Source organism: Oncorhynchus nerka, linkage group LG26 (assembly GCF_034236695.1).
Source record: "Oncorhynchus nerka isolate Pitt River linkage group LG26, Oner_Uvic_2.0, whole genome shotgun sequence".
Lineage (NCBI taxonomy): Eukaryota > Metazoa > Chordata > Actinopteri > Salmoniformes > Salmonidae > Oncorhynchus > Oncorhynchus nerka.
The window spans coordinates 9,005,964-9,248,068 of record NC_088421.1 but is presented as its reverse complement, the minus strand read 5'-3'; the positions used below and the strand labels follow the sequence as shown (position 1 = coordinate 9,248,068).

The window sequence follows — 242,105 nt, the reverse complement described above, 5'->3', positions numbered from 1 at the left end:
GTTTATGGGACAACATAAGATATGTGTTTCTGAATGAGTTTCCTAAACTTGAAAAAGCTTTCTAAAGTAAGACTTATTGTGGCTTTTCTCTCTCGCTCTAGTCAAGGGGCTTTATTAGCATGGGAAATATGTTTACATTGCCAAAGCAAGTGAAATGGATAAACAATAAAGTAAATACACTCACACAAGTTCCAAAAGAATAAAGACATTTCAAATGTATTACAGTGTTGTAGCGATGTGCAAATAGTTAAAGTACAAAAGGGAAAATAAATAAATATGGGTTGAATTTACAATGGTGTTTGTTCTTCACTGATTGCTCTTCTCTTGTGGCAACAGGTCACACAACTTGCTGCTGTGATTGCACACTGATATTTCACCCAATAGATATGGGAGTTTATTAAAATTGGATTTGTTTTTGAATTCTTTGTGGGTTTGTGTAATCTGAGGGAAATACTGTATGTGTCTCTAATATTGTCATACATTTGGCAGGAGGTTAGAAAGTGCAACTCAGTTTCCACCTCATTTTGTGGGAAGTGTGCACATAGCCGGTCTTCTCGAGAGCCAGGTCTGCCTACGGCGACCTTTCTCAATAGTAATGCTCACGGAGTCAAATCAAATGTTATCTGTCAAATGCGCCGAATACAACATGTGTACCCTTTCCCGTGAAATGTTTACTTTCAAGCCCCTATCCAACAATGCAGTTCAAGAAAGAGTAAAAAAAATTGGAGTCTGTACATTAAGATATCCTTTATTTTGGGTCAGTCACAGTGGTCAGGTATTGTCACTATGTACTCTCTGTTTACGGCCAAATTTCATGTCCGAATTTCATGTTCCCTTTGATGGCATTGAAGGCCCTTCTTGCCTTGTCTCTCAGATCATTCACAGCTTTGTGGAAGTTACCTGTGACGCTGATGTTTAGGCCAAGGTATGTATCGTTTTGTGTGTGCTCTCGTGTGGTTGTTTGTTTAGTGTGTTCCAATTTTTCCAGAAGTGGTTAGATTCTATGGATTCTTAAATTGCATTGAGCTGATTTTCTGAAGTGCTGTTCCTTCTGTTTGCGTAGTGTATTTCTGTATTGTTTTAGTGATTCACCATAGTGAAGGCGTAGACCCAGGTTGTCCGTGTCTCTATGTTTTTGGTTGGACAGGTTTCTCAATTTCTTTCTTAGATTTTTGCACTCTTCATCAAACCATTTGTCATTTTTGTTCATTTTATTTGGTTGTCGGTTTTGAAATTTTTAGATTTGATAGGCCAGCTGAAAGGTCAAATATACTGTTTAGGCTTTCTACTGCCAAGTTTACACCTTCACCATTACAGTGAAATGTTTTGTCCAAGAAGTTGTCTAAAGGGGATTGAATGTGTGGTTGCCTAATAGTTTTTTGGTAGGTTTCTACACTACTTTCCTTCTAGTTTTCTTAATATTGCACAGTTCCTTTGGCTCATGATTGAGTATCGCTCTGTTCCGGTAGACTGTGATTTTGCTGTGATCTGATAGAGGTATTAGTCAGCTGACTGAACGCCCTGAGAGATTCTGGGTTGAGGTCAATGATCAAGTAATCTCCAGTACTACTGCCAAAGGATGAGCTGTAGGTGTACCTACCATAAGAGTCTCCTCGAAGCCTAACATTGACTATGTTCAGACCCAGCGTACGACAGAGCTGCAGGAGTTATGATCCATTTTTGTTGGTTGTTTTGTCATAGTTGTGTCTAGGGGGGGCATATTTGGGAGGGAATACTGTCACCTCCAGGTAGGTGTTTGTCCCCCTGTGTGCTGAGTGTCAGGTTTTTGTCCAGTTCTGGCATTTAGGTCGCCACAGACTAGAACATGTCCCTGGGTCTGGAAATGGCTGATCTCTACCTTAGGATGGAAAAGCTGTCATCATTAAAGTATGGGGATTCTATTGGGGGGATATAGGTAGCACACGAGGACATTTCTCTGTTGAGATCATTTCCTTATTAATTTCTAGCCAGATGCAAAATGTTCCTGTTTTGACTCATTTAAGCGTGGGTTAGGTCTGCTCTATAAGAAATTAGCGTACCCCCGGAGTCCCTTTCCTGTTTCACACCTGGATGTTTGGTGGATGGTACTACCAGCTCTCTGTAACTTAGAGGGCAACCAGTGGGTCGGTCTCCTCTATACCATGTTTCTTGTAGGATGACAAAGTTAGAGCCCCACAGTGGAGGTGTCATAATACCCATAAAACCTAGCAGTCATGGAAATGGTTCCAATTGTTTTTCCACAGGGAATTTTATAAACACTTAATAAGGGCTGTGTTTCATGTAGGCTTACCCTTGCATGGCGTTTTGATAAGCATGTAAAACTCTCGGACAAGGTGACTTTTTTTACCACCTTTATTTAACCAGGTAAGCTAGTTGAGAACAAGTTCTCATTTTCAACTGCGACCAAGATAAAGCAAAGCAGTGTGACACAAACAACAACAGAGTTACAAATGGAATAAACAAGAGTACAGTCAATAACACAATAGAAAAAAAAATCTATATACAGTGTGTGCAAATGGCGTGAGGAGGTAAGGCAATAAATAGGCCATAGTAGCGAGGTAATTACAATTTAGCAAATTTACACTGGAGTGATAGATGAGCAAATGGCGATCTGCAAGTAGAAATACTGGTGTGCAAGAGATCAGAAAAGTAAATAAAAACAATATGGGGATGAAGTAGGTAGATTGGGTGGGCTATGTACAGCTGCAGCGATCGGTTAGCTGCTCAGATAGCTGATTTTTAAAGTTAGTGAGGGAAATATAAGTTTCCAGCTTCAGCAATTTATGCAATACGTTCCAGTCATTGGCAGCAGAGAACTGGAAGGAAAGGCGGCCAAATCTGGTGTTGGCTTTGGGGATGACCAGTGAGATATACCTGCTGGAGTGCATGCTACGGGTGGGTGTTGTTATCCTGACCGGTAAGCTGAGATAAGGCGGAGCTTTACCTAGCATAGACTTAAAGATGACCTGGAGCTAGTGGGTCTGGTGACGAATATGCAGCGAGGGCCAGCTGACTAGAGCATACAGGTCGCAGTGGTGGGTGGTATCTGGGGCTTTGGTGACAAAACGGATGGCACTGTGATAGACTGCATCCAGTTTGCTGAGTAGAGTATTGGAAGCTATTTTGTAAATGACATCGCCGAAGTCGAGGATCAATAGGATAGTCAGTTTTACGAGGGTGTTTGGCGGCGTGAGTTTTTAAAAATATTTTTATTTATTTAACCTTTATTTAACCAGGTAGGCAAGTTGAGAACAAGTTCTCATTTACAATTGTGACCTGGCCAAGATAAAGCAAAGCAGTTCGACAGATACAACGACACAGAGTTACACATGGAGTAAAACAAACATTCAGTCAATAATACAGTATAAACAAGTCTATATACAATGTGAGCAAATGAGGTGAGAAGGGAGGTAAAGGCAAAAAAGGCCATGGTGGCAAAGTAAATACAATATAGCACATTAAAACACTGGAATGGTAGTTTTGCAATGGAAGAATGTGCAAAGTAGAAATAAAAATAATGGGGTGCAAAGGAGCAAAATAAATAAATAAATTAAATACAGTTGGGAAAGAGGTAGTTGTTTGGGCTAAATTATAGGTGGGCTATGTACAGGTGCAGTAATCTGTAAGATGCTCTGACAGTTGGTGCTTAAAGCTAGTGAGGGAGATAAGTGTTTCCAGTTTCAGAGATTTTTGAAGTTCGTTCCAGTCATTGGCAGCAGAGAACTGGAAGGAGAGGCGGCCAAAGAAATAATTGGTTTTGGGGGTGACTAGAGAGATATACCTGCTGGAGCGTGTGCTACAGGTGGGAGATGCTATGGTGACCAGCGAGCTGAGATAAGGGGGGACTTTACCTAGCAGGGTCTTGTAGATGACATGGAGCCAGTGGGTTTGGCGACGAGAATGAAGCGAGGGCCAGCCAACGAGAGCGTACAGGTCGCAATGGTGGGTAGTATATGGGGCTTTGGTGACAAAACGGATTGCACTGTGATAGACTGCATCCAATTTGTTGAGTAGGGTATTGGAGGCTATTTTGTAAATGACATCGCCAAAGTCGAGTATTGGTAGGATGGTCAGTTTTACAAGGGTATGTTTGGCAGCATGAGTGAAGGATGCTTTGTTGCGAAATAGGAAGCCAATTCTAGATTTAACTTTGGATTGGAGATGTTTGATATGGGTCTGGAAGGAGAGTTTACAGTCTAACCAGACACCTAGGTATTTGTAGTTGTCCACATATTCTAAGTCAGAACCGTCCAGAGTAGTGATGCTAGTCGGGCGGGCGGGTGCGGGCAGCGAACGGTTGAAAAGCATACATTTGGTTTCACTAGCGTTTAAGAGCAGTTGGAGACCAAGGAAGGAGTGTTGTATGGCATTGAAGCTCGTTTGGAGGTTTGTTAACACAGTGTCCAAAGAAGGGCCAGATGTATACAGAATGGTGTCGTCTGCGTAGAGGTGGATCAGGCAATCACCCGCAGCAAGAGCGACATCGTTGATATATACAGAGAAAAGAGTCGGCCTGAGAATTGAACCCTGTGGTACCCCCATAGAGACTGCCAGAGGTCCGGACAACAGGCCCTCCGATTTGACACACTGAACTCTGTCTGAGAAGTAGTTGGTGAACCAGGCGAGGCAGTCATTTGAGAAACCAAGGCTCTTGAGTCTGCTGATAAGAATGCAGTGATTGACAGAGTCGAAAGCCTTGGCCAGGTCGATGAAGACGGCTGAACAGTACTGTGTTTTATCGATGGTGGTTATGATATCGTTTAGTACCTTGAGGGTGGCTGAGGTGCACCCATGACAGCAGAGAAGGTACGGTGGGATTCGAAATGGTCAGTGATCTGTTTATTAACTTGGCTTTCGAAGACTTTAGAAAGGCAGGCCAGGATGGATATACAGTGGGGTAAAAAAGTATTTAGTCAGCCACCAATTGTGCAAGTTCTCCCACTTAAAAAGATGAGAGAGGCCTATAATTTTCATCATAGGTACACTTCAACTATGACAGACAAATTTAGAAAAAAAATCCAGAAAATCACATTGTAGGATTTTTAATGAAATTTATTTGCAAATTATGCTGGAAAATAAGTATTTGGTCACCTACAAACAAGCAAGATTTCTGGCTCTCACAGACCTGTAACTTCTTCTTCTAGTGGTGTGGTGTGGGGCTGTGCTTTGACAAAGTGGGTGGGGTTATATCCGTCCTGTTTGGCCCTGTCCGGGGGTGTCATCGGATGGGGCCTGCACCTGTTTGAACTTGTTATCAGTATAAAAGACACCTGTCCACAACCTCAAACAGTCACATTCCAAACTCCACTATAGCCAAGACCAAAGAGCTGTCAAAGGACACCAGAAGCAAAATTGTAGACCTGCACCAGGCTGGGAAGACTGAATCTGCAATAGGTAAGCAGCTTGGTTTGAAGAAATCAACTGTGGGAGCAATTATTAGGAAATGGAAGACATACAAGACCACTGATAATCTCCCTCGATCTGGGGCTCCACGCAAAATCTCACCCCGTGGAGTCAAAATGATCACAAGAACCATACGGGGGGGACCTAGTGAATGACCTGCAGAGAGCTGGGACCAAAGTAACAAAGCCTACCATCAGCAAGGGCATTGAAGATGAAACGTGGCTGGGTCTTTCAGCATGACAATGATCCCAAACACACCACCCGGGCAACGAAGGAGTGGCTTCGTAAGAAGCATTTCAAGGTCCTGGAGTGGCCTAGCCAGTCTCCAGATCTCAACCCCATAGAAAATCTTTGGAGGGAGTTGAAAGTCCTTGTTGCCCAGCAACAGCCCCAAAACATCACTGCTCTAGAGGAGATCTGCATGGAGGAATGGGCCAAAATACCAGCAACAGTGTGTGAAAACCTTGTGAAGACTTATAGAAAACATTTGACCTCTGTCATTGCCAACAAAGGGTATATAACAAAGTATTGAGAAACTTTTGCCAGAAATCTTGCTTGTTTGTAGGTGACCAAATACTTATTTTCCACCATAATTTGCAAATAAATTCATTGAAAATCCTACAATGTGATTTTCTGGATTTTTTTTCTCATTTTGTCTGTCATAGTTGAAGTGTACCTATGATGAAAATTACAGGCCTCTCTCATCTTTTTAAGTGGGGGAACTTGCACAATTGGTGGCTGACTAAATACTTTTTTGCCCCACTGTAGGTCTATAACAATTTGGGTCTAGAGTGTCACCCCCTTTGAAGAGGGGGACGACCGCGGCAGCTTTCCAATCTTTAGGGATCTCGGATGATACGAAAGAGAGGTTGAACAGACTGGTAATAGGGGTTGCAATAATGGCGGCGGATAGTTTTAGAAAAAGAGAGGGTCCAGATTGTCTAGCCCAGCTGATTTGTACAGGTCCAGGTTTTGCAGCGCTTTCAGAACATTTTCTATCTGGATTTGGGTGATGGAGAAGCTGGGGAGGCTTGGGCGAGTAGCTGCGGGGGGTGCGGCGCTGTTGGCCAGGGTTGGGGTAGCCAGGAGGAAAGCATGGCCAGCCGTAGAGAAAAGCTTATTGAAATTCTCGATTATTGTGGATTTATCAGTGGTGACAGTGTTACCTAGCCTCAGAGCAGTGGGCAGCTGGGAGGAGGTGCTCTTATTCTCCATGGACTTTACAGTGTCCCAAAACGTTTTGGAGTTAGAGCTACAGGATGCAAATTTCAGTTTGAAAAAGCTAGCCTTTGCTTTCCTGACTGACTATGTGTATTGGTTCCGGACTTCCCTGAAAAGTTGCATATTGCGGGGATTATTCGATGCTAGTGCAGTCCGCCACAGGATGTTTTTGTGCTGGTCGAGGGCAGTCAAGTCTGGAGTGAACCAAGGGCTATATCTGTTCTTAGTTCTACATTATTTTTTTTGAAAGGGGCATGCTTATTTAAGATGGTGAGGAACGAACAGGCATCCTCAACTGACGGGATGAGGTCAATATCCTTCCGGGATACCCGGGCCAGGTCGACTTAACAATATTTTCAGCTCAATTACTCAGATAAAAAAAAAGCGAATTAATATCAACGTAGACATCATGCAAGACTACAAATCCCTGCATGCTACTGCACATAATCTCTAGCTGACACCTTTGGTAAAAGGTATTGTGTCAACTTAAAACTTGCACAATACAGTTCACAAAATTGTCGACTTAAAGAAATGTAACCAATTTATTAATTACTAAATGTAGTTACCATCAGATAGTTAATCCAGAGATTCTTACTTTTGCTTTGATTTGGCAGTCTTGTCCAGATCATCATGGCATTTGTAGTTCTTTATGATAGTCACATTATCAACTAATTAGCATTCCATTTTTTGGCAGGTAAATACAGGTGAATATCATAAGTCTCCTTGTCCTAGAGTGAATTACAGTTATCAAAATGTCACTCCAGGGTAAGCCTACACAAAACACAGCCCTTGTTTTAAGTGTTTCTAAAATCCCCTGTGGAAAATGAATGATGGAAAAGTTATTGGAACGATTTTCTTGTTTCACCGCTAGGTTTTATGGGTATTATGACTCATACTGTGGTACTCTGTACTGAGATAGAAAAAAATATTTCTCACATTTAATTATTACTAACTTATTTTCTAAGCATATTGTTCTTGTCTAAGAGACAAAATACTGTCCAGTGTGGTGCTGTAAATACATAGCTATGTGTATCCTGCATTATTATTTTGTGTAAGCTATGTACAACACGGATTTAACATTGTACATCTGAATGAAATAGTTTCTGTTTTGCTTTATCCTTTGATACTTCAGGGTGCTGTTCCTCAACCATAAAACATGAACATGTGCAGTCTCTAACCCTCCAACGTGAGTGTAAATTAAATAAAGCTTATGAATATGAGTAGCCCAACTAGGCAAAATCCAATGATTTCTTATCAACAGAAACAAACTGGTCCAGTTTGTGTACCGCCACTGTTCTTTCAGAACTCCCCTTTCTTTCACACTCGCTACCTTGGCATCGTAACGTTACTGTCTCACGCACCAGTGCTACCGAGCTAGGCTATCAGCTAGTCTTCCGATATTGTAGCTGAGACGCACCGGCTCCAACAACATTACGGTGTTGTATTGAGTCATAACTCTCCATAAATTTAAGACAAAGAGCTGTTTCTAATTGAAGGAACTGAAATATAGATCTTCAATAAACTAATTGAAGATGATTAAGCTCTTTTCTCTGAAGCAGCAGAAGAAAGACGAGGAATCTGCTGGAGGAAACAGAACAGGAGCCGGGGGTAAAAAAGCAAGTGCGGCCCAGCTTCGAATACAGAAAGGTAGGCTAACTGGCTTCTTTAAAAGCAGATGGTCTACTTTTAAACCACGAACATGTTTGTTTAATTAACGTGTCTGTCCACGTGTTTAATAAATGAGAAACGACAAAAACGGGTCTGTATTGCCATAGGAGGCTGAACTAGCTAGTTGACTAATTAGCTAGCTAGCCATCTGGCTAACGTTAGCTAGCTAGCTATTATGAAAACAAAACTCAAACGTCGCAGCCAGAAGATGGTGAAGCCAGGGAATCAACTCATATTTACAACACTTCTTGTTAGTTAGCACCCTTGTTAGTTCATTTGCCCTGGTAGTTCAGTGACTTAGATAACGTTAGCTAGCTGAACAAATAACTGTATAACGTTATTTGTTCAGTAACTAGCCACGTTATCAGTGTTTCAATTTAGATGTGTCACTTAAGCAGTTTGTGCAAAAGAGAACACAAGCTACCAGTAGCTACACCCATTAAGCCGATAAAGTTAGTTAACTTGCTACTTCTGTCTGATGCTAACTAGCTCAAAAACGTGGGTATAGTCGTTCATTATTCAACAGAATATCACAAACGCGTCTTAAACTATTGTGGATATCACTATTGATGTTATTGAGTAACGTAAAAGTAACCTTTGCTTTTCATTAGTCAGCAACTTGTACTATGCTAGTTAGCTACTTCAAGTCAGTACAGCTATCACTAGCCAGGATGTTTGCCACACTTATCTTTGGTTACAAACAGTTTTTGGCCAATGTGCTGCAGTCCACTGTATGTCTCAAAGTAACTGTGTACACATGTAGATAGGCTAGTTAATGTTGTCAATACAAAAGATACATGTGAGACATTGAAACGTTTCATACCTTTCATGACAGAACACATGACATTTGGAACAGTGAAAGACTGACTGGGAGTTGGATGGCAAGAAATATATAACCTCAGCCTTTTAAAGTAGTTACAGGATTGTTAAGCCAGGTCTTTAGCTAATAACATTGATTCAAAAGAGAACGTGACATTTCCAGCTATCCAAAAAGAGGAAATGCTTTGAAAGGCCCCCCACAACCCTATCAACAAATATTTTCCCAGATACTTGGATAATGAAATTCAAACCACCCCTGTGATGAGTGTGGCGATTTTGTTCCAATGGCTCACTTGTTTGGTTCATGATCCTTGTAACACCATGGACCCCATATAAGATAACCAGTTTGACTGAAGCCCATGATTTTGAAAGACTATGCTAATCTCCATTTCATAGTGGATGAAGGCTGTCTAAAAACCAACGGGACCTATATACCTAAAGAATGTTGTTTAGCTTTTAGGCTAAAGGACCACCACATAGTCACAAATTGGTTTTCCTCCTTTTGAAGTGAACTGACTCTGTTCGCATATTAAACTTGTCAGTTGTTATTCAAAGCAGAATATAGGAAATTACTGCAGGGCAACCATTACAGTTTGAAAGACCTCAGAGTGAGAGGGAAAATACCACCACAGGTGTGGGATCACCCCAGCACTTCAGAAGGAATCATTGGACTGTGCTGCTCGGGTGCCTTCAATACCATTTTACACCCCACTTTTTGTCCGTAAAAAAAAAAGAAGCAGATAAGAAGAAGACTTTTGTTTTCATATTTCTGCCAGGCAGGTTTCATGCATGCCACTGAAGGGAAATTTATCCAAGAAGTCTGCTATTTATTGAGACATTAATTTTCTCCTTGCAGACATCAATGAGCTGAACCTCCCAAAGACGTGCGAGATCGTCTTCCCCGACCAAGATGATCTGCTCAACTTCAAACTCATCATCTCACCAGACGAGGTCTTCACTCTTTCCTGAAACAAGCTGTAGCTACTTGTCAGAGAGAATATGTCATATGTGTTTATTAAACATTTAACTATTGTACTCAAACTTGTACAGTTGCAACTAATGAATGGTTTGTAATGCTAACATAGTGGCCTATCAACTAATATCCAAGGATAAATACTTGGTACACAATGTATTATTTAGCACTGTACATTGACATTATCTCATGCCAACCCATCAAACAGTCTATGAACAGCATTCATAGAAACCTGTATGTAAACACATTCTCAGGTTATTTTCTCTCTTTTTAGGGCTTTTACAAAGGGGGAAAGTTTGTCTTCAGCTTTAAGGTAAGGGGGCTTAATGTGGGTGGACAGACATCGGGACGACATGAGTCACTACATCCTTCTTTACTTTCACACTAAACTGTTGTTAATGCCAATTACACCTGCTTGATAGCTATTGTTTTGTGGTATTTTTAGGGTCACAATTTGGTATTTGATGTTTTTAATGTCCGTATAGAATGGTTAAAGGCCCAGTGCAGTCAGAAACGTGATTTCCCTGTGTTTTATATACACTCAGTGGCCAGTTTATTAGGTAGACCCACCTACTACTGGGTCGGACCTCCCTTTGCCTCCAGAACAGCCTGGATTCTGCGGGGTATGGATTCTATAAGGTGTGGTGTTGAAATGTTACTCAATTGGTATCAAGGGACCTAATGTGTGCCAGGAAAACAGTTCCCGGCACCACTACACCACCAGCCTGTACCGTTCACACCAGGCAGGATGAGGACTCATGCAGTTTACGCCAAATCCTGACTCTGCCATCAGTATGAATCAACAGGAACCTGGATTTGTCGGACCAGGTCATATTTTTCCACTCCTCAATTGTCCGGTGATGGTGATCACGTGAACTGGAGGCACTTCTTGTTGTTTATAGCTAATAGGAGTGGAACCCAGTGTGGTCGTCTGCTGCAGTAGCCCATCCGTGACAAGGACCGACGAGTTGTGCGTCCCAAGATGCCGTTCTGCAAACCTCTGTACTGCTTCGTTTGTGGCCCGGCTGTTAGCTTGCATATTTCTTGCCATTCTCCTTTGACCTCTCTCATCAACGAGTGATTTTCACCCACCGGACTGCCGCTGACTGGATGTTTTTTGTTTGTCGCACCATTCTCAGTAAACCCTAGACACTATCATGCGTGAAAGGCCTTCCGTTTCTGAGGTACTGGAACCGGCGCTCCTGGCGCTTACAATCATACCACACTCGGTCACTTAGGTCACTCATTTAGCCCATTCTAATACTCAATCAAACAGTATCAGAATGCCTGTCTGCCTGCTTTATATAGCAGGCCACTGTCTGTTAGGAGTGAACCATTTTCATGAACGGGGTGGTGTTTTCCCCTCTCCACTCAGACCACTCCCAGACAGTCCGAGCAAAATTCTTGCTTGAGAAACTGTTCTTTGCTAAGAAGCTGTTTTGGCTTCTTGTTTACCATTTTAATTGAAAACAATCACAGTAAGGTATTTATTTGTTACCCGGAAATAATTTTATATTGAGATAAAAATGGCTGCACTGGACCTTTAACAAAAGTTGTGCTGCTGCATGTTTTTACATTTAAGCTGTTCTCTTTTTGGTTTTTCTGATTCTAAATGCCTTACAGAGATTCTCCTGGACTTTTTAGCCAGTAGTTCTGAAAGTAAAGCTCACGAGCCAAAAGAGGCCTCTGAAAACTGTGTGCTATATCACATACGCTAATTAAGAGTACCTTTCTAATATTGAGTTGAACCCACCCCACCCCACCAAGCCTCAATTTGTCAGGACATGGACTCTACAAGGTGTTGAATGCATTTCACAAGGATGCTGGCCCATGCTTACTCCAATGCTTCCCACAATTGTGTGAAATTGGCTGGATGTTTTTTGGGTGGTGGACCATTCTTGATACACACAGGAAACTGTTGAGCGTGGAAAAAACCCAGCAGCGTTGCAGTTCTTGACACAAGCCTGGCACCCCGTTCAAATGCACTTTACAGTGCCTTAAGAAACTATTCACATCCCTTGACTTTTTCCACATTTAGTTGTTATAGAATTTTAAATGGATTGAATTGAGATTTTTTTGTCACTTGCCTACACACAATGCACCATAATGTCAAAATGGAATTGTGTTTTTCGAAATGATTGCAAATGAGTTAAAAATGGAAAGCTGAAACGGCTTGAGTCAATAAGTATTCAACCCCTTTCTTATGGCAAGCCTAAATATGTTCATTAGTAAAAAATAAACATAAGTTGTATGGACTGACTGCAATAATAGTGTTTTAATATGCTTTTTGAATGACTAACTCATCTCTGTACCCCACACATACAATTATTTGTACGGTCGAGCAGTGCATTTCATTTCAAACACAGATTCAACCTCAAAGAGCAGAGATGTTTTCCAATGCCTTGCAATGAAGTGCACCTATTGGTAAATGGGTAAAAAAAAAACAATTGCAGACATTGAATATGCCTTTGAGCATGGTGAAGTTATTAATTATTCTGTACAGTGTATCAATACACCCAGTCATTACACCGATACAGGCGTCCTTACTAACTCAGTTGCCAGAGAGGAAGGAAACCACTCAGGGATTTCAAGATGAGTCCAATGGTGACTTTAAAACAGTTACTGAGTTTAATGGCTGTGATTAGAAAATTGTGGATGGATCAACAACATTGTAGTTTACTCCACAATACTAACGTAATTAACAGTGTAAAGAAGGAAGTCTGGACATAATTTTAAAAAATATTCCAAAACATGCATCCAGTTTGCAACATGGCACTAAAGTAATACTTTAAAAAACGTGGCAACGCAATTCACTATTTTGTCCTGAAAAGTGTTATGTTTGGTCCAAATTCAATACCAACACATTACTGAGTTACCACTCTTCATATTTTCAAGCATAGTGGTGGCTGCATCATGTTTTTGGTATGCTTGTAATCGTTAAGGACTGGGGAGTTTTTCAGGATAAAAAAGAAAGGAATGGCACAGGCAAAATCCTAGAGAAATATCTGGTTGTCTGCTTTCCAACAGACACTGGGAGATGAATTCACCTTACAGCAGGAAAATAACCTAAAACACAAGGCCAAATATACACTGGAGTTGCTTTACCAAGAAGACCGTGAATGTTCCTGAGTGGCCGAATTACAGTTTTGACTTAAATCTACTTGAAAATCTATGGCAAGACTTAAAAATGGTTGTCTAGCAATGACAAGTTTTGACAGTGCTTGAAGAATTTAGAAAATAACTAATGGGTAAATATTGTACAGATCAGGTGTGCAAAGCTCTTAGAGACTTTCCCAGGACTCACAGCTGTAATCTCTGCCAAAGGTGATTCTAACATGTACTGACTATGGGGTGTGAATACATGTGTAAATTAGATAGACATTTTTGCAAATGTGTTGAAAATGAAATAACATGTTTTTACATTGTCATTATGGCGTAGATGGGTGAGGGGGAAAAAGTACTCTTCTAAATTCAGGCTGTAACACAACAAAATATGCAGTAAGTCAGGTATGAATACTTTCGGAAGGCACTAAGTCTTTTGTCTTGCCCATTCAACCTCTGAATGGCACACACACAATCCATGTCTCAATTGTCTCTAGACTTTAAAAAAAACATATTTTAGCTGTCTCCTCTCCTTCATCTACACTGATTTTTGAAGTGGATTTAACAATTGACATCATTAAGGGATCATAGCTTTTACCTGGAGTCACCTGGTACTTCTATGGAAAGAGCAGGTGTCCTTAATGTTTTGTACACTCAGTGTAAGTGAAGATATGTGCACCATGTCATTGCTCTCTCTCTCTCTCTGGTTCGACTGTGTGTGCATCTTGCTAGCTCTCACTCGAGTGGCGAGGGCTGAAGTTCATTGGCTGGAACTCAAATTGCTAGGGGCTGGCTCACTTGGTGGAAAATGTAGGGAAAATGGTGGAATACAGCTTCCAGAAAAACAGTTACTTTCAAACTAGGGATTTCATGGCTAATTGAGGTAAAACAGTCATTCAGATCATAGATTATGCATGTATGAGCTACATATTGACATATTCAGCCCAAAGTGTGATGTTTAAAAAATACTTTGTGGTCGCCAAAGTTCCCGATCATGTCTTTAAGACTCTTGATGGTAAGCATGTTGTTAATAACTCAGTTGTTAGTCAAAAGAAAGTGAATAAGGTTAGAGAATATCTTACTTTGACTTCTTGTGACTGCTCTGTTTTCCAGGTAGGACAGGGCTACCCTCATGACCCCCCGAAGGTCAAGTGTGAGACAATGGTGTACCACCCGAACATTGACCTGGAGGGCAATGTCTGCCTAAATATCTTGAGGTACACCACTTGCACGGTGGTCACTTTGTTTTCGTTGTCTCGTTTGATAATTCAGAATGAGTACAGAATTCTACATTTTTACTATTATATCGAGCAGTGTCTTTTAACATCTCTTTTTCTCTTACAGAGAGGACTGGAAGCCTGTGTTGACAGTGAACTCCATCATATATGGACTACAGTATCTATTTCTAGTGAGTACAGGGATTATCCTATTTCCAATTTTGCCTAGCATAGTTTGATTACTCTTCCTTGTTCACCATGCTTAGAATCAGGAATGTAGCAGGATGTACAGTGCATTCGGAAAGTATTCCGATTCCTTGACTTCTTCCACATTGTTAAGTTACAGCCTTATTCTAAAAATGTATTCAATCTTTTTTCCCTCCTATACACAATACCCCATAATGACAAAGTGAAAACAGGTTTTTAGACATTTTAGAAAATATATTAAAAATAAAAACATAAATAGCTTATTTACATAAGTATTCAGACCCTTTCCTATGAGACTCAAAATGGAGTTCAGGTGCATCCTGTTTCCATTGATCATCCTTGAGATGTTTCTGCAACTTGGAGTCCACCTGTTGTAAACATGATTTGTGAAGGTGCACACATCTGTGCATGTCAGAGCAAAAACCAAGCCACGAGGTCGAAGGAATTGTCCGTAGAACTCAGAGACAGGGTTGTGTGTCGAGGCACAGATCTGGGGAAGGATACCAAAAACTTTCTGCAGCATTAAATGGAAGTTTGGAACCACCAATACTCTTCCTAGAGCTGGCCACCCGGCCGAACTGAGCAATCGGGGGAGAAGGACCTTAGTCAGCGAGGTGACCAAGAACCAGATGGCAACTCTGACAAAGCTCCAGAGTTCCTCTGTGTAGATGGGAGAACCTTCCAGAAGGACAGCGATCATGCCTTTATGGTAGAGTGGCTAGACTGAAGCCACTCCTCAGTCAAAGGCACATGACAGCCCACTTGAAGTTTGCCACAAGGCACCTAAAGACTCTGACCATGAGAAACTAGATTGACGTCTTTGGCCTGAATGCCAATAGTCACGTCTGGAGGAAATCTGGGACCATCCCTATGGTGAAGCATGGTGGTGGCAGCATCATGCTGTGGGGATATTTTTCAGGGACTGGGAGACTAGTCAGGATCGAGGGAAAGATGAACTGAGCAAAGTACAGAGAGATCCTTGATGAAAACCTGCTCCAGAGCTCTCAGGACCTCAGACTGGGGCAAAGGTTCAGCTTCCAACAGGACAACGCAGGAGTGGCTTCGGGACAAGTCTCTGAATATCCTTGAGTGGCCCAGCCAGAGCCCGGACTTGAACCAGATCAAACATCCCTGGAGACCTGAAAATAGCTATGCAGCGACACTCCCACATCCAACCTGACAGAGCTTGAGAGGATCTGCTGAGAAGAATGGGAGAAACTCGTCAAATACAGATGTGCCAAGCTTGTAGCGTCATACCCAAGAAGACTCAAGGCTGTAATCGCTGCCAAAGGTGCTTCAACAAAGTACTGAGTAAATGGTCAGTATACTTAAGTAAATGTTTTTTTGTTGTAAATGAACAAAAAATTCAAAGAAATGTTTTTGGTTGTCATTATGAGGTATTGTGTGTAGATTGATGAGGGGAACAAACTATTTAATCCACTTTTGAAAAAGGCTATAACGTAACAAATTGTAGAAAAAGTCATGGGGTCTGAATACTTTCCGAATGCCCTATGACTTGGCTATGACTTTCAGATTCTGAAAGATTGGTCAACTGGTTGGAGCAGGTAGGAACACCTGGCAAATAACCACGCCCTTCTATTCCTCCTCAGGAGCCAAATCCAGAGGACCCTTTGAACAAAGAGGCGGCGGAGGTCCTGCAGACGAACCGACGGCTCTTTGAGCAGAATGTCCAGCGGTCGCTGCGGGGGGGTTATGTGGGCGCCACGTATTTTGAGCGGTGTCTCAAATAGCTCCTAGCCCATGTCGCTTTTCTTCTTTTTTTTTTTCCCAAGATGCATTACCGTTTACACCTGAGACACTGACTGACACACAGACTTGAGTGGTCGGGGAGGGAGTGGGTCCATGGGGCCGGGAGGGGAAAGTATGGGGGGGGTCACTTGGGGGAAGGGAGGGGGTCCGAAGGTAAAGATGACAGGTTTGGATGGTCAGTGAATGTCGCTCAGAATCGGTCAATGCCACTACGCTGATGCCCACAGTTGTTATTTTGATAGACATGCCAACTGATCCTCCCACTCGTGGACAAGGACAAAAAAACACAGACGAGATATGCACTTAGACACCTCTTGCTCCCTTTTACAAAAGAATTGCGTTGTGTTTTGAATGCTATGCGAGCGCCTCTTGATTACTAGAGCTCTGAACCTGACGGATCGCACACATGCTTGGTGGCAAACTTATATGTGCACGCACACACGCCTCAACAACATGCCTACTGACACATGCTATCACATGCGCACACGTGTTTCAAACAGGTACACATACCAACCCAGATGCATAATACAGGCCATAGACACACTGGCAGAGGACTGACTGACAGGACAGACGCAGACATAGATTGACAGGATCAGTAATGCAGGCAGGGCTGTTGTGGTATTGGGAGATCTTTTTAGTTTTGTTATGGTTTTCTGGGTGGGGTGGGCGTTAGATTTCATTGGGCAGGGAGGGTGGGGGGTGGGTTACAATGTTACAATTCTATTGTGTATATTGAAATCCCAGCTGTTCACAATGACTGCAATATGAATTATGTTAAATAAAATATGAACTGATAATTCTTGCGTCTATACAAATTACAACATATGTCAATAGGACTATAATTCAATAAAGGTGTATTTTGTAACAAAACTCTAACCTTGGTTTAGGGTTTGAAACATGAGTTATACAACCAATAACATTTAATTGTACCTTTTCACTTTGGCTGTGCTCAAATCCAAGGTAGTGAATGGTTATTTTTCTGGAATGTTGAAGCCATAAAACAGTGATACAGTTTATTCGCAGGCCCATTTAACCAGTCAAGGCTCTGTTAGTGATTTGGTTATGTAATCATCTCACGGCTGCCAGTGGTGATTTAGATTTCTCAAATGAACCATGCGTTCTCATTTTAGTGGCTAGGATTCAGACAGGATCAGCTGAACAAAGACGCAATTGGTAGCCCCTATGTCTTTGCCCTGGACCTACGCAATATACTGCTGGTTAATGCTTTCCATTATAATTGAGCTGTTGTGACGCAGTGTCCATTCTCTTCGCATTTGTCAATGTTGGGAGTTTGCATCTCATGAAATGCTGGGTTTGAGTTTGCGCCTGCATAGAATGGCTATCCAAGAGCAGGGATGAGGGAGACTGCTCTTGCACTCTAGCACCCTCTTGTGGCTGGAATCAACAGCTAGTGCAGCTGTAGTGATGTATTTTATTTAACCAGCTAAGTCAGTCAAGAACAAGTTCTTATTTACAATGATGGCCTACCCAGGACAAGGCTGGGCTGATTGTGTCCCTATTGGACTCAATCACAGCCTGGATACAGAACAGGAGTGACACCTCTTGAACTGAGATGCTGCGCCACTCAGGAGCCCCATGGAACAATAATGGAAAGTTACAATGACCAACTGTAAAACATAACTGAGACAGTCTTTTTTCCACCCAATACATTTTTATTGTTAAAATATTTAAAAACACATGGGACAGAACAGACGATAACAAGCAATACTGCCACAAAATAAATTACCAACTCATTGCTGTAAATAGCCTTACAAGCTAATAGCATCTTTCACAGTTGTCCACTTGAATTGTGTAAGGATAGTCATTAAGCAAATGTCTATGATCATCGTCCACCATTCTGACAACTGTAAAACATGTACACAATGCTGCAAATAGGACAGAATTCAATTCCAGATATAGAACAAAAGTAGGTTGTGCAGCGTTTCCCAAACTCGGTCCTCGGGACCCCAAGGGGTGCACGTTTTTGTCTAACACTACACAGCTGGACCTATCCACCAAGATAAATAAGAACCTTAGACTGAAGCCATTTTGACACAAATATTAGAAAATTGTGACAACAAAGAGGGTTAGAATACAAGTGTACCATTGTGATTTCAGATATCAATTCTGACTTACTGATTCCTGACCATGAAGTAATTAAAAGATTCCACACAAGTGTTTGCCCCATCACCTGCTTTTCAGTGCATTGTGAACCAGTGTGTGTGCAATGAGTCAAATGTTCAGTGGGTACTGGACAATGCCAACAGCTGAATTGGAGGTTGCAGGCAAAATGTAAAGATGAGACTTCTCTCCATCTTATTTTCACGCCATACGACTCCATTTCTCTTGGTCCCCTTCTGCCATCTCACATACCTCATCTTCAAGCACAATCAACCTAAAATATTTTCACCAATATGTTCATCATCCACTCAAACTTGCACTCACTTTCCCACTGACTCATCCAAGCTAACCACACTTTAATCTTCAAGCAAATTCACCCTAAAACACATTTTCACTTTCATAAATTGTCTATGCATGCACACACTCATGTCATCTCACCATTCATTCTCACTATCCTCTCATTCGGGCACGCTGCTACACTGTGTGATCATGAGAGCCAGGGGCACCTCCCTGTCCCCAGTGCCCAGTAGAGGAAACATCCTCTCAGAGAACTCAGGCACGCTGAAGCTGTACACCTCCGAGCCAGTCTTGACATTGTAGAAGGTCACCTGACCCTCCTCACAGTCCAGGTAGACACCCACTCTGCGGAGGCGCACCGATGTCTTAACCTTGGTGAGGGCAGGAATAGTGAGGGCGCGCAGGTGGGTGCCCCCCCACCAGAGGGCGTAGTAACCACTATTAGGGCTCATGTCAAACAGCCCTTTCCTCTGGGCTGACTCCCGCACCACGCCCACCTTCCAGTCTTTATTCTCACCCACATTCACCTGAGATGAAGAGACAGAAAGAGAAAGAAAAATTGATACCGACAAAAGTTGAGTGGGGACGAGCATGCAAGGTTGAATCCTGCAAAACATACACTTTTCTAACATCAAACGCCAAAATAGATTAAACCAATAAAACTGAAGCCACTATTTAGTAATTTCTCCCAACCTCCAATTTCTATGAGATACCCCAACCCTTGACCCCTGCCCTCTCACCTCCCAGTAGTGTCGCCCCGAGTTGAAGCCCTCTTTGGCCAGCACGCAAGACCAGACGTCGAAGCGTTGGGTGCTGTTCCTGTAGAACTGCAGTTTCTCTCCTCTCTTTACCTGCTTCCTGTCGTCAGAGAGGATGAGGAAGGGGTACGCCGTCACTGGGTTTAGCGTCACATCCTCTGAATGAGAAGGAACACAAAAAGGTCAAGGCTCTGGTGTGAATGCCACAGCCGAATAATGTTAGGAATCTTGGCCAAAAAGACAGTGAGATGGTGTCTTCTGTAAAACAGACTATTTGGAGAGCTTTATTGGAAAACAACAGTCAATCACTACATCCAGTAATACAGTAAAAGCAATGGTAGAGATAAGACCAGGACAGGTTGGTATTTAGAAATAAGAACAACTCACCTAAATAAGACTGGATCTTCTTCAGCCCTGTACGAAAAAGTAATTACGGTGAGTCTCTTTTCCAATACATAGAAAATACTATTGGTTTGATTAGTTAAAGCCAATGCAGACGTCGTTTTTTAAATTTTTATATCAATAGCAAATCATTTCTGGGTAACAATTAAGTACCTTACTGTTGTCGTGTTTCATTAAAATGGACAAAATTAGCAACAAAAACCTAATCAGGGAAGAATTTTGCTAGGACTGTCTGGGAGTGATCTGAGTGGGGAGGGGAAAACTGAAAACAAGCTGTTATTGGCAGAGAAGTTTGGAACTCTTTGTTATTGTTTATTAATCAATTTACTGCCTGGTGTAATCACCAGGGTTGTAATCACCAGGGTTGTAATCACCAGGGGTGTAATCACCAGGGTTGTAATCACCAGGGTTGTAATCACCAGGGGTGTAATCACCAGGGGTGTAATCACCAGGCAAGGCAAAACTCCCACCCATGCAAACAGGTTGATTAGAAGGTCCTGTGTCGATTCATTCCAACCAGAAACTATCAGGAAATAACACTAGCTAGGTTTCCATCCAATTAGCGACAGATATATATGCAAGTATTCTAGAATCCCCATTTTAAAAAAAATAATAATAATGCATTTCCCACCAGTGTGCTTTCACCAAACTCACTTTTGTGGATAAAAATCAGTAGGTACTTTTTCCCCCGTTTAAGTTTTCAGGTACTGAACAAAAATGTTATGTTCAATGTATTTCCATCCCATTTTCAACTCTACAGATTGTGACAAAACTAACTGTTGCATTAAATAGCAAATGTGCCTACTCTGGTCTTGGTCACGCGTGCTCTAGCCAACAGCTCACAGATACTGTGCGGGTAGGTTACTCAAAATGATGACATTATTATGGATAAAAAGGGAGAGTATTTGTATGCCAGACAGCAGTCAAGCATCACGTCACCAGAATAAGACACTCAATATTTATTGGAAAGGAAACATCAAAATCACAGGGTACTGAAAGTGCACAGTGAAGTTCATAACTTCTTTCACCTGTAGCCCAATAAATTGCATGGCTTCCCCAAGACATAGCAAGAGGACCACACGCCATATCATCAAGTGACTCCACGTTTACTTCAATATGATGGTTGTCAATATTTCTGCATTTCTTGCCTAAATAATTTTACTGACACTAAAAAAATCCAACCATGTCGAACTAAAATTCTGTTAGCATTTTACAAATTGTCCCGTTTCCAGCATTTTTCATACTGTACAACTTTACTTGCATAAAACTATGGATGAAAATGTGGCTAGTGAGCCACATTTTTTACACTTTTACAACTTTGACTGCACTGGGCCTTTAAACTATTGGTGAACCATTGTGAAGGTGGGGGAAGATGTTCTATTAGATGTGCGTGTTAAAAAAAATAGCATACATTGTCGAAATATATGAAGTGAAAAAAACGACAGAATCTATCTAGGCCTACATCAAATGAGTCATTTTAAAACTTCAGAAGAGGAATTGTGAATCACCAAGCTTCTTAAAAATGGTATTTTAAGTAAGTAAACTAGGTTTTTAAGCTTTTTCCTTTACAACAAACTCTTGACCTTTGTCTAACATTTCCTTTAAGCTAAAACAAAGCCTCTGCAAAATATCCCATCTCATTACCCAATACTTCAATCACATGGGTCCTAGACATGAATCCAAAAGAAAATCTTTGGAGTGAAGAGCTCACAAAGGTCAGACAGACATACCTGATCCAGATTTGATCTTTTTTAGATCTGAGGGGAGAAGAAACATGAAGACATGTTGCTTAATGGAAGGATGTGTGAGTACAGAATTAATGCAGCCATTTGCATCTCAATATCAAATCATTTTTGGGTAACAATTAAGTACCGTACCTTGTTTTCATTTAAAATGGTCAAAAATAAAAACAGCTTAGAAAAACGCTATTTCTCAAGAAATAATTTAGCTAGGACTGTCAGAGTGGTCCAAGACGGACCTAATTGGAGGAGCTTAATGGTAGAGATGTCCCTTTAAAACTAGCTATTATTGGCAGAGAGTAGGGCAAAATCTGGTTTCAGGAGGCCTTTTCGAAACAGCTCTTACACAAAGTGCTTTATCATAGATTTTAAAATGTCACAGTATAATTCCAACCAGTGTGGAAATACAATGCCTTCGTAAAGTTCAGACCCCTTGACATTTTCCACATTGTATTAATATATTTTTAGAATAAGGCTAACAAAAACAATTCCTCAGCAATCTACACACAATACTCCATAATGACCAAGCGAAAAAAGGTTTTAGAAATGTGCAAATGTATGCATGTACATTAGTATTCAGACCTATTGCTACGAAACTTAGGAATTGAGCTCAGGTGCATTCTGTTTCCATTGATCATCCTTGAGATTTTTCTACAACTTGAATGGAGTCCACCTGTCATAAATTCAATTGATTGGACATGATTTGGAAAGGCACACACCTGTCTATATAAGGTCCCACAGTTGACAGTGCATGTCAGAGCAAAAACCAAGCCATGGGGTCGAAGGAATTGTCCGTAGAGCTCCGAGATAGGATTGTGTCGAGGCACAGATCTGAGGCAGGGTACATAAAAATATCTGCCGCATCGAAGGTCCCCAAGAACACAGGGGCCTCCATCATTCTTAAATTGAAGATGTTTGGAACCTCCAAGAGTGTTCCTAGTGCTGGCCACCTGGCCAAACTGAGCAATCGGGGGAGCAGGACCTTGGTCAGAGAGGTGACCAAGAATCTAATGGTCACTGACAGAACTCCAGTGTTTCTCTGGACATCTGAGAACCTTCCAGAAGGACAACCATTTCTGCAGCTCTCCACCAATCAGGTCTTTATGGTAGAGTGGCCAGACAGAAGTCACTCCTCAGTCAAAGGCACATGACAGCCCACTTGGAGTTTGCCAAAAGGCACCCAAAGACTCTCAGACCATGAGAAACAAGATTCTCTGGTCTGATGAAACCAAGTTTGAACTCTTTGGCTTGAATGCGAAGCGTCAAATCTGGAGGAAACCTGGCACCATCCCTACGGTCAAGCATGGTGGTGGCAGCATCATGCTGTGGGGATGTGTTTTTCAGCTGGGAGACTAGTCAGGATTGAGGGAAAGATGAACGGAGCAAAGTACAGAGAGATCTTTGATGAAAACCTGCTCCAGAGCGCTCAGGATCTCAGACTGGTGCGAAGGTTCACCTTCCAAATCAAATCAAATCAAATTTATTTATATAGCCCTTCGTACATCAGCTGATATCTCAAAGTGCTGTACAGAAACCCAGCCTAAAACCCCAAACAGCAAACAATGCAGGTGTAAAAGCACGTTGTGTGCTTAGGACAACGACCCTAAGCACACAGCCATAACAACGCAGGAGTGGCTTCGGGATAAGTCTCTGAATGTCCTTGAGTGGCCCAGCCAGAGCCCAGACTTGAACCAGATCGAACAACTCTGAAGAGACCTGAAAATATCTGTGCAGCGACGCTTCCCAGCCAACCTGACAGCGCTTGAGGAAGAATGGGAGAAACTCCAAATACAGGTGTGCCAAGCTTGTAGCATTTACACCCAAGGAGACTCGAGGCTGTAATCTCTGCTTAAAAGTACTGAATAAAGGATCTGAATACTTATGTACAAGTGATTTAAATATATATATATATATATATATATTATACATTTGCAACAATGTAACAGTTTGGAAAAAGCCAAGGGGTCTAAATACTTTTTTTAGTGAAGACATCCAAACTATTAAATAACACATTTCCTTCCACCAAACTATATATGCATGGAATGATCTTCTCACATTTGAGATATTGCCTCACATGCTGGTGACAAGCAGGAACTACTATTCTGAAACCAATTGAAAATCACTCTACAAACACTAAAGATTTCTGATAACAAACCAAACAGTTACCACCGTTATCATATACGAGCATAATTGATTTAGCCTGGATAGCCTTAAGCAGTATGTAGATGCAGATTCTTGATGACCAGGCTTGCATGGGCTTTTCAGAATAACAAAGGCAGTAACTAGAGGGGATTGCGTTGTCCCTTTGACACAGTAAAAATCGGCCTTCTCTGATAGAGCTACAATATACTGGAATGCAATGCCCACGGACTTGAGAAGCTGCACTGCTTGTACTTTTAAATGTGAATTGAAAACATGGCTAATATCTTTCCAATCCTGTACACATGAGTTGTGGTTCCTCATATGCAAGACGACAGTTGATGATAGTTGTCGTTAGAATGATATTATTGGATGCATTTGTATTTTGTGTTGTTTTAGTGAGTTTTTGTATTGTGGCTGTGTAACTGTCCTTAGCTGCCCTGGGATGACGGGTGTAAATGAGCTTTTGGCTAACCCCGGCACATTCACATGTTGCATTATTGTAATATTGATGATTAATGTGCATTGTCCCCTATAAATAAATATGGTTGAGAGAATGCCAAGATTGTGCAAAGCTGTCATCAAGGCAAAGGATGGCTACTTTGAGGAATCTCAAATATAAAATATATTTTGATTTGTTTTACAACTTTGGTTACTACATGTTTGTCATAGTTTTGATGTAGAAAATGGTAATAAAATAAATAAAATTGAATGAGGAGTGTTTCCAAACTTTTGACTGGTACTATAATATATATATACGAGACACAATTTAAAATTGACCCACCTCGTAGAGACCACTGACTCTTAGTGGTCCGTAGTGTCTGTATACTCATCATACTGTCGCTCTCCCGTAGGGAAGTAACTGAAACACACACATAATGGGTTATGTTAACAAACAAATAGGTTGGTCCACAACATACAGTGCATTATACCTTCAGGCCAAGTGTGATAATAGTTACGCAGGTTGTGTTTCCTCATGTGTTCCTCATGGTATTTTTACAACCCACTTTTGTGAATGACTCATTCTTTACCTGACCGATGGATGACAGAAGGAATGAGTTCTATTGGCATGAGGTATTTGAGTAGGAATGGAATTTTGACTGCTTACAGACTAGACCGACTACTTTCAGAATACCTTTCTCCATATCTTCAACTCAGTCATTTATGAGAATCTTCACCCGAAAACCACAGTAAGGGAACAACTGATGATTTCTTTACAAAATAATAATGTTGTAGGGATTTTTGGTAATGATATGATGAACATTATGGAAATGATGCAAATAATCTACCCCCAGAAAGACAAAAATGTCTAAAACGAAATTACCATTATGAATATTTGGTAACTGATGTCCATTTTGAAAAGGATAATGAGGATAATACATAATGATGATATGACTATGGTGATTAGGAGATTGGTTAAAACGATGAACGTGATGATGGTGCTACTCACGGGAGCTTCGGGATTGCACCTCCCCCATGCGGATCTCATCCATACTCTTCTTCAATTCCCCCAGAGCCACCTTCACCTCCCCCAGAGAGAAATGCAGTGACACCTCCGCCTCGGCATCCAACTCCTGGGTGTCAGAGTCTGCCTGTATGGGGGCACTCGCCTCCTCAAAACTCTGAAAGTGGGTTGACGGCAGGCATTGACAGATATGTTCAATTGAAAGACTTACAGTTCAGAGTTGAACATCAGTGGAATGGACATGGAGTGGACTCTGGTAATATCTCTGATAGCTTGCAAGTAGAGGCCATTGGAATGTACACGTGGGACACCAGCTGCATGTCCCATTGCCCTCAAAGTGTGAACCCCACCCAACTGTTACAACAGATAAGCTAAATGAAGTACATCCACAAATGATAAAAGGTGCCTCAGCTAAAACACATTCCCTCCGTACCTGGAGGAAGCCAATGTGGTCCTCAGACGTGGCCTGGGCTTCCAGTCTGGATCGCCGCACCTTCAGCTGGCCAAGCTCCGCCTCCAAACGGGTCACTAGCCCCTCCCCCCGTGTTTCCACTGACGCCCGCTTCTCCTCCATCCCGCCCACCAGCTCTTCACGGATCCTGTCCACCGAGCGACTCAGCTCCCCCAGCAACTGCTCCACCTCCGACATCTCACCCCGTGCATAGTTCTAGAAAAAACAGAAGGATTAAGTTGCTCCTTGACACTGATTTAAGGTCAGTTTCTGTCTTCGCCTTCTCCAGTTATGGTCATTATTGTGATCGCAGGTCACACAACTGAAAAATGTGCGGTTCATCAAGCCTAAAACGTGTGTTTTTTAAAAATTGTAATAGTTTCTGTAATTTATCATAACAGGGGTATGGCAAACATCATTTGGGTGGACTAAACAGACTGTCTAGACCTGCTAATAGCCACTGCAGTGGGAGTAATGGTTGTTGGTACGGTCACCTAACACTAGACAGAGTGGTAGCGTGCTCTGATGAATATGAAGCCTGACACGTTGAGGGGTTTAGTGAAGGGGTCAAATAGATCTAACACAATGTTGATACACTGTCGGGGCCTGTGAATCAGCTGCCTACCCTGACGGTCTCCAGTCGGCTCTTGAGCTCATTCAGACGGAAGTGCTTCCCCTCAATCCGGTTCTGAATCTCCAGTTCCGTCTTTCCAATGAGTTTCTGTGTGACAGACAAAGGACAGTAAAGAGATGGAGTATGAGAGACAAAGAGACCAATTATGTGAATGCAGTGTCATTGAGAGTAGATTTGGCATCATGCCAGTTCACGACTTGTCCTAACTAGACAATGCTGCCATCCTGTTGCTGCTTAAAACAGGCTCTTAGGGAACACATTCAAGTCAAATGTGCTTTGAAGTGCCAAAACAATACCCTAGAAAATATTTTTTTTAGATGCAAATAGAAAAACATTGCCTTTGAAATAGCCATCTACATTTCAGACAACATAATGAAACACATTAATTCAAAAAAATCACGCATGTTATTAATTTGCCTTGAGCCAAACCCATTATCCACAAGATTAGACCTAAATCATGTAAAATTGCTCATGTTTTTAGTCAGATGCCCAACCCATAGAGAAATGAGGATTCTAGTGCCCTAAACCCATTTTTAGCGCCATTGAGGACTTTAACCATAGAGTACCACAGTACAGTCATAATACCCATAAAACCTAGCAGTCAAACAGGGAAATGGTTCCAATAGTTTCTCTCCACAATTAATTATTCCCATAGGGGATTTTCAAAACACTTTAAATAAGGGCTGTGTTTTGTGTTGGCTTACCCTGGCATGACTTTTTGATAACCGTGTGAATCTCTCTAGGACAAGGTGACTTTTATCAATATATTCACCACTGTGGGGATCTATTTTGAAGTAATCAACTGGATGAGACTTCCTATGGGTTAAGGAAGGATCACATGATTTCATCCTTGTCATCCTTGCCTCTGGCCTGCTCGCCTCCCTACCACTGAGGAAGTACAGTTCCCGCGCAGCCCAGTCAAAACTGTTCGCTGCTCTGGCCCCCCAATGGTGGAACAAACTCCCTCACGACGCCAGGACAGCGGAGTCAATCACCACCTTCCGGAGACACCTGAAACCCCACCTCTTTCAGGAATACCTAGGATAGGATAAAGTAATCCTTCTCACCCCCCTTAAAAGATTTAGATGCACTATTGTAAAGTGGCTGTTCCACTGGATGTCTTAAGGTGAACGCACCAATTTGTAAGTCGCTCTGGATAAGAGCGTCTGCTAAATGACTTAAATGTAAATGTAAATGTAAATGTAAATCAGGAGGGATCAGCCAATGAATTATACTCATGAGCAAACATTCCATAACTGCAGGTGGCAGTAAATCAAACCTTGGCTTTATACCTGTTCATAACACATTCCAGGCCGCAGTGTGCACCCTTCCAGTTTGTTTGCTCATAGAAGTAGCAGTAGAAAATCGAGATCTTCAAAATAGAGATGGCCTCCAATGGAGCTGCCCATTTTCTCAGAAACATTTATGCAATCAGCGGTTTCTTTGTTTTCTGCTCAGAGCCAAAAAGAGGATCATATGTTATATTTAATTACTTAAAATACAGTGCAACCTGCAGCTGTCAAATTGTGACGCAGTCATTGAAGTCATTGAATGGAAATGGGTTAGTAAATTTTAAAAGTTCCACAGTTCCCAGTCACTTTTTTACCCTCTTGGTTCAGGATTTTACCGTTATCTGAAAGCGAACCAGATAAATAGCCAGTCACCGTTTCTATGCAGGTTGTTTACATTAGAAATGTGGATGCAACTTAGACAAGAACATAACCAACTCCCATCTCAGATAATCTTTAGAGTAAAATCTGCATTGCACAAGGGATTTTAGTGGCTTGTTTACATAGGGGTTATCTATCTATGTCATCTGCATTGCAAGAAGCTGAGAGTCCCCTTATGACCTACAAACTCGTAGCCAATACTCAGTCTTTCAAAGGTTCAACATACAAGTTGTAATATAAAAAATAGTAACCTAAATAAAATATCTGACACTACCCTCTCTTCATTGGCCATTGTCTGTTTTGACTGTTAGGGCACGCCAACCACAGAACTAGAATGAAATTATTTTTCTTTAAAAAGGCACACATCCAACCCCAGGAAACACATCACACCCTTAAGTAGCCTTCAGACCATAGCCTTGGCACAAAAGCATCTTTGAGCTGCTTGGGCCATTGAGGTTCTGAAGGGGTGTGTGCTCCAAGCGCCTGATGTGAAAGCTGCTTTGCCTTCTCACCTGTTTGTTGACTCGCTCTGTCTGCACAGACACGGTGCGGTGTGTGCGGTGCTCCTCCAGCACACAGATGGCACAGATACAGATCTGGTCCGTGCGGCAGTACACCTCCAGAAGCCGGTGGTGCAATGGGCAGGTGCGGCCGCGAAGCGCTTCCCGGGGCTCCAGGAGCTGGTGGTTGGCATAGAAGGGCGTGTTCAGGTGAGGCTGCACATGGGCCTCGCAGTAGGAGGCCGTGCAGGTCAAACACGAGCTGATCGCCACTTGTTTCTTCCCTGTACACACATCACATTTGATCATCTCCTCCAGGAACGGGTTGCTGTTGGCCATGGCTCCCGGTGTATTCACGTCCGACATGTGCGGCTTTCCTGTGCCGTAGTGAGCTTCTTTGTATTTCTCAGCGATATGGGCGAAGACTCGGTTGATGTTGAGCTGAGGCCGCTCGGGGAACTGGTGCTTGCAGAGCGGGCAGGTGCAGGTGGTGCTGGAGGCCCAGTAGCCTCCGATGCAACCCTGGCAAAAGTTGTGTCCGCAGGGCGTCGACACTGGGTCGTTGAACAGGTCTAAGCAGATGGAGCAGGTCAGCTCCTGCTCCGAAAACATCTCCAGGACCCCCGCCTCAGCCATCATTTTCTCCTACCAGAAGCCCTACGGGTGAGACAACATACTAGGTCACACAAAAACATTTCTACTAGTCCCAAAGGTCAACACATATGTCACAAATATTGAACTAGGCCTATACAGGTTCGATAAACCAGATTGACATGTTGTAGAGGCTGATGACTCATGCAACTATAACTAAGCCATCATAGTCACCGGGCTAGATGGGCCTTGTGGTTGTAGCCCTAATTGTATTGAAGGAAGTTGAAGACATTTGCCATCACCAGTTCAATAACCAACACAGAGCACAACAACTGGCCTACTAATTCTACTGCTGGTCGATGTTAACCGACAAGTACTTAGGCTAGGAATTTAGAATTTGGCCTTCCGTCTGAGGACTACCCAAGCTGTTGTGTGTGTGTGGTGGTGACCCAAGTTAACATCCCTCAGGTCACTTCTCAATCAACAGCATATTATCTTGCAGAGAAGAGGTTAGGAAAAATCTCACCAACAGAAACCGCTTTGAAAATCACAACTAGATCGTTTTAGAATGGGCCAAGGCCTATTATCCCTCACAAGGCAAACAAATGGTCACAAAATTACAAGGGCTGATAAACAATTAATAGTAACGGTTGCATCACAAATAGTTATAGTAATTCCTACACAACATTTTTATCAAGCATTTTGACTATGCATTCTAAAAGATAACTAAACTTGACTAGGTGTATATTTTTGAATAAACTGAACACACCTTAACCGATACCAGAGTAGTATTTTTTTGGCCTGTTTTCAGACTTGTTTGTTGTCGATTAGAGATAAGAGGTGTGTCTGACAGTGGACAAACTATCACTGGTATGCACAGGTGCATTGTGGGCCACCTCCACCGGGATTGGCCTAACACCTGTTTACGATCAGTGCTGATTCACTCCAAGTGGCTGGCTGCCTTTGCTCACTCCATTTAAACGTGATTCGATTCTCATTTGCGGTACGTTCCGAGAAACACAAATCCCTCTACGTTCATATCACATCAAAAAAATAATTTCACAAATGCAGAATACACACTCACTGTACACTGTTTTTACACAGTTGCAGCAGACAGTATTTTTCAGTGACAACATGTTTGTGGCGTCCATCTTCCATTTACACACGTGTTCAGAGATGCAGATGGCTAATTAGCACAGGTAGTCCACTCTGTTTTCAGTAAGCAATCGCTGTAATGTAAATATGGCTGTGTGCGAACCCTAACCCTAATGAACGTATCTTTCATATTAGCAAGAAATACTTTTTTTTTTAAAGGTACATTTACCGCACACCATTTACCTTTTTTTTTAAAAATAGTATTTCTTGCTAATATGAAATATATGTTCCTTATGTTTACAAAACCGAACCTCAAGCAATGCGTGTTAATTTTTTGAGCAAGCACCTGGGCTCTTAACAAAAATCCAACGGTCAGAAGATACTATCGTCAATAGGCGCTACAGCAGTTACTGTCTATGAATGTGGTTGTCTTTGCCATGCCTATATTTTTTCCATGGGTGTTAAGAAGGAACTGTACACCATGAACTCATGCAAGTCACACACCACAGCAAGGAGTTTATTGGCTCCCAAAACAAACAACGTGGGAAATGCGATGATGATGAGGGAGAGGTCTGTGTCTGGTTTTTCAGAACGTTCTTTATTTGAGTCTATTGATATTTCTGGTCCTGCAGCATTCCATGACATTTTCAAAAGACTCTCTCCCACTCCTATGCTGTGTGTGTGTGTGATTTCTCAACTGAATTCCTACAGTGCACCTGAAAGCACAACAATAGACTGTTCTACCACACATAGGCGTAATGGGAGCATGGAAATGCAAGAGAGGTTGAAATAATTATTCTGCCATGATACTGACTGACAGACAGACAAACATCATCCATGTCATTTAAACTGATGTGTGAGCTCATGGCTTTTATCCAACCATGTTTTAAGAATCGAATAGTCACTGAAGAATAGTCTCTGGTTTCAGTACTTCCATTATCATTTGAGCACAGGTCTCTGACCACAGGTTCATTTTCAGACAGACAGGCTGGCATTGAATTTCCAACATTGCCATAGTATCATTCTCCGCTTAGAGGCAGGGGACTCCATACTTCCGATGCTTTCCAACCCAATTTAACATGCAATCTGTCAGGTTCCTCATTACGTTTTTTGTAGTTTGTCCCAAAAAAAGACTCCCTTGTCCAACCATTAATCTACCTGTGTGGCGTGCAAGTGATTTTCCTCTCGGTGACCCTAGAAATGATCAGGACACTGTGATGTCACAGGGCTTCACATCTGAGACAATGGAAAATAACATATCTCTGTATGCTCTGTGTAGACTATAGTCAGTTTTGTTGCGTGTGGCTTAGATTGTCTCAGACATGAGTGAATGTGGATGTCATACCATACATGCTGTCAATGTATGTGAATTCCAATGCACCATCTCCCTCAATAAAAACAATGGCCTCTTTGTGATGTAGTAAATTACTCTTTCAACCCTAAGACCTTTCAAATGAAGTGATCCGTGAATCCAACAAATAAGTTATATAACCTCAAAAACATGGGGGCATGCTTTCAAGTTTCCCTGCCAGTCAGGTAAACAATATCCCAGGTCTTATCTACTCCAATCTACTACTAACAACTGCAGGCTGTCAAAAGGCCGATTCTTGTGTCCCATTCATGCGGCCTCTCTCAGTTTGGCCTAAAGCCAATGGCTGTCCAAAGCCCAGGTTTAATTTACTATATCCAGTCGCACCGATGTTACCATCCAAAATGACATGACACATGCATTGTGGTACTAGAATTTATACTTTACACGATTGGCGCTAGCTTGTCAAACCTGTTCACCAACAAGTTACGAAGAGGGTCATATGTAACCAAGTCTATGTAAATGGCTGTGAAGAATGGAAAATAAAATACAGTCAATGGTTGTCTTGTACTGAGGTCTACCTGGAAAATTCTGTAACTAAACCATTGTCAACCAAGGAACAATGGTATCTGCCAAACTGGGATGTTCACTGTTAGATGTTCTGATGATAATGCTACTATTGAGTTGTGTGTGTTTAATTTTGAAACGTATCTGACCCACATCAACAGTCAAAAGATTGGTTGGAATGAAAACATAGTATTTACAGTACTGTAACTGTACAACAATCAATATTGCTACACAAAAAAAACATTGTATGAGCAATTGGTGTAATTGTAATACAGTACATAGGCATATTTCACATACAAATAATATTTGTAAAAATTGCTATAGGCTACTCGTGATCCTGTTACAAAAATTGTTGACACACAAACTTACCGTATATCTTTCTTCTGCAATGGAGTTGAAAGAATGAAATAAGTTTGTGACTGTCCAACAAAGCTGCTGTCACCACTGCCAAAGAAGGTACTTCCAGCTAGTCAGGTATATGTGTGATTGTGTGTGGGTGTGTGTTGTGACGGTTGACAACAGCTTGCACAGTAGTCAGGTGAGTTAGTGAAACAACTACCGTGACTTTAAAGTATTCACACCCCTTGATGTTTTCCACATTTTGTTGTTACAGCCTGAATTTAAAATGTATTACATGTAGATTTTGTGTCACTGATCTTAACACAATACCCCATAATGTCAAAGTGGAATTATGTTTTTAGAAATGTTTACAAATTAATAAAAATGGAAAGGTGAAATGTCAAGAGTCAATAAGTATTAAACTCCTTTGTTATGGCAAGCCTAAATAACTTCAGAAGTAAACATTTGCTGAACTAGTCAGATAAATTGCATGGACTAACTGGGTGAAATAATGGTGTTTACCACCATCTCTGTACCTCACACATACAATTTATCTGTAAGGTCTCTCAGTCGAGCAGGGAGGTTTTCCAATGGTTTGCAAAGAAGATGGCTAAAAAAAAAGTATAAAAAAATAAGATATAGAATTTTCCTTTGAACACGGTGAAGTTATTAATTACACTTTGGATGCGGTATCAATACACCCAGTCACAGCAAAGATAAAGGTGTCCTTCCTAACTCAGTTGAGGAAGAGGAAGGAAGGATTTGACCATGAGGCCAATGGTGATTTAAAGCAGTTACAGAGTTAAATGGCTGTAATAGGAGAAAACTGGAGGATGGATCAACAACATTGTGGTTACTCCACAATACTAACCTAAATGACAGAGTGAAAAGAAGGAAGCCTGTACAGAATACAAATATTCCAAAACATGTATTCTGTTTTCAATAAGGCACTAAAGTGATACTGTAAAATAATGTGGCAAAGAAATTAACTTTATGTCCTGAATACCAAGTGTTATGTTTGGTGCAAATCCAACACAATACATCACTGAGTCACACTCTTTTCAAGCATGGTGGTGGCTGCATCATGTTATGGGTATGCTTGTCATCGTCAGGGAGTAGGGAGTATTTTTTTTAAGGATAAAAATAAAAAGAATAGGGCTAAGCACAGGCAAAGTCCTAAAGGAGAACCTGGTTCAGTCTGCTTTCCAACAGACACTGGGAGACAAATCCACCTTTCAGGAAGACCAGGAACCTGAAACACAAGGCCAAATATACACTGAGTATACCAAACATTCAGAACATCTTCTATGGCAAGACTTGAAAAATGCTATCTAGCAATGATCAACAACCAACTTGACAGAGCTGGAATAATTTTTAAAAGAATAAATGGGCAAATATTTTACAATCCTGGTTTGTAAAGCTTTGTAAAGCTCTTAGAGACATACCCAGAAAGACTCAGAGCTATAATCGCTGCCAAAGTTGATTCTAACATGCATCGACTCAGTGGGGTGAATACTTACCTAATCAAAATATATTAGTATTTTATTTTCCATTAATATAAAAAAGTTGCATTTTTGTGCCAGTTAGAGTATATTTTGTGTAGATCATTGACATAATATGACAATTAAATCATTTTTAATCCCACTTTGTAACACAACAAAATGTGGAAAAAGTCAAGGGGTATTTTCAGAGATTCGTCAACTACACAGCTGCAACCTGCTGCTGAAATCGCAATCTGTAAATTAGTCAGACAGACCAGAGAATAGACAGAATCTGTGTTGATCCTAAACCTATATTTACACAAATTACCATTCATTTCACATTTGCAGCTATGTTCCATGTCTGACCTGCAGGGCAAATATATTTATTGACTCTCAAGACACCCTCATGAGAACAAACACAAAGTCAAATGCTGATGAGGCTCATTATTTGTTTCAGTACTTCCCACCCATTATAGTTTCTGTTAGTTTCTGCATTAGGGGGACTACAGGGGGAAACACTTGTTTGTTTGGTGTTAAGGTTCATTCATCATAAAGACATTTCTCCAGCCTATTATATTACAGAAATACCTCAGGACAGACCAAAACAATAAATGTGATTAAAACGCACTTAAACACAAGGAGAGATATGATTTGGCTGAATGCAGATACAAACGACAACGACGCCTTGGGGAGGACACAGTGCTTTTACTAATGAGAAATGTAGGTGTTGGAATGCTGCCTATCCTGACTTGACGTCATAAAGGAGGATCTAAAGTATGTAACACATGGTGCTGTGACTGTCATTCATTTGAGGTCTGTAGGTGTATGTGTAGGTGTTTCTCTCAAAGCTGTGGCTCAGCAGGGAGGTAGGTCCCTTCGGTATAGTAAAAAAAATATTTTAAAAAAGCAGGCAATTTCACAGTGCGAATAGCACCATCAAGCAAACTGTTCTTGAGCCATAATGTAAGCATGAATGCAAAGTAAGGGTTGATATTAGCTTCCCTTTCTGATGTGCCTTTCTGGCCTTGGTCTTGTTCTGCTGATAAACTGGGTCAGATAGGCTGTTCCTTCAGAAAGTATTCATACCCCTTGACTTTTTTCCTCAGTTTGGTCAGAGGTCCAGCTCTAGGCAGAGTACTTATGTAAATTAGATTTTGCTGCATCTAATTTTCAATACATTTGCAAAAATTTCAAAAACATGTTTTCACTTTGTCATTATGGGGTATTGTGTGTAGATTGGCGAAGAAAGAAAAATCTAGAATTTAGGCTGTAACAACAAAATGCGGAATTAACACTATCAGCTTTGGTCAAGATGGAATTCACAGTGGTAGCAAACAGATTCTCAGGGCAACAGAGAATAGACTAATGGGGCTATAGTGCATACACGTTTGACAGCTTTTCTATACTAGTTTAAGCACTATAGTCAATCTATCATGTTATTGTTCGCCAAGATATCTAGAAACAGAAAGAAAAAAAATAGCCAAGTATCAAGGAAATGAAGTTGTATTTTATCCATTAGACAAACATTTGTAAAACCCTAAAGTAGACAGAAAGACATATACAGGATGTGCATTTTGAAAACAGAACACTTAAAAAAAAAATGTAATTACTCAAAATTTGAAGGGGGGGAAAAAAACAGGATAACAAAGACATGGTATCTTGCTGTGACACTTTCATAGATGTAATAAGCATAACCGATATCTCAATTCAAGTCCTTTTCATTGTAAAATATCTTCTTGAAGACAATGGTAGTTGTATTGAGGGAGCTTGGTGTCTTGATGTTGTTTACGAGCCTGCTTGGGATGCTCTTCATCAAAAGTTTTTGTAATGCAACAACCTGAAATGTAGTTGAGAAAAATAAACCAAATTCTAATTCTGATATTTTGTATATTTATTTGTCTCAATGATGATGTTTTTATTTTCTGCAGTCTGAGAAAAATATACACACAAAAAAGAAGGAAAAACAAGAGACTCACCTGAAGAGAGGGGCATGGCCCTCGTTGTTGGCCAGGGAGAAGAAGCCGCTGTTTGGGGAGAAGTCCAGGCGGTGGGCTCTGTATATGGTTTTCCTCTGGAACATGGGGAAGTTGGAGAACACTGTGAAGCTGGGGATATGAACCTGAAATGAGAAGGGTAGACACATGACACTTGATGACAGTGAAAGAGTGACATGGTTTTACTTCATTTTAAATCAATTCAAACTTTATTACTACCCAAGTCATGCTGCGATAAAACCTCTTATTTACAAGAGACCAGGTGTAGCTGTAATGATGACAAAGACAACATTAGGTGTGTGTGAGAGAGAGACTGACCAATCGGGCAGCCTCGTCGTCAGCCCTGGAGGCGATGGCCAGGATCTCGGAGGTGGGGTTGAAGCGGAGAGAGGTGGCGGAGGTCACCAGGTTCATGATGGCCTTCAGAGGCTTGGGGTTGTTCTGCTGCATACACTCCTCCTGGGAGTACACGTTCACCACACCTGCCGCTGACCTGAGATAATAGAAACGGTAGAAAAAGAATGTGAAAAACTTGTCTGCTACAGGTATACTATATGAAAAAATATAATTGGGTTTTTCCACAAAATGGGTGCCTTTTGCATCCCTTTGATATTTTAAGTAGAAATTGTGCACAAGTATTACATTTTAAAAGCCTGTTATATTAAATTAGGTGCCCTTTAATTTAGACCACATGGAGAATTCAATAAATCTGTTTTTTTTTTTTAAATATGAATAAAGACTTGCTTACGTGCCAAAAATTCTGCATTTTGACATGTCCCTCCGTCAACCATGTGTCACCTCTAGGAAGATTTTAACCCACTTAACCCAAACATTTCTTCAAGTTTCACCATCATTCTACAACACTATTTTGATCCTTCTGAAGATAATTTATTTAATGTGATTAATTTACATCTGTCCTTCATTTTAAGATCAACCATGATACTTGAACTGAATTCTCGTTTTAATATAGTGAAACTATTCCTTTTAAAATATCCCCCCCCCAAAAAAAACATAGAACACCTATTAGTCAAATCAGAATAAAAGCAGGTGAGATGGTTCTACTCTTTTTGGCCATTTTCTGGTGTTTTGTGGTGGAAAACTGAGCGGATCAAGCATAACATGTCAACCCTGTTACCCATGGATAGACAGGCTAGACATGTTAACTAATGTTCTTTTGTGAAGCTTGCATTTAACGAACACTTCCTGTTGCACAAAACAAGATTCCATTCCCCCTGTCACGAGGAAATGTACGGCTGATTAAAGATGAAATCGTCTACCCTGTTACTTTATTTGGCACTAACTATAATTGTTTTATTTAAACGCTTCAAGTGGGAAAACATGTTTTTTATTAAGTTGAACGTGCTCTTTATGACAGAATGTTAACATTTATTACACTTCTTAAAAAAGACACCTAATTGGTGGAACGACCCAACTATCCTGAAGGTTTTGTGGCAGAATCATACATAAAAACAAAACAAAAAAAGACATCTGAAGCAAGACAAACAGGACAATACACAAACATTGCAATGGTTTGATCACAATCGCTGCTGAATCATATCAGCAAGGAAATGGTTGAATGAATAAATGAGCTACCCACCAACAACCTTATGTCACAAAACGACACGAAAAATGTTGAAAACAAAATGGCTGACTCACCCGCAGGCCAGATACTGTCCGTTCTTGGATGCAGCCATGGAGGTCCCACTCACACAGCCATCATCTGTGAACCTGTTCAGGCATTTACTGCTCCTCATGTCCCATATATACACCTCACCCTCCTCTGCAACATCAAAAAGGTTTAGTACATACAGGTACCCATGTACAGCTTTAAAGGTGCAATATGCAGAACTCAATCTGCCATTTCTTTTTGCTAAAATGCTAATAGTTCGCCTAATTTCAGTTTGTGACAAAACAAGCAGTGATCACCAGGGCAGTGGTCACCTTGAGTCAAAATACATTATATTTTTAAACATGACAACAAACAAAAGCCTGAACCATTAACCCAATAAAAACTGTTCTGTAGCAATTAGGTTTGTAGTAGGCTATATTTTGGGGCGGCAGGTAGCCTAGTGGTTAGATCGTTGGACTAGTAACCGAAAAGTTGCTAGATCAAATCCCCGAGCTGACAAGGTAAAAATCTGTCGTTCTGAACAAGGCAGTTAACCCACTGTTCCTAGGCCGTCATTGAAAATAAGAATTTGTTCTTAACCGACTTGCCTAGTTAAATAAAAGGTCAAAATAAAATATGCCCAATACTTTATCACTGCATATTGGCTATGCTTGAATTGCCCTGCTAATGTTGTTCATCTCAGACCATTTTGAAATTATATTTCAAAAATTGTAGATATATGATCACACTGGTAATAGATCATTTGCTGTATTACATGAGGCACAGCTGAGTGAGCATAATCATTTGCTTTGATTTATTTTACTGGAAGGATGACCTGCATCTGATGGTCAGTCTGAGGGGAAGGAGAGAGCAGTGGTGAAACTCATTTCTGCCTCATGCACCAATTCATGTTGTTTATCCCATGGCCACTTAGTGAAATATTACTCTATATAAAAAAAGAGGCAGACCGCTAATAACACTTTGCTATACTGCTTGCAGTGTGAGTGGATGTAGGGAGAACGCGCATTGACAGTGCTGAATAACAACTTCAACATGAACTTACTGATAAAAAACAGTCATGGTTTTAAAAGTTTTGAAATCTCAGTATCAACTTTGCTGTGCGCTCGAGGCTTCTTTTTACCGTCTATGCCTTGAGGAAACTGTGCATACACAGTGATCTGAGCTATCTGATTGGCCAGAGGTAGGCCTGTAGGTGCACTTGATTTGATCTTTGGGCCTGCCGGGTAAGTGGAGTTCTACCTTCAGACACATGACATTTTTCAAAATGGGAACACTTTGCCTTCCCAGTGTTAGGACTGCTGAATCAAGTGTACGTACCACCAACAGCACAAAACAAATACAAAATAATAGGGACACAAGGATTTATAGTTGTTGTTTTTTTACAGAAATGTTTGGTGACCGACTAGGACCACTGAGAATCATTGTACCATCTCTGTTAAATATATTTTCCATAAACAAAAATATTGTTTGAAGCTTGTTTGAAGCTGTACAAAACCAAAAGTAAAAGCATAGAAATATCGCACATACAACAAATCTACTGCTTCCAAAGAGAATGACAGATCTATAACTCACATTTCTATGTGAATTTGGTCAGCTCGCCCAAAAAGTCACATATTGCAGCTTTAACTAAAATCAACTAAAAAAGGTTTTAGGATGCTAGGCTGTGTGTCTTTTTAGACCAGGGTAAAAACCCACCAGAATTGGTGAAGACTTTGCTGCCGTCGTGGGAGAAAGCCACTCCTGCGATGTTTCCGTTGATCTTCATGCTGTTCACTACCTCCTTAGTCTGAAAAAACAACAGTGAGAATATACAGGCATTTATGCAATGCATGTATACACCGGATCCAAAACGGAGTCTTGTGTTTTGATCCATTTTGGTTGCATGGTATACCAGGTATTTGCCATCTACAATCACCTACCTTCATTGTTAACACGTGGAGGTATCCGGAGGTGCCAGTGAGAAGGAGGGATTCTCCATCAGGGGAGACTTCAAACTCTTTCACTCTCTGTTCCCTCAGACCTAAGGGACAACAAGATTTGTTACTGCACTCAATCACACAACCAGTCACTCACCCACTACCCATTTAAAAAAATAACAGTCTGGCTGAGAATATACAGTGATTTTATCTTTAAACCAATCACAGAACACAATAATTTGCTCGGTAACAACTAGGCTTGGGCGGTATACTGTATAACAGGGTATTTGGAAATAGCCACGGGATGGTTTTCAATACCGTCAATACAGTTAAAACTTTATTTTTTATACATTTTAATATTTGTAGCTACTTTTTAAGTAAATACCTGCAGTCCACTTGAGCAATAAGTTAGGAGATAAAGCAGTTCCCATTCTTCATTTCCCCCGGTCACATAATGTTTCATTATGAAGCTTACCGGTAGTTCCCATTCACATGGTGTTTGGTTTACAAGCACACCGATGAGAGACTGGAGCCTTGTGAGTCACTCAATGTTTTGCACCACGTGCCAGGTGATCTAGGGGCGGCAGGTAGCCTGGCAGGTAGGAGAGTTGGGCCAGTAACCGAAAGGTTGCTGGATCGAATCCCCGAGCTGACAAGTCAAAAATCTGTCTTTCTGCCCCAGAGTAAGGCAGTTAACCCACTGTTCCCCAGGCGCTGTTGATGCCGATTAAGGCAGCACCCCGCACCTCTTGGAATTAAAAGGGGTTGGGTTAAATGCGTAAGACACATTTCAGTTGAATACGTTCAGTTGTACAACTGACTAGGTATCTCCCTTTCCCCTTGTTACACAACTAAATGTTTGCCAGCAAGATATCAAATAAAATGTTATTTGTCACATGCGCAGTGAATTGCTTAAAAGTGTTCACTCAAAGCAACAAATAAAATAGAACAATTACAAATAATTAAAGAGCAACGATAAAATAACTAACGAGGCTAAACACAGGGGGTACCGGTACAGAGTCAATGTGCGGGGCCCAGGTTTGTCAAGGTAAAATGTACAAAAGCTGAAGAACATACGCACATCCAGGTACTTTCCACGGGTGCTGGAGTTGTAAGCAAACTCATGGAAAACAGAAAGAAAAACGCTGCACACTGCTGCTCATGCTCCCAGGTAAGGTCCTGGATGGCAGGAAGATTGGCTCCAGTGACGTACTGGGCCGTAAACACTACCCTTTGTAGTCCCTTTCGGTCGGAGGCTGAGCAGTTGCCATACCAGGCGGCTGTAAAACTTCGAGGATCTGAGGACCAATGCCAAATCTTTTCAGTCTCCTGAGGGGGAATAGGTTTTGTCGTGCCCTCTGTCTTGGTGTGTTTGGACCATGAAGGTTTGTTGGTGATGTGGACACCAAGGAACTTGAAGCTCTCAACATGCTTCACTACAGCCCCGTCAATAAGAATGGGGGCGTACGCAACCCTCCTTTTCCTGTAGTCCACGATCATCTCCTTTGTCTTGATCATGTTGAGGGAGAGGTTGTTATCCTGGCACCACACTGCCAGGTCTCTGGCGACCTCTCTATAGGCTGTCTCATCGTTGTCAGTGATCAGGCCTACCAACGTTGTGTCGTCGGAAAACTTAATGATGTTGTTGGAGTCGTGCTTGGCCATGCAGTCATGGGTGAACAGGGAGTACACGAGGGGACTGAGCACGCGCCCCTCGAGGATCAGCGTGGCGGATCTGTTGTTACCTACCCTTACCACCTGGGGGAGGCCCGTCAGGAAGTCCAGGATCCAGTTGCAGAGGTAGGTGTTTAGGCCCAGGGTCCTTAGCTTAGTGATGAGGGCAATATGGTGTTGAACGCTGAGCTGTAGTCAATGAATAGCATTCTAACATTACTTTTGTCCAGGTGGGAAAGAGCAGTGAGGAGTGCAACCGAGATTGCATCATCCGTGGATCTGTTAGGATGGTATGTGAATTGGAGTGGGTCTAGGGTATCCGAGAGGATGCTGTTGATGTGAGCCATGACCAGCCTTTCAAAGCACTGTATGGCTATAGACGTGAGTGCTACGGGTCGGTAGTCATTTTAGGCAGGTTACCTTGGTGTTCTCGGGCATAGGAACTATGGTGGCCTGCTTGAAACATGTTGGTCAGGGACTGGTTGAAAAGATCAGTGAAGACACTTGCCAGTTGGTCAGCGCATGCTCGGAGTTCACATCCTTGTAATCCGTCTGGCCCTGTAGGAACCCCAAAATATGTAAACAAATCTAAATATATTTTTGATTCTTCAAAGTAGCCACCCTTTGCCTTGATGACAGCTTTGCACACTCTTGGCATTCTCTCAACCAGCTTCACCTGGAATGCTTTTCCAACATATGCTGAGCACTTGTTGGCTGCTTTTCCTTCACTCTATGGTCCAAATCATCCCAAACCATCTCAATTGGGTTGAGGTTGGGTGATTGTGGAGGCCAGGTCATCTGATGCAGCACTCCATCACTCTCCTTCTTGGTCAAATAGCCCTTACACAGCCTGGAGGTGTGTTAGGTCATTGTCCTGTTGAAAAGCAAATGATAGTCCCACTAAGCGCAAACCAGATGGGAATGGCGTATCACTGCAGAATGCTGTGGTAGCCATGCTGGTTAAGTATGCCTTGCATTCTAAATAAATCACTGACAGCATCACCAGCAAAGCACTGCCACACCACCACGGTGGGAACCACACATGCGGAGATCACCCGTTCACCTACTCTGACTCAAAGACACAGCGGTTGGAACCAATCATCTCAAATGTGGACTCATCAGGCCAAAGTACAGATTTTATCCGGTCTAATGTCCATTGCTCGTGTTTCTTGGCCCAAGCAAGTCTAGTGGTTTCATTGCAGCAATTCAACCATGAAGGTCTGATTCACGCAGTCTCCTCTGAACAGTTGTTGTTGAGATGTGTCTGTTACTTGAACTCTGTGAGGTATCATTTATTTGGGCTGCAATCTAAGGCGCAGTTAACTATAATGAACTTATCCTCTGCAGCAGAGGTAACACTGGGTCTTCCTTTCCTGTGGTAGTCCTCATCATAGCGCTTGATGGCTTTTGCGACTGCACTTGAAGAAACTTTCAAAGTTCTTGACATTTTCTGGATTGACTAACCTTCATGTCTTAAAGTAATGATGGACTGTCATTTCTCTTTGATTATTCTTGCCATAATATGGACTTGGTCTTTTACCAAATAGGTCTCTTCTGTATACCACCACATCCTTGTCACAACACAACTGATTGGCTCAAACGGATTAAGGAAAGAAATTCCACAAATTAACATTTAACAAGGCACACCTGTTAATTGAAATGCATTCTAGGTGACTACCTCACAAAGCTGGTTGAGAGAATGTCAAGAGTGTGCATAGCTGTCATCAAGACAAAGGGTGACTATTTCGAAGAATCTCAAATATAAAATATATATCCGGCGCCATTAAATTCCATTAAAATATATCTTATAACTATTAATTGAACCGTCTAAAATGTGCTAAATACTCTGCAGTTGTGCATTTAGTTTGCTAATTTACAGTAGTTATATAGCTGGTTAGCTTCTTGCAAAAAACAAGCTTCTCCTGGTAACAGCAGAGAATGCCCTCCTGGATCAAGAGCCTTGCCGTCTAATATTTGTTTTGTGTGTGCAGCAAATTGTGAGTAGTGAGCGGGGATGTCTGTCCTACAAATAACTTAGGTCAGAGACGGTATAAAATTTGACATGTACTTGTTAGCATTGCTAACCTTCAGTTTACAGAGGCTCAGTGGGGTTTGTGTTCAGTGCCAGTATTGCCTTATATCCTGGGGTGGCACAAGGTCGGTATGAAGGATTGACAATCTCAATACCCCCCAAGCCTAGTAATAAAAGGCTATGTCCCTACCTAACAGCCAAAGGGTTAGATTACTACCTAACAGCCAACGGGTTAGATTACTACCTAACAGCCAACGGGTTAGATTACTACCTAACAGCCGACGGGTTAGATTACTACCTAACAGCCAACGGGTTAGATTACTACCTAACAGCCAACGGGTTAGATTACTACCTAACAGCCAACAGGTTAGATCACTACCTAACAGCCAATGGGTTAGACCACTACCTAACAGCCTTGGGGTTCTAGTGACTCCTCATTGCTTCCTCCTCCTCACCTCTGACAGTGTGGACTGGGATGACCTTGCCCTCCATCATGTCGTAGATGTAAAACAGCTTGTTCCTGAAACTGGTGGCCACCACCTGCTCCCCGTCCACGCTGAACTGGGCCTTGTGCACCGGGAACTTCTCCAGGTGAATACTCTGAATCTTAGGATTGGTCTTCCCATCAACCTGGAGAGGAAGGAGGGACATTTAGAGTGAGGTGGAAGGTAATTCATTAAAGTACAAACTTGTCTGTTAGTGTGCGAAGCTGTCATCAAGGCAAAGGGTGGCTACTTTGGTAGTCCATTGAGAGTTTGTATTTTTTGGGGGCGTATAGTTTGTATGGTCAAACAAAAGACCTGGAGGATATTATTAAAAGCATATAGTCCCAACTGGCCCGTTTATGACGTTCCCTATACCATGTCTCACGATGACAGCCACAAGAATGCCTGAGAGAAGACTGAAGCTGATGAGTAAAATGAATACCTGGAACAGAGAGATGGACTGGTCGAGCCCTGCTGTCATGACAACCTGGGCGGAGGGGTGGAACTGCACCGTGGTCAGCCGGTCCTCAGACGGCCGGTCGTTGTTGGCGTGTAGGCACTTCTTCATCTGCAAGAGAGTTAAATACATCCAGCATAAAATGTACTATAACATGACGTTGAAAATACTCTATTTTATTTAACTATGGATGTCAGTTAAGAACAAATTCTTATTTACAATGATGGCCTACCCCGGCCAAACCTGAACAACGCTGGGCCAAATGTGGGACACCCAATCACGGCCGGATGTGATACAGCCAGGATTCGAACCAGGGACTGCAGTGACACTGAGATGCAGTGCCTTAGACCGCTGCGCCACTCGGGAGCCCACTAATGTGATATCGATTGCGAAAACCACATGATCTAATACTGGAAAATGTCATGGTTTTATAACTCCCAAATCTCTAAAGAACTCTGGTTAGAGTCCCCATTTGCAGTCAGAGAGAGAGCTGGTTGTTTTACTCAAACTTAATCTCAAATTTAGTAGTGGTGAGATGATAGGAGAACAGAACTCACCCGTATGATTCCTTTGGGAAGACTGTCGGATGAGCCAACAAAGTTGCCCGTCTTCCTCATCAGGTCATCTCCATCCTCATCATCAGAGTCATCTTTAGTTTTTGAAAATAGACACATCTTTCATTGAAAAGACACAAATGTATACAATATACACCAGGGATCATAAGCTAGATTCAGCAGCGTGCCAATTTTTTCTTGAGCGGATGGTCAGGGGGCCGGAACATAATTACAAATCATTTGTAGACTTCAAATTGACCGCAAGAAGCCCAAACATATATACAATGTTATTAAAGCAATCATTTCAAACAGTCTATATACCATGAAAAGAGTAGGTGTTCATAATGTTTTGTACACTTAGTGTGTATCTTTTATGCGTGGGAATACTTTGGAACAGATTTCCAAAGTTAAATCACTTGGAGCTGACTTGGTGTTTTTGCAGTCTTATGTTAAAAACATTTATTTAAATTTTTATATAACTTCAGAAAACTTGGAGGGCGAAATAAAACCGCGGCAGTCAGTTGGGGGAACCCTGCTATATACCCTCTCATCATTACATAGTAGTGTCATGTAATTATTTAATCAGTGTTCATAAATTCCAATTATATTTATCTGTCTGATACCCAGAGTTTGTAAAGTTCTGGTCTTAAATAAAACAGACAGAATTCCCAGCTCACAATTGATCAGATCCCAATTTATTTGCGAGAGCTCTCAAGTTTTCACAAATACATTCCTTCTTATACCATCCTAAACTACGCACATACATACATGAGTCTAACCAGTTTACAACCCCTCAGCTGACAGTTCCAGGCTCCCCCAGACACCATAACCCTGGAGGAGCCCTCCCTGTCCTCTTATCTCCACATACATTCCTTTCTTCCTAGGTCCATGCCATATAACCCCTTCCTAATGAACAAACATTAATACTACAAGAAAGACAGGGCAGAATTCCTGCCAGTTATAGTGCAGTATACCTCATTTAGTCATTATTGATTAAAAAAATCCCATAACAAGTAGGTAATCATCAGTGAGGGGCATCTCTCATAACATATTACATGGACCATAGATTACCAAAATGTGAGTTTACCTTTTTTCTTATTCTTTTTCCGGACTTTTGACTCTGCCCAGGACGGCATTCCACCCATTGCTTTTTGGAACCTGGCAAAAATGTGTTGGAAGTGTGAGTTTGAACCACCAGATCCCAGTGGTATTTACTTCATGGCTGTGTTACTAACATCCACTTACTGTTCTTTCATCCTCTGCTGTAACTTCTGTTTGGACATCTTGACCTCTGCGTCACTCTTGGTCAGGTCTCTACGGAACCGGTGTGTCATGTCCACTCTTAAGAAACGGGAGAGAAAGGTCATGGAAGAATAAACATAGTGAAGTTAACTGCTAGGGATGTAACCGATACGCATCAGGCCCTGGTTCAAATGCGTAAGACCATGGACCATGCATCGGTCAGAGAATCGATTCAAGCGTTTTAAAGTGTCAGTTCACTTTAAAAAAAGGTTTTGCTCGTGTTCCTTTCTTTCTTTCTACCTTCCAAATATGCCTCTGATCTTTTGTGAAAATAAACTAAGCATGTAACCGCGTTGACAGTCATTGATTTACAAGTCATTTTGCATGCCACACAACCCCAAGCAATGTCAGTAGCCTACTCAAACTGTGCGCTGCTGCTTCGCACGCTGACCAACAACTCCTCGATCACACCGACGGCGCCATTGCATTTTGGTACACCAGAAGGTGAATGTTGAACTTTTGTTGCACACACCCAGATGATGCTGCGTACCATTTTGAGCAATGACTCTGTAGGTGTGATCGAGGCATAACAAAATTTCAACATTCACCTTCTGCTACCACTTCTGTCAATCTGTCTACGCAAAAAAAGCCCCCTAATCTGATAGTGGGTTGGTAGATGCCCACTAGACTTCCTTATGGCTCAGCTCAGGTGACAAAATACACCATAGACATTTACACACACACACACACACACACACACACACACACAGGTCAGCTCAAACAGATCCAGCTCAGAGAGGGCCAGCTCAAACAGATCAAGCTCAGAGAGGGCCAGCTCAAACAGATCCAGCTCAGAGAGGCCCAGCTCATGAGCTCCATCAGCAGCAGATATGAATTTAGAATGGAAAATGAATGTGTTTATGCAACAAATGTTGTCGCACCAAATCTTATCGCATCGATTTGTTCTTCTCATCAAACCAAATCGTTGCAAACTAAAAACGTGTCATTCCTGCGAGTGAGTGCTTGACTGGGGTAGGAGCTCACCGGAGCAGAGGACCAGCACCTCAAATGTTCTACTGCTTGAGCTCCTGTTCATCTTATAGAATATTAGCTCAAAAAGGTATTGTGGCGCTCCTGCACCTAAATATAAAACGTTATCGGCACCCAAAATGAGTACCGGAACCTATTTCAGTCCAAGTCAAGCACTACTTTCTGTATCATACTGGAGCCCATGTATCTAGATACATATCAATTCATCTTCAAAAAAGAAAGATGCATATCACTGGTAACGGCTCTTACAAGCAATGTTTGATTCACATATCAATGTAATTGACATTAGGATTTACATGACTACAGCTATAATGTAGTAACATGAAGTGAGAAGCATTTGCACATGATGATGCTGAAAAGAACCAATAAGACACCGTCGTTGCAGTCCCAGGTACTAACTCTTCCTCCAGATCATCATCATCATCCTCCCACACCGCTGTCCTGGTTGTCTGAACCGTCAGCCGTGCTTCATCCTCTACATCGGATTCGCTGGAATCGTCATCATCCAGAAGTGTGGCACCGCCATCCTCTCTGTCCTGTTTGACAAGAAATTGATTTGATAAAAACGGACTGCAATGAAACTAAAAAAGTAAACGATATGTGACAGACGGATGTGACACTGGAGATTATTAGTCTAGTACCTGGTTGTAACTAACTAACTATTAATCAATATTGGATTTACATCTATGCTATGCTGACAATGTGACAACATAATCCAGAGAACTTTGGCAGGCAGGGAGGGTCATTCTGTATGGAATCAGGGGTGTATTCATTACGCCGACGTTTCGGATTGGAATGGCAACCGTAAAATTAAAATGAACTACAACTTCCGTTTAAGAACACAACAGATTTTACGTCACGTTGAAGAGCGTTTGGAGTTGTTGCAAAACGTTTTGTAACAGACGAAACGTTAAGCTACAGAACCGGCGTAATGAATACACCCTAGATGTAACTAATGAATTCCTACCTTCACGAGCCTTTCCACAAGATCATCTTCAGCACCAAAAACAAGATATTCAAGAAGTTTTACAGATGCATCTTCTTCGCCTAAAACAGTCACTGCTTGGGCGTTTTTGTGTCTTTTTAACACTTCTTCCTCGTAGGCAGGCTCTGGTTCAGAGACTCTCTTCATCGTCTCTCTCCCCTTTCTAGAGTGTATACCGACTTTGTCCATGTTTATCGTTTAAACCTTAGCATATGAAACGAATTGAAAATTGTCTCAGAATACACTAGAATTTAGCAAGATTCAGTAGACCCATAGATGTGCTAGCTAGCCTTTTACAATAACATGCCTCATGCGCCCAATGTTTTCCACATGGGCTGGCTGCAACGCTGTGTTAGTTGTGAGCAAAGTCAACGCGTGGCTGCACTATTTCACAAAGTTGCAAAGTATGTGCACAGAGAAGAACTCATAGCCCACGCAACGCTCCAACGGTGTAGGTGTTTTATTAGTCAGTGGTTTGAGCGCAGGCTTAGTGCAACATTCACTATCACGTGATTCCTTTTCCTTGACCCCTGAACTCGGAATAAATTGATTTTTTTTTCTCTCTTTACAAACAAACGGTCTCACAAAAATACTTGCGTCCTGTTCTCCATGGGTTGTAGAAAGATATTAAGCTATTGCCTTTGACATTGACAAAAAGTTTAAATGTATTTTGAATGTAATGTTCCTAACTATCTCATCAATCTGTATTTATTTATGTTTTCTTTGAGAGTGTACATATTAGTGTAATCATTGGGTATGTGTGAAAGTATGTGAGAGACAGGCAAGAGACAGATACAAATCATACAAAATAAAGATAAAAGACTATGCATAGAAAAAGCATAACAATTATGCATAATGGGAACATATTATCTTCATATACATTATTGGAATTGGGAACTTTCCTATATTTTCAAATACACATCTGTATTCTCTTACATTTCCCTCCTGGTACCCCTCCATCCATAGGCCATAGTTGAGATAATTATTTTGTAAAAATACAAGAGATTTACAGAGGTGATCACAAATCAAACTATCAAAGGGGTGCAAGAGAGACAGAGGGATTATGTAAATTGCCAGAAGGAGCAGAAGGGTAAGCAGAAGCTCTAAATAGCAACTGTCAATGGCCCATTTTCAAGCCCACCCTTGGCCCCCAACCAACAGATACCTCTCAGTTTCAGGCTGACCCTAGCCCCTATTAATGGACCTTCTTCATTCCAAATACTGTATGATCAGCAGGATGATAATAGCTCTACTTTCACCTTGGCAACCTCTCCCGAAGAGCTGTATAGAATATAATGGGCCACAAACCATACCCCTTCCCCCACTAGAAATGTATGCATCAAAATGTGTTGAAAAAGACACTTATTATATTAATATTGTGCTGCAATGTCAGATAAACACATTTTCACCAAGGTCAATACAAACAAATCTGGTGTGAAATGCCTTCTCAGTTTGCAAGTATATTACATATATTGAAATCACGTACTTAAAACAGCAAATGGAACATTGAAATCTGGTGTGAAATGTTCAGTTGGGTCAACCTCTTTGCAGATAGGAAGGAATCAAAAAAGAATAAGCAATATGGTAAAACCCATGCAGTGGCAGGTAGCCTAGTGGTCAAGAGTGTTGGGCCAATAACCAAAAGGTCACTGGTTTGTATCTCCAAACTGACTTAGGCACTTAACCCTAGTTGCTCTGGATAAGTGTCTGCTAAAATGCCATGTCAAGAGAGTCTATTAAATTTGACTGCAGACACACAAATCAATGCTGCTAATATGTTTATTAGATGTTGATGGCTAACCCTTTCCTAATTCTTCTTGCAAAAAGCACAGCCCTTGAATGGCTTTGAGATGGCCCTGGAAATGGCCCGGAACATTCTCACCAACAGGGGACGTTTACGGGACTCCTGTGCAGGTGCTGGTGGCAGGTCATCCTCAAGTTGGGGAATGAATGGGACAGCATGATCATCATCTGTGATAAGAGAACATTGCAGGATCAGAATTGAACATGACAAATGTACTTTCATTCTCTCTGACCACAGTCTAAACCAACCAGACAAAAGGTAATACATCAAAATGACAGCATCTATCATTTGGACTTTGGGAAATGTAAGAGTCGCTACAATGTATGCCTGACAGCTCGTCAAACTCAGTGGCCTTAATCAGAGAAAACATTATGGGACCAGAGATGAATAAACCTCAGCATTAAACTCAGTAAAGCTGCATTCACTCTGACCACTGGCCACATCTTGGCAATGCATCAAAATAAAACGATCATCATTGTGTGTCGCTTACGCAGCGCAACTCGAGAGGTGCTGAAACGCTGCGAAGGCAGCTCCTTTTGAGTGGGGTTGCTCTCTGGTTCCACTCTGCCCTTGAACACCTGTTGCAGAGTAAATTCATCCTTCCATTAGACGCCCCACAATGTCTCACTCTGACCCCATTAGCTTTGGATTCTATTTCAGCTGTAATGAAGGGGAAAAACACCAAACATGGAGCTCCATACCTTGATCCTGACCGTTGGCAACTTTGGGCAGCAACTGAACCTCCGGCCCTGACTCTTCTTCTTCACTCTGGCAGAGGGGACATGACAAGTCTCTGTATCGCCAACAGCTGTAGAAGTGCACCTCACAGGCAATGCGGTGTCAAGGCAGTTGGCATGGAGCTCAGACATGTACTCAACAACAAGGTCACTGGAGGCCTGGCTAGTGCCTGACCTGTGGGTACTTGTGGCCTGAGAGAGACAACTCTCTGACCTGTACACAATATCTGGGGGCAGAAGAGATAAAATAATTAAGCTCAGGATTATGTTGTGCATATTTTACAATAATACACAATCTTGAAAATCGAATGAACACAATTGCAATTAAACTATTAAGCTCAATATGAGTGAATCCTATATTCAACAGGAGCTAATAAATGTATTGCACATTATAAAATAAAATAAATGAAAAGTGTTCATTTCACTTACCATGCACATAGGTCGCGGCAGACACATCATCGGTCAACGCGTCCATCGCCTGGCTACTCATCACCATACAAACCTGAGAGGTTTTAGATGAGACATCCTGGTAGATGTCACGGACAGACATCACATGAAGATGATCCTCTTCACCCACATCAGGCTCATCATCTTCTAGTCCGTTCAGAATGGAGTCCAACATCTCTGTGGCAACTTGGCACTCTTCGGTCATCTGCTCGCCCACAGATGAGTGCTCTGAGCCAGCTACTCCGGCTTTGATCACATTCAGAACCTTTGTGAGGATCTTCTTTGCGCTGTGTCGGACTAACTCCTGGCTGACTGCAACTGTTGGGTCTTTGAGGTCATTGTTGGTAGACACTTCCATGTCCTGGATTTTGTCAGCGGTTACATGGGTATCCTGGTGGTCTTGCTCATTGTTGAGGAGGCAACCAGTGTACAAACTCTTCAGCTTGTCCACAGCTGTGCTGTAAAGTTTCTGGGAGGATAACTGGACCTGTTCCCAGAACTTGCTCCGCTCTGCCCTACTCACCTCAATTGCCTCGTTTAAGTCCACTAGAAGGGACTCAAGAACGTGAGTTGAGGCCTCAGCAATGTTCTTTGAGGAGACGTGGGCTGACAGGATGTCCACGGTTAAAGGAGAATCTCTTATGACCTGAGTCACTACCCGTTGTGCCTTGGCAGGGTATTCTGCCATTAGGCTGTCGGTCTGAATGTCAGCAGAATGCTGCTTTTTCTTCTGTGTGGTCACGTCCTGTGCAGGGAGTGGATGGCTTAGGATAATTGTTTCCTGAACCCTCTCTGATGGTGGGAAAGGACAATCAATGAGCAGGGAGTGGTAGATGGCAGTGGAAGATATTTCTGGGTGTTCTCTCACAGCCTCCGGCTCCATGATTGCTGAGGTGCCCTGGAGCATCTCACCAAGTTCCAGATTGTCGATGCTCTTGACACCCGACGCTAGACGTGCTAGAAGGTTTCTAGCCATCTGGAGCGGATCAAAGGACTCATCTGAGTTGCTGTCAAGCTCCACACCATCAATGTCGAGGCCTTCAATCCCGTTCCGGTAGCCAACGCTCTGGGGCCCGGATAATGACTGGTTCTCTAGATATCCAAGGGCATCCAGGGTATCATCGACCACCAAATCCACCAAATCACTGGACATGGACCAATCACACAGGGATCCGCCGTACATTTCAGCCATTTTCAACTCGACGGCCCTGGTGATCTTCGCCGGAGACAGGTTCAGCAGGTGGTTGCTGCCTGACTGTCTGTCTGACATCCTGGTCCCTGATCTCTGGACCACCAGACTCTGCACCTCAGCCGACACAGCTGACAGGAAGTAGGTGCAAGGTGAGGACACCCGAACCTCATGTCCTGTCTGAGCATCGCTCTTCGCCCTCTGGATGCTGTTGATGGTTGCAACAATGACCTGACCTGCCAGTGGCCCTAGCTCTGTCTCAAGCCTGCTCTCGATCTCCAGAGGGGACTTTCCAGACAGCCGAGTGAGCGCCATCTGTCCCATGATATGGCCATTCATTGTGGTTGTGATTATCCTCAGCATCTGCTCAGCAAATTGACTGCTCGGTGAGCTGATGCTGGTCGAAGGAGCTTCGGCTCCCTGACTGGCACATCCTTTCAGCACAATCTGGGCTAGTCTTGCATTTATCTGCTTGATGATGATCTCCACAATGGCCATGATCAGCCTGGTGTCCGCAGACAGAATAATAGGCCTCATCTTCTTCGGTCTCCTCTGGATGGACGGCAGTATGACCTCACTCAGGGACCTGTGGGCGTCTCTGTGAACCTGACTGAAGATAAAGCTGTGAGACAGTCCAAACACAGACCTCAGGGGGTCTGAGCGGGGTCTGTCCCAATCCTCTTTATCTCTGTCCTCAGATGCGGAGCAATATTTTCTTAGGTTGTCATCCTCTTCCTCATTTCCCAAAGACTCCTCTGAGCTGAAGAGGGCCCCACAACAGAAATATGGTAACAATGACAATAACAAACCTTTCTGGACACAAACACTGCTAACATAATTTAAAAGAAGCAAAGGAATTTTATAAATTAATCAAAAAACTAAAGTCATACAGATGCAGGATCTTAATTTGATCAACAATGTAGGAAATGTAAAACGTGTAGTGTATTTATGGTTCAAAAAGGCTTCTGAGGTTTGTAATTTCCACTTGATTTTACCAACCCCTACAAAAATGTCCAATTAATTATAATCCAGATAATAATCTACATTTCCTGTTGCTGCAGAATTATTTTCCTGCTGTAGCAAACTTAAGATCCCACATGTGTATTCAGTGGAAATAAAACATTTTAGAGAAGTCATTATTTATACACAAGGAAAGGAAATAACTGTTTCAACCATTATGGGGAGGAATATGCTCATACATACAAAATGGGGGAGGGGAAGGGAGTTGGGTTCCGTGTGCTGGCACCAGTTCTAGGGTTGGCGACCTCGCTTGGCCCATGACTTGGCCCAAGGCTGAATCTGATGCATGTGGAGGCCGCTCCCAGATCTGCTACATTGATTACGACTGAAGACCAGGAGGAGGAAGTTGATGATGATGATGATGATGGTGTCCAGGGCAAATCCCTATCCATGCTGAGATCAAGGGCAGGGACCACCTCAGTTGAAGAGGCCTTCTTTACCCATGACAGGATGTTCTTGCACTTAGCATGAGCCTCAAATATGGTGAACTGTAATGTAAAAGAACAGCCGGGAAAGATTGTTCTAAAATCGAACAAGATCTAACATTCACTTAAATCCACCGTCTGTCTACATTGTGCTGTTTGGCGTATGTATTTATTACCTAATCCAAATGACACAACTTAATTGATTAAATAAAGTTATTCTATTCAACTTCCTCCCACCTTGTTTTTGAGATATAAAGCTTCTTCACCAGGTTCTCATTGTCTAGACTCAAAGTGCTGACTCGCCAGCTCCTGGTACATTTACTGAGGTTTTGTAATAGAATATCTAGGCCAGGGATGGGCAACTTTTATGGGGCAACAAAAAAATCTGAAATCATCATGAGGGGCCACAGTGGCTCACAGGCCTGCATACCCACATCCATACCCACACATGCAGTCAGAGTCGGCCCTTGCGTTTTAGGGGCCCTAAGCAAAATTGTGCCGGGACCGGCCCACTTTGCGAGCAAATCATTTTGGCGGACCCCCTCTTGAAAGTGGAGAGAAAAAAATATAAGTTTTAGTGTTCATTTCTTGCAATTCTTACTTTTACCCCTTTTTCTCCACAAATTCGTGGTATCCAATTGGCAGTTACAGTCTTGTCTCATCGCTGCAACTCCTGTAAGGACACGGGAGAGGCGAAGGTCGAGAGCCGTGTGTCCTCCAAAACACAACCCAACCAACCCGCACTGCTTCTTGACACAATGCCCACTTAACCTGGAAGCCAGCCGCACCAATGTGTCGGAGGAAACACCGTGCACCTGGTGACCGTGACAGCTTGCACTGCGCCCAGCCCGGCACATGAGTCGCTAGTTCGCAATGGGACAAGGACATCCCTGCTGGCCAAACCCTCCCCTAACCAAGATGACGCTGGGCCAATTGTGCGCCGACTCAAACCCAGAATCTGTAGTGGTTTAGACCACTGCGCCACTCAGGAGGCCTAATTTCTACACATTTTGCCCTGCGGCAGAGAGAACATTTTGACATTTTAGAACTACTTTCATGCAATTCTTCTCATTTTGCTATGGGACAGAGAGAAACTCCCCCACAGTCGGCAATTCAACCACGATTACCACAAGTTTAGATAGATGTCCACTAGATTAATTTAGCCCCCCAAAAATGTTTTAGCTAACATGGGCTAATTGAGTGACTGTCAGTGACTGACATAGGAAGAGGAAAATTGCTGATGCAAAACCACATCTTTAATTTGCACCTTCTGTATTCTACTGTACTAACTGTCAACAGTAAGTTGAGACAACGACAGTTACAAAAAAAAATGGATCCGCGGGCCTACACAAGGGGATCCGCGGCCGCCAGTTGCCCATCCCTGATCTAGACTGTGTCCCAAATGGCACCCTTTTCCCTATATAGGGCCCATAGGGTTCTGGTCAAAAGTAGGGCACTATGGAAAATGACACAATTTTGGGATGCACTCAAAGTCTATTTTACAGTTTCCTTGATGTTAGAAATTCCAGAGCTAACACTAACTCACCCTTTCATGCATATTCTCAGTAAAAAGAATCCTTTGCCTGCAAAAGAGGTAAATAGATGAGTACTGTTAATTATTAAAACTATCTAACCCTTGACCTCTACAGAACTTTCATAGTTTCATAGTTTTTATGTCTTCACTACTATTCTACAATGTAGAAACAAATATAAAGAAACACCCTGGAATGTGTAGGTGTGTCCAAACTTTTGACTGGTACTGTACATGTACACTACAAACACACCTTCTGATTGGTTCTTTGCCGGTTGCAGAACATACAGTATAGAGAATAGGAGGCAAGTATGGGGAAGACAAAGAGCAACCTACTTCTCAGTCATCTCCTCCCCTAAGAATTTGAGTTCTGAGGAGGGGCTTCTCTGGGCCAAGGATAGGTTGCAATGAAAAGTCTGATGTGGCTCCCATGTGTTAGATGGGCCGGCTAAGTCCTGATCACCCTTCTGCATCTCTCTCTCTTCTTCAGTCTCCTGTGACTGAGATGGGCCGGCTGACTCTGTATCAGCATCCTCCATCTCTCTTTCTGCTTCAGTCTCCTGTGACTGAGATGGGCCGGCTGATTCTGGATCAGCCTCCTGCATCTCTCTCTCTGCTTCAGTCTCCTGTGACTGAGATGGGCCGGCTGACTCTGTATCAGCATCCTCCAACCTTCTTTCTGCTTCAGTCTCCTGTGACTGAGATGGGCCGGCTGATTCTGGATCAGCCTCCTGCATCTCTCTCTCTGCTTCAGTGTCCTGTGACTGAGATTTTACATATCACCTTCCTCAGACTCTCATTAATTAGCCTACATTATTTATCAAAAGGTTATATAACCTTTGACCTCTGACCCTGGAATCTCTTCAGAAAGTCCTCTATGTATAATGTCACCTTGGTGATCACCTTTACCCAACTACTCACTATTCCTGACTTTGGCAGATGGCAATACTTATCTTGCCTTTCAAAATGTGTGATATAAAAAAAAATCTGAAAAACAAAGCCTACCTCAACTTCTTTCTTCTCCATATTATCACCGGATGTATCACCCCAAAAAATTATGATGCAATTACATTGCAATAAAATGCAGATTAATACATTTTCGACCACCAACAACGCCAACTGGATGACTGAATGGATGGTCAAATGTCTGATCTGTTTCAAACATATGGAAGGCGTTCCATAAGAACACGATCCCTTATGACGTATTTGATACACGTCACAAACGTAATTTTGCGGTAAATGCAACAGTCAACAGGTGGCAGCAAAATCAACGGTGAAACAACAGACCAGACTAGACCACTGAGCGTTACAATACTTTTCCAGTCAAATCAATTCTGCCTCCATAAAAAACGTTGCTCAGCCTCGGACCTCAGAACAGGCATTGTCGCGAGTTGTCACACAATAATTCCCGGGTTCTCAAGCATTATTGCATACATGCCAACAACAGATACTAGACTAGACACTATTCCAGTCAAATAAAGTCTGCTTCATAAAAAAATAACATATGTCTCGGCCACCACAAGCAGACTTAATTAAAAATGCGTAAAGGAAAATTGTTTCAAAGTGTGTTTGTAAAATGTGAGGCTATATATTATATATTTACACCTACGCCTGTTTACACACACTCTTTGCAAAATATACCATTTTGGTTCGTTTGCTGATATCAACCTTTGGTGTTGCGATGGTACATCATTTTCACTTCCCATTGTCTAGACTCGAATATTTGACAGCACATGTCGATATCACCTTGAACTGTTGTGTGGCGCTAGAATGCACAAAATAACATTGGTGATTAATAGGCAAGCAACATGTCAATCCATTTTTGACCTCATCCAAACCCCACCCATTCACTCGGCAGCCTTTATAAACTAGCTGTCATCAATTCTTGTCCTTACTGATTGTTTCCCTGCCTTGAACGGTTGTCTCCTGGGTCTTCTGTCAGTCTCTTCATCGCAACTTTAAAGGTATGCTACTTGAATGGTGGCGCCACAACTCCCTTAATTTAGCATTAAATCACAGCGTTGTGTTTTACGCGTCTTATCGTTGTCGATCTATTCCTTTTCATGCTTTTAGGAAGTTGGTGGATCAGTCTTGCTTGTGTTTTGCCTTTCACATTGACTAACGTTAGCCAACTGTCAGCTAGGATGCCACATAACGGCTTGGTTCTTCGCTCGTTTCTACCCAACTCGCTAGCTAATTGACATGCATTGTTTGACGCTTTAAAGTTTAAACCAATGACTTGGATCAGTCCTATATTAACTATCGATAGCATGCTATCTCGTAAACACCGGGGATGTGCATTTCAGTTTCACCGGACGTGATTGGCTTGCGTGGTGTTATCAGTTAATTTACAAAGCAAACTAGTTAAGCCTTGCGGGTTACCTTAAACCAATTTATTGGTCTCTTTCGTGTTACAATCAGCTCAGTTGTAGGTGGCAAGTACTTGACAATTCGACTTTAATCTACTTGGACTTTATTTCGATTAACGGCAGTGGCAAACCGGGCAATGTGGCATTTTACTAAATATGTCTGCTTTCAACAATGGGATGTGCTCAAGTTCATTTCTTTAACGTCCTCCGTAGCTCGCTTAGAAAGTTAAGTTAATGTCAGTGTAACTCGGACTTGCATTAAATCTGGACTTGAACTGCTTTTCGTTGGTCATTCAAACAATTTAACAATCTCGATGTAAAAAATGTTCACTTCTGTCAAATTCGCTTATCTGTTCGTGTGGTTGTGATTTGATTAGATGACTGTCATTTTAATGTACTTAAGTCGGTAGGTTATTGAATTTCTATTTTAAAGCCCAGAAGTTATGCTTGCGCTAGAGTTCAACACTGCATTGTCACTCTGCTGCAGCATCTGGTTGCAGTCGAATGTAGTGAACCGTACTTTTCATAGATCTAAACATAAAACAGCTAAAGCCTGAGCTCACTTTGCACTACCATTAACTAAGCTACAGTACCAGTAAAACACTCCTCGTTTGCCCATGTATGTAACATGAGTTGCGCATTGGCAACGAAACAAATTCATACTAAATACCCCATAGGCATGGAATGGGCATGTGGGAATACTTTCCGCAGGATGGTGATAAGAATAGATTTGTACTGGCCTTGGCCACTATCCCACTAGGTACAGTACATCTGTTCACTCCATAGCAGTCGAGGTGACATTGAAGAGCTGTCAACTGGCGGTACATTGATAAAAGGTTGAGCTGATGTATTGTGCAGAGTGGCCTGGCTTACTCCATCCACTTCGGGGGGCCATTTGCATATCCACAACCACAAATTAGGCAGTTTATTCATTGTTAAAGTGTATTTCATTGATGGCCCACCATCTCTATCCTCCTGTTGCAGCACCATGGCAAACACTGAACGTACCTTCATTGCCATCAAGCCCGATGGTGTCCAGAGGGGACTTGTGGGGGAGATCATTAAGCGCTTTGAGCAGAGGGGCTTCAGGCTTGTGGCCATGAAGATGATCCAGGTATGTGAGTAACTGCATCTTTTCAGAGGTGCGTCTTGTAGGGTTCAACGGCATTGAACTGAGTCTTTGTGATTGCAGGCATCTGAGGACCTTGTCAAGCAGCACTACATTGACCTGAAGGACATGCCCTTCTATGGTGGCCTTTGCGCCTTCATGCACTCTGGTCCCGTTGTTGCCATGGTAACTATCCTCCAGACACTACTCGCAGGCCTCTTCAAAATGCTCGCTCACTGCTAATGCCACCCTGAACACAATACTTCAGGTTCTCTTGAGCAGTGATTGTGATAGAATGTATTGTTCCACTCAAGCCTCAATTTTACCCTCTCCTTGCGTTCAGATCTGGGAAGGCCTGAACGTCGTGAAGAACGGCAGACTGATGCTGGGAGAGACCAACCCTGCAGACTCCCAGCCCGGCAGCATCCGCGGTGACCTCTGTATCACGCTTGGCAGGTAAGTGTCCACTGATGCCTGTCCATACAGAATCTCATATGGGAAGAAGTAAAGTGCCAAGCCAATTTGAGTAGTGGGTGCAGCATAAAAATGTGTAGACCATCGTTGGCCAGGAATCTGATATTCATGCTGTAATGGATTTTCTTTGTAGAAATGTCTTCCGCAGTGGCTATAGTTCCAATAAACTTAAAGCCTGTTATCCACATGATGCAGAGTTGCTGATTTGCCTTTTGCCATTACAGGAACATCATCCACGGCAGTGACTCCCTTGATAGTGCCAAAAAGGAGATCGGCCTGTGGTTCAAGCCAGAGGAGGTGGTTGAGTACAAGAGCTGCCAACATGGATTCCTGTATGAGTAAATAAAATGGACTTGGAACTGGAACCATCTTATCGCAAACCATTCTGAATGCTGTTGATCTGGAATTGTTCATGTACCTTGTGACTTGAAGGCACTTACAAATGTAAATAAAAACAATCATGAAGTGGAACATGCAAGGCTCACCTAGTTTACTTGATTAAAGCGTTGATTTCATGAATTGGTATTGTCCTCTGACTTCTGTTCAGTCAGTGTGGGCCTCAACATATTCATAAATGGCAAGGAATGCTGTTGGATATCCTTTGCAATTTGCAAGATGTTTACATGCCATTTGTCTAAGGTGTTACTGATCAGGGTGCCCTCTACTATAGCTGATTATGCTCTCCTGTGGGGGGGGTATAAATGTGGGTTGACTACCTAATTGGGTCATCTTAATTCTACAACCGTGACAGTTCTGATACCTGTTTTCCATTGGGCAAGCCTGACAGGTTTTGGTAGACCTTAACTGTTTGGGCAACATTACAGCATCTCATTGTGCAGAAAATATTTGCAATGTGATGGTTCGGTATTGTCAACTACACCATTCTGGGTGTTTCTTGCCAAAATGGGATGTTAACCTATATGCCTGCTATATTGGTTCCCTGTTTGAAGTGGCTCAACTTTAACATTAACTATAGCAGGGATATTCAACGCTTACCCTGTGAGGTCTGGCGCCTGCTGCTTCTGTTCTACCTGACTTGCACCCACCTGGTATCCCAGGTCTAAAGTGATTGGGGGGGAGCAGTGATTTTTTTTCTACTTCCCCAGTGTCCAATAAGCTGGTGGATGAATGTTTGTCCAGTATGAAGGAAGTTGGCATTGGCTAAACTTTAGCTCAATGACCTCTATACCAGGCTGTATCAGGAAGGCCATAATTGTCACTCACGCCACCCTAGTCACTGTTCCCTCTGCTACCACATGGTAAGCGGTACCGGAGTGCCAAGTCTAGGTCCTCATTGCCATAACCCTGAAGTATTCCGTTAATGGTGTAGTTAAAACAATGGACGCTGGCATATTTTTATGCAGTGTAGAAAGTAAATTTAATTTATTTTACAATACTTTAACCACAAACATGCTGAAAAATTCAAACATGTTAAATGAAAGTAAACATCTAAACATTTCTTTACTTTTGTATTTGATATACTGTAGCTTTAAACTTCATGTTCACAGCACATTTACCATGGAAACCAAGGAACAAAAACATACTTGGATGAAGAAATAATTTATCCCACAAGTGCCATGCAAAGAATGTTTTAGCAGTTAATACAAATCTTTCATAGTTGTATCCAAAATACAAGAGAACTGAATTTCTCCATGGCCACAGTTTATGAAAATCATTTAATTCTTAAAAGGTTATGAATATCAAATATATATATATAGCACCATAAAAGACAATGAAGGGGTTTCACAATAGAAACAAGCACACAGACCCATGTTAGTGCAAAGACCAACAGTTACACATAAACCAAGATCAACTAGTTAAGCACAAGAGGACATGTTCACACTGCTGCATGCACATATTTTGGTTAACAAACACACCCTCAAAGTCTTGTTTTCTTATATTGATTATAATATTGATGAAATAATGCTTTTGAACGTCATGATCAGAATAGTGTAGCCCTATATTTTGTGCGTTTCTTTTCTTCATTCAAATACCATTAATTCTCATGTTTAACATGTGTTACAAGGACGATGGAGACAAGGTTTGTCACCTCAAAACAGTCATACCATATATTAACAATGTAATGTATATTTCCACCATTCAGTCTTTGATGCACAGTCTAAAGTTTGAGTGAAAGTACAGCTCAAAGCTTAGGATCTCACTGCATTAGGATCTCACTGCATTAGGAGAGTACTGTGATAAGACCTTATTGCTTGACAGTGACCTTAGGCAATCTTTGGCATCACCATGGTCACCTGAGCTGGTTTACACCAGCCAATGCGTAAAATGTACAATTTCATTGAGACTAATACTAGTTTGAGTTTCACTCAGGGCCAGACATTGAAACAAACAGTAACAACAGTAAGACAAATCGACAAAGCGAACATTTAACTGAACTTTTGGAGAGAAAAAAAAAATTGTTCAAGAAACACCTACACATGATCAAACAGTGACAGACAGTTAAATCCTACCTCTAGAGACAAAATATATGACAAATCCACTTGAAATGGGACCTTGTATCACATTCAGATAGGTCTCTACATTAGTGAGATGGTTTACCAAGTGACACATTTACTTTAAAGACCGATCTTGGACTAACACATTTTGTTAATATTGTTGACCAAATCAATCTCTGAAGCCTAATTTCAGCATGCCAACAGCCAATGACAACACCTTTCTCAATAACCATAATGACAAAGAAGCCTATAATACAATACGCTAAGATTTCCTGAGAGTAAATTGTCAACCTTACTGGTATATAAAGTGAGACAATGGAGTGCAGTCGGTATTTGATAAAGTATGTAGATTATAATCCCTCATATGGCACAAAATAAATCACCATATGTTTGTAAATTGGCTCTGTTATATACTGTATGCTTTGTTAATAAATATTTAATGTGATATATTTTGTTTTATAAATCAATATTGACATTCATTTAATATCTCCCAACGAAAGGATGGCCTGTGAATAAAATGTGTGATCATGAGTCAGTGAGTGTAACAATTTAACCCAAGCCTACCAATCACTTACTAAGAAATATGCACACAAAGTGATTTAAATTGTCATGGAAATCACCTTGATGTGTGGATTGACCAGAACCTGACTACCTTGCAGCAGGAGATTACATTCAAATTCTAAAAGAGGAAGAGCAAACATAGCATTATTTTGAAGATTTTCTTTTACAAAAGGCAGTACCTTCTCTATTTAGATAAATGGTTCTCATGTTGTTGATGGTAGTGAGGTGATGAAACACTAATGATGATAATGATGAACAATAGCCCGACTCTTACAGTGGCTTGAATATTTCCTCTACATTTATAGTATCGCTCTGAATTATGACATAATTCATATAGAATAATGCTACATACATTAGATATAACACATTTCAGATAGATCTCTGTACTATTTGACACAAGAGTCAAGGTTTGCATATCATTGTGTAGTAAACTATGATAGAACTAAATATTACCACAGTGAATGACCTGTTTTTCATAGAGTAGAATTTTTTTGATTTGACAAATTTGCCCGCAATCAACTGGCCTGGAGGAGTAATATTTGTAAACATACTTTAAATAAGGCATGGTAAAAATAGTGTGGGAAAAGGATCGACCTGAGATTTGGGCCTCGTCCACATTCTCCATGGTAAATGTCCCAGTGATAGCTGTCAGTCATGATTGGCTATCACACAAATGGAACACAAGATCCAGAGATTATGGTTAGGTGCTCAAATCTTAGTTGAATGTGTGGAACTGGTATGAAGCTGATTGGTGGGGTGTTTCTACTTTATATCTGAGTGATTGTTTTTTTTACCAGTAAGGTTTAGTCCATTCAATACCGACATACAGTTGAAGTCGGAAGTTTACATACACCTTAGCCAAATACATTTAAAACTCAGTTTTTCACAATTCCTGACATTTAATCCTAATAAGAATTCCCTGTCTTAGGTCAGTTAGGGTCACCACTTTATTGTAAGAATGTGAAATGTCAGAATAACAGTAGAGGAGAGAATGTTTTATTCAGCTTTTATGTCCGTCATCACATTCCCAGTGGGTCAGAAGTTTACATACACTCAATTAGTATTTGGTAGCAATGTTGTTAAATTGTTTACCTAGGGTCAAACGTTTTGGGTAGCCTTCCACAAGCTTCCCACAATAAGTTGGGTGAATTTTGGCCCATTCCTCCTGACAGAGTTGGTGTAACCGAGTCAGGTTTGTAGGCTTCCTCGCTTGCACGCGCTTTTTCAGTTCTGCCCACAAATGTTCTATAGGATTGAGGTCAGGGCTTTGTGATGGCCACTCCAATACCTTGACTTTGTTGTCCTTAAGCCATTTTGCCTCAACTTTGGAAGTATGCTTGGGTCCATTTGGAAGACCCATTTTCGACCAAGCTTTAACTTCCTGACTGATGTCTTGAGATGTTGCTTCAATATATCCACATACTTTTCTTTCTCATGATGCCATCTATTGTGTGAAGTGCACCAGACACTCCTGGAGCAAAGCACCCCCACAACATGATGCTGGCACCCCTGTGCTTCACGGGTGGGATGGTGTTCTTCGGCTTGCAAGTCTCCCCCTTTTTCCTCCAAACATAATGATGGTCATTATGGCTAAACAGTTCTATTTTTGTTTCATCAGACCAGAGGACATTTCTCCAAAAAGTATGATCTTTGTCCCCATGTGCAGTTGCACAAGATTAGTCTGGCTATTTTATGCCGGTTTTGGAGCAGTGGCTTCTTCCTTGCTGAGTGGCCTTTCAGGTTATGTCGATGTAGGACTCGTTTTACTGTGGATATAGATACTTTGTACCCGTTTCCTCCAGCATCTTCACATGGTCCTTTGCTGCTGTTCTGGGATTGATTTGCACTTTTCGCACCAAAGTACGTTCATCTCTAAGAGACAGAATGTGTCTCCTTCCTGAGCGGTATGACGGCTGCATGGTCTCATGGTGTTTATACTTGCATACTATTGTTTGTACAGATGAATGTGGTACCTTCAGGCGTTTGGAAATTGCTCTTTATTTTCTGAGGTCTTGGCTGATTTCTTTTGATTTTCCAATGATGTTAAGCAAAGAGGCACTGAGTTTGAAGGTAGGCCTTGAAATACATCCACAGGTACACCTCCAATTGACTCAAATGATGTCAGTTTGCCTATCAGAAGCTTCTAAAGCCATGCCATCATTTTCCAGAATTTTCCAAGCTGTTTAAAAAGGCACAGTCAATTTAGTGTATGTAAACTTCTGACACACTGGAATTGTGATACATTGAATTATAAGTGAAATAATCTGTCTGTAAACAATTGTTGGAAAAATGACTTGTGTCATGCACAAAGTAGATGTCCCAACTTGCCAAAACTATAGTTTGTTAACATGAAATTTGTGGAGTGGTTAAAAAACTAGTTTTAATGACTCCAACCTAAGTGTATGTAAACTTCCGACTTCAACTGTACATACACCCTGTTTTTGGGAAAATCTGATTATATATACACTCAAACATCACATAGTTTATCCATCAAAAGATTACCCTACCTCAAAGTAACGAATACGAGAGATGCACAAAAAGATCTCGGATTTGAAAAAGTCGTACAAAAACTTTTTTTTTTTAAGTACAAAAAACTGAACTGAAACGTAAAGTTGTTGTCATTTACGCACCTCTTTTTTTTCCTTTATTTTCTACTCTCCCCGTTTGCGCTGTCTGTTTGGAACTAGTCTTTGAGCCGCTCTGTCCTGAATCTCTCTATGGGCACAGCTTGGAGCACTTGGTGACCTTCCATGTTAATGTTGTGGGGATGCCACCCAGGGCCCATGGTCTCTGGTGCTGTGGAGAAGGAGGGAGTGGACAGGCTCCTTCTTGCCCCCAGGCTGGCCCTCCGGTGGTGGGTGCAGCAGTGCCCCACGGAGGCTCAGGGCTCCTGTTTGATGTAGTAACTGCAGCCGGAGCCGTTGTTCTCTAGGTCAGAGGCTGTGCCCTGCGGGAAGTTGAACTCATCCATCTCCTGAACCTCCTCCTTCAGCTGCAGCGTTACCCCTTAAAAAAAAGAACAAAAAAAAAGAGGGCAAGTAGAGAAGTAGGAAAGATGGGGAATTTAAAGACAGGAAGGAGAGGAAGAATTATAAAACTCAGGAGATAAAGGAGAAAATAAGTTGCCTTATCAAGATGGTTGATGTTGAGATGGGGTCCTTGGACAACTACACTTTTCTGTTTCAGCAGCGGACATCCCTACCCAACTACCCGGCTTAACATGGGTTTCTAATTTGAGTTCAGTTGGTAGGGTGGCTTAGGTTACCTGGCTTTCCGTTGGGGCCGAGTTCCTGGGCTGCCGAGGGAGGCTGTGCGTTCCCCGGGGCAGATGCTGGCATGGGAGGAGATGGGTAGTCTGGCGGGGTCATGTTCTCGTCTCCAGATAGGTTCTTCTGGGGCATTCCACTCAATACCACCCCCGACAAACTCACTGGCCGCTTGCCAATGGGGATCTTCCTCTCTAAAAATCAAGACAAAGGTAAAATGGTTTATCAGCTCTGCTGTTACCTTCTTGTCTCTTATACCTTTGCTGTTTTTGACGTGTGACTACTTATTAATGATTAATAACATAAGGTAAAAATTTTAATATTCAAATCTAGGTAAAAATGTCTTAGAAATGCAAGTTATTCAGGAAAGCTTGATGTTTATTTATTTTTCATTTTATCTTTATTTAACCAGGTAGGCTAGTTGAGAACAAGTTCTCATTTACAACTGCAACCTGGCCAAGATAAAGCGTAGCAATTTGACACATACAACAACACAGAGTTACACATGGAATAAACAAAACATACAGTCAATAATACAGTAGAAAAAAAGAAAACAAAAAGTATATATACAGTGAGTGCAAATGAGGTAAGTTAAGGAAATAAATAGGCCATGGTGGCGATGTAATTACAATATAGCAATTAAACACTGGAATGGTAGATTGGCAGAAGATGAATGTGCAGGTAGAGATACTAGGGTGTAAAAGAGCAAAATAAATAAATACCAGTATGGGGATGAGGTAGGTAGATAGATGGGCTATGTACAGGTGCAGTGATCTGTAAGCTGCTCTGACAGCTGGTGCTTAAAGCTAGTGGTGGAGATGTGAGTCTCCAGCTTCAGAGATTTTTGCAATTTGTTCCAGTCATGGGCAGCAGAGAACTGGAAGGAAAGACGACCAAAGGAGGAATTGGCTTTGGGGGTGACCAGTGAGATATATCTGCTGGAGCACGTGCTACGAGTGGGTGCTGCTATGGTGAACAGTGAGCTGAGATAAGGCGGGGCTTTACCTAGCAGAGACTTGTAGATAACCTGTAGCCAGTGGATTTGGCGATGCGTATGACGCGAGGGCCAACCAACGAGAGCGTACAGGTCGCAATGGTGGGTAGTGTATGGGGCTTTGTTGATAAAACGGATGACACTGTGATAGACTGCATGCAGTTTGTTGAGTAGAGTGTTGGAGGCTATTTTATAGATGACATCACCGAAGTCGAGGGTCGGTAGGATGGTCAGTTTTACGAGGGTATGTTTGGCAGCATGAGTGAAGGATGCTTTGTTGCGATATAGGAAGCCGATTCTAGATTTAATTTTGGATTGGAGATGCTTAATGTGAGTCTGGAAGGAGAATTTACAGTCTAATGTAATGTCTGGCATGACTAACAAAGACTGAAAGAACATAAAAACCAAGCATACTATAAAAAGATCTAGACTATGGGCCTACATAATCAAATTATTTGTATTTATTGCAGTCATTGAAGATTTTTCTTCGGCCTGAGGTAACAGCTTCACACTGGTACGAAAATTCAATCTGGTGTAGCAGGGTTTTGACTTGGTTTCAATGCTGTTTTGGTGTGAATAGAGATGCAGAGCAACAACCGTGAAGAGCCGCGGTGAGTGCAGCTTTGCCCTTAAATAGAGAAAGCAAGAGGGAAAGGGGAGGGTGCAGGGGAGGAGGCAGAGGCACGGGGCAAAACGAGGGGACGGATGACCCACTTTTCTTTTGGCCTTTGTACTGCTGGGATTTCTTCTTCTGCTTTGTCACACTCGGAGGGAGCTCTCTAGAGGCTGAAAAAAAAGCACAAACCAGAGAACAACTCATTCATTCATACATTTGTTCAGCACAGCTCGTCTCAACTCATTCAAAAAAATGCAATGCTTTAGCTCAATTTTCCTACATTACTAGAATTAGTTTCAGATTAAAGGTTTGCGTAAAAGTCACAGTGTTTTGGTTATCTGAAGGTTTCTGTGTTTTGCTTAAATTAAGTTTGATGTTTTGACTGTCTTGGTGCGTGTTTTTTGTATTTAGCAGTTCTACCTGTATTGGTAGTTTTGGTTATTTGGGAGATTACAGTCAAGGTCATTTGGGGGATGATGCTAATTAAAAACCTGACTTGGTTTTCGAAAAGGTTGTTTTGGGCTATACTAGAGCTAGTTCAGACCTTGCACTAAGAAAATGTATATCTTTGCCCATCTTTGTCTGTGTAAAAATGCTGAAAAATCCCAATATACAGAATATAACATTTTAAAAACTCACCTAGCACAGCTGGTGGCTGTAGTTGGTAGCCAGTCAGCTGACACCAACCCACAGGGTAGAGGTCAGGTGATTCACAATCCACCCACTGATCATACTCGTCCTCCCAGCCGTCAAAATGGATGCGCAGCAGTCTATATACAATACGTGTCACTGTGGCAACACACACCAGCCGGGGCTCCATCAGGTCCACAGCCTCCAGCTTCATGCCAGGGCGGAACCCATGGTTTGGAACCTCCTTTAAAGTCAACAAAGAGAAGGGGACATTCAGCTGGTGGACTCAAGGAATTTCTCATAATACTACAACTACAAGCAAGCAAAGTTGTACATTGGTGGGCTACTAGTCTTAACTTCACTGTACTCAGATGCCATTGGTCTTTCTTATTCGGACTAATATCCTGTAACGACTACACTACTGACAGAAATCAAGCAATTTGAAAAAGCCAAAGTGCATAAACAATCAAACTTCAAATAGATGAAAAATGTTAAGGATTACTCAGACAGCAAGTAGTTGGTTTTGACAACAAATTCAGCCTAACTAACAGACTGAGAACAAAAGTAAAGAGTCAAAATGACTTAACAGGCAAAATAGCTAGCAGACAAAGCTGAACAAGGTTACCTTGTTAAAGAGCTTCACCGGAGCTGCCACTGAACCCGTTTCCCTGAGGTAGTCAAACCATCTGAATGGGAGTTTTGTGTACCCTGCAGAAAAGACTTACTCATTGAGGCTACAAGTAAAAGCAACTGGCTGGCCAATTGAAATAGCCACTGTGAGGTAAGAATCAATGGTGCGCACTCTCTTGGTACTACAAATAAACTCAAATAGACAATTGTGATTATGCTTTTACCACACAATGTAATGTAATTCAGTGTGTACCACGTGGAGGGGTGAGTTCAATTGTGTTGATTTCACAGAATCCAGCAGGAAAGATAGAGGGAGAGGTGGAGTGATAGCAGAACCAGTCAGAGCCATCAGCTGCCTCGGAACCATCAATTCCGATCATGAGGTATCCATCCGCCAAGACCTGGAAGAAGAGAAGGCAGGGAGGGTGAATGTGTACAACTCTGTTACACGTGCAATGTCATTTGTCTTTATTTCCCTCATTTCTCTGTCAGTCATATTTCTCATCACGATTATAGGGCTTACCTTTCTAACAGTAGCAATACAAATAGCTGATAGATTCAGAGGGTCAATAGCCTCCAGCTTCATGCCGTCTTTAAACCACTCCCCGCTCTGGTCAACATCCTTCACCTGAGAGAGATTGTGCCACGTATCAAACAAATGTCAGAGACCAGAAAAATATTTGAATCAACTAAGTCAAGTGGCAGATTGAAACATTTATTTGAACTCACCTTCACAAAAAGCTGTCCTGGGGCATCTACTTGGCCATCAAGTTTCTTTGAAACATCTGAAACAAGGAAGAGTATCGGTCATTAATGGACAACAATAAAACCCTAAAAGTCCATATAAATCATACAGAAACAACTAGAATCTTAAAGTGCCTAAGTGTTTCACCCATGTTGAGATTTTCAGGATCCTTAAAACACTAAGCAAATCTTTACCCTCATGTGTAAGACCCTCATGTGTAAGACCCTCATGTGTAAGACCCTCATGTGTAAGACCCGCGTGCCTAGTCTCGCGTGCCCTCCCCACTATGGTCACTGACCCGATCTCTTGAAGCGGTGTCCGATGCCGCGGGACCAGCCGATGCTGTGTATCAGTGGGCTGTACATGTGGCACCAGAAGTCATCCGAGCCGTCCGAGCACTCCTCGTAGACGAGCCGAAGTCGACCGCCGATCACCTGCTCTACCAGGGCCACCCGCGTCCGGCACAGGTGAGTCTTATCCACCACCTCCACACGCATCAGCTTCTTAAAGGGGAACTGCATGCTCTGCTGCACCTGGGGAAGGGCGAGGAGGTGAAGATTCTACAAGGTTACTTGACAATCCAGTTAGGCATTATAGCATATGTCACTATATAATAATACATGAAATGCATGTTTGTACTGGTAGTGGCATAAGGTTATTAGCATTGCATCTGTGGAAATAATGCAAGCATATTCATCTTCTCATATTTATATTTGATGCATGTTTGTACTATGAGTGAGGTGTTGGAGTGTCTTGTGATGAAGAGTTGTAGCTCACCTTGGTGGAGAAATCAATAGGTAGAGTCTTTGCTCCTGTCAGGCATTTCACAAGAAACGCTTTCCAGTTGGTGCACTTGTGCTGAATGGCTAAGGTGAAACAGTCAGACAACGTTTGGGAAAGATTAGAAATGATTCTCTCAAACAGGTCAGAAATTATAAATGACTTAACACTTGCCCCACCACTTGTAACAGAGCATATATCCTTATCTTGGCAAAACAAAGTAAGGTACTATAATTTGTTCTAATTACCTTTCAGAGAACAGACTACGCATGCCGTGTACATAACAAAATACAGTACCTTGTTTAAAAAGAGTACTGAGCACTGATTTGGTGACCTTGAGCATAATTCAGGAAAGGTGCTTTGCAAAATAAAGGCATTATCATTATTATCCTTATGGCCACAAATATCCTGGCTGTGTTTTCTAAGGGACTCCCTCTGTTACTCTTACACTTGGGAGGAACCAGGGGCTTTCCTCCTGCGGCACACCAGCCCACCGGGTGGATGTCAGGGACACAGATGTTACACCAGAAATCCCTGCCAGAGTCACCATCAAACCCCTCGTACCGTAGCAGTGCCTTAAAGCCTGCGGAGAGAAACACAATGATGTTTTAAGATTAGAAAAACCACTGATTTTCTACTAATTTTGTTCCTGAAATACGCTTAAAAATGAATCATAAAAGTATTGTTGGATGAGAGAAGTATCTATGTTTCCAAGCATTGTGTGTAGGTTACATCTAAGTGTAACATGTCTATGTGTAAACAGAGTTTGATGAAAACAATGCAGAGAAAGTACCCTATCATCTATGAATCCAACCTGGTACATTTCAGAGCGAAGAGGATTCTCTGGGGCTTCTTTGTTACCTGCTAATTTGATAACTCCTGCTATCCAGTACACTTTCATTGGCAGGCCGCTGTCTGTATTGGGCACCTCTACCCTCACCCCTTCTGCAAGGTCACCCCAAGAAGTTCCCATGGGAACCTAAGGCAGAGAAGACAACACACGCTGAACGTAGAGAACGACATCACAATACAAATATGTCCGCTCAAAAAGGACTGCTATTAATTAAAACAACCAAACGCATCATGGCAAGCTAATACTCTTCATTGTCACCTATCCTCACAATTAGTGCAGCTTCAACAATGTAAAAAAAAATGTTATACACACACAGTTGAAGTCGGAAGTTCACATACACCTTAGCCAAATACATTTGAACTCAATTTCACAAATCCTGACATTTAATCCTAGTAGAAATTCCATCTTAGGTTAGTTAGGATCACCACTTTTTTTAAGAATGTGAAATGTCAGAATAATAGTAGAGAGAATAAATGTATTTCTTTCATCACATTCCCAGTGGGTCAGAAGTTTACATACACTCAATTAGTATTTGGTAGCATTGGCTTTAAATTGTTTAACTTGGGTCAAACGTTTCAGGTAGCCTTCCACAAGCTTCCCACAATAAGTTGGGTGAATTTTGGCCCATTACTCCTGACAGAGCTGCTGTAACTGAGTCAGGTTTGTAGGCCTCCTTGCTGGCACACGCTTTTTCAGTTCTGCCCACAATTATTTTATAGGAGTGAGGTCAGGGCTTGTGATGGCCACTCCAATACCTTTACTTTGTTGTCCTTAAGCCATTTTGCAACAACTTTGGAAGTTTGCTTGTCCATTTGGAAGACCCATTTGCAACCAAGCTTTAACTTCCTGACTGATGTCTTGAGATGTTGCTTCAATATATCCACATACTTTTCCTACCTCATGATGCCATCTATTTTGTGAAGTGCACCAGTCACTCCTGCAGCAAAGCACCCCCACAAGATGATGCTGCCACCCCCGTGCTTCACGGGTGCTTCACGGTTGAGATTGTGTTCTTCGGCTTGCAAGCCTCCCCATAGGTCATTATGGCCAAACAGTTCTATTTTTGTTTCATCAGACCAGAGGACATTTTTCCAAAAACCGTAGTCTGGCTATTTTATGGCGGTTTTGGAGCGGTGGCTTCTTCCTTCGCTGAGCAGCCTTTCAGGTTGTGTCGATATAGGACTGACTTTACTGTGGATATAGATACTTTTTTAGCTGTTTCCTCCAGCATCTTCCTAAGGTATTTTGCTGTTGTTATGGGATTGATTGATGTGCACTTTTGCACCAAAGTACGTTCATCTCTAGGAGACAGAACACGTCTCCTTCCTGAGCGGTATGACGGCTGCGTGGTCCCATGGTGTTTATACTTGCATACTATTGTTTGTACAGATGAATGTGGTACCTTCAGGCGTTTGGAAGGTGCTCCAAAGGATGAACCAGGCTTGTTGAGGTCTACAAAACATTTTATGAGGTCTTGGCTGATTTCTTTTGATTTTCCCGTTATGTCAAGCAAAGAGGCACTGAGTTTGAAGGTAGTCCTTGAAATACATCCACTGGTACACCTCCAATTGACTCAAATGATGTCAATTAGCCTATCAGAAGATTCTAAAGCCATGACATCATTTTCCGGAATTTCCCAAGCTGTTTAAAGGCCCAGTCAACTTAGTGTATGTAAACTTCTGACCCACTGGAATTGTGATACAGTGAATTATAAGTGAAATAATCTGTCTGTAAACAATTGTTGGAAAAATGACTTGTGTCATGCACAAAGTCGATGTCCTAGCCGACTTGCCAAAACTATAGTTTGTTAACAAGACATTTGTGGAGTGGTTGAAAAACAACTTTTAATGACTCCAACCTAAGTGTATGTAAACTTCCGACTTCAACTGTGTGTGTGTGTATATATATATATATATATATATATATACACACACACACACACACACACACACACAGTGTCTGGTGTATGTGACAATAAAACATAAATATATATATATTTATTTATGTTTTATTGTCACATACACCGGAGAGGTGCAGTAAAATGTGTTGTTTCACAGGGTCAGCCATAGTAGTATTGCGCGCCTTGAGCAAATCAGGATTAAGTGCCTTACTCAAGAACACAGACAGGTTTTTCACCTTGTCGGCTTGGGTATTCAAACCAGTGACCTTTCGGTTACTGGCCCAACGCTCTAACCGCTAGGCTACCTGCCATCCCAGAGTCCCCCCTCCAGAGGCAGAATGACACCGTATTTCCAAAACATCCAGATGAGCTATTCATCACACTGTTTGATGGGTCAGTAGGGATGAGGTATATTCTAACATACTTTCTCTGTTGAGTTTTGTTGTACTGGAGCATAAAACATCTTACCAGGTTACAAATCAACACATTCTAATATCTAGAAGAATCTACTTCTTTATAACAACCAAGAAAGGCCCAAGCTGAAATTCAATTACTTAGTATTTATTGTAATATTAGTCCCTTAATAAGTCATGAGAGGCAACCATAGACGCTTGCATCTTTTATCCACTGAGTGTGATCTCTACTTTAAAAGTATAATGTTACTTAAGATATCCCATATTGGCTGTGTCTCCATGTTCTGACTTCCACACACTGTCACTTTTCACCAGCAACCATTTGGAGTGTTTGAGCTGAGCGTTGCTTACATGTTTGAAACAGCCGACAGGTGCCCCGTTAATGTCGCCGGTGCCTATGTAGCGTCCCCAATCAAAGCCTTTCACAGGAATCACTGCAACCACCACAAGTATCGTCATGAGAGAACACAACTCAATCAACGACCACCTTATTATCATCACCTTCTTTATTTACAGTGAGAAAGATATCATCTCAATCTAGTCCCTAGTAGAATCATCTTTGAAGACTGTTGCACCTATACTGTAGTCATTTGTAATTGGTAATAAATACATTTCACGTGTCATGGACTTTTACATGGAACTTACCCGTTTTTGATTTGACTTGATTCTGTTGGTTGGCTTGGTACTGTTGGTTGGCTTGGTACTGGGCATAGGCAGCCAACTTCGCCATGAGAGGCTGCTTCTGTAATACTTTAGCCTTTTTCGTTGGTGGTTTACCCTTTGAAAATAATAATAAAGGAACAAATATTGGAGAGAGATAGAAGAAGAACCATACAAGCCAGGCAGGTTTCCTTTGTCCCAGGTTTATTCGACAAAAATAAATCATTGCGACGTGTGTAACGGAAACGGCAGATTATAGGATACATTTTCTGAAGATCAACAACACTTGTATCAGTTCGACTGAGATGGATATATTTTGTCTAACTTTCTTTACTGCGACAAATTATGATGGAAACGGTGTACCTATTGCTGTCTAAATCTATTTTTTCAACTATTAAAATTGTGTTTGTTTTTTTGCAGGACAACGCTTGTCCTGAATTTCAAGAATGCCTGAACTGCTTCACCTTACGTTTCTGGTTGGCTGGATGCAAGTTTCACCATGACTCTGCTAGGTAAAGTCCCGCCTTATCTCTGCTCGCTGGTCACCATAGCTGCACCAACCTGAAGCACGCGTTCCAGCAGGTATATCTCACTTGTCACCCCCAGAGCCAATTCCTCCTTTGGCCGCCTCTCCTTCCAGTTCTCTGCTGCCAATGACTGGAGCGAACTACAAAAATCTCTGAAACTGGAAACACTTATCTCCCTCACTAGCTTTAAGCACCAGCTGTCAGAGCAGCTCACAGATCACTGCACCTGTACATAGCCCAAACAACTACCACTTCCCCTACTGTATTTATTTATTTTGCTCCTTTGCACCCCAGTATTTCTACTTTGCACACTCATCTACTGTCAAATCTACCATTCCAGTGTTTTAATTACTATATTGTATTTACTTCGCCACCATGGCCTTTTTATTGCCTTACCTCCCTTATCTTACCTCATTTGCTCACATTGTATATAGACTTATTTTTCCACTGTATTATTGACTGTATGTTTGTTTTACTCCATGTGTAACTCTCTGTTTTGTTATATGTGTCAAACTGCTTTGCCTGCCTGGTTCTCAACTTGCCTGCCTGGTTAAATAAAAGGTGAAATAAATCAATAGAAATGACACGGACCGTTGCAATACGTGAGAACATGATAGTTATTAGAATATGACAAATATTAGTAAATTATTGCAGTATATCCATCCTGGCTTTTGCGGGCTACCTGAGACATGAAACACATAGTTAGGAGGGCATCCAGGCTGTCAACAATGTATTAATGCTCAATTTGCCTTAAAGGTTCATGGAAACACTAACTACTTCATTTGTATATATTTTTTGGTGTGACGTCATTACGCCCAGCTGTTTTTAATCAACAATATAGTTTAATGGAAACACAATTTAGCAGGCAATTGTTGCATCTATTTTTTATACAAACTTTCCAAATGTCAAAATAATACAAATAAAAATAATTACTGGACCAGTTAATGGAAACATAGCTACTTATAGATACACAGAGGATGATGCACAGAGGAAGGAATTAAAATGAAATAAATACAACCTGTTTACACAACTTTTCAATGTCAATTCAACTTAAAAATGGTGGTTATAGAGGAACATACAAGGACAATAGAAGTAGACTTAGTGCAGTTTGTTTTTACCTGCAGTCTGGCCAGTATGCTGGCTTTTTTAGAGTTGGATGAGTAGCTCCTTGAACAGGATACACTGCAGAAGCGCTTGGTTTTGGAGTAGAAAGCATCTCTCACTCCCACCATTCCACACATCTCACAGGTGGCTGTGGAGAGTGAAACACACACACACACACACACACACGAGGGATAACGAGGTGTGAGTACTGTTCAGTCGAAGAGATGGCCATATAATAGAATGCTAAAATCTCAGTTCAACCCTGTAATAAGTGGTTATTTATTGCCTTTACCTCCCTGTAATAAGTGGTCATCAGTGGTTATGTTCAATAGGCAGAGGCAGTCACAGTACTACTAACCCATTCCTGCCTTCCCATCGGGGTAGGTGTAGACCTGGCCGTTGGTCTTGATGATGGGCAGGCTGGCAGGGAGGGAGGGCACCTCTTCATCACTGTCCTCAGAGCTCGAGCTACTGCTAGAATCCTCACTGCAGCTGTCATAGCCATCGAACATCCCAAACGAGTCCCGCCTCTTCCTTTCTGAACGAACAGTCCGTTCAGCCTGTAGGAGAGAGAGGATTGTGTCAGATAGAGATAGCACAGTGCAGTCAATGCAGTCTCACTTACCCGCATGCCACTGCAGGTGGTTGCTTTGCATGATAACCTACTGCTGATAAAAAAAATCTGAAAACGGCAAAGCAATCACTGCATCCATAAACCTTTTTAGATAAGCGTTCATATAGAGGTCCAAGAGGATGTGGCCTATGTGCAATGTTTCCATGCAACACGGACAGAATTCGGATGAAGAGTGAAGGGGATTTTGAAAGTATAACATGTCAATTCAATAGCTACATACCAATTAATTAATCTATGAATAACACTGCATTGAACCAACATGGAAATTGCTGAGAGCTCAACATGTTAACCAATTATAACCGTAACACCCACCACCACATATCTGGTGGTAGCTCACCTACCATTTTTACACTAAAACAAGTCTGTTCTCAGTGATCAAAATAGCGACATATTGTGAAAACATACAGCAAGTAAGCTACATGCCAAACGTTTTGCACTGCAGTAACCGATAGCCAATGTCATCGGTGGTGCACCGCCCCCTTTCTATTCAGAACCTCTGTTGCCAAAGCACAATATTGAAATGACAGCTGCACGCGCTGGCTCATGACCTGATATCCCAGGAATTAGTCTGCAAGACACCACAATACAGCGTCAAAAATCACTGCAGTGCGGTCTATTTAACGTGACGGGCCTGCCTTCTTGCAATGATTTGCTAGCCAGCTAACGTAACGTTAAATGGTAGCTGCTGAATCTTGCGCCGTTATACAAGCGGACAAGCTGCCCTAGAAGGTTGGAAGATTGTTGAAGATGCAGCACCACAGCTTGCCATCAACAGCGGCTAGCTTTATTAAACAATTGAAATGCAGGCAATGCTGGAATAAAGCTGTCTGTTTTATTTTCTGCGGCTACAGTGACTAGCTGGCACTACTGTTGCCTCGCCTACCTAGCTAAACTAGCTGCTGCAGTCTGACAACCACAACAAAGAAAGGTGAAATAGGATTACACCAGAGATGTACACAGAACACAATAATAGCGCTCACCAAATCTCTTGCGTTTTCCATCACCCTTCATGCAGAGCGTTTTCTATTTTCTCTTGATACAGTGGCGAGACAGTGAAGAGAGGAAAGTTAATGGTAACCTAACATGCAAAAATAAACTCCGCTAGCTAGCTAGCATAGCATATCAACAAAATTATAATATTTCAAACGCGCAGGCGCGGAATACAGCCGCTATTTCCTGATTGGGCAAGAAACTCTTCTTCATCTATATAGCATGCAGGTTAGCCAAGTAAAAGTACTTTACCGCCATCTACTGTACTGTATGCACATACGTACAGTATAATGCATTACAGTAAATACACTACATGGCCAAAAGTATATGACACCTGCTCGTCGAACATCTCATTCCAAAATGATGGACATTAATATGGAGTTGGTCCCCCGGTTGCTGCTATAGCAGCCTCCACTCTTCTGGGGTGGCTTTCCAATAGATGAGGGAACACTGCTGTAGGGACTTGCTTCCAATCAGCCACAAGACCGTTAGTGAGGTTGTGCACTGATTTTGAGCGATTAGGCCTGGCTCGCAGTCGGCATACCAATTCATCCCAAAGGTTTTCTATGGGGTTGAGGTCAGGGCTCTGTACAGGCCAGTCAAGTCCTTCCAAACCTATCTTGACAAACCATTTCTGTATGGACCTCACTTTGTACATGGGGGCATTGTCATGCTGAAACAGGAATGGGCCTTCCCCAAACTGTTGCCACAAAGTTGGAAGCACAGAATCGTCTAGAATGTCATTGTATGCTGTAGGCCTAGCCCGAACCTTGAAAAACAGCCCCAGACCATTATTCCTCCTCCACCTAACTTTATAGTTGGCACTATGCATTCGGGCAGGTAGCGTTCTCCTAGCATCCGCCAAACACAGATTCATTTGTCGGACTGACAGATGTTGAAGTGTGATTCATCACCCCAGAAAACGTGTTTTCATTGCTCCAGAGTCCAATAGCGGCGAGCTTTACACCAACCACTCCAGCAGAGGCTTGGCATTGCGCATGGTGATCTTAGACTTGTGTGCGGCTGCTCGGCCATGGAAACCCATTTCATGAAGCTCCCGATGAACAGTTCTTGTGCTGACGTTGCTTTCAGAGGCAGTTTGGAACTCGGTAGTGAGTGTTGCAACCAAGGACAGACCATTTTTACGTGCTACACACTTCAGCGGTCCCGTTCTGTGCGCTTGTGTGGCCTTCCACTTAACGTCTGAGCCATTGTTTCTCCTAGACGTTTCCACTTCACAATAACAGCACTTACAGTTGACCGGGGCATGGCCGAAATTTGACAAACTGACTTGTTTTATGACAGTGCCACATTGAAAGTCACTGAACTCTTCAGTATGGGCCATACTACAGCCAGTGCTTGCATGGTCAATAATTAAGAAGTGGATGGTCTATCATCCTAGACACAGTATATCAGGTCAGCATCACTGAGGTGCATGGCTCAACACCCAGTGGCCAAAACCTTCCATTGAGTTTGCAACAGAGTAGTGAAGTAATAAAGAAGTGCTTGATGGAGCAAAGAACTGTCAAACCTTTAGGCCTATCTAACCAGCATCAGCCAGACAGAAGAAAACCTTACCACTGTAGAGAAGATTACCTTTGACCTTGCTGGATGAATACATCAGCAAATGCCCGAAACTATACTAAAGATATATATTTTTTAAATTAAATCAAAAGGTATATATTACAGTATTTATCTTGGGAATCTTGGGAATAGACTGTTCGCTCTGCTAGTGCACAGCAAGCGGTACCTATGCACCAAGTCTGGAACAAACAGGACCCTGAACAGCTTCTACCCCCAAGCCATAAAACCACTAAATAGTTAACCAATAGCTATCCGGACTATCTGCATTTACTCTTTTTGCAACTCTCATCACATACGCTGCTGTTACTTTTTATTATCCATCCTATTGCCTAGTCATGTTATCCCTACCTAAATGTACATATCTACCCCAATTGCCTTGTACCAGTGCACATCTACTCGGTACTGATATCCTGTGTATTAGCAGTCATGGAAAAAGTACCCAATTGTCATACTTGAGTAGGAGTCTAGATATCTTAATAGAAAATGACTCAAGTAAAAGTGAAACATACCCAGCAAAATCCTACTTGAGTAAAAGTTCAAAAGTATTTGGTTTTGAATATACTTAAGTATCAAAAGTAAATGTAATTGCTAAAATATACTTAAGCATCAAAAGTAAAAGTATAAATCATTTCAAATTCCTTATATTAAGCAAACCAGATGGCACAATTTTTTTTTTTTTTTAATTTACGGATAGCCAGTGCCACACGCCAACACTCAGACATAGATAGCCAGGGCCACACTCCAACATTCAGACGTAATAATTATGTCTGAGTGTTGGAGTGTGGCCCTGGCTATCCGTAAATGTAAAAAAAAAGAAAATCGTGCCATCTGGTTTACAAAAAACAAAGCATTTGTGTTTAGTGTGTGCACCAGATCAGACGCAGTAGGGATGACTAGGGATTTTCTCTTTAAGTGTGTTAATTCAACCATTTTCCTGTCCTGCTTGGCATTCAAAATGTAACGAGTACTTTTGGGTGTCAGGGAAAATGTATGGAGTAAAATATCCCTTTGCATGTTATACCAGTTGCCCAAATTTGGCCATACCATATAGGTCATCATATCAGGTTGCAAATCAAAATAAAACATTCCCAATTATTCAAATGTAAAGCTATACATTTTAGGTAATTGACCCATTATTGTCTGTCCAATAGCCTCTACATTTACAATGAAACTCATGAGTGTGTTTAATGGGATGTGGAGCTTTATGGTGGGTGCAGGGCAATGGCGTTATTAGCCCTGGCTCCCGGGGCCGAAACCTTTTGATGGTCTAAAAACTGCACAATTGCAGGTTGTATGTCTAAAATTAGTTCCATAACGGTGCATCACTTACACACTAAGTAGTATGCCATTGAGAACAGCTATGTGACTGTCATGGTTTCACCATTACTTTACTGAAAACAGTGTATCCCTAGCCCAAACCGTTCAAAGATGATCCATTTTACTGGAGCTATATTGGGTGGGTTTTTTCTGTCACAAATTTGCGAGATAAACAATGTCCCAAGCCATAATAAAACTAGGCTACTCGCAAACCGCTCATTCGTTTAGAGTGCACTCGGAAAGTATTCAGAACCCTTGACTTTTTCCACATTATGTTACGTTACAGCCTTATTCTAAAAATGGATTCAATACATTTTTCCCTCATCAACCTACACACGATACCCAATAATGACAAAGTGAAAACAGATTTTTAGAATTTTTTGCAAATGTATTAAAAACAAAAAAACAGAAATACCATATTTATATAAGTTTTTAGAACCTTTGCTATGAGACTCAAAATTGAGCCCAGGTGCATCCTGTTTCCATTGATCATCCTTGAGATGTTTCTATAACTTGATTGGAGTCCCCCTGTGTTAAATTCGAGTGATTGGACATTATTTGTAAAGACACACACCTGTCTATATAAGGTCCCACAGTTGACAGTGCATGTTAGAGCAAAAACCAAGCCATGAGGTCGAATTAATTGTCCGTAGAGTTCCGAGACAGGATTGTGTCGAGGCACAGATCTGGGGAAGGGTACCAAAAAATGTCTGCAGCATTGAAGGTCCCCCAGAACACAGTGGCCTCCATCATTCCTAAATGGAATAAGTTTGAACTACCAAGAATCTTCCTAGAGCTGGCTTCTGGCCAAACTGAGCAATCAGGGGAGAAAGGCCTTGGTCAAGGAGGTGACCAAGAACCTGATGGTCACTCTGACAGAGCTCCAGAGTTCCTCTGTGGAGATGGCAGAACCTTCCAAAAGGACAACCATCTCTGCAGCACTCCACCAATCAGGCCTTTGCGGTAGAGTGGCCAGACAGAAGTAAAAGGCACATGACAGCACGCTTGGAATTTGCCAAAAGGTACCTAAAGACTCTCAGACCATGAGAAACAAGATTCTCTGGTCTGATGAAACCAAGATTTGACCTGAATGCCAAGTGTCATGTCTTGAGGAAACCTGGCACCATCTCTACAGTGAAGCATGGTGGTGGCAGCATCATGCTGTGGGGATGTTTTTCAGCAGCAGGGACTGGGCGACTAGTCAGGATCGAGGGAAAGATGAACAGCGCAAAGTAAAGAGATCCGTGATGAAAACCTGCTCCAGAGTGCTGAAGACCTCAGACTGGGGTGAAGGTTCACTTTCCAACAGGTTAACTACCCTAGGCACACAGTCAAGACACCGCAGGAGTGGCTTGGGGACAAGTCTCTGAATTTTCTTGAGTTGCCGAGCCAGAGCCCGGACGCTCCCCATCCAACCTGACAGAACTTGAGAGGATCTGCTGAGAAGAATGGGATAAACTCCTCAAATACAGGCGTGCCAAGCTTGTAGTGTACACAAGAAGACTCGAGGCTGTAGTCGCTTCCAAAGGTTCTTCTGTGTTCTTGGGGACCTTCAATGATGCAGACATTTTTTTTGGTAGTCTTCCCCAGATTTGTGCGTCGACACAATCCTGTCTTGGAGTTCTACGGATAATTCCGCATGGCTTGGTTTTCATTCTGACATTTCAAAACGTGTTTTCGCCTTGTCATTATCGGGTGTTCAGATTTATTTTATTTAACTAGGCATGTCAGTTAAGAACAAATTCTTATTTACAATGACGGCCTACCGGGGAACAGTGGGTTAACTGCCTAGTTCAGGGGCAGAACGACAAATTTTTACCTTGTCAGCTCGGGGATTTGATTCAGCAACCTTTCGGTTACTGGCCCAATGCTCTAACTACTAGGCTACCTTCCACCCCTGATGAGGGATTACATTTTTTAAATTTTCATAACAAAATGTGGAAAAGTCAAGGGGTCTGAATGCTTTCCTCATGCACTGTGTGTGTGTGTATTAATTGCTAGTGAATTTTTACTCATTACAATTATATATACATTTATTTTTTATATATTATTTATTTTATGTAGTGCTCTATCATTCTCCTTCTTGGTCAAATAGCCCTTACACAGCCTGGAGGTGTGTTGAGTCATTGTTCTGTTGAAAAACAAATTATAGTCCCACTAACCATGAATGCCTGATTCACTCTCCTCTGAACAGTTGATGTTGAGATGTGTCTGTTACTTGAACTCTGTGTAGCATTTATTTGGGCTGCCATTTCTGAAGCTGGTAACTCTAATGAACTTATCCTCCGCAGCAGAGGTAACTCTGGGTCTTCCTTTCCTATGGCGGTTCTCATGAGAGCCAGTTTCATCATAGTGCTTGATGGTTTATTTGAGCTGTTCTTGCTATAATATGGACTTGGTCTTTTACCAAATAGGGCTATCTTCTGTATACCACCCCTACGTTGTCACAACACAACTGATTGGGTCAAAAGCATTCACTTTTAACAAGGCACACCTGTTAATTGAAATGCATTCCAGGTGACTACCTCATGAAGCTGGTTGAGAGAATGCCAAGAGTGTGCAAAGCTGTCATCAAGGCAAATGGTTGCTACTTTGAATAATCTAAAATCTATGTTAGGTACTACTAAGTGTTAGGTACTACATGATTCCATGTGTTATTTCATAGTTGTAGTCTTCACTATTATTCAACAATGTAGAAAATAGTAAAAAATAAAAAATAAACTTTGAATGAGTAGGGGTGTCCAAACTTTTGGCTGGTACTGTATATAACATAACTGGTTTAGATTATTAAATATCCCTACAATATTCATAATTATAATGATATACAATAATAATAATAATAAAACAAATTATGAAAAATATTTTACTCAAATGCAGTATCCTATAATCAGGCTTATGTGGCTACCTCCAGGCTCCTAGGTAACTATACATTTTCAAAGCAAAAATAGAAATCTCATGGATCAAAGATTAATGTCACTGATTGAACCATCATAAATGACTGCAATTGCTTTGAATGACGGTTAGGAAGGCTACATCTGTGGGCCAAGAAATATATATGCCTTAGAAATACTAATAGACTCACTAACACAATGGCATAAAATGTATTCGATGGCTGTGAATTGTAAACTGATACACGTGATTCTATTTTACATGCAATAATGTTGCATGTGAATCACTTCAAACTATATTTGGAACAGGCTAATTAAAAACAGATTAGATCACAGATCACAATGTGAAGCACATTGGACAGCCTGAGAAAATCAACTATAGGTTACCAAGTGTTGCAATCTAATAAACTAAATCATTTTGGAGTATTATACAATCACTCACAAACCATGAAAGAAACGATTATAGTAATTTACAATATCATATAGACATAGTGACCTCAGAATGTCATTTCCTTCATGATCCACGAAGCAAAGGCTGTTTTCACGGAAATCTATTCTGAGCAGCTCCTGCACCAACTGTGGACGTTTGTCTGATTTTGATTAACAACACGATTGAGGGCACCGGAGCAAAATGGAAAAGTTATAGTTTCTGGAGAGCAAAATACAGTACAGCATGCAACAAAGTAATCTGTTTAAAAAAGATAGGTGTTTGATGCAGACTAAAATGTTATTCTGCGCATGATGACGCGCAAAAGTACGTATGTCTCCGCTTCACACCGCTAGCTAGCAGGAAGTATGTTGAATCCGAAGAGAAAAAAATGACCGAAGAACCAAAGTCGGTTGTTGATCTGAAAAAAATAACAAGTCTCCTAAATGAGAACGCAAATGCTGCGGTTTTTGGATTCGGCATCATTCTCTCTGGTGCAAAGAACGTCATTAAACGGGTAAGTCGAGTGCGTAAAACGTATTTAAAAAAAAAATAAATAAATGTTTTCCATCAATGGGCCAGAGTGTATTTGTCGAGATCTTTGTTGGTTCTAGGCTAGCGCACGTTAGCCAGCAAGCTAACCTTTGCGTGCCACGGTTATTTGGCTTGCTTAGGCATTAATTACCCCTGCAATAATATGGTCTGTGTATATAACAAGGGAATATACATACATTTATGCAGTGTGCGCATCAATTTCTTTGAGCTTGCAAAATGTAGAGTTAACGACTTCCGTTTTCCTTGTATTTTTTTTTTTAGCATCGTGGGGGGGTGTAACGTTACTTAGCTAGGCGGCCGCGCTAGCTATTTTGTTAGGTCGGTGCAGATTATTACATTAGTTTGATAGTTGGCCAGGTTAAATGCCCCTTAAGGTGAAGTAATGTCTCACATTTAGCTACACTTGTATAAAAATAATACTATGCATTTATATGATCCGAAGTAATATACTTGACCCAGCTAACAGGCTAATGTTTGCACAGCTAACTAAAATGCGGCTAGTGTACTAGCTAGTTGCAAATAGCTTCTAAGAAAGCAATTTATGGAAATTGAGTCGTTTTTGTTATTTTGGGGCAACGCGTATAAACGTTATATTTTAACATTGAATAACTCGATGTATAACTCGATGTTTCAGTTAACTATGCATTTATGATTCAAATGTATTATAGTTTATGCTTTCTCGGTCCTCCGGCCTTGACGTTGCCTAATTTGGGGAGTCGTTCGATGGAAAAGAGCACGGAATGTCTCGCGGATCGGCGGTAAAGATGCCCTGCTTTTGTCCTGAGAAATTTACGCTGTGTGAACTCAGTGGAAAGACAAGCCAAGGTCAGGGAGCACGTTAGAATCGCCTCCCACCACGAAGTCAGATTATACTTTATTAAAATGATTTCGAATTACAGGCTCTTGGGCCTCCCTATTATGAAAGAAAAACGTTATTTGTTGAAATGTGCTCCAGACCCCGAGCTCTCAATCAAAACAACGCACGTGTAAACATCGAGTCACACAGAAAGTAATTGTAAAGATATTAACCTAGTTGAACGGTGTATGTACAGCTATCTGAAATATGTATATTCATATTCTTTCTTTTTTCTTTGTGGTTCCTTGCCCTCGGGCTGTTTATAGTATCCTGCAAACCGTTTTTGCACGGTAAAGGTGTTTGTGATTTCACTGTTTAAAATAGTTTGATTTCCTTCTGCTATCAAATTAGTTTAGCTTGTTTGCTAGGCTAACTACTTTTGTGCACACTAGTTAGTTAATTATATTTTACAGTTACAGTGTAAATATATATTTTTCTGTTTGCATTTAGTTGCAAATGGGAATTAGTCAGTGAAGGTCAAATTATTCCAAACTTGTTTATGCTTCACCTCCCCATTTCTGTCTCTTGTGTATTAATAATTATTCTACTTGCATCATTTACACCACGTTTGATAATGGCCAATCGAGCTTAAGTGTGAACATTCACATTACATTTTCCTCCCCAGAATTCACTTTTTACACCATGGGCCCATTGTGATGTTTGTTGTTGTTGCATCCCATAAGTTAAGCAATCAAGGTTTTAATTCTCATGCCTTGCTCGCTGGATGTGTCTATATAAATCTAGATCCCTCCCACCCTGCTATCATTTGAATAGACATATGCATTTATTCCAACCTGGGCCCAGCTCAGCAATGAATATATAAACTCAGTAAAAAAAGAAACGTCCCTTTTTCAGGACCCTGTCTTTCAAAGATAATTCATAAATTCACGGTCATTTAGACACTAACAGCTTACAGATGGTAGGCAATTAAGGTTACAGTTATGAAAACTTAGGACACAGAAGAGGCCTTTCTACTGACTCTGAATAACACCAAAAGAAAGATGCCCAATGTCCCCGCTCATCTGTGTGAACGTGCCTTAGGCATGCTGCAAGGAGGCATGAGGACTGCAGATGTAGCCAGGGCAGTATTGCAATGTCTGTACTGTGAGACGCCTAAGATGGCGCTCCAGGGAGACAGGACGAACAGCTGATCATCCTCGCAGTGGCAGACCACGTGTAACGATGCCTGCACAGGATCGGTACATCCGAACATCACACCTGCGGGACAGGTACAGGATGGCAATAACAACTGCCCGAGTTACACCAGGAATACACAATCCCGTCATCAGTGCTCAGACTCCGCAATAGGCTGAAAGAGGCTGGACTGGGGGCTTGTAGGCATGTTGTAAGGCAAGTCTTCACCAGACATCACTGGCAACAACGTCCTCACAAACCCACCGACCATGGCAAAAGTTATCTTCACTGACGAGTTGCGGTTTTGTCTCACCAGGGGTGATGGTCGGATTCGTGTTTCATGGTCTGGGGCGGTGTGTCACAGCATCATCGAACTGAGCTTGTTGTCATTGCAGGCAATCTCAATGCTGTGCGTTACAGGGAAGACATCCTCCTCCCTCATGTGGTACCCTTCCTGCAGGCTCATCCTGACATGACCTTCCAGCATGCCACCAGCCATACTGTTCGTTCTGTGCGTGATTTCCTGCAAGACAGGAATGTCAGTGTTCTGCCATGGCCAGCAAAGAGCCCGGATCTCACGTCTGGGACTTGTTGGATCGGAGGGTGAGGGCCAGCCCCCCCCCCACAGAAATTTCTGGGAACTTGCAGGAGCCTTTGTGGAAGAGTGGGGTAACATCTCACAGCAAGTACTGGCAAATCTGGTGCAGTTCATGAGAAGGATATGCACTGCAGTACTTAATGCAGCTGGTGGCCACACCAGAGACTGACTGTTACTTTTGATTTTGACGCCCCCCTTTGTTCACGGACACATTATTCCATTTCTGTTAGTCACATCTGTGGAACTTCTTCAGTTTGTCTTGTTGAATCTTGTTTTGTTCATACAAATATTTACACATGCTAAGTTTGCTGAAAATGAACACCGTTGACAGTGAGAGGACATTTTATTGTTTTGCTGAGTCTATATGCTTCAAAGTGTAAACAACAGATGACAGACAACCCAAACTGTAGAGGAAGTGCTTTTTGTGACGTTAGACCCATCTGGTATTTCGCTATACAGATCTTGGTGAGCCTAGCACACCCAGATGGCCTGGCATCAGAGCCCCTTGGTCAGGGTACCTTCCCAGAGGTTATGAGACTTTAACATTAGAGCTGTAAGACTAACCCATGCAGGTATAAAGTGTATTCTGTTGAGGTCACTTGACTACAGGAACAAATACTGGTAGGCCTATGTCAATAAGCCATTCTGGAATAGGATGCCTTATTCAAATATAGGTTGGGGGGGAATGGTGGAAGGCTCTAGAATAGTGGATTGAGCCTATATTAGACTACCAGGCCTATGTTACTGAAAATGACCAATGTGACATTTGACCCATTTTTTTATTATTATTTGAATGTTGTGTGCAACTGCAATATCAATCTTGCATTAGCTTATTTTAGGGCCAACTTCTCAAATTTGGATGATATCACGGAGCTTACATTGATTTTTCACAATGTGAAATTATGAAATGGAAGTATTCCACAAACCTTTATATTGTCTTTTGTGCTGTAAATGTAAAAACTATAGGTGTGTGGTTCTCAAGATTCTGCAGGAAGAACTTGGCACACGACACATTGGACAGCCTGGAAGCGAACACAAGCTGCAAACGTGCCACATCTAATAAAACTAAAGCCATGTCTAAAAGTTGTCACAACACAAGCCTTTATTTAGCACATACAGTGCCTTGCGAAAGTATTCGGCCCCCTTGAACTTTGCGACCTTTTGCCACATTTCAGGATTCAAACATAAAGATATAAAACTGTATTTTTTTGTGAAGAATCAACAGCAAGTGGGACACAATCATGAAGTGGAACGACATTTATTGGATATTTCAAACTTTTTTAACAAATCAAAAACTGAAAAATTGGGCGTGCAAAATTATTCAGCCCCTTTACTTTCAGTGCAGCAAACTCTCTCCAGAAGTTCAGTGAGGATCTCTGAATGATCCAATGTTGACCTAAATGACTAATGATGATAAATACAATCCACCTGTGTGTAATCAAGTCTCCGTATAAATGCACCTGCACTGTGATAGTCTCAGAGGTCCGTTAAAAGCGCAGAGAGCATCATGAAGAACAAGGAACATACCAGGCAGGTCCGAGATACTGTTGTGAAGAAGTTTAAAGCCGGATTTGGATACAAAAAGATTTCCCAAGCTTTAAACATCCCAAGGAGCACTGTGCAAGCGATAATATTGAAATGGAAGGAGTATCAGACCACTGCAAATCTACCAAGACCTGGCCGTCCCTCTAAACTTTCAGCTCATACAAGCAGAAGACTGATCAGAGATGCAGCCAATAGGCCCATGATCACTCTGGATGAACTGCAGAGATCTACAGCTGAGGTGGGAGACTCTGTCCATAGGACAACAATCAGTCGTATATTGCACAAATCTGGCCTTTATGGAAGAGTGGCAAGAAGAAAGCCATTTCTTAAAGATATCCATAAAAAGTGTCGTTTAAAGTTTGCCACAAGCCACCTGGGAGACACACCAAACATGTGGAAGAAGGTGCTCTGGTCAGATGAAACCAAAATTGAACTTTTTGGCAACAATGCAAAACGTTATGTTTGGCGTAAAAGCAACACCCTGAACACACCATCCCCACTGTCAAACATGGTGGTGGCAGCATCATGGTTTGGGCCTGCTTTTCTTCAGCAGGGACAGGGGAGATGGTTAAAATTGATGGGAAGATGGATGGAGCCAAATACAGGACCATTCTGGAAGAAAACCTGATGGAGTCTGCAAAAGACCTGAGAATGGGACGGAGATTTGTCTTCCAACAAGACAATGATCCAAAACATAAAGCAAAATCTACAATGGAATGGTTCAAAAATAAACATATCCAGGTGTTAGAATGGCCAAGTCCAGACCTGAATCCAATCGAGAATCTGTGGAAAGAACTGAAAACTGCTGTTCACAAATGCTCTCCATCCAACCTCACTGAGCTCGAGCTGTTTTGCAAGGAGGAATGGGAAAAAAATTCAGTCTCTCGATGTGCAAAACTGATAGAGACATACCCCAAGCGACTTACAGCTGTAATCGCAGCAAAAGGTGGCGCTACAAAGTATTAACTTAAGGGGCCTGAATAATTTTGCACGCCCAGTTTTTCAGTTTTTGAATTGTTAAAAAAGTTTGAAATATCCAATGAATGTCGTTTCACTTCATGATTGTGTCCCACTTGTTGTTGATTCTTCACATAAAAATACAGTTTTATATCTTTATGTTTGAAGCCTGAAATGTGGCAAAAGGTCGCAAAGTTCAAGGGGGCCGAATACTTTCGCAAGGCACTGTATGCCTAAATACTAAGACTTTGAATCCGCACTGACAATTGGCAGTAGATGATAAATAATATGTATGCATAAAATATAGGTTAATTTTAACGAATGTATTATTCATCAAACATTGGCAAAACATAAAGCAATACATTCTATAAATGTAAGACAACATATTTTGAGGTTTTGAACTGATCATGTATTTTACCCCACAAAGCATAAGTGTTGAATGTTAAAAGGGTAGTGCAGTTGAAGATGAGATTTTCCTTCTTTTTTTTCATTTATATTTCCATGCAGGTCAAAATAACACAGAAATTGTGACAATGCCCCTTTTGTTTATTAAGAGCTGTTTATAAATTTAAAAAATGAAAAGCCTGGAATTTCAGCCTGTTCAGGTGGGATGGAACTTTTGGCCCACAACATGTCACAATGTGATCAGAGTATAATAGACCAATGACTGTTCATCTGATGTGGGTGGGCTCTAAGACCATCCTATCAGCCTTTCAGGGCTGTGTATGTAAAAGTCGTCCAATTTGTTTCCCAATGCCTACATGATCAGACTGATGATTTCGAGACATACAGTGGTGGATTTAAAAATACAATTCCAAAGACTACATTAGGGCTTTAAGAATAATGATTGACTTCCTGGTAGAATTGAAATCTCTAAAGCCCTGTAAGAGATACTCTATACAATGATGAGTCTTGTTTCCGCCCTAACAATGGCAGTTGTCAGAAAGGGGGGGGGGGGGGGGGGCGTTCTAGCCAATGAGAGGGCAGATATGCGTGATCAAAACAAACAACTAGATACAATGTCATTCAGTTATCACTACATTCGTAACAACCTAAACATTATGAAACTTATTTTCAATCAAATAAGCCTCACTTAGCAAATTAGCAATCACATTTTTTGTTGACCAAATCCACACACACTCATAGATCTTGATACAAAAACTCCCCACTTGGTCTGCTTATCGCTGTATTCGCCTGTGGACCAAGTGATGGGAGTGGAGCCTCTCGCTTTGCCTGTTCTTCCTATCAGGGGTAGGCAACTAGAATCAGCTGGAGTGTTTTTGGAAGAGCAGATTGTCGGTGTGACTGATCATAATGATTTTCAATGCAAATTGAACACAACTTAGCCCCCCACCCCCCATTGGCCCGCGGGCCACCTGTTTTCGACCCCTATCCTGGACACGTGAACTGAGAGGGTTGAACAGGTGGAGGAAATATGGAAATCTCTTGGTAGATATTGCCTCTTAGATCTGTGTCTAGGGCAGTGATATAAAAAAATGTAACTTTGAGGTCAGGACTACTGCTGGTTTTCTGTTCGACCTGATAATTCATTGCATACACATGGTGTACCAGGTCTAAATCAGTCCCTGATTAGAAGGGAATAATTTACAAAAGCAGCAGTACTGGGTCTAGGGACCTCAAACTAAGCTCTGGACCTTCAAAGCCATTGTTTCCCTGTAATGGACTGATTTTGACCTGGGACACTGTGTGTAATTATCAGGTAGGAAAGAACCAGCAGCCTCTGGACCCTGTAGGCGTGTGACCCTGGTCTAGGGGAAATGGGGCTAGGGGTTGGCCCAATCCCAATGCACTTGTGGAGATCTGAGAAGATTTGATTGGCATAAGAAATATGGTGAAACTTCCTCCTGGTCTATCAGGCCAAAGTGGAGCTATTGCCATGTTACTTACAGTACACCTATCAAAACAGATCTCCACAAGTGTATAGGGGCCAATTTGGGATTGGGTCATTGTTTCTGGACAAAACCTACATTTCAGGACCATTAAGCATGAAATGCAGAGAATCAAACTGCCGATAGGTAGGTACCACAGTGAGAGGCAGTTCCTTCTCTTGCTAGAACAAAAGCGGTACCTGCTGCATGCTGACCCGGTAGCGACGGACCTGCCGTTTCTACTTGTAGAATCGCAATGCTCGTCAGTGGCCAACAACTTTAAAACCTACCCCAACCAGGAACCGTGGCTAGATGGCAGCATTTGCACAACACTGAAAGCACGAACCACCGCATTTAACTATGGCAAGGTGACTGGGAATATGGCAGAACACAAACAGTAGTCATTCCCTCTGTAAGGGAATCAAACAGGCAAAACTTCAGTATAGAAACAAAGTGGAGTCACAATTCAACGGCTCAGACAGGAGATGCATGTGGCAGGGTCTACAGACAATCAAGGACGACAAAAGAAAAACAAGCCACGTCGCGGACACTGACGTCTTGCTTCCGGACAAGCTAAACACGTTCTTTGCCCACTTTGAGGATAACACAGCGCCACCGACGCAGCCCGCTACTGAGGGATCTCCTCCGTGGCTGACGTGAGTAAGACATTAACCCTCGCAAGGCTGCTAGCCCAGATGTCATCCCAAGCTGCATCCTCAGAGCATGCGCAGACCAGCTAACTGGTGTGTTTATGGACATATTCAATCTCCCTATCCCAGTCTGCTGTCCCCACATGCTTCAAGATGGCCACCATTGTTCCTGTACCTAAGAATGCAAAGGTAACTGAACTAAATGACTATCGCCCCATTGCATTCACTTCTGTCGTCATGAAGTGCTTTGAGAGACTAGTCAAGGATCATATCACCTCCACCTTACCTGTCACCCTAGACCCACTTCAATTTGCCTACCGCCCCCATAGGTCCATAGACGATGCAATCGCCATCACACTGCCCTAGCCCATCCGGACAAGAGGAATAGCTATATAAGAATGCTGTTCATTTACTATAGCTCAGCATTCAACACCATAACACCCTCCAAGCTCGAGGCCCTGGGTCTGAACCCCACCTTGTGCATTTGGGTCGTGGACTTCCTGACGGGCTGCCCCCAGGTGGTGAAGGTAGGAAACAACACTTCCACTTTGCTGGTTCTCAACACTGGGGCCCCACAAGGGTACATACTCATCCCCCTCCTGTACTCTGTTCACCCATGACTGCGTGGCCAAGCACACCTCCAATTCAATCATCAAGTTTGCAGACGACACAACAGTAGTATGCTTGATTACCAACAACGACGAGACAACTTACAGGGGGGAGGTGAGGGCACTCGGAGTGTGGTGCCAGGAAAATAACCTCTCACTCAACGTAAACAAAGCAAAGGATATGATTGTGGACTTCAGGAAACAGATGATCGAGCACCCCCTATCCACATTGACGGGACAGTGGAGAAAGTGGAAAGTTTTAAGTTCCTCGGCGTACACCTCACTGACACTGAAATGGCTGAAGAGGCATTGAAGCGCCTCTTCAACCACAGGAGGTCAGTACAGGTGAATCGAAGCTGGGACCGAGCGACTGGGAAAAACAGCTTCTATCTTTATTATTTTTTATTTTTTTCACCTTAATTTAACCAGGTAGGCAAGTTGAGAACAAGTTCTCATTTACAATTGCGACCTGGCCAAGATAAAGCAAAGCAGTTCGACACATACAACAACACAGAGTTACACATGGAGTAAAACAAACATACAGTAGAAACAAGTCTATATATGATGTGAGCAAATGAGGTGAGATAAGGGAGGTAAAGACAAAAAAAGGCCATGGTGGCAAAGTAAATACAATATAGCAAGTAAAACACTGGAATGGTAGATTTGCAGTGGAAGAATGTGCTAAGTAGAAATAAAAAATAATGGGGTGCAAAGGAGCAAAATAAATCAAATAAAATAAATACAGTAGGGAAAGAGGTAGTTGTTTGGGATAAATTATAGATGGGCTATGTACAGGTGCAGTAATCTGTGAGCTGCTCTGACAGCTGGTTCTTAAAGCTAGTGAGGGAGATAAGTGTTTCCAGTTTCCAGAGATTTTTGTAGTTCGTTCCAGTCATTGCCAGCAGAGAACTGGAAGGAGAGGCGGCCAAAGGAAGAATTGGTTTTGGGGCTGACCAGAGATATACCTGCTGGAGCGCGTTCTACAGGTGGGTGATGCTATGGTGACCAGCAAGCTGAGATAAAGGGAGACTTTACCTAGCAGGGTCTTGTAGATGACATGGAGCCAGTGGGTTTGGCGACGAGTATGAAGCGAGGGCCAGCCAACGAGAGCGTACAGGTCGCAATGGTGGATAGTATATGGGGCTTTGGTGACAAAACGGATGGCACTGTGATAGACTGCATCCAATTTGTTGAGTAGGGTATTGGAGGCTATTTTGTAAATGACATCGCCGAAGTCGAGGATTGGTAGGATGGTCAGTTTTACAAGGGTATGTTTGGCAGCATGAGTGAAGGATGCTTTGTTGCGAAATAGGAAGCCAATTCTAAATTTAACTTTGGATTGGAGATGTTTGATGTGGGTCTGGAAGGAGAGTTTACAGTCTAACCAGACACCTAGGTATTTGTAGTTGTCCACGTCAGAGCTGTCCAGAGTAGTGATGCCATCAGACTGTTAAATAGCCATCACTAGCACACAAAGGCTGCTGCCTATACAGATTTGAAGTCATTGGTCACTTTAATAATTGGAACCCTAGTCACTTTAATAATGTCACTTTAATAATTTTTACATATCTTGCATTACTCATCTCATGTATATACTGTATTCTATACTATTATACTGTATCTTAGTCTATACTGCTCGTCCATATATTTATATGGTCTTAATTCCATTCCTTTACTTAGATTTGTGTGTATTGGGTATATGTTGTGAATTACTTGTTGGATATTGCTGCGCTGTCGGAACTAGAAGCACAAGCTTTTCGCTAGACCCGCAATAACGTCTGCTAAACACTTGTATGTGACCAATAAAATTTGACTTGATTTTGAGCCAATCAGAGAGCACGAACCCCCACATGGGGGAGTCAACAGGAGTGATAACAAAAAGGGCAAAAAATTGCAATTTCTCTACATCCATGGATGAGCCAGTCACACTTCATTTGCAATGTAGGCTATGGGGTGGTAGCTAGTTAAGTACACAGATGCAATGCACACAACACTAAATACTTCCCCCACGCTAGCTAACCAGTATAGCTAGTATTGGTATTCTAATTTAATCACAATGGATTATTTTCCATGAAATGGCTTCCTGTGTTAGCTGCCGGGTTAATACAGTGTCCTGAGCTAGCTAGCTATGTTGCGCTGGTTAGCTAAACATTTGGCTATGGGCTGGCACTGGCCGTATGGGATTATGGAGAGTGAATTCAATTGTTTCATCTTGTTAGGAAGTTATCTAGCTGTGGCCATCTGGCTAGTATCAACAAGGGCATTCTACGAAATAGCAACATCAGCGCAGCTAGCTAGCTAACATTGGAATCTAGTCCATAAACTAAGCAATACACACAGACATGCATTGCCAAACAACGCTACTGCCTTCTTCTGGTTTGTAGTATTTTAAGGCTTTGTGGCTGATGACTTCGAGGTTTTTGCTCTGTGTACACAAAGAGATTGTCTGCCGACACTGATAAGAGGTGCAAATTACTCTCGGCTGGCGAACAGTAAAAAATCCTGTGTGTGTTCCTGCTCTTACATGTAGGTGTGCGAGATTTACCCTGCCCAGCACCCTTGATAGGTAGAGTTTCAATGTTGGGAACAATTAATTGGTCTGAATGTCTGATGTGGGGGATTTGTAGCCTGTGTTTGCTTTTGCCAGACCATTATTATTCTAATGAAGGTGTTCTTTGTCATATTACTTGCAGTATAGAATAGATAACCTTTCCACATTGACTGTGCAAATGGCTAGATGTACAGTATGTCTAGTCGTTTCTGGTTTGAGTCTCTTCTAAATGATTAAATGCCCCATTTAAAAAAAAATGTTTTTCCTATTTCAACAGTGCTCTTCCATTGCCTGCTCTGTGTCCAGATCCTTCCGGTGCTGCCCTGACAAGGTGGCATTGAATGGCTGAAAGAAGGCTTTCTTCAGCTCCGGGAAGAAAATGGCTGACACCACAGAATCCAAGAGCTAAGACTCTCTCTTTTCCCCTTGTCTGCTTTGTTGATTATCTTGAGACTTGATTTCCCCTTCCTTAAATGTATACGCCTACTATGGCAATGCATGATATGAGCCGTGTCAAGGGTTTCCCCTGTAAAGAGTGTGATATGGTTTGCCCCAGTACCCCTAGTCTGTTAGAACACATGAAGGCTCACTACCAGCAAGAAGAGAATGGCAGGTTTGAGTGTGAGCAATGTGGCCGCATCTATAAGCATGCTGGTAGCCTGGCTAACCATAAGAAATCCCATGAAGTTGGTTCCTTTCAGTGCCCAGTCTGCACCAGAACCCTGCCCAATGCTGTGGCTCTGAAGAACCACCTCCGTATCCACACACTATCCCCAAGCAGTGCCCAGGCAGAGGAAGATGGCGGTGACGAAGGTGCTGAAGACGGACATGATGAGAGGAACTATGGTCTTGCACAGGACCTGTCTGATGGCTTTGCCCGCAGTCACCTGAACAATAGTGGAATGGGTCATGGTGTGATGTCACATGACCCAGATGATCATAAGAAGTCACCTGTAACTGATGATGCCTGGGATCGCCCATTCAAATGCGATCAGTGTGATAGGACCTACCGCCACCATGGCAGCCTGGTTAATCACAAGAAATGTCACCAGGAGGGGGCGTTCAAGTGCACCGTCTGTTACAAGCAGTTCAACAACCTGGCTGCTCTCAACGGCCATGAGCGAACCCACTCAAAGTTTAAGACTCCTGGAGCATCGATGGTTAACAACAACATACATGATTCTGTGACTGATCAGCGTCCGTCTGCTCCCCAAACCGATGATGCGTCTAACTGCTTCTGCCACCTGTGCCAGGTAGCTTTGCCCAACAAGAGTGACTTCCAGGAGCACATCCTATTGCATAATGCAGCCTCCTCTTCACTGGGTCTTGCCCGTAGTTTCCCTGGGATAATGCCGCACAATCTCAGCGCTGTCCGCTCCCCAGCATACACACCTGCCCTGGGTGACCCTCTGCCGCTTCCTCATTTGCCAAATGATAAACGTGGCCCCTTTGACCCAATGCTTGGCCCTCCTGTCAATAACCCCATTTACACTTGTGCATACTGTGGGGCTGGGCATCCTGACCTGGAGAGTCTCAAAGTTCATTACCTGACCCATGACCCCCACCCAGGCTCCCATGGTCAGGATGGTGTCCTGAACACTGATGGGATTGGCTCTAACTCCAACCCATCTCCATCTGGAGAGAGAGCGCAATCTTCTTCTGATGATGGTGAACGTCGTTTCAAGTGTCAGGATTGTGGGAAAAGCTACCGCCATGCTGGAAGCCTGGTCAACCACAAGCGCTCCCACCAGACTGGCCTCTACCAGTGCACCATCTGCTGCAAGCAGTATCCGCATTTGGCTGCCTTGCATAGCCACCTCCGCAGCCATAAGGGAAGAACATCCAACCAATCATCCCTCAACACTGAAGGCGACTGGCTCTCCTCGGAACCCCTGACACTTGACTCTCAGAATAGTTATGTGCAGGAGGGGAGCGGCGCAACCACCCCTATCTCCCTCCCTGGAAATCTTGGTGACGCTGCTCACTTTGTACCTGATGGTGGCCACAGCAGTGGTTTGGATTCACTGGAGTTCCATGATCGATTTGATGGCTCCCTTGCCCAGAGCAACTCTGGGCACTCCCCTCTTCCCCAGAACCACCGCCAGGCTGACAGACATATGTGCACTGACTGTGGAGAAATGTATGGGGACATCTCTGGCATCAAGTCTCACATGTGCCCCCAACGGCGACAGAACCAGGGGATGTCCAATGGATTCATGGGAAACATGAGTAGCTACAACAGTCCTGGAGGCGCTGCTCTCCCTTCAGGTGGAGGAAATGTGAAAGAGAGCAATGGACAGCGCTCTCAGTATGGTTCTCAGTCCCATGCCCAAGGAGGGGGGAAAAGGATGAATAAAGAAGATGAAGATGATGGTGAAGTGTACCAGTGCTCGGTGTGTGGGAACCATTATGCCAGCCTCAGGGCCCTGAGGAGCCATCTGCGCAGCCATGCTAACAATCCCACAGGGCCTGGGACTTCAGCGCTTTCTCCTAACGGTGAGGCAGATTGGAGGATTATCTGCAGCACCTGTGGCCAGAGCTTCTCCAGAAAGCAAGACCTGTTAAACCACCAACTGATTCATGGGCCACAAAGGTCCGATGCAGCCGCGCAGAGCATGGGGGCCGATCCTACAAATACTAATGGCAAAATGGATGGTGATGGGAGGAATCACATTTGCGTTGACTGTGGCATGTTCTTTGCTGATCGCCATCACCTGATCACTCACCTGTGTCCTGGAAAGGGAAGAGGAGGAGTGCTGAGCAAAGAAGGATTGAATGGCGCTAAAGGGATGGCTGGCGGAGATGGAGTTAGTGGCGGTGGAGTTGGAGGACCTGGGGGCAGTCGTGATATGGGAGGACAGGACCGTAGACAACAGATGCCAGATTCGGAGGATCGACCCCACAAATGTGACCAGTGTGGCAGGGGCTACAGGCACCCTTGCTCCCTGCTCAACCACAAGAAATCTCACAAGACCGGAGTCTTCAGATGCCTTGTCTGCCAGAAGCGCTACTACAACCTGCTGGCCCTTAAGAACCACCAGAGGACCCACTTTGATTTAAAAAGGTAAGCTTTTGTCTGATGCTTTTCCCCATTGAGATTTGTTTGTCTTTGTGGGCCTATTAATAACATAAGATCTGTTTGCATTGATTGAATTTGGTCCAAATTTCAAATTGACATCAATAGGACATTTTACACTAAAATCAGGATTGTACAGTACCTTCATGGATTGGTCTTTATTTTCTCTGAAATAATGAGATGCATTATTTTTTATTGTAATAATACTAGATATGAGTAAGAATAATCCATTTTCCTATCGGGGCCTCCGCATCGATGTAAAAAAATAGGCATTCGATTTTGTTGAAGAAAACACACCGCTTTTCCCTCACTGTACAGCGGCACAGCTGGAAAACGAACAACATTGTCATTGAATGTAAGAGTCTACTCTGTGCTACAGTCCAATCTGTAAAGCTATCTAAAAACAAAACACCCTTTAAGCAACCCTGAGGAACCCAAGAAATGGCCAGGCCATGACATCTTTGAATCCATTCTAAACGTAAAATGTATATCTGACTGGTGATTTCCCTTTATTGGCTTGCTACAGCAAGGCTGCCGCTGGCACAGGGAGAAGCGGTCCCCAAGTGGCACCCGATTCCGAAACGATGGCTTTACTTGAATGGTAAATAACCTTACCGAAATGTGCTTTTATCATCATTACTAAACGTAGCTAGTGCCCGTTCAGCCAGTTGGCTGTCCATTCTTGATGTCAGGAGCGAGTTGAATGGCTGGCAGATCGTGGAATAGGCGCAAGGAGTGTTTACCAGTTCCTAACCCATCTTTTAATTTGGTCCTCACTTTCTTTTACAGGCACAAGTGTGAGGAGTGTGGGAAGGCCTTCAAGATCCAGAAGCAGCTGGAAAACCACCTTCGGCTCCATGAAGAACACAGAGCAAAGGCTCACGCCCAGCTCGCAAAACTAGGCAATGGGAGGTATCAAGGAGGACCCTCTGGCATGCAGGCCATGAGAGGAGAATCGTCCAAATCCCAGAACCCTGGCATGGGGGAAGTCAAGTATGGACAACAACAACAAGGCTTCAAGCAACCCTACTCAGAAGCTGGTACTTCAAGGGCTCAGAATTTTGATCTACAAGAAGGGGGACGAAGACCCTTCGCCTGTGATGAGTGCGGACGGAGCTATCGTCATGCAGGCAGCTTGGCCAATCACAAGAATCTTCACAAAATTGGCGAGTATCACTGCAATGTCTGCAACTCCACTTACCCCAACCGCCTGGCCATGAAAAACCATCTGCGTCTTCATTTTGCCCTCAAGAAGCACACTTGCCAGGAATGTGGCAAAGGATTCCGTACCCAAAAGCAGCTGACCACCCACCACTCTGCACAGCTCTGCAAGGGGGCTGCAGGAGCTGTTGCTCAAATGGATTACGAGTGTGATGGGTGCTGCGAGGGTTTTGCTACTGCAGACGAGCTGGCTGCACATGACTGCCCTGCTCAGCAGCTCCCTTCGTCCTCGGCCTCCCTCAACAGCTCAAGCCTCAGCATTGATGGGGCTGACCTTGTGCCAGATGAACGCCCCTACAGCTGTGATATCTGCAACTGCTCTTACAAACATGCCAGCAGCTTGCTGAACCACAAGCACACACACAAGACGGGCACTTTTACATGCACCTACTGCGACAAGCCGTACTCCAACTACATGGCGCTGCGCAACCACATGCGCATCCACACGCAGAAGAAGAGGCACATCTGCCACCACTGCGGGAAAGCGTTCCGGCTAGCCAGATTCCTCCGCAATCACCAGAAGGTCCATGAGGAGGGCCACACACGCTTTGGCTGCACCAGCTGCGGGAAGAGCTTCCAGGGGAGGTCAGGCCTGGCGAGGCACCGCTGCGGGGAGAACCAGGTAGGCAAGGAGGGCAGGAGGATGGCCACTGCAAGCACGACAGGGGGAGAAGAGTGCCGGTACACGTGAGTTTTCGTCTGTTTGTGATTCTTGAAGTGAAAATAGTGAAGATCATAGGTTTCTACATGTCTATTACAGGTATATGATCTCCAATCCGGCTTCCTTGGGACCATACGTGCACCGGAATTCGGCTATTTCTGAAGTTTGGACAGATTGATTAGTGGAGACCAGATAAGTCCCCCCTTTTGCTTTCAGTTAGATATACATTCGTTTCGTAGGCTACTGTGCATCAGAAATGATTTGATTTTTCAGTTGGATGTTTTATTTTCTGCTTTCACAAAGAATACTGACATTAATTGATACCAATTCAAAGTAGCTGACGTAGTATAATAAGTAAGATTTATGATTTGTGTGTTCCTTGTACTTGTTTGAATTGTAGTGCTCCTTTGTTTGTGCTTCCCTGTCTCTTTTTATAGGTACATTGTACATTTTTAGGTTGTTGATAGTGTAAACCTAGTTTAGTGGGCTTCTTTGTTTGACAAAGTCATGGCACAAAAGCTGGTTAAAATGGTAAAAGACCATAGAAGTGAGAAGGTTCTTGTTAGTTTTTTTGCTGATATTACAGTGAAGACTACATTGATACAGGGCATGGGCCTATCCTTAGACTTAGATCCACAGTAAGTATTTGGAGCTTGCTACACTGCACATGCTTTGTTGTAAATTAGTTGTTTTGGGTGGGGGGTAGTAATCTGCACCAAGCCAACATATTTCACCACAGTTGGTGAAAGCCAGAATAATTTCAATAACTATGTAAAGTGTGATATGGAATTGTTGTATCTAAATGTGCAAGGAGCCACACATACCTTCCAAGACTCTAATTAGTTTTCAATTATTTGATTAAGGACAGTCCATATTTTTTCCCCTTGTTTCCACCAAAATGTGTTCCCCTTTTTATTATGTGTATAAATTGACTATTTCTTCTTGCAGGACATGGTAAACCACTTTTAGTCATCTCCAAAGCTTTAAGCCGGATTCCAGATCATATACCTGTACAAATTATTTTTTAGATGGATATATAAATATATTAAAGTTGTATCTAATGGAAAAGTGGTAACCAGCCAATTAGATTAGTGAAAAAGGACCGCAAGCCTTTACTAATTTCTTCTTCTATTCTCTCTCCACAGATGTGACCAGTGTGGCCGCTCCTACGCCCATGCCAGCTCCCTCCTCAACCACAAAAACACCCACACCGTCGGCATTTACCACTGTGCCGTGTGCCTCAAGACCTATTCCAACCTCCTGGCCCTCAAGAACCACCGGCGCATTCATTCAGAGATAAGGCGTCACCGCTGCCCAGAATGCGGCAAGGCTTTCCGTGTCTCCTCCCAGCTCAACAGCCACCGTCGCGTCCACCTAAAGGAGAGGGAGCTCACTTGTGGCCCCTGCCAGCGCAGCTTCCCCAGCCAGGCCAGCTTCCGGCTCCACCAGGAGATCTCCCACGGCCAAGCCCCCAGGCCCCCCCAGCAGACACAGGCCAGGGCTGGGGGAGCCTCTAGGGGCACATCCGGGGGCGGGAGCTCAGGCCTTAGCTGGGGCTCCGGCCTGGATCTCACGTTGTTGCAGGCCCAAGGACTGGACCCCAATGGACTACCCAAAATGAACTCCCTGTCCTTCCAAGGCCCCAGTGGCAGCAGGAGCCGTGGGGCGACGGGGACCAAGTCGCACATCTGCAACCAGTGCGGCCGCACCTACCTCCACGCCAGCTCCCTCCTTAACCACAAAAACAGTCACAAAACAGGCGCCTACTTCTGTAACTCCTGTCAGAAGGAGTTTCCCAACCTGATGTCCCTCAAGAACCACCGGCGCATTCACACTGAGCCCAAACGTTTCCAGTGCCCCGACTGTGGAAAGTCCTTCCGTGTGTCCACCCAGCTCATCTGCCACAGGCGCATCCACACCAAGGAAAAGCCCTTTTCCTGCCAGCAGTGCGACAAGCGCTTCTCCAGCAAGTCCAACCTGCGCCACCACCAGAAGGTGCACTGGAGCAGCTCAGCGCCCCCTACCATGGCCATGGGCGCTGCCAGCTTCTTGGGTATGCCCTCGGGCCCATTTCTATAAGTATGGGGGAAGGGGGGGTGCTCGTGTGAGATGCATTGAAATGCCAAGGTTTTAGAGGTGCCAAAACTTAGTCCCCATCTCATTCACCACCATCTCCCTCTTGTTGTAGAGTGTGAGGTTTATGTCTAGATTTCCACAGAGCAGGTTATGTGTTTTAGACACACAGGCCCTGCATGCAACCTTAGACAGGGGAGGGGGAGAGGACTGGCTTGGCATGGACGACCTCTACACTGGTTAAGACAGTCTGGTTGCAAAAGCGTCCCCAATCCGCTTCATCCCAACCAGCATGGCTACTCTTGCTTGCATTCACTCGATGGCCTTTGCTAGGGGACGAGAACCCATTCACCTGTAATGGTACACATGGATTACTGCTCACTCAGTGTAGGATGTGTGCTAGACTTCTCTGTTCGGCCCTTTATAAACCTTAATGATATACTGTTGTCATAGCTCCCCGTTGCATGTTACACAGTAGACGATTCTAGATTTCTCCGTGTTTTATTGACCGTTAAGCCCAGTGTCAATGAAGTCATAACAAACGGGTCACAATAGGAACAACATCCTGATGCCGTGCCAAGAGTGTGGCGTGACGCTCACCAAGTCAACCACATTGATGAATTTGACCAATGTTAAGGTTTTTTGGTGTGGCATCTTTGCAGTTTGAATGCATTGCACATCATGACATCCCATTCCATATCTGTTGATTTTTGGATAAAGCCTTTGCATGCGGCCTTTGTCATGTTATACAAAACATCTTAACCAGTAAGAACATGTATTTCAATCAGTATCTCTGAAGTGAGCAATATGTTGGAACAAATAGTTGAGATGTACTTTGACATTGTAAAAATGTAGTTTTAACGGTGAATGTAGTGGTTGGAGATGTCACATTTCTGTAATATAGAACTGACCTGAGGGTGTATTGCTCTCTTGTGAGGTTCTAATCGTTTTCTAACTTGTGTGTTTCTTGCAGCACGAAGATGAGCTTCAAACCTTATTTTTCTGCAGATGACAGCAATGCTCTTTATCGGTTGCTTCTTTCTGGCATCACATTTGTGTTTTCCTCTTTAAAAAAAAATGTTTCTGGGCACCCATATTTTCAACGCTGCGCCTAACGAGTTAACATGTATAGACAATAAGTTGTGTTTTTAAAAAAGAAGAAAAATGTATATTGTTAGGCCCATGCCGACATTTTGATTTTATCCTGTATCGTAATCGTACTTCTGACTGTATTATTTACAGTTCAACTTTTATAAAACAGATCATTGTAGAATGCATTTATTTATATTAACACTTTAGGAGCTTTGTTGTTACCAACCCTTTCCTTACACTTACCCCTGACTACTCATCCTGTATGTATAATTGGCATGGAGTCGAGTATGAAGGACTCCCAAAGAACACTTGTGACAAGTACTCCTCCATGTTGTCTCAATTTGTTATGGTTTAAAAAATAGTAATAATAATAATTAGTCCCTTGTACAATAAACAAGGAACTTGTATAATGTGCGTTTTGATTGCAGTATGAAGACGAAGGAAATATTTCTGAAATGTTTGCCTTTTACAAGTGATGTTGTGACCGTCTTCCCTCAAGTCAGACTGGGCTTCCTTCTGTTTCACCAAAAACTCACACTCAAAGGGGACGACTTTGAATTGTTTGTGCATTCAGACCTCATTCTCTTAAGATTTTGTTATACCTTATCGTAACCCTTGTATTTATTAGTATTTCTTTTTATTTAATTGCGTTTGGACTATTCAAAGCTCTGTGTGAACACCTTTTACTGGGAGAGCTGGTGCTAGTAAGTGAAATATAAAGTGACAGTGAAGTGATTTTTAAGAGCAATGTGATAACTAGACCACGGGACAACTAACTATATTTTAATGGAACTCTTGTGTTTTCTCCAGAATTGGTTAAAAGTGGACACTTCCAACCATCATTACAGATAGATTAGAAAGGATTGGTTTGAACAACTAAAATGAATAATTTTCAGTTCTAACGTTTTGTTTCATACATATATGTAATGCTTACTATACAGTTTTATAAGCTGTTTTGATAATTCATTTCTTAACAAAACCTGTCCATATTATAACCCCTAATGCTGAGTATTTGAAAATAAATAGCTGGAAAACTAGTGAAGAACATTGTTGTGAATCCATTGTCCTTTCACTCCTCACTTTTGAAAGTGTTAAGTGTTTTAATAATCAACGTTTTCACACAGGCAATTTTTAATCTGTGATAAAGGCGAAATCAACTTCGTTAACTCAACCTTGTTAAAGACTTGGCTTGAACATTTTCACTTCAGTGAATTGGTCAAATTAATGTGTCTAGTTGAGGGGCCAAATAATTGACCTGTTGGAATTTAAGGAAGGGGGGTATACAATTGCAGATCTTTAAGCAAATGATGCAGACTGAGGATGAAGTTTGATAATGTGATTTACCTTGTTGCCTCTAGAAAGGCGGGTGCCCTCATATCATACACCTAAACTGTGTACACACAGGCAGCCCAATGCTGATATTTTTTTTGACTAATTGTTCTTTTGACCAATCACATCAGATCTTTTCACATCAGATCTTATTCAGAGCTGATCTAATTAGTGAACAAAAAGATCAGAATAATGCTGCCTGTATAAACACAGCCCTAGAGGATTAGACCTCTGAAAATTTCATTTGCTCATGTTCGTCCAAACAATACATTTAAAAAATGGACACTAATATGTAATCTTTAAGGTGCAATGTTTGAATGAATTCCATTATCTTGATGCTAGAATATTGAGTTTTATGCAACATATACAAATCACTAAATGATATCAAGTTTACAATGTGGTTGTTGAAAATATACCTTTTATTTTATAACCAGCCAAATAGGTTTGGCGTTCTTTCATCCTTGGAGGAAGAAGAATATCCTCCCAAAACTAATTTATTTAGTTTTTCCAGTGATATTTAGACCAACTTCATTGTTCACGTAGCTTTTTCGTGTGTTTTTTTTGTCAACCCAGACAAGTTTGAGAGTGCATATTTGCTGCTAGTTAGCTTAGCACGCTAACGCCAGTGTCCATATGGAATCTGAGCTGATGCCAACGTCTAGCAACCACAGAAGCATTTCTGTTTGTAATACATTGTTCAAGAGTGATATGGTCACTACACGTTGGAATGGAGTTTCTGCATGGTGGTTAGGTGTGTTTTTGGACGTTCAATTGATTCCTGTGGACTCTTGGATTAGCATGCTAAACTAACAAGTGGCTGCTCCAAATAACTAAATAAATCAAATATTTTTGTTTGGGAACATTCAAGTACTGGGAGAAACCAAAGAAAATTAGTTTTTTGAGTAAATTATCCTAAGGGCTGTAGAATCATCAACATTGCAATATGGCTCTCCCAATTTGTGTGTATTTGTCACCATGAAGATGAAACTAACCCAGATATTGAAGATACAAATCTCTCACCCTTAATCCTACACATGTAACTCTGACTTATGCCATATTTGTTTTGTTTTCATGTACATTTCGTCTTTTATATATGCATGATAGTTTGTGCTTAATAAAGGTCCATCCGTGTTGAATATAATTAACTGTAGCTATACATTTGTTACCAAATTGAGGCATCAGTTTCTTCTACCAAATTCAAGGTACAGTTAAACTATGTAAATGACCATATTAAATACTGGTAGCTAGTGGAAATGCATAATAAACCCATATATACCTGCAGTGTACCGTGGGAAAGTGACTTTTACAACACATGTAGCCTCATCATTTGACTCAGGGCTCAGTACACCATCAGCGTAGGGAAGGCCCATTTGATTTGCCCAATGGTTTGATTGACATATTGAAAAGGCTCCGGTGAATTGCCCGAAATAAACAATTAATTGTTAAATGTGCCGTCTTTAACATTTCAGTAATATTTTGACTCCCTCTCTGATTTTGAAGAATATTATTAAGTCCAAAATATTATTTTGTAGAGACAATATTTCAACTTCAGAAAACTACATCCAATATTGAATCAAGAAGACGCATTTTGTATACACTGAGGGTGGCCAGGACGTGCCACTCTGACGGTTCTTTTTATTTTTGTCTTGATTAATAGTATTCATTTATTACTACCATGACATATCAAGATCTATGTCCATGTGGAAATGTTACAGAATGCACTTTCAATTGTTGAAGAATGACTTTTTTCCCCCATGGCTGAAGCTGTTTCTAATGCAACATTTACATGCTGTCACAGTTATCAGAAGCTTGTAGTTTCCCTTGAAGGACTGTCAATGTCGCAATTACAAGAAGGAAACTCAGAGACATTTTTGCTACCAAGTTGTGACGTTTCACCACTGACCCTTTGACAGCAAATCTGTTTTTGACAATTACAATCTTATCAGTATGTATAATGTAGCTAGTCTGACCATATTGTTGATGTTAAGTAAGCTAGTTTACTTCATTAAGAATTGTTCCAACTTCAATAGCACTTGAACACAACCATGTCGAGCATATGACTTCCCAGTTTCCCCATTTCCCACGAGCATGTGAAGCCAGCATTAATGTGTATACAAACGAAATATCAGAATTATGGCATGACACAATTCCTACATTTTACATTTTCAGGTCATCCACCAATTGGCGCAGGGAGACCACCCAAGTCGCATGTCTGCGACCAGTGCGGCCGTGGTTACCGCCATGCCGGATCCCTCCAGAACCACAAGAACATCCACAAGACAGGCGCCTATTTCTGCAGCTCTTGTCAGAAGGAGTTCTCCAACCTGATGGCTCTCAAGACCCATCGGCGCATCCACACTGAGGTCAAACGCCACCGGTGCTCAGATTGTGGAAAGGCCTTCCGTGCGCCTAGCCAACTCATCGTCCACCGGCGCATTCACACCCAGGAGAAGCCCTTCTCCTGCCAGCAATGCACCAAACGCTTCTCTAGCAAGTCCAACCTACGTCACCACATGAAGTTGCATTGGAGCGGCTCAGCGCCTTCCAGTTTCCTGGGTATGCGCTCAGGCCCATTTCTATAGGTGGGGGAAGGGAAAGTGCTGCTGTGATTTACATTGAAAAGCCAAAAGGTTTCTGGAGGTTTGGTTTAATACAAGTTCAACGTTTACATTTTCAGGTAAACCGGTAATTGGTGGGGGGGCCAAGTCGCACGTCTGTGACCAGTGTGGCCGTGCCTACCGCCACGCCAGCTCCCTCCTCAACCACAAGACCATCCACAAGACTGGCGCTTATTTCTGCACCTCCTGTCAAAAGGAGTTTCACAACCTGAACGCCCTCAAGAACCACCAGCGCATCCATACGGAGACCAAGCGCTACGAGTGCCCGGAGTGCGGAAAGTCCTTCCGTGTGTCCACCCAGCTCATAATCCACCGGCGCATCCACACCAAGGAGAAACCCTTCTCCTGCCAGCAGTGTGACAAGCGCTTCTCCAGCAAGTCCAACCTGCGCCACCACATGAAGTTGCATTGGGGCAGCTCAGCGCGCCCTGTGCGCACCAATGTGTCTGTGGCTGCTACCAGTGCCACCCTCTTGGCTCTGCCTCAGACCCATATCTCTACAAAGTATGGGTGGGGTTGGGGAAAGGGGAAGCATTGAAATGCCAAGGTTCTGGAGGTGCCAAAACTTCTCTTCACCCTCCTTCACCACCATCTCCCTCTTGTTATAGACTGTGATTTTCATAGAGCAGGTTACGTGGTCTAGACACTCAAGGCCCTGCATGCAACCCCAGACAAGGGGAAAAAGTGGACTTGACATGGATGATATTTACACTGGTTAGGACACGGGTTGCAAAATCCTCACCCATCTGCCTTCATCCCACCCAATTAGTTAGCTGTGCTTGCTGCATTCACTCGGTAGCCTTTGCTAAGGTACAACAACCCTTCCGCCTGCAATGGTACACCAGGATTGCTGGTAAAAAAAAACTTCAATATTAAGGTTTTGGGATTGTTCCTTTTTGACTGCTACACATCATAACATCCCATCTGTTAATCTTCAATGAAGCCTTTGCTTGCAAATAAGAATTTGTGCTTAACTGACTTGCCTAGATACATTTTTTTTTTAAACATGTGCGGCTTTTGTTGTGTCATACAGTATTGAAGAGTAAATAATGGATTTTAAACGTATCCGCAATATGTTGGATTAAAGAGTAGATGTACTTTGACATTTGACATTGTAAAAATGTAGTTTTAATGGTGAATGTAGTGGTTGGAGATGTCACATTTCTGTAATATAGAACTGACCTGAGGGTGTATTGCTCTCTTGTGAGGTTCTAATTGTTTTCTAACTTGTGTGTTTCTTGCAGCACGAAGATGAGCTTCAAACCTTTATTGTTCTGCCGATGACGACAATGCTCTTAATGGGTTGCTACTTTCTGGCATTTCTGTATTCCTCCCATTATTTCAAAATGGCTCTTGGCACCAATATTTTAAACACTACGCCTAAACCAGCAAGCGCGTATAGATGTTTTTTTTACGGATAAAAGTAAAGAAATGTCTATTGTTAGGCCGCTGTCGGCATTTGGTTTTTATCATGTATCGTAATTATGACTGTATTATTAACATTGCAGCTTTTATAAATCATTATAGTATGCTTATTTGTAGCAGCATTTGTAACAGAAATGCTAGTTTTAGAATCTCTCAGTTTAGGAGAAGTGTTGTCACCACCCCTTGTCCTTACACATACCCCTGACTATTCATCATGTATGTATAATTGACATGGAGTCAAGGATGAAGGACTCTGACACATTAAATTGACTGTACTTCCTTAAGTTTCCTTTGTACAACAAACAGGGAGCTGCTATGTGTGTTTTGATTGCCGTATGAAGTTTAAGGAAGATTAAGGATTATTGTTGACATGTTTGCCTTTTGAGTGATGCCACTGTCTTCCCTCAACTCAGACTGGACACTTCTGTTTCACACACACACACACACACACACAAAAAAGAAAAGAAACTACACTTACAAACATAACTTGTAAAAGTTTAGCGCATTTATTATGTTCAGTTTGTTACTCTTGTATTGTAACCTTTGTATTCATTCATTAGTGAGTATTTCCTTATACACTTGTGTTATATTCAACTATTCAAAGCTCTGTGTACATATTTTACTGGGAGAACTGCTAGTAAGTGAAATAGTCACAGTGAATTGATTTAGTAGTAATGTGATAAAACTAGACCACATTTATATTTGAGTTAAACCAATAAAAAATATATATATACAAAATGGACACTTTTGAACCTAGTTTAGAAAGAATTGCTTTGAACAAGTATTAATTTCAAGTTCTTACTTTGTTTCAAGTATATATGTAATGCTTACTATACACTTTTATAAACTATGTTTTGATAATTAATTTCTTAACAAAACTTGTCCATATTATTATCCCTAATGCTGAGTACTGAAAATAAATAGCTGGAAAAATGTGTTGTGAATCACAATTGTCGTTCAGCTCCTCACACTTTTTATGAATTTAAGTTTTTAATAACAGCCACAATTTCTTTGAAGGTTGCGTCAATATTTCCAAAAGTCCTATAGTATTTAATTTCTATTAAAAGCAGGTTTTAAGTAAGCCTGTTTTGGGGGTTCTTTTCTATGACAGTGCATTCCCTTCAGTCAGGAAGGTCTGTCATAGAAAATAGAACACAAATAACAAATAGAACAACATATATTCACCATCATGATCCCTAAGGCTTTGTTCGTTTGTGCTCTATCAGTCAGTTTACCTGAGCAGTCTGCAGTGAATCCCACATCCGTTTCCCAATGTACATGCCCTTTCGGAATGATGGATTTGACCCAAGCCCCATGTACCATGGGAGAGCAGAAGAGTCTAGCATCAAGGCAAGTCCCCCTGGGGAACAAGGACTGTGACTGCCCTGAGAGTCCAGTCAGAGGAAGCCATTCATCACTCTAGGGCCTTGTGTCCCTGGTGTTTTGTTCATGCCATGAGGGGGGCACTACAGATTCCCAAATGGCACCCTTTTCCCTACAGTGCACAACTTTCAACGAGGGTCCATCCCACTGGGCACAGACATCAGTTCAACATCCAGTTTTCATTTACATTTGGTTTAGTTGTCAACTAACGTGAATTCAATGATATGGAAACAACATTGATTCAACCAAATTTTGCCCAGTGTGTAGGGAATAGGGTGCCATTTGGGATATAGACAGAGTCTGGGTGTACAGCCATGAGGGAGTAGTGGGGGAGTACAGCATGTGGATGTGGAGGTAACAGACTATTGAATCCCTGCACAAAATGGAGTACTGTATTTATTTAGGTGTTTTTTCAGTAATGTTCAAATTGGTTGTTGCCATTTTCCTTTGTTGATTGGTGGAGCTAGATTAGTGTGGCTGACACAGATGGGAATGGTTTAGGTAATCAAAAACAGGCCTTTTTGTTTGCATTTCCTGTTATCCCCATCTTGAATTTCCTACTTCTCCAGATTCTCCATTCAGCTCATTTCATTGTGGTTTTGTGTCAGTCTTTCACCAAAACCTTGTGTAAAGTATTGTACATTCAAATGTTAAAGTATGGGCTGTGTCATTTAACAGATCCCCATACTAACTCATTAGAATCAGCACATAGCAGAGGACAGATGAACAGCAGCGTACTGTACATTACATTCATCCCACCTCAATGGTAAGTAGCCATAATGAGGTGATGGGTATAGAATTTGCACCAGGGTGAGTGATCAAAGTGGGGATGTCTTGCATGCCTTAATGATGAGGTCATAATGTGTAGACTGGACCGTGAGTCATGGATTCCTAATGGTCCTTTTGGGAGGCTGGGAACCAGATGGGCAGAGTGCTGGAGGAGCTAACCCACACAACATGGCTGAGCAGCTGTTCAAAGTCCTTTGTTCAAAGGGTCTGAGCAGGAGTGCTGATATCGGATCAGATTTGTCTATTGTATATTAATGAATAATATATGGACAGGGACGGATCATAGATCCGCACTGCTGCTCTGAGATGCTTCTTCAATATGGCCTAGTCCACCTTTAAAAACACACTGGATGCCAGTGGGTCCTTTCAAGGAAAAACACTGACATAATACAATAATGATGGATGACATTTATATTGTGCATTTCACTAGGTGTCAAAATATGTTAAATTGTAAGGAGTGAACTCAGTCACCTCACCCACTACCAATTTGTAACACTTGACTTACCGGAGTGACGCACAGCAGCCATTTTTGTGTCCGAATGCTTGCCAAGTCTTGCATATCACAGTGACGAGTTGTCTGAGATGTTGCTAACCCAGTGGAGGGCGATCAGGGTCTACAGAGATACTCACTGTGACTTCATCCCAAACCCAGTGAATAGGCCCCAGGTACTTCAGACCCACTTAATGCTTCATGACAAGGTGTTGATAGGATAACATGAGGATGCTTAACACAAACTAATATCCCACATTCCTAAATCAAAATAACATTAAATAACATTACATTGCCAAATGTTTGGTAGATTATGATCTAAGAACATAATTAGCAAATAATACAATTGAATTGTAATAAACAAATAATACAATTGAATGAGCCATTGTGTACTATAGCGATGGAGACTGACAACAGTAATGAAGACCAACCACTGCGAGGGTACACTGAACAATCCTTTTCTTTATTCATTTTTTTATTATCATTTCAATATGTCTGTCGGGTTAGTTTTTTTTAAATAGTTTTTATTTTAAATTAAAATTTGACACACTTATAAAAGACAGCATCTGCATAGAGTTGTCATCTTAAAGATCCATGGAGAAAAGGGAGCGAGAGGAGGGGAGATAGCGAAGGGAGGGGAGGGGAAATACTGGCACGTCACACTAACTAAACAGAACAGCAAACAGCAGTACAAGAGAGGGAGAGAGAGGGACAGATAGTTTTTTACATTACGGTACGCACACATACACACACACACACACACACACAAAAAAACGGGACACAAGTTGCATTTCCAGTCAAAGTTGCAGCAAACGATCCAACTGTCCTCTTTTTTTCAGTCTCTCTCAGTATCATTCTTGTTTCACTCCGTTCTCGCCCACCCTGACAACCCCCTCTAACTGACATTCACTGAACAAGATGGAGTTGTTCTCTTCTGTCTGTGTTATTACAGATTTCAAATCACTTCCACCAACTGTGGCTTTTTCGATCTGCAACCAAAACTGTGTTGTGGTCGACCGAGGTTTGAAATAATTTAGTCTCACTTCTGCATGTTAGAGAAAGCCCTTTTCTTTTGTATTGCACATAAAAGTGGATTTCTATATTGTCACAGGCCAATCTTTCAGTATGATCCACAACTTTCCCTTTGAGGATCAGACCTCCTTGGGTTGCCTCACAATTGGGACAAATCCTCTCAAACTCCTAAGAAGGTGATTCAGTTGTTCGCATCTGATGCGCTAAGATTTCAATACAAAAGAGGACAAAACTCAACGCAGAGCCTAACTCATTTCAAAAATTGAAATTCTTCTTGCAATTTTAACAATGGAAATCATTTTCTCTCCTATGCACATGAACATAGGAGAGTTGCAACACTTGCCAGACATTAAAGATCACACAAATTAGTACTTGATGACTCTAAATGTCATGACCACTACGTAATGGCGGGTTCAATTAAGAGAAGGACTTATTATTTCACCACAGTATACTTTCCACAGCGATGAGAGACCCTGGGCCCATGAGAAGAAGCCCAAAGCCAAGTGACAAGGTTGACATTGTCATTATACAAGACAATACCAATCATAATGACAGGGCTGTTTTTGGCTGACTACCGGCTAATAATTGGAGACAAAGAGAGTGTTTGAATTCATATTTGGCCTGGAAGCAGGAAACCGAGACAAAATGGCAATATGTACATTGCCACTCCCTTCTTACTACGGATGGAGGGAAGCACTATTCATCAGAGACGGATTCCTCTGAACGAAATCAAACGGGTGGGTTTTTGACTGATATGGTTGGTCACACAAATGATTCTTTCGTTTGTCCAAACACTCTCCAAACACGCATTAAAACTGAAAGAACATATATGTACAGACAGTCAGTCCAAAAGAGGGGGGGACAGTGGGGATAGGGCAGAGATCGAACCACTTCACAACTTTGACAGGAACACGTTTCTCAGTAGTTTTATACATGGACATGCAAGTCATTTTTTCTCTCTTTGAAGTATTTACAATAATTACAAGACACGAAGATCCAGTTCAGTTTGACAAAATTGCGAGCATTTCAATATTACTATTATTATTGTTGTTAACATAAAATAACTCCTTTATTTCTTTAAATCATTGCTATAATAGAATCACTCACTTTTTAATTTTTTTTTTATCTCCCTCAGTTTGCAAATGTTACCGCATTTCCTTCTCATTATAATAATATATTTAACATCTATTCAGTTTTCGGTTAACCTACTGTTATGACCATTCAGATAATAATCAACTTTCCGAAGTCACAGTTTCGGGGGAACCATTCCTACACCGCCAACCCCCCTCCACAATTAGAACACTGATACAAAGGAATACTGTTGTGAGATATGGTGAGTATGCTCCAGGATAGGACCATAAAGCAAAGGAAACAACAAACGGTTTCATTGTGGCAAATAACAGTAGCACATTAGTAAGCCACAATAGAAAGTAGCATCTCTGAAGAGGGTTTCGTTGGTTGTTGAAATGATTTCATTCCAAGAACAACCTCTTCTGTGAAAGCAGTTTGAATATTGACATGACGGTGAGGATAAAGCCAGTGGCCATTGCATAGGGCCTTGAATTTCTTGTGGCTACAACAAGCAAATAGGTAAGGGTGCCCATATATAGGAAGGGAAACCCCAAATATGAACCATGATAATATAAAACAGATATTTCCTTTTGAAAGATCCAACTGGTTATATTTGCAGTTCAAGACCATATTCAAACCCTTTCCAGAAGAGGTTTTCCTTTCCATTGGTTGCACTGATAAGGCTTTGCACTGACAGAAGCTGGACAGGCCAGGCCATTACCGTCATTCATTCTCCACTCATTTACAGAATGCTTCCTCTATGCTCACTACGTTCGGAGGTCATTCCGATGTTCCGCACACACACCCGATACATATTTTCATTTCAAAACAATACAGGAATAAAAACAGAATACTTTTGGTTCTTCCAGGTCAGTGCCCTTTATATTCACCAAAGTGGATCTGGTGAACGCTCAGTTCAGGTGTGTTGCCAGCACAGAGAAAGCAAAGCAAGTCAGCGTTGAATTGGGTGTTAAAGAGGCCATAACAAAAAACCATGTAGATATTGCGTGCATAAAGACAGGTGTATAGACTACACAGACATTTGGATAGGGATATGTATCTCACCAAATAATAATCGCCACTGTTGTCTCCTTTGGACTCGCGTGTAAGAGGACTCCGCGTACATCATATGACTATGCACCTCTTCTCACTATTACAACCACGAAGACTACAAACTACAGATGATTAAAGGACAACTTGTGAAGTCTTTTCAACAAGTCAACTCAGAAGTTTGAATCAAGTAGCTGACAGAACAACATACAATGATTTGAAGGGGGGGGGGATAATCTGGATGATAACTATAGATTACTATTATTATATTATATTATAAGCATTTTTTTTGTAAACTTGACTTTCTTTGTGCTCTTTGATCAGGTGACTGAGAACACGTGGGGCAAAATGCTTTGGTTTGAATTTGGTAACGTATATAAATAGTGTCTTTTCTTGTTGTTGTTGTTTTCAACATAAAACTGGAGCTCAACAGCTACAACCCATGGACCTGCTGAACCCGAACAGCCCTTACACCTAGTCGCGTGCTCAGAGTGGTCTGCGTCGATCGCAGACGTGCACACACATACTGTACACAAACAAACGTTCATGCTCACACACAAACACACACACGCACCATCTTTTTTTGTTGTTGTTGCCAGGGACGAGGGGCATGCACACAAGGCCTAGGGGCTCACAAGTTGCAGTCGCAGCTTAAAGACTCACGATTAACGTTTCCTCACAAAGGACGCATACGCCACCATAGAAGCACATGAAGCACAGTGGGATAGATGCTATGGGAGAGAAAGAGGGGTACAGGATGGAATGTCTCAGAATTACTACTAGGGGTTCTGCCATGGTGGGGGAAAACCGCACACTACAGTACTCTGGAGGAAGGGAGGGACGACATTTTGCACCAAACAATACCCGGACGTTTACACACACTCGTACATACGTAGATCACCCCTCTGGACGTACCACTGTCAATATGGTGTCTCTGTAGACTTGCGATAAAACAGACACCAGCAGCGATATAACTACAACCCCTCACCCCGTACCCAGTGAGTAAATATAAATAATCGATCGATAAATAAACCGTGAACGTGATAGACAGTGTTTTCTTGAGAGTGTAAAGTGCGCACATGATTGAGAGCAGAAATCACCATGCAAACTCACAAAGCCGATAGTTGCATGCCTTAATAAGAATAAGGGTTCCCTAGCCATATTCCTTTTAAAAAACAACAACGACATCAATATAACCCCATTTTAACTGTACATGTAAGTGGTTGGACAATTAAATACACAGAAGCTTTAAAAATAACATGCTGGCCAGTCCTGGGAATGACTTGAGGACTACAGTCAGATTTCCTCCTGGATCTGTGGGTGGAGATGTTGGTCGAACGAACCTAGATTTCCCGTTCGCCATGCCTATGCCCTCAATATCTCTTGCTGCAGTGAGACATTCTTGCCATGGAAAGATACACATTGGACTTGAGGCTCACCAAAGTAATATAAGAGCCTTTAAGTCATGGTGGGACTGAAATATCACGTCTCGTGGTGATCGAGATTGTACAGAACTCAAAAGTGGTTACCGGTATGCACGTAGAAAACAGTGACATGGGTTAGTCCTGAAGTTAAATCATGTTTAAATAGAGGCCATTTTTTGTTGTTTCTTGCTCACTGTGTTCCAAGGTGTAAGTCAGCGCCAATTTCCCAAGGTTATGTGGTTGTTCATGAAAAAAAGTCAGCAACGCAAACTCCCATTCTGTAAGGACAGCCCACTATCAAAGGCCACTGTTTCACACTCAGAACCAAAGAGCCGTTTGCATGGATATGTGAAATGACTGAACATTTCATTTAAGGTTTAAGCTTCCTATTTTATTGCAAGTATTGTCCTTATGAGGATATGGCAGAGTTGAGCACAAAGCATCAGCTAACTACTACCTAGCACTTGAAGGGGCCATGATTTGGTTGGCCACCGGGCTGAAAGTGGACCATAACTTTAATGTAGTTACTATAGTGTAAAGTTTGGACAACAACAGAGGCAGTTCAATGACAGTCAGTCAGGGATGACCACCACTTGACTTAGAAATTCACCAAGAAACCAGTGACTTAGAAAATTATGTTCCTTGCTGATGACAATGACAGGGGAATGACCATGTAACTGTAAAAGGGTGGCTAGGTGTGTATTGATTTTGCGGCAGCCAATAGGTAAGATGAATTAGGTATGCTAACTCTGAAATATCCTATCCAATGTCCTGTGAGATTTGCATTAATAGACAATTCTGTGTCAGAAGGTTAATCTAACGTGATTCTCTGTGTTGGGGCACTCATGAAGTAAAATCATGCGCCTTTGGTTTTACACTGAACAGAGTCACTTTTGGCATTTGGAAATGTTGAATTTAGCTACATTTCCATCTTAAAATCCAAGTTCAGAAAACTGAGAGCTGGTTCCTCCCTTTGAATATACAATATTAAGGACATTTTCAACACAAAATTAGGATTTTCCCGAAAACATTTGACAACATTGTTTTTTCCTTACAATTATTACATATACAGTCAAAGTATCAATTACAAGAAAAAACGGGTTCATGTTGCGGTAACTAGCATAGTCTGTTTGGGCACACATTTAACAGACACTCTTATCCAGAGCGTAGTACAGGCGTGTTAGGGTTAAGTGCCATGCTCAAGGGCACATAAACAGATTGTTCACCTCGTCAGCTCAGGTTTTCGAACCAGCAACCCTTTCAGTCACTGGCCCAACGCTCTTAACCGCTGGGCCACAACTTATATTCTATGACGTTCCTACATATAGGAAGCTAACGTCAAAGGATAATTGGGTTCATCTTTAAATGGACTATATTCAAATCAAATCAATACACCAGCAACAAAGTTGTTGCTTTGTCAACATCTATTGATCGTAGAATATATTCTCCATACGGATTAGGTCCATGTCCAATCTAGATCACAGGGGGTAAGGCCTTGTCATATGAACTACACCGGGACACTATTCCATGAAGGTGACCCCAAACAGTCGGAACGATTTAGTTCATCCAGTCGGGGGCCAACACCGTCAACGCAAGCCAGGGAATTGGGACTTTGAGGGCAAGGCTCACGAGTCATGATTTTGATTCAGTTACTCCCGCGATTGGATCTTAATCTGCAACATTACAGTGCTGGCTTCAACAGAGTCACTGTGACATCCGTGTCACGTTGCCATGCATATTTCCTTGGCAAGGTGGAGCTGTCTCTTTCAGATAAATGTAGCAGCATTCATATCTGTTCTTAGCCTGAATTCAAATGGCATTCATTTGTAGAATGTGCAATCATAGAGCACAGTATTCTCTCCTAACCTTGCTAATCTGAACTGGTAATAGTTCAGCACCATCAATGGGCTATTAAGAGGGAAACGCCCATCTTCATGAAATAGCACCCAAACAACTCAAGCAGAGGGTGGAATAGGTTCCGTAAAAACTCAACATGACCGACCGATTGCTAAGTTATTAATACCTAACATGTTTTATGAATAGATTCTATAGTTGCGTGTTTTTTTAAGATTATATCTTTGCTTAGTAAAAAATACAATTTCACAAGAGGGGCACACAAACGTGTTCCATTCACCCATTTGCTTATATGTTTTTGTATCTTTGAAAATAAAGTAAAGCAAACGGCAAAATGCAAAATATAGCTGAAGGTCCATAAAGGAAATATGAGGCCAGACTATTTGTCACAGGACACGTCACACACTACACGACCACAGTAGAACTAACCACTTCCAAAGCAAGACATGAGACTCGACACCAGGGCTCGCCAGCATTTCAAGTTTTAAGATTACGTTGTTCAATTTTCATATTTACTTTTTTAATGCGTTCCTAATCTGTAGAACAGGCATGACGGCTACAGGTCTCTCTTTCTTTTTACCTCCCTTTCTTCCTTCCCTCTCTGGTGTATCTTGCAACCTTTTATAATATCATCCCCCCCCCCCCCCCCTTCTGTCTGTTCTCTCTTAACATCCTTGGGAAAACTCGAACTGGTCGGCTTTCTTTGTCAAAACTGCATAGTTCGACCGTCGGTTTACCCCCCGTCTTACCTATCTAATCTCTCTCTGAATTTGGTTTCTGCCGCAGGCATATGGAATTAGCTGAAGGCCCGGAGACGTTCCTCTCTCCAAGCTCCTACTGTATGGATAAGAGCAGAGAAGGGCCTAGATGGAGCACCTGCAAACTGTCAGTTGTTTTTCAAACCTGCTACTGCAGTGCCACGCCCTAAAGGACACGCCTCCATCTGTCTGTCAGCCAGGGCCTTTCATCTGCCGTTGTAACAGCTCCATGGGTTTAAGCTCTTGTCCCTATTGGTCGAAGTAAAGACATTGTTGCCTATCTAGGAGATTTGGTTAGCCTATTGCCGGGTTACTCAAGTTGACTACACTAATTTGCCTGGCTGATTTACGTGATTGACAGGAATAATCAACCCATGAGAAGTCTCTTAAAAGTCACGGTTCAAACAAAACCAAAGTCAGTCTCTCCCAACGAAACGTGATTATTGTATCTATGAAATAAGGAACACCGATCATCCTAATCCGTCTCCAATTTTGTGCATTATGTTCTAAAATCGCATCCAAGTAAACTACCTTTGCTGGAACAACACACAATTTAGCAGTCATTGGCACTGTCCTGGAGACCCCCCCCCCCCCAAAAGGAAAGAAATGTAAAAAAAGAAAATGTTTTACGTCAATTTTCTTTCCAGGTAGCTAACCCATGTGCTGTTTCTTATGTTCAATACATTTACATGTACATTGCAAATTGTTTGTTTATTTGTACCCTCTTTTTTTGTATATGTTATGTTTTTAGTCAGCTATAATGTCGGTTTAGTTTTTTTGTCCACCCCTTTTAGAACATTTTCCTTATCTGATATTGTATATGATATTTTTCTCTCTGTGTGTTTTTTTTTACTCTTGTGGCCGCCTTTCGTCGTTGTCGTCATTAAAAGCCCAGGTATCCGCCGATAGTGGATGCCAAGACGACTCCCAAAATAGTACAGCAGACGATGATCATGAGCTTCTTCTGCATGTGGGGGGGGGGGGGGGACAAGGCGGTGATGGTGTTAGCAAGACACAGGGAGACTTGTGATTGTATACATGCTACGGGACAGTTTTACGGTAAGGGACAATATCATTTATCTATACAACACATTAGTATGTACATTGTACCCCAACCTATCATGTGTCTGTGGAGGTTGGTCGCTTGGTAATCACTGAGGTACTGTGTGACTGAGGGGGGAATGTGCTGTACATGAAGAGGTGGTGGATATTATTATTATTTGAGTGTGTGTGTGAGAGTGTGTGTGTGTATACTCTTTAATAATATAGTTATGAGGGGGTGGTGGGCATGAACCTTTTATGATATGATTGACTGTAGGAGGATGCTGTGCCTATTTTAGTATGCGTGTCTGTGTGTTTATATGATGGCATAGGTATAGTATGTATATTAGAATGTACAGTATGTATACATCCTCATGTAGGTGGGGGATGTGGGTTACAACAACGTAACAGTGATCAAACATGTGGAAGACTATATGCGTATACACAATATATGCGTTAGCCCTGTTATATGGAGAGCCTGTGACTTACCTTGCGAGCCTGGCTCTGGTATTTGACAGCCTTCTTGGTGTCAGACACCGCCCGCTCCACAAAGTCCACGGAGTGTTCCACGTTGTACTCAATTCTGTCAATCATCTCTCCCTGTAAACAGCAAAAAGCACCGTCGTCAAAATGCAAGCGGAGTGAGGGGAATACCTTGTCTATTACCACTTGAAAAGTTAGCCTCAACCACATTGTATGCACATGTTTCCGCCCCATATTTTTTTTAAGGCTCAAGTGTGGGATCGTATTTCTGTTCTTTCGAATCCAAACAAAGCTTCTAGCACAAATATCAGCTGTTTTCTATTCATTTCTATTCTCGTTACAAAGTACTGTACGTGATATTGATGAAGCCACTTATCGTCTACATGTTGTCTTCCATCTAACGGATGGATTTTTAACATTGTGTGCTGCATAATGTTGCCAGAGGAAACAACAGTATTGATATAGAAATGAGATGAGCGTAGCTAAGTACCTATGTTTATTCATCATACACAATTGCATATTGTCCATGAGGAAAAGCCACCAGAGAAAGAGAAGAATTGTCACTCAAAAGCGTTTTTCCTCCCTATTGCAGTTTGGATGAAATAATCCAACTCACAAACGGTTGACAGTGCGTGAGCTAAACTTAGAAACCATATTTCCCTGTTACCCAGAAGCAATTTTCTAATTTAGGTCGTCCTGATGAGATTCATAGGCTCTTATTGGATGTCAACGGTCATTTCTTCACAGTGAGAATCAAAATTGCGAACATAATATTCTCATATTGTATCTCACATATCGAGATTCTATGTAATATTAACAAATGTTCTGTAAATGTGAAAATATTTGAAAATGTAACCTAATTAAGTTGTGATAATTTGGGGAATAAACTGTAGCATGTTACCAACACATTTAAGACAAAACAAGTATTCATGTGAGGTATTTTGTAATGCATTTTTAAAGTGCAAGTCTTTGCTATACCATTTCAACTTAAGTAAGTAAAGTAAGTAAGTACTGTAAGAACCCATTATTTGAGATAACTGAACACTAGCAGCAGAGAGCTGGCTACACTGATGAAATCAGGATGCAAAAAGGCTACCGTTGTAGCCTGAGCTTATCTGAATGGCTACACAGCATTTCTCATTGGTGTGGAACTAGTCTAGGCAACAGTGTGTTTACTCCCAGTCTCAATCTAAACATATAATAATAACAGGGCACTGCATGCAACACTTCTCCAGTCTCAAAGCACAATTACTCAAATATGCCTGTGAACCCACACGCCTGAGGCTAAATGTCCTATGTTCAACTCTCAGCTCCAAATATCTGCCCCGTTCTCAGTCAATCGTGGCAAAAACCAAATCACAGTTGGACGGATTTCATTATGAAAGATGTAAGACTCAGTTTGAAGAAACACAGATTGCTTCGATGTTTTCATTTTAACATCACAAAAAGGACTCCGATTCAAGGCCGATTCAAATCCATTCTGTTCTCAACGTAAGGCTAATGGCATAAAACTGGGCTTTTATTGATTCATTCGTCTTTTAAAAACATTTCCAATAAAAACAAAACTTTACCTGGCTCTCGACCAGCATGGCCATGTCCACAAACATGTCGTGCAGCTCACGGATGCTGTTCTCCAGCTTGATGATCTCGGTGTGTCGGGTCTCAATCTCATTCAGAGCCTGCTTGTCTATCTGAGAGTCCATCTTGATCTAAGGACCCAAAACAGAGGGTTGAGAAGGAGACCGAGGATGAGGAGAGAAGAGGATTCGATGTGTTCTTTTGCCACCTGTAATAATCAACATTCTTCTTCTGTTAAAAATCATATCAGGACTAATAATAGTCAACGTAGCAGTAGTTTATTGAATGCAAACGTGACAGATGTAGCGAGTTAGCCATGACTAACCACACAGGTTATTAGTGCCTGTGGTCCCCATGCCTTCACTGTGGATATATGTCTGCCATGGGGAATGGCCAGGCTCAGGTGTTGTACTCACATCATCGGTGAAAATGGCAAGCTTGCCACTCTCCAGCATATCCTCCAGCTCCTCGTTGGTGGTTGTTCTCCCAGCTGCCGAGCACACACACACACACACACACACACACACACACACACACACACACACACACACACACACACACACACACACACACACACACACACACACACACAATGGAATATATTGCCAACAAATTATCATAATGCTTTGCCTGATGCACTTACAGTTTAGTTATTTAAATCAACACATTTCTACCGTTTTAGTGCCAATTTGAAGCACAGCACAGATTCTGGGCAGTAATTAAAAAAGAGCATGTATCTCTAACCAGATGTCTAGAATCATCTAGATCAATTTAAAGCTCTAAGGTATCCTACAAATATGACTCAAAATGAAATAATATGAAAGGAAATACAGCTTTTAAATCAAATGTGCTGAATTACAATGAAGGAAAGTCTTCTGTTTTTGCAATCTGCATGACTATACAAATTATCATTGGCTAATATGTGGCCATTCAAATCCCTTGTCTACCAAGTATCGTCTCAATAAACTTCAAATGCATTTATTCTGTTAAGTCTGTCCCAGTCTTTGAAAAATACTGTGTCTGTGCATAATATTGGTTGATGTCTGGATCTCAGATGTCACTATGGCTGTGAGTTGTGTATGAAACACTTGCCAGTGTCTGGATCTGTGTACTTCAGTATTAAAAGGATACTCACTGTCTGTGAATTCCAGTCTGTCTCATATGAAGGTCAGTGGGGCTGCCTTGAAAATATCCTTACGTCTGCAAAGCCCATTTTTGTGTCTGCGCTGTTGGGTACCAGTGTATATTTAGTAAGAACTCTGGCTATTTCTTGTGTAAGATACTAACGTACCTCCTTATCAGTCGGTGTTACCCTGTCTGCTGTCAGCATGTGTGTGTATGGCATTAGTCTTGTTGATTTATTACCAATCACTAAATCAATCAACCAATCAAGTGTGTTGTATTTGTGCAGCCATTTTAACAAAGTAATTGACAAAGAATGCTAAACTAAGTCTAGGCCTAACCCACCTTAAAAGAGAGAATCTATGTTGATAATGTCAATATACTGTAATGTCTGTGTATGGTTCTATTCACTATGAACTGTACTTGTATAGTATCTCCATACATAGATACTATAAAGCGCAGGGTTCCCCAACTGGTGGCCCACGGACCGAATTCGGCCCGTGGGTGGAATCATTTGGCCCCCCAATTTTTCTGCCCCCCTCCCCACCCCCCAAAAAAGTTGACATAAAAAATTAAATAATTGTTGGATATAAAAGACTGTAAAAACACCAGGAAATCAGCTCAAATTCATTTTAATTGAAGAAATCTCTTCCCAAATATTCCCACGCATAATAGAGAAACACGTGATTGTATACAAGTGTAAGCAAGGCTTGAAATGATCCGTTTGGGCTTCAGGAGATCAATCTGCAGTCCCACAAATGATTTGTAATTATGTTCCGGCCCCCCGACCATCCGCTCAACAGAAAATCGTCCCGTGGCTGAAACTCGTTGATGATCCCTGATATAGAGTATAGTATCTAATGTCAGTGGTGTATTAACTGTGCCCTATGATGGTGGTGGGCTACAGATACTCACTGATCTCCAGCTGTCTCTGGATACGGTCCTTGCAGCGGTCCCTGTATTTGGACTGCGTGGTGTTGTACTCGGTCATCACCTCTACAAACTTGCGTGACAGCGTCGAATGCTAATGGACAGACACGGGGAGAACAGATGGGAGGGGGTTAGGGAGTGGCCACTGGAGAAAAGAAAATCCCAAATAAGGTCGATCAACACCATCTGATACTGTGATGATGCCTAATTGGCCATTTGCAGTGCAGATCAATCTTAGCCTTGATGGAAATGGCAGAAACGCCTTCATATGTATGCACACATGCACCTCCATTCAAATAATGGCTGCTGCGTTAGAGATTTTGCTGATGCTGCAAAGTCAATGACAGTGGCAGTTGAATGTTCCGACCACCAGAGGGGATCCTTGAGTATCACTGAGCCTTGTGCGTTGAATTACTGCCGAAAATAATACAGGCAGGGGTCAAAGCAAGGATGGCTCAATTCTGTGTGCTGGGGGGAAGGCCTGAGATTCAGCCCAGCAGTGTCTCCTTCTCCGCGTGCCTGAATAACCCACTAACAATGCAAGGCAGAGAATAAGGGCAAGGTACACTCTTAGAAAAAAGGTGCTATCTAGAACCTAAACGGGTTATTTCGGTTGCCCCCATAGTAGAACTCTCTGAAGAACCCTTTTTGGTTTCGGGTAGAACCCTTTACACAAACGGTTCTACAAGGAACCCAAAATAGTTCTACCTGGAACAAAAAAGGGTTCTACCTCAAACCAAAAAGGGCTATCCTAATGGGACAGCCGAAGAACCCTTTTGGAACCCGTTTTTTCTAAGTGTAGCTATGGTGAGGATGAAAGAGGGGCTGGATTAGTGGCAGTGAGTCAGAGGATCAGGTGGTTGAGAGAGTCAAGAGCCTACAATGACAGATGTCCTTTCTGGCCACCTCTGAAGAACATTGGTTCACAGTGAGATGATCTGAATTTCAAATGAATAAACATTTGGGTGGTTTAAAAGAAAGTGGTGTTGTTTTGAAAAAGGCACATTTCAGAGCACAGCTTGATTGAACGTTTACGTTGGCTATACTGAGTATCTAGAGTTGTTCATGTGATCTGATATGGGAAATGTCACCTTTGCCATTGTACTTGTATTGGCATACTGTGGGGTCTGAAATGATTGACACTCCTTCATAATAATTCAAATACTGAACTATATTATATGCTCAAAAATAGGGGGAATTATATTATTTTATACTAATCCAATTGCTCAGAGAAAGAGATGACTTTGTTGAACAAGTAACATTCTTTTTTTCTCAAAAAGATAGGGGTCCAAACTATTGAGACGCCTAAAGATTCTTATAAATATAGCAGTCAAAATGTATTATATGGTCCCATATTCCTAGCACACAATGACTACATTATGGATAATCCTGAATGAATCGTGAATTAATGATGTCACAGAGGGTCAAGAATCTTATACTCCTCTGCTATTGGTATGATTTTTGACCTTCTGTGACTTTCTCGCTCATCATTATTCCCACTTCATTCAGGATTATCCATAATCATGGTAGCATCCACATTAATGAAGAAGTGTTTAGAAACATACTCTATTCTTATTTATAATAAAAGTGAGTCCAAAATGACACAATACATTATTTACCATTCATTTCTATCGGGCACAAAATGATCTGAAACACAACCAAACGGAACTACAAATGCATCCAACAAGTTTCTAGAGTCACACGTTTGATGTAGAAATTGCATGCTAAGAATATTGGACCAAATACTAAACTTTTGACGACTTTATTTATAAGAATCTTTAGGGGGTGTCAATCATTTTAACCCTTACCGTTTAGAGCAATTGTATTAGTATAAAATAACATATTCTCCAAATGTTTTGACCACACAGTACAGCTTAGTATTTGAATTATTTTTTTCATACAGTCATTTTTGCTCATCTTTATCAAGGGTGTCAATCATTTCAGACCCCACTGTATGTGAATAATGTTGGGTAGTTTTGCTGTGTCGCTCCTTGTTATACCACCTTTTCACACTGCAGGGCAGTGGTGCGGCTTATTCAAAGGTCCCACAGCCCTTTCCAGCAGTCAAATGACTAGTGGCCTCGTGGGTGATATGTTAACACTATTTTTCATTCATTCATCATTCCATGGTGTTTCTATGTCAAACGGTTTTGTTATAGTTCAGTCTTCTGTGATGTCCACGGAGCAAAAATATAAACGCAACATGCAAAGTGTTGGTCCCATGTTTCATGAGCTGAAATAAAAGATCCTCGAAATTCAATACGCAACAAAAAGTTGATTTCTCTAAAATGTTTGTTTACACCCCTGTTAGTGAGCATTGTAGCATTTAACCCATCCACCTGACAGGTGTGACATATTAAGAAGCTGATTCAACAGCATGGTCGTTACACAGGTGCACATTGTGCTGGAGACAATAAAAGGCCACCCTAAAATGTGCAGTTTTGTCACACAACACAATGCCACAGATATCTCAAGTTTTGAGGGAGCGTGCAATTGTCATGATGACTGCAGGAATGTCCACCAGAGCTGTTGCTAGAGAATTCAATGTTCATTGCTCTACCACGTCGTTTTAGAGAATTGGGCAGTATGTCTAACCAAAATCAAAAATCAAAAAAAAAAATCAAAATCAAATTTTATTTGTCACATACACATGGTTAGCGGATGTTAATGCGAGTGTAGCGAAATGCTTGTGCTTCTAGTTCAGACAATGCAGTGATAACCAACAAGTAATCTAACTAACAATTCCAAAACTACTGTCTTATACACAGTGTAAGGGGATAAGGAATATGTACATAAGGATATATGAATGAGTGATGGTACAGAGCAGCATACAGTAGATGGTATCGAGTACAGTATATACATATGAGATGAGTATGTAGACAAAGTAAACAAAGTGGCATAGTTAAAGTGGCTAGTGACATAAGGATGCAGTCGATGATCTAGAGTACAGTATATACGTATGCATATGAGATGAATAATGTAGGGTAAGTAACATTATATAAGGTAGCATTGTTTAAAGTGGCTAGTGATATATTTACATCATTTCCCATCAATTCCCATTATTAAAGCTGGAGTTGGGTCAGTGTCAATGACAGTGTGTTGGCAGCAGCCACTCAATGTTAGTGGTGGCTGTTTAACAGTCTGATGGCCTTGAGATAGAAGCTGTTTTTCAGTCTCTCGGTCCCAGCTTTGATGCACCTGTACTGACCTCGCCTTCTGGATGATAGCGGGGTGAACAGGCAGTGGTTCGGGTGGTTGATGTCCTTGATGATCTTTATGGCCTTCCTGTAACATCGGGTGGTGTAGGTGTCCTGGAGGGCAGGTAGTTTGCCCCCGGTGATGCGTTGTGCGGACCTCACTACCCTCTGGAGAGCCTTACGGTTGAGGGCGGAGCAGTTGCCGTACCAGGCGGTGATACAGCCCGCCAGGATGCTCTCGATTGTGCATCTGTAGAAGTTTGTGAGTGCTTTTGGTGACAAGCCGAATTTCTTCAGCCTCCTGAGGTTGAAGAGGCGCTGCTGCGCCTTCTTCACGACGCTGCCAGTGTGAGTGGACCAATTCAGTTTGTCTGTGATGTGTATGCCGAGGAACTTAAAACTTGCTACCCTCTCCACTACTGTTCCATCGATGTGGATAGGGGGGTGTTCCCTCTGCTGTTTCCTGAAGTCCACAATCATCTCCTTAGTTTTGTTGACGTTGAGTGTGAGGTTATTTTCCTGACACCACACTCCGAGGGCCCTCACCTCGTCCCTGTAGGCCGTCTCCTCGTTGTTGGTAATCAAGCCTACCACTGTTGTGTCGTCCGCAAACTTGATGATTGAGTTGGAGGCGTGCGTGGCCACGCAGTCGTGGGTGAACAGGGAGTACAGGAGAGGGCTCAGAACGCACCCTTGTGGGGCCCCCGTGTTGAGGATCAGCGGGGAGGAGATGTTGTTGCCTACCCTCACCACCTGGGGGCGGCCCGTCAGGAAGTCCAGTACACAGTTGCACAGGGCGGGGTCGAGACCCAGGGTCTCGAGCTTGATGACGAGCTTGGAGGGTACTATGGTGTTGAATGCCGAGCTGTAGTCGATGAACAGCATTCTCACATAGGTATTCCTTTTGTCCAGGTGGGTTAGGGCAGTGTGGTTGAGATTGCATCGTCTGTGGACCTATTTGGGCGGTAAGCAAATTGGAGTGGGTCTAGGGTGTCAGGTAGGGTGGAGGTGATATGGTCCTTGACTAGTCTCTCAAAGCACTTCATGATGACGGAAGTGAGTGCTACGGGGCGGTAGTCGTTTAGCTCAGTTACCTTAGCTTTCTTGGGAACAGGAACAATGGTGGCCCTCTTGAAGCATGTGGGAACAGCAGACTGGTATAGGGATTGATTGAATATGTCCGTAAACACACCGGCCAGCTGGTCTGCGCATGCTCTGAGGGCGCGGCTGGGGATGCCGTCTGGGCCTGCAGCCTTGCGAGGGTTAACACGTTTAAATGTCTTACTCACCTCGGCTGTAGTGAAGGAGAGACCGCATGTTTTCGTTGCAGGCCGTGTCAGTGGCACTGTATTGTCCTCAAAGCGGGCAAAAAAGTTATTTAGTCTGCCTGGGAGCAAGACATCCTGGTCCGTGACTGGGCTGGTTTTCTTCTTGTAGTCCGTGATTGACTGTAGACCCTGCCACATGCCTCTTGTGTCTGAGCCATTGAATTGAGATTCCACTTTGTCTCTGTACTGACGCTTAGCTTGTTTAATAGCCTTGCGGAGGGAATAGCTGCATTGTTTATATTCGGACAGAGACACATGGTCTCAACACATGGTCTCAACTGCAGACCACATGTAATCACGCCAGCCCAGGACCTCCACATTTGGGTCCTACACAAGCGGGATCATCTGAGGGGAGGGGCATGGGAACTGAGGAGTATTCCTGTCTGTGATAAAGCCCTTTTATGGGGAAGAACTCATTCTGATTGGCTGGGCCTGGCTCCCAAGCGGGTGGAATTGGCTCCCCCTTGGCTGGGCCTATATTTTTGTTCAGTATATAAAATGTGTAATTTTAGGGTGCAAACTCAAAATTGAATACATTTCAACTCTATATCTGACAGGGTACAGGTGTCTTCTTTTTTTAAAGCCCAGAACATGTGTGTGTGAGGTGTATAATTTGGTTTCAAAGTAGATTTGTTTAAACTACCAAGAAACACTCTATGTGACCCTGATTTAGCCCACCACAGTAAAAGGTAAAAAGGACTCTCCCTCCTGCCACAACTGATAACTGTTTGTCATTGAGCAGTTTGACAGTCTTTCACAATTCCATTCAGAGAATGTGGGGCCATCATAATTTCACTTCATATCCAAAGAATATACCTTTTGGTTTTTGTGTCACTCTAAACAAAGGCTTTTAAATGTGTTTCTATGTGAAAGATAATTAGTCCTCATACAGACGTCAAAACCGAATGAATCTTTATCTGAGAATGAAGCTTCATTCACCATCACCGGTTAATTCGAGAACAGGTTACAACCTAAGCGGGAGAACCTACCCCAAGCCAGTGGAACATTTATCCTAATCTTTAATCATTACATTCTGTAATCAATCACATTTCGACTCTAAAACACTTGATATATGCCAAGTTGTTAAAAGTACATTAAAAGTACATTTGAATATATCTTTCATAGGGCCTTTCTTATGTGCTACATAATCACTTAGTTCATCAGTCATTGAAATGACATGATCAATTTAACATCTTTTCTATCATGTCAAAAGATAAAGGGATGTCAATGAGCGTTTACGTTCAGTGGTGCATGACAGTCCATGGTCATGAAGGCCTTAGGAATTCCCGCTTCATAGAGGTATCCCTTAAGTCTCCTACTATATGAAGATTTATACTCTAGGCCTAAGTAGTGGTGTTATGGGTAGGCATCAGGCCACATGGTACAATAACAATATGGCTTTAAATCCAGACTTGTATTCAAACAGTATTTGTTTTCGTTTCTTTTTCAAAGCCAGGTCTGCAAAGTGTAGTTGGCAGAAGGCTAAAGTTGTGGTGAAGCCGTGTATTCTCTGTCTTTATGATACACCAGCAGCTTTATGTTTGATCAACACATTTTTGGTACTTGGCATCTCCTCAGTGGATGTGCAGAAAATACGAGCGAGTGACTCACCTGTGTCTTACGAATTCGCAGGTCTGCAGATGATCTGTTCAGCCCCTCCTCCTGCTCAATGCTCTGCTCGATTGCTGGGAAAGAGGCAAGAAATTGTGAGAAATAAACAATGGAACCGCCAAACGGAAAAGAGATTGCCCATCTTCCACTGAACTTCAGTCAATTACCTCCCCATCACAGTCAGGTAATATAGCTAGCGTGCTAATATGCTAACTTTTCGCCATCTTGGGTGGAGCAATTAGTATGTCATGGGCAATGTGCTAATGCTACAATTACAAATAGACCCAGGCCTAATGATAAAAGTATGCTGTTTTACAACAGATAGAGAGGTATTTTACTTAATGGGTACTTAATACTTAATTTTACTTAATACAGTACCAAAACTGATAGAGGGAATTCAGAACCGAGTTATGGCATAAATGGAACTTAATTCCCTTTTCATGTACTTTTCCCTCTAAGCATATATTCTGACCTTGACTTAATTCCCTTATAATTCTGCCACCTTTACATGCAAGGAAATCATTAATAAGGTCGAGCAACCTGTCGGTTCCAAGTGGAAAAAATATCTACTTTACGATAGAAATAACACCAATCTCCATGCACTGTAATTCATAAATTGATAAGGGCTATTGATAAGACCTAGGTAAATGAATAATCAGTTTGGATAAAGGGATTATAAATATACAGTACCTTCAGAAAGTATTCACACCCCTTGAGTTATTCCACATTTTGTTGTGTTACAGCCTGAATTCACTATGGATTGTGGGTTTATTTTACACCCAATACCCATAATGACAAAGTAAAAACATGTTTTTAGACATTTTTGCTAATTTATTGAAAATTAAATAATGTAACATCTCATTTACATAAGTATTCCCACTGCTGAGTCAATACTTTGTAGAACCACCTTTGGCAGCGATTACAGCTGTGAGTCTTTCTGGGTAAGTCTCTAAGAGCTTTGCACAGCTGGATTGTGCAACATTTGCACATTATTATTTTCAAAATTCTTCAAGCTCTGTCAAATTGGTTGTTGATCATTGCTAGAAAACCATTTTCAAATCTTGCCATAGATATTCAAGCCGATTTAAGGCAAAACTGTAACTGTGCAACTGAGGAACATTCAATGCCGCCCTTACAGAAAAAAACACATGATTTCACATGTGGAAAATCACATGATTTCATATAAAATGTAAAAAATAAAACCTGTGTTCATGGAACACTTCACCTGTGATCACGTTTTCACGTGTAGTTTCATGTTATCACAGGTTGCTTTACATGTCGTCACGTTATCACATTAACTTCACATATGATCACATGAAAACCTTTTTTTGTAGCACTTCACTTTATGTGGTTAGGGCCTCTTGGTAAGCAACGCCAGTGTGTATTTGGCCTTATGTTTTAGGTTATTATCCTGCTGAAAGGTGCATTTATCTCCCAGTGTCTGTTGGAAAGCAGATTGAACTAGGTTTCCTCAATGATTTTGCATGTGCTTAGCTCTATTCTGTTTCTTTTTATCCTAAAACAAATCCTTAGTCCTTGCAGATGACAAGCATACCCATAACATGAAGCAGCCACCACCATTCTTGTAAATAAGTAGAGTGGTACTCAGATTTGCCCTAAACATAACACTTTGTATTGAGGACAAAAAGTTCATTTCTTTGCCACATTTTTTGCAGTATTACTTTAGTGCCTTTTTGCAAACAAGATACATGTTTTGGAATATTTTTGTCCTGTACAGGCTTCTTTCTTTTCACTTAGTGCTTTCCTCCACCTCCACCAATGATTTAGGAAGGGCGCCTGTATCTTTGTAGTGAGTGGGTATATTGAATTCCCATCCAAAGTGTAATTAATAACTGCACCATGCTCAAAGGGATATTCAATGTCTGCTTTTTTTTACCCATCTACCAATAGCTGCCCTTCTTTGAGAACCATAGGAAAACCTCCCTGGTCTTTGTGGTTGAATCTGTGCTTGGAATTCACTACTCAACATAGGGCCCTTACAAATAATTGTATATATGGGGTACAGAGATGGGGTAGTCATTTAAAAATCATGTTATGTGACTTGTTAAGCACATTTTTAGTCCTGCACTTATTTAGGCTTGCCATAACAAAAAGATTGAATGCTTATTGACTCAAGACATTTCAACTTCAAATGTTATTCATTTGTAAACATTTCTAAAAACATTATTCCACTTTGACATTATGGGTATTGTGTGTAGATCAGTGACACGAAATCTGAATGTAGTCCATTTCAAATTCAGACTGTAACACAACGAAATGTGGAACAATTCAAGGGGTGTGAATACTTTCAGAAGGCACTGTAGGCCATTTTCAACACGAGAAGTTGCTTTTTAGGGGCAGTTGCTCTTTAAATCAAAATGCGTCAAAAAGGAATAGATTTCCTAAGTGTGAATCGGGCCCATCGTGTTGCTGACCACAAACCAAACATTATTTTCCAGTTGTGTTCTATATGTGATGTAACTGTGTAAAATGCCCTTGATGCATTTAATTTGGATCAGCAAAACAGAGAAATAGCAGGATTTTGGGATGTCAAACTGTCAGTTTATGACATACCATCTCCTTTTGAACAAATACAATGTTTCCAAAACTATAAAATATTGATACCAAATAACACATTCGGGGGATTCTGACAAGACCATTTTAAATAGAGGCAGTGTCCTTAAAAAGCTTTTGAAAAAAAAAGGTAATTCCTGTTACATATTTATGGACAAATGTTGGGTTTCTCACAACTACGAGATAATGTGATTCCCAATATAATCTATTGTGTACTGTATGTGATTATTCAAACATCTTTTGTGCACCATCGTTTAACATGGGTTTTCTCTCTCTCTCTCTGTGTGACCTTCCCCAAGAGCATTTTCAAAAACAATAAAGAGAAAATGCAGAAATAAAAGAATGTCAAACGAGAAAGCACCAGATTATAGGACCTATTATATCACCCATAGTATAACATTTGCATTTGTGAATCATCTATGTAGGATTTGTAAAGGCTTCATTAAGCTTCATAAGATTGTCAATATAACTGTACAACCCACCTCACAATATCTCCACCTCTTAACCTCTTTTAGGCTCCCGAGTGGCGCAGCGGTCTAAGGCAAAGCAACTCAGTGCTAGAGGCGTCACTACAGACCCTGGTTCGATCCCGGCTGTATCAGCCGTGATCAGGAGTCCCATAGGGCGGCACACAATTGGCCCAGCGTCATCCGGGTTAGGGGAGGGTTAGAGGTAGGCCGTCATGGTAAAATAAGAATTTGTTCTTAACTGACTTGCCTAGTTAAATAAAGGTTAAATAAATCAAATTAAAATAAATAACAGAGTTCCCCTGTTATATTCCAGATTAATTGCCTCACCATATGGCGCATACTCTTCCTATAAACTAGGCCAACTTTGAGCCCACCTTAAATCAATAACAAAGGAGATTTCCATATTGCAGATTGGATGCTTTGTTGCTACTGCATAGTGCCCAGATGCCAATGTCCCATCACTGTTCATTACCTTTGATAGAGGAAGCCCTCTCTCAGCATCAAAGTATTTTGGGATGCAATTTAGAAGAAACAACCAGATGAGTGGGAGTCTTCAAGATTATTGAACTAAAATAAAGAACGAAGCTAGAGGAATGCGACTCAGCACCTTTGAGTGAGCGGTTTCCTATCTGTCCTCAGAGGGAGCTTATACATCAAATGGGATTAGTCTAAAACTCCTACCGTTATTTGAATTCAAGTCCCAAAAATCAGACCTCTTGTGCACGTTTGTATAGTATCTTAGTAGTGGTCTATCAGCAGCGAGTGGGTTGTACACTGAGACGTTTGAGATGTGCCTCGTGGTGCTTCAGGTATATTGGTATCAACTACATATAATAAGTATGATTTGTTTTAGTTTGTGTCTCTGAAATGATCCATTTTATGTTACGTATTCTTGACCTATCTTTGGTCTTGTATCTTGTGTAGTGCACGTGTGGTAATGTGGATAACGCAGGGCATCTATAGAGTACTTACCCACAGCATCTATGAGGTCATACAGTATCTCTCTACGATGGTTTCCCTGTCGTTGCATAACATCCTGACCAATCCAGAGACGCTACAGTATAGTTGAGCATCTATCTTTAGTGGTGGATCTACGGTTGGTCAGCTACCTAGCTACAGTACAGCAGCGCTCCCCGGTGAGGCACTTCCTCTGGCTTGCTGCCTTTTCATTTTCCACTGTGTCATGACTCAGCTGATTTGCATAATAATGCCAGGGGGGGGGGGGGTCTCCTTAATGTGGTCTTTAAACAAGGGGTTTACTTGTCTTTCAGTAAATATCAACACTCTACTTGGCTGGTTGAAAGGTCATTTGATCATTGTTGTTCTGCTGGTCAAACACTTTGTCTGGCTGGATGAGACAGGAGCTGCTTCTCTCTCCTGGACTGCAAAGCTACCGCATGACATACTCTACAAGGAAGCAGAGTAGTAGCATAGTGTAGCGGTCGCCTGTCAACCCAAGTTGATCTTTCACACGAGGTCTGATGGAAAATGGTGCATTTTTGGAGCGCAGTGTATAATGCAGCTTGGCATTCAATTCATCTGAATGTTATTACTTTTGCTGTACTGAAGGTGGTTGAATGCACCATTCAGTGTATTGGGAGTCTAAAGAGGTTGCTTCTTCATTTACAAACTAGACTGGTGAGCAACTATAAATGGCAGTTCTTACATTTGTAAAAAAGCATTTTCATTTTTTTTTTTATGAGGCACAGGATAGCATTCCTAAGAAGGCAAAAATATAAATTGCTACACCATCAAGACCTATTACAGTTTTTAAAGGACATTGGTCAATTCTCACTTTATTAGTTATTAAGAAATGTTGAGTAAAGCAACACATTGCTCCTAGAACCCGGTGTCAACTGATATGCGACCTGACATGCTGGCAGTCTGAGGGCAGAGGCTGGAGGCAGAAGGCGTTTGGATGACAAGAGTGATGTCTGCTCCATTGCGACTTTGCTTTCTACAATATGCCCCTTGGGGGGAGGGGGGGGGGGATCACCAGAGACAACCTATTTTCTACAACAAAACCCCTGAAGTATATTCTCTGTTCTCTACTGTGTGTATAACTAGGCAGCTGACGAGCTGATTTAATTGCCAAATGATTTGCATATATTCACGTGTTCACAGTGGGTTGAAATGTACAGTAATGGTACTGTAAAAAAATAGATCATTTGACAAATTCTGCATTGTTTTTCTGTATAGCGTCAAATCAAAGAGTGTCCAAGAGTTTTGTATGCTCTCTGTTGTGACCTTTACTTCCTACTCAATTATATTATAAATCTACCACATGAGAGAGACTATTGTACGTACAAACGATGTCGCGGCTAAGGTTCAAACAAACACACACTTGCAAGACTGCAGAATGTTCTGTACACTCAACATATTGCAAATATTTGTCTGTGCGTTCGAGATACATATGGAAAACTAAAACATGAAAAGCAGATCCATGTTTGTTGAAGGACAAAAACAGAAAGACATTGTGGGGATTGCAATTATAGACCGATATGCACCATGAAAGCAGTTTTCAGTGTGCATGTGCGAGCGTGAATGGGATGTGTGTTGGGGCGAATGGTTGGTTGGAACTCCCAGATAGATGAATTCACTGCTCGACCGCCACACGTTAATGCAGGAATGTCCTTGAACTGTTAAACTCTCAATGCAGTTAACATTTAGCCGACTCAGCTTTGCTCTTAGCTATAATTCTCCCCTCATTAAAAATACAATTGTTGGAAATGATACACTGACCCCAGTTGACTCTTGTCCTTAACAAAAGTCCCTGAGATGCTCATTTGACGTTATTGCAGGGGGCCACTAGATGTAACAAATATCTTTCTTTTTGCCCATCGTAACCATTTTGTTTTAACATGTTGGGCCTGAAATCATGGGGACTCCCTTGAGGCCAAACACACTCTGATTTAAGGGGCTGATAAAGACTAAACATTGTCTTGTGTTTTTATTTGCGCTATAGAAATCGGCTGTTGCCATTACATAAATGTCTTTATCTCTCCATCAGTGTTCTAGTCAGGTAATCTAGTGAAGCAAGTGTTCTGGCTCTGAGCAAGTGTTTTAGTACCGAGTTCAGATTGAAAATGGAAAAAATATATAGGGTCGGGTTGACATCATTTCCTTCATAGCCAAGAGGTTCTAATCTTGTGTTCAACATCTAGCTGAGGCGTGGACAACTTAACACCGTGCGGTATTGGTTGACATGGTGTTTTTCAGATGCAATGTTTCACAGAACATTTACCATTTTCATTTTATACTTACCTTTTAATTTTGAGCGAACTTTATTGGCTGTCTTCTTGATGTCAGCTGTGAGGTCCTCCAACTCCTGCTTGGTCTCTGAGATGCAGAAAGAGAGACAGAATTATTCCACGCTCAACATTGTGTTCCATGTTGTAAACATTATGGCAACGATATTCAGATATCGCAATTCACAACCTGTGTCAATTACAGTACCACTTATAAAACAACTTAGATGGTCAGTAAATTAATGTACCATATGTGAGTGATATTGCAAATACTCTCATGTATGTAACAGTATGCAAACATACAAGTGGGCGAATTGAGAAGAGATATCGTATGTGTATAATCAGTTTATTCATCAGTTTTATTATCTTGACTAAGAATATGGGATTGTGTAGGTTGGAGTGGATGAGTGTGTGTGACAGTGTTTTAAAGTCAGTGTGTTAATAAGCCTGTGTGTGGGACTCAGCTGCAGTGTTTTAAAGTCAGTGTGTTAATAAGCCTGTGTGTGGGACTCAGCTGCAGTGTTTTAAAGTCAGTGTGTTAATAAGCCTGTGTGTGGGACTCAGCTGCAGTGTTTTAAAGTCAGTGTGTTAATACGCCTGTGTGTGGGACTCAGCTGCAGTGTTTTAAAGTCAGTGTGTTAATAAGCCTGTGTGTGGGACTCAGCTGCAGTGTTTTAAAGTCAGTGTGTTAATAAGCCTGTGTGTGGGACTCAGCTGCAGTGTTTTAAAGTCAGTGTGTTAATAAGCCTGTGTGTGGGACTCAGCTGCAGTGTTTTAAAGTCAGTGTGTTAATAAGCCTGTGTGTGGGACTCAGCTGCAGTGTTTTAAAGTAAGTGTGTTAATAAGCCTGTGTCTGGGACAAAGCTGCAGTGTTTTAAAGTCAGTGTGTTAATAAGCCTGTGTGTGGGACTCAGCTGCAGTGTTTTAAAGTCAGTGTGTTAATAAGCCTGTGTGTGGGACTCAGCTGTAGTGTTTTAAAGTCAGTGTGTTAATAAGCCTGTGTGTGGGACTCAGCTGCAGTGTTTTAAAGTCAGTGTGTTAATAAGCCTGTGTGTGGGACTCAGCTGCAGTGTTTTAAAGTCAGTGTGTTAATACGCCTGTGTGTGGGACTCAGCTGCAGTGTTTTAAAGTCAGTGTGTTAATAAGCCTGTGTGTGGGACTCAGCTGCAGTGTTTTAATGTCAGTGTGTTAATAAGCCTGTGTGTGGGACTCAGCTGCAGTGTTTTAAAGTCAGTGTGTTAATAAGCCTGTGTGTGGGACTCAGCTGCAGTGTTTTAAAGTCAGTGTGTTAATAAGCCTGTGTCTGGGACTCAGCTGCAGTGTTTTAAAGTCAGTGTGTTAATAAGCCTGTGTGTGGGACTCAGCTGCAGTGTTTTAAAGTCAGTGTGTTAATAAGCCTGTGTGTGGGACTCAGCTGCAGTGTTTTAAAGTCAGTGTGTTAATAAGCCTGTGTGTGGGACTCAGCTGCAGTGTTTTAAAGTCAGTGTGTTAATAAGCCTGTGTGTGGGACTCAGCTGCAGTGTTTTAAAGTCAGTGTGTTAATACGCCTGTGTGTGGGACTCAGCTGCAGTGTTTTAAAGTCAGTGTGTTAATACGCCTGTGTGTGGGACTCAGCTGCAGTGTTTTAAAGTCAGTGTGTTAATACGCCTGTGTGTGGGACTCAGCTGCAGTGTTTTAAAGTCAGTGTGTTAATAAGCCTGTGTGTGGGACTCAGCTGCAGTGTTTTAAAGTCAGTGTGTTAATAAGCCTGTGTGTGGGACTCAGCTGCAGTGTTTTAAAGTCAGTGTGTTAATAAGCCTGTGTGTGGGACTCAGCTGCAGTGTTTTAAAGTCAGTGTGTTAATAAGCCTGTGTGTGGGACTCAGCTGCAGTGTTTTAAAGTCAGTGTGTTAATAAGCCTGTGTGTGGGACTCAGCTGCAGTGTTTTAAAGTCAGTGTGTTAATAAGCCTGTGTGTGGGACTCAGCTGCAGTGTTTTAAAGTCAGTGTGTTAATAAGCCTGTGTGTGGGACTCAGCTGCAGTGTTTTAAAGTCAGTGTGTTAATAAGCCTGTGTGCTGGACTCAGCTGCAGTGTTTTAAAGTCAGTGTGTTAATAAGCCTGTGTGTTGGACTCAACTGCAGTGTTTTAAAGTCAGTGTGTTAATAAGCCTGTGTGTTGGACTCAGCTGCAGTGTTTTAAAGTCAGTGTGTTAATAAGCCTGTGTGTTGGACTCAGCTGCAGTGTTTTAAAGTCAGTGTGTTAATAAGCCTGTGTGTGGGACTCAGCTGCAGTGTTTTAAAGTCAGTGTGTTAATAAGCCTGTGTGTGGGACTCAGCTGCAGTGTTTTAAAGTCAGTGTGTTAATACGCCTGTGTGTGGGACTCAGCTGCAGTGTTTTAAAGTCAGTGTGTTAATACGCCTGTGTGTGGGACTCAGCTGCAGTGTTTTAAAGTCAGTGTGTTAATAAGCCTGTGTGTGGGACTCAGCTGCAGTGTTTTAAAGTCAGTGTGTTAATAAGCCTGTGTGTGGGACTCAGCTGCAGTGTTTTAAAGTCAGTGTGTTAATAAGCCTGTGTGTGGGACTCAGCTGCAGTGTTTTAAAGTCAGTGTGTTAATAAGCCTGTGTCTGGGACAAAGCTGCAGTGTTTTAAAGTCAGTGTGTTAATAAGCCTGTGTGTGGGACTCAGCTGCAGTGTTTTAAAGTCAGTGTGTTAATAAGCCTGTGTGTGGGACTCAGCTGTAGTGTTTTAAAGTCAGTGTGTTAATAAGCCTGTGTGTGGGACTCAGCTGCAGTGTTTTAAAGTCAGTGTGTTAATAAGCCTGTGTGTGGGACTCAGCTGCAGTGTTTTAAAGTCAGTGTGTTAATACGCCTGTGTGTGGGACTCAGCTGCAGTGTTTTAAAGTCAGTGTGTTAATAAGCCTGTGTGTGGGACTCAGCTGCAGTGTTTTAATGTCAGTGTGTTAATAAGCCTGTGTGTGGGACTCAGCTGCAGTGTTTTAAAGTCAGTGTGTTAATAAGCCTGTGTGTGGGACTCAGCTGCAGTGTTTTAAAGTAAGTGTGTTAATAAGCCTGTGTCTGGGACAAAGCTGCAGTGTTTTAAAGTCAGTGTGTTAATAAGCCTGTGTGTGGGACTCAGCTGCAGTGTTTTAAAGTCAGTGTGTTAATAAGCCTGTGTGTGGGACTCAGCTGCAGTGTTTTAAAGTCAGTGTGTTAATAAGCCTGTGTGTGGGACTCAGCTGCAGTGTTTTAAAGTCAGTGTGTTAATAAGCCTGTGTGTGGACTCAGCTGCAGTGTTTTAAAGTCAGTGTGTTAATAAGCCTGTGTGTGGGACTCAGCTGCAGTGTTTTAAAGTCAGTGTGTTAATAAGCCTGTGTGTGGGACTCAGCTGCAGTGTTTTAAAGTCAGTGTGTTAATAAGCCTGTGTGTGGGACTCAGCTGCAGTGTTTTAAAGTCAGTGTGTTAATAAGCCTGTGTGTGGGACTCAGCTGCAGTGTTTTAAAGTCAGTGTGTTAATAAGCCTGTGTGTTGGACTCAGCTGCAGTGTTTTAAAGTCAGTGTGTTAATAAGCCTGTGTGTTGGACTCAGCTGCAGTGTTTTAAAGTCAGTGTGTTAATAAGCCTGTGTGTTGGACTCAGCTGCAGTGTTTTAAAGTCAGTGTGTTAATAAGCCTGTGTGTTGGACTCAGCTGCAGTGTTTTAAAGTCAGTGTGTTAATAAGCCTGTGTGTGGGACTCAGCTGCAGTGTTTTAAAGTCAGTGTGTTAATAAGCCTGTGTGTGGGACTCAGCTGCAGTGTTTTAAAGTCAGTGTGTTAATAAGCCTGTGTGTGGGACTCAGCTGCAGTGTTTTAAAGTCAGTGTGTTAATAAGCCTGTGTGTGGGACTCAGCTGCAGTGTTTTAAAGTCAGTGTGTTAATAAGCCTGTGTGTGGGACTCAGCTGCAGTGTTTTAAAGTCAGTGTGTTAATAAGCCTGTGTGTGGGACTCAGCTGCAGTGTTTTAAAGTCAGTGTGTTAATAAGCCTGTGTGTGGGACTCAGCTGCAGTGTTTGGGCTGATTTATTACCGCTGCAGTGCCATTCATTCAGTCACTGGAAACCAGCTCAGCCCTTTCTGCCTCTCCTCCCTCCCTCCCTCCCTCCCTCCCTCCCTCCCTCCCTCCCTCCCTCCCTCCCTCCCTCCCTCCCTCCCTCCCTCCCTCCCTCCCACCACTTCACTTCCTACAGTACCTCATCCTCTCCTTCCTTCGCACCCGTAATTCCCTCAATCACTCCCTTCTCTATCGTCCGCAAACACCCCAACACTCTCGTCTAGTCTAGTGCAAAAGTCTGTTTTCCAGAACACTCCACCAACAAGAAGACTATCTCCTAACACATAATTAACTGGTAATAGAAACTCATATGCATAATTTGTTGATCTACAATAAATGTATAACGTCTACCCATGATTATACATAACTAATGAGTTAATTGCCGGCATGTTTCTCTCGTGTTGTAATTTGGCTGTTGGCTCAATAAGAAATTTTGCGCTTTACCTAAGATAAGAGTTTTCACAAGAGTGCAGCACCTAAATCCTCTGGTTAATCTTAAAACATGGGCCTTGTAGCCTCGTACCTCATGAACCATAAATAAACAACATATCTAATTATGTGAAGCCAGGAAGTACACTCTTAGAAAAAAAGGTGCTATCTAGAATCTAAAAGGGTTCTTCGGCTGTCCCCATAGGAGAACCCTTTGAGGAACCCTTTTGGAACCCAAAAGTGTAACCAAAAAGTCAGAAATGAGTCGGAAATTGGAAATGTTTACAATGAATCATTCAACACGCGAAAATAATATAATTTAAAATCACATTTTTGTGGTAGAAAATGATATTCATCATATAGACAACAGTAGGCTGCTACAGGCATACAGTACACTAACACTGCTCTCTAGCATTATTATGTGCATTGAAATGTAGGGACTGTTCTGTCCATCACAAGTAAATCAATGAGATATTTACAGGAAAATGAAGATAACCAGCCATTTGTATACAGAAAACACAGATAGGAGAATTACCTTTCAATGTACTGTATCAGCAAGGAAAGCCATTGTAGTTTTGTGATATTTGATTGGGGTATATTTAGAGTTAGTTAGTGCCAATTAGCCTGTAATTACTGGGCAATGTTTAGGTGCTATCAACAAACCAATCAGATGCTAACAAGTGCCTGTCTGGTACTTCATGCTGTAGGTAAACACTGGAAGCCTTGCTTGCTGGGTTGCGTTTTGTTTTGAATCCTGTGCTGTTTTTGAACTAATTGTTTGTGTATTACATGTGTCCTGTAGCTACTCTATGCCTCTGCACTTTACCTGTCTATCGATTGTCCCAAAAGCAAAAAGGGTCCTATGTTACTGAACTGGCAACTCATATTTGCACACAACGACACCTCCTTGTGGGTCAATACTGTTGTCTGGGACTAGCATCCGTGATTTACATTTCAAAACACATGAGCTAGCTACAACACAAAGCCATTTCAGTTGAAAGATTTAGCTTTTGCCCTCTAAGAAAAAACCCTGAACCCTAACCTATAAGGCATTTTATGTGTGTACGTGTAACTGGATGTAGACTACAACTAAATAGCTTACTAAATATTTTGGCTGCTGTGTATTGCCTTCCGTTGACAGGTCCGCCCTGTCCTTGTGTACACCCTGTGTGTAACGTGATAAGTGAATTCAGTGCTCGACTCAAATGGAGGGATTCCTCTGGATTTCACTATACATTATGGAGATGCCCTTCGGCCATGATTGGAGAGAGGCATGAGATTTAAACATGTCCCCGTTGCCAAGTCCACAGTGTATTCTGAATAACTACAGGCTACAGCGTTGGGTTTCCAACTGATGATAAATGAAGATGGTTTCTCTCCACGGATTTCTTCAGTAAGCAACTACACTTCCCAGCATGCATTATTCAAGGGAGTACACTGGAATGCATTTTGTATCATCCACTGACTGCCAAACATTATTTGGAATGGCTTGACATTGGGATTGGCCAAATTTAAGCTTTTGGTTCATTTTGAGGACATACATGTAATATTAAGCTAGAACACATGAATATAATTAAAAAAACATAACAGAAACAGAAATATGCCAGCAATTCTGTCGGGACAACATACTTACTTACTGTCTGAGTTGTAATATTTAATATAATCAATAATTACAGCGAATCTAAAGATATTATGTTTCTGTGAATACACTATAGTTTTGGCAAGTCGGTTAGGACAACTACTTTGTGCATGACACAAGGAATTTTTCCAACAATTGTTAACAGACAGATTATTTCACTTATAATTCACTGTATCACAATTCCAGTGGGTTAGAAGTTGACATACAATAAGGTGACTGTGCAGCTTGGGAAACTCCACAAAATCAAGCTTCTAATAGGCTAATTGACATAATTTGAGTCTATTGGAGGTGTACCTGTGGATGTATTTCAAGGCCTACCTTCAAACTCAGTGCCTCTTTTGCTTGACATCATGCGAAAATCAAAAGAAATCAGCCAAGACCTCAGAAAAACTTTGTAGACCTCCACAAGTCAGGTTCATCCTTGGGAGAAATTTCCAAACGCCTGAAGGTACCACGTTCATCTTTACAAACAATAGTATGCAAGTATAAACACCATGGGACCACGCAGCCATCATACCGCTCAGGAAGGAGATGCGTTCTGTCTCCTAGAGATGAAAGTACTTTGGTGTGAAAAGTACAAATCAATCCCAGAACAACAGCAAAGGACCTTGTGAAGATGCTGGAGGAAACGGGTAAAAAAGTATGTATATCCATAGTAAAACGAGTCCTATATTGACATAACCTGAAAGGCCACTCAGCAAGGAAGAAGCCACTGCTCTAAAACCGCGATTAAAAAGCCAGACTACGGTTTGCACATGGGGACAAAGATCGTACTTTTTGGGGAAATGTCCTCTGGTCTGATGAAACAAAAATAGAACTGTTTGGCGATAATGACCATCGTTATGTTTGGAGGAAAAAGGGGGATGCTTGCAAGCCGAAGAACACCATCCCAACTGTGAAGCACGGGGTGGCAGCATCATGTTGTGGGGGTGCTTTGCTGCAGGAGGGACTGGTGCACTTCACAAAATAGATGGTATCATGAGGCAGGAAAATTGTGTGGATATATTGAAGCAACATCTCAAGTCATCAGTCAGGAAGTTAAAGCTTGGTTGCAAATGGGTCTTCCAAATGGACAATGACCCCAAGCATACTTTCAAAGTTGTTGCAAAATCGCTTAAGGACAACAAAGTCAAGGTATTGGAGTGGCCATCACAAAGCCCTTACCTTAATCCTATAGAAAATTTGTGGGCAGAACTGAAAAAGTGTGTGCGAGCTAGGAGGCCTACAAACCTGATTCAGTTACACCAACTCTGTCAGGAGGACTGGGCCAAAATTCACCCAATTTATTGTGGGAAGCTTGTGGAAGGCTACCTGAAACGTTTGACCCGAGTTTTATTTATTTTTTAAAGGCAATGCTACCAAATACTAATTGAGTGTACGTAAACTTCTTGACCCACAGGGAATGTGATCAAAGAAATAAAAGCTGAAATAAAATCATTCTCTTTAAAGTTATTCTGACATTTCACATTCATAAAATAAAGTGGCGATCCTAACTGACGTAAGACAGGGAATTTTTACTAGGATTAAATGTCAGAAATGGTGAAAAACTGAGTTTAAATGTATTTGGCTAAGGTGTACGTAAACATCTGACTTCAACTGTGTACGTAAGAAATGATCTTCCTACTCAGACACTTTAGTTACAAAGAAATATTCCAAATGGCCAGATTCCCCACATTTATCAAATAAAGAAATCCGACAACACACACACACACACATAGCACAGCAACCACATACTTACTAGTTAAACCACCTGGGTAGATAACTAGTAACCAGCTAGCTCACTCACAAAAACTGAACTCCGACAACTAGTCCCCTGGAGAAAGTCCTTCATGAAGCATGCATGACAAGAAAAAAAAGGAAGGGAAAGGGGGGGGGGGGGAGGAAAGGAACAAAAGACAGACAGAAAAAGACAGAAACAGTCCAACAACATTACATAAGATAAAACATGCATGTGTAGAAATTCAAATCAAATATTGAAATCATAAGGCAAAAAAAACGGTGTACAAAAACACATTGAAGAGCCACAATAAAAGTGATTGGGCAATAAAAGGGATGTGAACGTGTGAGAAAAGGAAGTGACATCTGAAGGATTCCGTGATGAGGGTACAGTAGGTATTGTGCCACTGCCTGCCCTGAGACTCTGGGTTAACACAGACTAGAGGTTGTCTGACAAGGCCTTATATTAGCAATGAAACATTCATTCACTCCAGTTGAGTCTCTAGCAGCCTGGGTCACTGTGAACTCGGAAGAACATACTACACTCATCTCCTAACAACCGCACGGCCCTACTGCAGCACGGCAACAATGAAGGGGCCATTTTCTGAAACATCTTCCACTGTACGTTTTTGACTGATTGATTGTGGCATATTTTGGGCCCTATTGAGGTTTTGACAAAATGCCAGACAGTCATCAGGGCCTAAAAGCAGTGGTTGAAGGTTAACAAGATTGGATATCAATCAAATTATTGGAGAAAATACAATATTATTTAAATATTTATACACATCTTCATGTCTGTTTTATTGTACACTTATAAGTGCTATGCAAGGTAATACCTTAGTGCTCTTCTTTTTTTGAAAGCCTGCCTAAAAACAACTTCATTTCATATTAGGGCAAATTTAAGTGTTGTCTTCATTGACCGTAAGTTTAAAATATGTTATAATAGTGATAATATTGTCACAATAAACACAAAATACAAAACAACTTTTCCTTGAGTATTCAATGAGTGTGGTGGTGAACCCTCGTCAACCAGTGGGTGGAGTCCCACCCTTGAAAATGAATTTGTTGAGTCGTGTGTGTTGGCCGGGTGTGTGTGCGTGGGCCGGGTGTGACTCAGTAAGAGATGCGTGGGTGGGGTCACATTCACTGGGTGCGTGGGTGGAGTGCCTCCCACAGGTATATCGCCAGGGTCACACACACACTTAAACCAATCTGTCTCCGCTACCCTCAGGCCCTTCCTGACTCCCCCTCACACAGACCTGAAAGGATTTGATACAGATAGTAAACCGGAAAGCAATATTGAATTTTCTGGCATATCACTTCTACCTATCCAGTCCTGTCAGTGCTGCAAGGTGGAGTCCATAAGGACTGAGGGAAAGCAGTATGGAACTGGTATGGAATTGGCCCCATCTTAAAAGTATCCATTCGGGCTCATGGATGTGGCGAGACTTACTTTCGTCAGGGTTGGGCGCTGCCAGGATGGCGCTATGCTGCTTCTTGACCTGCTCCACATCTTCTGACAGCTTATCTATACAGACTCGGATCTCTTCCACCTGCACAGGGAGTGAGAAGGAGGGGGCAGAGGCAACATACACAAGGGCTTAATTCCTGTACCCTTTAAATGGGTGTACTGTCAAATGGCCGTGGTCTAAGGAGCTTTTCCGTTCTAGTAATTGTATTTCTATGGAATCGACCAACCGCAGCCACCCATGGAGAGCATGTGTGTACAGCATGAGAGAGCTGAGAGGCTCTGAACCTCATCATGGACAGGACTACCTCACATACTCAATCATCGACTGACATGACGACCCAATGGAAGCACTTTCTGATGGGTGGGAGAGCAGGGGAATCTCCATAAGACGACATAAGTCAATTACTGACTGATAATTATCATCTCTGCTGCCTTAGGGTTGGGAGGCTTGATTCTTAGCCATCATTGGGAGAATTGCATGTTATAAATGGTTTTCACACTGAGACATCACAGTGAGACCTGTTTACATACATACACCCGCAGTAACATCTGCTAAACACGTGCATGTGACAAGTAACATTTGATTTGATTGTTAATACCTTATTACAGTATTAGCTATATATCGTCACTCGTTGTGGATCAATATCTCTATCTAACATTTGTATGATACAAGATGGCCGCTGTTTTAATGGTGGGTGTTCAAACTCCTCCAACCCCACAGAATGTGCAGAGGCGCCTGCAGATAATACATTTACAAGAACTTCTGACTATCCCCTGAAAGCCTGTGCAAAGTCAGACTCAGCAGCCTTAACCACACATTCTGCATTCATTCCACTTCTCCATCTGAATGTGTTATGTAATCCAATTCCCAAGACAGACATGTTTTGGCACTGTTTGTGGATATGCGGATACTTTTGCATTGACTGTATGGATATGAGCATATATGTGCTCTGCATTCCTATTCCTTCTCTACTCAATCATTAAAAGCTCTTCCTATTTTTCTTTCTAAGGGACAGAGAGTTCATTGACAATGGCTTGTGAGCTACTTCCTCAACGAAGCTAAGGCATACCGAATCAACTCATTCTTTATAGTGAATCATTGTTTAGCCCAGATTGAGCCAATTCCCCTTCCCCTATAGTGTTCACTTAATAGTTTTAGAGGAGAGCGTTGTAAAGCAGACAGATTCGTCTCCGCTAGGACGGAGGAGTTGAGCCACGGCTCATAAGATAGTGAGGAGCACAGCTAAGGCAGGCTCAATAACTGCGCCCTGCCTGCAGCAGCAGCAGAGCTCTTCAAAGGCAGGTGTCCTCAATCCCAGCTAGCCCCTCAGGGCCCCACTAACAGTGTCTACTGCTTCTTGATGGGCCAGAGAGTCTGCTTACCTGGTCTTCCAGGCTTGATAAGATGCTGATCAAAAGACAAGGACCAGAGTTGTGGATTTGGTTTGCGATTCCTGGTGCTGTATTGCAGATAACTGTGTATCTGTTCCAAGGTTTTTGCTTTAACAGCCTTTTCAAAGAGAGAAAACAATTCCTCTGTGTAAAAAAATGGAGGCCGCGTTCTGGGCGTTTTGCACAAAAAAAAATCAACTACTGGACATTTTAAGCCACAGATTGTCTGTACTCCCATAAATGCTGGGGCACTCTGTAGCCATATTGTCAGACATCCAGGGTGTTAATGTCTTCGTTAAGACTTAACACTCAGTGATAAAGAGTTCTGGCAGCATCTCCAACGTATAAAATATACCACTGATAGAGTTGATTGATTCACTGAAGTCTTATTATGGTAGGAAGAAGAGTAAGGTCACTCAATTTTGGCATATTAGTCTAAATAAATCACATGAAACCCAGGGGGAGGGAAATAAAAGCTGTTACATCCTCCACACCTTGGTCTTTAATTAGCTTTCCCCCGCCATTGGATCATCAATTAGTATGCAAGTCATTCTCATTTCTTGTGTTTGAACACACCAAGCATAATGTTGCTCTACTTGCATATCCTGCCCCTCCTCCTTTTCCTCTCAAAGCATGTTCCTGGTTGCATAGGATGAATGATGAAAGAAATGATTCTTAATCACTTTCAATTTCGAAAGATGAAGCTGAAGGGAACATGACCTGGGGATAATGTAGCCAGTAGGCCTATTTTATTTTCTTGTTTTTACATTATGTGGCCTGATTTCACCCTTAATGATATGGCATTAATATGTACTGCACTTGGAAACACTATTAAATGGGGAACACATTAAACAGTAACACCTTAACTTGAGATATATGGCACTTATAAGGCATTTACTACCAGTTAATCAGCAAATATGACACTATGTATAGACCTTAATTAGCCCTTTGCCCCCTTTTATGAAACATGACCCGAAGATGTGTGGATACAGGAACTACCAGGTTAAGTTTGTAATAATGGTAATTAGGATATTTCTTATACCATTCAATGGCATGTATTACAGTTGTTTTGTTGCACTGACCTGTTCGAAGAACTCATCCATGAAGTGATCCCGGTCAACCTGGACAACTTCTTCATCATCATCGCTGTCCTTAGCCTGAAACAGAAGAGGTGAAACACAAAATCAGTCCCCCATGCACTGCACTGACATATTGCTATTTATTGCTGATTGCGTATTTGTGACCTGTGCAAACCGCAGATAACACAGTACCACACTTGGCTATAGATCTCTCCTAACTGTTGGAAGGGTAATGAGTAAGGATGGAAGGGTAAGGAGTAAGAATGGAAGGGTAAGGAGTAAGGATGGAAGGGGGTAAGGGGTAGAGAATAAAAAGGAAAACACTTGTATCCATACTGCTTGGTGTCATGCATGGCAACCATTTTAGATAAAGCCACAAAAAAAGGCTTTGAAATATGTATTATATTTGCGCTGTCACTTCAAACAGTTCATGATATGAAGGGAGTGACTCTCAGGGGCTCCAGAGTTGTGCAGCGGTCTAAGTACCTGGTTCGAATCCAGGCTGTATCACATCCGTCTGTGATTGAGAGTCCCATAGGGCGGCGCACAATTGGCCCAGCGTCATCGGGGTTTGGCCGGGGTAGGCCGTCATTGTAAATAACAATTTGTTCTTAACTGACGTTCTTAGTTAAATAAAGGTTAAATTATAAATTATATATATTTAAATAACACAAACCCTTACATAAATCCTCTTCAACTTAGAGTGATGCGAGCTGTGTGAACCGACCTCAAAGGGGTCAAGGACTAAGAGACAGTGAGAAAGAGAAGCTGTATACAAAGCTGTTGAAAATGGCAGGAGAATTGATGGAACACCTTACATTTGCGCTAAAATAATAAAGATGTGTCCTCGGCTTCTTGTCGCGCTAAGCGTTGATGAATTGCCAGAGGCCCATGGAGAGGGCCTGAGGTGTGCAGTGTTGGCAAAGTGGAGCGTGGGCCGTCTGCCATAGGGCAGCACACAGCTCATTCTGTTGCTGATACAGTATTATGGGCACTACAAATTATACACCCAACGAAAAAGGTGACACCAGGCAATAGATTGGTGAGATCACCGCATGTGTATGCTGTTTGGTCAAATTGATGAACTGTTTAGGCAATAGCTTGATGGGTATTTTTCCTATTTGCGTCAGAGAATGGCAGAGTATTCATGTTCAATTAACAGACAAGCAACAGTTAGATCTAGGGCTCTATTTAATCCGTAGTGCTGAAGAGCTGCACTATAGCGCGATAGACATTTAAAGGCAATGTTCCGCGTTAGCTAGGACTGCATTCACCGAAAACGCTACATATGTCGGCTCAATCTGAAATTACCTTTACATTTCAATCACGCTATAACGCTATAAACCTCAACGATACGGATTAAATCGAGCCCCTTGAGTGTTTTGTGACCTAATGGCAGTCATGTTGAATCACATTGTGAGGGGGAGAGAGGTTGACAAATCCATTTCACCTGGAGAAAAACAACAAATCGACAAGACCTCTACAGTGTTGTCTACTAAGTCCACACTACCAGAACAGTCATTGCTGAACAGCTTAGTCATAAACACAGCTAGTGGACACCTATCTATAACTGTTGGCAAACAGAGAAATGTACAAAATGGCAGCCATCTACTTGGGCACACTCTAGTCAACATATTCCCTTCACTCTTCATTGCTTCCTGTTTGCCTTTTGGCCAGAAGAATACAGGAGAGTTAAGTCATCTAAATCGCATCTCACGCCAAAAGATACAGCAGCAGACAAGTGTGTCAGGGAGACAATGTTTTTTTCATAAGGGCATATGGGAGGGGAAAATAGCTCCAAGAAAGAGGCTGGATGCGTTGGGAGGCCTAGTCGAGTTGCTAGGTTTTTAACTAACGGACAGTTAACTATGTCTCCAGCGGTTGGGGCTGGCTTTGCCTTTGTTAGGGTTTAAAACATTTCCCTCCAGTGCCCACTTCTAACTAGCTAGCTCCGCATCGAGGATGTGCAGTTCATGTTCCTGCCCTCTGTGCCCTCGGATGAGAGTCCCCCACTCTGCCTTGTATGGTATGATGAGAGACGGTTCCTGGTTAGATCCCTCACTGTCCAATGTAATGTGATGCTAGTGTATATGGAGTGTGTGACAAAGGATTAATATAACTTCAGTGCACAGAGCTTTGATATTGATACACGCTGCAGTTATTGGAGGACACAGCGCCATTTAGCCACTTTTTGTTTTGTTTTTTCTCTCACCCCATTGTATAGATTTTTTGTCATTTAAATACTTTTCTGAAAAACATTCCATGACAAATGGACCTTTTGTCAATTTTTTGCTCCATTTAAAGCACATAATAGAGACTGTAATGTGTTGAGTTTCACAGTAGCTTTCAGGCTAATGAGCGGTGACTCACATTTGTGCTAACATTCACACAGGCAATATCAATGACCTACCATATTCGCATCAATTTCTCACAATTATTTTCTGAAGCTTTTAGTACCAGCTCAATTTAAATGGCCATTGCGATGCAGAAAAAAATTGCTGCGGTTATTTGATTGAATGAGATGTTGCTCAAATTTGGGTTAATGAGTCATTGGTTTCACATCTCCATATGATCATCGAAGAGAAAGACATATAGAATGTTCAATCAGAATAAACAACCGTCAGGCTTCCACAGAGAACCGCGATTCTCACAGACTCGCCTGAATCAGTTTAGGTTTCCCTTGGTTTTTATCAAAGGCTACCGATCTGGAGCTGTGGTTCATCTGTCTGGTCCATTGCATTCAGAAGGCCTTGGACTGGAGCATGTTGGAGTTAGATATGAACACGACTGATTGTGTGCAGTCGTGGCTGTGGCTGTGGTCATACGTGCATTGTGTCGTCCTCCAAGCTTTCATTGTGAAAGGGTATGGTTTCAACATACAGTCAATCAAAGTATTGATTATAATAGGACTACAGATACCACCAATCTGGATAACGCGGTAGATGTTTTTATACGTGTAAAGTAGCAAGTAAAAACCATATAGCAGACATAGTAATATACTATGCTTGCGATATAACTGCAGTGTTGCAATTAAATAATTCATTTGATAAGAGATAGTGGCCTATTCCTAGATCATTTCCAATTAAGATAGCTGATGCAGATTTAACATTATAATCCATGTTGAAACGACCAAAAACTCGACCATTTCTTTCAGGGATCCCCCAATGGTTTGTTCACGATCAACTGCTCAGATTTCCTCCTTCCCAGAGCTGAAATATTCTGTCCATTTTCTATGTATTATTCATGGAATGATGGAGCAGCTTCTGCTGCATATTTCCCAGCCCACCATCTTCATGGCTGCCTGACTGTTACACTGCACAGATGCACACAATCTTAGCTGGGCTTATTTTATATAGATCATGATGTTGTAAGAGGTATCAATGTGTGTTAAATCCTAAGCATATAGCCTACATCTACGTATTGCACAAAACTCATCAATCTACACACAATAACCCATACCCCAATACCCCATAATGTCAAAGAAAAAAAAACAGTTAAAAAAAAATCACATTTACATAAGTATTCAGACGCTTTACTCACTACTTTATTGAAGCACCTTTGGCAGCGATTACAACTTTGAGTCTTCTTGGGTATGACACTACAAGCTTGGCACACCTGTATTTGGGGAGTTTCTCCCATTCTTCTCTGCAGATCCTCTCATGTTCTGACAGGTTGGATGGGATTCAAAGGCATTTTCAGGTCTCTTTAGAGCTGGGTTCAAATCCGGCCTCTGGCTGGGCCCCTCAAGGACATTCGGAGACTCGTCCCGAAGCCACTCCTGCATTGTCTTGGCTGTGTGCTTAGGATCGTTGTCCTGTTGGAAGGTGAACCTTTGCCCTAGTCTGAGGTCCTGTGTGCTCTGGAGCAGGTTATCATCAAGGATCTCTCTCTACTTTCCTCCATTCCTCTTTCCCTCGATCCTGACTAGTCTCCCAGTCCTTGCTGCTGAAAAACATCCCCACAGCCTGATGCTGCCACCACCAGGCTTCACCGTATGGATGGTGCCAGGTTTCCTCCATACGTAACGCTTGGCATTCAGGTCAAAGAGTTCAATCATCTTGGTTTCATCAGACTAATTAATCTTGTTTCTCATGGTCTGAGAGTCCTTTAGGTGCCTTTTGGCAAACACCAAGTGGGCTGTCATGTGCCTTTTACTTAGGAGTGGCTTCCTTCTGGCCACTCTACTAGAAAAACTTGATTGGTGGAGTGCTGCAGAGATGGTTGTCCTTCTGGAAGGTTCTCCCATCTCCACAGAGCAACTCTAGAGCTCTGTCAGAGTGACCATTGGGTACTTGGTCACCTCCCTGACCAAGGCTCTTCTCCCCCGATTGCTCCGTTTGGTCAGCTCTAGAAAGAGTCTTGGTGGTTCCGAACTTCTTCAATTTTAGAATGAGACCACTGTGTTCTTGGGGTCCTTCAATGCTGCATAAATGTTTTGGTACCCTTCCCCAGATCTGTGCCTCGACACAATCCTGTCACAGAGCTGTATAGACAATTCCTTCAACCTCATGGCTTGGTTTTTGCTCTGACATGTACTGTCAACTGTAAGACCTTATATAGACAGGTGTGTGCCTTACCAAATCATGTCCACTCAATTGAATTTACCACAGGTGGACTCTAATCAAGTTGTGGAACATCTCAAGGATGATCAATGGAAACAGGATGCACAAGAGCTCAATTTCGAGTCTCATAGCAAAGGGTCTGAATACTTATGTAAATAAGGTATTTCTGTTTTTTATTTTAGCGACCACAATTTCTAAAAACCTGTTTTTACTTTGTCATTATGGGGTATTGTGTGTAGATTGATGAGGAAAATGTTTATTTAGTCAAATTTAGAATAAGGCTGTAACGTAACAAAATGTGGAAAAAAGGAAGGGGTCTGAATACTTTCCGAATGCACTATATAGTAAGCCACACAAATATGTATATAGTAAGCCACACAAATATGTATATGGTAAGCCACACAAATATGTATATGGTAAGCCACACAAATATGTATATGGTAAGCCACACAAATATGTATATGGTAAGCCACACAAATATGTATATGGAAAGCCACACAAATATGTATATGGTAAGCCACACAAATATGTATATGGTAAGCCACACAAATATGTATATGGTAAGCCACACAAATATGTATATGGTAAGCCACACAAATATGTATATGGTAAGCCACACAAATATGTATATGGTAAGCCACACAAATATGTATATGGTAAGCCACACAAATATGTATATGGTAAGCCACACAAATATGTATATGGTAAGCCACACAAATATGTATATGGTAAGCCACACAAATATGTATATGGTAAGCCACACAAATATGTATATGGTAAGCCACACAAATATGTATATGGTAAGCCACACAAATATGTATATGGTAAGCCACACAAATATGTATATGGTAAGCCACACAAATATACAAACGCTAACACACTTGCAGCATCACACAAAAGCATGTGTATTTGAAAAGGCAAACACACATCAATGGATAAAGGCACCTTAATCCTGATATGTGACAGAGATTAAGTGAGAAATATATATTTCCGGACTTGTTTATATGTTTATATGACAAGTAGCTTTGATTGTGAAGGAGTCAGGTAACAACAAAGATATTCAGAATGGCCAAGATAGCTGACCTCTTCAGAGAGGCAATATCTTCTCATATTCCACAATGTCAGTGTTGTATTACAACTTGGAGTCTTTTCACCATCTCTTATCACATTAGCATCTTACCTACACACTAACACAGACCCCTGCTAAATCAATACAGCCATAAATAGCTGTGCTTGAATAGCTGCATTTGTTTGCTAACGATCACCCTACAACAATGTGCATTGTTTGCGTATGTGTGTGTGCATACATGCTGGCTTTGAACTATGTGTTTAGCCAAGAAAAGAGAAGGATACCAATCATGCTTTTCACCCAGGGGTGTAGAACAGTCCTCTAGGACAGCAGTGCTGCAGGTTTTCCATTTCGCCCTTGCCCCTAATTGATCAGTTAATGTCACTGATTTCCCGGAGTCCACACACCTAGTAACACAGGTCTAAATCTGCCACTGATTTAAAAAAGAAGGAAAACCAGCATCCTTCATGACTTGATGTCATGCAGCACCTCTGTTTGACCCCGTAACAATTATTAATGAAATATGGCAAATGTTATGCAGAAGTATTATGTTACGATGTGAGTAGCATATGTACCTCATTCACTCACTGGTGTCACTACAAGGTAGATATAATCTGCAATCAATTCTCCTGGCGCCGACCTAAAGTAAGACAGGAAGCACCCAACTTGTTACGTTCTGACCTTTATTTCCTTTGTTTTGTATTTATTTAGTATGGTCAGGGCGTGAGTTGGGTGGGCAGTCTATGTTTGATTTTCTATGATTTGGGATTTCTATGTTTCGGCCTAGTATGGTTCTCAATCAGAGGCAGGTGTCATTAGTTGTCTCTGATTGAGAATCATACTTAGGTAGCCTGGGTTGCACTGTTCGTTTGTGGGTGATTGTCTATGTTAGTGGCTTGTGTCAGCACAGGTCTCATTTGTAGCTTCACGGTCGTCATTGGTTTATTGTTTTTGTTATTTTTTTTGTATAGTGTTGCAGTGTTCAGTTCTTTCTTTAATTAAACATTCAACATGAACACATACCACGCCGCATATTGGTCCTCTGATCCTTCTCGCCTCTCCTCTTCAGATGAAGAGGAGGAAGACCGTGACACAACTTGTGTATTAAAATGTGTATTAAAATGTGTAGTGAAATGCGTATTAAAATGTGTAGTGAAATGCGTCTTAAAATGTGTAGTGAAACGAGCATCAGGGCTAATGCTAACTCGTCGCTAGTTCTGTTGCCAGATGCTTCTGAGGGGATCCTCATCACAAGCTGCAGCTATGTCGGCTAGGCTACAGCTATCTCATCTTGAACTGGTCAGCATTTTTACATTTCCACGTTTGTGTGTGTGTGTTGTCTACTCAATGTAGCTATATTTGGCTGTTTTCTTCCTTTACTCCTCCCAGGCTCTCCCAGCACTCCACCTGCATCCGGTTTCACCCGACGGGGGGGAATGGCAGCCTCTCTAGCCCTTGCTTGCCAATGGGCAGATAAGCTAGTTTTACAGCTCATATCTTCCATATGAGAGGTATGCGCATACTCATGATAAGTGGCCAAGGGGCAAAACATTCCACGACAACAGATATTCGTGAGGAGAGAGAGCACGTAGGTAGGTATGGTATGAATAGTTGCATATATGAGCAGGTAAATCTGCTCGGACTATGTTTAATGGAATGGAGTTAAGATATGGAATTCAACTGACGATAGGAATGTGACTACAATAGTGCATAACATGTCTGGGCTGCAGAGATAAGGTCTGAGAGAGGTTTGCTGCAGTAACATCAGCAACAGGATCTATATAAAAAATTCATATCTTTAGATTGTGTTACAGCTGGTACTAGATTGATCAATCTAGTATTAAAATTCACATGGACAACAATGGTACAACATAGACACTGGTTTGTTTGAAGGGTTTTTGAGGAAATTAAATGCTAATTATTTAGCAGAGAATAGACATCAAAAGATGCTGTGAGGTAAGATATGGTTGAATACGGTTAGACATGGTTGGTGGAATCAGATGGGGTTCCAGAACGATCCACAGAAGTGTACCGCTCACTTGCTTGTGGCAATGGATTGTTGTAACAGCTGGACTAAACAAACCATCACGCTAGGATTCAGGTTACACTGGACAGGCTAAATGCCTAGACTGGCTAATCAGGGCTTGAACCAAATCATATTTCATCTAATGTTAAGTAGGGCCTATAACTAATGTAGACCCTTTAGCTGAAGCTAACCCCAGACAACCTCATCTTCACTGTACACATTATTCTGAGTTACAACAGGCAGCAGAAAGGATTTGATAGCAATGTAATGGATGCACAGTACTTCTACCACTGCCCTCCCTTCAGATTTACCAGAACATTCAAAAACACATTCATTGCTAGGTGTGAATGCAACCTCATAGTGTTCAGATCAGTACATAAAGCATTGCACATCTGGGAGATAGGCCTCTTGAGGGCACCACATAGAAATGCTGTCGCTCTGAGCAATGTAGGGCATGCCTAACACACCTGCCTTGTGAGTCTCAGTTAGTCTGGCTATAGAATATAGAACCGTACACGGTTCTAAACTGTTTATGGATCTATAAAGTCGCCCTAGTTACAAGTGTGTGTACTCTGCGTGTGATCCAACGACGTACACAATCGCATTTCAACTGGGTAACCCACACGAGGAAGCCCTGTCTGTGTCCCCCTCATCCCCTTTAAATAGCCAGCCGCGTCCAGATGCATGCCAGCGACTCGTGACACAATGAAACTTCTAGCGACCACAAAGCTAGCCGTGGGGGTTACCTGTATCGCAGACTGTAACACGCCTTTTCAAGTAGTTCATTCATTATATTCATTGAGATACAATGCGAGGCAGGATGCATGAATTTGAATGTTGTATCACTGGATGTCGTGTAAAAAAAGAAAAAGCTAGCCTTCAGTGGAGATGTAGTAATTTAAAAACTTTCAATAGGCCTATCCCTCACACCAGAGAATTGACTATGTACTGTACAGTATGTTGTACTACAGGCAATGTTACCCTTATGGGGTGATACATAAAGGCAAATCATCTAAAATGTATACTAAAACATTTTAAACAGTATCAGAACATCAGTACACATTTTGGTCGAATGTAAACGCTGAAAAATGTACACCATCTCACTCGCCTTTACATAAGCAAATATTGAATTTATCGCTTATTCATCAAGCCGTTGACAGCCTAACCAGTTGTTTTGGATCTAGTGGCAGGGGAGCTTCCCTCTGTGGATATTGTTTTATTGGTGGAGGAGAAGGGAAGTTACAATGCCGTTGTCCATGGGATCACACGAAGCTATGACATTTTGGCCCTGCAGTAAAAATGTCTACATAATAATATAACATGCAATATCACTCTCTGCTTTGCTTTTGTGAGTGGATGGATGAGTGGATGGATGAGTGGATGGATGGATGAGTGGATGGATATGTGGATGGATGAGTGGATGGATGAGTGGATGGATGAGTGGATGGATATGTGGATGGATGAGTGGATGGATGAGTGGATGGATGAGTGGATGGATGAGTGGATGGGGGAAGAGAGTATGGATGCATAGAATGTGAGTATTATGTATGTGTGTATATGTGTACCTTTGATGTGTATGTACGTGTGTATGTGTAGCATTGTACGTGTGTATTTATGTGGATATGTATTTGTCTGAAGTGTTATTCACAAAACCCTCTGAGGGGTTTCTCTGAGAATGCCTAAACACACAAGTATTGATTATCTCCTAAAAACACATACCCTAGAAAACAGCCCAAGCACATTTGAAATGCAGAATTTATTCTTGCAACGTTCTTGAAAACCATTTGAAACTGAAGGCTCGCAAAACGATCATATTGAGTAAATCATATTTAGCAGCTCAAAAAACAACAACTGAGACTTTTATGGGAGATATTGCAGCAACCATCATCCGTGATCGCCTGCTAGCCTGCGGACAGCATAGGATCCACCAGGAATAATGTGAGTAGCATCCGGACAGCTACCAAACAGAGGATGTGAGTGTATCAGTTCAACCACAGAGGAAGGATGCATACTGCTGCGATCCCTGCTGCTGATGCTATAACAAACGGGCTGCTGGGAGGATGGATGGATTGATAGGGCCCATGTATGTGCAGATGTTTGGTCATACAGCTTATAAACCTATTTGTGCAAATATGTACACATATGTGTATATGAGTGTGTTTATGTGCATATTAATTGGATTAATTTGACTGACTGCACTTTGACAGCTAAAGCCCTGCGGCAAAGATGGAGCTATGGTGAGTGTGGATGAGGAGGATGAGGAGCAGAGGGGATGGGATGAGAAAGATAGAGTGAGGCAGAATGTGAGAGAGATCGAGAGAAAGGGTCAAGAGAAAAGAGAGAGCGGCTGTGGGGGAGGGGACAGAGGAGAGACAGAGCGAGAGAGAGAGAGAGAGAGAGACAGAGAGAGAGAGAGAGAGAGTGGGGGATGGGAGGAAGAGGGAGGGAGAGATCCAGGGAGAGAGAAGGAGAGGGAGATGGAAAGAGGGAGGGAGGGAGAGAAATTGGAAAAGGGGGGAGGGGAAGAGAGGAGAGAGTCTGTAGCTAGCTAACACACATGATGCAGGTTAAACAGCATCTGTTACCTACAAAAAATCTCATTGCTCCCAGCACAGGGGATCAAACATCCGTTGTGACCCTACCAGGGGTCGCCCATTTCATACGTCCTCCCACCCCCAACGCCATCCTTCTGCATCCACGACACACAACTCCCTGTCAGGGAGAATTACATAAGCCTGGGTGACCTCAGGTGTCGGGGTGAATACAAATGCCATGAGCACCTTGCCCAACCCTTAGTCCATCTGTACTGGGAGAGGAAGAAGCCATTGTAGAGAGAGAGAGAGAGACGCCCCCTTTCCGCCGTTACTGCCCATGTCTTTTGGGCCTGGTAACAACATTAACTAATGTCCCAATGTAGTACACAGGGGTTAGGGTTAGACTTAGACTTGGGGGGGTTGAGTGGTGGCAGGAGAGGTAGAGGGCATGGAGAGGAGAGAGATGAAATAAAGAGCCCTGATGTATACACACGTCAACCCTCATCCACTTCATGTCCATCTTTTGTCAATCCATGTTCGCTTTTCCACTTCCAGTGCTATAAAAAGCATAGATTGTCCATGTTCCTTTATCAACCGTCATTCTGATGCTTTGAGGGGGCCAAGGGAGAAAATGGAAGCGAGCTGTCTTTTTTATGGCTCATAATGGAGGGGGGAAGGATGGAGGATGGAGGAGGGGATGTTTAGATAGAAATAGATGCTGTGGCTTCCAGACTGACTCAGCGAAAACTCAGGGGAGTGTCTTAAGTGAAGTAACAAACAAGGTCAGGATGTGATGAGCGAGCTGCACTGGCTGCCAAACCTGGGCTACAGGCAGCACCCACAGGCTCACAGAGAGAGAGAGGCTCCAGTAGAGGGACACAGGTTCTGTCCCGATTCTCCACCCTTCTCCCAAAGTGTGCACTTCACACACACCACGGTAGAAACTCCAGCCAGTCTACGTTTACACCACTCCAATGCCTTTCAGTCCATGACAGGAAGTGCACACTTTGGGAGGAGTGTGGAGAATCGGGACGCACATCGGGACGTCATATCAACCGCTCTTCCCAGAGTATTTTACACTGTAAGATGCACTGTACTGCGCATCCCCCCAGAATCCTGAAATATAACTAGTGACAAATGGTAAAGTATTAATCTTATATATAAGCAATAAGACTCGGGGGGGTGTGGTATATGGCCAATATATCATGGCTAAGGGCTGTTCTTAAGCACGACGCAACGTGGAGTGCCTGGATATTCCTCTTAGCCATGGTATATTGGCAATACACACTATATATACAAAAGTATGTGGACAACCCATCAAATTAGGGATTGGGCTATTTCAGCCACACCCGTGTATAACATCTTGCACACAGCCATGCATTCTCCATATACAAACATTGACAGTAGAATGACCTTACTGAAGAGCTCAGTGACTTTAAACAAGTCAGTTCATCAAATTTCTGTGGCCGAGCAGCCGCACACAAGCCTAAGAATCACCATGCGCAATGCAAAGCGCTGGCTGGAGTGGTATATCATTCTTCACCATCTGGCTGTCTGACCGACAAATCTGGGTTTGGCGGATTCCAGGAGAACACTACCTGCCCCTAGGCATAGTGGTTCTGGCCAGGCCCCTTAGTTCCAATGAAGGGAAATCTTTACGCTGGAAATCTTTACGCTGTGGAAACGTGGCGTGATCCTGGACAACACCCTGTCGTTCTCAACTAACATCAAGGCGGTGGCCCGTTCTTGTAGGTTCATGCTCTACAACATCCGCAGAGTACGACCCTGCCTCACACAGGAAGCAGCGCAGGTCCTAATCCAGGCACTTGTCATCTCCCGTCTGGATTACTGCAACTCGCTGTTGGCTGGGCTCCCTGCCTGTGCCATTAAACCCCTACAACTCATCCAGAACGCCGCAGCCCATCTGGTGTTCAACCTTCCCAAGTTCTCTCACGTCACCCCGCTCCTCCGCTCTCTCCACTGGCTTCCAGTTGAAGCTCGCATCCGCTACAAGACCATGGTGCTTGCCTACGGAGCTGTGAGGGGAACGGCACCTCAGTACCTCCAGGCTCTGATCAGGCCCTACACCCAAACAAGGGCACTGCGTTCATCCACCTCTGGCCTACTCGCCTCCCTACCACTGAGGAAGTACAGTTCCCGCGCAGCCCAGTCAAAACTGTTCGCTGCTCTGGCCCCCCAATGGTGGAACAAACTCCCTCACGACGCCAGGACAGCGGAGTCAATCACCACCTTCCGGAGACACCTGAAACCCCACCTCTTTCAGGAATACCTAGGATAGGATAAAGTAATCCTTCTCACCCCCCTTAAAAGATTTAGATGCACTATTGTAAAGTGGCTGTTCCACTGGATGTCTTAAGGTGAACGCACCAATTTGTAAGTCGCTCTGGATAAGAGCGTCTGCTAAATGACTTAAATGTAAATGTAATGTAAATGAAACAGTTTGGGAAGCCGCTTTCCTGTTACACCATGAAAATGCCACCGTGCACAAAGCGAGGTCCATACAGAAATGGTTTGTTGAGATCGGTGTGGAATAACTTGACTGACCTGACCTCAACCCCATCAAACACCTTTGGGATGAATTGGAATGCCGACTGCAAGCCAGGTCTAATCGCCCAACATCAGTGCCCAACCTCACTAATGCTCTTGTGACTGAACGGAATCAAGTCCCTGCTGCAATGTTCAAACATCTAGTGGAAAGCCTTCCCAGAAGACTGGAGGCTGGCTGATGTAGCAGCAATGTGGGGACCAACTCTGTTTAATGCCCATTATTTTGGAATGAAATGTTCGACGAGCATGTGTCCACATACTTTTGGTCATGTAGTGTATCACACACCCCAAAGGTGCCTTATTGCTAGTATAAACTGGTTACCAACGTAATTAGAGCAGTAAAAATAAATGTTTTGTCATACCCGTGGTATACGGTCTGATATACCACGGCTGTCAGCCAATCAGCATTCAGGGCTCGAACTACCCAGTTTATAATTTACTTTGTGGAATGGGTTAGGGGTTAAAGTAACTAATGAAAAAGGGCTAATCGAAAGGTTGAGTGTCGGCTGAGCCATATCTCTAAAACCCTAACACAAAATGACAATCTTCTAATTCCCCTTTAAATTAATTTATAAAACCTTAATGACTATCACTATCAGTTTTTATCAGACGTTTGTGTGTTATCAACAAGGATGATAAGAGGAGTAGAAATATTGCCAGAGGTGTTTTTGGAAATATGTGGCACGGTGCTAAGTTCAAACTCAATTTAGACCCTCTCTGAACAGCACGCAAAGCCCCCAAAATACATTTAGACTTACTTAAATTCACTTCATCACCATTTAACCAAGTCTGTGGTCTCCCTCAGGGAATCACAGCTGAGAAATGGAAACAGGTTCGTGAGGCTGCCAGGACGTTTTTAGGGCATTGTACATGACCAATTCCCAGAATTCAATGAGCCATGTAATCAATATATAAAACGGTGAATGATGGGAGGATTTAACAAATCTGTGATTGCGTGTTTTAAATGATCTCGCATCACGTAGCCTAGGAACTAGTGTCTATCTAGATTAATACTTCATCCTGTTGTCATATGCTCTAATGTCAACTGTTAATAACAACTGCATGACCACTTCTGTCATATGTTATTACATGCTTCATAAGAGTCTACATACCAGATGATATTACAGGGTGTTATGTCATTTACTAACCTCTGTGTCACATTGTTACATTGAATGGCGTTATAGCGTGTTCACAGACACCTTAAGTAAAGTGAGCTTCATTCGAGCTGTTATAAAACAGTTATGAATGTGGCTGCTCCACAGGATAAATTGAGAATCACCAAGCGTTACCATTCAAAGGACCTCCAAGAAACTATGGCAAATGGGAGCACAGATGTATTTAGGATGATACATTTTTGTTATATATAGAAATTTCAAAAAGAAACATAATACCAACAACTTGCCAAAACACAAGAATGTTCTAATAAAACGGAAGCAAATATAATTTTACAACATCAAGGTTGCTGGAGCACACCAGGATTAGTGACAGGTGTGAAAAAGGAAGATGTGCAGGCTACAGTAACAATGGCTAGTTAGGCAGGTATCTAGCTAGCTAATTAGTTGATGTTGCAACTGCAACATTTCGTTGACCCTCCGATGGCTAGATAGCTTACTATCTAATCTGTCCGCACTAGCAAGTTAACTTCACTAGCTACTGGTGGAAATAAATAAAAACATACTCTGTAGCACATTGCACGTTAACATCCTCTTTCACAATTTAAACGCAATAACGTTTTCATCTTAATACACATTATTTTACACAATTGAATTAATGTCATTAGCTATTAACCATGTTATGTGCTGTGGCTTGATTAGGGTTAGTGATATCAAGTATCCTTGGGACATCCCTACGCTAAATCCTAACCTTAACCTTAACCCCTACCCTTACCTCTAACCTAACCTTAACCCTTACCTTAACCGTTTAAAATGTATAGTTCAATGGGGTGACATCAGATTTAGGACATCCCAAGGATTCCATTTAGACTTTCCTGCTAGATTTGCGCCTTCTTCACCACGATGTCTCATGTCTGGTTGGACCATTTCAGTTTGTCCGTGATGTGTACGCCGAGCGACTTAACTTTCCACCTTCTCCACTACTGTCCCGTCGATGTGGATACGGGGCTTCTCCCTATCCTAGCATTATAATGGAGATGGTCCCCACTCTTATGGGACGGCTTTCCACTAGATGTTGGAACATTGCTGCAGGGACTTGCTTCCATTCAGCCACAAGAGCATTAGTGAGGTTGGGCACTGATGTTGAGTGACTAAGCCTGGCTCGCAGTCAGTGTTCCAACTCATCCCAAAGGTGTTAGATGGGGTTGAGGTCAGGGCTCTGTGCAAGCCAGTCAAGTTCTTCCACACCGATCTCAACAAACCATTTCTGTATGGACCTCGCTTTGTGCATGAGGGCATTGTCATGCTGAAACAGGAAAGGGCCTTCCCCTAACTGTTACCACAGAATCATCTAGAATGTCGTTGTACGCTGTAGTGTTAAGATTTCCCTTCACTGGAACTAAGGGGCCTAGCCCGAACCATGAATAACAGCCATAGACCATTATTCCACCTCCACCAAACTTTACAGTTGGCACTATGCGTTGGGGCAGGTAGAGTTCACCTGGCATCCGCCAAACCCAGATTCGTCCGTCAGATAGCCAGATGGGGAAGCGTGATTCATTACTCCAGAGAACACGTTTCCACTGCCCCAGAGTTCAATGGCGGCAAATTTGACTCCACTCCAGCTGACGCTTGGCATTGCGCATGGTGATCTTAGGCTTGTGTGCGGCTGCTCGGCCATGGAAACCCATTTCATGAAGCTCCTGATGAACAGTTTGGAATCCGGTAGTGTTGCAACCAAGGACAGATGATGTTTACGCGTTACGCGCTTCAGTACTTGGCAGTCCCGTTCTGTGAGCTTGTGTGGTCTACCACTTCACGGCTGAGCCGTTTCCACTTCACAATAACTTGTGTTTTTATTGCTATAGCCCCACGACAACTACCTTGGAACCTGAGAGCATCCTCCAGGCTTTCCTGCCACAAGGGCTCCCGTTGGACCCTGGCTTTTCTGTGACAACGTTTTTGGTGGCCTACCATGGTTACTGATGTCTCCACATTTGTCGCTGTTTGCCCGGTCTGTGCACAGAACAAGACTCCTCTGCAAGTTCCGGCTGGTCTCCTCCTACCTCTGCCGGTCCCTCACTGTCCCTGATCTCACATCTCCCTGGACTTTGTCACAGGTCTCCCCCCCGTCGGATGGCAACACCGCCATCCTGACCGTTGTGGACTGGTTTTCCAAAGCCGCTCACTTCATTCCTCTCCCCAAGCTACCCTCTGCCAAAGAGATGGCCCAGCTCATGGTGCAGCATGTCTTCCGGATCCATGGACTACCAGTTGACATGGTCTCCGACCGGTGTCCTCAGTTCTCATCCTGGTTTTGGAAGGCGTTCTGCACCCTCATTAGGTTGTCGGCCAGCCTGGCCTCCGGGTTCCACCCCCAGTCCAGCGGCCAGCCCGTTTCCCATCTCCTAAGTCATTAGCCCCTCTGCTGTTCGTCTTCTGTTGCCCCGTACCCTTCGTATACATCCCACCATTCATGTGTCCAGAGATAATCCATGTCTCACAGCCCTTTGTCTCCTGTTGCCAGTTCGTTTTGTTTGTGAAATCTACCGGCGTTTGTTCCCCTGCTCCTGCCTGTTTCTTGCTCTTGTTTTCTAGTCCTTCCCTGTTTTGACCGTTCTGCCTGCCCTGACCCTGAGCCGGCCTGCCGGTCTGTACCTTGCCCCACCTAACTGGATTATTGACCCCTGCCTGCCCTGACCCTGAGACTGCCTGTCATTCTGGACCCTTTGCACCCTCTATGGATTATTGACCCCTGCCTGCCTTGACCTGTCGTTTGCCTGCCCCTGTATTAGAAATAAACTTTTGTTTCTACGACACTGTCTGCATTTAGGTCAAACCTGAAATGTGACAGTATCAGGTTGGGTGAAGAAGGAGTTGGGTTCTGTAAATTCGGTCAAAGTATCCAGAAGTGGACATGTGTTGATTGTTTGTGTGTTTTCTTCCCAAAGGAGTGATCTCCCTGAGTGTTCAAGTAGATCCACTGAAGTTGAGGATCCCCTGTGTCTGCGATGCACGCCGTTTGGCACAACACAGACTCAGTGGCGAGCACGAGACTGAGGAGATGCAGAGTGTTTTCCGGATAAAGTCATGCTAGAGTATATAAGTTATCCCATGAGACCTTTTGTTCTGAACACACCACAGTGTTTCGGTGCCAAGTTTATGGTCATGATGCAGCAGTATGTAGGAGGGAGATTCCAAGGTGTGAGAAGTGTGCAGGTGGACATGAGACAAAGTGGAGTGCTTCAATTGTGGGGGGTGGCCATGTAGCTGGAGATTAGAAATGTACACTGTGCGAGTGAGACCTTTTTTAAGTTTCCAGGGTGAGGGTAGTGCAGAAAGTGTTATATGCTGAGGCAGTGAGGAAAGTAGAGGATTGTGGGTAAAGGGTGAGGGAGCCTGAGAGTATTAGGTAGTAGGCCAGTACAGAGTGACCCAAACAGTTTGCGCTTTATTAAAGTTGGCTTCTTGGTGTTTATTGCAATGGTCATTAATTGTACCGCACAGATGGAAAAGGAATCCCAGAAGATTGAATTGGTAGTAGCAGCAGTAGAGTTTTTGGGTGTCATAGATTTTAATGCAGAAGAACTACAGGGGGTTTTGAGAGAAGGGGTTCCAGCGTATGATCTGTTAGGGCAATTGTAGTGGAAAGGTGTGGTGGGAATAGTGGTATGTATGTAGGGTTAGATGGTGGTGCAATTTCCTTTTTCCCCATTTCCTTTTTTATTTTTTTTTGCGAACAAATGGTCAATGCACTTTCTGAACTGTGAAAAGCAGCAATTCACAACAAAGCGTCTAGTCTGCCGGAAAAGCACACGAAGAAGAAGACAGTTTGCAGATCCTATGAAAAGTTATTTAGCTTCAGCTCGTGTCAGCGTGTCATATCTCTGAAATCGGAAGACTTAAAAACAGAACAACAACACATGAGAAACGATTCAATTACAAACTAATTGTGTCTAAAGTGTACTGAAAGAGGATGTATCGTGTGATGTGCTGCAAAATTTGCTTCATAATTTGAAATTCCTCCGGTAGCTAGCAAGCTAGCTAGCTAACTATCTAGCTATGCATAGATAGGGGCAAAGTGGGGCTGCTTGTTCTCATGTCGTGGCCCCACGTCTGCGGCTAGCTAGCTACAGAAAATATTTGGATTGTGAGAAGCATGGCTCTCCAACTCTGTTCCTGGAGAGTTACATGTTGCAGTTGCACCATCAACTACTTAGTTAGCTAGCTAACCGCCTGACTAATTACCAATCTCCTTTATAATATAGCTGTCATTTGTATTGTAGCTCATCTTCCTTTTTTCACAGCTGTCACAAATCCTGTTGTGCCCCAGAAACCTTGATTTTGTTGTAACATTTTTTAGCTTCTGTTTCATTTTTTTTTGGGGGGGGGGGGGCAAGTTGTTGGTATTATAATGTGTCCTTTTTTATATGTGGACGTGGTCCAACTTGTACAACTCAGCAGTTTATTGTCTCATCCAAATAAAAAAAATCCTAAGTACATCTGTGCTCCCATTTGCCCATGTTTTTAAAATCCTTTGAATGGTACAAAGTTGTGATGCTCTCAACTCATCCTGTGGTATAATCACATTCATAACTGTTTTATAAGACCTCAAATGAATGTCACGTTACTTAAGGTGTCTGTGCACACTCTATAACGGCAAATGACACGGTTATGATGCCCATCATTCCATTCAATGTAATAATGTGGCACAGAGGTTGGTATAAAATCTTATTTGTTACTCATAATTTAAAACTACTTGTAACAGCTTATGACAAATGCTATAATGTGTTATATAGTTATAAAGGCTTTATGAATGTATACATAAGGACACCTACAGTAAAGTGTCACCAATTCTTCCCTTGTGTTAAAAGCAAATACCCAATTAGGAAGATTAAGCTGTATTGACTAATTGATTGATTGGTTTTCTGTTGCCAAATCCCCTTGCAGAAGACGTTATAGGGAGCAGTGAGCTGCATATTTCCTCACCTCCCCTCCCTCCTTCCATCCCTCGCCTCATGAATGAAACAGGAAGTGGGTGATCAATTACATATTCGACTTACACCTAAAAGAACAGTCTGAACTATATGTAAATGAGCTTACCCACTTAAGTATAGCATCTGAAGGCTGTTTCATTGTAATTTACATAGTTATGTCCAGACTAAAATTCAATGGCTACAACTTATTATGTAATGTGGGAGATTCAAAGCGTACCGCTACTACCACCATACCAATGTGAGATCAGCAATATTTGTAAACTAGGTAATTTAAGGATGCGAGGGGCATTGTGCCGATAGAACCAGTGATGCCATCTTTTAGAAAAATAGACACACAAATGAGGATGGATATTCGGAATGAAAGTGACAGTATGGACAAATACATTCAAAGCTGTTTCTCATATCAGGATTTGATTGTACAGTTATAATGGTACTATCAGCCCTGGATTTCCTCCCTAAACGCAGGATTCAATTGTTGTTTGATTATTTCCTTGTCAGCAATTACAATGTTGTTATAGTATGGTTTCTAAGTAAAAGGGTACCATGAGGGCTTTACATCAGCCATAAGTAGCTTCTCACCCATCAAAATGCTTTAAGTGCTTAACTTATTCATGTACTGTAGTCTGTAGCTTTATCGATAGTTAGGCTACCTGCAGGCATGGGTTCTTGAGGATGTCAAATACACAGTACATCAATCTAAATCGATCATATAAACGTTTTGTTCTTCTGTTGTAAAACTATTTTACTCACTTTAGTGGGTGGATTGATACATCTGGGAGCACCTTTTAAATGTGTTTGTCATCAGGGTGTATGATTGCTCCACAGTGTAGTAAATAGATCTGACATTTACCCTTCACAATCCAAACCGACGTTGTATCTCCTCGCCCCCAAAAATGGCAAAACTCTGACCTCTAAAAGATCATACAACACAATCAGACCATCTGACATTCCTAGATTGTTTCCAAGACAAAATTCCCCGAGCAATAATATTCTGCGCCGATAACATGGTGACCATGAAAACTGAGAGAGCAGGTGATAATCAAACTTCAATAACATCTCCCCAACATAGTGGTCCTTAAGGGGCATGTTGCTGCTGAACTCTTGTCCTTCCTTTGTCCTACCATTGTGCTGAGTCATTTAAAGATGTTAGATTAAAACCATATCACATGATGTAGTCCTTTACAATCACACTCAGGATTGAAAATTGCAGATTTGGGCACTGATAAGCTCCTAAATTGAAACAAAGTAGCTGTACAGTAACATGCTATAAATTACATCGGAGCTCTTGCTCTAAGCTTCACAGCGCTGTATGGGTTTTGACTGACAGCCGTTCTGAACTACCCCCGTCTCTAGTTGAAACTTTTGCAGATGTTTTGTTGTCTAAGTAAGGGAAATGCTTTAAATTAAGAGGACTCTGTGTATTTAGAAAGATGAGACATTGAGGATTATAATGGATACTGTTTTGATGTCATACAAGCAAGCCAAACACCTGTGAGTCCACTTCACATTTCCATAATCATAAAACTCATGTCACATACAGTGTCAACGTTTTTGATCACTATGTTTGATGTACAGTTACAAGATGACATGATGTTATACCCCGTGTTGTTCTGAACAGAATGAGCCTATGTTTGTCTATTGTGAAGAAAAGTTAAGGCGGAACACACACCTGAATGCACACGACTTCTTTCTACACTCAAAGAAAAAAAGGTTCCAAAAGTTTTTTGGGGCTGTCCCCATAGGAGAACCCTTTTTGGTTCCAGGTAGAACCCTTTTTGGTTCTATTTTTTTGGGTTCCATGTAGAACCCTCTGGGGAAAGGATCATACATGGAACCCAATAGGGTTCTACCTGGAACCAAAAGGGTTCTTCAAAGGGTCTCCTATTGGGACAACTGATGAACCCTTTTTATTCAAGAGCATATGCGCACCAAAGTTACAGTCTGTTTCGCTGAGTTGCCTTATGAAAGCCCTACACGGTAAGATAGTATTTTATAACGTATCTAGTCTAGCTTGGCAATAGAACAAGCTTTCAAATGATGCCCACCTGACCCAGATTGTGATTTATAATGGGATGTTTTTGGATTGTGTAAACAACAGTAATTGTGTGATGGCTGGGATGCAGGGTTGTTTTCCAATCAGAACAACTACAATTGTACTTTGCTCTAGTTCCTCAACGGCACAGCTAGGAGAGCTCAAAAAAAGCACTTTATAGTTGACAACTCTTCTTTGAGTCATTGAAGTGCATTGAATTGACTTAGTAACTGTGCACACTTTGAAGAGGAGTGTGGCCACTTGAATACACAAGTTAGTCCGCTCACTCGAACCCTTGTAATCTTATGTTGCACCTACCCCACATTCTCCAGGAACATTCTTATCATGTTACTGAATGTATTCAGAGTATTTTCTGATGTTGTTATCAACAAACGCGGCAAAAATGTCAGTAAATGTAAAATGTACATAAAATCAATAGTGTAATGTTTGGATTCAGTCTTATGTCAGGTGAACTGTTGTGTCCTAAGCTTTGGTCTAATAATTTTCCCATAATTACATTTTGCAAACCCTTTCAATGGCAGCCATGCTTATACATATTCATATTTCTTCCGTAAGAAACATTTCAATACATCCCTATCCATATAGGTCCATTTTCACAAGTGTAAAATGTTCAATTAAAGTCTGCATTTGTGGCAAAGAGTTGGCATACACAACACTTCGGATTCCGTGTTTCAAAACGTACAAAAACGGACTTGAATGATCATGGGCATTCAATATACAAAGAGATTTACATTCTACAGAGCTTGAACGACAGAATGATAGTCCTTGGAACGTCTTATTACTTAAAGGAGTGTGAGTCACAATCAATTCCAACTGTACGACATTGTACGCATCCGGAGACGGCTCCATGTGGTTGGTGGTGATCTCACTTCCACCTGTGTTTAGCTTTAGGATGTGAGGTAGGCTATGAACAGAATTCCGCTAGACAGCCACATGATCTCATCTGACTGATCAACCCGCTACTCCTCTGACTTGTATGGGCACAGTCGGACACAGAATTCTCACAAAAGTAGGATGGATGCCAGAGTGAAAGTAATTATTCAGCGTGTTAATTTAGTGGCTAAAATTGTTGACGGGAGTAAGTGGTCTGGCCTGGAATGGCCAGTCAGCATGTCTTTCTTTAACCTACGTTGACATTTTAAAAATGCAAGCTATTCTTTATATAGCACATAGTAAAAACAATTGAGTAAAAGTGGAGTAGGAATTATCAGATGGTTTTTGGACTTTCTGGAACTCATTTGAAGTTATAACACCTGGGAGAAATGACTAGCTGTACTGAGGTAAACTTAACTATATCACAAAAAGGCGGGGCAGACATCCAGGTAGTTTCTATATAACAGATAAACAACATGTGACAGATTCACCAGTGTGAGGTGAGTAAGACTCAAAGACAGAGACCGAGGCTGTTCCTGAGTACCCTAAGCCTACTAGACTAGGGTTAGCCTATAACCATACCTCCAAACCCAATCCACACAAAATACATACTACACTCAGAGAAAAGGATATTTGTTGTCCACCTCAAGTGATTTCTCCCTCCATTGTCCAGTTCATTGCCATTGAGAGGAATTTAGATGCTAAAACATGCCTCGGAGGGGTATTTGTACTGTCTAATGTGTCCACCACGTCAAGGGCACATGTACCAGTCTGTAAGTACCAGTTGGAAAACCGATCCCTCGGTCAGATGAAAGACGTCTAGCTGCAAGAAATCCGTCACATTCCCTCCTGCTATTTAATCCCGATTAGCATTTTTTTTACTACATTGTTGAACTTTTGTGTCTCCACGACTACAATTTCAGGCTTAATTACTTTTTGGGTTGACAGAGTGCAAATAAGATCCCTCTGCTTAAATGACTTTGGAGGACTCAAAACACACATAACTCATTCAGCTTGGGTCTGCGCAACCTTGTTTATTGGGGAATAAATACAATTTAGGACCTATCTACCGGTAGTTCTAGGTTTGTGTTTGTATTGTGTGTACCACTGAAAAGCACTGTGGTTTTTAAATATAGTGGCTGTCTCTGCCCTTGGTTGCATATGACCTCTCAGAACACTGCGCCCGTCCCACATCATCCCCCACTCTACCACAGACGAGCTAGACTTTAGGCTAAACCAGGAAACTCTGGCTTTTCCTGGGTCATTCATTTCCAACATGGCTGCCGTTATGACTCACCGTTTGATACAAACACAACTTTAGAATAGATAATGCACATCCTTGACCTCTCCTGGAATCTACTCTCCATCCACAAAGCATCATGCCTTAAGGAAAATACTCAACACGGAGCGACCAGTATTCTCTGGTGCAATCTGCTACTACATTGATGTGGCATGTAGTCAGGGGTGGTGCTCATACATAATGTATTACTAGCTGCGGTAATCACTCATGGGGAGTGACTATTGAATGGCCATCAAATGGAGATGCTCTGCGAAACATTTTGTGACCCCATTCCTTTTGAAAAAAATCCACTTAAAGATAAGAATAATTTCAAACAATGTGTTGGGGGGGGGGGGGGGGGGTAATGATAGCCTATACATCTACTAACTGCATCACATGCAAATCGCCACTGAGGTCTCTGATATCATTTGTTTAGCAGTGAGCATGTTGACATTTTAGGGTCAGTTAGGATTACTGTCTCCTAGAAACTTTATAGAAATGTCCTAATGTGGAATTGTGTAACATAAAAGATGCATACTTCAAATAAAAGACAACATTAAAAGTAGAGGAACATTTTAACTTCAAATGTGCCAATAAAATCCTTTACAAAAGCCGCTACAAATAGATGCAAATATGTCAAATGCATTCAGTACAGCAGAACTGCTAGGCCATGGCTTTGAGACAGAACTTCCCCCACATAGATTTTAACATGCCGTTATTTACCTAAATATGATCATTTCTGAAGTACATCCAACAGAATTCAGTCATACACTTTGACCAAACCTCATTCAGCGTGTATAATACGCTAGTGTCTCTGTCCACTCCCCTGTACACAGTTCTGCTCTGCGTTTTTTAAGTGGTGGTTTGTGCCATGCCCTTGTGCCATGCCCTTGACTCAATGACAGCTTAAGGCACAATAGAGGCAAGATATATCGCAAATTTCATGTGGCATAATCTTTATTACAGCTGGCAAATTGTGCTTTGCTATCATTTGTATTCTACTATCATTACACCATGTTAGCCCTATTAGCTTTAGTATCATTTTGTGCTGAGGGAACCTTAATTAACCCTTGTTGTCAAAGGTCAAAAGGTTATAGAAGGTTCACTCGTTCATCAGCTGCTATCTGTGTTTGCTTGTATCCATTTCAATGATGGATTGTCAATAAACATAGGCTTTTGATTCAGAATAGATGGCTATAAATGTCTCCTCTTCCAGCCTTATTCTCAACAGCCTTGATAAAAATACAAACAATGTAATCTTAAAGTTGTTTCATTGTTATATCACTGCAATAACAATGTTTTGCAACATTTAAGTATGGTACTGTATAATCTGAGCTAAATGTGTTGCTAACGTAGATGTGTGGGACATGTTTGTACAGGTGAATGTTTCAATATACAGTTCCTTCAAAAAGTATTCACACCCACTTTGACTTTTTCCATAGTTTGTTGTGTTAGAAAGTGGAATTAACATTTTTGGTCGACGATCTACACAAAATACTCTGTAATGTCAAAGTGGAAGAAATATTCTAGCATTTATGAAAAATGTATGAAAAATAAAACACTAATATATCTGAATTAGATAAGTATTCATCCCCCTGAGACGATACATGTTAGAACCCCCTTTGACAGTGTGAGTCCTTCTGGGTAAGTCTCTAAGAGCTTTGCACACCTGGGTTGTACAATATTTGCACATTATAATTTTTTTAATTCTTCAAGCTCTGTCAAGTTGGTTGTTGATCATTGCTAGAAAGCCATTTTCAAGTCTTGCCATAGATTTTCAAGCCCGATTTAAGTCAACATTGTAAATAGGCCACTAAGGAACATTTGATGTCATCTTGGTAAGCAACTCCAGTGTAGATTTGGCCTTGTGTTTTAGGTAATTGTCCTACTGAAAGGTGGATTCGTCTCCCATTGTCTGTTGGAAAGAAGACTGAACCAGATTTTCCTCTAAGATTTTGCCTGTACTTAGCTATATTCAATTTATTTTTATTCTAAAAAACTCTGTAGTGCTTGCCGATGACAAGCATACCCATAACATGATGCTGCCACCACCATGCTTGAAAATATGAAGAATGGTACTCAGTGATGTGTTGTGTTGAATTTGCACCAGACATTGAATTCAGGACAAAAAGCTAATTTCTTTGCCACATTTTTTGCAGTATTACTTAAGTACCTTGTTGCAAATGATATTTGTATTCTATACAGGCTTCCTTCTTTTCACTCTGTCATTTAGGTTAGTATTGTGGAGTACAGTAACAACAATGTTGTTGATCCATCCTAATTTTTCTCATATCATAACCATTAAACACTGTAGCTGTTTTAAAATCCCCATTGACCTCATGGTGAAATCCCTGAGCAGTTTCATTCCTCTCCGGCAACTGAGTTAGGAAGGACGCCTGTATCTTTGTAGTGACTGGGTGTATTGATACACCATCCAAAGCCTAATAAATGACTTCACCTCAAGGGGATATTCAGCTCAGATGTTGTTTTTTACACTACCATTCGGTGCCCTTCTTTGCGAGGCATTGGAAATCTGTGCTTGAAATTCACTCCTCGATTGAAGGACCTTACAGATGTGTGAATACTTATTGACTCCAGACATTTTTTTTTACACATTTCTAAAATGTTCTACAAACAAAATTCCACTTTGACATTATGGGGTATTGTGTGTAGATCAATGACACAAAATCTAAATGTAATCCATTTTTAATGTAGGCTGTAAAACAACTAAATGTGGAAAAAGTAAAGGGATGTGAATGCTTTCTGACGGCACTTTATATACATTACCACAGAACTCTACAGGAAAAAGCCTGTCAATGCAAATAAAGGTGTGCTGTCTAGGCCGGAGACGGAAGTCAAACAGTCCTTTCCTCTGGCGCAATCAGGGAGTTCCAGCTTGTGTCTTACTAGAATCCCTGTTTATCTGGGACACATTGCATGGTAGGGAGGTGAATGCTGTTTTTCTCACTCTTAAACTTCCGTCATGGCATACATGTGGTGAATATGAACGCTAAATACCTGTGGTGAATATGAATGCTAAATACCTGTGGTGAATATGAACACTAAATACCTGTGGTGAATATGAACGCTAAATACCTGTGGTGAATATGAACGCTAAATACCTGTGGTGAATATGAACGCTAAATACCTGTGGTGAATATGAACGCTAAATACCTGTGGTGAATATGAACGCTAAATACCTGTGGTGAATATGAACGCTAAATACCTGTGGTGAATATGAACGCTAAATACCTGTGGTGAATATTGAACGCTAAATACCTGTGGTGAATATGAACGCTAAATACCTGTGGTGAATATGAACGCTAAATAAATGTGGTGAATATGAATGCTAAATACCTGTGGTGAATATGAACGCTAAATACCTGTGGTGAATATGAACGCTAAATACCTGTGGTGAATATGAACGCTAAATACCTGTGGTGAATATGAACGCTAAATACATGTGGTGAATATGAACGCTAAATACATGTGGTGAATATGAACGCTAAATACATGTGGGGCTAAATAAAGCAACACAGGGAATCGAGGCACACAAAGTTTTAAGCAAAACGACACAAAATATACAGTAACTGGAATAACAGAATGTTTAGCTAATTCTGCATTGGACACCATTATGTCACTGATATGTTATAAACCTGTTATAAATAAGCTTACCCAGTAGGTACAAATTGGATGCATGTATTGAATGTATGGCTCTGCCAGTCAAGGCCATAAGTAAATGTTACTGATATTCAAGACAGTATAAATGACATAATGCTCTATAGACTACCAATATGAGAGCAGTTGGCAATGCTATAGGCCTATACATAAAACAGTCCAGAAGAGTATCCACTTTGCAACTAAAATGACACTTTGGCTGCATTAAGAAAGGCAGCCCAATTATGATATTTCACTAATTAGTCGTTTGACTAATCAGATCAGCTCTGAGAAAGATCTGACATGAAAAGATATGATGTAATTGGTCAGAAGACCAATAAGTGGTAAAAAAAAACAATATATCAGAATTGGGGTGCCTGTCGAAATCCAGCCATATAACCAATAAAAATAAAAATGCACACACACAATTTTGCACTGAATAAATGTATTGTGTCATCATGCAGAAATATTAAGGACATTGGGTGAGTGATATATTTTGGTATTGGGAGAACAAATCAATAATGTGTGTGTGTGTCAATGAAAGAAAGCAATATTAATGTTATGACATCTGTAGCCTATAATGCGTAGAAATATGTTTTAGAATAAGAAAACTATGCCTGTGCCTTTTCAACCACCAGAATTTGGCTCAAGGTTTCAGTTTCATTTTAGGTATATGATACATAGTGCGATTGAGCTTCGATTATGTCCCTTCTTAGCAATCCCTACCCGTAATACCCAGTTTATAATCAATACAATTGGTACAGATATTGTGCAGCAACGCACGAGCGCACCCTCAATCGAAGGTCTATCAGCCGTCTCTTTGGATTACACCGGAATAGTCGGTATAGACATGGTAAATATAGCCGGCCAATCTTTTGCTCACTCACACATGTAGCACATTCGGTAAAACCCGTGCAGACAGGGCTTGCTCAGAGTAGGACGATGTAGCGCGCAACGTATACGTCACTGTGATGTTGACGATTACATAAAATGTCATTATTACCCAATCATATAACATCTGTTGCCAGAATTACGTGATATTCGATCATTACAATATAACATCAACAATATTATTTTCATAGAACTTAGACTGACGGTAGTGATTATTTATCAATTTCACTTCAGATGGCATCCATTATTTCGGGTAGGTGGGGTGGGGTGGGGTAGGGGGTACAAAACCATAAATTACAGGTAAATAAATAACGAAAATCCGTCTCAGAGAGAAGGGTAATCTACAAAATGAACACGTCTAATAAACGCTCTTATGGTTCGTTTGGACATGTAAGCATCATAGCCGAGAGATTTCTGTAGCCTAGTCTCGTTGAATCTACAGTGGGCAGTGAGGCAAGTGCCTAGTGTCTGACTGAGTATGGATCTAGCTGTGTTCAGCGTTTCAGTGGGAAGGCACAGGAGGGGGCACAGAATTCATGCAAGGTGAATCCGCTGACCATGGGCTATCTCAGGAACAGTGGCACAATCCCAATCATGTGCTATAATGTTCACAGCAGTATAGCCTGTATTGGCTCTACATTTGGATATAATAATCACACACAGGCACTCACACACACGCACACGCACACACACGCTTTAGATAAACGTGCAGAGCGGCAGTGAGTCCAGGCGTTTCCTCTGATATTTTATTGATCTCCAGCGGTTGTAGGTTGGGCTACGCCAAAAATGCCATGCGTGCTTCGGGCCTCATATCGATTTTATTGCCTTGTTTTTCAATTAAACCTAGACAGACAAATTGCACAAACATATGACAGTGGCTATCCTCATGGCATATATCTAGTCACCGAATGTGTTGTAAACCGGTATGAATGTGGTTTTCCAATGCAGGAAAAAAATGAAACCCTGGTGCAGATCCTGCCATAGCATGGTGTCGCCAAAGCAAACCCAATTGAACCTTACAGACGCATAGTTGGGAGAGAGCTACAATTCTGTCCTCCTTGATTGAATTTGAGTCTAATACAAGGAATAGTGTAAACTATACCCCATTGTAGAGGCCAGTTATAACAAAATGTACAATCTCATATGACCCCCCACCCCCACTTTATTCGACCCCGTCCTACTCATATAAAACGCTCTCTCCATCAACTATCTAGAAAAAGGTCAATCCGATCTGCCGAGGTAATTCTGAACAAATATTTCGTTCTACCAAGGGTTGAAGAACAATCGTTAACGGTGTTTGCAGGGATTGCTTGGCTAGGAGGACTATGGGCTATGATAGCTTTCATCCACTGTATTTTACCACTGTTAAGGGTAGCTGTCCATCCATATTAGCCAGCAATAAGAATTCATAAGCTTATATTGATTTGGGTGATTTCTAGCAGGAGACTATCTATGGTAGATGTGTTTGTTTTATATTATTGTCTGTCTGCCTGCCTGTAATGCTAATAGCCCTATACTATTTTCTCAAATCACTGCATTTTAACGGACCATTAATAGAGAAGTCATATTTTATCCTGCTCATATTACGTGTATGATCATCAGTGCACGCATGCGGGCAACACTAGGCTATTGACACTGATGGGAAGACACATTCGAATGCGTAAAATATAAATGAATAGCCTAAAGATATCCGCCTCTGTATTTTTGGTAAGAACCGAAACCTCACATATTTGTTATGTTTGCGGTGAAGTAGCGCTCAGCAAGGAGATGTCAGACGCTGACGCCCGATTGCGCTGAGGATTCGGAAGGGAGGAGAGTGTGGAACCAAGGGAAGAGGGCAGGAATAGTATAAATATGTAAGCTTACACTTCGTAGTTCTTGTGTACGATCCTTCATTGTTTCCCCGCCGTGCTGGCTAAAATATAATCGCCTGGGTTTTTCCGCCTCGTTGTCTTCTTATGTCCAAAGGTCCGACAATTTGATATTTTCTTCTAGTATTCAAATGAGGGGATAGCTTATGAGTCTCCCCTGTTAGCTACCTTCTCTGCCTTTTTCCCTTTTCTCTAGTCCCCCCTCTACCGTGCTTGTGCGTCCTCCTTGGCGGTGCAGTGTCGCCCCGCAGCGCGCTCCGACTCCAGCAAACGAATGCGATACGAGCGCGGTACTGATGCTGCAAAAAAAAAAAAGGATGAAAAAAGAAGCGATGCGGAGGGATGGAACTCTGTGCGCACGCGCGGTCTCCCTCTCTCCATCTCTAACACTTTACCTGCTATCCCTCCCCCTCCGCCCTTTTTCCCTTCGGTGTCTATCCGCAGCGCGTAATCGGTCGGCGCTCCAAGCCAACCAGTGAACTGTAGTTTGTTTTAGGTGAATTAAAATCATTTGGTGGAATTCAATCCACGTGCATGGAGACTGGGTAGGGCAACGGAAACCCCAGCCCCCCTTCCCAAAGGAGCGGTTTCCTCAAGGGGCTCAGGGTGGTCTATAGTGGCAGGCAGAAGGAAGTGAGATAATCAGAGGATGAGGTGATGTTACCCCCATTAAACACGTTTTTTTTTAATTATCGGAAGCCATCCACTTCAATGCACAAGAGCTCTATTTATGAGCTGTCCACCACAAACTGGCACACGCCATCATAATGACTGGAACAGAAGTCAGCTGTAGACTAAAAGGCAATGTAGCCTAATGATTTAGAGAATTCAATATCAGACTTTACTTTCTGTTTTAATATTAGGCTAATGCCGACTATTTTACTGATAGGCCTAGATTTTGAAAACCGTAACAAAATTGTATAAGGTAAAAAAAAAAGTAAAAGTTATTCGATTGTTATACATCTAGACCTGCGTTCTAATAGCCTATAACCTGAGGCAAATGACATCAAAGTTGTTTCGACATTTCTTTGTTTAATTCAATTAGAATAGGCTACCATGTTAGATTTCTTTATGAGTCTACATCTTGTGTCAAAGTTATCTTATTGTATACCGTATTCAGTGGCCTTTCTCCCCAAACCAACAGAAGGAGTCATATTACTAAACATAACATGAATATTGTCTTCAACCTCATGTTACAATTCCATTTCCTCACATGTTGACTCAATTGATCAGAGTTGTGCACTCACATTCCACATTGACAGTATCCCTGAATGGCCCCTGACTGTTTGAGCATAGCCTACTGCAAAGAAGAATCAATAAGAGCTCCTAACATTATTCAATGCCTGTATTCAAGGCAATGTATGGACTTCATGTCCTAATAATGCACACGATGTCCTCATTCAGTGGAATCCTTTTCGTCTAGCCCAGATAACCCAACCTGTGGCTTGGCATGGTCCAGTACTATCTGAAATACTTCTCAGTTTTAATTACAGTAACAGGTACTGAGGTTAGACCGAAGTTGTTAGGCTACCAATATTTACACGTTAGAAATTCAAAGGATAAACATATACTATCTACCAATGAATCAGTACCTATGTTATGCAGTGACGTCTTATATCCAGTAAGATAGTTAATAAATTGGGCCAAGGTGCAGATTCATTTCAAATAAGAATTTTATGATTGTGATGAACTCACGCTCTACTCTCATTTCCTTGGAAGTGGCAGAATGGCCAGTGATGAACTGTCTTGTACTGTATAACCCACCTTGATGTCTTCCATTTAGCTGGCATAGAGTAGAAAGAAAAAAGCAGAGATGAGGCAGGTTTAAAACATAGCCAATAGAGTGGGGGTCCATCTCACTAAAAAGGGGTTATATCCTGAAGGAGACCCTGATAGTCATTACATGTCACATATGCCTAATACACACTATAGGGGCGACCTGAACTATACCCCGCTGGCTCGGATAATTTCTTTTCACATTGTCCTGCAGAGTTACAGTAACTATGGTGGATGTGTAACCAGTTCAGCCCAGTACAGTTTGGCTTGGCTCGGCACAGTTTGTCTCAGCTCAGTTTGTCTGAGTAGGCTGAAATAGATACAGTAATGAAATCCACTGTGCACATTGTTCTGTTTTAACTGGGTAACTGGGTAACCTGTTATTTTCCTTTCTAACAAGTTCCCAGCTGTCCTCACAAAACCAGGCCTGCTGAAAAGGACTCGGAGTTAAGGCCTACAACTGAAATAAATAAAAACATGATCTGGAGGAAGTTAAGTCAGAGATTATACCTGTCGTATACACCCCAAATATCTCGGGCAGTTTAAGTGCTCCCTTCAAAAAGTCGTAAAAACAGTTCACTCCAGGAATTCATCTTTAGGGGTGATTATCCTTTTCCAAATAATCAGCCGTTATAATTAGAATTCTAAACTGTCATCACAAAACCCTTATGGAAAAACAACATGAATTTCATGTGAACACATGATCTTATGTGAAGTTGATGTGATAACATGTGACAATATGTAAAGCAACGTGATATCATGAAACTACACATGTGAAAACCTGATCACATGTGAAGTGTTCCAAAAACGTGTTTTCGCATGATTTCACGTGAAATTTCAGACAAAATCATGTGATTTTCCACATGTGAAATATTTGAGTTTCTCTGTAAAGGAATACAGGGCCAAATCCTACTGTAACTTGGTATCCATGAATAACTTGAATTCTCATGGCTACCGAAAGGAAAGTTTTATAAATCAAATCACAAATCACCAACTGGCAACCCATCCCTTATGGGATTAATTGACACATAAACAAACATTACAATAATTTACAATGATAATTAAATGATAATTCTTCTTCCGGGGTTCTCTGCACTCACTTTACATTGCATAAAGAGTGAAAAAAAAGAAAGAAAGAAAGAAAGAAAATCAATACATATTAGTAAATAAGGTTATCCAAACAATAATTACATCCCTAGAGCAGTAAAATAATATACAAACATATATATAGTGGTCATAAAATGTTATCTGATCTTCATCTAAGTCACAACAATAGACACACACAGTCTGCTTAAACTAATAACACACAAGCAATTATAATGTGTCATGTCTTTATTGAACACACTGTGTAAACATTCACACTGCAGGTCGGGAAAAGTATGTGAACCCTTGGATTTAATAACAGGTTGACCCTCCTTTGGGAGCAATAACTTCAAACAAACGTTTTCAGTAGATGCAGATCAGACCCACACAACTATCAGGAGGAATTTTGGACCATTCCTCTTTACAAAACTGTTTCAGTTCCACAATATTCTTGGGATATCTGGTGTGAACTGTTCTCTTGAAGTCATGCCACAGCATCTCAATCGGGTTGAGGTCAGGACTCTGACTGGGCCACTCCAGAAGGTACATTTTCTTCTGTTCAAGCCATTCTGTTGCTGATTTACTTCTGTCTTTTGGGTTGTTGTCCTGTTGTATCACTTAACTTCTGTTGAGCTTCAATTGGTGGACAGATAGCCTTACATTCTCCTGCAAAATGTCTTGATAAACTTGGGAATACATTTTTCTGTCGATGATAGTAAGCTGTCCAAGCCCTGAGACAGCAAAGCAGCCCCAAACCATGATGCTCCCTCGACCATAGTTTACAGTTCGGATGATGTTGGTGTGCTGATGTTTTGATGTTGGTGTGCTGATGTTTTGATGTTGGTGTGCTGGTGCCTTCTTTTCTCATTTACATTACATTTACATTTAAGTCATTTAGCAGATGCTCTTATCCAGAGCGACTTACAAATTGGTGCATTCACCATATGACATCCAGTGGAACAGTAGTGCATCTAAATCTTTTAAGGGGGTGAGAGGGATTACTTCATCCTATCCTAGGTATTCCTTAAAGAGGTGGGGTTTCAGGTGTCTCCGGAAGGTGGTGATTGACTCCGCTGTCCTGGCGTCGTGAGGGAGTTTGTTCCACCATTGGGGGGCCAAAGCAGCGAACAGTTTTGACTGGGCTGAGCGGGAACTGTACTTCCTCAGTGGTAGGGAGGCGAGCAGGCCAGAGGTGGATGAACGCAGTGCCCTTGTTTGGGTGTAGGGCCTGATCAGAGCCTGGAGGTACTGAGGTGCCGTTCCCCTCACAGCTCCGTAGGCAAGCACCATGGTCTTGTAGCGGATGCGAGCTTCAACTGGAAGCCAGTGGAGAGAGCGGAGGAGCGGGGTGACGTGAGAGAACTTGGGAAGGTTGAACACCAGACGGGCTGCGGCGTTCTGGATGAGTTGTAGGGGTTTAATGGCACAGGCAGGGAGCCCAGCCAACACATAGTGTTGTGTGTTCCTTCCAAACAACACAACTTTAGTTTCATCTGTCCACAGAACATTTTGCCAGTAGCGCTGTGGAACATCCAGGTGCTCTTTTGCGAACTTCAGACGTGCAGCAATGTTTTTTTTGGACAGCAGTGGCTTCTTCCATGGAGTCCTCCCATGAACACCATTCTTGTTTAGTTTTACGTATTGTAGACTCGTCAACAGAGATGTTAGCATCTTCCAGAGTAAGTCTTTAGCTGACACTCTAGGATTCTTCTTAACCTCAATGAAGGAAAAAAAACATTTTTTTGAAGGAGTAGCAACAGTGCTGAACTTTCTCCATTTATAGACAGTTTGTCTTACCGTGGACTGACTTTGAGAGATACTTTTGTTACCCCTTCTAGCTTTATGCAAGGCAACAATTCTTAATCTTAGGTCTTCTGACATCTCTTTTGTTCAAGGCATGGCTCACATCAGGCAATGCTTCTTGTGAATAGAAAACTCGATCTTTGTGAGTGTTTTTTAATGGGGCAGGGTGGCTCTACCCAAAATCTCCAATTTCGTCTCATTGATTCTTCTCCAGGTTAGTTGACTCCTGACTCCAATTAGATTTTGGAGTCATTGGCCTAGGGGTTTGCATACTTTTCCCAACCTACACAGTGAATGTTTAAAATATGTATTCAATATAGACAAGACAATAAAAATACAATAATTTGTGTGTTATTAGTTTAATCACACTGTGTTTGTCTATTGTTGTGACTATTGTTGTGAATTTTATGTAAAATTTATGCAAAAATCCAGGTAATTCCAAAGGGTTCACATACTTTTTTCTGCCACCGTGCATACAGACACACTGTATACAGTATATATATACACACACACACACACACACACACACACACACACACACACACACACACACACACACACACACACACACACACACACACATCTACCATTGACCCCAATACATAGTTTACATGAAAGTATGGGTTGACGCGTGTAAATTGAGCCCACAGGTAGGATTCAGCCCACAGGTATCAAATTATTGAGTAGTTAAATAATCACTGACACCACGATAGGTCTACTCAGTTTATTGAATGACAGTACAAGCAGAAAATAGAAAATGCAAACAAATGTGAAAGGAAAGGAACATAAACATACAAAAAAATGATAAATACAGTGAAAACTAAATGTAAGTGACGTACTGTATGTAAGCCACATTTGCTTTCTCAGCTATTGCCAAGTGTCATGTCAATTGAGGAATGTGGTCATGTTCCTGTTACCTTGGTCTAATGCAGAGCATGAGTCCCAAATGGAACCCTATTCCCTATATAGTGCACTACATTTGACCAGAGCCCTATGGGCCCTGGTCAAAGGAATGCACTAGAAGTGGAATAGGATGCCATTTGCGACGCATCCAGAGTCAGTGGTCTCACCCACTTCATCTGGGTGGTAATGAATCAGCAAAAGCACTTGGGTAATGTTCCTCTTCAAGCAGGCCTCAAGTAGACCTAAAATCCCTCATTTCACATTACTTTCAATAAGTTTTTTTTGTGTGTCACAGTTATACGAGTAATACTGAAACCCCAACTATTTGGATGTATCAGACACTACATAGATTTGTGCAACAAAAAATACACAAAAAAAAGGTCAATATTGAGAAATAATTTAGTTTTGTGACAGAAAGAAAAAATATATGAATGTAAGAGGCAACCCTGAAACAATGAATCATTTTATCGCCTTGGAAAGGAAAGACAGAGCTTGTCAACGCAAGCTAATTGGTTGACCTATCGATTTAATGCATTTAAAAAAAACTGATTTACCATTAGCCTCATGTCACAAAGGTGAAGCAGAGAGAAAACGGCAAAGGACCGTCTGGCATGGCATGTGTTGTTGCGGCCTTATGCTCCACAGAGAGTGAAGAGGAGAAAATAGTCCTATGAGGCTCAGCTGGTAAGAGCATTGGTTAGAGGTTGTCGGTTTGATTCCCGCTTGGGGTCACATATTCTAAAAATATATGTAAGTCCTTTTGGATAAAAGCATCTGCCAAATGGCATATGTTATTATATTATTATAATTAAGTAAGTAAATTAACATGAGGGGCACCGTTCACAGGAAGGTCCTGTGAGAACCCTGGAAGAGGGTGGGTAACGTCTCTGTCGCTCTGTCCCAGTCATGGACGTAACTCAGCCTACCCTGGGACCCAGGTGAGGGGGCATACTGATCACAGAAGGCTCCTTTAAGGCTGGGGCCGCAAACCACAGACAGTGAGACATAAAGAGTGCCGTGTTTCAACTTGAAACTTTGGTTGACGTTCATGCCCCTTTGAGGGGTAATGGAGCCCTTTCCTAGCAGGTTATCGTTCCATCTGTTGTCGCGGTCCCACACCTCAAAGCGCAAGGTTCTGTTAGGGAACACAGAGAGTGGGTGAATGAGATAGAGCACTCTAAGTAAGAGCAGTGGTAATACACAAAATATTCACAATGCTGGCTAAATGTAATTGTTTTTCTAAAAAAAAAAAAAATTTTTTTTTTACTCTTACAAGGTTTTATAGAATATAGGGAGCATAATTAGTAAACTGGAAACTACCCTGGAGATCCCACCGACAAAGACACAGAGGCCAAAACACCCTTATCATACATCTTGTTGCTCCACTTATTCCTTTGCACAGGATGCCTATACATAGTAACCCTCAAGAGACTATTTAACATAAAAATGGAAAAAAACTCACTCTTTACTTTTCAAATCCACTGTTCCATACTGAATCCTATAGTTCCAGTGGGGGAAGTCATTGTTCCAGATCACAGGAGTGGAACCGCCTTGCTTTCCGTAGAGGACCTTGACATAGCCGTCTGTCTTAGAGAAGTAGTCGCCCCAGAGCCCCGTAGCTCGGACCACCGTCACATTCATCCTGGCCACGCCCGGTTTACTGGGGCAGCAGTTGGAGTCCACATTCCTGTGACCGCTACAGATACAGGCACAGCCTTTGTTGCGTCTCCCTGTCTTGCAAGCAGAAGGGCAGGAGGTGGACACAGAGTAATTTTGGATGTACTCTCTGATGGCATTGCGCAGGTTGGCCTTAAGGATGGGGTTGTCTCTGGCCAGGAAATGCAGGGAGCTGAGCTGGTAGGAGACCACACCAGGGACCTTTTTCAGGGTCTTCAGCCAGGTTTTATAGCCAGACTTCTTGTCAGGGTTGAAGAGGATGTCCTCAACCTCGACGTTGCCGCCCTGCACTTCGGTGACGCGGTCCGAGAAGGTGGCTCCGAAGCTTACGCCTGTCTTCAGTTTATTGCTCAGGGACTTGCAGTACTTGGTCTCGGCGCTGATCGTGACACCTTTGATGGTGCCACTGGCTTCCACCCCCAGACAGTTGCTGACAGAATGGAGGGAGAGGCCGCTCATGGCCATCTTACAGGTGCGTATGGCTGTGGTGGAGTGCACCCGCCCCCCCAGGTGCACGTTGCGGATGTAGTGGGTGCCATAGATGGAGATGAATTGGCTGTAGGCAGGTGTGTTGTGGGTGTACGTGCTGGGCAGGTTTTTTAGGGAGTCCTGAAACTCCTGGCTCAGAGGGGGCTGGGTTCGGATGCGAAAGCTAAGGACAGAGAGAGAGGTATGATGAATAAAAACAACTTCAACAACATGGAGAACACTGTTTTTTTTCCCGTACACAATTTATATAAATAGCTATCAGCTTTTTTTTGTTGCTTTAGGCCGCCTTAATTTACATCCTATGGCACTAAAATCAAAATTTCGACTCACGTGTAATATTTGCATTTGAATTCATGGCTAGTAAAAGAGAACTTGTCATTGGTGGAGTGGCCTCTGGCGAACATGGCAGTTTTGGAGTGTGTGCCTCCAACAGCAACCCCAGCAATGCCCTTGATTCCCAGGCCAGCCTTCCAGCTGATGCTGGCAGCGTTAGCGGTCTCCTTTAGAACGGAGGTGCTCGACTCGTACATCTGGCTGCTGAGGCTCCGACGACACTTCACCTTTGTGCGCCAGTCCAGTACGGAGAGCGGTAACTTCTGGACCTGGCCGTCCATCAGAGTGTTGGTGCACAGGGTGCAGTTACCGTCGTGCCCACCCACCATGAACTTCTGCACATCCACCACAAAGGCGCCGGAGGTCTGCATCTTGACGATGTTGAAACCCTCTCCGGCCAGGTTGTGGCCGGGGACGAACGGAGCCTTCTGGCATTCGGTGAAGGAGCCAGTGTGGCAGCCGTGACACACAGGGAGGAAGAGGAGGAGGAAGAGTAGAAGGTTGACAGGCATGGCAGGTGCTGGGAAGAGAGACATTTGGCAAATGTGGTGTGACAAAGGCAGGGGATAGACATAGAAAGAATATCATGAGGGATTTTAGAAATAAAGTTATACGATTTTGCAATTGCCATCCCACTGGGCAAAGACGTCACATCAACATCACAAAAATGGGTGTATTTACTACATTTGGGTGTATTAATAAAGGACCAAATCTATAAAACGTCTCAGGTCACTGTGAAAACCACACGGAAGTTCAGGCATTCCAAGATTTGTATTTCCCACATTGCCTTTAAAAGGTCACTAAAGTGAATGAATTGGAAAACAATATAACATAAATCATACATTGGATATAAGAGGAGTTACTGATGCAAACATCTTGGATTCAGATCTAAAGCCACGCAAAGGTTGACCTTTAATGGGAAGAGTTTGCTGTACATACTGTATGAGAGAATAATTTTGATCAAGTATATCTTAAAATCAGTTTCAAAGTGAATATAAGTTATTTTAGAACTCATGTTACTTTGAGGAGCAAATGGATTGTTATTTGATTTACTGATCTGCCATCATATCCTAAAGAGGACTTTCTAGTAATAAATAAATACATGATTTAGTACTAACATTGTTTCTCTATCTCTCAATTTCTCCGTACTGTGCAACAATGATTACAGTATTCATACTCTTCACTGACTGAATGGAGCTCTCATTTGAACGGTCTTTGATCATCCAAATACCTAAACCTTATATTAGGCAGTATGGTCTTTTGGACAATCAAGCTCTTTTAATTCTTTGGATTGTGATTATTTCTCTTATTAACTGTTGGAAATAGTCAAGTGAGTTAACAATAGTTCAAGGGTTCACAATAGTGACTATATGACCATCATGTAGATGACGAAAATAGAACTGAAATTCAGAATAACGTTACTTAATTTTGAATACTTTATATCAAGTGTGATGATTCATAAAATATGTACATTGAGTGGCAATGAAACAATAGTGCATTTTCTACAAGAGGAATGCAATCAAATGATTTGGACTTACCTTACACAGAGATGTTGGTATTTTGAGGTGAAATATATTGGACAGTAAACCTACGTATCTTTATATACCAACATTCAGATTGGTGAATGGGGAGTGGCTAACAGAGATATACCCATTTATGGAGTAGCCTGTGACAAACCAAACCACCAACTAAGCACACCCACACACACTTTCTCACAACCTCTAACACCCAAATATACCCATACACACAACGCAAATACAAGGGGACAGGCATACTTAGTTTTTTTTCAATTGTTTTAGCACAATTTTGAAAACAGGGCCTGGTTTGTCAAACTACGACACACAATTAGCACAACCCTACACCAAAGTAGCACAACACTTCAGATCATTTGCAAAATGGAACACTTTTGTCAAAACTATACACGACTTCAGAAAAATAATATTTTGTTACCACGAAACACGCACATTTCATATTCAATCTTTTTGAACCAGTTACACACTGCTGTTGCTAACCTAAAATACCTTTAGCAGGTCTAATTGTCAGTGATTAGAGTACTGTAAATTAAGTACACAGAGAAAGTGCAACTATACAAACACTACACAAGACCAATGCTGCAGACTGAGGAAAATGTCATTTATTTCTCTCCATATACCCAAATCAGTCAACATGGAGAATCACAACAAAACATGTCCCAGTTTTCATGCTACTACAGTAGTGTGCATAACACTGTTAGGTCAGCAAACAACAGACAAACGTAAAATACTGTATCCAGTACAGGTTACAATTACAGTAAACAACAACAACAAACATAAAAAATAATCTGAAAAAAAAACTGACAATATTGTACAGAAAATACTACAGTAAACATACTATACATTATCTCTTCGCCTAGCTGGATCTGGTCAGAGAATTATCAACATCACAAACAATATCGTCATTAACAAGACAACGCGGGAAGAACCGTCTTGAATGTCGAATCCATCCTTGCACAGCTGCGGCGTCGACTTGGTCACAGGCGTCCTCCATGGCCTGAATGAGGGGTACCTGAGCCTGGGGCTGGAGATCGTAAACCTTCCTGGCCTGAATGAGGGGTACCTGAGCCTGGGGCTGGAGATCGTAAACCTTCCTGGCCTGAATGAGGGGTACCTGAGCCTGGGGATCGTAAACCTTCCTGGCCTGAATGAGGGGTACCTGAGCCTGGGGCTGGAGATCGTAAACCTTCCTGGCCTGAATGAGGGGTACCTGAGCCTGGGGCTGGAGATCGTAAACCTTCCTGGCCTGAATGAGGGGTACCTGAGCCTGGGGCTGGAGATCGTAAACCTTCCTGGCCTGAATGAGGGGTACCTGAGCCTGGGGCTGGAGATCGTAAACCTTCCTGGCCTGAATGAGGGGTACCTCAGCCTGGGGCTGGAGATCGTAAACCTTCCTGGCCTGAATGAGGGGTACCTGAGCCTGGGGCTGGAGATCGTAAACCTTCCTGGCCTGAATGAGGGGTACCTGAGCCTGGGGCTGGAGATCGTAAACCTTCCTGGCCTGAATGAGGGGTACCTCAGCCTGGGGCTGGAGATCGTAAACCTTCCTGGCCTGAATGAGGGGTACCTGAGCCTGGGGCTGGAGATCGTAAACCTTCCACCGCCATGCAGAGAACAACTCTTCGATAGGGTTTAGAAACGGAGAGTATGGTGGAAGGTATATTCCTGTCAACTGTGGATGGTGTTGAAACCAGTTCTGGACCAAAGCAAAGTGGTGGAATGACACATTGTCCCAGATGACCGTGTATTGCATCTGGTGCATTTCATTACCTGCTGTGACGATGTGGTGCAATCGGTCCAAAAATGCGAGAATGTGAGGTGTGTTTGTAAGGGCCCATTTTGGCATGACAGAGGACAACCCCATGCTGTGAAATGGCAGCGCAAAGGGCGATGTCACCCCCACGTTGCCCTGGGACATTGATTATAGCCCTGTGGCCAATGATATTTCTGCCTCTCCTTCTTGCTTTTGTGAGGTTGAACCCTGCCTTATCAATATACAGTGCCTTGCAAAAGTATTCGGCCCCCTTGAACTTTGCGACCTTTTGCCACATTTCAGGCTTCAAACATAAAGATATAAAACTGTATTTTTTTGTGAAGAATCAACAACAAGTGGGACACAATCATGAAGTGGAACGACATTTATTGGATATTTCAAACTTTTTTAACAAATCAAAAACTGAAAAATTGGGCGTGCAAAATTATTCAGCCCCCTTAAGTTAATACTTTGTAGCGCCACCTTTTGCTGCGATTACAGCTGTAAGTCGCTTGGGGTATGTCTCTATCAGTTTTGCACATCGAGAGACTGAATTTTTTTCCCATTCCTCCTGAATAATTTTGCACGCCCAATTTTTCAGTTTTTGATTTGTTAACAAAGTTTGAAATATCCAATAAATGTCGTTCCACTTCATGATTGTGTCCCACTTGTTGTTGATTCTTCACAAAAAAATACAGTTGTTTTCCAATCCATTGCACTTTGCGCTTTCGCTCCACCATTTCCTGGTTGCTAAACCTCTAATAGTTCACCTAATTTCAGTTTATGTGACAAAATAAGCCTGGTATAGGGTAGAGAATCATTGTACCATCTAAAATATTTTTTTCCGTAACCAAAAATATTGTTATTTCTGCTGTTTGAAGCTGATGTGCAAAACAAGTAACAAAAACCAAACTTAAGAAACACTAGAAATAGTGCACATAGAACAGATCCGCTGTTTCTTAGACTTGCTTTCAAGTAGAATGATAGATCCATCATATCATAGCTATCATATCTATGTGAATTTGGTTTGGTCAACCAAAAAGTTGCATATTGGCACTTTAATGTTGTGTCTGCAGTGAACTTGGGTAAATACTGTAGACATTTTAGACAGATTGTCCTGTATGTGTGACAAATGGAATCCAGCACATTGTTTAGTATGCACACACAAACATGTAATACGACTTTATATTAAAATGTGTTACTATTATAAATGTGTTACATGAATTACGCAACTAATATACAGAAAATTAATTGAATATGGCTCTCAACATTGATTTCAGACACAGGGTTTATTGAGCATCAGATACTGTATGTCCTTGAGCCATTTTCACTCATGGTGCATTTCCCCAGTGTTTTACCCAAAAGGCTCAGACTTCTCTGGTTCCGTCTACGCGTGATGTCACCCGCTGGCTCCCGAGTGGCAAAGCTGTCGAAGGCACTGCATCTCAGTGCTAGAGGGGTCACTAAAGACCCTGGTTCAATTCCAGGTTGTATCACAACTGGCTGTGAATGGGAGTCCCATAGGGCGGCGCACAATTGTCCCAGTGTCATTAGGGTTTGGCCGGTGTAGGCTGTCATTGTAAATAAAATACAATTCTTAACTGACTTAGTTAAAAAAAGGTTAAATACAAAATAAAAAAATGACATAACAATGGCTAACTGTGAATGTTAAAACCTTCTCAGAAAGCAACAGTCTTGCATGATGCAGTTGCTGATTCTGCTCGATCACACTCCTGATGGAACCAAAATAACACTAGAGCTCACATTAACACGAAACACTGGCGGCCCACTGGTGTGGCGGTAAGTTTCAATGGAAAAGCACCATTAGTGATGGGGTACAACTGGTTTCCATTGGCTCATTACAGCAGCAGTGATGCTGGTACAGTAGAGATAGGAGTTTTATTGTTAGGTTCCAAAATTGTTGTTTCATTTATTTAGTAGGCCTAGTAGTGTAGTAGTAGTGGTATTATTAGTTGTACTAATAGTGTAGTAGAAGAAGTAGTATTGGTAGTATTAGTTGTACTAGTAGTAGAAATGACTACAGTCGACACATTGCTTGGGTATGCTTTGTGAGAGTGTAACTGTGCGTGAGAATGTGCATGTGTGTGTGTGTACAGAACAGCCTCAGATGTGTTGAAAGGGAAGAAGACAAATAAATGACTCAGCAGAAAAGTTGGGAGATGTCACACCTCTCAAATGGCTCTGCCGAGACGGCACCTTCTCTTATAACAGAAAGAGGAACTTAGTTCCCTTTTTTTATGGCAAGTCAGTCAAAATGAGCTTCATCTGCTTGTCTTTACTTCTCACTTCACCCCAAGTGGCCTCAGGGTTGTCGGCCAACGGACAAATTGCCTGCCAGCATGGTTTTTGCTGAGCATGCTGTAATACCTGTTGCGTATTGCTGTCTGCATGGACTGGTTTGAACGAGGGTGTGGGTTTCCATGTTTCCATGTCCGTCTACTGTAGTCTGTCTGTTGCAGTAGTGGTTATTGATATGTAGCCTAGTAAAATGGGTTGTTCAATCCTTTTGTGGGGGGAGAAGCTTGTCACGTTCTATGATGATACAAGACTGATGATTAAAGACCTCAAAGACTTCCAAATGTACAGTGAAGCTCAATTCAAATTCAGACCACAATGTTGTAAGCAATTTAAAATATGAACTACATATGCACCGCAGCCCTTGTCATGGAACTAATTAACACAACAGTTTTAGCACAGGAGAATCCTCTAATTGTCTGAGCAGCCAGAGGAAATCCCAGATGCTTACATGGCCTGAGACATGACCTCAGCAGATTTACAATAAATATGTCTATTTATAAACATACATATTTTTGTTAAATGTGCCGCAATTAAAGGTAAACTATGCTTAATGTGAGGAATTGTACTTGGTTACAGATTAAACCGAGATCCGAATCTGACACATAAGCACTCAGGTCCTCTGAGAGATCAAATTATGTTCAGTCTAACCGGCAGGATGCAGAGGCGTAAGGGGACTGATGACGGACATATAAATTTACTGTTTCAGTTTCAGGTGGAAGCCAAAGCCATCAAACAATGTCACAGAATGCCAAAATAAAGGCCAGGGCCTGCTGCCCACTGCAGTACTTTACTGACACCTCAGCACTCTGCGCAAGACGCTGCCAGGACAAGGAAACAAACCAGGAAGTGAATGGAAAAATCCAGAATGAGACTTATATTCTTAGTTCTTCAACATGCGTTCAGATAAATCTCTGATACTGCTATGATGATGTACTATTTGACATAGTCATGGCAGAAATGGGAGGCTATAAAAAAAGCCTTAGTCTCATTGGATTTATTCCAAAACGTCTTGAGAAAGGGAGAATTCTAAATTTAATTTGTGACAGTGCAAGATGGAACAGTGCCTTGAAAATAATACTTGTCATGCAAAAGAATGAGCAGAAATTAAGGATATATATATTTTTAAGCCCTCCCCTATATCCGAATAACAATTAGTGATTGTAAACACCAAATTAGGGCTATGTCAACATACTTGTCTAATCCCTTATCACCTCTCCACAGTGTAGTCACAGGCCAGCTGGACCCACAATGCACTGCAACACTTTACGCTTAACTGACCAACAGGCCAATTGTATGTGTGGGTGAAATGGTGTTATATTGTCCCATTACAGCTCCCTGGCATGCCTCCTTGGTCACAGTCATTCTTTCCATCCCTCTGCTCCTCTGGCCCTTCAACTCAAAAGTCCACTGAATCATGCTGCTGCAGGCCCTGCTCCACCTAGAGCCTAAAGACGGCAAAGACACGCTCTGCCATGTGCTAAAAATTTAGATTTTCACCTTGGGTTTGAAGGTTTAAGGTCAGGCGATAGCTTTAGATGGAAATTGTGGTGTCCATCTCATGTTTGATTAGCAAGGGCATTTTATCAGGGTTTTTCTTTTTGGCAACTCACAGAAACAGACATTCTTGCTGCCTTATTAGCTATTAACACCAAGAAGTCATTAGAGGCTGACAATTTGGATCCATCTTTGCTTACGTATGCAGCACCCCCCATTGCTGGCTCAGTAACACACGTTTTTTTTATTTAACTTGAGTATCAGGAAACATTCCAAAAGTGTGGAAAGCACCTTTTGTGTTGCTACTCAACTCCATAAGGGCGGGGATAGTAGTGATCTCGATTATTATCCAGCCATTTCCAATCTCCCTTGTCATGCGGAAATCCTAGAATCATTTGTCAACAAACAGCTACATTATTATCTATCTGTAAATGGTGCTCTTAATGTTAATCAATCCGGATTCAGGCCTAAACATGGTACCACTACGGCTACAGTGCTTGTTGTCAGGGCTGGGGAGTAATGGATTACATGTAAGGGATACAAAAAAAACGGTAACTGTAATCTGTTACGTTACCAACAAAAATATTGTAATCAGATACTTTTGAAAAACTAGATGATTACTCCTTGGATTACTTTGAAATTCAGAAAGGATGTTTGCGAGAAGAAAAAAAAATTCTCTGTTTTCTCAATGACATTCAAATCAGCATTGAAAAAAGGCGCAAGTTTAAAATGAGTCTTCCAATGGAGCGACTGCTGTCGGCATCCAAAGATTGTCCAACATGAATAAACGCTTGGAGGTAAGGATGACAGCAGTGGTGTAGTCTACAGTGATATGGATATCACTTATTATTGATATCTACATAGCACATTGATGTGAATCACACAGCTGCTCTCTCATTTAGCTATTTGTGCCTTGTGGTTGTTGTGGGTGGCTGTTCACCAATCTAAATGTGTATTTGAACCCAATAATGGCTGAATTCAAGAAGTTTAAGCTGCCTTTCAATCATTGTTTTTGAAACCAGTGGACAGCCAGTGAAAAATGCACTCTTGCAACAGCTGCATAGTGCGGATCCCAGCCTATGGAATAAAAGTGGGGCTTTTATTACTCAATCTAATTCAGGCTGATAAAATAAATAAATATATAGGCCTAATGGACACATGCTCCATCTCGCGCACGTTTGAAAGACTTAAAGGGGCAATCTGTAGTTGCTACATCCATTTTTGGACTTTTATTTATATACATATATATATATACACACACAGTGGGGCAAAGAAGTATTTAGTCAGCCACCAATTGTGCAAGTTCTCCCACTTAAAAAGATGAGAGAGGCCATCATAGGTACACTTCAACTATGACAGACAAAATGAGAAAAAAAATCCAGAAAAATCACATTGTAGGATTTTTAATGAATTTATTTGCAAATTATGGTGGAAAATAAGTATTTGGTCACCTACAAACAAGCAAGATTTCTGGCTCTCACAGACCTGTAACTTCTTCTTTAAGAGGCTCATCTGTCCTCCACTCGTTACCTGTATTAATGGCACCTGTTTGAACTTGTTATCAGTATAAAAGACACCTGTACACAACCTCAAACAGTCACACTCCAAACTCCACTATGGCCAAGACCAAAGAGCTGTCAAAGGACACCAGAAACAAAATTGTAGACCTGCATCAGGCTGGGAAGACTGAATCTGCAGTAGGTAAGCAGCTTGGTTTGAAGAAATCAACTGTGGGAGCAATTATTAGGAAATGGAAGACATACAAGACCACTGATAATCTACCTCGATCTGGGGCTCCATGCAAGATCTCACCCCGTGGGTGAGGGATCAAAAGAACGGTGAGCAAAAATCCAAGAACCACACGGGGGGACCTAGTGAATGACCTGCAGAGAGCTGGGACCAAAGTAACAAAGCCTACCATTAGTAACACACTACGCCACCAGGGACTCAAATCCTGCAGTGCCAGACGTGTCCCCCTGCTTAAGCCAGTACATGTCCAGGCCCGTCTGAAGTTTGCTAGAGAGCATTTGGATGATCCAGAAGAAGATTGGGAGAATGTCATATGGTCAGATGAAACCAAAATAGAACTTTTTGGTAAAAACTCAACTCGTCGTGTTTGGAGGACAAAGAATGCTGAGTTGCAATCCAAAGAACACCATACCTACTGTGAAGCATGGGGGTGGAAACCACATGCTTTGGGGCTGTTTTTCTGCAAAGGGACCAGGACAACTGATCCGTGTAAAGGAAAGAATGAATGGGGCCATGTATCGTGAGATTTTGAGTGAAAATCTCCTTCCATCAGCAAGGGCATTGAAGATGAAACGTGGCTGGGTCTTTCAGCTTGACAATGATCCCAAACACACCGCCCGGGCAACGAAGGAGTGGCTTCGTAAGAAGCATGTCAAGGTCCTGGAGTGGCCTAGCCAGTCTCCAGATCTCAACCCCATAGAAAATCTTTGGAGGGAGTTCAAAGTCCGTGTTGCCCAGCAACATCCCCAAAACATCACTGCTCTAGAGGAGATCTGCATGGAGGAATGGGCCAAAATACCAGCAGCAGTGTGGAAAAACCTCGTGAAGACTTACAGAAAACGTTTGACCTCTGTCATTGCAAACAAAGGGTATATGACAAAGTATTGAGATAAACTTTTGTTATTGACTAAATACTTATTTTCCACCATAATTTGCATTCAATTCATTAAAAATCCTACAATGTGATTTTCTGGATTTTATTTCCTAATTTTGTCTGTCATAGTTGAAGTGTACCTATGATGAAAATTACAGGCCTCTCTCATCTTTTTAAGTGGGAGAACTTGCACAATTGGTGGCTGACTAAATACTTTTTTGCCCCACTGTATATATATATATAATGAAGCTGGTGAGAGAATGCCGAGAGTGTGCAAAGCTGTCAGCAAGGCAAAGGGTGGCTATTTGAAGAATCTCATAATATAAAATATATTTTGATTTGTTTAACACTTTTTTGGTTACTACATGATTCCATATGTGTTATTTCATAGTTTTGATGTCTTGCTATTATTATACAAAATATAAAATAGTAAAAATAAATAAAAAACCCTTGAATGAGTAGGTGTTCTAAAACTTTTGACCGGTAGTGTATATATTCATTGATTATTGAAGAACATATCTTGTAAATGCCTCATGAGCCTAGTTCAATTGTCACACTCCACGAGAACCCAAAATATAAGCTTGTTTTTCTCCAATGTTTGTAAACATTGTAAATGTAAACAAACGCTGTATAGCCTCATATCATGGCTAAAACAATCATGTTGATATCATGGATGGTCAGTCCTGGCATCCATAGCTCTGTCTATTAATCTGAGAGTGGTTTCATTTCTAAGAGTGGTTATATTTCACCAGGCCCTCAGCTTTTTACCAAAACAGAGGGTCGACCATTTTCTTATTGTTTGGAGAAGGGTCTTGGTCAGGGAGGTGACCAAGAACCAGATGGTCACTCTGACAGAGCTCCAGAGTTCCTCTGTGGAGATGGGAGAACCTTCCAGAAGGACTACCATCTCTGCAGCACTCCACCAATCAGGCCTTTATGGTAGAGTGGCCAGACAGAAGCCACTCCTCAGTAAAAGGCAAATGACAATCCGCTTGGAGTTTGCCAAAAGGCAAAAGGACTTTCAGACCATGAGAAAAAAATGATCTGGTCTGAATGCCAAGCATCACGTCTGGAGGAAACCTGGCACCATCCCTACGGTGAAGCATGGTGGTGGCAGCATCATACTGTGGGGATGTTTTGCAGGGGCTAGAACTGGGAGACTAGTCAGGATTGAGAGGAAATATGAACGGAGCGAAAGTACGGAGAGATCCTTGATGAAAACATGCTCCAGAGCACTCATGACCTTAACCTGGGAAGAAAGGTTCACCTTCCAACAGAACAACAACCCTTAGCACACAGCCAAGACAACGCAGGAGTGGCTTTGGGACAAGTTTCTGAATGTCCTTGAGTGGCCCAACCAGAGCCTGGACTTGAACCCGATCAAACATCTCTGGAGAGACCTGAAAATAGCTGTGCAGCAACGCTCCCCATCCAACCTGACAGAGCTTCAGAGGATCTGCAGAGAAGAATGGGAGAAACTCCCCAAATACAGGTGTGCCAAGATTGTAGCATCATACCCAAGAAGACAAGGCTGTAATTGCTGCCAAAGGTCTTCAACAAAGTACTGAGTAAAAGGTCTGAATACTTATGTAAATTTGATATTTTAATTTGAATATATTTGCAAAAATATCTACAAACTTGTTTTTGCTTTGTCATATTGGGGTATTGTGTGTATATTGACGAGGGAAAATAACAATTTAATCAACTTTAGAAAAAGTCTAACGTAACAAAAGGTGGAAAAAGTCAAGGGGTCTGAATACTCTCCGAATGCACTGTATATACAGTATGTTTGATATATTTATACAGGGTTCATCTGAAAAATAGACCTTAGTCTCAGTATGACTTCTCTGTCAAAATAAAGGTTTAATAATAATAATATCTACAAGTGGTATGGTTTTAAAAGGTGAATCTTTCCAAAACCGCGGATATGTGGAGGATCTTAAGATTGCCGCGATGACCCTGTCTCTCCCAGTTGAAGATTAACTGATGCCAGCCAGGAGATACCAGTGCTACATTTAGCAGAATGATCCAGCACATTTGAGATAACAAAAAAGAAGAAAGAAAGAAAAAAAAAACACTCACAGTCTTAGGCTGTGTCCTTTTCTGTATGCTCTAACCAAAACAGAGTTAGAGGCTTGGTAATGTACTGTAGGTAGGCCATGTTCTTTCACTCACACAGAGAGTGGGCCTATTTAGAAAAACACTGATACAGTGATGCTATTGCTTGTGTATCAATCACTGCACTTAATCCCCCTATCATACATAACTGTACTAAGTACACATTGGCTTACGGTGTGTTTGTAGGTAACAGAGATAAATAGTTACATTGGGATGTGAGGGAGGCCATCCTACAGAGTTTTTGTAACTGTGAGGCCTGACGCTAATTATAGTACAGTATATGACAGAAACAGATAAATCAATTCCTTGAGGGCTACAGTATGTGTAGGCTGGTTTGGCAGGAGGAAGCCTTTCTCCGCTCTAAACAAGATAGTTAGCTCTATCACTTGGTCAAGATGTTTTTTTTGTGAGTTTTACATGTCGGAAATAATTATAAATAATCAAGTTTAGCCTATATTTGGCTTTAAAATAGGGAAATCAACATAATGGCCTCACAGTCTTGCAAAAACAAATCAGCCTAAAAGTAGAACTTCAAAGAAGGCTCTTTAACACCCTTGACAGGACAACTGTGTAGATAATATTATGTAAATGTTTAAATATGTAAAGTAACCTCTATGCATGACAAAGAGTCAAATGTAATTATTTGACCTTGTGGTCACGCATCTATGTCCATTTTCTAAGGATTCAGGAACATATGTAAAGCAACTTGCTTCTGCCGGTAAGGGGATGATAGCTACCAAAGTAATGTTTTATTTTCATATATTACAAGTACACTAAATATACTTCAAATACGAGATATACTTTTGTAGTACATACAATTGACATTAAATGCACTAAGTGTATTTAAATTGTTCCAATTTAGATCATTTTAAATATACTTAAGTATATTTATCACACACCTACTTAAATATATTCAAATATATTAATTAAGTTTGATTTAAGTATACTTAAATATATTTATTTTTTGCTTGGGTTAATCAGATGGGAGCTCTTAAAACTGTTCAATTGTCTGTTATTAAAGAGCTCAGGTTTATAAAGTATGTTTCCAAGGGTAGACGGTATACAATACAATTCCAATAGTGTTGCAATGTGTTGTTTCTTATACAATTGAATCCTTATTCAACTCTATTTGGGGAGGCATTATGTTTGTCTCTGGTGAAGGTGACCTGAGGCTCAGACAGACATGTTTGGGAGATCCCTGTCTTTAAGTGCACATGTCCCCTCCGGCTCTCTGCAGGTACAGCAACAGACCCAGAGTACAGTAAGGGAGCTTGCTAAGGCCAATGACGTCATTGTCTGTCCCCCTGGATCAATGAAGATGTTCGATCAGGCTCTTGAGGAAGAGGCCTGGTCTTTACCTTGAAACATCACTCCCGTCTTCCAGCATTTCTGTGACATCTGAAAGACAGGAAGAGAGACGACCGGCTGCCAGACAGCGCCAGACAGTGTGTGTGTGTGTTTGTGTTTGTGCAGGCGTGTGTGTCAGCTCCTTATTAACTAAGGAATTCCTGTGGCAGCTGTGTGAGAGGACAAACTTTCCCTAAGAAAACTTCCCAAACGCCCTGTAACTTTTTAGCTCTAAAACTGAGTATGAAGCTCAATTTCAATGAGCTTTGTATGCAGGATGCATACAATATTAACTTTCCACAATACAATTCCTCCAAATGGCACCACCTTCTGGTTGAATCATGTATCACAGTATCACTTGGCTGAATAGAGGTAATATAGCAACAACAACAAAAAATGACAAGATCATCTTCAAAATATATTATTGTTTATGTCTGACAATAGATTATTATTCTACATTTGATTTTACGTTTTTATTTACTGAATTTACAGATTTTGGGGGGCTTTTCAGTATAATTAAACTGTTATTTCCTATAGATAGATTTTTTAATTGTATCAACATATATTCGATGTTAGTTATTTTTGGGAATGGCGATACAAGGATTAATGATGGAAGCCACATCATATCAATGTGCAGTGCAGTGCTCTCTCCAAACCCCCAGCCCTCAATGCATTCTAAACTGTCAAGATAGCACGGCAATTGGGATGACAAATTGGGTGAGAAATGAGAACATGTGGTATTTTGGGACTTGTAAAGGCGAGTGTGGTAGAAAGAGTCATCCCTGCAGCCTTTCAACATTCCTAATATACTTACACCAAGTTATCTTTGCCCTGTTATCTTCGAGTTTGCGATCGAAAAATAAGTCTTAGTACTTGATTTACCTTTATGACAACATTGCAACAAAGTATATGCTGTAACATAAAACTAATATCTGTGCAGTGTGTGACTATCACACACTTAGTTCTTCCTTATTTATTGCCATAACCCTAACAATGGTGTAATTAAGTAAAAATAAGTAAAAATACTTTAAAGTACTACCTACTTAAGTAGTTTTTTGGAGTACCTGTACTTTACTTGACAATTGATATTTTTTACTACTTTTACTTTTACTCCACTACATTCCTAAAGAAAATAATATACTTTGTACTCTTTACATTTTCCCTGACACCCAAAAGTATATTTTGAATGCTTAGCAGGACAGGAAAATTGTCTAATTCACGCACTTATCAAGAGAACATCCCTGGTCATCGCTACTGCCTCTGATCTGGCAGACTCACTAAACAAAAAGTGCTTTTTTTGTCAATTAGGTCTCAGTGTTGAACTGTGCCCTGGCTATCTGTAAATTAAAAAAAAAAAAAAATTAATGGTGTCGTCTGGTTTGGTTAAGACAAGGAATTTTTTGTGATTTATACTTTTACTTTTGATACTTAAGTAAATGTAATACTTTTAGACTTTTACTCAAGTGGTATTTTACTGGGTGACTTTAACTTTTACTTGAGTCATTTTCTTTGTATGTTACATCTGCTCCTGCCATGCCATCTACTGCTCATCTTGTGACTCCTTGACCTGCCGCCACTCCCCCAGTGCCCTCTCCCTCTGTGTGTGTGATTGTGTGAGCAGAGACAGGTGTGCTGGAGTCAGAGCAGATCCCCACCAGCTGCAACCTGTTCCATAAGCAAGACCTCTACAAATACTCAGTCCTGCCACTTCCACACTGCCAGATTGTAATCTCTGCTCAGTCAGGTTACAGTTCTAGCCGTTTGTTACTATTTAGAGCCTGTTGTGCCGGTTTTCCTTGCCTGACACAGTTTCCCTCTCCGCTACAGTTCTAGCAGGATAAAAAATACAAATATAGTTAACATTATAGCAGCAGCATAAGTGGTGGGAGGGTGGTGGTGGTGAGTCCCTTTAGAAAGTATTCACACTTTTTACACATTTTGTTGTGTTACAAAGTGGGATTAAAATGCATTTAATTGTCTTTTTTTTGGCAACGATCTACACAAATTCTCATGTCAAAGTGGAAGACTAATTCTAAATTTGGTAGTGATTACAGATGTGAGTCTCTAAGAGCTTTGCACACCTGGATTATACAATATTTGCACATTCTTTTAAAAATTCAAGCTTTATAAAATTAGTGATCATTGCTAGACAACCATGTTCAAGTCTTGCTAGCGATTTTAAAGACGATTTATTAAGTCAAAACTGTAACTAGGCCACTCAGGAACATTCAATGTCATCTTGGTAAGCAACTCCAGTGTACAGTTTATTTGACTTTGGGTTATTGTCCTGCAGAAAGGTGAATTTGTCTCCTAGTGTCTGTTGGAAAGCAGACTGAACCAGGTTTTCCTCTAGGATGTTGCCTGTGCTTAGCTTTATTCCATTCATTTTTATCATTAAAAAAACTCCCTAGTCCTTGCCAAGCATACCCATAATATGATTTAGCCACCACTATGCTTGAAAATATGAAGAGTAGCACTCAGTGATGTGTTGGATTTGCCACAAACATAACACTTTGTATTAATTACTTTGTCACACTTTTTGCAGTTTTACTTTAGTGCCTTATGGCAAACAGGATGAACGTTTTTAAATATTTTGATTCTGTTGATCCATCCTCAGTTTTCTCCTATTACCGCCATTAAACTCTAAAACTTTTTAGTGACTGAGTGTATTGATACACTAACCAAAGTGTAATAAATAACTTCACCATTCTCAAAGGGATGTTCAATGTCTGCTTTAATTTAAAGTTTTACCCATCTACCAACAGGTGCCATTTTCTGCAAGGCATTGGAAAACCTACCTGGTGTTAATAGTTGAATCTGTGTTTGAAATGTGTGAGGTACAGAGATGAGGTTGTCATTCAAAAAACATGTTTCAACAGTATTATTGCACACAAAAAGTGAGTCAATGCAACTTATTATGTGACTAGTTAAGCATATTTTTTACTCCTGAACTTATTTAGCTGGCCCTAACAAACGGGTTAAATACTGACTCAATACTTTAAAGCTTTTAATTTCTTATTTATTTGTTAAAATTTCAAAAACATCATTCCAATTTGACATTATGGGGTATTGTGTGTAGGTAATTTACAAAAAGCTAAATGTAATCAATTTTCAATTCAGGCTGTAACACAACAAAATGTGTAAACAGTCAAGGTGTGTGAATACTTTCTGAAGGCACATGAGTGTATGTGTGTGGGTGAGTCTGTGTGTGTGTGCAAGAGTGTCAGTTTAGGTGTGTGTGGGTGTGTGTGCGGAGACCTGTGAGTATGTATATAGTCCTTGGTGGGGGTGGGCATCTATTGTCTGTTTAAAATTCTCATTGCTTGGGGGTAGAAGCTGTCTCGGAGCCTGTTGGTCCGAGACCTGATACTTTGGTTCCGCCTACCGGACGGAAGGAGAGAGAACAGTCCATGGCAGGGGTGACTGGAGTCGTTGGACATTTTTCAGGCCATCAGACACGAGGGCGGTGCAGTTGCCATACCAGGAAGTGATGCAGCCAGTCAAGATACTCTCAATGGTGTATATGTTGAAGATCTGAGGGGCCTTGCCAAATCTCTTTGGCCTCCTGAGTGTGAAAAGGCGGTGTCGCGCCTTCTTCACGACTGTGCCGGTGTGAGAGGACCATGTTAAGTTATCAGTGATGGGGACACAGAGGAACTTATAGCGCTTGACCCTCTCCTTTCCATTCCACCCTGTCAGCGTGGATGGGGGTGCCCCCTTTTCACAATCAGCTCCTTGGTCTTGATTGACATTAAGATGGAGATTTTATCCATGGCACCACACTGTCAGGTCTCTGACCTCCTCTCTGTAGGCTGTCTCATCACTGTCGGTGATCAGGTCCACTACCGCCGTGTCATCAGCAAACTTGATGATGGAGTTGGCCACCCAGTCATGGGTGAACAGGGAGTACAGGAGGGGACTAAGAACACTAAGTACACAACTAAGTGTTGTTAGTCAGCGTGGCGCAGGTGTTATTACCTACCCTCACCAGCTGGGGGTATACCATCAGCAAGTCCAGGATCCAGTTGCAGAGGGAGGTGTTCAGTCCCAGGGTCCCAATCTTGGTAATGAGCTTGGAGGGGACTATAGTGTTTAACACTGAGCTGTAGTCAATGAGCAGCATTTTCACATAGGTATTTCCCCTCTTGTCTTGGTGGGTGAGCGCAGTGTAGATTGCAATTTAAACTGAACAAAAATATGAAACGTAAAGTGATGATCCCATGTTTCATGTGCTGAAATAAAAGATCCCAGAAATGTTCCATATCCACAAAATTTTGCGCAAAAGGTTGTTTACATCCATGGTAGTGAGCATTTCTCCCTTGCCAAGATAATCCATCCACCAGACAGGTGTGGAATATCAAGAATCTGATTTAACAACAAGATCATTACACAGGTGCACCTTGTGCTGGGGACAATAAAAGGCCTCTAAAAATGTTTACAACATTTACAACACAATACCACAGATGTCTTAAGTTTTGAGGGAGCGTGGAATTGGCATGCTGACCGCAGGAATGTCCACCAGAGCTGTTGTGAGAGAATTGAACGTTCATTTCTCTACCAAAACCCGCCTCCGTCATTTTAGAGAATTTGGCAGTACATCCAACCGGCCTCATAACCGCAGACCCCGTGTATGGTGTCATGAGGGCGAGCGGTTTGCTGATGTCAACGTTGTGAACAGAGTGCCCCATGGTGGCAGTAGGGTTTTGGTAAGGGCAGGCAGGCATAAGATAAGGACAACGAACACAATTGCATTTTATTGATGGCAATTTGAATGCACAGAGATACTGTGATACGATCCCGAGGCCCATTGTTGTGCCATTCAGCCGTTGCCATCACCTCGTAGGACTTTACCTTATTCCTTTAGTCTTTTTTCACTTACTTTACATAAGTGTAGCAAAGCACTCTTTACCGGTTCAAACAGCCCCAATCAGCCTTCTTAGTAAACTTTTGAAATTTTCTTTGACCAGATACAATGTTATTTCACTGTAAATAGATTAACAGACTTTCAACATGCTTATAGTGAAGGGTACTCAATATGTACGGCACTGACAAAAATAACTGATGATTGGCTGAAAGAAATTGATAAGAAGATTGTGGGAGCTGTATTGTTAGACTTTTTATATTTTCGATCATAATCTGTTGCTAAATTTTTTATATGTTATGGATTTACATCCTCTGCCATATTAATAATGATTGAGAGCTACCCATCTAATAGAATACAGAGGGGTTTATTTAATGGAAGCCTCTCTATCGTAAACCAGGTAGAGTGTGGTATACCTCAAGGCAGCTGCCTTGGCCCGCTACTGTTTAGATATTTTTTTCTTACTAATGACCTACCACTAGCCTGGAATGAAACCTGTGTGTCTATGTATGCTGATGCCTCAACATTGTACACAACAACTACCCAGCAAGTGAAATCCCTGCAATCCTTAACAAAGAGCTGCAGTCAGTTTTGGAATAGGTGGCTAGTAATATGCTAGACCTAAATATATCAAAAACATTGTGTTTGGGACAAATCAATCGCTAAACCCTAAACCTCATCTAAATCTAGTCATGAATAATGTGGTGATTGAGAAAGTTGAGACTAAACTGCTTGGTGTAACCCTAGATTGTAAACTGACATGGTTAAAACATATAGATTCAACGGTTGCTAAAATGGGGAGAGGTCTATCCGTGACAAGGCTCTGTTCTGCTTTCTTGACATTACAATCAGCAAAACAAGTCCTGCGGTTTGTGGTTTTATCAAACCTGGACTACTGCCCAGTATGTATGGTCAAGTGTGGCAAAAAAGGACAGGCAAATTACAGTCAGTCTAGAACAGAGTAGGTCTAGCCCTTAAATGTACTCAGAGGGATAATATCAACAGCATGCATATTAATCTCTTGGCTCAAAGTAGAGGAGATATTGACTGCATCACTACTGGTCTTTGTGAGAGGTATTGACGTGTTTAAGGTACCAAACTGTCATACATACCCCATAAGACATTCCACCAAAGGTCTCTTTACAGTCCCCAAGTCCAGAACAGAGGCTAGGAAACACACAGTACTATATAGAGCCACGACTACATGGAGCTCTCTTCCACCTCAGGTAACTCAAGCTAGCAGTAAAATCTGATTTAATTGAAAAAACAGATAAAACTGCACAACGCAGACTGTGAAGAGACACTTACACACACACAATAAAACACACACACAATAAAACACACCCAAACATTATTCTTAGTAATGTAATGTAGTGTTGTAATATTATAATTGAGCAATGTAAATTTGTATAAGGCACATTGCTTTGTTTGATTAAATGTTTTTATCTCCGTTTGGACCCCAGGAAGAGTAGCTGGTGCCATGGCAACAGCTAATGTGTATCCTAATAAAATAATAAAAACTAAGTGGGTAAAGTCTTCTGGTGGGGGAAAAAAACATAACAATCACATTAAAAGACATGATGAAAAAAAGTAACTGTTTGAATTGGGTTTTTTCAAGGAAACTTTATGATAACCAAATATTTACATTTGATTGGAAGAAACCTGACTCTATTAATAGGTCTTCCTCATCTGACCTCCACTGAATCACAGATTGTTCTTTAGCAGTCACTCCACTGCTCTCACTGAGCCTACTGAGAGACTATTTAAATGCCAAATGCCATCTGTCCACCAGAGGCAAAAGATAACAGATTGGGAATGGGTATATTGCATGACGGGCTGTAATACCCTATTAATCAAAAGAGGAAACACTCCTCAAGCCTAATTGAAAAAAATATGCTATTAAATCAAAATCTAGTTGACCATTTGAATATTTACAGGATCTACATTAGATGTGACTCCTAATTTCCTAAATGACAGATTTGATCAAATTAAATGACAAACGTATAAAGTTGTAGGCTACTCTATAGAGACAAATGACACATTCATCAGCTAAACACTACTGCAGGTCGTAGTATTCAGACCTCTTGACTTTTTCCACATTTTGTTGCATCTTGTTTCCATTGATCATCCTTGAGATGTTTCTACAACTTGATTGGAGTCCACCTGTGGTAAATTCAACTGATTGGACATGATTTGGAAAGGAACACACCTGTCTATATAAGGTCCCACAGTTGACAGTGCATATCAGAGCAAAAATCAAGCCATGAGGTTGGTGAGATGGGAGAACCTTCCAGAAGGACAACCATCTATGCAGCACTCCACCAATCAGGCCTTTATGGTAGTGGCCAGATGGAAGCCACTATTCAGTAAAAAGAACATGACAGCCGGCTTGGAGTTTGACAAAAGGCACCTAAAGACTCTCAGATCATGGCCTGAATGCCAAGCATCATGTCTGGAGGAAACCTGGCACCATCCCTACAGTGAAGCATGGGGGTGGCAGCATCATGCTGTGGGGATGTTTTTCAGTGGCAGTGACTAGTCAGGATCTAGGCAAAGATGAACAGGGCAAAGTACAGAGAAATTATTGATGAAAACCTGCTCCAGAAGAGCATTCAGGACCTCAGTTTGGGGTGAAGGTACACCTTCCAACTGGACAACGACCCTAAGCAGACAACCAAGACGACACAGGAGTAGCTTCGGGGCAAGTCTCTGAATGTCCTTCAGGGCCCCAGCCAGAGCCTGGACTTGAACCCATTTCTGGAGAGACCTGAAAATACCTGTGCAGCAACACACCCCATCCAACCTAACAGAGCTTGAGAGGGTCTGCAGAGAAGAATGGGCGACTCGATGCAGTAATCACTGTCAAAGGTGCTTCAACAAAGTACTGAGTAAAGAGTCTGCATACTTATGAAAATGTGATATTTCCGTTATTCTTATTTTATAAAATAGAAACATTTCTAAACCTGTTTTTGCGTTGCCATTCCAGGGTATTGTGTGTAGATGGAGGGAGGGGGGACATTTTAGAATATGGCTGTAACAAAATGTGGAGAAAGTCAAGGGGTCTGAATACTTTCATTCTAGTTAATGGTACACACAGTAAAGGGGGGCAGGAAAAGGGGCTGAGCTGGACCCAAGGAAAGAAACAAATATAAAATAAAATAAACTAAGCTAGACTAGACTAGCCTACTTCAATACAGCTAACTAACCAAAAATGCAGTGGTGGTCCGCCCAGTTCTAACTAGTGTTCTTAGACAAAAAAATAAAACTCCTACGGGTAGTGTATGCCCATGGGCGACTGGTCTTGGTACCCCCTTTTCCCACCATCAAACAAACAGTCAAACACCATAACAAAAACAATACTCACAGGGTAATGGGCAAAGTGCCATGTAGTTGCTAAACCAAACAAGAGCTCTACAGAGAGATTGCATGACAGGGAGATTAAGCTCCAGAGAAAACAACTGTATGGGTTTTTAAACCAAGGGAAATGGGATGTGATTGGGTAATGGAAACAGGACAGTGCTCTGTGATCTCACGCTGTATTGTATATATCTGACTGCCGGCATTTTTAACATGATTCTACATGTAAAATCGGTGCACACTGTTTGCAAATTACATTCAGAGGTGCCAAGTACTCGAGGCCAGCAAATCCTATTGGTGTGTCTGAGCCCTTACAGCGGTCACTCGATTATAATAGATCACAATAGATAATAGATCATCTTTGTTTACTCTCCTCTACCACTTATCGGTTTCCAGGTCATGGAGAGCATACAGTTACTACTACACACATTTACAAGCATTTCGCTACACCTGCAATAACATCTGCTAAACACGTGTATGTGACCAACACAATTTGAAATGGCAAAAATTGTGAACACACCCTTTTAAAACCCAAATAAAATCATTCAACATCAAGTGAGAGGCCTACTTTTTGCAAGAACCAAGATTTTGTTAAGACTAGCATGAACATTTTCCTCTACTGGCTCCTCCTTCTTCGGACGGATTTGATTCAGGAAGGGTGACTTGTTATTTTGTCATACTACCACACACAAATTAAACTCCGCACTGCATCGCCATGCGCCTCCCAAATTGTATAACAATGCGGAGTGCTCCATATATCGTATAGCTCGTATAGCTTCGCATTGACATGATTGGTTGACGGCATGAGGTCCTGTATAAACACACACTTCCTTGACAACAGCTCTGCGCTGCTCAAGAAAGTACAAGAAGTATGAATGCCCTGACTTCTGCAGCGGCCATATCACCATAAATGCTGGTCGGTTGACGGTATGCGCTGAGGCTGTGTGGTCTACAATACGCATGCGTCTCAAACGGTATGTGCGCACGCAGCCTGTAAACCTTTTGGTTTCCTGTATCGAGTGAGTCTAGCTTTGTTCCAAGGCGTTAGTGTGCTATGCACATACCAGTCGACGCATTTGCTCTGGTCCAGGGCGTTATGTTATCCACTGTTAATTGTGCAGCGCTATTACTCTAGTTTCTTATTTTGAATGTAATTTCACCACAGAAGGTATCTGCTGGAACCAGATCCTATTGAAACCAAGACGAGGGAGTGTAATGATCTACCATGATCCTAGCCCTGTTTTCCGGTTGTGTTGTGAATGGTCGTTTATTTTTTTGTACGGTAGCGTAGAGAGAAGAGCGCGATAAATTCTAGTTGCAAGTGGCGCGCACTTATGTAACGCAGTCACGGATCGTTTAGTGTTTAATTGTTTTAAATGTTTTTATTTAATCTTTATTTAACTAAGCAAGTCAGTTGAGAACAAATTCTTATTTACAATGATGGCTTACCCCGGCCAAATCCGGACGACGCTGGGCCAATTATGCGCCGCCCTATGGGACTACCAATCACGACCGGATGTGATACAGCCTGGATTTGAACCAGGGACTGTAGTGTAGTCGACTAATTACAAAATTCCCATAGTTTAGCACATTAAATGCCATGTAACTTTTAAGGGCAACGAGGAACCTAGAATTCAAATAAGAAAAAGGGAATCATTTCAGTGCAGACATTAAATAATAATAATATACTGTGATATAATTATGATAGCAACATAGGCTATAGGTCTATATCTTCTTCACTGACTTAAAGCATTATTGAGTTATTGTGTTAGACATAGGAACAGGGAAAGAAGTTAAAGGTGATCTATCATAGCATCTATGTAAACGCATATAAATGAAGTTCCTTGAGAGAAAAACATTTTACATTATTTGTAGCTGTAAAAACATATAAATGAAGTTCTTTGAGAGAAAAACATTATTTGAAGCTGGAAAGTTGCTTGTTTACTTACAGACTGTCCGGACCAGCTTACTTTGTGACAATAGGCCTATACAAAAACCAGTCTTCTAGATTTGGCTTTTGGCTTTTTACCAAATTATCATACAACAGACCACGTATTCACCCTGCACAACCTAATTGACAAACAAACAAACCAAAACAAAGGCCTTGGGGTGAAACAGGGATGCAGCTTAAGCCCCACCCTCTTCAACATATATGTCAATGAATTGGCGAGGGCACTAGAACAGTCTGCAGCACCCGGCCTCACCCTACTAGAATTTGAAGTCAAATGTCTACTGTTTGCTGATGATCTGGTGCTTCAGTCCCCAACCAAGGAGGGCTTAGAGCAGTACCTAGATCTTCTGCACAGATTCTGCCAGACCTGGGCCCTGACAGTAAATCTCAGTAAGACCAAAATAATGGTGCTCCAAAAAGGTCCAGTCGCCAGGACCACAAATACAAATTCCATCTAGACACCGTTGCCCTAGAGCACACAAAAAACTATACATACCCTGGCCTGAACATCAGCGCCACAGGTAACTTCCACAAAGCTATGAACGATCTGGTAGACAAGGCTAGAAGGGCATTCTATGCCATCAAAGGGAACATAAAATTTGATGTACCAATTAGGATCTGGCTAAAAATACTTGAATCAGTTATAGAACCCATTGCCCTTTATGGTTGTGAGGTCTGGATTCCGCTCACCAACCAAGAATTCACAAAATGGGATTTTACAAAAATATCCTCTGTGTACAATGTAAAACACCAAATAATGCATGCAGAGCAGAATTAGGCCGATACCCGCTAATTATACAAATCCAGTAAAGTGCTGTTAAATTCTACAACCACCTAAAAGGAAGAGATTCGCAAACCTTCCTTAACAAAGCCATCACCTTCAGAGAGATGAACCTGGAGAATAGTCCCCTAAGCAAGCTGGTATTGGGGCTCTGTTCACAAACACAAACAGACCCCACAGAGCCCCAGGACAGCAACACAATTACACCCAATCAAATCATGAGAAAACAAAAAGATAATTACTTGACACATTGGAAAGAATTAACAAAAAAACAGAGCAAACTAGAATGCTATTTGGCCCTAAACAGAGAGTACACAGTGGCAGAATACCTGACCACTGTGACTGACACAAACTTAAGGAAAGCTTTGACTATGTACAGACTCAGTGAGCATAGCTTTGCTGTTGAGAAAGGCAGCCGTAGGCAGATCTGGCTCTCAAGAGAAGGCAGGCTATGTGCAGACTGCCCACAGAAGGAGGTGGAAACTGAGCTGCACTTCCTAACCTCCTGAAAAATGTATGACCACATTAGAGAAACATATTTCCCTCAGATTACACAGATTCACAAAGAATTTGAAAACTAACCCAATTTTGATAAACTCCCATATGTACTGGGTGAAATACCACCGTGTGCCATCACAGCAGCAAATTTGTGACCTGTTGCCACAAGAAACGGGCAACCAGTGAAGAACAAACACCATTGTAAATACAACCCATATTTATGTTTATTTATTTTCCCTTTTGTACTTTAACCATTTGCACATCGTTACAACACTGTATATATACATTATGACATTTGTAATGTCTTTATTATTTTGGAACTTCTGTGAGTGTAATGTTTACTTTTCATTTTATTGTTTATTTCACCTTTGTATATTATCTACTTCACTTGCTTTGGCAATGTTAACCTGTTTCTCATGTCAATAAAGCCCCTTGAATTGAATTGTGAGGTCCAACTCGGCGGAAAATCTGTCTCCCTCCAGCAGGTGGCATTTTTTCGTTGTTTCGCCAATCAAGCAGAGTTTTTGTATGGACGTCAATGAGAGTGTGGAATTAGGTTCACCATATACATTAATGGCTTTTTTGCTTCGTGAGGTTTATTTGATCGAATAAAGTTTCGTAATGCTTCAGGTGTCACTAGTGTACTGATATAAGTAGGACACGTGACATCCCGTCAGCTTTGAGAAGAAAATAACACAATATCGGAATTGTCTCGCGATGACTATGACTATTTGGTTCACGTCAGTCAGTAGTTCTGATGAACCATTCTAGTTTATAAAACATAAGAATACTATTTGTGGCTAGAAACTATAGAGATAATGTTTAACTTGTCAGCCGAAGTTGGAACTTGGGAGTGTTCCGAATCATTCATTTAATATCAGATTATTTTTTTTATAAACAAAAATGTAACATTAGACGTTAATCCCACAGATGTATATTTTTTCGGTGAAAACAACAATAAATGAGGTTCAGCCGTCAACCTGGCCTGATATTGCGTACACTATCTATCTATTTCCTTCTCCTTACTGCGGGAGTGAAGGACACTGTGCCCGGTGTAGTTGTGTTGTCTGTTGGCTTGCAGAACAAACTCTCCCATTTGAGCAGTGTAGACTGTATGACCGTGGCATCCAAATGGTTACGACCAATATTACAAGTTCTTTGTTGTGGAGGCTGCTATCCTACTACTCAAAATAAAATCATGTGGGATAGACCAAATTGGAAATGGTGACATTTCTATATGCTATTTATCCTTGCCCATCGAAATAAACATCACTTTATTTTAGTTTCTCAACAATACTGAACAAAAATATAAACGCAACATGCAACAATTTGAACGATTTTACTGAGTTTACAGCTCATATAAGGAAATCAGTCGAATTGAAATAAATTCATTAGACCCTAATGGCACTGGGTTTCACATGACTGAGCAGGGTCACAGCCATGGGTTGGGCATAGGCCCACTCACTGGGGGAGCCAGGCTCAGCCGATCAGAATACTTTCCCCCCACAAAAGGGCTTTATTACAGATAGAAATACTCCTCAGTTTCATCAGCTGTCCAGTTGGCTGGTCTCAGACGATCTCGCAGGTGAAGAAGCCGGATATGGAGGTCCTGGGCTGGCATGGTTACACGCTGTCTGAGGTTATGAGGCTGGTTGAACGTACTGTCAACTTCTCTAAAATGACATTGGCGGCGGCTTATGGTAGAGAAATTAACATTAAATTATCTGGCAACAGCTCTGGTGGACATTCCTGCTCTCATCGTGCCAATTGCATACTCCCTCAAAACTTGACATCTGTGGCATTGTGTTGTGCGACAAACTGCCCATTTTAGTGGCCTTTTATTGTCCCCAGCACAAGGTGCAGCTGTTTAATGATTACATTTACATTACATTTAAGTCATTTAGCAGACGCTCTTATCCAGAGCGACTTACAAATTGGTGCTTTCACCTTATGACATCCAGTGGAACAGCCACTTTACAATAGTGCATCTAGGTCTTTTAAGGGGGGGGGGTGAGAAGGATTACTTTATCCTATCCTAGGTATTCCTTAAAGAGGTGGGGTTTCAGGTGTCTCCGGAAGGTGGTGATTGACTCCGCTGTCCTGGCGTCGTGAGGGAGTTTGTTCCACCATTGGGGGGCCAGAGCAGCGAACAGTTTTGACTGGGCTGAGCGGGAACTGTACTTCCTCAGTGGTAGGGAGGCGAGCAGGCCAGAGGTGGATGAACGCAGTGCCCTTGTTTGGGTGTAGGGCCTGATCAGAGCCTGGAGGTACTGAGGTGCCGTTCCCCTCACAGCTCCGTAGGCAAGCACCATGGTTTTGTAGCGGATGCGAGCTTCAACTGGAAGCCAGTGGAGAGAGCGGAGGAGCGGGGTGACGTGAGAGAACTTGGGAAGGTTGAACACCAGACGGGCTGCGGCGTTCTGGATGAGTTGTAGGGGTTTAATGGCACAGGCAGGGAGCCCAGCCAACAGCGAGTTGCAGTAATCCAGACGGGAGATGACAAGTGCCTGGATTAGGACCTGCGCCGCTTCCTGTGTGAGGCAGGGTCGTACTCTGCGGATGTTGTAGAGCATGAACCTACAGGAACGGGCCACCGCCTTGATGTTAGTTGAGAACGACAGGGTGTTGTCCAGGATCACGCCAAGGTTCTTAGCGCTCTGGGACGAGGACACAATGGAGTTGTCAACCGTGATGGCGAGATCATGGAACGGGCAGTCCTTCCCGGGAGGAAGAGCAGCTCCGTCTTGCCGAGGTTCAGCTTGAGGTGATGATCCGTCATCCACACTGATATGTCTGCCAGACATGCAGAGATGCGATTCGCCACCTGGTCGTCAGAAGGGGGAAAGGAGAAGATTAATTGTGTGTCGTCTGCATAGCAATGATAGGAGAGACCATGTGAGGTTATGACAGAGCCAAGTGACTTGGTGTATAGCGAGAATAGGAGAGGGCCTAGAACAGAGCCCTGGGGACACCAGTGGTGAGAGCACGTGGTGAGGAGACGGATTCTCGCCACGCCACCTGGTAGGAGCGACCTGTCAGGTAGGACGCAATCCAAGCGTGGGCCGCGCCGGAGATGCTCAACTCGGAGAGGTGGAGAGGAGGATCTGATGGTTCACAGTATCGAAGGCAGCCGATAGGTCTAGAAGGATGAGAGCAGAGGAGAGAGAGTTAGCTTTAGCAGTGCGGAGCGCCTCCGTGATACAGAGAAGAGCAGTCTCAGTTGAATGACTAGTCTTGAAACCTGACTGATTTGGATCAAGAAGGTAATTCTGAGAGAGATAGCGGGAGAGCTGGCCAAGGACGGCACGTTCAAGAGTTTTGGAGAGAAAAGAAAGAAGGGATACTGGTCTGTAGTTGTTGACATCGGAGGGATCGAGTGTAGGTTTTTTCAGAAGGGGTGCAACTCTCGCTCTCTTGAAGACGGGAGGGACGTAGCCAGCGGTCAGGGATGAGTTGATGAGAGAGGTGAGGTACGGGAGAAGGTCAATCAGCTTTTTGATATGCCACACCTGTCAGGTGGATGGATTATTTTGGCAAATGAGAAATGCTCACTAACAGGTATGTAAACAACATTTATGCACAACATTTGAGAGAAATACGTTTTTTGTGCATATGAAACATTTCTGGGATATTTTATTTCAGCTCATGAAATATGAGACTAACAATTGTTGCGTTTATATTTTTGTTCAGTATCGCTGCAGTTGCCAGCTAGCCTGCATAAACTAGTTGGAAAAAGGTTTATCAGGACGACTGACTGAACCGAATCGTCTCCACACTGCACTCTCACGCACACGACATATCCCACGTCATAAATGTGGGCACCAGGCGTGTCCCTATACCATCTCCTGACTGGAAACACAATTGGCGTTAATGAGATGGGGGAACGTCATTGCGTTTGCACTCGTGATACTACGGTAGCATCCAAGGGGCGTACACACGATGTGTTGATAGAGGTATCTACTTCTCGTGTAAATCAGTTGTGTGCTGACTTCTATTTTATATTTTTAGGGCGTTGGGGGAAGAATGAAAAAGGTCTTCCACCAAAACGGACGAAATCATGAACGGCGCCGTATACATTTCGTTTTTTCAAGGTCAGCTGGAATCTGCCCTAGAGGAAGTAGTGCAAGTCGCAGTACAGGAAATAACCAAGACTGTTGGGTCAAGCTTGACTTCTATGTTAATGAAAACGGCCGTCAAAGAACAAGAAAACCAACGACTTAAGTTAGAGCTTCAGTCACTGGAGTTTGAATGTAATAGGCTAGAAAATGGAGCCGAATTCAACGGTGGCAGGGAAGACAACGCGGCCACGGATCGAACAAAGCCCGAGACACACACCCCCAGCCACAGCGCAGAGCGCGGCGTGTACGCAAACACTCTAAGACTGGATCAAAAATGTCGAGTAGTGGGTAAGGTTACTAGCTAGGCAAGGTTACTACCATGGCACCTAGAGGTTTCATCTTATACGTTTGAAACACAAGACAATAACACCATTATGTTGCCCCACAGTCTGTTTGATCGTAGCCCTTTTGTTTATGTTTCTGTGGCACAACGTATCCACACACTCCGTTTACATAGGGTTGAAGTCAACAACAAATAGGACAAAGCACCAGTATCTTGGTATGGGTTTCCGCATAGAGCAGAAAGTCTTGATGATGATAATAAGCAGAGTTGATATGTTAAGATGACGTGCAGTAGTAGCCTGTAGCACACTGAGAATCAATGACCTGTGGTCAAATCTTCAGGATATGAAAAACGGTCGTTTTCATTTTGGTTCTATTACCCTGGTGTTCTGTTTGACTCCGGCATGTGTCCTTGTGAACAATGGTCTCTTGTCTCAAGAGGTGTACACTTGATAAAATTGGCCTCCTGCTTAATTATTGGCATCTGTGGTGACATTGTTGCCATTGAGATTGTTACAATGTACAGTTGTGGAATGACAACCAGTGACATCGCCAACCTTGTCACTGGAGGTGTCGAGCAAACGGTTCACTGAAAGGCAGCACATCCATCCTCAATCATTTTTCCTCAATCATTTTTCCTATCAGTGAAAATGATAGGCCTATTTATTGACTACCCCTTAAAACATTATTCTCTGTAATTGAAGATTGGTTGTGATGAGAGGACTATCAGTGACATTGTTGTTGAGCCTCAGCGCTGGCAGCAAAGGAACGGATGCCCCCCTCCCAATAATTCTCCAATGAAAGTCACATGTGCAAACCACACCCACTCAGTTCTTAGAGAGGATACATTTAGGGAGAGGAGGGGTGTGAGATATAAAAGGGGGCAGGAGGAGACACTGGGCAAGCTGTGTGTCATTGTGCCCCAAAATGCTGAGGCCATTGGCAGGCCTTCAACTCAATTTGCACATTTTGGACAAAGCTGAGGCTGGAGCTGTACCTCGCCACTTAGCATAAAGCCATGGCTCTTATTTAGGTTGCGATGGCCAGGGAGGACATTTTGATGTAAGTAAATGAATCCTGGCAGCAACATTCATACTTCAGACACCCACACAGGTAGCTCCTCGTACAGTGCATGATGTCACACTTACACAATGCAACACAACAATTAGGCTAGTAGGCTTCTTCTTTGACTCTGCTCAATTACTATTTATATCCTGTGGTTTTAACAAAATGGGCACTTATAGAGACCATGCTGCTCACGGTTTTCACTATTGATTTCCAACTTGATTTGTTTTCTTCCTCAGGGATTTCGACATGTAATCCATTCTCTTTTCTAGTTATGTAAGTAAAAAAAAAAAATTAATTTAAACTTTAACTAGGCAAGTCAGTTAAGAACATTGTTCTTATTATCAATCCCTGTGTGTTTGTAAAACAGACCAGGTGTGTGTGTAAAACCCTGTTTGCTTTGTCAAAACGACATTGTAGATCTAAGGTTGCCAGAAACCTACTAGGCCTATGCTGTCATTGTCTACCGCAGCTTCGTGCTCTGCTGCTCACCACAGCTTTCAAGCAGTTGCCATCCCACGCCTACTTTTTAGTTAAATCGCATCAATGAGTTTACATGCACACTACTTCTTTTTATATTAAACTGATTTATAGCAGAAGGCCGAGTGTGGCATCAATCATGTAAACTCCTTACTTTGCTTATCTTAATCGGTGTACGGTCATAATCGAAGTAAGCATGCGTTGATTAAAACACCCAACCGGGTGAGCAATCTGAATATTTAGGACATGTAATCGGTGTTCCAGCAGTGTATTTGGTCTACACATTTGCCAGCACCAGTAGCGCAAGCCTCCTTTTTATGCGCAAGTGAATTGAGTTTGGAAGGACTGAAAGTATGCATCTTAGAAATTGTTTTCACATACGAACTTCATGTCCAAACTTAGAACACGTCTTCACAAAAGTAACATGGTCACTGTGGCATAACTTTTATTTTGATTGCTGATTTTTGTTGTTGTTGTATATACCAAAAGTCCCATGTGAAGCCTGATTTCAGATGTCATGTAAATAACATTATTAGTGATCGTTCTTTATGTAAACATTTTATAGCTGCAAAATTGAACTTATTGTGCATCCTGACCAAATTCACATAGAAAAGTGAGCTACTTATCTGTCATTCATATTGAAAGCATAAAAAAGCGGTAGATCTGTTCCGTGTGCATTATTTCTATGCTTCCCATTCTTAATTAAGTTGTGTTTTTGCGTCTTTTGGTTTTGTACACCAGCTTCAAAAAGCTGAAAATACAATATTTTTTGGTTATGGAAAATATCTTTCACAGCGGTTTGGATGATACAATTTATACTCTACACTACGGTTGCTTGTTTTGTCACAAACTGAAATTAGGCGAACTATTAGATTTATTATTTCTTTAGCACCCAGGAAATGGCAGAGGGATTTCTGCATAGTGCATCTTTAAACAATCTATTCTATTAATCTGACTATCCACAATCGTATTATTGTGTGCATGAAACTGTGATCAATGACTAAGTAGTTTAGTTCAGTTTATTCTCAGCTTTATCTGTAACTAAGACCTAACACCATCTATGTGTGGCGATAGATATGTAAAATGTTTTCTCACCATGTTTTGCACAACTTGTTTTCCATTTAGAACTTGTGGTTAAGAACGGGGTGAGAGTCATCGTGTGTGTAGGCCATTGTGTGATTCAGTATGCCGCCTAGGCTTTCTACTACACAGGTGTTCATTCTTAGAGTAGCCTGGCTCATTTGTCAGATATCATCATGGAGGTATTTGTATGATTGGAGATGTTTGAAAATATCAAGTGTGGTAAATTGATTTAGCTTCAAAACCGTTATGGGATCGGTGAGAACTTGCTCGACTATTTCAGGGAAATGTTTACCACTCCCAAATTATACCTATTGCAAAGGGGGATGTGACCCGAGCTATCTGAGCAATAAAGTCTTCTCGTGGTATTATAAATCATTCCTTTCAATATTTTACTGCTCTATGTAAGCATATTTAATTATAGTAATGCACTCATATTGAATATAACTAATTTATTGTCATTGCCACCATGGATGAAATGCCCAATAAAACCCGCCTCACATTTTAAACTGTTTTGATTGGTTGCTGTTACAAATATACACCAATCCCAAACTGAGAAATTGGCATTTATAAGGAAAGCTCAAATCTGTCCCCTAGACACACATATTTTTTGGGTCTCGTATGGTTGTTATCAATCAAGTGATTTTCAGTCTGGCCGTGCTACAACAATTCAATCAAGAGCCATGGCTGAGATCTGTAACTTTAGACTCGTTGTATTGCGTAGGCAAAAATTAATGCTGGTTGCTAAAAAATGGTTCATCTCAAAGGATGCCGAGTAAAATTCATTATGGGATGACAATGTTTTTCTTAGTGTTTTGGGCCCCCAAAAAAGGGTCACTGTGTGTGTAACATATGTAGGCTAGAGAAATGCTTATGATAACAATGCTGTACAACCAAGGGCTCTCAGGGATAATTTGTGTAAAGCAGGCATGGACATTCAAAAGGACTCAATGGCTGTTGTTTTTCCAATTCTAATGGCTGAGCCTAAAATAGACCTTAACATTTTAAATGGATGAGGCGCCATTTTATCCAAACCAAATTTGGAAATAGTGTGGTTTGTAAATTCATTGCACAATGCACTTTTGTGTTATTTGATTAAAACCGCGACACAAATAATTGCAGCCTTAGTCATTTGCATAGCAAAAAGAGTCGTTTGGAGAGACGTTTCCTTGTAAGGATACGGGGTTGTTTTTGCCTACTGTGTTCAACAAATATCCTAGAATGACAGCATTGTGCGCAACGCATTTATTTATTTTTTAACCTTGATCAGTGGCAGCTTTCAAATGTGTCACTATTTATCTACAAACATACCAGCCATTGATCTATGCCTCATTATTTCCTCTTTACAAACAACAGGTTTTTATTTCTACTTTCCTGTCCCTTATTTACATAAGGAAATACTTATCGTTAAAGACAGTAGACTAATTCGGATGACTATTTTGTATTTTGTGTCTGTCCTTCTCTGCAGGTCAGCTCAAGATGGTCATGGAGCATGTGCTGGAGTTTGCTGTGTGCGAGCTGACCAAAATTGTGGAGGCCAGTTTCGATGACCTGCTCCTGGAGCTGACCAGGAAAGAGCGGGAGCACATCGCTCTAGAGGAGCAGTTGCGCCACTTGGTGCACCAGGAGAACAGGAAGGGCGGGGTGTCGAGGAGGAGTGGGTCGGAAAACAACACAGCGTTCCCCAGCGGCTCAGAGGACACCCGGCAGGAATCCAGAAACGTCACAGTCAAAATTGTCAGAGAACAAAGAGAGCAAACTGAGACAACAAATGGTCTGTGTTTGAACCTTAACATGTTCTACTCAACATGATAATCAACTCCAGGCTTTATTTACAGTCCCAAATGTAACACACACAGAATCTGGGGATGCTTGCTATGATACCAATCAAATCCCACAGCACTGGAGGTTATGCTTTCTTATGGAAAATGTAGGGATGGAAAGTGCCAAGACTCGGCACCTCCTCTGCCTATACATTCAATTACTCGTGAGAGGCCAGTAACTTCCTGTTCATATGTTTTCAAGTTGCAACTCAATGCCACAGGGTAAATCCATTTGAATTCAATCACTTTTTGATAGCACCCCTTTTGATTTGAATGAAACCTTCCATACATATTTGCCCATTGTAGATGTGCTAAGAAAATACCATGAGGCATCCATGTCTTCATCACTGGAAAAGATAAACGGCTGAGTTTCATTTAAAAGCTTACAAACAGGGTTGTCAAACAATTTGATAATTCCCTGGGGAAAAAAGTTTTAACATATTATATATATATAACTTTAAAAGGTATTCATTTTTTTCTTTATATTCTCGTGTTGTATCTTAGACCATATTTTACATAATCTGAGGTTGTCGTAGTGTGCCCGTCATCGGTTGAGACGCATGTTCTTGAATACAGCATGGGTGTCATGTTTTAGCTGATAAATGTACAGAAACTGGAATAAAATTGACATTTCTAACGTGCAAATGGTACCACAAAGATGGAGGTCCACACATCAGAGAATGTTGATCCTTCATAGGAAACCTATTGAAATCATATAGATAATAGACATAACCATTTAAGTTGACAGTGGATGGACCGGCGGCAGTCTTTCTGGTACTAATTAGAAGTAAAACATTCAATGTAAATGTCAATGGTGTAGCAGCTAAATTGCAGTGATCTGCATGTCCATTCTGATTTCTACGATCGAAATTACACCCAACCTGTATTTAAGAGCATGTTGTTTCTCAACTGATGGCGGGCACAACAACCTCAGATAATGTAAAGTCGGCTCTAAGTTACAACATGCTAATATGAAGAAAAAAAATTGCCACGTGCTTTTATATAATTGACGTTAAAGGTACATTTTAAAAACATTTTTTTTGTTGACATTTATCGAGAAACTAAAATAGTTTGACAACTCTTTTTGTAAGCTTTTAAATGATATCAAACTCAACCATTTATCTTTTCTAGTGATGAAGAAATGGATGTCTCATGGTTTGCAAAATGGGTCAACTTTGAGCACCTTTATCTCATGAATGTTTTGGCATTCATGTCTGAAAAGTTACTTTCTGACCACTTCATCCTTGGGTAAACATGTATGGAAAGTTTTTATTTAAATTAAAAGGGATGCTGTCAAAAAGTGATCTAATTCAAATGGATTTACACAACATAGTAAAATGAATACAAGGGTATTGTTAATCTCGGGCACACTTCATTTTAAATATCAGTTTAAACGCATCAAGTGTTACCTTCATTTCTGGTGCTGAAAATAAGCCTCTGTAAGTAGTCAGACTGGGGGGGAAAAAACAGGAATAAGAGTCAATATGGACTAACCAGAGCACCGAGGCACCATTTTTTTTATAAATAAAAATGTTCATGTGTTTCATAACCATGTTGTAAGCCATGACTTTCACACACCAGTCCTCTGAATCAGTTGAACTGGTCAATTGACCTATTTAGTAGCTGTCAAAATGGGAGCTGAAGCTCCCCTGTTATAGTTAACTATTAACAGTGTCAGTGCCAAATAGTTGCTCCAGTTAAACCCCTGCAGTCTGTTACGTATATTTGGTGCCATGTTAGGTATGCCATGTACAGTAGATATAGGTTTCCCAGTACTCTTAGGAGTCCAGTCTTATACTTGTGCTGGTAATACTGCTTAGAAATTATTAAGCCGGTTCACTATAAGCAAACACTCCCTATGTGTATATTGCCTTGGGTCTCTTAATGTAAGCATTTTTGTAAAAATGGATCAATATTAAAATGTACTGCATTAGAAATAACTGCTATAATGATGAAAATAATCACTGAATGTGTTAACTGCTTCTTCAGGTGCAATGATGTATGAACACAAACATGCACGTGTGCTGTTTTTATAAATATTTGTCAGTATTTGTATCCACATCATGGATAGGTTTTGCACTTTTATTCAAGTTCAATTGTCTTGTTTTTGTTCCTTTCTCCCTCTCACTGTGCAGACATTGCCAAGAAATCTGTCCTGACCACAGCCCGTGTGAATTGTACTTGTTTTCCAGTTCAGGTTTGTCTTCTCAGATTTGTTGCTCTCTCTCCCTCTCTCTGTGTGTAGACAGTGACAAGCAGGCTGTCCTGACCGTAGCCCAGGACTGGGTCCCCATCCTGGACAAGGTGTTTGGGCAGAAGTGGTGCAGCGACCTGTGGCAGATCAAAGAGCTGGCTTCAGGGAAGGAGGGTGAGGAGAGGACTGGGGGATCTGGGCTGGGGATTGTGGGCTCCTTCCCCAGTCTGAACGCCCTGATCCGTGAGAACCTGGAGCCCTCCCCCACTAGCCCCCTGCAGGACCCCCAGTGGATGCCTCTGGAGGACATGGAGGTCCTCTCCTCGACCTTGGACACTCCGCAAGACCCTCCTGCTACCATAAGCGCTACAGGTGCTCATGGGAACTACTGAACTGATGCCCCTATGTGACATGGCCAGTTGCGCGCACGCTTACTCTTAACTCCCATGACTCTTTATGCTTAATTTTGTGTAATATTTAGATATGTGTTCTCCTTAATGTGTATTCTCTTAGTCTAGTACAAAAGCAGAATGCTGTAGCTTCCTTGTCACATCCTCCTGGACCAATTGTCTTTCCTTTCCTATTATTAAAAACTCTGCCAGCCTTTGTTGCCTTTAATCTTCATTTTACTTGCTCTCTTTTATTTCTATCCCTCCGTCTGTGTTTCAGTTGAGGAGTCCCTCAGGTCTCCGTCGATGCTTCACCGGCTCCTCACACTCCCCGCTCAGCTCCTAGACGAGAACGCCATGGACACCATTCCGCTGCTCGCCGACGCTTCCCCTGGCAGAGCAGCTGAGCGCCGGCAAAACACAGAATCGCCTAACCAGAGCTGCCCATCTCCTCCCAAGAAAAAGGTTGCTGTTTCACTGGAGGAGGAGGAAGAGAAGGAAGACAAAGGGACAACGACGCTGGACTCAAAGGTGAAGACTGTGCCTGTCAAAGGCAGGAAGGCTCACGAGTGTAAAGAATGCGGCAAGAGGTTCAGCCGGGCGCCGCTCCTGAAAGCTCACCAGCAGACTCATATCACCACATCAATGGCGATGACGCCAGCAATTTGTTGCTCAAAGTGCGGGAAACGCTTTTCCAAGGCATCCCGGCTACAGACGCACCTACGAACTCACACTGGGAAAAAGTCCTGAGAAGGGAATTGGAAGATTGAAGAAAGAAAAAAAAGTTGTTCTTCAGTCCATATCTCACAAATAGCCATAGTAGCAGGATGGTCACCGGTATTCGAGTTCATACATTTGAGTTCACTTTAAGTACCTTACAAGTAGGGAATCGGAGGCATTTTTTTCATGTTGCTGATTTGAAGGTACAGTTTTTGCTGACTGCTGTATGTTTCTTAATTGTTACCACCATTTTGATTCCTTACATGTGGCGACAAGGTAAATACTTTGTAATCATTTGGGATTGGATCTGGCTGGTAGTTGTGGTTAGTATCACCATTTTACATTATGTATAGCATGGGACAGTGGCGCTCACAACAAGCAATGAAGTGACCTTTTTAAGTGCTCTTTTTAGTTTTCTCAGTATACTTTTCTACATTTTTTTTGGAATATCAAACTGGTCTATTTGTACTTTATTATTTCACATCAAGGTTATTTGCTATACCACAGAGGCCATGATCTTGGCTTTTGTGGACTGCAATTTCAATAAACAGTTCACTGATTTGTGAGAATTGTATCTTTCAGTTGCAGACGCGTTGTCTCAAGTCGAATGTGAATCGCAACTCGTCTTTTTTCCGGTGCTACAAGTAGTGACTCACTTTCAAAGGAGGTGAGAGCGATGGACTGCTGGAGTCAATAGCAGATGTCATACCTTTTGTTTTGCTTACCTCTGAATGTGAATCTCTGTACAGATGGAAATAACCTGGTATTTCTCTTTACCTTCTTCATGGAATTCACTATTTACAGTCCTCACTTGACAGTATTTTTATTTTTCACTCAACATAAATACCTCCTTAAAAACACTCAAATGTTTGATAAAGGTATTGTTACGTTGGTAGCGCTTTTTGTTTTTTTATAAAGAACCACAGATTCAGAGTCTGCAGACCTCTAGTTGATGACTAGCACGAGCTGTGTGACATTTCACAATGGTCAATCTTGGGCTTTTCTATATCCTGTCTGCCCTGGAAGGACCATTCCTGACACAAGTCTAAGAAGATAGTGAGGTAAAGAACGGAATCTTGCCCTCGTGCTGATTGTGGAAGGCTGAATTCTCAAGTGTCATGGGATGTAGAGAAATACCACATCAATGACAAACACTTTGGTTTGCTTTGTCTTGTTTGACCTCCGGATGAGTCAAATGGATGTGGAGCATCTGATTGGACATCGGGAATATTGTTTCTGCTCATATGGCCATGCCTAACAGAATACTTTGTTGGGAACATAAAATATTGAAGGGATGGGTCATTCAAATAAGGGATATGGTGGGTTGAGGTGCAGGGTTGTATAGACTTTGGAGACTTACAGGTGTTTGCAGGACTGCTCTTGGCCTTGGAAAAGACATCTTTAGAAAGGCAAACACTGTTTAAGACCCTCTGCCAGATTCCTTAAGTATCGTAGCGTCTTCCCATTTTGATTGTGCTTTGTATCTTGTAGATGCGTCTGCAGTTTGTAGTGCTGAGTGATTCGTGCTTTTTGAGGACGGTTTCGGTTCAATTATGAAAAAATAATCACGGTTTTAAGTTGGAAAACAATAACATTACATGCATTATGTAGGTTGATTGCTGTAACACAGAATAAAATAATGAAGGTCCCATGATGGTAGCGACTGCCCATTTATCACTTCACCATTATTAACCATAATCTGTTCACATTACTTTAATAAAATATTTCAGTTGTGTATATTACATGTTTTATTTGATGGCTTTATTATTTAATTCCAAGTCATCTCAAATCTCTATGGAGCTGCTGCCTAAGCTGTCTGACAAAATTACTATTTTAGTAGTTCTTCAAAGTAAGGTAGAATTTTATGACTGCTAAATACCAACTATCAATCACTTAAGATCATGTATTTTCAGGTAGAGATACCTCTCGTAGCAACTGCTCTCTCTCCCTCTTGATTGCGCATTCTCTCTGTCTGCCCCACACTACCTGACGTAGCGGGCGTAAAATAAACACACCGGTGGGACAAGTAGACACGCAATGTATTTTGGTCATAGTAGTTAATTACCACATTTTCTGCACCTAAACAATGTAGAATATTGGCATGTTTGAAACTGCAACTCACTATATCGCACAGTTTAGGCTTGATCTGATTGATCTGTAGAGAAACGTTGCAATGTGCACATTGAGCTCACAGAAGAAGAAAAAATGGAATTCAAATAATTTTGCCATCGATCAATGTTACCATCGGTCAAAATAACTGAAATGATGGTTAATCGCTCTGCACAAAGCATTAATGTAATAGCAAGCAATACTGTGTACCATTGACAACATGGTAATGTTACCTATTTGTGGCAAAGCCAGTAACCTATTGTTGAAGATGTACCTGTACTTCAAACAACAATCGATGCAAAGAAATCCTCAAATCGGCTCTGTAATCCACAGGATTTTTTTTTGTCTTCCTCAGGGAAGGTTGTTTCTGTGGCTCTGTTTCCAAGAGATCAGGTCACACTTCTACACTAGAGGGGGAAACCCATGGCAACATCCCAATCCATTGTAAAAAATCAAATGTATATATATATTTTTTTTAAGTGCCCTCTTGCCCACTGACTTTTTCTGTTAAAGTAGTCGTACTTACGCTGTTTCGAAATGTTCCTCCTGTGCTATCTTTTTGTGTTTTGGTTAATTGTAGCCACAGATTACATCTTAGTTTACACTCCCTTGTGCTTTGCCTCATGTAAGTCCTTGACATAAGTGTAGATAGTTTAATTACTATGTATCAGGACCATGTGTTCTATTTCTATCAGAATCTGAGAAGACAATGGATTCCAAAAGATTTGGGTCTTTTATTCAGGTCAAACCAGCATTAAAGTTTACTTGGGTACAATTTAAAAAATGGTTTGGTACACAACCTCTCATCTTCAACTGTAACCAATTTAAAGAAATTGCATGCAATGTCTTCACATTTTTACAAGGTAAAATGTATGAAAATATATGGAGAGAGAACATTTCCCTCTGTCTTCAGGGTTGTAACCAATGTGCAAATGTAGGATTTTGAAGTGTTTTAAAGACTTGTCTCTCAGGCTGCGTTTACACAGGCAGCCCAATTCTGATCTTTTCCCCAATTATTGGCAAAAGAGCTGAACTGATTATTGGACAAATATAATTGGCCTGCCTGTGTAAACACAGCCTAAAACTGAAACATTGTAGAAACCCTCAAAGGCTTTAAGTGGTAGAAAATGTATGTTGCTGATTGTATTTGCAGCCAGTGCTGCACACTTGCAATTAATGTATTGTTATTGATTATTAGCCTATGCTTTGTCCTAGTATCTAGAACTCACATAGTGCACTTCATTCCCACTAAAAGCAGTGTCTTGTAAAGTCACATCACCACTCAAAACACGTTTGTGCTCCGCAGTAAGCTAACCTTGAACAATGCTGAATTTGTTTATTGCTTTTCTATGTTAGCCATAACCCACTCCTGTCTTTTTCCTATCTAGCACTTCGATCTCGTATTCAGCTGTTTTGTCTCCTAATGCCCGCTAAGCGCAATCCACCTCTTGAAACAGTTGTGACGACTGTGTTCAACAGGTAACTCATTTAGTAGTTTTTGCTTTTGCTAATGAATCACCCAGCCACTTTTTTTTCAAATGCCTACTGACATGTTATCTTTCCGTTACTTTACAAGACCTCTGTACCTCATGTTGAATATCAGAAAAGAGTAAACACAGCAAATTGGTTATTTGAAACATTACCTCAACATTATCACAAATATTAATAGTTTTCTGCATGACAGAATAGTGTTTGACTGGCGTTAACTGGCACAACCTTAAGGATTCCTACCAAAACAGTTCACTATTTAGCATATTCTCTTGCCTTGTCACATGGACATACAGGTAACTGCCACAATAATGGAAACACTTGAGTAAATGAGGGATACAAAGTATAGTGAAAGCAGGTAATTCACAACCCATCATGCTTAGGGTAATGCATAAAAATCCTGGGCAGGCCATTATTTTGGCTACCATGGCAATGCCCCAATAGGATGACAATGTCCCCATCCACAGTGCAAGAATGGTCACTGAATGGTTTGAAGAGCATGAAAATAAACCATATGCCATGGCTGACTTAGTCACCAGATCGCAACCCAATTGGACAATTTATTTCTCATTGAAGAATGGTGTCTCATCCCTCCGATAGAGTTCCCGACACTTGTAGAATCTATGCCATGGTGCATTGAAGCTAGTTCTGGGTTGTGGTGACCCAAGACCCTATTGAGACGCGTTATGTTGGTGTTTCCTTTATTTTGGCAGTTACCTCTTTGTAAGGTTGCAAACATTGATGGGACCACAGAATAAATGTTATTTAGTCACCTGGCAAGAAATATAGGACATTTTAATTCCATACACATTTGTCACAGAGACAACTATTTGTTACAGTTGCACAACTGTACAATTACAATATAAGATGTGCAGAAAGATGGTAGCCTTATATGTTTAGTCAGAGTGTTCTATCCGTATGCATGTAATAGAGGGATATAGTTATAGCCTACTAAGAGCATGCACACAGAGTTTGGTCGTCATTAAGAAGTGCATTCACTCGAGCATTGCATTATGGTAAAGAAATCTTGTGTGTCTTGCTTCTAGACATATTTATTCAGGTTATTTCCTGAAAAGTGGTTGAGTGGTTACATTTTTAAAAGTAATATGAACTGAGTAAAAGCCTCCTCATCCTGATTTGAACCAAACGTGAAGGAGGAGGCGCAAAATGATTAAAGAAAGTACTTCAAATGAATTGTGGTGCTACATTTGAAAGAGGTAATTAAAGGGAGTAGACATATTTTATGTGTTTTTCGAATTTGTGGTTTTGGTTGTATGTTTTATTTCTTAAAAGTATTAGAATGATGTTTGTAATCCAGGGAATGTGCAGATTTCAAATTGACATCCAAATTCTAAAATTATTTCAGATAAGGATTTTTATTTATTTTATGTTCCATTCGTGACATTGTTAAATTGTTTTAGTTCTTCACTCAATTCTATTCTGATAAGATATGATCAATTGTAGGACATACAGATGTAGGATATTGATTTGAGCCAGTTTGCTACAGCAGGAAAATGATCCTGCAGCAACAGGAAATTTGAATTATGTGGATTATAATTAATGGACATTTTTGTAGGGGTTGATACATTTTTCATGAGGGAAAATCAGGTTGGAAATTTCAAAGTGGAAATGACAAATCTCAGATGTCTTTTTACACCTCAAATTATCGACACGTTTTAAGTGTCCTGCATTGCAACAAAGTTATCCTGCAACAGGGTGATCAAATGAAGATCCTATATCTGTATTTTTATAATTTGGCATGCTGAAGCTAGATTTTGCCAAATTGTAAAATAGTTTGGTTTCTGGATTTCTTCAAAACAAGAGAGCACTTCTGAAATGCCATTCATGCCAAGTCAACTCTGCCAAGATAATGTAATTATGTAGGCAATGTGACGTTGTGTTATACCCATTAGAGAATAACAACTGGGTACTTAGTGTAAGAAAAATAAATGTTAACAATCAACCTTTTTTGTTTCTTATTGTTTATCCTTAATATTTAGGTCAGGGATTAGAAACTTTGATGAGGGTGGAGGCCACAAAACATCTGAACTCATGAGGGACTGCAGTGGCTTGCCAGTTTGTATATCCACGTCCATATCCACACGTACAGTCAGAACTGGCCCTAGCTTTTGGGGGGAATTTTTTTGGGGCCCCCTCATCTTGCCAGCAAAACATTTTAATGGCCCCTCTGACAGCGGAGAGAAAATGTTTCTGTTTTACAGCAAGTTTGCGGCAATTCCTCACATTTTTGCCATTGGGCGGAGAGAAGATTTTGCAATTGTATCTAATTTCATACAATTCTATTCATTTTGCCATGGGGCACTAAGGTGTTCCCAAAAGATAATTGAAACAACAACCACCCGAGCCACTGCCTGTTCACCCCGCTACCATCCAGAAGGCTAGGTCATTACAGGTGCATCGAAGCTGGGGCCGAGAGACTGAAAAACAGCTTCTATCTCAAGGCCATCAGACTGTTAAACAGCCATCACTAGCACAGAGTGGCTGCTACCTATATACAATCTTGAAGTCATTGGCCCCTTTAATAAATGGAACACTAGTCACTTTAATAATGTTTACATATCTTGCATTACTCATCTCATATGTACAGTTGAAGTCGGAAGTTTACATACACCTTAGCCACATACATTTAAACTCAGTTTTTCACAATTCCTGACATTTAATCCTAGTAAAAATCCCTGCCTTAGGTCAGTTAGGATCACCACTATTTTAAGAATGTGAAATGTCAATAACAGAGAGAATTATTAATTTCAGATTTGATTTCTTTCATCACATTCCCAGTGGGTCAGAAGTTTACATACACACAATTAAGTATTTGGTAGCATTGCCTTTAAATTGTTTAACTTGAGTCAAACGTTTTGGGTAGCCTTCCACAAGCTTCCCACAATAAGTTTGGTGAATTTTGGCCCATTCCTCCTGACAGAGCTGGTGTAACAGTCAGGTTTGTAGGCCTCCTTGCTCGCACACGCTTTTTGAATTCTGCCCACATATTTTCTATAGGATTGAGGTTAGGGCTTTGTGATGACCACTCCAATACCTTGACTTTGTTGTCCTTAAGCCATTTTGCCACAACTTTGGAAGTATGCTTGGAGTCATTGTCCATTTGAAAGACCAATTTGCGACCAAGCTTTAACTTCCGGACTGATGTCTTGAGATGTTGCTTCAATATATCCACATAATTTTCCATCCTCATGATGCCATCTATATTGTGAAGTGCACCAGTCCCTCCTGCAGCAAAGCAGCCCCACAACATGATGCTGCCACCCCGTGCTTCACAGTTGGGTTGGTGTTCTTCGGCTTGCAAGCCTCCCCCTTTTTCCTCCAAACATAAAGATGGTCATCATGGCCAAGTAGTTCAATTTTTGTTTCATCAGACCAGAGGACATTTCTCCAAAAAGTACGATCTTTGTCCCCATGTGCAGTTGCAAACCGTAGTCTGGCTTTTTTATGGCGGTTTTGGAGCAGTAGCTTCTTCCTTGCTGAGCAGCCTTTCAGGTTATGTTGATATAGGACTCGTTTTACTGTGGATATAGATACTTTTGTACCTGTTTCTTTCAGCATCTTCACAAGGTCCTTTGCTGTTGTTCTGGGATTGATTTGTACTTTTCGCACCAAAGTACGTTCATCTCTCAGAGACCGAACGCGTCTCCTTCCTGAGCGGTATGACATGGTATTTATACTTGCGTACTATTGTTTGTACAGATTACCATAGTACCTTCAGGCATTTGGAAATTGCTCCCAAGGATGAACCAGACTTGTGGAGGTCTACATTTTTTTTTCTGAGGTCTTGGCTGATTTCTTTTGATTTTCCCATGATGTCAAGCAAAGAGGCACTGAGTTTGAAGGTAGGCCTTGAAATACATCCACAGGTACACCTCCAATTGACTCAAATGATTACAATTAGCCTATCTAAAGCCATGACATCATTTTCTGGATTTTTCCAAGCTGTTTAAAGGCACAGTCAACTTAGCGTATGTAAACTTCTGCCCCACTGGAATTGTGATATTATAAGTGAAATTATCTGTCTGGTAACAATTGTTGGAACGATTACTTGTGTCATGCACAAAGTAGATGTCCCAACCAACTTGCCAAAACTATAGTTTGTTAACAAGAAATTTGTGGAGTGGTTGAAAAACAAGTTTTAATGTCACCGACCTAAGTGTATGTAAACTTCCAACTTCAACTGTATATACTGTATTCTATACTATCTATCTATTGAATCTTAGCCTATGCCGCTCTGTCGTTCTTATATAAAGAACATTCCTTTACTTAGATTTGTGTGTATTAGGTATTTGTTGTGGATATTACTTGTTAGATATTGCTGCACTGTCTGAACTAGAAGCACAAGCATTTTGCTACACTTGCAATAACATCTGCTAACCATGTGTATGTGACCAATAACATTTGATTTAATTTGAAACTTGGATGTAATCCAATGAGATGTATTTAATTTTCTCTTGTTATTCAAAATCATTTCCAAGTCATTTGGTGAGCAATTACTATCTAAATGTGGGATGGGAGGCCATTCTCCTCATACATCTTAAGGTAAACCTGAAAATAAAGTAATATTCTGGTATTGTGTTTAGACAGGAAGCGATAGCAGAGTTTAGCATTCATTTATAATGGCGGTGGGCGGAATTCTTTCCAGGCGGAGCGGTCGACGGTGCTCGTGCACGTGAAAGCCACTCAGTGGAGGCGGAGAAAATAAGAATCTGCTCTATTTGGGCGAACTCCACTACGTCCCATCGCTTCCAGTCTGAAAATCCTAGTGTTGTTAATAAAAAACAGCCAATAAATGTTCTGGGACATTACTGATTGGTGGTGTACACACATGGTTATGATGAACCCAGGTATGTGACATGTATGTACAAAAACTGTCTTGGTGAATCAATAATAGCCAAGGTAAGTGGGAAATCATGTTATTGTTGTATTTTGAGTAGACTATCACTTTAAATCAGTGGTTCTCATCCAGCTTTTCTCAATATTCACATTGCGAAAAATAACTGCCAAAATACAATCTGAAAAACTATTTTTGATGCTATATTGATAGTAAATGTAGCAATTATATGACAAGGGAACAACATTCCCACCTCTTTCATTGTCAATAATTAAATCACTGGTTTGAGAGCACAAAATCAACCAAAATAGCGCTGCTAATAGCTCTATATTTAAAATACTGTGATAGAAGAAAACATTTTCAGAGATTAAATCATTTAAAAAAAATGCAAGTTAATTATAATTTCTTCACACTTTCTACCTGGTGTAAGTCGTTTATGTTCAGACTGGTATGTTTTTTAAATTTATTTTTAAATACATATGTTTTTGGACTCAGAGACCCAAGACCCATTCGAAACGTCCTGCGACCCAAATTTGGGTTGGGACCCACCAGTTATGAATCGCTGCTTTAAATCATACCATGAAAAAAAATGATACAATACTTTATTGAACATTTATATTTCGTTAAAGTGATAGTTTCTCCCATACTGCCTTGTCTCATGGCAGCAGGCTATTTTATTGTAAGCTATATCAAGTGTTTCTATGTGTCAGGTCAGGATACAGAGAAACATTATTTAAATGGATTTAAATTACAAGTGCACAACTGTAATCATCGAAGGCCACAGTCCTGCTGGTCCTTCTTTTCTCCCTGGCACTTACACTAATTGATCAGATAGTGTAACTGGTTGGTTGTGCACCTTATATTACCAATATAAGCCAAGCAGGTAAAACTTGTAAAAAGTGTCTCATGTCTGAGTCTCGTGATTTTAGGTAGCTGGCGTCAGTGGGGGTCTTTGTGCTTGTCTTCTCAGCAGGGATGTGTACAGACATTTAAGGCTGGTCCAGGTGATCAAAAAAAAAGAAGCTGCCTCAGATTCTGACTCAAGTCAGGGACCCAGTTATTAGTACCAACTCTAATGTCTATGTAATGTAAACATGGGGTCATGTGTTGCTTTTATTTACCATGGGTATATATACACACCTGGAGAGTGAAAATGTCATTTGAACAATAAATAGTGGAGAGAAGTAGAAATAGAGAGAAGTACTGCAACACAAAGTGCAAGTTAGACACTATTGAACTACTGCTATACTTTGAGTTTATGTCAAGTTACATGAATAGTTCAAATATGTTATACATACGTTATTGGAAAAAATCAAATTAAAGACGTTCCTTTACAGTTCAGTTACTGTCTATATGTCTGTAATTATGTTTTTGCAAGCACTAGCCTGGCCTATGATGGAGCCTGGACGTTTTACAAGAGTGGTCTCTGACAGGGCTGGTCTTTGACAATACTCTGATTGATTTACAACTGCGTTTACTAGCCGAGTCCATAGATCAGTGGAGAGAATGATACAATGTTGCGAGTCCCACCGATTGATAGCAATATATGAAGCGAGATGAACGCATGCTGCGCGCGCATTTCCATCAGACGACGGAAGTGCACAGCAGAAACATCGGGGAAAGCGTCAAGGGAGTGAAAACGAAGCAGAATTAGTCAATGAGAGAGAGGGGGAGAGGGAGGAGAGGAGAGAGGGAGTAAGGAAAAGAAAGGAGAAAGCAATACGGAGGCTGCAGAGTTGCTTGGTCGAGGTGGACGTGGCGGGTCCGGTTCAGTTTGAAGCCAAGCAACTGTGGCGACAGCGAGCCGAAGGCTAAAAAAGCCATGAATCGGAGAAACCGCAGGTAGCTATTGCTAGCTGTTTTTTTTTAATACTGATTTCCTTCTTTTTCGACCACTTTCTCATATGCCAGTGTGTGAATGTTCATGGCCCAACACAGGTTTCGTAATTCGACACAATTTATTTAGTTTAGCGACACTTGCCTGGTACTACCTGCAAGGGTTCAGGATGCACGCTCAAAGTGAATTTTAAAAAGTAGCTAGTAACAGTACAGTATAGCCGCCTCACTTTCCTTCCTAGCTACATGTCATCGAGCTAGTTAGACGCATCTGTAAAGCTAGCTATCTAGCTAGCAGCATCGACGTTAGCGATAAACAAGATGGCCACTGGCTAACTAGTTAGCTAGAAATGGCATCTTGCCCTGTCTTTGTACGATGGTAGTCAGCTGGTAAACTGAAATATGCCTTTTAAAAATTATGCAAAGAGTTGGCTGGTGAAAAAAATCCCCTCCGAAAAGTTTGTGCTGGTTTTAAGCGCTTCATATGTCACCCAATAGCTTGCATATTGCCATCCTCAACCAACTGGGTGAGAGAAAAAAAATCACCGCCAGATTCTTGCAGCCAACTAGTGCATGATGTGCGTGGCTGGTTTGTCATTCTGCCTATTTGGTCAGAACATGCAGGTATTGCATGAACACTCATGTTGAAGTTTACACTAAAGTCCTTAATTTTGGTGCCATGTGATATTTAGATTTCAAGGCGAGTTATTGTATAGTCATCGAATTGACGAGCATGAATGTTGTGAAGTTAGAAGTAGCCAAAACGATTTCAGGACGTTTGGCTGCCAACTTCTCACCAGCCATCATTAAAACTTTTCGAGATACAAACAGTTCTCGAAGTTCTCTATTGTCATTGCACATCTGTGTGTGTTTTCTCATACATATAGTTTGCTTGTCACTAGTTATTGTGAGTCTGTGTAGTTATCTTTTTAGTATTCTGTGTGCTTGTTTTATTTGTAATAATAAGCCAATGTTATTATGAGTTGACAGACCAGTTATTTTTGTATTACTTTCCCTACTAGGCCTATCAGTTACATTAGCCCTGCTATATTCTAATTGAAGTGAGGCCCGTAGAAGACAATGGGTTATATTTTTTAACTTAATTATTTAATATCCCTTGTCTTCTTTCATTCCAGGGGCTTCAAAGATATGTTTTGCTCCTAACCCAAGGAAGAAGGCTTGGCATCAGAACAAGCTGTACTGTCAGAGGGACACTCAAGTGGACCAAGGCTCTTTTCAGGGCAAAGTAGTACTATTCTCTGATCCATTACTGGACTAACTGGAGACGGGTGCATAAGGACTCTGCAGCCATGGCAGAGTTAGAGACAGAATGCATTACGCTAGGACTCGACACGCTGCATGCATCAGAGTGTGGCTCGCCACCGCTGGATCCACTTCGGCCTGAGTGCACCTCGCCAACCCTCCACCTGCTCTCGTCCGACTGCAGTACGCCTACACTCGGCACGCTAGCGGCAGAGATTGCAGAGCCCATGATCATGCTGCCCTGCGTGAAGACTGAGCCCGCAGATGACCTGGACCCCATCCGCACCGTGGACCTGTCAGAGATCCAGCCACTGAGCACGGCGGAGTTGGGCCATGAACAGATCAAGATGGAGATCAGTGGGTTGGACTACATCAAGTCTGAGCACCACGTCCACGACCTCCACTGCTTCCACAGCTCTGAGTACGAGAGCGACTCGTATTCTATGAAGTCTCACTACGAGCCCAGCCTGGTGTTCGACTACATCACCCACGTGTCCGACAGCCTGGACTACATCAGGTCGGAGCAGCACGCTGACCTGCAGTGTTATTACACCACCGAGCTCGGGGCCATCAAGACTGAGTACGAGCCCAACCTGATGTCCAGCCACATCAAGACCGAAATGAGCCTAGAGTCTATCCACATGGCCGAGCTCCGGACCGAGCTAAACAAGCTCAGCCATGAAGGGGTCATGGAAGGCCATAGGCTGGACAACGAGTTCCCTGGCGCAGGAGGCCTCTACGAGCTGCAGTCTACCCATGCTGGCAAAGGCCCAGGGCACACAAGCACGAAAGGGCATAGCACAACCCCACGCAAACCTCGTAACCTCAGTGGGGAGAAGCCTTTCTCTTGCACCCAGTGTGGGAAGAATTTCAGCACTCTGGGGAACCTTAAAACACACCAGCGCATTCACACAGGAGAGAGGCCGTATACCTGCTCGCAGTGCGGCAAGAGCTTTGGCCAGGCAGGGAACCTGAAGAGGCACCAGCTCATTCACACGGGTCAGAAACCCTACATCTGTGCCCACTGCCCCAAGGGCTTCACCAAAGCAGATGACCTCCGCTCACACCAGAGGCTACACACCGGCGAGAAGCCCTTCTGTTGCCTTCAGTGTGGGAAGAGCTTTGGGCAGTCCAAGGAGCTCAAAGCCCACCAGCTAAGCCACACCGGAGAGAGGCCTTTCTGCTGCCAACACTGTGGGAAGAGCTTCACCAAGGAAATGAGCTACCACAACCACCTGCAGATTCACACCGGTGAGAAACCGTACTGCTGCTCTCAGTGCGGGAAGACATTCAGCAACTCGGGGGTCCTCAAAACACACGAGAAGATACATTCCGGGGTGAGGCCATTCGGCTGCACACAGTGCGGTAAGAGCTTTGGCCGTTTGGGACATCTTAAAGCACACCAGCAAATCCACACTGGGGAGAGACCTTTCGCCTGCCTCCAGTGTGGGAAGAACTTCAGCCAGTCAGGCCATCTCAAAGCACACGAGCAAATTCACAAAAGAGAGAGATCAGACATGAGCAGCAGCAGCAGTGGTGGCAGCAGCAGCCGCAGTACTGATAGTAGCTAAATACCTTTAACCTCTTAAGTATTATTCCTTTTTTTATATAAATACTATATATATATATGTTTTTCCTTACACTTTTCTTACGTTTTTCATACCTTTTGTGCTTTTTGAGTTATGTTCTTTGGGGGTCAACTTGACTGATTTGCTATTATGCAAATGTCTGTATGTTGGGATCAGTGAAGTTACTGAGGGACTTATAGAAAACTTTGTATCTCGTCTGATCTGTGTTGTAGTGAGTGCCATTCCAGTTTCTTTCCTCCAGAAAAATCACTTATTGATAACATGTAATTCCTAAAACCATGTACTGGAATTCATTATTAAAGAAACTAATGCAACACCAAATCTCTCCTTTCTTTTGTCTCATCCTGTATTATGATCCTGAATTATGATATTGTCTACCGGAGTGGCAAATGAATCTCTTTACTAGAACATTGGTAACAGGTCAAGACTGAATGTTGCGCCCGGAATGTTGTACCACAATTGCACACTACTGTATCGCCACTATACTCATTAGAAATAAAGTGTACAGAGCTGAGAAAGTAGTATAGATACTGTTAGCACTGTAGTAAAATGGGTACTGTAGTATTTTGATTGTAGAAAAGATGACTCCCACACACTCCCATATGTTGTTTTGATCACCATCACCTCCCTGCTAGCAGGGGTGGGAAAAAGTACCCAATTTCCATACTTGAGTAAAGATATCTTAGTAGAAAATGACTAAAGTGAACGTCGCCCAGTAAAATACTACTTGAGTAACATTTTTGGGTTTTAAATATACTAAAGTATTGAAAGTATATATTATTTCAAATTGCTCATTTTAAGAAAACCAGATGGCACAATTTTTGTTATCTTTTATATTTATGGATAACTAGAGGCACGCTCCAACACTGACATAATTGACAAACAAACCATGTGTGCTTCATGAGTCCGCAAGATCAGAAGCAGTAGGGATGGTCAGGGATGTTCTCTTGATAAGTGTGAATTGGACCATTTTCCAGTCCTGCTAAGCATTCAAAATCTAATGAGTGTTTTTGGGTGTCAGGGAAAATGTATGGAGTAAAAAGTACCTTATTTTCTTTAGGAATGTGAAGTAAAAAGCTGTCTAAAATATAAATGGAGAAGTACAGATAACACAAAAAATGACTTTGGTACTTTACACAACTGCCTGCTAGGTATGTGATTTCATGGTCGTTTTTACAATTCTTAGTTATAACATACTTTATTGCACACTCTAGTACTATGGCACTATAGACATGTTTGCTCTGACATACAGAATGAAGATACCAGTAACTACAGACAAGGTCATTTGATCATTTTAATCCTTCAACCACCAGCAGCACTGTTAGGTTCACAATATCATTGGAAGAATTTGAATGGACTTTTACGCACATACAGTGGGGCAAACAAGTATGTAGTCAGCCACTAATTGTGCAAGTTCTCCCACTTAAAAATATGAGAGAGGCCTGTAATTCTCATCATAGGTACACTTCAACTATGACAGACAAAATGAGAAACAAAAATCCAGAAAATCACATTGTAGGATTTGTAATGAATTTATTTGCAAAATATGGTGGAAAATATGTGGTGGGAAAATGGCCTCAATCATCTTTTTAAGTGGGAGAACTTGCACAATTTTTTGGGCTGACTAAATACTTTTTTGCCCCACTGTATATCACGCTTCCTGAGTATTATACCTTTATAATAGATTCACTAGAACTCACACTCATGTTTAAGATGTAACAGGTTTATCTTGAAAATGAATGGAATTCATTTTTGTAGAGATAAAGAATAGCTTGATTAGTTAATTTAGTTGGGTTGACCCTTGCCTTGACTAGAACCTCATTCGGTGTGTGACTAGGTATGGCGTGAGAACACCTCGCCATATCCTTTATCACAGATACCACCGTGGAGCTGCTACTGCTGCAACACAAACATAATATATATACATAATCATATATATATAAATGACTGATTAAATATTTTGTTAATCAAATTATTTTAAAATATATTACATTACACAGAATGCATTTTAAACTTCATGCAATGTATTACTTTTGTATGACTCAATAAAAAATATATATTGATAGGAGTGGGAAAAAAAGGTAATTGTGTTTTGATAAGCACGCCAAAGCACACCAAAGACAGCATTAACGATAGAATACATATCTAGTTTTTCAAGCGACAGTCTTTTAATCCTTTTGAGTCATCACAAAAATCGGCCTTCTCACGAAAACATTTGTAGCATCTGACCTATTAGGATCTATTATGACCCCTCTATGGAAAAGGGAGACTCTCGCGAACATAATGTTTTCTTTATTTTGCTCTACGACGGTAACCCATACAAATTAATAGAAGTATGGAGGTAGTTTTGTGCCAACAAAAATGAGGGGTTAAATACGTGTAAAAAAGACACAAATGTTTCCCGAGCTTTCTTATATCTCTTAAATATAGGACAGACACTTCAGAACCTTATTCCTTCTGATTTAATTTTTAACATTTATTAATGTGTTATTCAATGTGTTTCTATGGGCTGTAGTGGTAAAGGGCAAATTCTATATTTTTTTCAAAGAATTGTTTAAAAAAATTAATACCTAAAGCGGGCCTAAAATTCAAAGAGCTAAATGATCCATGGTATGACCATCTTAAAACAATTCCCCCCAACGGCTTAGACGTTTAGTTAAGGGAGTATGCGAGGCACAGATGTTCGCTTCACCTAGCCAAGTTCTGCTACGAGCAAACCAAACGTGGTATGCAGGCGCCTTTAGACACTGCCCGTGTCCAAAGTCTGGCTTACCTACTACTTACTTAAACTGCATAAGGTGTAGTTATTGTACTGAATACTATTTAGAACGTACTGTTTAGTAAAAAACAAATGCAGTTAACAACAAATATCAGCATACTAGGCTCATCCTACTGCAACGCGTCATCCAATGCGCAATTACGTTGATTCTCGCCATTCCTTCATTTTGGTACAGTTGGCCCCCTCAGCTGATTAACAGCTGTTGTCAAACACACCTGGGTTTCAAAAGGCAATTATCTTCCTCTATAGTATGCAGCGAATTCTACTAAATGAAAAGCTGAAATGAGTATGACTTCCTGGAATTTAATTCATACATTTTTGATATTTCACATGCTATAAAATGTCATTTTTTTGCATACCCCAAATGCCTACTATTTAAATTGCAGGTACGGGTATACAGCCATGGCCACATTGTTGGTGTTACCTTTATTTCGGCAGTTACCTGTATATACAGTGCATTCGGAAAGTACTCAGACACCTTCAATTTTTCTACATTTTGTTACGTTTACAGCCTTATTCTAAAATGGAATAAAAAAAATGTCCTCAACAATCTATACACTATACCCCATAATGACAAAGTGAAAACAGGTTTTTAGACATTTTTGCAAATTTATTTTAAAAAATAATACTGAAATACCTCATTTACATATGTATTCAGACCCTTTGTATGAAACTCAAAATTAAGCTCAGGTGCATCCTGTTTCCATGGTGTCACGTTCTGACCATAGTTCTTTTGTGTTGGTCAGGACGTGAGCTGAGTGGGCATTCTATGTTGTGTGTCTAGTTTTCCCATTTCTATGTTTGGCCTGATATGGTTCTCAATCAGAGGCAGGTGTTAGTCATTGTCTCTGATTGGGAACCATATTTAGGTAGCCTGTTTTGTGTTAGGTTTTGTGGGTGGTTGTCCCCTGTCTTTGTGTCTATGCACCAGATAGGACTGTTTCGTTTTTTCACATTTGTTGTTTTGTATTTTGTAGTGTTCACGTTTATTGTCTTTATTAAACATGTTGAACACTAACCACGCTGCGCTTTGGTCCGATCCTTCGTCCACAGAAGAAATCCGTTACACATGGATCATCCTTGAGATGTTTCGACTACTTGATTGGAGTCCACCTGTGGTAAATTCAATTGATTGGACATGATTTGGAAAGGCACACACCTGCCTATATAAGGTCCCACAGTTGACAATACATGTCAGAGCAAAAACCAAGCCATGAGGTCGAAGGAATTGTCCATAGAGCTTCAAGACAGGATTGTGTTGAGGCACAGATCTGGGTAAGAGTATCAAAAAATATCTGCAGCATAGAAGGTCCCCAAGAACACAGTGGCCTCCATCATTCTTAAATGGAAGAAGCTTGGAACCACGAAGACTCGTCCTAGAGCTGGCTGCCTGGCCAAACTGAGCAATCGGGGGAGAAGGGCCTTTGGTCAGGGAGGTGACCAAGTACCCGATGGTCACTCTGACAGAGCGTCAGAATTCCTCTGTGGGGATGGGAGAACCTTCCAGAATGACAACCATCTGTGCAGCACTCCACCAATCAGGCCTTTTTGGTAGAGTGGCCAGACGGTAGCCATTCCTCAGTTAAAGGCACATGACAACCCACTTGGAATTTGCCAAAAGGCACCTAAAAGGCTGTCAGACTATGAGAAACAAGAATCTCTGTTCGGATGAAACCAAGATTGAACTCTTTGTCCTGAATGACAAGTGTCACGTTTGGAGGAAACCTGACACCATCCCTATGGCGAAGCATGATTGTGGCAGTGACAGGCTGTGGGGATGTTTTGCAGCGGCTGGGACTGGGAGACTAGTCAGGATCGAGGGAAAGATGAACGGAGCAAAGTACAGAGAGATCCTTGATGAAAAACCTGCTCAGGACCTCAGACTGGGGTGAAGGTTCACCTTCCAACAACACAATGACCCTAAGCGCTCTGCCAAGACAATGCAGGAGTTGCTTCGGGAAAAGTCTCTGACTGTCTTTGAGTGGCCCAGCCAGAGCCCGGACTTGAACCGAAACGAACGATATCAGCTGATAACAAATCAAATCAAATCAAATGTATTTATATAGCCCTTCGTACATCAGCTGATATCTCAAAGTGCTGTACAGAAACCCAGCCTAAAACCCCAAACAGCAAGCAATGCAGGTGTAGAAGCATGGTGGCTAGGAAAAACTCCCTAGAAAGGCCAAAACCTTGGAAGAAACCTAGAGAGGAACCAGGCTATGTGGGGTGGCCAGTCCTCTTCTGGCTGTGCCGGGTGGAGATTATAACAGAACATGGCCAAGATGTTCAAATGTTCATAAATGACCAGCATGGTCAAATAATAATAATCACAGGCAGAACAGTTGAAACTGGAGCAGCAGCACAGCCAGGTGGACTGGGGACAGCAAGGAGCCATCATGTCAGGTAGTCCTGAGGCATGGTCCAAGGGCTCAGGTCCTCCGAGAGAGAGAAAGAAAGAGAGAAAGAGAAAATTAGAGAGAGCATACTCATATTCACACAGGACACCGGATAGGACAGGAGAAGTACTCCACATATATCAAACTGACCCTAGCCCCCCGACACATAAACTACTGCAGCATAAATACTGGAGGCTGAGACAGGAGGGGTCAGGAGACACTGTGGCCCCATCCGATGACAACCCCGGACAGGGCCAAACAGGAAGCATATAACCCCACTCACTTTGCCAAAGCACAGCCCCCACACCACTAGAGGGATATCCTCAACCACCAACTTACCATCCTTAGACAAGGCCGAATATAGCCCACAGAGATCTCCGCCATGGCACAAACAAGGGGGGGCGCCAACCCAGACAGGAAGATCACATCAGAATACATCAGAATACTTCTGTAATACATTTTTAAAAATAAATTTGAAAACATTTCTGAACTTGTTATTGCTTTATCAGTATGGGGTATTGTATGTAGATTGATGAGAAAGAAAAAAATATTTAATCCATTTTCGAATAAGGCACTGTATATGACAAGATCTTGTACTTGAGAAACTGGGAGTGGAGTTGATCTAGTGTCTGAACGTTCCTACTGTGGAGCCTGAGCCAGCAGAGGGAGTGCTACTCCCCCTTACTGCATACAACTCATCAAATCGAATTGAGCTTTATTAGCATGTACATAGCACTTCAATAGATTTGAACATGTACGATAAAAGTCAACAAAATCATATGAGACCTACTGCGTGTCATATTTTTCAGGGTCCTCTTCATCTTTTCAGAAGCCATGGTTGTTATTATTATCAATAACCATAGATATAATATACCATCCAAAACATAACATCATGCACATCATCATATGCATATGATTTTATTAAAAGTGTTCAATGCCATGATAATAGGAGGTTTATTGAGATTTGTCCATAGTTTATATGTTATTAATACCTGCATGTGTTAACATGAATGTCCTGATGACATATGATCACATGGGCGACATATGGTTTGAAAACCTCCTTCTCACTGAAGTCATCATGGGACCGTCCTGTGTTGTTGATGCACAGAAGAATAGTTCCTTGTAGATGGATGGCAGCCAGGAAATGAAAAGGTCATCGTCATGACTATACAAGCAATAAGGCCCAAGGGGGCATGGTGGTATTTTGTGAACATTCTTAAGTGGTGTTGCTTGGCATGACCTACGCCTCAGTCTGAACAACAACTTTAATTACCAACACCCATATTCAAGATACATCAATCAGATGTAATATGAATCCTTTCAACAGATTATCTGCTCTTTTGAAATATTCCTCATCATCATCAACTCTGGGTTTGTTGGGCCTGAAGGCATTTTCAGCTGTCTAGTCAAATCTTTGTAACATGGCCCGTCTCTGCCACGACAGACCCAAAAGTTAAATCAGCAACAACTCAGTGCACATAACCCTAACCCAACAACACAGTGTACATTGAACACAATACTGCTATACCACACAAAAAAGGTTGAGCTGATGTACCTTTGCTTGGAGGTCAACAATGTTAGTATAGAAAGCAGTGGGAGCCTTACCCTCCAGAAACAGGTAGATCTTCATCTCGAAATCAGTGTTGGCTTTCTCCAGGGTGGCCACCTTGCCCAGGTAGGTGGCTAAACGTTTTTTTCTGGTTCTGCATGGCGAACTTCCCGCTGACACTGTTGTCCGCTGCTTCAGACATGGCCATGCCTCCTCCACCAAAGCCTCCTCCTTCACCGAAGCCAAATTCACCACCACCACCAGCAGAGAAGGACCTGGACGCACCCCAGAGCCACCTGCACCTCCATACTCACTGCCAGCCCTCATGCCACTGATGCAGCTGCCATCTTCCGTGCTGCCAAATCCAGACATGGAGAGGAGCTGATAGATGCTCTCCTCATGGATCCACCAGAGGACAAGAAGCTGCTGCTGGAGGTCATGGTGATGGTGGCTGCAGCTGTCTTACTGTCTGTAAAGAGGAGTGAGTATATTCGAGGGTGGTACCATTGTTCCTTTTATACAGCGTCTTACACATAGGGAGGGATGAGACAGATCTGAGGAAACAGGGGAACACTAAATTCAAAAAAGTTGCCTTTGGCCTTTTGACACTAGCATCAAGGCATTCCTATATTAGTGCTTGCTTTGCACATTTGCCCATGAGTTCATAAAACTTTAAATGTGCTTTGGCAATGTGGAATGTGACTGTTTGTACAAGCTGTGCCAATTATTGCAATATGAATACTTAATCTTTGCTACAGACAAGATGAAACCAAGACATCTGTAAAAAACATGCTCTGGACTTTG

The 242,105-nt window shown here is 41.8% G+C and overlaps 11 protein-coding genes across 19 annotated transcripts; 5 read left to right on the top strand and 6 right to left on the bottom strand.

Annotated features, from left to right (window-relative positions):
* Positions 1 to 7,894: 7,894 nt before the first annotated feature.
* LOC115110219 (NEDD8-conjugating enzyme Ubc12) lies at positions 7,895 to 17,299 on the top strand. The gene is made up of 6 exons (XM_029635673.2): positions 7,895 to 8,271; positions 9,968 to 10,062; positions 10,359 to 10,397; positions 14,300 to 14,403; positions 14,531 to 14,594; positions 16,221 to 17,299. The coding sequence occupies exons 1-6, from the start codon at positions 8,157 to 8,159 to the stop codon at positions 16,359 to 16,361; spliced, it is 558 nt and encodes a 185-aa protein (XP_029491533.1). The 5' UTR covers positions 7,895 to 8,156; the 3' UTR covers positions 16,362 to 17,299.
* Positions 17,300 to 18,038: 739 nt separating this feature from the next.
* Positions 18,039 to 35,323, bottom strand: LOC115110218 (E3 ubiquitin/ISG15 ligase TRIM25-like). 2 transcript variants are annotated; one of them, XM_029635672.2, is made up of 10 exons: positions 32,488 to 35,323; positions 28,569 to 29,213; positions 26,378 to 26,473; positions 25,735 to 25,968; positions 25,287 to 25,458; positions 24,621 to 24,698; positions 21,689 to 21,715; positions 19,944 to 19,970; positions 19,539 to 19,714; positions 18,039 to 19,325 (listed from the first exon to the last, which is right to left on the bottom strand). In XM_029635672.2, exons 2-10 carry the CDS (start codon positions 29,193 to 29,195, stop codon positions 18,960 to 18,962), a joined length of 1,803 nt encoding a protein of 600 aa, XP_029491532.1. In that variant the 5' UTR covers positions 29,196 to 29,213; positions 32,488 to 35,323; the 3' UTR covers positions 18,039 to 18,959. The 2 variants fall into 2 exon arrangements, with proteins under 2 accessions (XP_029491532.1, XP_029491531.1); XM_029635671.2 differs by lacking the exon at positions 32,488 to 35,323 and adding an exon at positions 29,917 to 30,075.
* A 102-nt stretch (positions 35,324 to 35,425) lies between these two features.
* Positions 35,426 to 48,306, bottom strand: LOC115110217 (U3 small nucleolar RNA-associated protein 18 homolog). Its single transcript, XM_029635670.2, has 13 exons — positions 47,940 to 48,306; positions 47,372 to 47,508; positions 45,926 to 46,021; positions 45,768 to 45,838; positions 44,684 to 44,775; positions 44,112 to 44,237; positions 43,640 to 43,814; positions 39,482 to 39,582; positions 39,258 to 39,348; positions 37,589 to 37,712; positions 36,251 to 36,425; positions 35,915 to 36,057; positions 35,426 to 35,775 (listed from the first exon to the last, which is right to left on the bottom strand). The coding sequence occupies exons 1-13, from the start codon at positions 48,144 to 48,146 to the stop codon at positions 35,751 to 35,753; spliced, it is 1,563 nt and encodes a 520-aa protein (XP_029491530.2). The 5' UTR covers positions 48,147 to 48,306; the 3' UTR covers positions 35,426 to 35,750.
* Positions 48,307 to 48,402: 96 nt separating this feature from the next.
* On the bottom strand, positions 48,403 to 53,200 carry LOC115110216 (uncharacterized). The gene is made up of 4 exons (XM_029635669.2): positions 50,928 to 53,200; positions 50,463 to 50,725; positions 50,252 to 50,339; positions 48,403 to 49,928 (listed from the first exon to the last, which is right to left on the bottom strand). Exons 1-4 carry the CDS (start codon positions 52,669 to 52,671, stop codon positions 49,765 to 49,767), a joined length of 2,259 nt encoding a protein of 752 aa, XP_029491529.1. The 5' UTR covers positions 52,672 to 53,200; the 3' UTR covers positions 48,403 to 49,764.
* Positions 53,201 to 56,964: 3,764 nt separating this feature from the next.
* On the top strand, positions 56,965 to 59,532 carry LOC115110215 (nucleoside diphosphate kinase A-like). Its single transcript, XM_029635667.2, has 5 exons — positions 56,965 to 57,074; positions 58,464 to 58,593; positions 58,672 to 58,773; positions 58,931 to 59,043; positions 59,286 to 59,532. The coding sequence occupies exons 2-5, from the start codon at positions 58,468 to 58,470 to the stop codon at positions 59,401 to 59,403; spliced, it is 459 nt and encodes a 152-aa protein (XP_029491527.1). The 5' UTR covers positions 56,965 to 57,074; positions 58,464 to 58,467; the 3' UTR covers positions 59,404 to 59,532.
* An 880-nt stretch (positions 59,533 to 60,412) lies between these two features.
* LOC115110204 (MBT domain-containing protein 1-like) lies at positions 60,413 to 76,953 on the bottom strand. The gene is made up of 17 exons (XM_029635649.2): positions 76,811 to 76,953; positions 75,555 to 75,756; positions 75,211 to 75,344; positions 73,551 to 73,683; positions 73,257 to 73,339; positions 70,601 to 70,718; positions 70,188 to 70,322; positions 69,737 to 69,825; positions 69,258 to 69,492; positions 68,944 to 68,999; positions 68,738 to 68,842; positions 68,468 to 68,615; positions 68,210 to 68,292; positions 67,594 to 67,828; positions 67,053 to 67,124; positions 65,344 to 65,538; positions 60,413 to 65,084 (listed from the first exon to the last, which is right to left on the bottom strand). Exons 1-17 carry the CDS (start codon positions 76,829 to 76,831, stop codon positions 64,960 to 64,962), a joined length of 2,169 nt encoding a protein of 722 aa, XP_029491509.1. The 5' UTR covers positions 76,832 to 76,953; the 3' UTR covers positions 60,413 to 64,959.
* Positions 76,954 to 83,174: 6,221 nt separating this feature from the next.
* LOC115110195 (zinc finger protein 646-like) lies at positions 83,175 to 108,809 on the top strand. Of its 5 annotated transcripts, none has more exons than XM_029635627.2 (7): positions 83,175 to 83,553; positions 94,657 to 97,443; positions 97,982 to 98,056; positions 98,245 to 99,363; positions 100,483 to 101,390; positions 106,001 to 106,387; positions 106,509 to 108,809. In XM_029635627.2, exons 2-7 carry the CDS (start codon positions 94,853 to 94,855, stop codon positions 106,985 to 106,987), a joined length of 5,559 nt encoding a protein of 1,852 aa, XP_029491487.1. In that variant the 5' UTR covers positions 83,175 to 83,553; positions 94,657 to 94,852; the 3' UTR covers positions 106,988 to 108,809. The 5 variants fall into 5 exon arrangements, with proteins under 5 accessions (XP_029491487.1, XP_029491490.1, XP_029491488.1 ...); XM_029635630.2 differs by having other exon boundaries at positions 106,001 to 106,413; positions 106,509 to 106,596; XM_065010046.1 differs by lacking the exon at positions 83,175 to 83,553 and adding an exon at positions 90,346 to 92,814.
* Positions 108,810 to 117,721: 8,912 nt separating this feature from the next.
* On the bottom strand, positions 117,722 to 176,880 carry stx1b (syntaxin 1B). The gene is made up of 10 exons (XM_029635664.2): positions 176,584 to 176,880; positions 147,100 to 147,174; positions 144,608 to 144,707; positions 135,324 to 135,398; positions 129,016 to 129,089; positions 122,865 to 122,973; positions 121,244 to 121,317; positions 120,821 to 120,958; positions 119,256 to 119,366; positions 117,722 to 118,689 (listed from the first exon to the last, which is right to left on the bottom strand). The coding sequence occupies exons 1-10, from the start codon at positions 176,611 to 176,613 to the stop codon at positions 118,609 to 118,611; spliced, it is 867 nt and encodes a 288-aa protein (XP_029491524.1). The 5' UTR covers positions 176,614 to 176,880; the 3' UTR covers positions 117,722 to 118,608.
* Positions 176,881 to 181,959: 5,079 nt separating this feature from the next.
* Positions 181,960 to 186,268, bottom strand: prf1.3 (perforin 1.3). Of its 3 annotated transcripts, XM_029635655.1 has the most exons (4): positions 186,191 to 186,268; positions 184,650 to 185,172; positions 183,616 to 184,482; positions 181,960 to 183,288 (listed from the first exon to the last, which is right to left on the bottom strand). In XM_029635655.1, exons 2-4 carry the CDS (start codon positions 185,162 to 185,164, stop codon positions 182,994 to 182,996), a joined length of 1,677 nt encoding a protein of 558 aa, XP_029491515.1. In that variant the 5' UTR covers positions 185,165 to 185,172; positions 186,191 to 186,268; the 3' UTR covers positions 181,960 to 182,993. The 3 variants fall into 3 exon arrangements, with proteins under 3 accessions (XP_029491515.1, XP_029491514.1, XP_029491516.1); XM_029635654.1 differs by lacking the exon at positions 186,191 to 186,268 and having other exon boundaries at positions 184,650 to 186,175; XM_029635656.2 differs by lacking the exon at positions 186,191 to 186,268 and having other exon boundaries at positions 183,135 to 183,288; positions 183,623 to 184,482; positions 184,650 to 186,180.
* Positions 186,269 to 213,182: 26,914 nt separating this feature from the next.
* LOC115110210 (zinc finger protein SNAI1-like) lies at positions 213,183 to 226,997 on the top strand. 2 transcript variants are annotated; one of them, XM_029635661.2, is made up of 4 exons: positions 213,183 to 213,692; positions 217,780 to 218,085; positions 220,380 to 220,700; positions 220,998 to 226,997. In XM_029635661.2, exons 1-4 carry the CDS (start codon positions 213,344 to 213,346, stop codon positions 221,465 to 221,467), a joined length of 1,446 nt encoding a protein of 481 aa, XP_029491521.1. In that variant the 5' UTR covers positions 213,183 to 213,343; the 3' UTR covers positions 221,468 to 226,997. The 2 variants fall into 2 exon arrangements, with proteins under 2 accessions (XP_029491521.1, XP_029491522.1); XM_029635662.2 differs by lacking the exon at positions 213,183 to 213,692 and adding an exon at positions 214,594 to 214,748.
* Positions 226,998 to 231,465: 4,468 nt separating this feature from the next.
* On the top strand, positions 231,466 to 234,898 carry LOC115110209 (gastrula zinc finger protein XlCGF57.1-like). The gene is made up of 2 exons (XM_029635659.2): positions 231,466 to 231,731; positions 232,862 to 234,898. Exon 2 carries the CDS (start codon positions 233,036 to 233,038, stop codon positions 234,557 to 234,559), a length of 1,524 nt encoding a protein of 507 aa, XP_029491519.1. The 5' UTR covers positions 231,466 to 231,731; positions 232,862 to 233,035; the 3' UTR covers positions 234,560 to 234,898.
* The last annotated feature ends 7,207 nt before the right edge of the window (positions 234,899 to 242,105 follow it).

Excerpts from the sequence above, each read along its gene's own strand:
- LOC115110219 (XM_029635673.2), top strand. The coding sequence starts at position 8,157 with ATGATTAAGCTCTTTTCTCTGAAGCAGCAGAAGAAAGACGAGGAATCT. Across the intron at positions 10,063-10,358 it reads TCATCATCTCACCAGACGAG|GGCTTTTACAAAGGGGGAAA; the intron begins GTCTTCACTCTT and ends CTCTCTTTTTAG. Across the intron at positions 14,404-14,530 it reads GTCTGCCTAAATATCTTGAG|AGAGGACTGGAAGCCTGTGT; the intron begins GTACACCACTTG and ends TTTCTCTTACAG.
- LOC115110218 (XM_029635672.2), bottom strand. The coding sequence starts at position 29,195 with ATGATGGCTGAGGCGGGGGTCCTGGAGATGTTTTCGGAGCAGGAGCTG. Across the intron at positions 26,474-28,568 it reads CAGAGCGAGTCAACAAACAG|AAACTCATTGGAAAGACGGA; the intron begins GTGAGAAGGCAA and ends TCTGTCACACAG. Across the intron at positions 24,699-25,286 it reads GGTGCAATCCCGAAGCTCCC|TTACTTCCCTACGGGAGAGC; the intron begins GTGAGTAGCACC and ends TGTGTGTTTCAG.
- LOC115110217 (XM_029635670.2), bottom strand. The coding sequence starts at position 48,146 with ATGGACAAAGTCGGTATACACTCTAGAAAGGGGAGAGAGACGATGAAG. Across the intron at positions 47,509-47,939 it reads TTGTGGAAAGGCTCGTGAAG|GACAGAGAGGATGGCGGTGC; the intron begins GTAGGAATTCAT and ends CTTGTCAAACAG. Across the intron at positions 36,426-37,588 it reads GGACAGTATCTGGCCTGCGG|GTCAGCGGCAGGTGTGGTGA; the intron begins GTGAGTCAGCCA and ends CTATTATCTCAG.
- LOC115110216 (XM_029635669.2), bottom strand. The coding sequence starts at position 52,671 with ATGAGGCCTATTATTCTGTCTGCGGACACCAGGCTGATCATGGCCATT. Across the intron at positions 50,726-50,927 it reads TGCCGCGACCTATGTGCATG|ATATTGTGTACAGGTCAGAG; the intron begins GTAAGTGAAATG and ends TTCTGCCCCCAG. Across the intron at positions 49,929-50,251 it reads CACCTCTCGAGTTGCGCTGC|ATGATGATCATGCTGTCCCA; the intron begins GTAAGCGACACA and ends CTCTTATCACAG.
- LOC115110215 (XM_029635667.2), top strand. The coding sequence starts at position 58,468 with ATGGCAAACACTGAACGTACCTTCATTGCCATCAAGCCCGATGGTGTC. Across the intron at positions 58,774-58,930 it reads CTGGTCCCGTTGTTGCCATG|ATCTGGGAAGGCCTGAACGT; the intron begins GTAACTATCCTC and ends CCTTGCGTTCAG. Across the intron at positions 59,044-59,285 it reads CTCTGTATCACGCTTGGCAG|GAACATCATCCACGGCAGTG; the intron begins GTAAGTGTCCAC and ends TTGCCATTACAG.
- LOC115110204 (XM_029635649.2), bottom strand. The coding sequence starts at position 76,831 with ATGGAAAACGCAAGAGATTTG. Across the intron at positions 75,345-75,554 it reads CGATGGGAAGGCAGGAATGG|CCACCTGTGAGATGTGTGGA; the intron begins GTTAGTAGTACT and ends CACTCTCCACAG. Across the intron at positions 65,085-65,343 it reads CGGCCCCAACGGAAAGCCAG|GGGTAACGCTGCAGCTGAAG; the intron begins GTAACCTAAGCC and ends CTTTTTTTTAAG.
- LOC115110195 (XM_029635627.2), top strand. The coding sequence starts at position 94,853 with ATGTATACGCCTACTATGGCAATGCATGATATGAGCCGTGTCAAGGGT. Across the intron at positions 99,364-100,482 it reads GGAGAAGAGTGCCGGTACAC|ATGTGACCAGTGTGGCCGCT; the intron begins GTGAGTTTTCGT and ends CTCTCTCCACAG. Across the intron at positions 101,391-106,000 it reads GGGCGCTGCCAGCTTCTTGG|GTCATCCACCAATTGGCGCA; the intron begins GTATGCCCTCGG and ends TTACATTTTCAG.
- stx1b (XM_029635664.2), bottom strand. The coding sequence starts at position 176,613 with ATGAAGGATCGTACACAAGAACTACGAAGT. Across the intron at positions 147,175-176,583 it reads GTACACAAGAACTACGAAGT|GCTAAGGACAGCGATGATGA; the intron begins GTAAGCTTACAT and ends CTTCTGTTTCAG. Across the intron at positions 121,318-122,864 it reads CCAGAGACAGCTGGAGATCA|CTGGGAGAACAACCACCAAC; the intron begins GTGAGTATCTGT and ends TGTGCTCGGCAG.
- prf1.3 (XM_029635654.1), bottom strand. The coding sequence starts at position 185,188 with ATGTCTCTCTTCCCAGCACCTGCCATGCCTGTCAACCTTCTACTCTTC. Across the intron at positions 184,483-184,649 it reads TTCAAATGCAAATATTACAC|CTTTCGCATCCGAACCCAGC; the intron begins GTGAGTCGAAAT and ends CTCTGTCCTTAG. Across the intron at positions 183,289-183,615 it reads GTGGATTTGAAAAGTAAAGA|AACCTTGCGCTTTGAGGTGT; the intron begins GTGAGTTTTTTT and ends GTTCCCTAACAG.
- LOC115110210 (XM_029635661.2), top strand. The coding sequence starts at position 213,344 with ATGAACGGCGCCGTATACATTTCGTTTTTTCAAGGTCAGCTGGAATCT. Across the intron at positions 213,693-217,779 it reads TCAAAAATGTCGAGTAGTGG|GTCAGCTCAAGATGGTCATG; the intron begins GTAAGGTTACTA and ends CCTTCTCTGCAG. Across the intron at positions 218,086-220,379 it reads GCAAACTGAGACAACAAATG|ACAGTGACAAGCAGGCTGTC; the intron begins GTCTGTGTTTGA and ends CTCTGTGTGTAG.
- LOC115110209 (XM_029635659.2), top strand. The coding sequence starts at position 233,036 with ATGGCAGAGTTAGAGACAGAATGCATTACGCTAGGACTCGACACGCTG.